Raw genomic sequence first — 273,567 nt, 5'->3', positions numbered from 1 at the left:
GGACTCAGGCCTGGCCGCGGGCCTAGAAGGCGGCTGCAATGGAGTCTCACACCGCCCAGCGCTGAGCCCACCCACTCTCGAGTTGTCTTCCTGGGGGCCTGGCTCCTTCTCCCTTTTGACATACAAGCCAAGTATCCAGAGCTACGTCTGGTGGTACAACTGCTCCCGGACACAGACGAGGCTTATTTGCCTTTGGCTGCCCGGGGCTGCCCCGAAGGGTCATGTATAGGTCTCTCTCCCCAAAACCTGGCGTCCGAGGTGCAGGGTGCGAGCGCAGCCCCACACCCACCTTACCTACTCCTGGCGCCTTGGACCGTGGCAGCCCTTCCAGGCGTGGTCTCACATCAAGGAATTAGACACCCGCCCCCAGTTCTTCAAGGCGTTCACAGAAGTCGGTGGGCGGAGGGCACCGAACCGCTGTGTGAAATTGACCGGCTCGGGCGCTTTCCCAACGCCGGAGTTCTGTCCACACCTCAAAGAGAAGAAATAACATTTGTCTTTCCCCAAACAAACCAATTCATTTAGCACCTACCACTCCGAACAATTAAGAGCCATTCTTTCCTGATTTCTGCTTGTTTCTTTTTGTCTTCCCACCACTCATTTCGTCTGAGCCTGGGAAACGCGCTGTTTAGACTTTGTCCGGGTCTCATTCAGGATGCTTCGCGGTGCTAGTTGGAACAGAGCTGGACCGAAAATATTTTGACTGGCGTCGCTGTGACAAGGTCATCAGTCATCTCTGGATAGATTGATAGTACCCAAGTTTAAGGCAAACACCGCGAGGGAAAACCCACGGTGCTTTGGACCCCGAGGCTAACTACGCAGTCTCCTCGGGCTTTGAACAACTCCATGGGAGGAGAGGGTGAAGTTCTAGGCCCCTTTCAATTAAGCTGCTCGCAGAGCTGCCGAAGAGTAGCTGTCGGGCCACAGGAGAAGAGGCATACTCTCTTTCTCACACTCTTTCTCTGTTCTCCCGGAAAGATAGCACCGAGGCTCAGAGACCGGACACTGCGGCAGCGGCCCCACCGCCTTCTTGTTTTTGCGCAAACCTGCTACTTGCAAGTGCTCGGTCCCCAGAACTGGCCATCCCGAAGAACTCCTCCCTGAACTGCCCCCCAAACACACTTGAAAATCTCGGGATTTTGAGATGCTAGCTGCAGCAGCTGCTCCCGAGGCCTCTTGCCGCCCACACTCTGGGAAGCCCGGGAGTTCCCTTCCCAATAAAACTAGCTGACCGTTTGTGAGAGCTTTCGACAGGCCAGGTGCGGATAAAAGCTTCAAGTCCGCCCAGCAACCATGCGGAGAAAGCATTATCATTAACCCCCATATTACAGATGGGGACACTGAGGCTCAGAAAGGTTAGGTAGGTTGCATGAGGTCACGCCATTAATGAGTGATGGAGGCAGATTCAAACCCGGGTCAGTGAGGCACGAAATGCATTTTCCTGCCCACCCTAGTCCGGAAGGACTGTCGCCAGAGGGGTATAGGGACACCACGGCGGGGATTTGGCTCGCTTTGCCAAGGGGAGAAGCAGAACTGTAGCGGAGCTCACCTCTCCCTCTATGCCCCTGTGCGGTATCGCTGACCCGCCAGGTTCGAGGACCACCGTCCGCCCCCAGCGGCCCCAGGGTACGCGGGTCTGGAGGCGACGGGACCCCAGGGCCCAAAGGCCTTAGGGGACTCGCATTCAGGAGGTGGGTTAACGTTAGAGGGGCGCTCAGAGGGCCCGGGATTCCGGGAGAGCACGAAAAGCTCTCAAGGTCAGTGTCGCGGGGGTCCGAGCATCCCCAGAGCCTACCGTGCAGGCTCACAAGGCGGGGCGGGGCCTTTGCTCCGACCGCGATCTGCAGGAGGCCGGCGGGGCTAGGTTGGGGCAGAGGTCCGCGCAGTCCACCCCGGGGCGCACCACCGCTGCCTAGGCGGGACAGCCGGCGCCCCGGGCCGCTTTCCGCTCACCCAGCTGATCCCGGACGGCTTGGTCACAACCACACTGCCATGACTCGGAAATTTTCAGAAAGTGAGCCCGCCGACCTGCGCCCCCTCAAATCCGTGCCCCTCCTCTTCATTATTTTGAAGACCAATGAAACAAATCACTTCGACCACTTAGGAAGCGATCCAATCTTTCTAAAAATCCATCGCTCCCAAATCGATGGGTGAATATTTGCTGGGAATTTGTTCCAGAGGAATAAATAAAGAACGAGAGTGTATTAAATGCAAACGGGGGGACACGGTGGTGTTTTTCTTCATTGATTAATGACCTCTAAAATAAAACATGTGGGAAGAGGAGCCAGGATCGATAAATTAACTACCCAAATTCATCATTTTCTCGAGCAATTTTTTTTTCCAGAAAATTATCCTCAGGAAGCACTGTACCCTTAGGTCGGAGGGGAAGTGGTGGGTGGGAGTGGGGGCAGGGCAGAGAGGGAGAGGCCAGAAGGGGCAAGCAAGAAAGAAGAGGCTTCTGTCTGGGAGACTCTCTATCTGATTTCGTTTGACATACATTTTTAAAGTTTGCCTTTCATATTAATTATTTTTTCCTGATGGAGGAGGGGAACAAATGGCCGGTTGCCTTTGACAGGACTCCAATAAAGAATTCAGCAGCTCTCCTCTCTGCCCTCGGCGCTCCCTCTTCTAGGTTTAAGGTCATGGGTGGCTGAGTTAATAATTCATTAATATAGACGTTTATTCAGAAGCGTTCTCTGAGATCCACTCTCCTGATCTCCTCCCAGAGATTTATTTTCCTGGGAAATGGATGGGACGGGACAGGGTGGGGGGGACTGCAGGTGAAAGAAGGGGAGGAGAAAAAGGAAAATGAAAAGGGAGGTTGGACACAGGAAGAATCTTTGTTTAGCCAGATTAGTGGACAGATCCCTCTAGCCTGCCATTAAAAACGTGGCTGAAAACGTGGCATCCAAACAGCACAGGGCTCTGCCTCCGGTACTCCTTTCCCTATTTCCGCATCTGTTCATTCACACTTGTACTGACAGCTCCACCCCTCCATTCTTTAGGATCGGGGAGAGCCACCTAACTGAGAACTTTGGAATGCAGGCAAAAGGGGGAAACCCCTGAAAAAAGATTACCCTACTCCCCATCCCTATGACGTTCCCAGCGGAGGAGATTTGCCACTTGCCCAGACCTGGGATCTCAAGGAGGCTGCCCTCCTAAGGGGACAAGCAGCTTCTGGTGGCCACTCTATCTCTTCAGAAAGGGGCTGTAGGGGCTTTCAAGCAGAACAAAACCAAACCAGAAATGTCCAGATCCCCATGAAGCTTACACTGTGGGGCATAGAGACAAAGAGTAAACAATAAACAAGTAATTGTCAGATGGTAGTAAGTGCTATGGAGATCAGAGAGGAAAGATGAGAGCATCAGGTGGAGTGTGTTACTATTTTAAATATAGTGCTCAGAGAAGGCTTCTCTCATAAGGTGAAATTTGGGTAGAGACTTAAAGCAAAAGAATGCCAGTTTTGTGCCTGGAGTGGAGACAGTCCCTGCCCTAACCTGTGGCTCAGGGGCGAACACAGTGAAAGGGGCTTCCCCTGAAGAACCCCCAAGGCACTGGGGAAGGCTCCTGCATCCTCAGCCTCTGGCCACCCTTGGCTCCTGCTCGTACCTGTTCCCACGTGGTTCCCACAAGATGCTGTAAGCTACTCAATATCCTTTCAAATACATCTGTTCGCTGTTTACATCAGCTGAAGTCACCTGTGCTGCTGGCGACTTAAACTTTACACAGTGATCTGTTCCAAACTGTCTGAGCCTCAGTTTCTTCCATGGCCAAACAAAAGGATGGGACTAATGTAGCTTTCTACTCTAAGCTCCTTCTCAAGCAACTACCAAATTCTGCCCTCCCTCTCCACCATCCGTTTTCCACCCCACCTCCCAGATGCCATGAGTCTAAGGCGAGCGGTATGTAAAATGTATTTGAGAAACTGAAAACAAGAAAACCCACACCATTTACTTGAATCACTGCCATCTTCCCATTGATCCCTTTGCGTCTTCACTCGTTTGTCCTTACTCAGTTTTAGAAAACAGTGCCAGCTACCTTTGGAAAGCAAGAGTGTGAGAAATAAGAGACAGGCGGGGAAGCCACTTTAGAGCTTAGCTGGGAGAAGTCAGCCCTTCCTCTGATGATGCTTCGTGAGCCTCACTGTTCTTCTGAGGCCTTGGCTGTTTTGTACGTGTAGTCTCCTCAGCTTTCATCCTGTCACAACAGTACTGGAAAGGCAAGCTCCTCACTTTGCCAAGTCGAAGATGGCCTCTGGGGCCGAGAGACCAAGCTCAGCCTATTTCTGACCACAGTCTCTCAAGCTCCACCAAGATCACCGCAGACAGCACCTGTTCACTGCACTTGAAATGCAGCCCAACCCTCCAGCTCTTCTCACCCTGGTCACCGGACAGCTGTCACTCAAACAATGCTTCTCAGCCACCCCAGGCCTGATTTGGATTTGACCTACTGACCTCGAGGTGAAAGGCTCAACAGTCCATTACAAATCCCCCGGGCCAGTTCATTCTCCCAGAAAAGCCTCTAAATATATCCTTTCTTTTTGCAGGGAAATCAGCTATTATTATATACAAAGGCCTCGTGCATTTAAAACATACTGGGGCAGTTCAATCCCATAAAGATTTAATGAATAGCCATTGAGTGAAAAACAACTGCTCTTTTTTCTTTAAGTCTTAATAAGTAAAGGAAAAGAGTAATAATTAGACAAGGCAGACTGGCCCTTCAGAAACTCATATGTTCCCTTCGTTATCTCCATCACCTCCCCCCTTCCCCCCAAAATTCACTCTTCCATTTTTCCAAGAATCTGTAAGAATAGACAAGCCCAATTGAAGTTACCTACCTACAAATTAACAGCTATACATAATATCTAATGAGCACCTACTGTGTGCAAGTGACTCTTGGTAGGGATCTTTGAGACAATCTACTTTGAAACTCTTCTAGCAAATGCCACCTGGTTCTAACACAGTCTTCCTTTGGTCACCAGTTTGTCGCCTAACTTAGTTGAAGCCTGTAGGCCTTAAGTTATAATCAGGATGAGGCAAGCATATTGCAGTGCATCTGTTTGAAATTAGGAACATATGCTATAGTTGATTCACATTCTGAGGGTTGGTGGGTCCTAGTGCATGTTGAGTTCCCCTGAGTGCTCCATAAGTCTACAGGTAGCCTCATAAGTGAGGGAGCCCTGAGGCCTACCCCACAAGGCAGCCTGAGGAAACAAGACCCATACTCCCACAGAGGCTCTTACTGGGAACCCTGGAAGCCTGTCTGCCCCTCCAGACTACACTCTTCTGCCTGGATTGGTGCCTGCCCTTTCCCTCCTCTGAGTTAGTGTGTCAGAGGATGACACGAAGTCTTGTTTTTATTGTATTATTTCTGGTGAGTCTATGTTCTCTGTGTAAGAGCCTCTCAGTTAAAACAACAAGAACAAGAACAACAACCACCTATTCTCAGTTTCCTTTTTGGAACCGGAAAACTTGTCTTTAAATCAAAATAAATAAAGACACTATGGAGGTTACTGTGGGGAAAACCAAAAGAGTGTAAATTGCAGTGCCCCTGTCCTCAATGATCTTATACTGGGGAAATCTTTCAGAGACTCAGCTTCCCCTCTCTAGTTCCTAGGACCTGGGGCCAGGGAGTGGCATAATATTTCGGAAGAGGAAGCCATCACTTTAGGTGAGGAGATGATCAAGCAGAACTTCACAAACGAGATGGGCCATAAAATTTTTCTGCATTCAGGCATGTAGAGAGGAACTGAGAAAAGGCATTCTAGTACAGGGGAGCTGCCTGAGCAAATAAACTGTCTGTACAGATAAACTGGGAGGCCAGGTGACTTTTTCCTCCATTCATGAGAATAATGATTGGCTGGCTGGCTGCCCCATCTCCAAGGGCCAGAACTCCATTTCCTTGGGGGATCCTGCAGTCATATTCCATAGATTCAGAAAGATGTTTTTATGAGAAGTGTCCTGACCCAATATGCTCAAGTTCAAGTCTGAAATCAACTCACAATTAAGATATCAAAAACAGTTGAGGGGTCCAAGATAAAACCATCAACACAGCAGAAATTTCACTGGACCATGATTTGGTAAGCTTGACAATGCCATTTCCTGACTCTGGATGATAAAATCTATGATTCTCTGAACTGCTCTTTTTAAACTGTAAAGAACTATGCAAAAATACATATATAATATACATTTATCATATATATATATATATATATATATATATATATATATATATATATATATATATGAGAGTGATCTAGATCCTTCTGAAGTAAAAACTGTATAGGAAAGTGTTTTAGAATAAGCAGATATGTTTTCCAAGGATTCTTACTATGGTTAATCCCTCTTTAAAAGAAAAAAAAAAAGGAATTACAGAAAAACAACAAGATTCTTGAGTCTCAAAGAAAAAAACAATCATTTTTTTTTCATTGACAAGACTGATGGATTCTTAAATAGAACTTTTAAAAAAAGGCTATACATTCTGAGTTCATTTTTATAATACAGCAATTGACAAATGACACTGAAACCTTGATCGGAAAATTAACATTCTAAAAATTCAGTAATTAACACTTCGGCTTTTTAAAATACTGTTAAGTTTGACCATGTTTCAGACATTTCCTTCTTGTCTGTCTACATTGGTAAGCATTTTTAATTGAAACTTATGTTTAGGCGGACAAGTATTGTATTTGGCAGCAACCTAATAGTTTAAGTATAGATTAAAACTTAACAGTACTTAATAGTTTAAGTACCATTAATACTTAATACTTTAAGTATAGATTTCAAAATCAAATGTTTGCTCTGTATGCAAATGTTTTCAAACAGCAGCATTTCTCACAATTCTTTCCTCAAAATAAATGTTTGTCTTGGAGCCAGCCAAACATTCCAGAAAACTTCTTCCATACATCCATCACTACTATTCTGCCACCTTCAAGATTTTCTATTGGTCACATTCCCTTACAGATTTCCATGGGTTGCTTTACAAGGCTACACCCCAAAATGCTTTGTAAGAAAAGGTCAAGCATTTTCAAAATGATTTGTTCTTGGTAAAAATGGATCAGAAGCACATGCACATTTAGCAATGTTTCATTTCATTTGCGTAGATGCCATTTTATTTGTGATTTGATTACTGGTACCATCTGTCTTCTCATTTCCAGATACAGAGTTGTGAAAGTGGGCAACACAGGCCCCCCCCACTCCCTTCTCCCTGATAAAAAGGAGAGAGGATCAAGTTGGTGTGAGTCTCTGAGTGACTGTATATGTGAATACGAAGAAAGAGAACCACTGTGATTTGTCCCGAGTCTGAGAGGGGAACTTAAGAAGAATCAGGGCTGACGTATCTGGCTATATTACTGAGGACTCTTTCAACTTCAGGTGACAGAAATTAAATTAACTGATAACAGCTTTATAAAGGAACGATTCGATGACTTATGAAAAACCAGGTTACGGGATTTCAGCTATAAATGGATTCAGAGGTTCAAACAACCGCATGAAGTCTCAGGCTTTCTCTTCATTTCTTGGTCTGCCTTCCTCTGTTCTAACTTGAATCTCAGGCAGCCATGTGGTTACCCCTAGAAGCTCCAAACTTACCTTATTCTTCTAAACAGCAATCCAAGGGAAAAGATCACTTATTTCCCAATTGTTTCAACAAAACTTCTGGAGTTGAGTCTTAACAGGCTAATTTGAGTCACCCAACTACCCCTGAACTAAGCATTGTAATCAAAGAAGTGCAGTATATTGACTGCCCAGGCCTGGACATTGGCCCTGACCAAACCACATAGACTGAAGTTGGGCAGGAATAGCTTTCTGAAGGGAAACCAGGGTGCTACTCCCAGAAAAGGGGGAGTGAATGCTGACAAGTCAATAGCAGATGTCCTCTCCACTAGGAAGGTTCTGCCTGCTAATACTTTCAGGTCCCTTTTGGTAAGGAGTATTACCATTGACAAGCCCTAGGCTGCTCATAGCAAATCTCTATTCATTCATTGGACAATGGGCAGCAGTCCTTAGCCTTCCCTACCAAAGCCACCACGATTGTCTCCTAGGAGCAGAGCCTTAACTAACAATTTTGGCTCCAAGAGCAAGTCATTCTGTGACACACAACAGTTGCCTGACTCAGCTCCCATTCGCAACTCTCTTCTCCCTAATCAATTTCTAGGATTGATTTAGAAGTAGCCAATGAAATACAAGTAGAAGTCCTTGAGTGAAACTTCTAAGGAATCTTTTAAGAAGATATAGCCTCAGCTGCCATGCCCTTTAGGTTTTTGACTACTGTCTTTTGCCTCTTCATGTTTCTTCCATCCTGGGATACAAACACAATGAGTGGAGGTAAAAATTATCTTACAATGCTCAGGAAGAAAGCTACAGGCTAAAGACAGAAGAGCCAGAATATAGAAGGAGCCCTTGTGGAATCACTGAGCTACAATCCTAGCCTGGGACTATCTATTCCTAAATTTCTCTTTGAGCAAGACGAAAAGCACTTTACATGCAGCCAAATGCAAAAATCAATACAAAACCTCCAAATCATCCATGTAATTCATGACGTGATTTACCAAAAGGTTTTATTAATTAGGACACGACCTGGTGGCTCCCTATTTTTATTAATTATTCTTGCTAACTAGGTGCTAAGCTCATAGTTTCTATGCTTTAGAAAGATGTATCCTGTCAACATAGGCAGTAGAGTTAGACAGACAGTATAGTTAGTGGATAAAACACTAAATCAGAGCATTTAAATTCAAACCTAGGGCTTCCCTGGTGGCACAGTGGTTGAGAGTCCGCCTGCTGATGCAGGGGACACGGGTTCGTGCCCCGGTCCGGGAAGATCCCACGTGCCGCGGAGCAGCTGGGCCCGTGAGCCATGGCCGCTGAGCCTGCGCGTCCAGAGCCTGTGCTCCGCAATGGGAGAGGCCACAACAGTGACAGGCCCGCGTACCGCAAAAAAAAAAAATAAATAAATTCAAACCTAGTTCCATACTTAAATTAGCAGCTGTATGACCTTAGATAAGTTACTTAACATTTTTATGTACCCCACAGACCTCATCTATAAATCCCTAGTGTTATTCTGAGCATTCAATGTGCTAGTCCTTGAAAAAATAGTTAGGACATAGCACTCTCTATATGTTATATCTTATAATGTACATTGTCTTTTTAAATTTTTTTTAGGATTTATGTCCACTACATTTTGGTATCACAGAGGTAACTCCAGCTAACATGTACGGCTTGGCAATGGACACACAGCATGTAGACAGAGATGGTTAATTGTTCAGTTCCTTGTCTTCTTGTCTTGCCACTTCCATAGTTTGGAGACAGTTGGCTCCAAGGATAGCTGGCAGTTCCAAAATCATGCCACCAGTTTGCTTATTCAACTCCTGCTAAAAACCAAGGCTAATTATATTTTTACCTCTAAATGTTTTTGAATCGCAGCCCTATCTATAGAGACTGTGTGTTAGGACAGTCAGTGTGCCATCTTTACCATATACCACATCCTTTCTCCTGCAACTTGATTCCACTCACTTTCAAGATATTTATTCTGATGTTTGGGCTGATCTCTTAAATGCACATTTACTTGCTTTGGCTGAATATATTCTCTCTTTGACTGTAAGAAAAAGCTGGATATGAAATCAATAATTATGATTGAGAACATACATATTTCACACAAAAAGAAAAGCCTCAGGAGAAATATATGCCATTTAGAGTCCATAAGAAGTAGGCTAAGTAGCTGGTTACTTTCTTGATCATTAGGACACTCACCTTGGAGTTAACTGGTTAACTTACCACCTCAGACCCACAACCCAAGTACATGCTGTTTGCCAGGAAAAGGACTGGGTTTCAGGATAAAGATAAATACTTTCAGCTAAAATTTATTGAGCATAGACTGTGTGCCCATTCGTGGACTAAGTGTTTTTCATGTATTATTTCATGTAATGTTCACTTTGATATGAGTTACTTTTTTTTTAATAGATCTTTATTGGAGTATAATTGCTTCACAATACTGTGTTAGTTTCTGTTGTACACCAAAGTGAATCAGCCATATGCATACATGTGTCGTGTCGCATATCCTCTCCCTCTTGAGCCTCCCTCCCATCCTCCCTATCCCACCCCTCTAGGTCATTGCAAAGCAACAAGCTGATCTCCCTGTGCTATGCTGCTGCTTCCCACTAGCTATTTTACATTCTGTAGCGTATATATGTTGATGCTACTCTTACTTCTACCCAGCTTCCCCCTCCCACCCCGTGTCCTCAAGTCCATTCTCTATGTCTACATCTTTATTCCTGCCCTGCAACTAGGTTCATCAGTACCATTTTTTTTCTTAGATTCCATATATATGTGTTAGAATACAGTATTTGTTTTTCTCTTTCTGACTTACTTCACTCTGTATGACAGACTCTAGGTCCATCCACCTCACTGCAAATAACTCAATTTCATTTCTTTTTATGGCTGAGTAATATTCCATTGTATATATGTGCCACATCTTCTTTATCCATTCATCTGTTGATGGACATTTAGGTTGGTACCATGTCCTGGCTATTGTAAATAGTGTTGCAGTGAACATTGTGGTACATGTCTCTTTTTGAATTATGGTTTTCTCAGGGTATATGCCCAGTAGTGGGATTGCTGGGTCATATGGTAGTTCTATTTTTAGTTTTTAAGGAACCTCCATACTGTTATCCACAGTGGTTGTATCAATTTACATTCCCACCAACAGTGCAGGAGGATTCCCTTTTCACCACACCCTGTTCAGCATTTATTGTTTCTAGATTTCTTGATAATAGCCATACTGACCGGTGTGAGGCAATACCTCATTGTAGTTTTGATTTGAATTTGTCTAATAATTAGTGATGTTGAGCATATTTTCATGTGCCTCTTGGCCATCTGTATGTCTTCCTTGGTGAAATGTCTATTTAGGTCTTCCGCCCATTTTTAAATTGGATTATTTGTTTTTTTGATATTGAGCTCCATGAGCTGTTTGTATATTTTGGAGATTAATCCTTTGTCTGTTGTTTCATTTGCAAATATTTTCTCCCATTCTGAGGGTTGTCTTTTTGTCTTCTTTATGGTTTCCTTTGCTGTGCAAAAGCTTTTAAGTTCCATTTGTTTATTTTTGTTTTTATTTCTGTTACTCTAGGAGGTGGGTCAAAAAAGATCTTGCTGTGGTTTCTGCCAAGAGTGTTTTTCCTGTTTTCCTCTAAGAGTTTTATAGTGTCTGGCCTTACATTTAGGTCTTTTTTTTTTCCCTTTCTTTTTGCGGTATGCGGGCCTCTCACTGTTGTGGCCTCTCCCGTTGCGGAGCACAGGCTCCGGACGTGCAGGCTCAGCGGCCATGGCTCATGGGCCAAGCCACTCCATGGCATGTGGGATCTTCCCAGACTGGGGCATGAACCCGTGTCCCCTGCATCAGCAGGCGGACTCTCAACCACTGCGCCACCAGGGAAGCCCACATTTAGGTCTTTTTGAGTTTATTTTTGTGTGTGGTGTTAGGGAGTGTTCTAATTTCATTCTTTTACATGTAGCTGTCCAGTTTTCCCAGCACCACTTATGGAAGAGGCTGTCCTTTCTCCATTGTATGTTCTTGCCTCCCTTCTCGTAAATTAGGTGACCATATGTGGGTGGGTTTATCTCTGGGCATTCTATCCTGTACCATTGATCTATATTTCTGTTTTTGTGCCAGTACCATGCTGTCTTGATTACTGTAGCTTTGTGGTATAGTTTGAAGTCAGGAAGCCTGATTCCTCCAACTCCGTTTTCTTTCTCAAGATTACTTTGGCTATTTGGGGTCTTTTATGTTTCTGTACAAATTGTAAAATTTTTTGTTCTAATTCTGTGAAGAATGCCATTGGTAGTTTGATAGGGATTGCATTGAATCTGTAGATTGCTTTGGATAGCATAGTCATTTTCACAATATTGATTCTTCCAATCCAAGAACATGGTATATTTCTCCATCTGTTAATGTCATCTTTGATTTCTTTCATCAGTGTTTTATACTTTTCTGAGTACAAGTCTTTCCCCTCATTAGGTAGGTTTATTCCTAGGTATTTTATTCATTTTGTTGTGATGGTAAATGGGATTGGTTCCTTAATTTCTCTTTCTGATTTTTCATTGTTGATGTATAAGAATGCCAGAGGTTTCTCTGCATTAATTTTGTATCTTGCAACCTTACCAAATTCATTGATTAGATCTAGTAGTTTTCTGGTGGCATCTTTAGGATTTTCTATGTATAGTATCATGTCATCTGCAAACAGTGACAGCTTTACTTCTTTTCCAATTTGTATTCCTTTTATTTCTTTTTCTTCTCTGATTGCCATGGCTAGGACTTCCAAAACTATGTTGAAAAAGAGTGACAAGAGTGGACATCCTTGTCTTGTTCCTGATCTTAGTGGAAATGCTTTCAGTTTTTCACCATTGAGTACGTTGTTTGCTGTGGATTTGTCATATATGGCCTTTATTATGTTGAGGTAGGTTCCCTCTATGCCCATTTTCTGGACAGTTTTTATCATAAATGGGTGTTGAATTTTGTCAAAAGCTTTTCCTGTATCTACTGAGATGATTGTATTGTTTTTATTCCTTAATTTGTTAATGTGGTGTATCAGATTGATTGATTTGCGTATACTGAAGAATCCTTGCATCCCTGGGATAAATCCCACTTGATCATGGTGTATGATCCTTTTAGTGTGTTGTTGGAGTCTGTTGGCTAGTATTTTGTTCAGGATTTTTGCATCTATGTTCATCCGTGATATTTGTCTATAATTTTCTTTTTTTGTGATTCTTTTCTGGTTTTGGTATCAGGGTGATGGTGGCTTCATAGAATGAATTTGGGAGTGTTTCTCCCTCTCCATTTTTTTGGAAGAGTTTGAGAAGGATCAGTGTTAGCTCTTCTTTAAATGTTCGATAGAATTCACCTGTGAAGCCATCTGGTCCTGAACTTCTGTTTGTTGGAAGATTTTTAATTATGGTTTCAACTTCATTACTTGTGATAGGTCTGTTTATATTTTCTAATTCTTCCTGGTTCAGTCTTGGAAAATTGTACCTTTCCAAGAATTTGTCCATTTCTTCGTGGCTGTCTATTTTATTGGCATATAGTTGTTTTTAGTAGTCTCTTATAATACTTAGTATTTCTGTGGTGTCACTTGTGATCTCTCCTTTTTCATTTCTAATTTTATTAATTTGCATCCTCTCCCTGTTTTTCTTAATGAGTCTAGCTAAGGGTTTATCAATTTTGTTTATCTTCTCAAAGAACCAGCTTTTATTTTTATTGATCTTTGCAGTTGTTATCTTTGTTTCTATTTCATTTATTTCTGCTCTGATTTTATGATTTCTTTCCTTCTACTGACTTTGGGTTTTCTTTGTTCTTCTTTCTCTAGTTGTTTTAAGTGTAGGGTTAGATTGTTTATTTGACACTTTTCTTGTTTCTTGACGTGAGATTGAATTGCTATAAACTTCCCTCTTGGAACTGCTTTTGCTGCATCCCATAGGTTTTGGGTTGTCATGTTTTTGTTGTCATTTTTTCTATGTATTTTTTAATTTCTTCTTTGATTTCTTCAGTGATCTCTTGGTTATTTAGTAGCACACTCTTTAGTCTCCATGTATTTGTGTTTTTTACAGTTTTTTTCCTGTAATTGACTTCCAATCTCAGAGCGTTGTTGTCAGAAAAGATGCTTGATACAACTCCAATTTTCTTAAATTTTCCAAGGCTTGCTTTATGACCCAAGATATGATCTATCCTGGAGAATGTTCCATGTGCACTTGAGAAGAAAGTGTATTCTGCCACTTTTGGGTGGAATATTCTACAAATATCAATTAAATCTATGTGGTCTATTGTGTCATTTAAAGCTTATGTTTCCTTATTTATTTTCTGTTTGGATGATCTGTCCATTGATGTAAGTGTGGTGTTAAAGTCCCCTACTATTATTGTGTTACTGTCAATTTCTCCTTTCATGGTTGTTATCATTTGCCTTATGTATTGAGGTGCTCCTATGTTGGGTGCATAAACATTTACAATTGTTATATATTCTTCTTGGATTGATCCTTTGATCATTATGTAGTGTCCTTCTTTGTCTCTTGTAATAGTCTTTATTTTAAAGTCTATTTTATTGGATACGAGTATCGCTACTCCAGCTTTCTTTTGATTTCCATTTGCATGGAATATCTTTTTCCATCCCTTCACCTTCACTCTCTATATGTCCCTAGGTCTGAAATGGGTCTCTTGTAGACAGCATATATATGTGTCTTGTTTTTGTACCCTTTTGTTTTGTACCCATTCAGCCAGTCTATGTCTTTTGGGGCATTTAATCCATTTACATTCAAGGTTATTATCGATATGTATGTTCCTATTACCACTTTCTTAATTGTTTTGGGTTTGTTTTTGTGGGTCTTTTTCTTCTCTTGTGTTTCCCACCTAGAGAACTTTCTTTAGCATTTGTTGTAAAGCTGGTTCAGTGGTGCTGAATTCTCTTAGCTTTTGCTTGTCTGAAAAGCTTTTGATTTCTCTGTCGAACCTGAATGAGATCCTTGCTGGGTAAAGTAATCTTGGCCATAGGTTTTAAGTATATCCTGCCACTCCCTTCTGGCCTGCAGAGTTTCTGCTGAAAAATCAGCTGATGACATTATGGGGATTCCTTTGTATGTTATTTTTTGTTTTTCCCTTGCTGCTTTTAATATTTTTTCTTTGAATTTAATTTTTGTTAGTTTGATTAATATGTGTCTGGTGTGTTTTTCCTAGGGTTTTTCCTGTTTGGACTCTGTGTGCTTCCTGGACTTGGGTGATTATTTCCTTTCCCATGTTAGGGAAGTTTTCAACTATAATCTCTTCAAATATTTTCTCACACCCTTTCTTTTTCTCTTCTTCTTCTGGGACCTCTATAATTCGAACGTTGGCGCATTTAGTGTTATCCCAGAAGTCTCTGAGATTGTCTTCAATTCTTTTCATTCTTTTTTCTTTATTCTGCTCCTCGGCAGTTATTTCCACCATTTTGTCTTCTAGCTCACTTATTCGTTCTTCTGCCTCAGTTATTCTGTTATTGATCCCTTCCAGTGTATTTTTCATTTCAGTTATTGTGTTGTTCATGTCTGTTTGTTTGTTGTTTGTTTGTTCTTTAGTTCTTCTAGATCTTTGTTAAACATTTCTTGTACTTTCTCAATCCATGCCTCCATTCTGTTTCCAAGATTCTGGATCATCTTTACTATCACTACTCTGAATTCTTTTTCAGGTAGATTGCCTATTTCCTTTTCATTTATTTGGTCTGTAGGTTTTTACCTTGCTCCTTCATCTGTGACATATTTTTTTCCCTCTTTTTTTTTTGATGAGCAGGATTGTGTTCCTGTCTTATTGGTTGTCTGACCTGAGGCTTCCAACACTGGAGTTTGTAGGCTGTTGGGTAGAGCTGGGTCTTGGTGCTGAGATGAGGAACTCCATGAGACCTCACTCCGATGAATATTCCCTGGGGTCTGAGGTTCTCTGTTAGTCCAGTGGTTCCACCATGGAGCTCCCACAGCAGGAGCCTTGACCCAACCCCCATCGGTTCACTTGGGGGTTCCTCTCATCTCCTTGGGTGTCAGGGTCCCCCTCCAGCGGCCAGCAGGTGCCCTAGTTGTGGGGAGATGCTAACTCAGGGTCTTCCCTCAGTGACATCTTAACTCTGCCCTGATATGAGTTACTTTTTTAAGGGAAACGTTTAGTGGGTTTTTTTTTTTAATAGTTTTACTACCTAAGAGTGCATCTCTAAATAATATACTTCATTTCACCTGTTTTTGAACTTGATGAATAGAATTATAATCAATGCTTTCTTTAGAATTTTACTCCTTTGGTCAAAATTATATTTGTAAGTTTTATCCATATTGTTGTATGACATAGCTCATCCATTTTTAACATTGCATATTGTAGGAATATACCTTACTTTATCCATTTTACTGCTGATGAACATGTGATTTGTCTTCATTATTTGGTTATTATGTCCCTATGAACATTCTTGAACCTGTATGCTTTTACATGTATGCATGAGGTTCTGTATGGTGTAGATCCATGTGAATTTGCTGGATCATAGGGTTTGTATATTTTAAACTTTACTAGAAAGTACCAAACTGTTTTCTGAAATAGTCACATTAATTTGTACTCCCACAAGCCAAGGTAGAGAGTTCTTGGCATACCACACTTCCTTAACACTTGGAGTTGTTAGTTTTTAAAATGTTTGTCTACCTGGTGGCAATGTTTGACATTTTGATATGAATTTGCATCTCCCTGATTACTAATGATTTGAACACCACTGTATATGGTCATTGGCTATTTAGAGTTTCTCTTTTGTGTGGTGCCTATCAATAGCTTTTGCATTATTTTATCTTGGGTTATATTTTTTAGATCTTAATCTGCAGAGGTTTTTTTTTCATCTCATATAGTCTATTTATGAGTTGTTTCTCAATTATATGCATTGCAGATATCTTCTCCTTTTCTGTGACTTATATATTCACTCTCTTTATGGGGTCTTAATTTTAAAATAAAATCTTAATTTTGTGTGAGCAATGTTCAGTGTTTAAGAAATCTTTCCCTATCCTGAGGTCATGAAGGTATTCTATTTTTTTCTAAAAATTGTATTTCACTTCCATTTCCAGCCAAAATGGGATAACAGGGAATGGATTTACCCTCCTGTCCAAAAGAACACAGAAACTGAACAAAATATATAAAACAATCACTGTCAAAATATTAACATCAGGCCAGGAAGGACAGTGATTCCCAAGAGGTCAAAAGCACATGAGATGAACTCTTTAATTGCTTTAGCCTACTGCCGTGAGGCAGCTTCCAGGACACAGCACGAGGAGGAGGAAACCACATGGAGACCAGCAGACTCCCTGAATTGAGGAGATAGAGCCAAGATTCTGGGGAGTCCAAGGCAGCTAAAGTTTGCAGAACAGGGGACTCAAGAGAGAGCTAAATAGAGAAAGAACCCCAGAGATTTGCAGAGGCCCCTAGAGTTTTCACACAGTGCTGCTCAGTATATGCGTGTGAATCACCCCCATTTCTCCTCCCCCGAAGAAATCAATGATTCTAGTTTCTTACATACCCTTTCAGAGATATTCCACGCATATATATCCCCCCTCTCCTCAAGTGTTATATGATATGCGCTGTTATGCACCTTAGTTTTTTTAACTTAAAATATAGCTTAGAAACGTTCCATATCTGTAAATAAAGAGCTTTCTCAATTTTTTAAACAACTTTATTATCTAATCATTAATTTAAGTAGTTCTCTATTGTTGGCCACTTAAAATGTTTCAACTCTTTTGTCATTATACATAATGGTGCAATTTCATACATATATCCTTTTGCAAATTCTAGTGAATATTCAGTGATATGCTGGGGCAGGCTCATCTGGGCTTGCAAGAGCCAATTATTAAAATTTCAGGAATTTGAAGAGCTGATCGACGTCAGGAGAATAGCTTGAAATTGACCATGGTGGAAGTATTCACACCATTAAAACTGGCAAAGCCTACAAGGACCCCATTCCCTTTTGGCTGGGGCGGGGATGGGGGCAGAGAGTTGGTCAGCTTCCACTGAATTCATTTCCAATAGTGGAATTACTGGATCAAAGGGTATGTGCATTTGCAATCTTGATACATAGAGCCAAATTGCCCTTCACACATTTTTACTAGCAACGTATTCCTAGAATCTCATCAACAGTGTTATCAAAATTATTGATTTTTGCCAATTTGATGGGTGTAATTGGTTTCTCAATGAGGTTGTAATATATCACTTATTATTGAAAATTAACATCTTTTTGTATGTTGAGTTTTAAATTTTTTTAATTAAAAAATCTCTATTCATATCCTTTGCCTATTTTCCACTTCAGATTGTGGGGTTTTTGGGATTTTTTTTTACAAAGCCTCCTATTATTTTAAGGAGATTAGCCCTATTCTGGAATATGAGTTGTTCCTATATTTTCTCCAGAACATTATGTGCTAGTTAAATTTGTTATGGTAGTTTTTGCAATGCAGATCAATCTAAATGATTTACATAACTACATTAATCAACATTTTCTCTTATGGCTTTTTTTAAATAACAGCTTTATTGAAAAATAATTTACAAATCATGAAATTCATCTTTTTACAGTGAACAATTCAACAGTCCGTAGTATATTCACAGAGTTGTGCAACAATCATCACTATCTAATTCCAGAACATTTTCATCACCCCAAAAGAAACCCATTCTTTTTGGTATGGATTTCTTGTTGTGGTTTTGATTTGCATTTCCCAGACAGCTTATGATGTTAAGCAACTTTTTATGAGTTTATGGGCCACTTGTATATCTTCTTTGGAGATATGGCTTTTTAAATCCTCTGCCCATTTTCAATTTAGGTTATCTATGTTTTTACTGTTGCATTCTAAGAATTCTTTGTGTATTCTGGATACAAGTCCCTATCAGATACATAGTGTACAAATATTCTCTCTCATGCTGTGGGTTGGCTTTTCAATCTCTTGATGGTGACCTTTGAAGCACAGAAGTTGTTAACTTTGATGAGGTCCAATTTATCAATTTATTCTTTTGTCACTGGGCTTTTGGTGTCATTTTGTGATCAAGATCACAAAGATTTACTCTCATTTTTTTCACTAAGAGTTTTCTAGTTAGCTCTTACATTTAAGTCTCTGATATATTTTGAATTATTCTGTATTTGATGTGAGGTAGGGGGGGTCCAACTTCATTCTTTTGTATGTAGAAATCCAGTTTCTGAGCACTATATGTTGAGAAGACTATTCTCTTTTTTTTTTTTTTTTTTTTTGCGGTATGCGGGCCTCTCACTGTTGTGGCCTCTCCCGTTGTGGAGCACAGGCTCCGGACGTGCAGGCTCAGCGGTCATGGCTCACGGGCCCAGCCACTCTGCGGCATGTGGGATCTTCCTGGACTGGGGCACGAACCCGTGTCCCCTGAATTGGCAGGCAGACTCTCAACTGTGCCAGCAGGGAAGCCCTCCTCAGGATTTTTTACACTAGATCATGTCATCTGCTAATGGAGACAGTTTTACTTCTTACCTTCCAGTCTGGATGCCTTATATTTCTTTCTCTTGTCTAGCTGACTTGGCTAGAACCTCCAGTACAATATTGAATAGAAGCAGTGAGAGTGAACATTCTTTTTTCTGATTTTAGGGGGAAAGCAATCAATCTTTCACTAGGTTAGCTGTGAACTTTTCATAGATGACCTTTATCAGTTAGATTAAGTTCCTTTCTTTTCCGAGCTTCTCAGGTTTTGTTTGTTTGTTTACCATGAAAAGGTATTGGATTTTGTCAATTCTTTTTCTGGTTCATTGAGATGAACATGAGATTTTGTCCTTTCTTCTATTAATACAGTGTGTTACATTGATTGATTTTAGATGTTAAGCCAATCTTAACAGTGTGATAAATCCAGATTTGTTATGGTGAATAATCCTTTTCACATATGGCTGAATTTTGTTTGCTAGTATTTTGTTGAGGATTTTTACATCTATATTTTAAAGGGATATTCATTTGTAGTTTTCTTTTCTTGTAATGTCTGTCAAATTTTGATATCAGTGAAGAAGTATTCCTCCTATTTTTGGAAGAGTCTGTAATGGATTAATATTATTTCTTCTTTGAATTTTGATAGAATTCATCAGTAAAGCTATCTGGGCCTGGGATTATTTGTGGGAAGTTTTAAAATTACCAATTCAATCTTTTCACTTGTTATAGGTCTATTGAGATTTTCTGTTGCTTCTCGAGTCAGTTTTGGTAGTTTGTGTCTTTCTAGGAATTGTCCAGTTTCATCTAGTTAATGCAATTTTTTGGCATATAGTTGTACACAGTATTCTCTTCTAATCCTTTTTATTCCTATGAGATCTGTAGTGGTGCTCTTATGGTTTTTTGCATTGTAAAAGCCTTCCTTACTCTGAGAGTACTAAAAATTCTCCCATTTTTTCTTTTAGTATTTTTATGTTTTCATTTCCCACATTTAAATATTTAGTACATCGAGAATTTATTTTGATACAAATTATATGGTGGGGATATAATTTTATTTTTCTTAAGATAGTTATGTAGTCATCCTAACACCATTCACCAAATAATCAAATGTGGGCTTTATCATATCCTGAATCCTTGATTTATTTTTGTCCATTGCTAGACTTTACATTCTGTTCCACATCCATGTCTGACTTGTCATATCATGTTGTCTTATCATAGCTTTATAACAAATTTTCACATCTGGCAAGGCTCATTATTCTTCCTTTGAAAAATTATCCTAGCTATATTTGCTTATATATACATAGTTTTCCTACATGAACTATAAAATTAGCTTTTGAAATTTTACTAAGTTCCAGTTAATCCTTAAATTAAGATACTTGAATTGACCCCTTTATGATATTGAAACAACCTATCCAAGAACATGGTATGTCTTCCTATTTCTTCATGTTTTTTTCGGTGTCCTTAAGTGTTTTAGTTTTCTTTAGGTGCATCTTGCATAAATTTTGTTTGGTTTATCTTGAAGAGTTTTAGCTTTCTTCTTACTATTGCAAATGGGGCTTTTGTTAAATTATATCTTCTATCTAGGTGGTTTTTACATATGAATATGACTAAATTTTATATTTCATTTTATAACAAGTTGATAGACTGAATTCTCTTGATTATTTGCAGTAGTTTTTTCTATTGCTTCTCTTATTGTTTTCCAGGTGTAGAATCACAGTATCTACAACTAATTATTTTACCTCCTGATTTTCAATGTTTCACATTTATAATTTCTTTCTCATATGTAGTTACATTGTTTAATATCACCAGAATATTGTTAAATAATGATACTAACATTTTATATTGAGAGGTAGTAGAAGTGTAATGGTTAAGAACATGAACTCTGAAGTCTGGATGACAAGGTTGGAATCCAATCTATATAACTTGTTAAATGTATAAACACAATGGGCATCAATTTTTTTCATTTCAAAAATTGGGTTGACAATAACTTATCTGATAAGGTTGTTTTGAGGATTATATGAACAATATATATAAAGTGCTTACAACAGTGCCTGGTATATAGTAAGTGCTATATAAGTGTTTATTATTGCATTATTATATCTGTATATAGTATGTTCTTGTTTAAAATTGTGGGAATTTAGATATGTAACTGGTGCTAAATGTTTAAGAGAAATATAATTGGTTAAATACGTGAATTATTGGGACATTAATCAAAAAACAAATAAAAATGATTGTCTTCAACTTTATATAAAATTACTGGAGTTATAAATAAAATCCCCCCTCTTTGCCCTGAGCCACATCCTTAGCCCTTCCTACAGTTTAGTCATATGAACCAGTACATACTCCTTGCTAAATGAGCCACTGCACACAAGGCTTTCTCTCACTGGCAAACACTGTTTGATTCAAGTTTACCCATGTAAACGTATATCAGAAAGTTCTTCAGCATATCATACAAGGTTAGGAAAATTAGACATTAACCCTCCTTGTTCTTTTTTCCTGTCCCCTTCCCATTGCCTATTAAGGAGGTCATCTTTATCAGGGTTCACCTCCACCCTGCACTCCCAGGCACATCAACTGACTATTGGGTAACAGTGAAATCCTAAACTGTTTTAAGTTTGTTGCAACAGCATCACATTTATATTCAAGAGTGCCAATGGTTCTCAGACCTGTACTGAATAAAGTCCAAATGTGCTGTTTGTTTCATTCAAATTCTTTCATCAGTCTGGCCCTGATCTAATTTGACATGCACCTCCTATAACTCCAGACACGGCCCCTTTCCTCTGGCCAGAGTGGTCTCTCCACTCTCCACCATAAGCACCACTGTCATTTATGACTTTCTGCCTTAGCTTATTCTGTGTTTTCTGCTTTGAGTTTCCTTCTCCTTATTCCATACCTGCCAAATGCCCTTATTTTAGGGTCCTGCTCAAGTCCTACTTTATCCAGGTAGCCTTCACTTCTCATGCTCACCTTCCCAGGAACTCCCCCAGCTCTTACTGTCTGGGTCACATTTTTAGTACTGATACTCTGAACTGCAGTGTATTTGTACTAAACTCTAAAATATGTGCTAGATTCGTCTCTCAAATAAGACAATAAATTTCTGGAGAATAGGGATATACTGCTCAGTACCTGACATGCTGCAAGGCACACAGAGGCTCTCATCAAATCTGGTTAAATCGGGACTTCCCTCATGGTCCAGTGGTAAAAAATCTGCCTTCCAATGAGGGGACACGGGTTCGACCCCTGGCTGGGGAACTAAGATCCCACATGCTGTGGGGCAACTATGCCTGTGTGCTACAACAAAAGAACCCACAAAAAAGGTCCGGCATGTCGCAACTAAGACCTGACACAGCGAAAAATAAATAAATAAAATTTAAAACTATTAAAAAAATTTTTTTTTAAATACTGTTGAATCATTGTCAAAAGAGTGCCTGAGTGAATGAACGAATGAACAAGGGTACACATAAATACATGTACAAGTGAATGAAGGAATTATCCCCAAGGCCCCACCATGTGGAGGCTTGTCAGAGACAAAACCAGAAAGGTCAAAGCCAGCAAGTGACTCATGATGTTCAAAGCCCATGGCAGGGGTAGAAGATGGGGCTGGAACACCTGGAGAGAGAGTTTGAGTCCAGCTCCTTTCCCTGTGTCAGGAGAGTGCTGTCTGGTGCCCTAGGTATACAGAGCTCACTCTCTATTATAATGCCAGGCAAGAGTAAGTACAAACTGAATTATTTCCCCATTAGTATCTGTTATACTCCTATATCCTTCCTGAAGAAGAGGGTCTTTGTCTGAGATTCCCACATGGCCCTCACACAGCCCTCTGGACTCGATGAACTATACCTTCGTAAACAGTTCTTCCAATGAAGGAAGGAAAATTAAGGGATTCCTTCCTTCAAATAGAATGACCGATAAAATGATCACATCTTCCCTCTGGTCTAATAATTCCCATTAAGACCTCATAAGCACAGCAAGAAGTGTGTGGTCCATTTTCTTTTTAATAGGAAATGCCAGCACATGTCTGTGGACTGGCAGAATGCACTCATATCTCACACCAGAGTGATGCCACGACATTCTAAATGAAGTCCATTGAGTGTAATAATGGTGTGGAGAAATCTAAGTATAAAACATTATGTGATCTAATCAACCCAGAGGAAAGAAGCAGAAACTTGACCAGTCCTAGCAAAGACCCAAATAATCTGAAAGAACAAATGAATTTTGAACTCTGTGGCTTTCATGAATTCCACAGGAAATATAGAGTTTGGAATTAACATAAGCTCCATCAGCTCCTGGAACAATGGGAGAAATTTTCATTTATTAAACACACCAAATTCACAGATTTCTGAGTCAAAACTGAGCAAATACACACACTCAGGAGAGAAACCCTGGACAGTTGAATGTTATGGTACTGGGGTGGAGTGAGGAATATGGTAGGCCAGGGTAGATGGAGGTCTAATGAGGAAAGAAAAAAGTGGGGACAAAGAACAGAGAACTCCTCTCACTTCTCTGAAAGAATAGCATGCCAGGGTGGGGAAATTAAGTTAGGGGCCTTCTGGGAAACTTCATTGTATCTGCCATTTCAATCGCTTCCCCTTAAGAAGTAGATGTAACATAGAGGTGTTATCATCTGAAACCAGTACGCTGGCCACTGCTAATGTGACCAGGAATGGAAGACTGACGCCATCACAGCTATTTATACATGACTAAGGTAGCTTCATCACAGTCTCTGCCCAGAGGCACATTCTGTGTTAGAGGAGGATTGACTGACCAATCAGATCATTTCTCTTGGGTAGTGTGAATTTCAAATAGAATCTTGGGTCTCCAAGAGCAGGTTCTTTGGAAGAAGAGAGAAAGAAGCTAAGTCCTTCCACAGCAGCAAAGTAGAGAAGTGAGGAATAGAAAGATGCCAGCCATTGAAGGAACAATGTGATCCCTTCTCTAAAGTTGGGTTGTTTCTTGAAGGACGGCACAGTTTTAGTGGCGCTGGGCTCTTTACAGCATTCTGAGTGAGTTTCCTTCTTTTACACCTGAAGTACCAACACACATATTCAGAATTATTCCCTGCCTGGGGTCTTTGGGGTGCACAGAGGCTGTTTGAGCATTTCTTGTGCTTATTTTGCCTTCAGATGAAAAGATGCAGCCCCACCACCTAAACAGTGTGTCCTGTACTTGTGTTGGGCATCTAAGTTCCTTGGACAAAAGAGTAAGAGTGTCTGATCCCAGGTAGCAGTGGCTGGCACATAGTAGGACTTCATCAGATGTTTGTTCAATGAACAAATGTTGGATAAATAAACTCCCCTATAATCCCTCTCTCTTTCTCTCTATTAGGGTCAGGAAAATGTAACTCAGTCCTGCTGGCTTGCTAGATGTTGAGCTGTGAAAGGTAACTCTGCAGGCAGGGCAGACAGAAGATGTGTCTCAGAGAAGCTGCTGAGTTCCACCCCGGACAGGACAGTTGTCTGAGGTTTTTAAATGTCTTGCACAGATCCAGACACAGAGATCTGGGGTCAGGTTCGGGGGAAAGGCCAGGTTGGGCTGGACAAGCTTCCTCCTTTTCCTCTCTTCCCTCTCTCCACTTCCCTCTTACCCTTGCCCCCTCTCCTTCTTCTTCTAACATTCTTGCTCTTGAGCTAAGAAAAGGAAACTTGATCAAAGACAAAGTCATATCTACTCTCCTTTCCATCAGATACCTTACAACTCTTCTTTTTAAATTCTGGAAATAAGACTTTCCTTGGGAAATCCTAAATGCCTGCTGAAGTCTTTGAAAGACCTCATCCCCTTCTCCTCTCCTCCTTGTCACCTGTCCTCTGGCCACACCGGCCTCTTCACTGTTCTTCAAACAGGCATGCTCCCAACTCAGGGCCTTTGCACTTGCTCTTTCCCCTGCCTGGAATGCTTTGTTCCCTAGATAGCCTCATGGTACAACACTTCTTCTCTTTCAGGCCTTTATGAAGATGTCACCTTCACAGTGAGGCCTGCCTTGATTTCTTCCCTCCTTGCTCCATTTTTCTCCATGGAGTGTATCTTCATTTTGGATAGAGTGTGTTTAATTTATTTATCTTGTTAGTGCTGTCTCCCATAATTGAATGTAAGCTTCTTGAGGGCCAGAATCTCTACCTGTTTTGTTTCCTATTCTTACCCAGCGCCAAGAACAGTGCCTGCTCTCAAGAAACACTTGTTGACTTTTGAATGGATGTGCAACGTCGTGAGGTGCAGGCGTCCCAGAGCTTCATCTCCCATTATGCCCTGCCATGTCCCCAGTGAGCAACTCTGAACTCAGGCACCACTCAGCCCACCACCAGGTGGCAACAGTAGGGTGCCACTGGGTAATCACAGGATGGCTACACAGTGTCGAGGGCCACATGAAGGTCCTCGAGTGACCCAGTGCAAGTGACTGCATCTGTACCACTGAAATGAGATCAAAACTGAGTGGAGAGTTTGTCCACTTAGGTTAAGTGATCAGCTATGTTCCAAAGGCTTAGCAATATATTTCCATACAGATTTTGTAAAATGTGGCAGAAAGGTAAGTGGTAGCAATGACAGAAGACATCATCATTTGGTGTTTGAATCCTCATGAAGTCTCACAGGATCAAGGAGAGAAGCTAGAAAGATGAAAGACCAAAAGTGAACCCTACCACTTCAATGTCACCATGTTGCTTATCATGAAGAAAATGAAAGGAAGGAAGTTAGATATCTTACTTGATTTTCTATGGACTGAAATACTTCATCTTCACCTCTTTGTCTGGATTGAAATGCAATATACATTATATAATGTTCAGGATATCCCTTTATCACCAAAATTAATGGTGGGCAAAAGGAGAGAGATTTAAGAAAAAAAATAATTGCTAGTATTCTCTAGACAACTAGCTAAGTTAGGAGACAGTTTTCTAGGAACAATTACCCCCCAAAACTAGAATTTGAAATGGTTGAAGTGTGCCTGCCTGAAAAGTCCAAAGTTGTGAGTATTGAAGGCTTAGATTGAGGCAAGCTGGTTTTAATGATCCATATTTTGTCCTAGAATTGGTTCACAAATTACCCATAATTTCTCTTCATGGAGCACATCTGTACTCTTCATGGAGCGTGAACTTCATTAGACTATTTTCTTTCTATAAAAACCAGGGCAATTTTACAAGACAGCAGGGCAGTGTGCCTGTCCTGCATGGAATCTGAGCAGTAATCTCATCTGGTGTGTGTCAAGGCAGCTCCTCTACACATTTATGAGGTGCTGTACATCTGAATATGTACCTGGATTCTAGAAGATTCAGATTATGATTAACTGGCATCTCACACACTCTTTGTTATAAGGTCCACAGAGCAGCAATAGCTATTAGATGGAGAGATGAATCACAGGCTAACATATTAGCAGAGGTACCAGCAGAGGCTACAAGACAGTAACAGGAACGAATGTGTAATTCCATGTGGCAGCCAGAGAGAAGAGGGAAACGCTCTAAAGTAGATTAGTACATCCAATTAGCAGAGGCGGTAAAATTTGTCTCTTTGTCACATATAGACATCCTTCCTTCAACAAACATGTGGTTGAATACCATCTCTGCACCAGGCACGCTGTAAAATCCAGGGGATGCCAAGATGAATAGGGGCAAGATGTACACAGTCCTAGTGACAATGTGTACGCTGCACAAAGGTATTGAGGCAAGTCAGGAAAACTAAGTGATGTATAAGGTATTTGGCCCATGACATAGTGATAGTTAGATGTGACAAGAATATACCACATTTAAGAAAATGTAAAAATTTTTTTAAATGAAGGAATATGTTTAAGACAAGACTCCACAGTTCAGGATCTGACACAAACAAGTTGAGAGCAAAATACAGGAAGAATAATTTTTCAAATTCCTTAACTCTAAAAATCAAATCACTCAAGTAATATGTATTCAACTCAACCAATTTGTTTAAAGATTGATTTTTAGAAAAATAAGGTTGAGAAAAATTCTTCGTTCTAAAGACCTCCTCTGATAGCGGTGATGGCAAGGAGTGTCTCTGGATAGTTCTAAGGCTCCTAAATTTCCATCAGAACTTCCCACCCTTTAACCCCTATTCATTGAAAAGGAAATGGACTTTTCTCCAATCTCATAAAAAGAGCTGTGCAAACATAGCTTCAAGACAAGGCCCCTAGCCCTGCCCCCCACCCCATTTTTTACCACCAGACTGTGGCATTCAAGACTCTTCCCATATGGATGTTCCAGTGATGTTTAACTCTTGATCATGCCTTGGCAAGAGCAAAGAAGTGGTGATTCTGTGAGAAGTCAAAGGGGGAGTTGTGCTGGGTTGAATAGTGTCCCATGAAATTCATGTCCACTTGAAAGCTCACAGTGTGATCTTATTTGTAAAGGAGGTCTTTGCAGATGTAAGTATTTAAGTTAAGATAAGGTCATATTGGATTAGAGTGGGTCCTAAATCCAATGACTGGTGTCCCTATAAGAAGGCCATGTGGAGACAATGACACACAGAAAGACGGCCATAGGAAGATGGAGCCAGAGATTGGAGTTATGCTGCCAGAAGTCAAGGAACACCAGGAGCCACCAGAAGCTGGAAGAAACAGGAAGGATTCTCCCTTAGAGCCTTTGAAGGGAGCATGACCCTGCTGAAACCTTGATTTCAGATTTCTGGGCCCTGACCCATGAAAGAATACATTTCTATTGTTTTAAGCCATCCAGTTTGTGGTACTTTGTCAGAGTAACCCAAGGAAACTAATACAGGGGTCATGAAAAGAATCATGGTTAAAAGCAATAGGTATCAGTTGAAAGAATGAACGAGAGGGTATGGAGAAAAGGGAACCTTCCTACACTGTTGGGGGGAATGTAAATTGGTGCAGCCACTATGGAAAACAGTATGGAGGTACCTTACAAAACTAAAAATAGAGCCACCATATGATCCTGCAATCCCATTTCTGGGCATATATCCAGAGAAAACTCTAATTCAAAAAGATACATGCACCCTACAGAAAGAGAAAAACAAATACCGTATGCTAACACATATATATGGAATCTTAAAAAAAAAAAAAGGCTCGGAAGAACCTAGGGGCAGGACAAGAATAAAGACGCAGATGTAGAGAATGGACTTGGGGACACGGGGAGGGGGAAGGGTAAGCTGGGATGAAGTGAGAGAGTGGCATGGACATATTTACACTACCAAATGTAAAATAGATAGCTAGTGGGAAGCAGCCGCATAGCACAGGGAGATCAGCTCAGTGCTTTGTGACCACCTAGAGGGGTGGGATAGTGAGGGTGGGAGGGAGAAGCAAGAGGGAGGGGATATAGGGATATATGTATACATATAGCTGATTCACTTTGTTATACAGCAGAAACTAACACACCATTGTAAAGCAATTATACTCCAATAAAGATGTTAAAAAAAAAGAAAAGAAAGATACATGCACCCCAATATCCACTGCAGCACTATTTACAATAGCCAAGACATGGAAGCAACTTAAATGTCCATTGACAGATGAATGGATAAAGAAGATGTGGTACATATATAAAATGCAATATTACTCAGCCATGAAAAAGAATGAAACAATGCCATTTGCAGCAACATGGATGGACCTAGAGATTATCACACTAAGTGAATAAGTCAGACAGATGAAAACAAATACCATTTGATATCACTTATATGTGGAATCTAAAAAAAAGATACAAATGAACTTAGTTATAAAACAGAAATAGACTCACAGACATTGAAAACAAACTTATGGTGACCAAAGGGGAAAGTAGGGGGAGGGATAAATTAGGAATTTGGCATTAACAAGATTAACAAGATACACACTACTATATATAAAATAGATAAATATAAAATAGATAAATAACAAGGTCCTACTATATAGCACAGGGAACTCTATTCAATATGTTGTAGTGACCTATAATGGAAAAGAGACTGAAAAAGAATATATATGTATATATATAGTGAATCGCTTTGCTGTACACTTGAAACATTGTAAATCAACTGTACTTCAATAAAAAAAATTTTTTTAAAGAATGAATTGAATGACAGTGGGATGCCTGGGTCCCATCTCCCCTGCTGCAGGGAAGCCCCTGAAGTACACCCAGGCACTTCAGATGAAGGACCATTCCAAGTGGCTCCCGCCCGCACCAGAGGTTGTGAGTTAGGGGATGGGAAGGAGTTCCCTGGGCCCTCCATGCCTGTTTTGGGGGTGGAACAAGTTCTCTGGGGTCTCAGAAAAGAGGTCCAAGTCTAGTGTTTGAACCCACTCACAAAAACCACAGTGTGAAGCATACAGACCTGGGTTTGAATTCCTACACAATGGGTGAAATTACTGTGGCACTTTGGGCAAGTGCTTACAGTCTTTGAGTACTAGTTTCTCTTGTCTGAAAAACAGGCCTAAGAAAACATTGAACTCTTACTATCCAAATATTTCCCATAAAACTTGCAAAATTCACTCTCCAAATTGCAAAACTGCTTTAAGTAGAATGACTATACATCTCACTTCACCCCAGATAGTTCCAGTTTCAGCTATTAACCCAACATAGTTATTAACAGTTCTTCTTTTACTCACAAAAACTTGATCCTGAATTATATGATCACCCAAGTTTTGAGGAATTCTCATGGAGAAAAAGTAAAGTTGCACACCTGAGCCACAGTCATATCTCAGCCATTCGCCTAGAGGGTTGCATTTTGTGATATTTGCATTCATTTTGTACCTTTAACATATAGGGGTATTGCTTATTTTCATTATAGTTCATTTCAGTGTAGAATGAAAATATAGTCGGTATGTAATACTGGATAGTATTGTGTATCAAACACAAAACACCCACTGATGTGTTTAATAATTAGATGATTGGTGTTCTTTAGGCTTTATATGGGGCAGAAATCCTTGATGGATTGTTATCTAGATGTTTAAGATGTTCTGTGATATTTGGAGCAAACTAATTGCATTTTGCGGTAAGCCTGGCTTTTTTTTTTTTTTTTTTTTGCGGTACGCGGGCCTCTCACTGTTGTGGCCTCTCCCGTTGCGGAGCACAGGCTCCGGACGTGGAGGCTCAGTGGCCATGGCTCACGGGCCTAGCTGCTCTGTGGCATGTGGGATTTTCCCGGACTGGGGCACGAACCCGTGTCCCCTGCATCGGCAGGCAGACCCCCAACCACTGCACCACCAGGGAAGCCCAAATTCATTATTTTTTTAGATTTAAGAAAATAAAACATAGTCTCAGTCATTCCAAAATTCCTCTACCTGGCATATTTTCAGGAGCCAATTAAATTGATAATGAGGCATACTTACCTCATTGGGTTGTGAAAACGAACCTTACATAGAGAGTAGGAATTTCAGCTACCAAGCTCAGGGCAAGAATAATCACTTCCTTTATTTATATTTTAAGTGCTTACTTAGGCTGGGTGACAGAAATTTAATGTCACTTGGAGGGAGCTTCCAGCCTTCCCTAGGACTACGACAGGAAGTTCTGGGGTGCTCCTGTCATGCCAGGGCACTGGGTTGGGAGCCCACCGGGTCCTTGGGGCCCAGTCCACACAGTCAGCTGGGGCTTTTCTTGCGCCTGCATGTGGCTCCTTAACCTCTACTTCCGGTGTCCTGCTGTTGCTGGGCCCACTTGGGGTACAGGAGATGCAGGGCATGGCCTTCCGTCATCCCTGCCTCCATCCCCACTGTTAGTTCCCAAGTGCTGCTGCAACAAGTGACCGCAAACTCTGGCTTAAAACAATGAGAAAGTATTACCTTACAGTTCTGGAGGTCAGAAGTCCAAAATAGGTCTGATGAGCCAAATCAAGGTGACAGCAGGGCTGGTTCTTCCTAGAAGCTCTAGGGGAGAATCCGTTTTCCCGCTTTTGCCAACCTCTGAAGGCCATGGGCACTCCTCGACTTGCAGCCTTTACCTCCATCTTCAAAGCCGGCAGTGCAAGATCATCACAACATCTTCACTGATTCTGTTCACCTGCCTCCCTCTCGTAAGGATCGTGTGATTACATTACACCCACCAGGATAATTTTCCCCATCTCAAGATCCTTAACTTAATCTTACCTGCAATGTCCCTTTTGCTACGTAAGATAACATATTCACAGGTACTGGGATTAGAATGTGGACATTTGGGGGGGCCGTTATTCAGCCTAGCACATCCAACACAATTTTTCCTTCCTTGGGGCCTCCCAGGCTCTCCTGGAAAGCAGGGGATGGGCCCCTCTGCTCTGGGACCCATACTCCTCTCTGTGTTCATGCCCATGTACCCACCTTAGCTCTCCTCATCCCCACGCCAGCCCAGGAGGATCTTTCTTCAAGTTTGGGGGTAAAAGGAAAGCCTCTCCCTCACCCAACCATTTTGTTCAAACCCAGAATCTCCTAGGCTCCCCTATTTGGACTTTCAGAGCACATACAAAAAGTAACTTATAGTGTGCTTCTGCTTTCTGGCCAGTCACCTCCTTCTCCTGAGATTAGCGAGCAGAGTCAACCATTTGATTAACTGGGTGGGGGGGGAGGTGGGGGAGGTAAAAGGGGGAAATATGAGAAAAGTCTGTAAATTAATACCTCAAAGTATTATCCAGTCACATTGGCAGAAGAACAGAGGCTCCTGTGAGGGGTAAACACTGAGAAGTGTCAGGGAGGGGCCCCAGAGAAAACCTGCCAGAAGTCTGGCTCCCAAGCCTCTCCCTCCCTCTGGTGTCTTCTCACCCTTATTTCTACTGCAGCCACCACCTCACTTGGCTCTTTGAGCTGCTTCCCCTTCAAAACATTGGTCCAAATCTGCCCAGAGCCTCTGCCCATGTTCTCCTTAGCACACCTGAGACAGGCTGGCACCTCTACAAAGAGCTGCACTCAGTACCAAGACAGACAAAAAGGCACACAAAATACAAACAGCATAAAAAGTATCAGGACTCCCTTGGGCAACTGTCTGACCATGAAAACACCCTCGTAGCAGCCAAGAGGTCCAGCCACATATGAAGAATGTCTGGCTTTCTCCCTTCAACCCCACTGCCACCCCATCCTGACCTTTCACTCCAGAGCAGGCGCCCCATTATCCCCTGACACAGGGCAGCAAACCAGGCAACTTCTCCTTTTCCTGATCCAAGTTAAATAGAAGCCCACGTTCCCAAATCTGCCATCCACCCTGGTTCACCCTCTGAAGGGCACCCCAGTCTGAGGACAGCACCATGGTGACTGACAAATGGATGGTCTCAGTCTTCATGCTAGGTTATCAACTCCATCACCTGTGGAGAACTTTATATCTTATTCATAGGTAGGAATGACCCCGATCACATACACACACACGAAAATATCTCAAGAACACGTTAACTATTTTTTCCCTGTGTAAAGACACACTAATGGTTATAAAGCAGAAACCAACACACCACTGTAAAGCATTTATACTCCAATAAAGATGTAAAAAAAAAAAAAAAAAGACACACTAATGGAGCAGGAAGGTAAATTTTCCAAGGGAGCAAAAGTGGAATTTTGGGGGGAAAAGAATGATATATTATTATTTTTAAATACAGAAGCAACCCAAATTAAAAGTGGGCAAAGAACTCAACAAATTTCTCCAAAGAAGATATGTAAAGGGCCAATAAGCATATGAAAAGATGTTCAACATTATGAGTCATTATGGAAATGCAAGTCAAAACTACAATGAGATACCACTTCACACTCACTAGGATGGCTATTATTAAAAAAAAAAACAGAAAATAAAAAGTGTCAGTGAGGATGTGGATAAATTAGAACCTTCATACATTTCTGGTGGGAATATAAAATGGTACAGCTGTTGTGGAACACAGTTTGGCAGTTCCTCAAAAAGTTGAATATAGAATTATCATATGACCCAGCATTTCCACTCCTAGGTATGTACACAAGAGAATTCAAACATATGCTCACACAAAAACATGAACATGAATGTTCATAGCAGCATTATTCATAATGGCCCCAAAATGGAAACAATCCAAATATTCATTTATAATAATTAGCATTATTTGAACAGATGTCCAAATGTTCTCAGCACCACTGTTAACAAAAACCAAAAAGTGGAAACAGTTCAAACACCCATCCATGAATAAAAAATTGTAGTGCATGCAAAACATGGACTATTATTCATCCATAAAAAGGAATGAAGCACAATGTGGATGAACCTCAAAAACATTACACTAAGTGAAAGAAGCCAGACATAAAAGGTCACATATTATATGATTTCATTTATATGAAATATCCAGTTTAGGTAAATCCATAGAGACAGAAACTATATTAGTTAGTGGTTGTCAGGGGCTGGTAGTTGCCAGCTTAATGGGTACAGAGTTTCCTTTTGGGGTGATGAAAATGTTTTGAAACTAGAAAGAGGTAATAATTGCACAGTATTGTGAATGGACTAAATGTTATTTAATCACATACATTAAAATAGTTAATTTCATGTTATGTGAATTTCACCTCATTTTTTTAAAAAGGGAAAAAGAAATACAGAACTAGGAGGAAGAGGACCAGAGATTGAGTCCTGATTTTAGTACTTATTAGCCATTTCACTTTGGGCAAGTAACTTAACATCCCTCTTGCCTCAGTTTCCTGAGGTTTATTTATCTGTAAAATAAGCCTGATAATATTTGTACCATCTATTTCACAGGGTTATTGTAGAAACAAAATCAGATATTGTTTATTACGTATTTATGTCATGTAACAGTGATAAAATGCTAGCTATAATTGTTAGTGAGGTAACAGTCCTTAAAATGTACACTCAGTAAGGAAACTGAAAGCTTCCTTTCATACTTTTGTAAGATCCAAGTTGCCATAAATGTACTCACAAAGTTCTATTTTTAATTATTTCATATTTTGCAAAGAATTAAAATAGATAATTCTTATCCAAATAAGTAGGCAACATCTTAAAATTTTATTTAGGGTATCAAGTCTCATTAGATAATTGACCCACGGGGAGGAAGATAAAATACATCTCACAAATTCTTTATGGACAGGTGACAGAGATGTGAGTATTTTAAATGCCCAACAGGCACAAATGATACATGGTTACCTGTCGTAGATCTATCTTCTGTGGAGCAGATGTTCATAGTACATTCAACAGAGTAGTGATAAAAATATGGGATGGAGGAGTAAAAACATCTTTAGTTTAAGGAAACGTAAACAGGATTTATGGTTGCAATGACTTAACGTTTAATTTCCCTCTTAGTACAAAATACCCTCCCAAATTTCAATCTGGCTTCAGTCTAGTTCAGATAAGGAAAATGGGAAATTTGACTTAACAATACAAAATAACATAAAATCATCCGCATGCTAAAGGAGTTAGGAAATACTACTCAAGGATCAAAAGATCTCTCTCTTCCTCTCTTTTTCTTTCTTTCTCTCATACCATAAGCAGTCCCATAGGAATTTGGTAAGAATGTGGTAATAAACAAAGGAAGTATGATGAAATCATTAGGATTTTTATAACATATTTATGAGGCTAGTAAATAGTCTCTTTTCTCTGATTTTATATCTCTGCACTATCTCCCCAAAGTATACTGGCTGATAATTTCTTGAAACATTTTAAAGGATAAAATACAAGAGAGTTGAGAGTTTATAGGATTTCACAAATAATCTGGACTATATAAATGTAACTCTATTTTGCTTTAGAATGCCATAGTCATTTCATGCCAATGTGAGATTCTGGCCATCTAGTAATAAAAGCCTGTGGTAAAATTATTCATTATCCACTATTTAGTAATTTGCAATAAAATCCTCTCACATGAACTAGACATATGTAGTTGTTATGAGTTTCAAGAAAAATTACAACAGCTCAGTCTAGTCAGCACGTGTGTTCTTATTGTGGTGAAACTGGTTTAGTTTTATTGCTTAACACACTTGGAGTGCCCAGCAGCAAACACTTCAGCTCCCCAAATTCTGTAAGCTCATCATAAATTCTTGAGTTGAGGGCCAGATCCAAAACACATGCTTCTGAGTAACCAAGTAACCAACACATGCTTCTGAGTAACTTCCATTGTAGTTGCAAGTAACCAAGGATACCTCATAAACTCCATATTTTGAGTTTTATACTCAGTTACATACCTGAATAGTTCATTTTCTCATTTTTAATTAATCTGAGACATGTATGTATCAAGAGAGATCCCTGACTAGCATGAGTCAGCAAGTTGATTCCCAAAAAGCTTAACAGTTTCATTACTATTATAATAAGTAAATATAACAATCCTTGGCCTTTTTGAACTATCATAAATAGTTTACAGCCCTTTATTACTACTTCCAAGGAGTTCTACACTACACATCAGTAGCTTGATCTGTGCACAGAAGAGATTTAACATTCTTGTATACTTAGGCTGTACTAGATTTTACATATATATACATTTTTATATACATATACATATATATATAATTTCATTTAACTCTCACCAAAATCTTGTGAAGAAGGTGTTATTATTGCCTCCTTTACAGAGATTAAGACACAGAAGCTCAGAGAGTTTAACTGTCTGAGGTCCCAGTTAATAGGCCAAACTGGGGCTCAAACCCAGGTTTTTTCACTCCAAGGGCAAAGCTTACAAACCCAAGTTAATGTGTTAACAAAGGAACCCAGCATCCTGACATCAAACAAACCTCCTAGGTGGTAAAAATAGAAAAAGCAGAACCAAGCCTGCTCCTCTACCAAGTATTTCCAAGCGCCTGCCATGGGCCTTGTGAGGGTGAAGGAGACAGATGTGGTGCCTCCCTCCACAGAGCTTTACCCTCCAGACGTGAGCTGAGACACTGAGCCAGTATGACTCAAATACTCAAAAGAACTATGGAAGTGGCAGTGATAACATGCCACTGCAGTAAGCTCTTCCGGCTCCCAAGCAGACTCTCAGGATGATAGGGAGGAGGTGAAAATAAGTCTTACAACTGTGTCAAACATAATAAGTTTAACATGAGACCTTCAATTGATTTAACAAGCATTGATAGAGCACCAACTAAGCGCAAGGCCCTCCCTTTCACAAGGTATTCCAATATTTCATGCTTCTGCTGTTTCAGGCACACCGGCATCTCCTGAGAGAAAGCTGTACTTCCGTTGAAAGATCTCAGATATTTATTAAAGATCTCATTGATTACTCTAAAAGTGGCATGGAGATAAGAGCCTCTTCCATGGGAGGAGCCTGGTTGGACTTGAGGACACAAGGGTGGGGTGTTCCAGACCAGATTACATGCAGGCAATGACCACAGAATTGAAGCATTCAGGCCCTGTCTCCCTCCAATGCATCTAACTGTGGAAACTCAATCAGGTCCAGAAATGAATCAATTTCCTTTGCCTGTGTCCTTAAATTTGATGAATAGAGCCTTTGCTTAGAGCTACTGAAGCTGCTATTCATCTCAGTTAGTTGCTAAATAAGACGTTGTTCTTGGATGTAATTCTGGCAAATATGACTTTGGAGATTTTTCGTTTAACTATGTAAGTCCAAATTATTCCCCAAGTGATTCTACATTTGAGCTATTTTTGCTACACATGTTCCATATTTTTTTCCATGTCAGAGACCAGGAATCTAGGAAGACCAGGTTTCTTGTTGACAGTGAAGAGGATAAACTCAAGTCTAAGTGCACATTTTTGTGACAAACAGCTAAATCCTTTTTGTAACGTTTATTAAGAATTATTTTTCTATTCGATGAAATTTGATAATCTGGAAAAAGTTTTAGACCTTTAGACATAAAAAATTTAAAGTAATGAAGAAAGACAAAGTTTAAATAAACAAATAAGCTTGTGTGTGATAAAAGAATCAGCAGTTTTGACTTGAAGTAGAGGGTGTAGTTGAACTTTTTTCATACAATAGTTCAGAACCCCACGGTCTTCTATGGATAAAGACTTTCCCATGGTCATGAAACTAGTAGGAGTAGAATGTAATTGGACTGTGAGTCCTTTTATCCTTTCCTTTCTAAATAAATTTTTAATTTTTTCTAAATGAGGCAGGCTCATAGCTTAGAGAGTCAAAAAGTAACAACTAAAAGCCTTCTCACCAAAAAAACACCAGCCCCTGACCCACCTCTCACCACAGCCCTAGTCTCCGTATTCAGGGAGCTCCTCTCTGATCTGTTGCTTCCAGTGTTTATACATCATCATTTTCTATATCATAGACTTTTATCCTTAATTTTTCATTATGAAAGAAATGTCAAATAAATATATACATATAAAACTATACATGCACTTTAAATTATTTAAAAAGTTGGAAGCATCATGACACTTCACTCCTAAATACTATGTAGCAATACTAAATATAAAATTATGCTATCTTTGCTTCCCTTGTTTTAGACATTATCACCTGACTTTCTCTTATGGTTGTTTAGTTTTCTTACACCACCATCCAACTGTTTCACAGCTCACATCCACTCTGTGTCATTATAGTACAATTTTTGTTTAAATATATTCAACGTTGTATAATCTTTGTTTTTCCTGAAATTAATAACTGCCTTTATTTTTCACTTGCTTACTTTCTTCGCTTAGTTTCTTATTCATTCCTTTGACGTCTTCCAAAAGCCTTTTAAAACATTTTACTGACATATTTATAGCTATAATCTATCTATCTATCTATAGCTTTGGTTTTGGTTTTTGTCTTTAGACCTCGCTCCTGGAGCTCTCCACTCTCCCTTGGCTGTCATCCTTGACCTGCCTTTGCCAATCTCCAAGTCTAGATTCCGGGTCTCCTGGTATCATGCTTGATGTCCTCCCTTGTCTCGATGCAACAGAGCCTCTAACAGGCTCATGAGGAAAAAAGGGAAGCATAAAGGACCACTTCTATTTCTTGAGTCACGCTGCTCCAGTCAGGACTGTTTTCATTACTCACCTGGTGTGCAGATGTCCTCCTGTTTCCATTCATCCTGAGGACTCCTGTCACCAGCTCCTGTGATCCAGCTCCGAGCACTGTGTACCATGTCTTCCTCTTTCTTGGCTTATTTACTCCCTTGCTTTGGTGGAACACAGTCTCCAGGAGCTTCCTGAGAAACAGTGTATGGGAGGTAAAATTCTTTAGAACTTTCATGTCTGAAAATGTCTTTATTCTACGCTTGGTTGATATTTTGGCTGACAATGCATTCCAGGCTGGAAATAATTTTCCTGCAGAGTTTGGAGTCATTCCTCCATTGTCTTTTAGCTTCCAGTGATGCAGGTGGGAAGTCTGAAATAATTCTGATCCCTGATCCTTTGCATACGACTTGTTTTTCCTCTTTTGAAACTTGTAGAATATTACTCCTATTTTGAAATTTTTGCATGACGTTCTTTGATGTGGATCACTGTGATTGGTGATGCTGGACATCTAGTGGGCCCATTCAGTCAAGAATCATGTTCTTCAATTCTGGGAAATTTTTTTGAATTTCTTTTTGATGCTTTCTTCCCCTTGTCATTTTTTCTTTATTTTCCAGAAAATGTATTCAACTTTCTCTTCAACATTTCTAATTCCAGCCCTAATACCATTTCTGCTATTATGCTTTTAATTGCTAAAAACTGGTTTTTGTTCTTTGAAAGTGCTTCGGTTTTCAAGGGTTTTTGTTTGTTTGTTTGTTTTTGCCTAATAGCATTTGTTTCCTAAATGCAGTATCTTCTCAAGTCTCTGAGGATATTAATGATCTTTTTAGTGTTCTGTTTTGTTTTGTGTTTTCTTTTCTCTGTATTGCTTCCGATTTCTCCAAATTGCCTTTTTCCCTGTTGGTTCATTTTAGCTTCTACCTTCCAGGTTCATGACATCCCGCAGATATCTGGCAATCCTTGACTGTCTACTTATGTTTAATATGGGGAACCAGAAAGCTGATTGGAAGTTTTGAGATGTTTGGTTTGGGCTTATCCATATTGCACTTCACTTTAAAATGATCTGGCTGAGGTTGTTTGTTGGGGAACTTTGGATGTCAGTAGGTTTAGGTCTCTCCCTTAGGGCTGGGCAGTTTCCAGCTGGAATACTTTTCTCTTTCTCCTGTCTAGAAGGTCAACATCTGGCTTCCTGTATTCTGAGAGTTAAATACGAAAAAAAGCTGAAAGGAATCATCATTCAGAGCACAAACGTTTGCTTAATTTCCCTGTTTTGATATGGTAGCCCTGCCCTTAGCACTGCCTGGCACCCGCCAATCCAGATAGCCTCAGTTTCCCCTCTGCAGGGGAGAAACCTCCAGTGCACTGCGGGGTTGGGAGGGGGCTGGCTCTTCCAGAAGTCCCTGCACTGCCTTCTGAGGACCGACTGTGCATAGAAATCAGGTTGTTCTCTGCTTTCTCCAGTCCAGGTTTAGAATTTAGTTTCCTGCATTTTTAAAGATGCCTGCTGTACATCTGCTTTCCAATTTGCAAAATTGTTGTTGTTATCTCCTGTTGCATCCACCTGGCTCTGATGAGTTTGTCTTTTATTTTAAATCACTTTACTGTAGTTTTCATAGGGTTTCAGGAGGGAGCAAAATTAAGCAAATGTGTTCAGTCTGTTATATCATCTAGGAAGCTCTATTGTGATTTTTTTCTACTCCACTAAAAACATTGTACAAATTTTGTAAAGTATATAATCAAGATTATATGATAAAGATAACTATGATACTTTTAATATAAATAACCACTCTAATCATCTAAAGTAGCCATATCAGATAAAACCATGAGGTAATAACCAGAGGCACCAAATTTTAAAGGGAAGGAATCTTTAAAAAAGGAGGAGAGAACAGAAAAACTTTAATTTACTGTACATGATATTATACGTTTCAACTTCCAACAGAGAAAACAGAAATGACTAGGTGGAAAAAGGATAAATGTAGACTAAATCCCCCTTAAAGGGCAACCAAACAAATAACGGGAGAGACGGTTCCAGGAAAAAAACCCTGACATTGATATATGCAGTAATGAAAGTTGAAAATAATCAACCAATGACATTTTATTGGGTGTCTGATATAAACAAACCCTGATCAGTCCCCTTTTATATTTTACATAAACAACCAAAGTCTATACTATATATTTTATTTTATTTTTATTTATTTTCATTTATTATTATTATTATTTTTTGCGGTACGCGGGCCTCTCACTGTTGTGGCCTCTCCCATGTGGAGCACAGGCTCCAGACGCGCAGGCTCAGCGGCCATGGCTCACAGGCCCAGCCGCTCCGTGGCATGTGGGATCTTCCCGGACCAGGGCACAAAACCGTGTCGCATGCATCGGCAGGTGGACTCTCAACCACTGTGCCACCAGGGAAGCCCCTATATTATAATATTTTAGATGCACATTAATCTGTAGATTTCTGTAGGACAGCTGAAATCTACTGCAATCTACAGCCATGCAGTTAACATGTATGGCTCCTCGTGTGAACAACTGAAAGAAGGTGGCCCCTCAAAGCATTGACTTTTTCAGTGCCTGTTCATTAAAGAAGTAGGAATTAAAATGTGGAAAGTGCCACACGACTGTCATCTGTAACACCCTGCACTTCCTCTTAGGTCTCCCTCCTCTAAGTTTCACAAAGAGACCTGTTAAAAGAGTCAGTGTCAGATACCTGGGCCACTGGGCATTGCAAATGGCATCTCAGAATTAGCTAGAAGAATCTGGGCAAGAGGAAAGAGTTTATGAAAAATCTTCAGTCAAATATATTGTTTTTTTTAAGCATATTTGTTGCACTGTTATGGGCAAAGAGGATAAAGGGGAAGCCCTAAGGAATGACATTCTCAAAGTCTGGGCATTCTCCCTTCAGGTAGATGCAGCCAATGCCAGGCATGATGTAAAAAGATCCCTCACTGCTGGTTAAGTGCCTGGGCTTCTCCCAAGGTGGATGCCATGGGGATTGAGTTGTGGTTCAGTGCTACACCTAGACAAACAAGCTGTGTTTTGCAGCAGTACACTCCTTCACCCCATAAGGTTCCCTCCCCTCCCACAACCCCACCCCCACCTGTCAATCAGAGAAAAGCTGGTCCTTGACAATTCCTCCGGACAGGGTTTACCTCATCAGAAGCAATAACTTGACTTTGGTTTGCTTTTGTTTCTTCCCATTGGCTCTACTTTATCTTACTTATAAAGTAACACTTGGAATGGAAACATTTTTTAATGATATACTGGCTGACTGAAACAAATTACCTTTGATTCATTTTATATCTTAAACCAAAAGCCAGTCCAAATTCAAGGGAGTGGAGAAATGGACACTACCTCTGGATGAGATGAGCCCCAAAGTCACACTAAAAAAGGGAGTGCCTCCTGGGATGTGGGCGTGGGGGAGTGGCAGGGGGACAGGATCTGTTGTCACTAAACAACCCATCACACACAGGAGGTATATTCAGAACTGACACAATAATTAAGGATTCAGTGATGATACACAAATCTCAAGTTCAATACCAATCTTCTTAACAAGGCAAACACAACCATCATTGTGATTAATAATTTCCCGCTGTTTTTCTTGGAATTCAGAAAAATTGAAAAACGATTTTTGCACTACTGTAGTTGAAGGCAGGACTTTTCAGTAACCACTTCATGATGAAATGAATAAGCTCCTTAGTTTTTTTAAATTGTAGCTTAAAAGTCATCCACTCATAACAGAAATATTACCTTCAAAAAGCCCCTCCAGGGCTTCCCTGGTGGCGCAGTGGTTGAGAGTCCGCCTGCCAATGCAGGGGACAGGGGTTCGTGCCCCAGTCCGGGAAGATCCCACATGCCATGGAGCGGCTGGGCCCGTGAGCCGTGGCCGCTGAGCCTGCGCGTCCGGAACCTGTGCTCCGCAACGGGAGAGGCCACAACAGTGAGAGGCCCGCGTACCGCCAAAAAAAAAAAAAAAAAAAAGTCCCCCCAAGCCCCAAGAGTCTAGAATTCCAGGACCTACATTAAGCCTCAAAGGACTCTATTGGCTCCTGTTACTGAAAATGTCATAGTTTTCAAGTGTCTCTGGCATGGGCCCTCATTGAATGGAAATCTTAGGGGCTTTTCAGATCATTCAAATCAGTTTATGATGGGCCCTTGGTAGAAAGAGAGGTAAAAATCCTCCCTTCTCCCTTGTTTCAAAACTTTCACCTGGCTTATGCTTGAGAACAGACTGAGTGTGGCCACTCCTGCAGGGAAGTGCCCTCCTGGCAGCCTTGAGGGGCCACTCCCCTTTAGGCCGCTGGTGACAGAGCCAGCCCTGCACGGAGTTGTTTCCCTCCCCCAGCCAGCACCGTTCTTATCTGTCCAAGCTGCGAGGCGCTGGATTAAAGCTGGGCCTGGTCCGTGGCAGCAGCACAGAGGGAGTGCTGAGGTTTGCAAGGAGCTGGTATCATCCCGAGAGCAGGTGAGCGCACAAGACTTGCCTGAGAAATGCGTGACTCTCCACACCTGTGCCTGCCTGGGCTGGGGATTCTTTTTCCTTCTTCCCACTTCCTTTTCAAATTCGATTTTCAGTTGCTACTTTTGAAAATGACTGTGCTGTGGTTACAAGATTCAAAAATCTTTTCTTTTGAACAGTGTTTTTGTTGTGGCAGGAGAGACAATATTTAACAGTTTTTCATTTATGTAAACCATCTTATGTCTTCTAAAAATGTGTTTTAAACCCATAACTTACAGATCATCATAAAAGACATCCCAGAGACCATTCTATTAATTGAACTCAATGAAAAAATAAAATGCAAAGTTGGATGAGCAGAATAACCAAAAGACTGAAAGGAAAAACAACAAAGCATTTAAAGGTATTTATCTGGGGAGATTAGGACTTTGATGATTTTTTCCTTCTCTTTTCTTGAATTTTAACATTTTTATTGTAAAAATAAATTTGTACATACAGGAATTTTACCACATGTTTAAGGAGCAATTAAGAATTTTGTTTTCACTCCTAAAATAATACATTAGCTTGTTTTTATACATTGATGTGAAAACAGTGGCTTGCCGTTTATTTTATATTTGACTCTAATTTTATGGCCAGGGATTAGCCCTACGACAGCAAATACAGGCTAGATTTACAATGTCAGTGTCTTTCTTCTCCAAGGAAAGCATATTAAACTCCCACTCTGGTGCCCGGGCCATCTCAACCTGAAAGCTCAGTAAGTAGCCTTTAGACTTACCTTCAAATAGAAACAAACAAACTGAACGAGAAGGAATGCTGTCTGCAACAATTTCAAATATGTACTACCAGCTTTCTTTCTTGAGCAGTGCTCTTGACCAGAAATCCTAGGAGAGACTGGCTTATCAGTTGATGGAAGAAAGATATTCAAGGAGAAATCCATGCAGACACTGTTAGCCAGTGGCCAGCACTGAATGCACAAAATGATAAGAATGCCAGTGTTTAAAAGAGCTGCAACTTTTTGAAACAGAGTAGTACATGGACTTTGTCAATCTGATGTTTTAACGAGGAAATAGATGCCACCATTTTACTTTGCCAACTTTCTTTTTTGGTGGGGGGGATGATGTTGTTTCTGAAGATACTAATTATATCTCAAGTTGCAGCCAAGGAAAAGTTGCCCTCTAGACTACTGTTGCTACCAGCACTTGGGCTCATAACTGGGTATTTTTGTGAAACAGTAGTGCTGGAAGTCTTTTAATGTCACTTAAAAATACAAATATTTTAAGCTTTCCCAAATTTCCAATTTTTAAAGAAAAATCATTAAGGCAATTTCTATCACCAAGAATGCAAATGACAGAGAAGTATTTAAAGTGAGATTTCTCTCTTCTACAATAGTAAGGTTTCCTTAAATATAGTGAGATGTCGTTAAACCAATAAATGAGAGTCAATTTGTATATTTTACCTTTTAAATTAAGCATAATAGATGGTATGATTCAGTCCCACAAAACATGTTTTGAAGTAGATAAATCTGCTTGTAGTAACTTCACAAATGTTCCTTTGACTTTGGATTTATTATTTCAACTGTCTCTGGTGAGGGCATTTCATATGCTTATAAATCTCTTTCATTTCTTTTTTGTGCTTTAGTGCTTCATGTTAATGGACTCCATAACTGTTACATAAAACACATCTATCTGCAAAGGTTTAGGAACAAACATTTATACCAGGACTGTAAAAGTTGGCAGCCTTGGTGAATAGTAAATAACAGTGAATAGGAGCGAACATAAATATGCAGATCAATTAAATAACAGATTGCCTCCAAAGAATTTTTTAAAAGGTTGCCTGTCGAGGTAGACACATCCAGCACTCAGGTCAATGCAGGATGAAGTAGGAATCATTAGGGTTTCATAGCATTCAACGTTAGTCCTCTCAAGTAAATAGATTTTCCCTAATTTTTGAAATAGAAATAAAATATGAAGACATTAGATTTAAATACAAACATGTTAAGTAAATACATTAAGTGTAAACAGGCTACGTATTCTATGTAAGATAAAGATGACCAACTTCATTAGAAAAACAATTTATGCTATTTACAAGAAATATATTAAACTATAAGGACAGATAGATTGAAAGTAGAATCATAGGAAAAGATAAAACAGGCATTCAGTAGCCAAAAGAAAGATGGTGAGTTACAGCACTATCAGACTTTAAGGCAAAAAACATTACTAGAAGTAAAGAGCAACACTTCATAATATAATCAGTGTTTAATCAATCTCCTATTTCACCTTAAGTTGCAAGAACCATATTCACTGGTTCTCCACTTCTCCCTTCCCAGTAATCATACTCAAACCCAACTATGCTTCTATGTTCCCTAAAGTAACCATTTTTGACCACTGACTTTAAGTTAGATAATTGTGAAATTTCACACTCGAAATTCATAGAAACAGGCATATTAGAGTTTCAGATGAACTTCAATTCCTAAGTTTTATCTGTTCCTAACAAACTTAGCTCACAGGGTTAAAGGGGATATTGTAAGCAAGTGTCTTGCACATAGTAGGAACTCAATGAAGGTGAGATTTTCCTTCTGCAGTCTTTCTCAGTGGGTTGAATCTCCACCTCATACTCTCAGGGGCATTGATTGGCATGAAAGAAAAGTCACTTTACATAGTTTAAAACCATTTCATATACTCATCCTACCTTTGAAGATCCTTGAGAGCAGGAATCATGAATCTTCGAATCTTCATTTGTGTACCCCAGTGCCTAGCGTGCATAAGTGTCAACAAAAGTCAGTGCTACTGCTTCTCTTCTGGTTGGCGAAGGAGGTCTGGGAGGGTGCGAATGGGGGCATCCTGGTTAGCAAATAAAGGCAAGATTACTTTTTAACTCCTTTAAGACTTTTTCACTGAAGTTTGGCATGGGCAGTCCACGAAGGGAGAACCTTTGAGCAAATAAGTAGTTTTAGAAAAAAATGTGCTATGCACTTTAAAGATGGAGAGAGCCCCAGTAATTTCATTCCAATACTGAGTCCTAGCCAGACCCCAGTGCCTCTCTGTGATCTAAGGTGACTGCACCCTCATCTGAACACTTGAAAGAAATTTTCCAGGCAAAAACTCACCATTCACATGCTATAATCAACAAAAGCCTTAGGCATTTATTTGCTAAACATGAATTTAATTTAGCAAAGTTTCATTGTAGTTTGAGGGAAGGTAATATTTGACTCAGCTAAGGCATTATTTATAAATGAGGAAAAAAGTTAACACAGTGAACAAAACATAAAGGGTTGAATGACACTGAAATGTAGCTTTGAGAGCCACATTTATGTTAAAAGCAGCAGAAATGTAAAACTTCCTTATGATATACTAGAAAAAAACCTAAATATGATAAAACTGTAGTCTCTGGTACTCATAAATCATTAGTAAGCACTCTTTAAGTTAGATAATTGTGAAATTTCACACTCGAAAGCACTCTTTCTTTGTGATGAATCAAAACTACAACAAAAGTGGCAAGCTATAAATATATACCTCCACTGTTTATTTTGACACTACAAAAGATAACTGCCAACAGACTGGCTAATCCCTTTTATAATCCATACATGCAATACATAATGTATACATTTTATATTAATCTTACATTTTATCAGTAATTTTAATTATACAATTTACACTATGATTATATCACACAAGTGCTTTTGAAACATGTGAAAGAGACCATAAAGAATGCACACAAATGAAAGTAACTGTATTTTGTAGTAACACTGATTGTAAGTGACTTTTGCATAGTTAATGACTGAGAGTTTTCTAAAGCTGGTAAGAGACATCAAGTCACAGAATTAAGAAGGCTTATGAATCCCAAGCAGGATAAATAAAAAGAAATCTATGCTTAAGCAAATTTTAGTATAACTGCTCTAAAAATCTAATATAGAGAGAAAAATATTAAAATCATCCAGATTTTGAAAAGATAGATTACTTCCAAAGGAGTAATAGCAGATTTCTCAGTAGAGATAATGGAAACTAAAGTCAAAAGAAATGGCATATGCGAACTGCTGAAAGGAAATAATTTTATACCGAACAAAAATATCCTTCGGGAATGACATTTCCAGATAAATATAAAATAACTTCTCATCAGCAGACTAGCACTTCAGGAAATACCAAATGGAGTTCTTCAGGCAGGAGAAAAATGGTCAGTGTATAAAGTCAGATATACAGGAAGTAATGAAGAGCAAAGATAATGTAAATGTGCAGATAAATCTAAATGTGTAAAATTTTATTAGGCAATACTGATTTTTATGTGTTGTGGGGGTAAAAATACAATACATGACAAGACCTGCATACAGTTGCAGAGAAGGCAAATAGAAGTAAAGTGTCCTGAGGGTTTACATTATCCAGAAAGAGAGTAAGACTAACAGGTAACACTAGGCTTTAAAAAATCAAGACTGCATGTTGTAATCTCTAGTAAAACTACTGAAACAATATTAAAAGGATGAGTAAATGTCAGACTAGTAGAGGAGGAATAGAGAATACTAACATCTGTTCCATCAGCTCAGAGTAAGCCAAGAAGAGAGAGAAAGAGAAACATAAAACAGGGTACCAATAGAAATAAAATATGAAGACATTAGATTTAAATACAAACATGTTAAGTAAATACATTAAGTGTAAACAGGCTACGTATTCTATGTAAGATAAAGATGACCAACTTCATTAGAAAAACAATTTATGCTATTTACAAGAAATATATTAAACTATAAGGACAGATAGATTGAAAGTAGAATCATAGGAAAAGATAAAACAGGCATTCAGTAGCCAAAAGAAAGATGGTGAGTTACAGCACTATCAGACTTTAAGGCAAAAAACATTACTAGAAGTAAAGAGCAACACTTCATAATTACAAAAAAATTCAATTTATTGAAAAATAATATTGGATTTTTTTTCACTCAGTAAAGTTGCCTTAAAACACATAAAGAAAAATTTACAGATCTATGAGGAGAAATAGACTATCTGCAGTCATAATGAGATATTTTAATGCACTCCTATAGTAACTTTTATAACCCTTATAACACGTAGATAAAAAGTCAGTAAGGATAGAGATAGAAATGCAGGATTGACAAACTTGATCTAATACATAGAATATTGAGACCAGCAAGGACAGAATGCACTTAATACACGGGAAACAGTTTCCCCCCCAAAATCGACCAGATCCAATGTCATAAACCAACTCTCCATATGGTTTAAAAGAATGAGATAATAAAAAGTATATTTTCTCAGCACAATACAACTAAGCTAGAAATCACCAACAAAAAGATTTTAAAATGTTATGTTGTGGAAATAAAGTACTACACTTCTAAGTAACATGGCTTTTTTCTAAAGTGTAAATTAGAAAATATTTTAACTGAATGACAATGAAAATACTACATATCAAAACTTTAGATGTGGAAAGCATCTAAAGTTGTGCTTCTTATGGGGAATTTTATCATTTTAATTGCACATAGAGCAATAAAAGAAGAAAGGCTAAAAAAATTGATGAATTGAGGAAAGTAAGTCAGACAAAGACAAGTACCATATGATCTCTTATAGGTGGTATCTTTAAAAAAGCAAGCAAACAAACAAAAAAAACCCAACTAAGCTCATACAGAGAACAGGTGGTGACTGCCAGAGGTGGCAGTTAGGGATGGGGGAAATGGGTATCTATTTTTTTGGTTTTGTTTTTAGTTTAAATAAATTGAAAAAAATAACCTAAATTCTTTGTGTCTTAGTTTTCAGGATTCTTTCTTCTCAGGAATGTTGTTATTCATGGATTAATAAAAAGGAGAATTTGGCTTACACAACACTGAGAGCTAAAATACTCGCCCCCGCCACACACACCTATTAGAATGGCTAAAATCCAAAACACTGACAACACCAAATGCTGACAAGGATGTGGAAGAACAGGAACACTCACTTATTGCTGGTGGAAATGCATAATGGTACAGCCACTATGGAAGACAGTTTGGCAGTTTCTTACAAAATGAAACATACTCTTACCATATGATCCAGGTATCACTCTAAGAGGTATTTACCCAAAGGAGTTGAAAACTTATACCTACATAAAAACCTGTACACAGAGTTAATAGCATCTTTATTCATAATTCCATAACTTGGAAGCAATCAACTTCATAATTCCATAACTTAGAAGCAGTAGGTGTTTGGATAAACAGTGGTACACCATACCATGGAGTGTTATTCAGCAATAAAAACGAATGAGTTATTAAGCTATTAAATGACATGGAGGAAATATAAATGCATACTTCTAAGTGCAAAAAAAAAAGAGTCTACTTCAAGGACATAGAAAATAATAGGAAATTAAACTCAAAGAAAGAGAAGGAAGGAAATAAAGTTAAGAACATAAACTAATGAAATAAAATCAAACCAAACATATTATAATCATCAGCTCCATTGATGGAGCTGTTGAAGAAAAAAGAAAAATGTCAGGAATGAAAAAAGAAGACCTGACTATAAGTCCTGCAGACCTACAAAATTATAAAAAGATATATTAAATAACTTTATGTAAGTAAATTTTAAAATATACATGAAGCAAATTCCTCAAAATATACATGTAAAAACTGAAGAATAGAAAAAAAATAGAAGAATAGAAAATTTAAATAATCCTTCAACCATTTAAAAAATTAAACCTGTAATTTAAAACTTTACAATAAAGAAAACTCTGGGCACAGATGGGTTGTAAGAAACATTCAAGGAAGAAATAACAGCGATCTTTCACAAGTCTTTTCAGAGCACAGGAAAAATACCTACCATTTGCCAATTCATGTTAAGGTGCTAGAATAACCCTGATTAAAAAAAAAAAGTACTGACAGGAAATTCCAAAAAAGAAAATTTTAAGCTGGTCTGATTTGTGAATATAGATGCAAATATCCTGAATTTAAGAATAACAAACTTACCCATTAACATAAAAATGGAATGTTGGTGATTTGCTTGGTCTGAACTGGAAAGCCAGGATCAGTTTATTTACTGTTTTTGTTTTCCTGAACTTCATTTCAGAAGTAATGCCTTTTCTCAGTTCTTGTTAAGTTTGTTTTGTATATATATGCAGCAATAGCAAAAAAGGTCAATACGTGTTGGGCGTATTCCAGAAAGCAAGGATAGGTTTTTAAAAATCAATGCAATTTACCACATTAACAGATTAAGGGAATATCATCTGATTATTTTGGTTGATTTCAATACATGATGTTGATTAAATTCATGATAAAACCTCTTAACTAGGACTAAAAAAGGCATTTTCTTAAGTCAAAAAAGAATATTCCTACCCAAAAGAACATTCAGCAAATATCAGACTTAATGATAAAATATTGAAAGCTTTCCTTCTGGCATTAGGATGGACACATTTATTATTAGTTTCCTAGGGTCTTCACATGGTGTCTTTCTCTGTGTGTGTCTTTGTCACTCCTCTTTTTACAAGGACACCAGTCATATTGCAGTAGGGCCAACCTACTCCAGTATGATCTCATCTTAACTTGATTACATCTGCAAAAAAACCCTATTTGGAAATAGGGTCACATTCACAGCTACTGGGGTTTAGGACTTCAAAATACCCTTTTGGGGGCAAAATTTAATCCAAAAAACAAGGACTCACCCTATTGTCACTTCGTTTTGTACTGAAGGTCCTGGCCGTGCAATAAGGCAAGAAAAAGAAATAAAAGGTATAAAGATTAGAAAGGAAGAAGTAAAACTATCATTATCAACTATATGAATCATATAGTTGTCTCTGTAGAAAATCTTAAATAATTCACAGATAAAATATTAGAATTAATAAGTTTAACAAACTGGTCTATTCAAGATTAATAAACAAAATTTATTTTCCTATGATGTAATACCAAAAAACAGGAAAATAAGTGTTTAAAAAGATATAATTTATAATAGCAAAAAACAAAACAAAAACCAAACACCTTGAAATCAATCTAACATGTGTAAGACCTTATGAAATCTTACTGAGAGAAATTAAAGAAGATCTAAATAAATGGAGGAATATGACACATTCATGAACTGGAAGACTCAATATTACAAATATGCCAGGTCTTTCCAAAATGATGTATACATGCAATGCAATTCCAATCAAAATCCCAGTTTATGGGAACTGACAAGCTGAAATGAACTCAAGTTTATATGACCACAGAAAGGGTCAAGAATAGCCAAAAATCTGTTATACAAAGTGCTGAGACTTATACTACTAAAAATGAAGACTTACTATAAGGCTATTTTCATTAAGACAATGTGGTATGGCACAAAGATAGACAAATATGCCAGTGGGACAGAAAAAAGGGCCCACAAACAGACCCATGAATGTAGGGACACTTGTTCCATGACAGAAGTAGCACTACAGAGCAGTAAGTAAAGAAGACACTTTTCAATAAATTATGCTGAGACAAGTGGAATTCATATGGAAAAAAAAATTCGACCCCTAGCTTGTGTTATGAACCAAAATAGCTACACCCAAAAACGTGGATGAATTTCACAAACAAATTTGAGCAAAAGAATACATAAGATTCCATTCACACAAAGTTAAAACAAAACTAAACCATATTGGAAGAAGTCAGAATTGTGGTTAATTTAGGGAGAAGAAGGTGTTAGTAGTTGGGAGTGGGTACAAGAGGAGTTTCTAGAGAGCTGGTGAATATTTCATTTCTTTAGATGGGTGGGGTTCTAGCTGCATTTGCTTTGTGATAATTCGTTGATTTGTACATTTACATTTTGTGCACTTTTCTTTATTTGTATTAATCTTCCCAATAAAAGTTTTAAAAAGTAGACACAGTCACTCACTGAACAAATATTTATTGAGAAATCACGATACACCAGACATTGTACTAGATCTGAATCAAAAGGAATAAATACAGGCATAAGCCCTGTGATACCCTTAGCTTGCTACGAAAGGGGGACTCCCTCTTTATGCGGGGTGAAGGTGATAAGGAAAGCCATTAGATCCTTCACTGGGCTGAAACATCAAAATAGTTCAGAAGTGTTCTGCCCAACCCTGAAAAGTGGTGGTTACTCTTTGTGTACACTGGAAGGTTCCAGGGTAATTTGAGATCTACACTTAGTTATACATAGGAATCCTATCTGCTTACCCGAGTAAAATCTTGTCTCGAAAGTCATGGCACTAGCCCCTAAGAAAATCAAGAGAATACTATTATTAATTTGCAGTTAATTTTGGAGCTATTACACTAAAATAAAAAAGTTCTTTGAAGTTCTAATGCAAAAAAACAACACTGTCCTGATTATAAAATACTTACATGCTCAATGGAGAACATCTGGGAAATCAGAAAATTACAAAGAAAACAAAAACCTATCTATTCTATCACCATAGCTACTGTAAATGTTTTGGTACAGTTCTCTCCATTTTAAAAATGCCTTTATACATTTATTTTCATAGTTGACATCCGAATTTCTATGTGATTTTTCAAACTGAGTTTTCCATTTAAAAATATGAGCATTTCCCCATGTCATTAAATAACTTTCCTAAACATAATTCTTAAATTTGTAAAAATTATATCCCCAACTTGAATCATCTCAATGAGAGGTCATTCATCATGTGTAATCGAGTCGAAACATCCGGGGTCCCAGAGTTCTGAGAGGCGTCCAAAACTTAGCTAAAGCCTCTGATGGAACATTGGAACCTGGCAGGCGCGGCGGAGGCTGCTCCAAGGGCAGCTGCGGTCACAGACCGGGACCCGTCCGCATAGTCCCCTGCCCTGCGGCGCGCAAGTTGCCAGGAGGACCCGGAGCCCGGAGAGTCCTCGACTTTCCATCAGGTTTAATACGCGTCTACCCTGTAAGTTTCTGGCGATACCCCAGCGCGCACCCCTCAGCTCTCGGGTCCGGGCCGAGCCCGCAGCACCCGAGCAGCGCTGGCTTGCTCCGGATCCCGGCGCCCAGAGCAGCCTCTGTGTGGTTGGATTTGGCTGCGCCCTCCGTGGCGCGCCTCTCCGAGTCCCTAGCTCGGGTCGCTGGGCTGAACTTGGGAGGAGGCGCCCTCGGTTCCGGGCCTGCCCAGACTGCCCCATCCCCATCACCCCCGCCCCGAACCGGGAGCGCGCAGGCGCAGCCGGCCGAGAGTCCCACCAGCGGTCCCGGAGCCTGAGGTTGCGCCCGAGGCTCTGCCCCCGCTGCCACCGCTCACGATGGGCCCGGGTCCCCGGCTGCTGCTACCTCTCGTGCTTTGCGTGGGGCTCAGCGTTCTCGTACCTTCTGCGGGAGCGTCAGGCGTCCGCAAGCGAGGCCCTTCGGTGACGGCCAAGGTGACCGGGCGGCGGGCAGCAGTTTCCCCTCGTGCTGGCCGAGGGGATGGGAGAGCTTTGGGGACTGGAACCTCAGGGTCAGGGGCGGCGAGGAGGGGGCTTCCCGGGCGCAGAGGACGGGAGGCGGCCGGGGGGCTAGGTGGCAGGAGGCTGCCCGCGCGCGGGGGGCCGCGCTCTCCCGGAGACCTTGGGGGCGCTGGGCCGAGTCCGCCGCCCCCGCCGCCGGCTGTCTGAACTTTGCCTGGGAGTTGGGAGAAGCTTCCGGAACCGGCGGGCCCTTTCTTCAGGAAGGAGACCGCCGAGTACTTCCTTCGCCTCGGCGGGGACTAGGGAATAGAAGCAGGAAGAATGCGGGAGGGACGGGGACGGGCGGAGGAGACGCGTTGCGAGCGGAGGGGTTGCAGCTGGGCCGCCCGCCGCGGGTGTCACCTGACCTGGCAGATCCCAGGTCCAGCCCCTGTCGCGGTGGGGTCGGGGCAGGCGTTACGTGGCCTTGCTGAAACCAAGGGCTATCCTCCTTTTCCTGTATTTAGGAACGACCGTCCTCCCCGGGGAGGGAGAGGTGCGCTTTTCAGACAATTGCGGCCGGTGGGTGGACCCCAGGGCTTGGGGAAGGTGCTAGCACGGCACAGGCGGCTCCTGTATAACTGAGGCCAGCCTTTTGATCACGATTGGGGGGTGCGGTGGGGGGACATCTGCCATAGACTGGGTCTTTACAGCTTCAGGTCTTTTCCCACCATATTTAGCCAAGGTTAGAGGATAATGGGAGGGTGCAGGGAGAGATAGAGGGAGGGAGGGAGGGGATGATTTGGGGCCCTTGATGACCACTTCTAGAAAACCCAGTGGCAGGGGTGTCTTGGAATCTGGAAGGAGGGGCAGCTGCAGGTGGTCTTAGCAATCGGTCCGGTGTCTGCCAGTAGAAATGATACTGTTGGATGCTTAAATCCTCTACCACACACCCCACCCGAGGAGGGGGGAGGACAAGGGGCGGGGGAGGTTCAGCCCAACATCTGATGTAGCCTAAGAGTGAACAGAAAGGCCGTGCTGCGGGGTATGTGCGGTGATAAACTGAGCTTGCTGGCTTTGAGCACTGATTCTCTTCCCAGCCCCTTGATCTTTGGGGCTTATCTAGCTTTGGGAAACGGCTTATACAAGGCCACATAGCTGAAGGGAGGGAAGTGGGGGGGGTTCTTTCAATCTTCAGATACTATTTGGGTCTCATGGGATAAGCCTTAAACATAAAATTCATAAAGGGATGAAATGATGAAGGAAATAAACCCGGAAATAGATTGGGTGACATTTTAAAATACCTGAAGGGTAAGAAAAAAAGAAAAAAAAAAAAGCCTGGCAAAGACTTAGAAGGCAAAGGGAACTGCATATGCAAGGCCTCCAGACAGAAAAGCCATCGTATGTTCAGAGGATGGAGAAAGGATGGTGTGGCTTCAGCCCAGGGATGAGAGGGGGAGTGGCTTGAGATGAGGTTAGGGGGTGAGCCGCAGCAAGATCAGGTAGTGCCTTCCGGGCCACAGTTTGGAGTATAGGTTTTAAGGCAATTATTCTTATAATTTGAGGTCTTATTCTAAGTGCAGTTATAGCTGCTGAATGGTTTTAAGCATGGGATTGACAAGATCTCATATATACTTTTAAACAATTACTGTGGTTGTTCAGTGGAGAGTGAACTAAGAGGTCTTCAGGGCTCCAGGTCAGAATCTGGATGGTGGTGGCTTGGATTAGGGGGGGTAATGGTGGAAATGGGGAGCCAGGGAGGGACTAGAAATCGACTTTTGAAGTGTAACTAACAGGACTTGCTGACTGTTTAGATAAGGGTGAGAGAAAGGGAGTAGGACTGTCAGATGAAATACAGGATGCCCAGTGAGATGTGAATTTCAGATATGCAACAAATAATTTGTTACTGTGAGAACGTCACCTATAGTATTTGGGAACAGGCTTACCTGGGAAGCTTTTAGACCTACCAGTGCAGAGACCACCCCAGAGCAAGTCATCAGTAATAACAGTCTCTGGGAGTGTGGAGCTGCAGTTGGGAACCTCGAGGAGAGGGGAGGAAGCTGGTGGCTGCAAGAGGGGAAGAGTTGGGGCATCTTAACCCCAAGTCCAGGGCGCTGTCACTGAGGGAGTTTTCAGGACTCTGCTTTTGGAATAGTCACTCAATGTACCTCCTTTTTTCCCACCCCATTTGTCATTACATTCTAAAAACTGTGTAGGCATGTTCTTCCACAGTTTCAACTCTGTTGAATTACTTTTTCAGTGGACATTTTAAAACAACTAATCTATTGGAAAGTGGAAACATTAAAAAATGATTTCTCTGAGTGTGGAAAAGTAGATTAATTGGCCATCACTCTAGTGTATTGTTTTCCCCAGCAGTCTTTACCTTTTCCTCTGATTTTGTTTAAAAACAGGAATCTGTAAATGAGAGGTGTGAAGTGCTATTCCCCCCCCAGGGCCCTTTAATGACACTCACCTTGTCCATGAATCCTGCTGCCAGCCCGACACCTCAGCCTCCTGCCCAGCCATGGAGCCTCAGGTTGGGGCTCCAGCTCACTGGTCTCAAAATCCACCGAATTAGTGTTTGCAGCCCTGCCCTTTCCAGCAGATGCCATGGGCTCTGTGCCGGCTCAGGCACCGAGACTGTAGAAAATACTGCTGCCATCTTTCCAGCTGCACTCGTGTCACAGTTTGCTGGCACTTTCTGCAGCTCTTGGAGTGGCCAAGAGGCTTCAGCTGGGGTGACAGCAAGTTACCTAACGTCTGAGGCTCCTCCTCTATTCCATTTCTATTTCCTCTGTAAGTGGAAAGAGAAATAATACCTACCTGCAGGGTTTTGCATATTAGATGTGATAAAGCATGTAAAATGCTTAGCCCTGATTGAAGTTCCTGATTAAAGAGGTCAATTGCTAGTGTTATTTGTGTTATCTTATTAATCCTCCTGTGGCAGTGCAGCCCTGAGAGGAATCATCATCTGGGTACAGATGAGGAACAGGAGCTCAGAGCTGCCCAAGGTCCCATGGCCAGTTAGTGGTGGAGCTGGTTTGAGAACGGTTTCCTGGACCTCACAGCTCGTGTACTTGGTGTCTTCCCCAGTTACTTTGGAAATGGAAGCAGGATTAACTCTACAAGGGTTTGGGGCAGGCTATGTGGGTGCCTCTTGCCTCTTCCCCTGTCTTTCCCCACCTCCAGTGCCCTGTAATTAAAAAAAATAAATTTATTTACTTACTTATTTTTGGCTGCATTGGGTCTTCGTTGCTGCGCGTGGGCTTTCTCCAGTTGCAGCGAGCAGGGGCTACTCTTCGTTACAGTGTGCGGGCTTCTCATTGCAGTGGCTTCTCTTGTTGTGGAGCACAGACTCTAGGCATGTGGGCTCCCGTAGTTATGGCACATGGGCTCAGTAGTTGTGGCTCACGGGCTCTAGAGCACAGGCTCAGTGGCACACGGACTTAGTTGCTCCACGGCATGCGGGATCTTCCCGGACCAGGGCTCGAACCCGTGTCCCCTGTATTGGCAGGCGGATTCTTAACCACTGCACCACCAGGGAAGTCCCCCCGTAATTTTCAGATGACTTTCAAGGGCAGCCTCAAGGGAAAAAAGGAGTGACTGAGGGGCCAGCTCCTGAAGTGCAACATGGAATTCAAGTGCCACCTTTTCCAGGAAGCCTGCCCTGATCTCCAGATAATCATCACCTCTAACCGTGACATTTTATCTGTACATATCTTCTCATGAAACCTGACTTCCCATTATATTATAGCGAGTATCTATGTGCTTTCTGTTCTGCGGGACGGTAAGCTCCAGGAGGTTAGGGACTTTGCAGCCCCACCCCTTGTCTAGCACGGGGCCTGTTCCCAAGGACACGCAGCAAAGTCACAGACGATCTCAGGGTGAGAGGGTTTGCCTGGCAGCCACCCTGGGCCCACCTTCACCCTCTGTCTAGGTGTGTGTGCGCCCTGGTCCTCATTTAGTATCAACTGGCATTGAACTATTTAGGATTTTGTGAGTACCTGCGTGAGCTGACACTGTGCAGAGCACTGGGAATCTGAAAACACCGTTTCTACCCCTTAAGGGGTCCCTGCCTAGACAGAGCCGTAGTCATCATAAATCGCAGTCCAAGGGAACGCAGCCTCAAATTGAAATTTTGTCTTTCATGCTCCTAGTGTTGCCTAACGAAAGCTGGATCTCTTAGCTGGCATCCTTCCTTTGACTCTGGAACTGGTGAGTCTCCCTTCCCAGCCGGTTGCGGTCAGAAGGGCTGTGTTGCTTCTCTGCACATGGATCACTTTTCCTGCCTCAGTGCTTTGGTCCCAGAAAGAACTGCCCATCCTTGTCCCTGGAGGCTGCTCCCCTCCTTCCAGGCCTGCCTCCCATCACACCTTCGCAGGATGCCTTCCTTCAGCCTTAACATTCCTCCAGAACAGGGGGTGTACGGTGTTCTTGGGGCATGTGTAACCTGGGGCCTTGTGCTATGGTTGTTCGTTTACTTGGCCTGTTTACATAAGCTCCCTTAGGACAGGGACTCCCTCCAGTAGCTTGTACCCTCACGCTGCCTTCTGCATGGATCTTTGACAAGTACTTGTTGACAATAAGATTTGATTTCATCATTTCCATTAGAGTCAGGAAAACTGCTATATTTTCTTGCCATCATGCATGAAGTTGAAGGATGCTGTGGTTTGGAAAAAAATCATATTAATATGTGTGCTAGGCTGCGTGTAAGAAAATAAGATTGTTACTGAAGAGTTACGCTGGGTGACACTTTTTCTTCATCTTCTTATGCTGCCCTCCCACATTTGATTCTCTTTGCTGTTGAAGTGTTCACAGGCTTTATTTCCTCTTCTTTATTTTAAAAGTCTGATAGGCTTTTCTAGTGTCTTATACGGTGCTTCTTTACGATTACATACCCAATTCTTGTGCCGGTGCTGCTTCATTATTGCCTGTTATTGAATTTACTCCTTGGTTCAGAAATCCCTTTGGAGAACCTGCTTCTCTTTGACCCCAGCTCTGCATTCTGGGCTCCTGTGGGTGTTAATGCAGCTTCCTGAATTGTCCTACTCCACTGCACTGCCCAATCTCAAGGGCACCGTCTTCTGTGCATTCTGTGAAGTTTTACCATATAAATAATAATACAGTCTTTGCTGCTTTGGCCATGTAAAATTGCAAAATACCACATCATCCTGTGACAGACGTCCTGATGTATTGACAGAAGCTCTTGTCTTGAACTAAAGCTTGACAGTCTTTACTTTGTGATTTTTCTAAACTATACGACATCTTTTCTCTTTGACAACCCTTCTTATATTTTTTAAAGCCATCTCTTGAATGTCTTTTTTACCCATTCAAACAGTAAATTGGTTCATATAATCTAAACTCGCTAATAGAATGCCCTTTGACTCCATGGCCTTTTCAAGCATTCTATCTCAAAATCATCTCAACACAGTGATTTGTGAAGCAAGACGTATGTAATTTCATTTCAGATGAAACAGTTTTTAAAAAGTCCAAGAGAGCTTTTAAAGTTTATCTGCAAAAAAATAGTGACTCACTTCGGGATGTGTGCTTGCTCTTTTCTGTTCTAAACTGTTGTGACAGAGTAAGGACACATTGTACATGTGCAACTTTGGGGACATGATGACTGAATTTGGTGTCTGAGTTTACAGGGTAAATGGTTCTGTCAGGACCTGAGTGTAATGTTTGTTGTACTTTGGGTGCAGCTGTGGCCCTGGTGCCTTAGTGTGTCTGGACGTGAGTGGCAGGCCTTCTGGAGGAGTGTTGTGTGTTGTGATAATCTTTCACTGTCCCCTTGACAGCAGATGTCTACTGAGAACTCATTTAGCACTGCTCAAAGTTACAAAAAAATAAATCTGGATGGTTAGACTGTTTCTCTCCTCACCATTTTTTTCCCTCCTGCCAAGACTGGAGAGCATTACCCCTCAGAAGACCAACAGTCTCCACTCTAACCCGTGTCCGCAGAGCTAGGAAACAGGAGGCCAGAGCAGTGCTGGTCTGGGTTGTGGAGGGGAGAGGAATTCTTGAAGACATTACTGGCTGACTCTGACAATATTGAGTCCAACTTTAAACCCAGTTCCTAGTACAGTGCCTGGCCTAGAGGTGGTGCTCCGTAACTGTTTGGTGAATGAATATTTGTGAGTGAAATGCACCCACAAGATGGTTTCAGAGCTCCTTTAATTTATATCATGCTCCTTCATAAAATAGCTCCTTCATGCTCCTTTATAAAATACTGGTGGGCAGGGCCCTTGCATGTGGATCAGTTCTCAGATTATCATGTTCCCTTACCTTGTATTGTGGCTTTTTCACATTATAACCTTCTGCTCTGCCTTTCAACCACACGCAGGTCTTCTTTGATGTGAGGATTGGAGATAAAGATGTTGGCAGAATTGTGATTGGCCTCTTTGGAAAAGTTGTGCCCAAGACTGTGGAAAATTTTGTCGCACTGGCAACAGGAGAGGTATATCTCAGTTTTATTCCCTTTAACTGCGCAGAAGTAGATCTTCCTTCTTTTAAGCCAAATGTAAAGATGTATTCTGGGAAAATAAGTATTAAATTAGTAGATGAGATGAACCTGAGACATCTAACAATACTTTACTTTATTTTCCTAGAAAATCGCTATTCTTCAAGCCTTCAGTTTCCTCAGGGTTCTAGAAACTGACAGGAAACAGTCATCAAGTGAAAATGCAGACTTCTCTCTTTTTACTTGTGCAGGTTAATACTTTACCTCTATAGTTTATGTATTTACTTTTCAGTCAGCTAATGATAAATTTCTATCAGTAAATTATTGCAGGCACCTAATCTAGTTCTGTAGATATTTTGTGTAATTTTCTCATTTTGTCATTTCCAGATAAACACTGGGGTTTATCTTACAGTATGGGTTATATCTACTTGTGTATTCAATTGACATACTCTCTTTAGAAAGGATATGGATATAGAGGAAGCAAATTTCATCGCGTCATCAAAGATTTCATGATTCAAGGAGGAGACTTCACCAGTGGAGATGGCACTGGCGGTAACGTTTTCTCTAACATTTTTCCTTTCCTGCTTACCCAGGTGAAACCTAAGATTAAGATGATGTATTTACCCAGCATATTGAATTCCCAGATTTAAGGAACAAAGTCATAAAGACAACCAGACTAATTTTTCAAGAAGGATTGAGTTGGGGTGGGGGGCCTTATCTAACAAAATCTTGGTAGGTGTGAATGAGTGAGGCCTCCTAATTTTTAACAGTATTGCTTTGGTGTTCATTATCTTTCTGTAGTGGAGATATATTCATTTAGTAGGCTGTTTTGCAGTGCTTAAAATCCTAGACTTCTGGTATGTAGCAATACAGAAAGATGTCTGTCATAGCAAGGAAAGGTAGACTGAAAAACTGTGTACCCTGGGGTGGCAGCCAGCTGCAGATGGGCACATTGGTGGAGGGGGTCTGGGGACATCATGCCAGAATTACGAGGCTGGTATTTAGGTGGCAGGATTATAGGTGAATTTACCTCCTTCCTTCAAAATTCTTTCATTTTTATTGTCAGCTTTTTCAATAACAAAAAAGTTAATAGACAACTTGTCAAAATTACAGTATACATTAATTTTTATCAACAAAGTTAGAATTCTATAAAGTACAAATAATTCAATTTATAGAGTTTAAGTATCTCTGAGCTTATTGTTTCTCATTGAGGATTCCAGCTACCCAGCTCCCTGGACTATTTTTCCTCAGAAATGTAGTGAGTTCCTGAACACACACACAGTATATAACCACACAGAATTTAAATTTACTTCAGGTTTAAGATTTTTAATTCAGCAAATACTGGTTTTGGTGGATATTAAATTGCTAACTTTTTAAAGAAACAAGCCATTTTCAAGCACTGTTGTTAATTTTATGTTTATTGCAATTTTTTAAATAACAAAATGGCTGCCATTAAATGTTTGGATTTGCCAGACACTTCAGGAGGATTACTTTTAGTCCCTGCAGAAATGCTGCTGGGTATGGGAATGTAGAATGGAGCACAGGAACATGTTCAGGTTACTTGGTTTCATGGGGTTGGTGAGGATGCTCAGGGTAGCAACCCCAGCTGCTGCAGAGCTGGGTCTCAGTGGAAAAGCCTGCAGCTCCAGTATGGGTCCCCTCAGGACTGGCACCCCACCGCCCTGCCTGGGGCCCAGCAAGAATGGTGATGGAGCTCTACTGTGTCCTCTTTTCTGGGCCCCCCTCTCTTTCTGCTTTCCCTGCTCTGTGTGTGTGTATGGGCTCACATGAGTTTTGTAGATAGGACCTTTTGGATCATTTAAATTTAGCCTAGACCTCTCTGTAGGCAAAACTTTCCTGCCAGGCCACCTCATATGTCACTTACCAACCAGCTATAAATGGCTTGCCTTTGGTATCCACTTCTGGTCCTTCTAACTGAGCCAGGATTTTTTTTTCTTGGTAAGATGAATTATATTTGATCTAGTCTACAAAAACAAAAAAAAACAGTCAGGTTTCCTTAAATTATTAAATATTGTATTAATTACTCAGATAAGTATAAAATAATACAAAGGAGTGAAGTTGTTAAAATATCTAGTTATTCATTCAAAAGCCATATATTGCAAGATGTAAACCTTAAGAAGGAAATAATTAGGATTCACAAAATGTCCTTACTAATTCCTCTACTGCAACACTTTCTAGATATTGTGTTTTAAAAGTTAACTACATTAGCTATGAAGAAGTTTTGGTTGTATATAAATGAAGAAAAACGCCTATGTGAGACCCAAGTCTTAAGGAAGTAGAATTTTTGCCTGGTCCTTCACAAGTACTGCATAGTGAGAAGGAGATAACACAAGAGCTAACTGAGCCAGAACTTTAAGGTTGGCCACCAATGGATAAGGAACCCTGCAGTGGAGGAGGTGGGTGTGACAGTCACTCAGGGTGTCAGAGGATGGAGCAGATGCTTTTCATGGTCTGTACTGTTGTTTTATAGGAAAAATGTGTTCTGCTCTCCCTGCTGCTGTGCTTGATCTCCAGCCCCCATGCCTGCCTTTGGTTCTTCCGTTCAAGGTTGGCTCCCTGGGTGCTGCCAGTTGCTGTGACCCTCTGTATCCTGATGAGCCCTGAAGTCATCAAGCCTAATGACTTCCAGGCTGGCGCTGCTGTTCTCAGTGCTGAGGCTCTTCGTGCTTAGAGAACCAGAGTTAGAGCCAGAAGTTCAAGTTCTACTCTGCCGTTTTCAAGTTTGATAACCTCTGTTTCCCATTCAAAATGGGAATGAGAAAACCTATTCTATAGGATTGTTGTGAGAATTAACTAAGGGTGTATATTAAGTGCGTATTGTACTCTGGTTGGCTGCAGAGGTAGGAGTGATCCAGGGCAAGTGACCTGAACCTCAGGACAGAGGTGGAGCCACTAGGTTGGCTTATCCACCTTTCCATCGGGCTTCACAATGTCATCCTGCCCTTCAGTTCCTTCTCGTTTCAGAGTGAAATCACTGACTTGCTTGTTCAGGGTTTGGGTCTTGGTTTGAGGCCAGAGGGCATCCTCCCATCTTGTGTCATACTTAAGGCTTTTGTTTATTTGTTTTGGTCCCTGATGCCCTGTTCCCTTAAGGAGTTCTTTTTTTTTTTTTTTTTTTTAATTTTTTTGGCCGCACTGCATGGCATGCAGCATCCTAGTTCCCCAGCCAGGGATCTAACCCATGCCCCCTGCAGTGGAAGCATGGGATCTTAACTACTGGACCTCCAGGAAAGTCCCCGTTAAGGAGTTAATTTTATCCTCTGCTTTATTTCTCCTTATATTTGACCATCTTTTCCCCATCCCCACCTCCTACAGGGTTCTATTAACCAATCTACTCAAAGCTTATATTCCCCTTTGAAGAATTTACTTTCATAGAACATCTGTTGTCTCTCCCCTTTTTGTTTTGTCTCACTCAGGTATAAGCATTTATGGTGAGACATTTCCAGATGAGAACTTCAAACTGAAGCATTATGGCATTGGGTGGGTCAGCATGGCCAATGCTGGGCCTGACACCAACGGCTCTCAGTTCTTTATCACCTTGACCAAGCCCACCTGGTTGGATGGCAAACATGTGGTATTTGGAAAAGTCATTGATGGAATGGTAACTTGATGTATTATTTTTTCTCACTCAAAGATTTATAATGAGAGTACTCTTAGTGATTTAATCTCCAAATGTGCTTGTTAGAGAGCCATAATTATATGCTGACTGGCCTCTTCAAAGGTGAATAAATTATATATGGTGTGGTATTTTTAATTGTTAGGAGCATTGGGGTAGAAGCTGGGGACTTGACAGGGAGAAGTTGAGTACTTAATTCATCTCACACTTGAAATAAGTGGAAACTCTTTTTAAAGTAACCAAATAAAATCCCATATGTACATACAATGAAATATTATTCAGCCTTAAAAAGGAAGGAGATCCTGTCACATGCTACAACATGAATAAACCTTTGGAATGTTAAAGAAAATAAGCCAGTCACAAAAAGGCTGTATGATTCCATTCAAATGAGGTATCTAAAGTAGTCAAATACATGGGAACATAAAGCAGAATGGTGGTTGCCAGGGGCTGGGGGGAGGAGGAAATGGGGAGCTAGTTTCAGTGGGTATCTCTATAGATCTTCAGTTTTATAAGATGAAAAAGTTCTGGAGTTTAGTTGCACAATAGTGTGAATATGCTTAAACTAATGAACTGTACACTTAGAAATGGATAAGATGGCAAATTTTATGTTCTGTGTTTCTTACCACAATTCAAAATAAAATATTTTTAAAACCCCTGAGCCCCATGTGGTTTAGTAGAGACACAGTCACCTTCAATGACACACGGTATAACAACCAAAATTCCTAGAGAGTTCAAGTTTATGCTGCTGTGTCTTAAAGAATATCAAAGGGGTCCAATTCATAATCCATAGAAAAACTTTAAAAAATCCTCATTCTTTTCCACTCCCAGCATTTCTCCTCCTTAGCAACTGCCCGAAGATGCTCTTCCAGCTCTTCAACTGGCAACTATAAGGTCTGCCCGACACAACCCTGGACAATCCTTGGTTCCCTTCCCTCTTCCACATTTCATTGTTTGTTTTCATGTGAACTCATCCAAATGTAAACAAACCAATCATGCTCATTGCAGTTCTTCCACAACTTCTGTTATTCTGATTCTACTTGACAAAAGGCCAGGAACTGAACCGGCTGACTCAGAACCTCCGTTACAAGGCAAGGAGGTGTTCAACCAGAGCTGTCAAATAATTCTCATTAGCAAGCAGGATGAAAGGCAAACGGGGTAGATACCTATCACTTAATATATCACTTTAGGTCCCATCACAGTGAAGGACGTGCCTATATTTTCATAAGCCGCAATGTCCTCAAAAGAATCTATTCTTAAATAGTAACGAATCCTAGCACTCCTCAAGTCTCTTATTGAACTTTGCTTTTTAAATGCGCTAAACATAGACGTGCATGTGTTAAACCAGTTTGGAGCTTTGACCACTGGGTCTAACCAGTTTCTAAGTAGTTTAAATGTAAACTGATTCAAACATTCGTTTGATGAGTATTTTTGAATACAACATAATGCTAGGCTGTAAGAAAAATGAAGAGTATGCATTTGGGGCTTTCTTCCTCTGGTCATGGTTTCTCTTCTAGTCTTCTGGATCTTATGTCTTGGTGCCCTGGTGTACCAACCTCCTTCCACCACTGGTATGCATCCTGGGAGATCTGCTGCCTGGTCTTAGACAAACAGTCCTTAACATTTTATGAGTCATAAACTACTTTGAGAAACTAGGGAAAACTATAAACTTTCTCTCCATAAGAAAAAAAAAAGTGTGGGTGTTTCATATAGTTTCAAGGAATTTTCAGAATCTCCTGACTTCCATCCCCTGACCCTCCAGAGATTGTCTGGGTAGCCTTATTAACACTGGACCTCACCCCAGACTTACAGAACCAGAACCTCCAGAGGTGGGCCCGCGAATAAGTGTGTTAAAAAATTGTGGTAAAATATACACAACATAGAAATTTCCATTTTAACCATTAAGCAGTTTTTAAAGTGCCACAGGTAATTCAGATGTGTAGCTGCTGCTTTAGGTACACATGTGCACATATGAACCCACACACACAATCTATTTGAAATATAATTATTGATATTATTAGAAGAATGCTGGTCTTTTATCTTAACCTAAGTCAGCCAGAGACTGGATTAGCTGACACCATGTCCAAAGCGCTCAGAGACTTTGTTGCTATTTTTGTCTCAGCGCTGTTTGGGAAACTCATCAGAAGTCCACTTGCCTAGTCCTTGCCCAGTATGTGACATAAATTAGTCCATGAGCTTGTGAAGCCTTCCGGAGTAGAGAAAGGGGCCTTTTACACGACTGTGGGGTTGGGGTTACATTAGTATCAGACTCAACCTGTAGTTTACTGGCTGGGGTCAGCTTTAAAATGGGCAAACCCAGAACTAGCTCCACTACTAAATCTGCTTTCTGGCTCATTTTCTTATGCCTAGACCTCTTATAGAGTGGAGTTGAAATTGTCTCAAACTCCGTGTTAACTCTTAAGTTGGGTTGTAACAAGTGAATAGAAATACTTTTTATTAGCGCTAGATGTTTGCAAAAATATCTAATTTTTTAGAATATAAAATGCTAATAAAAAGAAGAGAGGAAATACACAAATATGCTCTCTGATTAGCAAGCTAGTGGGTAAATTTTATTCTGTTTTATATAAATTTCCTGACTAAATTTTCCATAGTTATCTTGCATGGTTTTTGTAATTATAGAAAAAGCAAAAACAACTTATTTCCCACTAGGGCTTTCAGACTTCACATTGATTTTACCTCTTGATCACCACAGTTCCTGGTCAGAAGTGATCCATGGGTCTACTTTTCTCTCACCAGACAGTGGTCCACTCCATAGAACTTCAGGCAACTGATGGGCGTGACCGTCCTCTCACTGACTGCTCCATCATCAACAGTGGCAAGATAGATGTGAAAACACCCTTTGTGGTAGAGGTCGCTGACTGGTGATACAATTGGCAGGAAACAAAGAAGAACACACCCTGCCAGGGGTGTGTGTGTGTGTGTGTGTGTGTGTGTGTTGATTCTTAAAAGTTACTGTTTTACTTTGTTTTTTAACTTTATTCTGTTTTCTACCCCGGATCACATGAAGGTTATAGAAAGCAACCACTCAAAGTTTAGTTAGCATGAATTTTGGTAAATCACTTGTTTAGGGACTTTGCACTTAAAAGACATATCCCTTTCCTCCAATGGTGCTGTTTTTAAACTAGAAAACTTTGTATTGGCTATTTTCTTTTGAAGAACACAATCATTTCTTTGCTGGATTAATTGTGACCCCCAAATTGAGTGATGCTGAAGATTTGTCTGAAAAAAGATGGGAACAAGAAGTTTATTACTTTGTATTCAAACAGAAATTCTTTTCAGGTAGAGGGAGATTTGATTAGTATTATCTGATATATGTCACAGGGACTTTTACCTGATAAAAGGTGCTTTGGTATTCTCTATATTAAATACTTTTTATGTAGATCAATTATTTTTGCAAGACTTTCTTTTAACCTGAAGTGCTTTAAAACAGAAAGTAATGTACAAAATATATGCATTTTAATGTTAATAATGAGAGATTAGTGAGGGTTCTGTAAGTCAAAATATTAGCACAACTGGATAATTTGGGATGGGTATGCACAGAAATGATGCCCATCCATATCCCAAATACTTGAGCTGATTATTCACTAATTTTAACTCGGTGTAACATGTTTAGAAAGTTCCCTTGAGTCCAGTTGCAACAAAAAGGAGTCTTTCTTCACTTACATAGTGGGGATGAAGATTCGGGCTGTACTTAAACTAGATGGGAAAGTAAAATCTTATTGGTGGGGCCTTGTTGTAACATACCTGGCTGTACCAGAATGTGCCTGATCTCTGTTCAGATGGGAGTGGTAGTTGTTAAACGGCCCCATTGCGTCTCCCCAAAATTACATCTCTTGAGCTGTATTCTAAGAAAACCACTTCAATGAGAGATAAGATGAAACGAGCATTCTTACTGCTGATAGGGGTGTTAATTGCTACAATCCTCCTGAAGAGCATTTTGTTATTTTTTTCCAAAAAACTTTATTAAAGGGCTTTGACATGCCACGTACCAGTTTTGAGTTTGGGGAATACAGCAGTGGACAGTGAGAAAAAGGCATCATGGAACTTACATTCTAGTGATGAAGACAGAATAAATGAGGTAACAAGTAAAAGGGTGTTGACACTGTAAAGAAAACACACCAGGTTTGCTGGAAAGGCTCAGGTGTGGGTGAGGGAGAGGGGCGCTGTTTGGGTGGTCTCATGGGGGGGACATTTGAGCTGAGCTCTGAGGAGAGAGAAGAGGCGGCTGTCAGGCCAGATCTATGATCCAGGCCTTCCAGGCAGAGAGGGGAGAGATAACACGAGGGTCCTGAGGTGGAATGTGTGGATTCCAGGACAGAAGAGAAAGCCAGTGTGCTGCAGCCTGAGAGGTCAGAGAATAAGGCTGATAATGGAGCATTTGGGGCCTGGGGTGCCAGGGCAGAGCTCTTCTTTTATTCCCAGTACAGTGGGGAGCTATCGGGTTTAAGTTGGGGGGGCATGATATGATCTGCATTTAAGACTATTTTGTCTACTATGAGGAGGATTTTTATAGGGGGTTGAAGTACATACCAGGAAACTCAAAACATTCGTATCCTTTGGAATCCCACTCCTGGGACTTTGCTGTAGACAGTGATCTGAACTTGAAAGCGTGACAATGTTTTGGATAGTCTGGCAACCAGTCCCCCTTGGTCCGGAGATGGCCACCTGTTTTCTTTGAGGAATCACACCATCCTTTCAGACATCTCTTATCCTTAGGGTGGGCTGACCCTACAGATGGGTACATACCTGGCCTGGCAAACTCATTTATTAACTCACTTGATAAATATTAGATGCTGGAGAGAGCTGCAAATGGAACTGCCAGCCCTCGTGGTTCCCATGGAAGGAGACAAATAATTCACACATATAACACATGAATATATAACAGAACATCAGGTAGTCATAAGTCCACAAAGAGAAACAGGGAGAGAGACTAGAGAGTGAAGAGGTGATCAGGGCAGTCCCTGAAGGAAGTGAGGGGGCAGCAAGCCATGGGGACATTGGGGGGAAGAGTGAGCAAGGCAGAGGGGACAAGAGTAGTGGCCCTGGATGAAGGGCAGACTGGTGGGTTCAAGAAACAGCAAAGGGGGCTTCCCTGGTGGCGCAGTGGTTGAGAGTCCGCCTGCCGATGCAGGGGACACGGGTTCATGCCCCAGTCCGGGAGGATCCCACATGACGTGGAGCGGCTGGGCTGGTGAGCCGTGGCCACTGAGTATGCATGTCCGGAGCCTGTGCTCCGCAACGGGAGAGGCCACAACAGCGAGAGGCCCGCGTACTGCAAAAAAAAAAAAAGAAACAGCAAAGGGTCCAGGTGTGCAGAGTGAGGGCAGTGGAGGAGTCAGATGGGAGAGGTGGGAAAGGGAGCAGGGGGTCCTATAGGCCAGTGGGAACATTCCCTTGTCCAGGCCCCAGTGACAGGCTCAGAGTTACATGTTTGACCCCAGTCATATTAGCTTCAACTGTGGGAGTTCTGCTGGAAATGCTAGGACAGAGCTGCTGTTTCTTATGGGAAGAGGTAAAGGAGCAGGCGTGAGAATGAAATCAGCACAAAGGGAAGCTGGTCCAGGAGATGGAAGATGGATTCCTGAAGACACTGCTGAGCCCCTAAGTCTAGCCATGCCTGAAGCTTTTTAATCATGCAAGCTAATACAGTTCCTCTTTTGCTTAAGCCAGGGTGAATTGATTTCTTGTGACTTACAACCTAAAGTCTTTGTCTAATACAGCAATATTGGAAAAGTTTTATGTATAAAGATGTGAACTGCAGAATTGTTTATGATTGCAAAATACTGGAAGCAACTTGAATGTCCCAAAATGGTTATAAAGGAGTAGTATGCATTCATTAAGACTGATGCTACAAAACTTAGAGTAATGTGTTTTAAAGAAAAAAGTAGAAATTCTGTATGCAGCACGATCTCAATTATGTAAATACATTCTCAAAAAGCAAAATCAACAAAATGTAGATTGACGTAAAAACAAATGCAAATGGTGGGATTTTTAAAACTCATGTTTATATTTTCTTTACTTTTTTGTCTTCTAATTTTTCTCTAGAGTGTATTTCTTTATAATACAATACTTAGGAAAAAACGTATTCAAATTTTTTTAAAGGTAACACAGGAGGAAATTGGAAACAAATGTCCTCATACATATAAAGTTCCTTAAGTCTCAAATGTCAGAAAGCACATAAGCCACTGCTACGCCCCCATGCATAAGGACATGTACTTTTTACCATATTTGCCATCTAGCTTTTTCATTAGTATGAACATAATGAGATCTCTCTTGTGATAAAGCAAAAATTGGTTCATTTTGGAAGTGCTGAAATTCTGAGACCACTAGTGCACAGGTAGCAAACTGTCAGGGTGTCTGTTATCCCAGATGATCAATAAGCTAATGTCACCCCCCTGCTAAAAGCAGTTTATCCTGGGGGTCAGGCTGTATACTAAAACATCAGCAAACTGATAACTACATATAAACTATTGCTTTATTAAAAGGTCTATGTTTTCTGCAAAGGCTTTTGAAATAAACAGCTCACTATTTAGCCAATCATGCTGCTAAAAGGACACATAGTAGCCAAGGGTGTGTGTGGAATCACAGGAAAATTACACTGGCTGCTATGACCGCCATGCCCACATTATTATAATTCAGCCTTGAATCACTTTAATAAACAATTTAAACATTTTGGTATCCTTAGCCACAAGTTGTTTAATTCTAAGTGCTATTTAGCAATTTTCTGGAATATCAGATAAGAATTTAGTAAAATTTATTCTTGGGTCAGATTAATTAGAATGACACTTGCAAAATTATTGACTACTCCATTTCTGATGAGATTTTAGAACTCATTAACCTCATTTTTTAGTTCAGCTGTTTTGAATTACATAAAGACAAAAATATGGCAAGGATTTTATAGCAGGAAAAGGATTTGTTTTTGTTTTTCAAAATTCCTATAATTCAGGCAGCTGAAGAAATCTTTGATCTTGAAGGCTTAGAAATTCAAAGCCCCTCAAGGCACTTTTTTTTTTTAAGTAAGAAAAAGTAAAAACAGTATTTGTAATGGAAAATTTTGGTGCTGTTAAGTACATAACGGCTTTTACTTGTCTGCAGTTCATCTCATGGACTTGATTTTGGCCAAGTCTAAGTGTTAGGTGTGATACAACATCACCTGCTTGCAGATTTGCTAGTGTTACTGATATTCTAGAGTGATGGAAAAACAACTGGCACTGAGGCAGAATTAGAGTGACTAGTCACAGAAGTCCCATCTGGGGGGAAAAAAAGTCCATCTGACACATAGTAAGAGTCAAAAGAAAATGCATTACAAAATCCATAAATGGAATTGTAAGCCCATCACTAGTTTCATCAGAATGCTCGGGAGTCACAAATTTGGAGGATTTGGAAGGGACTCAACATGCCAATATCCCTTCTATTGCCTACTTCTAAAGTTTTATTAGGAGTCATGTAAGTTTCTACATCCATTACTTTTTCAGAGGGTGTGAAGGACTTTCTTCCTGAAGCACACTGGGCCTTTAAAGTGCTATTAAAACTATGGTCACCATCTGTCCTAGGTGGTAAATATTATGTCCTGTCATTTGGATAGATATCTCAATTTGAAAACCTAAACCTTTTTCTTCCAACCTGGACACAAAACACAGGTCTCCTTCCTGTGCCTCTTCTGGACACCAAGACCTGCACTGGGACAGAATGTCTTGAGGAGAGGAGTAAGAACTGGTCAGCCTGGAGCAGAGAAAGTCAAGACTTGATTTATCCCTGCTGTCCTGGAAGTACACCTCTCTTATAAAGACCTAAGGACTTTTTTTTTTTTTTTTTTTTGCGGTACGCGGGCCTCTAACTGTTGTGGCCTCTCCCGCTGCAGAGCACAGGCTCCGGACGTGCAGGTTCAGGGGCCATGGCTCACGGGCCCAGCCTCTCCGCGGCACGTGGGATCTTCCCGGACCGAGGCACGAACCCGCGTCCCCTGCATCGGCAGGCGGACCCTCAACCACTGCGCCACCAAGGAAGTCCCCTAAGGACTTTTGAATTGCCTCCAAGCCTGTACAAGCTGCTCTCTCTGCCTACTGAGCCCCCGCCACCCTATCTGCTCCCTGCCATTCTTCAGGACTCAGTACCTGGGATCCCTCCCTCAACGAGCCTTCACTGGAAACGTCCTCACACCGTGTTCTAACTGCTTACTTCCTGGGTGTCTCCCGTCTCCTCCTTGGACTGGAAGTTGCTCTCGGCCAAGGATTAGATCATACTCCTCACCTCCCCCCAGAGAGTGTTTCACGCATAACTGATGCTCAGTAAGTATGTTCAGAATCGGTAACCAAAAATAACCCACCTACAATTATACTATGAGGTATTTAAACTCTCTCAGGACTAGAAATATTGTTAAACATTGGCATTTGTCTTTTGACTGTTTCTACTCTTTTTCAAAGACTGTTACCTTTTTCAAAAAAAATAAACTTTTCCTCTTTATTTTCTGAGTTGAGGTTAGAAGGGCGTGATAGAAGTAGACTGGCAAAAATGATGTGGGTGTCAAACAGTAAAAGAAAAGCCCCAATTGGTGGTGAGCCTTCAGTGGCAGTGTCCGTGGTGAGTGGCAGCTGGCTTGGGGACACACCTTGGTCACGAGCGTGCCAAGCTGCTGGCAGTTGGTGAGGCCCAGCCCTGAGCTGAGCAGTGTGGATTTGACCCGAGAAGTGATGAGAAACCACTCTCTCTCGAGTCGTAAGTACTGCGGAAGGCATGGTATCCACTTAGGAAACCTTTACACTTGAATCCTCATTTGTTGGGCGATTTATGTGGTTCAGTGAGAAAACTGCACAGTCACATGGCTCCACCACGTATAAACCCAGTTAGGTAATAACATGATGCCCTTTGTGGTCAAAGTCATAGGTTTGCTCTCTGTGCTTGGCTTTGTTCCTGGCTACGGAGCAAATTCCGGACCCTTGTGAGCAAGGCACGAAGTTAGAAATAGTTCAGCAGCATAAACCTATCACCACAATGAGAAAAATCTAGCTTAGTTTCCTTCTGCTGGTCAATCAGTGTTGCACCTAGTCTGCTTCCATGCAGTGCAGACACTGGGAGCTGTTTGGAGGATTTTTTTTAATTCGTGTTTTTAAAAATTTCATGCCTGATAAAGAAATATAAATGGGTATAAAAAATCATTATTTGTCAATTATACCTCAATAAAGCTAAATAAAATAAAATATAAAAATAAAATAGATCAAATCTCTCCTGTGTAAAACCAGTCAATTGTTTCCCATTGCACATAGGCTATAAGCCAAACTCTTGAATGTCATGTCCCAAGGAGGGCCCTGTGGGATCCAGCCCCAGCCCTCCACTATCCTCTACACTCACCCCTTTCCTTGGGGACCCTGACTGAAGCTCTCTCCTTGGTTGGGCTTTGGAAGCTTCTGATGTCTCTGTGACACCCTCTCCCTTCCCCCATTCTTGCCAGTTAATTCTTCCAACATCCTTTGTCTCTACTTCAATGTCACTACCTCAGAGAAGGTTCTCGACCTGCCCAAACCTAAGTTAGGTATCTTCCCTGCACATAAGTAAACCTCCTTATTTTTCCTTTATAGCATGTAACACACTTTATAATGACACATTTTGGGGCATATTTACCCATCTAATATCACATTATTCTGTAAGTTCCATGAAGTCAAGGATTCTAGTTTACTCAGATTCACATTTAAAGATATCAATGATTTAGAATGACACTATGATGCCTTCTGTGATGGAAAAAAATTACCACGATACCAGATATAAAAGCTTACGTAAAAGAAGATAATTTCTATGGGTAAGATACCTCTTATCTTTTATTTCATTTAAAATACCTTATTGGTTTTGTTGAGTTTCTGATGGGCTGGTGTCTTAAAGGTATTATCAGCCTTCTGCAGTAACCATCTGGCATTGTTTGATTTTGTGCCCGCTCCTCCTAGAAGTAGTGAGGGGTATTTTTAATTAAAAAAGTTAAAATATTTTTAAAATGTGCAACATGAAGGGTTGCGGTTCTCAGACTTTATTGTGCATCAGAATCACCTGGAAGGCTTGTTAGATTTCTGGGTCCCATTCTCCAAGTGTCTGGGGCAGAGCCTGAGAATGTGTACTTCTAACAAGTTCTTGGGTGATGCTGATGCATCACCTTGGTCCAAGGTTCAAACTTTGAAAACCACTGCCCTGAGATGTCACAAAACCATGGTTTTTTAATCACTGAATTAGCTTAGTAACTCATTTGTAAAGGATAGACGTTTAAGAGATCATTCAAACCATCACCATTCTATGTATCAAACTGGTGAGCAAACTTTAGAAAACCACTGTTTCAGAACAATCAGGAGGTAACAAATCATTACACAAATCTGGGAAGATGTTACAAATCCTGATTGCAAGGTCGTTAACTCCGCAAACGTTTCTGAAGGCCCTGCTGTGAAGTGTGTAGCCAGCTCTGAGCTGGCTGATGGGAACACAGGCTGTAGGCCACCCACTCCTTCAGCAGCGATTCTGGGATCTACTCCCGCACCTCCCCACCCCCACTGAGAAACAGGGTAAACAAGTCGTTAGCTGTCCCTGCCCTCAGGGAGCTCATGCTCTTTGGAGGGGGAGAAAGACCTTACACAAATCAACAGAATACTACAGACGGTGGTAACTGCTATGACAGAACACGAGTGTGCTATGATAGAATAATGGGGCAGGGTGAGAGCTGGGGTGCCACATAAGATTGGGTGACATGGAGGGGCTCTTGGAGGAGGGGACATTTAAGTTGATGTGAGAGTGGGACAGTCTTCTGATGAGAGGTGAGAAGGGTATTTCAGGCAGAGACCAGCAGGTTCAAAGGGCTTAAGTGAGAACCAAGGTTGGCAAGTCCTGGGAAGAGAAAGACCAATGTCGCCAGTGAGATAAATACCAGGAAGAGGAGGGCGAGGAACTTGGGAGTGTGTGGCAGGAGTTTCCATTTTAAGTGGGGATGGAAGTTACTGGATAATTTTGAGCAACAGTGACATGATTTGATGGACATGTTAAAAAGATGGCTCTGGCTCTCGTGTGGAGGATGGACTAGAGTAAAAGTGGAAGCAGAGAGACCTGGGAGGAGGCTGCAGCTGAGAGCACAGAGCTTGGTTTAATCAAGGGAGATGGGAAAGCACTCTGATTTGTAATGTAGTGTAGAAAGATGAGCAACTGTCCCAATACTAGTTCTTTCTGACCTGAGTATTCATGTGTTGTTCAAAAATGCACTTAAATACAAACAGTTCTAATGTGAGGCTGACGGGGGCGTGGATTAGCCTGAACTGTGTGGATCGACAGTGCAAATCCTGATCCCCTTTATTAACTGGTGGCCTTAGTCAAGCTATCTTGCCTTTCTACTTTCTTTTTTTTCACTGTAGAGTGGAAAAATAAGAATACATACCTCAGAAAGATGTTGTGAGGCTTCAATGGGATAATCTGTGGATAGAACTTAGCCCAAATTAGTGCTTTATCATGTTAGCTACTTATTAGTCACTCCAATCTTTGCTTTCTTCTTCTATAAAGGTTTGTAAAAGCTTTGTCCAGTTATAATGGGATGAAGTATGAAAAGCCTTAGTCTCACAACATGTGGCGCCCAGAGGAGCTCACTATGTAACAGCAGCTAAGTGAAGAGAATATCAGGGCTGGAGACACTGTTGATGGCACCATGGCTGACGTTAGAGTAGAAGAAGACAGAAAGTGTTTCACATTTTATGGGTCAGATTTACAATTATACTCTGAGAACATAAAACAAAATTTTCTACAGTCAATTACATGTACTCCAAAGGCTTAACATTTCAATATACCCTCCTCCCCCTCACACAAAAATAAATACCTCTTCACCCTCATCACCAATCCAGACCGTCACTCTGCATCTGTATGGACAGAAAACATAAATGTTGCAGAATTTTCTGTTTTGAGTTAGTGTCTGCTACTTCCCTGGGTTTCTGCTGCTGAATTCAAAATCTACAATTATCATCAAGGATGAAAACCAAAACAAAGCCAAGATGAAAGTGATTGCTTTGAAGCTGAGTAGAGAGACTGGATAGTCCTAATCACTGAACTCTACATCCAATTCAGTTAAATGGAAAGACATTCCCTAGTAAATGGCCAAAAATTCCAGAAAACAAAGATTTTGTCTCTATTATTTATTAAAAAAATTAATTTATTTATTATCTTTGGCTGCATGGGGTCTTCGTTGCTGCACATGGGCTTTCTCTAGTTGCGGCAAGTGGGGGCTACTCTTTGTTGCAGTGTGAGGACTTCTCATTGCTGTGGCTTCTCTTGTTGCAGAGCACAGGCTCTAGATGCACAGGCTTCAGTAGTTGTGGCACGCAGGCTTCAGTAGTTGTGGCTTGCGGGCTCCAGAGCGCAGGCTCAGTAGTTGTGGCGCACGGGCTTAGTTGCTCTGCGGCATGTGGGATCTTCCTGGACCAGGGCTTGAACCCGTGTCCCCTGCATTGGCAGGCAGATTTTAACCACTGCACCGCCAGGGAAGCCCTCTATTTTAAGATAACTAACACCATGCCTTAGTGCAGCGAGAAATCTCAAATGTATTTCACTGAATGAGTGGATGAGTAAATGAATATATATTCACATAGGGTGTCTATTGAAACCACTACCCAAACTTGTCTGTCATCTTTGCTGCTTCTTCAAAGAGTCCTGCTATAGACTGTTTGTGTCTGCTCCCCCCACCCCCTCCTAATTCATATGGTGAAAACTAATCTCCTACGTGATGATTTTGGGGGTGGGGCCTTTGGGAGGTGATTAGGGATTAGTGCCCTTATGACAGAGGCCCCATAGAGATCCCTGGTGCCTTTCCCGCCATGTGAGGACACAGTGAAAAAGAGAGCCCCTTACCAGACACCAAATGTGCCAGTGCCCTGATCTTGCAATTCCCAGACTCCAGAACTGTGAGAAATAAAGGTTTGTTGTTTATAAGCCACGCAGTCTATGGTATTTTTGTTACAGCAGCCAGAATGGACTAAGACAAGTCCCTCCTCCCCATGGCCACATGCAGTACTCTGAGAGTTGAATTGCTGTTCTTTTCATAGTAGATTCTGCAGGAGGTAGGAAAGCCAATAATCACCAAAGAAGGGGAGTTCATAAACCATCTCTCACATCCCTCAAACAGTGGTTCCTAACCTATGTGCGTATCAGAATCAACTGAGAAGTTTCTCTAAGTACCCAAGGACAGACCCCAGCCCAGATTTATTGATTCAGAGTTTTAGGTGATTCTGATGCACATCTCTGGTTTAGAACAATTGGTTTAGAATCTCAGAGGTTGCCAGGGATATGAGAATAGCACCTGGTATGTTTGCCCAAACTCCTCCTGCACCCTGGACAAATATCACTAATTGGTTGCTATACTCTTACTCACTGAGCCTGTATTCACTCAAAATCCTTTTCTTAAAAAAGCTTTTTAAAAAAATTGTAGTAAAATTACACGACATAAAATTTACCATTTTTTACATGTATAGTTCAGAGGCATTAAGTACACTCACACTGTTGTGCAACCATCACCATCCATCTTCTGAACTTTCTCATCTTCCCCAGCTAAAACCCACTGAACGTTAATTCCCCATTTTCCCCTCCCCCAAGCCCCTGGCAACCACCACTCTATTTTCTGTTTCCATGAGTTTGACCATTTTAGGTACCTCAACTAAGTGGAATCATACAGTAGTCATCCTTTTGTGACTGGCTTATTTCACTTGGCATAATGTCTTCAAGATTTATCCATGTTGTAGCAGGTGTCAGAATTTCCTTCCTTTTTAAGGCTGAATAATCCACTGTATGTATAGACCACATTTTATCCATTCATCCATCAGTGGACACTTGGATTGCTTCCACCTTTTGGTTGTGAATAATGCTGTCAAGAACCTGGGTGTAGAAATAACTGTTCGAGTCCCTGCTTTCACTTCTTTTGGGTATATAGCCAGAAGTGGAATTGCTAAATCATGTGGTAATTTTATGTTTAATTTTTTTAAGAACTGCCATACCATTTTCCACAGAGGCTGCACTATTTTACTTCCTACCAGCAATGTATAAAGGTTTCAAAGTCTTCACAGCCTTGTCAACACTTATTTTCTGCTTTCTTTGGATAGAATCCTTACCTGAGTGCTTTATGAGCCATTATCAATTGATCAGAGTTGACAAATGAGATGAAAGCCATTTGTTATTCCTAAACTGTGATCGTGAGATTTCTATACTTTTCAAAGTGAAATGACTGAAGAATTTACCATGTGGGGATAGTCACAGTGTTATTGGTGCCATTTGTATACATGGCCTGCTGTTTGAAATGGGGGAGAGGAGGAGGACACCAGGAGAAAGGACACCAGGGCTGCCATATGCAAATTTGCCAGGTGATGGAGGTTAGGCCTTAGAAAGACTCTGCATACAACAGCAACTGGGGGACATTCTGAGATCAGCTCCAGGCAAACCATCAAATCCAAGAACTGGGGGATAAGGGAGTGTGAGGGCTGTCCCCATATCCTGGCTTAAGTGGTAAGAGGATTTCTTTTCCTCTTCTTTATTCTGTTTTCTTCCCTCTACTCTTTACTTCTTTATTGGCTATGAATCCATGCTTTGAAATATCCATGTTTCATAAAAAAGGGGAAATGGAATATATGTACACTAAATATACATTATTTGCTTGCATGTGGATGAAATATCTCTGGAAGTATACATGTAAACCGAGAACAGTGGTTGTCTCTGGGAGGGGAACTGGGAATCTAGGAGACAGGATGGGAGAAGACTTTTCTTTTTATATATCCTTACATATGTTTTTATTAAAATTTTGACTGTGGAAATATATTCCATCCTCTTACCAATGTGCATTTCTGAGGTGCTGAGACCAGAAAGTTCCAACTCCTTCCCAGACTCCCTTGAAGCTGGGGATCAAGAATAAGGTTCTGCCAATTGCATGTGCTTTCATGAGCTGTAAGAGTAAAAGATGGAAGTGGGTGAATGCCATCTTCCTGCTGCTTTAGGCTGCGGTTGCTGACAAGCAAAGTCATGGGCGTTGAGAGGCAACTGTGGTGTAGGTGGTAACAGCTGAACACTTTGTTCTAGTGCCCAGTCACCAGCTTCCTGGGTGCTGCCATGAGGTAGTTATGGTGGTAAGTTACCTCCTGATCCTACGAGCTGATCCCTGGATCGAAGCTACATGTGCTGTTTTTGACTTCAATACCTTCAGTAGCAGCCTCCCAGCTCCCTGAATTCCTGCTAAAGGCAGAGGCTGTAGCTCCCCTGGCAGGCGGGTATTGGAAATTGCTGGAGCATTCTGAAAGTCGTGCCTAGAGACCCACCAGGAGTTCATTCCCCTCATCCTTCCAAAAGATTCTGTAAGCACTGCTTCTTATTATTCCATTCTGCTTAAAATACCTATTGTGGTTTCTATTTCCTGCAATGGAATTGAAATGGAATATTAAACATTTAAATAAAAATTAGAAATGAAAGTCATCACTAAAAAAAAAAAAAATCAATTCTCAAAAAAGAGTAGTAGTGTCACCAAAGTTCTTGAGTAGTGTGCTACCAAAGATTCTTGGGCTTTATTTTTTAAAAAAAACCCTTACTATCTTGGTAAATCAACTACTTAATGAACACCTATTGGCTTAATAGATGAGGTAATTTAACAGTTACCTTGTCAGATTAGAAATAAATGTCTATATGAATATGTGAGAAGGTGTGTGTGTGTATAAAGAGACAAGACACAATTTGTGTTTCCAATAAAATCCTGGCAGTAGAAGACATATCCAAACACTTCTTGTTCTTCATTTTTATTTAACTCAAAATAGCTAATAACAAAAACATTTAAAAAATATCTCCAACACTTGACTATTCAGTCATTTTTGGTTGATGACACTTGATTATTTAGTTCTTGCTTATTTCCAGCATGTAGTAACACAACTATCATAAATAAATCTCTAAGGGTCTGCAGCAAGCTTTAAACCTGTATATTTAGATCCTAATCAAAAACCATGATTTAATTATTAGTTTTATATCTAAATATTTTTCTCCCACACAGAAGCTTATTAACTAATAACCATAAATAGGCTAGCTATTAACCGGTTTTCAAGGAAATGTCCAAATATGGCACATATATACAGGCTGCATATATGCTTTTATCCTTTACTACTCAAAATCTGAATGTTTGTAAGATGTACAGTGGAGTTATATCATAAACACATTTAATTTAATTCAGTACATGAGATCAGTGAAAAGGAAATGATAAGGAATAAGGAAAATAACAATCAATCTGGCAATTATACCACCTATTCAATGAATGGATGCCCTCGAGTAAACCAAGATGAGTGTTGTCAGTCTGGTGTTCCCTCAGTCACTGTAAGTTCATATCTGTCTCTTAGAGGGCAAGCATCTTGCAAGGCTAAGTATCATTCTAGTGTTTAAAGTTATGTGTTTTTTCTACAAAATAGCCCCTAAACACCAACAACTTCAATTGGTCTTCAATGGAAGAAACAGTTACCTCTTCCAACACTGGAGGAAAAACTGGCTGTCGTGGATGGAGATTTCCAATATGGCACCATTCTAAAGGGCTTTCAAGGATAATCTTGAGACCCCATTTTATCTTATGTGCCGACATTAGAAGCTAACCCCCGGATATGACGCAGCTCCACTGTAATGGAAATTAAAATGCCATGATTTAAAAAATGCCCTAATATTGTCAGTATAATTTCATTTCCAGTTTAGTTCCTTCCTCACATTTAGCACAGCGTGTGTCTGTGATGCTCTCCTGGTGCCAGCACTTCAGAATGTTATCCATCACTGGCTGAGAAAAATCTCATGATGAAACGACTAGTGTGTCATAAAATCTGAACAAAAAAGCTACCAAAGTTGATCAGTCTCACTGTGATTCGGGATAGGATTTTCAATTAGCAAATGGTGTGACTGAAGCAGAGAGTAACTGTTTTGCTACACTCGGAGCTCCGAAAGATCTTCTTCAGCTTTCTTCTCCTGGGTTTCTAAATTGGCAGCTACATTCTACTTCTTAAACGCTTGGCCTTAACCTCAGCACCGCCCTGGTTCAGTTTCTATTTTTAAAAGCACCATTCTAATGGAAATGTCCCTGCTCTGAATTAAGCTGCGGCTGTGAATTTTACCACTAGCGAGAGCCATTATGTCATAGAGTTTAGGTTAATTTGGTAGGTATTGATTTCCTTGACTACGACTTCCGAGAAACTTGCTTCAGCTTCTTCTAGCCATGGAGGATTTCTACCTAGGCTGTAGATGAGGGTAAAATATCCCATGGAGAACTCCTTCAATAACCACATTTGGAAAATCTGAAAAACAAAAGTAAAACTGCTTTTCTTATGTACATCAATAAAACATATGTGCATCTCGTAGAACGAAACAAGGTAAGGCCTAGGCCTAACCCAGGGATCTGCATCACCATACAGTTTGCCCTTGTTTCGGATGTGCCATCAGTCATGCTGCTTCGGCCTCGAGCCACTTGAGTGTACCACCAGGCGCTGCAGGAATGCACGGCCAGATTTGTAGCTTATTGATTTAAGGGATGTTCTAATGGTTAATGCTGCTAGGCCCCAGCTCTTTATCTGAATGTTTTCTCCCAAGGAAGATGGATTACACTGGCAATTCAATTTCTAACAAAATCTCAATATACTTGAAGGAATTCCAAGATTTCTACTGGGAATACTTTGCTGCAGTTTTTCCGTTGTGGTTTACAGTGGCGTGTAGTCCAAGTTGTCTTGAGTATGCTTGTTCTATTATACTAGCTTCTAGAGAGCAGGAGGACAGGGGCCTGCCTTCCTAACGTAAAAGGGCAGATTCCTGACCAAAGCCACACTTGTCAAACTTGAAAAATCAGCTACATTTTTATAGGAAATGCAAAGGAAATTCAGAGGTGTATGTTATGTTGTATCTCAGTTTAGTTATCATGGCAGGTAAAATATGAACAGATAACTTGAACAGGAGAACCAATCTATCACATGATTCAGAATTTTCATTTATAAACTTCAGTCTGTATATAATTATATCTAGGATTTAAATAAATATAGTTATTATATAAGGAAATTAAGTGGCCCAATACTTCGAGCTTCCAAATAATATGTTCACGGATTAATTCAACTTCTACAGAGTACCTACTACATAAAACCACTTACAAGGGGATTGGACCTCATCAGGCTCTTGGAGGAGAGGGCTCAGGAGAGGGTGCTGACCAGGTGGAAAGTCTGTGGCAGGTGGGAGCCTGAGGCTAGTGTAGCAAGAGGAGTGGCTGTAAGGGCAGGGGGGCAATTCAAGCCTGGTAAGAATGGACAGGAATTCTGGCTTTATCTGAAAAGCAATGAGAAGCTACTGAGGGATTTCAAGCAGAGACAGCAATGAATTGTTTTGAAAAGATGACTGTGGCTGCCATTCAAAGAGCGACTGGAGCAAGTTCAGAGTGGTGATGGATTCGATGGTACTAGTGAGGGATTTCATAACAGTACCTACTTAACAGGCTGTTGTAAAAATTGATGAATGAAACAAAGTGCTTGGACCTGAACTTGGCACATGGTAAGTACCAGCTATTATCACATACCAAGCACTGCCTAATTACCGGGAATATAAGTAAGTAACAGTGCCTGCCACGGAACTTACATGCTAGTCAGGGAGACAAGTGAATAAACAAACAAAATGTGTTTTTAAAATATCTCCAATACGCAAGTACTCAATTACTTTTGGTTGATGACACTCACTTGATTTCTTAATGTTTGGTTTTATCCAACATGAAGTCACATAATTTTTAATAAAACATATCTTGAAAAGTTTGCAGTGGACTTATACCTACATACTTAGATCCCGATCAAAAGCAATGACTCAGCTAAGTTAATTTTAATTCTAAACGCATTTCTCACACGCAGACTTGTATTGATACCAATAGCCATAAATGAAGCTGTTGATTAATTTTCAATAAAATGCCCAAATTAGACATATTACATGCATCAGCATATATGCATTTATCCTTTACCACTCAAAATATAAGAGTCTGCTTAAGGTTAGTGATATCATAAGCTTACTTAGTGTAAACATTTTGATTCAAATCAGTAAGCTCAGCAAAAAGGACAAAAAGGAAAATAACATTAAATACTTTGGGTAATTCTACAGCACTCTAATAGGTCAAGCAGTGGTTTAAAGGCAAGGAGAAAAAGTAAAGCAGGGCACGGGGCCAGAGAGTGATAGGGGACGGGAAGGTGAAGAAGGACCTTTGTGCAAAGATGCCATTTGAGTGAAGTGGTGTAGCAGCCAGCTGTGAGGGTGTCTGGATGAAGAGCAATCCCACAGAGGGAATAGAGCATGCCCAGGCCCTGTGCTCACCGTCCAGCAAGCGCTAAGCATGTGCTAGATGCTGGAGATTTAGAGGGTGAAGGTGACAGAAAGAGAGAGAGAGAGAAGGCAACACAATTTGTGATCATTGTTCTAAAGGAAGCAAATAGGGCGCTCTGATAAAAGTGAATGGAATAGAGATATTTTATAATGAGGTCCACCAACTAGTAACTGATGAGATAATCAGAGGTCTTTTTTTTTTTTTTTTCTCATCTGTTACAGTTTACTCCACTCTAAACTGGATTTTGGCTTCATTACATGTATCATTAGATACAATGTCCATCACTGCTTAAATTACTCAGAAAACTGCCCTTGCCTTTGCTTCCCTTTGAGAGGTGATGAGAAGGAATGTGATTTGGGAAAGGTTTTGGTGGTTTTCATTTGTTTTTATAAACATTTATTGTGAAGCTTAAAAAAAAAAAGTAAGGGGGTGGAGGGGCTCTTGGAGGCTACTTGAAAGCAGAGCCAGCAAAGGCTCCCTGAAGCTGCACCTGAAAGAGGAGAGGGCCAACAATGTGTGAGGACAAGAGGGTTCGAGGGGGAGGAAACAGCAAGTGCCCGGCGGGGAAAGAGTTCAGCACGTCTGAGGTCCAGAAAGAACTGCAGTGTGGCTGGACCAGAGTGTGTGAGGGGGTCCCGGCAGACACGTGGGCCAGGGCCAGCCCACGGGGGGCCTTGTCAACCACGGTGAGAGTCTGGGGCTCACAGAGAGGGTTGGGATGGAAAAATAGTAGTGTGACTCAGCTGTATACTCAAGGCCATCAAGGCCACAGCAAGGAGATTGTTCCAAAGAAAGTAAAGTGAGAAGAGCAGAGGGTCTAGGACAGCCTTCAGGAGAGCTGCCAGAGCCTGGAAGAAAAGCAGGAAGGTGGGAAAGCCAAGGGGAGATGGTGTTTGAAGGAGGGGAAAGTGGTCACCAGTGGCTAAAGTTAATGAGAGGTCAAGGAGGAGGACTGAGAAAAGCCCACGGAGCTTAGCCACACTGCAGTCACTGGGGACCTGAGCCAAAGTTATTTTGAATTCCCCAGAAAACTCAAAACGAAGGCCAAAAAGCATATGCTAAGAGAATAATGTTTTATTTTTAGCATTTTATATGAGGATAGTGTTTAACTGCCAGAATTTTAAAGACAGACACTCCTCTGATTTTTATGGGTGTCAGTGTATCTGTGAAGGTACTTCCAGATTCTGTACCTGGAACAGAAACCTCAACATTTTGTTAAGAGGCCTTAGAACACGAACATGGGATGCAAGTAAAATTTATCTTTAAACTAAATGCTAAAGAGTTGCAATAATGTATCACTAGTATAATACTTCTAAGACAATAGGAATCTGATTTATGACATGGGCTCGGCCAAAGTTCCACAAAAGGAGATGTAGTGGCTGGCTCTCTCATACCTCCTTTACATCAAATTCATGATTCACATTTACTCTCAAGGAGGAATCCCCTTTCTGTGCAAGTTGTTCAACTACATCAATATTCTACCGATGATCCATACTTCTTATTCTTTCTAACTCCAGACATTTGCCGCTGAGGCTCTTTCCCAGAAAGTTCCTCCCGTTCTTCATGGTCAAGCCAAGTGCACAGCACATGCTGCTTAAGAAGCTGGATGAATTGGATTTAAGGATCATAAAATATCTGCCCTCTTCCAGAAAGCATCCTGGCTACTCCAGTCCACAGTGATCGTTCTACTCTCTACACTTTTATAGGAATTTCAGTCAAATGCTTAAAATATCTGAGCAGAAACAATACCTGGAGAAAGTACTTGTGGAACCATTTTTAAAAGCTAGTAAGAATACTTCATAAAACACTGCCCCATACAAAGTGAAGTAAGTCAGAAAGAGAAAAACAAGTATCATATATTAACGCATATATGTGGAACCTAGAAAAATGGTACAGATGAACCGGTTTGCAGAGCAGAAATTGAGACACAGATGTAGAGAACAAACGTATGGACACCAAGGGGGGAAAGCGGTGGTGGGTGGAGGTGGTGGTGTGATGAATTGGGAGATTGGGATTGACATGTATACACTGATGTGTATAAAATGGATGACTAATAAGAACCTGCTGTATTAAAAAAAAAAAAGTTCATTTGGTTGAGAAAAAAAACCCCACTGCCCACTTAATCTACACTAGGTTACATCATGAATATTTGTTAAATGTAACGTCTTGTTAACATGGTATCAACTAACGCACCAGGCATATTTGTTACACGTGGGAAGCAAATGTTAAAGAAAGGAGATTATTCCTCACTGAAGGGATTTTATAGAGAAGATACTACGAGACCACATTCGTGTGTGGTTGTATAGCAAAGGCAGCTTTCTTCTAGAACGGTCCCTCAACAGAGCGGGGCTGCGTCCTAGTTGGCCTTCTTTAAACTGATAGCTAAGTGGGTGATCTGAGCACACAAGCATCCCTGCCACAGAGAACAGTCCCCTCTCTCTTGCTGGTGATAAGGTTTTATTGTCAGAATGTAGGAATGGCGTCCACAGATAATTTATCTATTGCTATTTAGCTGCTATGCTATTTAGTTACTCTCAGAAACAAAGGCTGAAAATTCACTATATGCAAAGAGCACAGAAGGAGAGATTAGGCAAAAAGGGATCCACCCACCAGACCTGTGAGACTGGGCAAATCAGGGACCTCCCTGAGCCCCAGTTTGCTCAGGAGCGAATGATGATACCTGCCCTGCATATTTCATAAGGTTGTTAAGGAAATTAAATGAGCTAATGTCTGAGAATGTACTCATGAAGAGCTGCATATCAGAACACTTTGAGAGGGACTCTGAATAACTTAAATTTCTTGGCACAAAGAAAGGACTCGGGCTAAAATACCAAATTATATTTACGCTTAAATTAAGTCATTATACTTAAAGATACAACTTTAAAAAATGTGTATCTGACTGTCAAAGATGCTGTAATCTAAATGGAAATGGAGATACGCATGCAATGTATATACACAGCTTTTGGAAAGAAGCATTTTAAAAAAGGACTGGAACCTTGGATTCAAACCCTAGATAAAAACCAGCAGAAGCCAAAATAACACCACCCCCAAAATTAAGGACAATAAATACCTTTCCCTCTTATTACTCTAATTCAAAACAGCCTGGCAAGAGAGAAGGAAAAATTACATTTCCTCCTGAAAGGCCTGCCCCAATTAAAATTCTGAATGTCTCTTACACCAAGAGCACTGGTTTATTGGCAGATTATTAAGCCCTGGCCAATGTCACTCTGTTAGACCTGTATTAAAAATGTGGTTTATGTGGTGCAGGGTCAGATCAGTAAAGAGCTGTTAGCAGATGACAGGTTTGATTACCGCTGGCTGCAGGCAAGACGTATGGATCCCTGAGGAACAGCAGCACCGGCTGGTGGGACAGTTTGCTGGAAAGGTCAAGAACAGGCATGTCAGCATCAGGGGACGATGGTAAACAGAAAACACTACAAACTAGCTTTGAGGGGATCAAACTGCTGTGCGGGGACATCTCAAGGTTTTTGTATCTAACGGTGCGGGTGAATAATAGCAAGCAGAGCTGGAGGAACAAACCAGCAGTGCACTCATCTTCCAAACATGTCTTTGTGGAATTCGAAGCAGATATACAATCTATACCATAAATCACTGCTGCAAAGTGATTTTTTAAAAAAATCTTGTAGTATGATTATTGATGAAATGTATTCTTATTACTTGTATGAAATAATGTAGGACTTTATTCCTCTAGCCTTAAATAGAATGGTTACTTCTGTAACTTCCCATCAAATATTTATCATCTTAAAATCAATTTTCTAGCAAAGGTTTTCAAGAAAACCTTGACTTGAAACAATTAGATGATGGTAATTAAATGTTTAACAAAACCTTAGTCCCATTCTTGGTTTGTATAACTCCTGACTGACTGGTGTTTGTTCTTACCTTGACTCTTCAGATTCTGTCTCATCAAAAGATCTAAATTTTTTTTTGAAAAAGAAAAGAAGACCATAAAAGTTGTGTCAGTATTTATGTCAACAAAAGAAGAAATAGCCAGTATTCTTAGAGTTCTGAATTGGGAGACATTTTGAAAAGAGACTTAGGTATTTTCACAGTCACAGCGTGGCTGATGCCTCATTCTAAGGAACCCTAAGGCTGCAATAGTCTTGAATTTCAATTTTCCTGGAGGTCACTCAGAAATCCTATGGTTTTGCTTTTGGACTTATATAATGGAGAAAAGATTTCACTCATTTCATTCCCACTATCTCTTCTTAAAAAATACACAACTACATATGAAGCCCAACCTCCCAGCAAATGCACCAAACTGGAACAGGAAGCACTGACCATGCACACGACTTGGTGAGTGAGGTGTACGATTCTTGTTCTGAGCTGACTGAAAAGTGGCCCTGAGTAAACACTGCTGGTGAGGGAGCCGTGACAGGTGTTAGCCTCTCATCCAGCAGATGGCTGGGTTTTAACACAACTTTGGGTGTGGTTAGCTTGAACATCTTGTAGTTAGTGTGAGTCATTCAGGCAGGTCTGGAGGCAGCAAGAAAAGGCATAGAACCCTCTCTCCAACTTGGACCTGCAGAGAGTTTGTGATGACGTGGTTCTTTGTAAATAGATTTAACAGGTAAGAGATGTTGTCGACTGCCTTCTGACGCCAGATCAACACAGGTGCCCAGAGCTGGGCGAGTGGCTTGTTTCAGAGTTAATTCTTCAGAAGAACTTTTCCCAGTTGCTGCTGATGTCAGATGTGTGGTTTCTTGGCAGAGAGGGATTAGGATGTGCAGCCCCCCATTTAGAAGTTTCTGAGGGAGAGGCAGCAGGACAGTGGGGAAAGAGCTTATGCCAGAGGCCTGGGCTCTGCCAGCTACCAGGCAAGAGATCTTAGCAAAGGCACTTTATTCCTGTGTGTCAGTTTGCTCAACTCTAAAATGAAGCGAATTGGATAAAATCACTTCTAAGATCATTTACAGCTTTAAAGAGTATATGAATAAATGTGCCAAGGGGATATAGACTTTGCACATGTATTCACAAATAAACATTAGTCTCTAAATAAGCTATCTAGATTTATAATTCCCATCATGTAACACCATTCCATATAAAAGTATAATTTAAAAAGTCAATTCTTCAAGTTTAAACCTGAATTACTGAGTGTTGGTCACCTGGCCACAAGACTCAGGAGCAATTCCTTTGACTACAAGCAGGGGGCGAGCGAGTGCTGTCCCAAGCCAAAAGAATGGGTGTGGCCAGGTTGGCCCTCCGCACCACCTGTGTTATTTGTTAGGCCAATAAGTGATTGAAAAGTAACTTAAGATACATGTCCAATAGGTAAACAACTCTTACCCACAGCTCTCTGCCTTTGGTAGAGAGGGCAAATGTCGCACATTTAGGAAATCAAGAAACAGTTTGGGAAGTTCTTCATTTTCTAGAATGACAGCCTGTGAAAGCAGAAAACAATTAGAAAGTGAAGTTTGCTAGGCAATCAACCAAATAAACTATTTTGAAAAGTCATAACCATCCATCAAAGTTCTTACCAGCATTATTACCCAAAAGCAAAATTACCCATTTCACCCACCAAGAATTTAGGCCAACACACATGTTATTCAGTGTCAGCAAATGCTCCATTTTATCTATTCTTTCACCCAAGCAGCATTTGCGGAGCATCTACTATATATACTTCAGATGCTGACTGGGGGCAAGACAGCCAGGCACCAGGTAGACACAGTTCCTGCCTTCACGGAGGTACTAATCCAGAATGAGTATTTTAAAAACCTGGGAACATCAATAATACTGAAGAGATAGTTACATCAAGTTTTCCTTATTTAGTGATAAAGTGATCTGAAATTGTGTGTGTGTGTGGGGGGGTGTGTGTGTCTATCTACAAGAAACCACTACTGTTCAGGAAATACTATACATGGCTTTTTTAACTGGAAGATTTAGTCAAGATCCTTCAGCTAACACCTGTTTCAGCAATAGGATCAACGGACATTTATTGCTATTTGGACAGCTCCACTTAAAGGGTCAGTAACAGTTTTACCACTAAGTGTAAATCAGTGTATATGCTGAAAAAAAAATCTATAGAGTTCTTCCATTTAGGGAGCTCTGCTAAATAGCTGCCATAATGGCATAACCATGTCAGTTCTCAGATATCCAAATTATGCAATTTCAAGGAGAAATCTAATAGAGAACTGTAAGAGTGAATTTTCATATATATTTATTTTTGAAAGAGTCTGCCAGAGAAATGATTGCACATTTGCTCCCCCCGCCCTTTTTTTACAAAGACCATGGGAAAAGCATCAGACGTTGTGCAATAATCTCTAAAATTAATGTAACTATTCTTAAGGGTCATTTTTATAATTTACCATGGCTTTTTCCCCCCAGTAAGTACATATTGTTTAAAAAACAATGAGAATTGATGGACATATATACATTACCAAATGTAAAATAGATAGCTAGTGGGAGGCAGTCACATAGCACAGGGAGATCAGCTTTGTGCTTTGTGACCAGCTAGAAGGGTGGGATAGGAAGGGTGGGATAGGGAGGGTGGGAGGGAGGGAGATGCAAGAGGGAAGAGATACGGGGATATATGTGTATGTATAACTGACTCACTTTGTTATAAAGCAGAAACTAACACACCATTGTAAAGCAATTATACTCCAATAAAAATGTTAAAAAAAAAACAAAAAAAAACCACAATGAGAATTGATGCTGAAATGTCATTCATACAGCTGATCAGGAACAGCTATGCAAAGTGATGCAAAAGATACATAACACGTGAAAAAGGTCAAATTGTGTGTTTTCTGTATACACATAATTCTATATAATGTATTGTTTTTAGCCATAAATTACATCTGGAGCTGCCCCAATTCTCACCATGTTTTGGAATTCTCTTACCCAGTTCAGGACATATAAAATGGAATACGCTGCTACAGAGATCACCAGTGCTAGCACACTGACCTCTGTACTATACTAGTGCTCAACTGTCCTGCTGTTCAGTCCCTGGAGAGGGGTAATCTGGAGATCCAGCCTTGTCTGGGGCTCTTACTATTCCTTACATGGTCATTGTACCCACTGAAGTTTAAGAAATAAAAAAGACGAAAATAAAGATATTTGGGGTAATACTTTATTCATTAAACAAATATTTACGGAGCACCTATTATGTTAGGCACTAGGATATGGCAGTGAATACTACAGGTCAATAGAATGTGGGCTGGTGGAGAAAATTAGTGATAAACAAGTAAACACACACGTAAGTTAAACTTCCTTAGAATACAGTGACACAGAATCTGCACTCTCTAAATGCCTTCGCATCCATCCCTCCATCTTTCTAAAATGTTTACTTTTTTCTTGATTATAAAGTAGAAAAATGAAAAATTCATAAAATGGAGAGAACCCCCCCCCATCCAGGGTTATTCTTCCATTACTATTTCTGTTTCTTTCCGTCAACTCATTTGGTTTTCATCTAAATTTTTATCTATCTGAGAATATTTTTGGGGTGCCCAGAAGGTCATTATTTCAGTGCCCCAAATCAAAGGTTCTAGGAATCATGATACATATGAAGTTCCAAGGAATTTTTTTGCCATAATACAAGTTGCAATGATTATCAGCTTGTACTTGTAGATATCTATTTAAGAGGATAATACCTATTTGAATAATAAAGCTTAATGTTGTAACAAATATTGAGCTGTTCACCCTGGCAATAGTTTTAATTATGTGAACAAGTGGTAGCTTTCAGATTAAAAAAAACAGGGGAGGGGGTAACCATTATTATCTCCACCCCCATCTTTTAAAATAAATTAAATCAATAACAAGTGTGGGACACTTTTAATGACCTGAACTACTTAATTTCCAGGATCTTTAGACATGTCATCCATCACTGCAGTATGGAGGAGGACATCTCTTGAGTGTTCAGGGGGGTTACTTTCGTTTTATTAATGCAAGATTTAGGGAATTTTAACAAGGTGAATTGTTTATTTGCCTTGACAGATTGGCTTACAATGCACTGACTACATCTACAGCGTGATCATTAATGACAAAAGACAGGCAAAAAGCTGTTTACACTGCAACACCAGGATGGGAATTAATCCTGCTCAGCCTCCCCAGAGTGCTCCAAATAGATGATCATGTTGTTTTAGGTCAGATATACTAGAAAAAAAGAATATCGAAAACTTCCGAAATTTGTGAGCATTTTTGTTAAATGTTCACTGAATATTCTCAAATAATATTTTCTATAAAACAATGACCAGTGTGGATTTCAGGATTTACAGTTGTAAGAAAGCAGCACTGGCGGGGGGAGGGTGTTAGTCAAGCTTTCGGTTATGCGGAGGGAATATCTCCTCAACTGTGCTAAGAAGGCTTGTAAGAAAATAATTAATACTTAAGCCCAGAGACAGAGTATAATAGAGTAGAATTTACCTAATTTAATACATATGTATAAGTGAAATGACTGTCATTAGTTAGTACAGAGATGCAACAGAGAAAATGTATTAGGTCAACCAAATCTTTTGGTTCAGAAACACATGACCACATTCCATGAGTGACCCATCAGTGAAGTGGGGCCTCACAACTGTTTCATTTAAATCCTCTTCAGTTTCTTTTCTTTTTTTTTTTTTTGCGGTACACGGGCCTCTCACTGCTGTGGCCTCTCCCGTTGCGGAGCACAGGCTCCGGACGCACAGGCTCAGCGGCCATGGCTCACGGGCCCAGCCGCTCCGCGGCACGTGGGATCCTCCCGGACCGGGGCACGAACCTGTGTCCCCTGCATCAGCAGGCGGACTCTCAACCACTGCGCCACCAGGGAAGCCCCCTCTTCTGTTTCTTGAAAAGCTTCCGCTCAAGAAGAACCACTCCTTCTTGACGCTGCACCCTGGGCCATCCCACATGCTTGGGACCCCAGTCTGGTCTAAATCACCAGACCTATTCACTAGATAAGCTTTTGATTAAAAAAAAAAATATATATATATATATATATAAACAACATTTTAAATATCAAATAATATTTCCCTGTTGTTTTAGCTTGCTTATCTTTATTTTTGATTTATCTTCAATGGTAAATTGAATGGTCATTTTCATTCTTTGCAGAGGCAAGTGGTGTAGCAGGAATATGTAGCTTTAGAGCAAGACCTGGGTTTGAGTATCTCCTCTGTCTACCTTAAAGGTCATTGTGAGGATTAGGCGATGTCTCCAAGAGTCTCTGGCATGCAATTAGCATTCGATAAATGTTAATTCTGTTTCCTTTGAATTTTTTTCTTGTATCAATTCTCAACCATCTATTTTATTGGTTTTGGAGGTTTGGATTATTGTCTATCTAACAAACAGAGCTTCTTAGTCCTCTACGATTCATGGATCCCTTTGAAAATGATGAAAGCTGAGAATCTTGCTTGCTGAAAAATACACACACATATATAATTGTGCTGCGAGTGGTAGGGGGTCCAATAGACCCCTGACAGCCCAGCCAAAGATGCCTGCTTGTAGCTCTGATGTGGCAGCAATGCTGCTGGGCACACTTTTCATTTGGCCTGGAGCCTGAAGCACTGCTGGGCCCGTGCTGGATGCCAGCTCCCCAAAGGACACGCTAGCCTTCTTGTTTCAGTTTTCTACCTCTTTGTCAATTAGAACCCCGCTGGAGTGTGTGCTGCCTTGTATTAGACTTCATGAGTGCTTTCAGCTTTAGGCTGTGGTTGAAAATATTTGTCTGGCCGTGTCCGGTGAAGGATTTTTTTCTGAAAGTCCAAAATCTACTGCTGTACCGGATTTAGAAAGCAGTTCATATTTATGGCTTCTATGTCTTCTAAATATAACTCTAGAATTCAATAAGCTGTGGTGTTGAAGGTTCCCAAAGTTAGCAAAATGGAGGGAAAGTAAGATTTAAACTCTATTTCCACAGAGTACAGCTGATGAAGCACTAGTACACCACACCTGTTATGAGATGGGCATTTTGAACCACTGGGCAGTGATAGTCCCAGGCCTGGTGCTTTCTAACTGATTAACTAATTACTCTGATGGTAGAGTCCTGACACTGCATGCAAGTTGGAATGCATGGCTGGGTAGCTAATTTACACAGTAAAATGTCAGAATTCAAAATGAGCATAACAAGTTGAAGAAAAAGTTGGAAATAATCCCATTAAATCGTACAGGTTAAAGTACTGAGTCAAATACTGTAAGAGGCAGAATTAATTAATCTCCAGATGCAAGTTGGAGAGTAGGTCACAAGTGCTGTTGGTCACAACTGGTAAGTCAGCAAGGCAGTCCTGCTTCCACAAAGGTGTAAAATGAGCTGAGGAATCCTCTCACTCCACTGAAAGCAATATTATTTAATCCCCAAGGAAAGGGAAATAAGAATAAACTCAGGAAGAGCTAGAGGCAAGCGATGAAAATGACTAAAAGATTAAAATAGTGTCCATATGAAGAGGTCACTCAACAGTGGGTACCAAGCATGGAATGAGGTGGTGGAGGACCAAGGAGATAATGTGGTCTTTAAGTTAACTAACCATTCTGTTAAGGAGGGTGGCAGTTTCCAAAGCTGCTGGAACAAGAAGAAACTACTGTCCAAACTAGCAGAGAAGGAATCTATCTCTAGCTGAAGCTTGTGCCATAAAAATAGGAAAAGTGGCACATGCATGGGAAGAGTAGGAATCATAAGAGCTTCTAAATATCTGGGTTCTGAACATCTTTTAGTTGCTCTTTCATACACATGCAGACTGGAGATGCTACAGAATTAACAGAAAACCACAGTAATTTCCAGCCAATTTACCACTCAGGAAGTACATAGGCTAAAAATCAGGTTGCTATTAAGATGCACAAAGGAAATGGGGCTAAATCAAAGAACTGTAACAAGTGTGTGATATATTATGTAACAGACTTTGCTAAGACTATATCCAACTCTGATAAATATTAAAATGGGCAATTGAGTGTACCTTGTAAGAAGAAAAAAATAATTATTATTCTTTACAACCATGTTACTCAGTTACAGAAGAATAAATAACTTTCCTTATTATAGACCAGAAATATCACTCTAAAAAAAGAATGGAAAAAAAATCTCTATGAAAATATTTACCAAAAAATTGCCTAAAGGGAGCAGAAAAACAATAGCATTGGTAGCAGCATCCTCTTCCAGCTCAATGTTTACTCCAGGAGAAATGTCTCTTTTATTGAAAAGGTGCAATTATCATCATGTAACAGAAATCACAAAATCCCGATTTTTCTACATTATCAGCTTTATAAAATCATGTTCCCAAAGGATACCATTGATTAGTTGCACATGTGCTTTCTGTGACATCCCAAATACTTAATTGTCAGTTATCTTTTCTTCTTCAGTAAGTAAAATGTAGTCACAAAATTACAGAGGGACCTGTTCTGCCTTAACCTTCACTAGATGCCATCATGCAGTGGAAAACACTGGTAAAATATCACAGGATAACGCCGTCCGAAAAGGGAGACATATAAACACTGTAATGATTTCCCATGAGTTTCCATTTTAGAAAATTGTCACTAAGGCGAGCATAAACGGTGACATATCTCCACCGAGGACACGGTGAAATCGAACGCTGGCATTCTAGTTAGGTCCAAACCTACCCAGCAGCCAATTATAACAGGAACAGAACATCTTGCTGAAAACTTGGACAAGACCACTTTGCTAACCTTCCAAGATCACTGCACAAAGCTGCGCTGTTTTCACTGATTTGATCCTTTTATTCTCTTTTCAAAACATTAAAGAAAAAAAAACCCACCATATTTCTTCCCATTGTCTATCAAGGTTTTTTAACAACTGCAAGGAACCTCTCAGTCACAAAAGCCAGGGTATTGAACTAAGTTGGGAGGTTTCCAAGAGTCCTGAAAGCTCTTTTCCTATTCCACCTTGTTTGGTTTGAAATACCCGACGGTTGAGGTGACAAAGTTCATGACAGTTTTTCCTCTCTTCACCAGGAAAGATGCTGCACACCACACCTACTTCAGAGGTACAGCTAAGAACAGGGAGGGAGAAAAATCAATACCTCCTCACGGCAGTAAGTGGGCTGCCGTGTCCCTGTCCTCTGGGAACAAAACCTACCAGCTCACAGAGGCTGTGCCGTCCTCAGTCCTCCACTTACCCTTCCCCAGCACTTGCTCACAATTTCACAAAATGAACCACAGTAAGGTTACCAAAGGAACACTTTTAAAAAAAGTCAGCTGGTAAATGGATCTAACGAAGGCTCATGACCACCTAAAAAATAAAAATCAGATGTGCTCTGGAAGAACCCAGTGTACCACGCATCCTTCTTTGTGTGTGCCACCCTTCCCAAGACACGTCTCCTCGGTGTCTGGTGAAAACTGAACTATTCCTAGATTCAAATAGACATCTGCTATCGTTTCACAGGGCTTTACAGACTATCTTGCAAGAAATCTGAGGACTTGCACTAAAAGCTGAAGGCTGCTGACAAGGGCCCATTTAAAACGGTAAAGAATCTGTGCAAAGAAACAAAGTCACTTGGCTTCAGAAAGATTTGACAGAAGAAATCTAATTTCTGATAATAGGGCTAAAAAGATAAAACTAACCATGGAACAATAGCAACTGGAAAACCAACCATCTTTTGAACTTTTTTTTTTTTTTCTCCTGTATGCGGGCCTCTCACTGCTGTGGCCTCTCCCGTTGCAGAGCACAGGCTCCGGACATGCATGCTCAGCGGCCATGGCTCACGGGCCCAGCCGCTCCGCGGCATGTGGGATCCTCCCGGACTGGGGCACGAACCCGTGTCCCCTGCATCGGCAGGCGGACTCTCAACAACTGCGCCACCAGGGAAGCCCCTGAACTATTTTAATACCAAAATTTATGTCCTCTGTGTTTCTGGAATATCTATTGATAAAAAAGATATTTGTTGACCAGGTACTAAGTACAACCACTGGCACAATGGGTAACCAAACAAACATGGTCTTGTCCTCCCAGGACTTACAATCTAGTGGGGGAGATGGATGGTTTTCAAATAATCACAGTGATGAATGTGAGATTACAAACTGAAATAGGTACCTTGAAGGAAGTAAATCCCTTCTTTAAACAACAGTAAAAAAAAAAAAAAAAAAGCACCCTATTAACCTGTGAAGTACTAACAAAGCTTCCCTGGGAAAGTGACCCTTCGGCTGGGAGTTGAATGAGCTAATGGGATAAAGGGAGTGGGGTATTTCAGATGCACAGCACAGTACACTGTTCAAAACACAATGTGTTCAAAGACTTGTGGAAGGTGGAAGCCTGGCATTAGGAAAACTGAAAGGCCAGTGAGGCTGTGCCTGAGGAAACAATGAAGCTGAGCAATAAAGTAGGAGAACCTGAGCTGGAGAGGTGGGGCAGGACTTCTGTGTCATGTGAAGGATGATTTGTATTTTGACTACAACTGGAACAGCAGTGGTGTTCCTCGGATCCAGTGACTGTGCATTATAGTCTCTCTTTGGCTGTCTCTAAACAGCTTCTTAATCTACTGAGTTAATTTTAACCATTAGATTTTCATTTCATATTTGGTTCCTTTTCAAATCTGCCTGTTCTGCTTTTCTTAGGCTCATGATCTTTTCTTACGCTTTCAATTATTTTAGACATTTTAATTTTGGGTTTCCATTCAATTGTCCTTTTACTTGAACTTCTTGGGATTTAATCCTGTTTTTGTGTCTCTCACTCATAGCTGTTCATTTTCTTCTGTTTTGTAGTTTAGGTTCATGAGCTCATCTTCTGCAGGGCTTTATCTGTGGGAAAGGCTAGGCCAGGTTCAGGGAATGCCCCTCCCCCCCCAAGTGGTTTTGCTTCTACTCTGAGGAAGTACAGCCCTGACTGAGATGTAGTCAGCTTTGTGAAATGATATATTAATTTTCTAGATTGGAGTCATGAGATCTTGCAGATACAGAAACTATAAACCCTAAACTCTCATGAAACATGGTTGAGAAACTTTGTTAGGAAAACTTTTGTCCATATTCAACGGATTTTCATAGGCCAATGGTCTCCAAAGTGGGTTACAGAGATGTGGAGAGTTAAACAAGATAATTAATTGTGATTCAGAAAAACAAATGTTAAAAAAGATTGAAAATATATAAGAAAAAGATTTAAAATAAAAAATAATGAAAAAGTAAAAAACCTATCTTTTCTAATTTTTAATGGATTTATAGCAGTACGTGTATAAAACATTATTAAATATGCATATATTGAAGTATTATGCTCAACTGTTTTTTGATAAGGATATATAGTCCTAGGTCAATAGACTATTACTCTGACTACAGTGCATAAAGAGCTTATAAGAGCCAGTAAGGCCCAATCTAAACAACACTACTGAAATAGTCTACCTTAGCCTTAGTAATACTTTTACTAGGGTATAGCTCTATTATTAGAAATGCCCTTCCCACCTCTTCTCAACAGGCCAACTCCTACTTCTCCTTCAAGTCTCAGCTCAAGTGTTACCTCCCTTAGAAAACATTCCTGAGACCCTCAGGTAGGGCTAAGTTATCATTTTTTATGTGTGAAATAAAAGAATCATTTTATGTGATGTGATGATTAATACTGGACTGAGTCATATTAACTTTCAACAATTTTAACCTACCACATAAGGCAGTTTTCATATAGTTTATAACAACAATATTTATTTAACACCTGGTCTGTGCTGGGCTCTTTATCTTATTTAATTTTCACAAAACAATGACATGCTTTCATTATCCACATTCTACCTATGAAGAATTTGGGGCTCAGAAAGTCTAAATCACCTGTACAAGGTTTCTTAAAGGGTAAGGGGACAGGCAGGACTGGAACCTAGGTCTCCCTAGCTCTAAAACTACTGATCTACAGATGTACCTATTCACTGAGTCATTCATTCATTCCATAAATATTTACTGATGTTTATGCATGCACAACAGCACTGGGCTACATAGTTTAATTCTTTTCTTAGTAAATTTTATTGGAATCCTTTATCTTTTCCAATATATATTTTTCTACTGTATTTATAAATTTAATGGAACCCATAGATAAATTTAATGGAACTACTGAAATTTAGCTCCCTTAAAATACATTTCTAATTTTCTTTGGATTTAAATTTTTGCTTAGCATCGCAACTAATTCTTACAAGTATATAAAGACTCCAGGAAGAAGAACAATAAATTTCATTAATTTCTGTCCTACATTAAAAAAAAAAAACTGAGGATAAAGCAAAAGCAAAGACCAAAATTATCTGGCCTCACAACATTTCAAAACCTATTTGGCAACTTCTGACCTGCTCAATTCTTCTTTGACTGGGTAAAATGCTTTAAAGCCATATTTTACATACTTTTGATCCATTTGAATTACCTAACTATATGTTGAAGAACAATGTGGCTCAATTACACATTATAGATAACACCAGATTTATGAGGCATTTTCTTGATCTTCAAATAGAGAAAAAAAATTCTGAAAGCAATAATAAACTAGCTACTTACCTATAAGTCAAAACTAAAATCAGGGGACTAATACATTTGAATAAAATCATGTATTACAAAGCAAACCAAAACTGATTTAGTTATTCAAACAATATGGTAAGACACCAATTGAAATACAAATTATAGAATATGCTTATGGAAGCGCTATCTTTTTACTTTAAAGAAGAAATAGAAATCAGAACTAGGCTCGTAAGATGTTGCCTGGAGAGAGCCTCTGGAGATTGGTTTTTAATGAAAGATTTACAATTAGCATAGCCTATGTGTGTTGAGGAATTGATGTTTTTAAAGTGTTTAAAGTGCTTGAAAACAATTTGCTCTCTCAAGTCCCTTAAACATGCTCCCAAATCTCTACTTTATTCCTCTGATTTATTTAGCATTCTCTTTCTTCACATACTGTGCACTTTGACACAGCCCCAGCACAGCTGAGTTTCAAGAGGTGTAGTTTAGATCAATTAGGCCTTCCGAGGTATACACATTCTCACTGCACTATAGCTAAGACATAGTGTACTGGGCAAATATCTTTTTAAAATTTTTAATGAAGACCACCAACAGTATTTTATATTTGTCCAGGTATAAGCACTGCATTGAGTTTCCTGTTTATATGCTAAAGTTATGCAACTAATGTTTTACATGAATTTAAGAACCTTGAATGAGGCTGAACTTGGAAGTTCATAGTGCATGGTACTCAGTGGGAACACGTAGTGGGAAGCAGCTAGAGAGTGAGACAGAGACTTATTCTGAGGTGCAGTAGCAAGTCCTCAGAGAAATGTACCAAAAATGAAAAGTGGCCCTTGTGGAGATGGTTCATAGGTCTAAAGTTAAAAACAAGTCTATATAGGAACAAGTCTATAAAGGAAGTGGGGAAGAGGTCCTTGACCTCTTGGCTGCAACAAAAAATGCAGTTAATGAAATTGTTCACATAAAATACACAGATGGGTTAACAGTAGCCCAAAAGGACTACACCAAGGGAGATGGAATACAACAGCATGAAAGAAGAGAGAGTGGGTCTATATGTACCTGGCTGCTAGTCACCACATCACGTCCAAGCAGGAGCCTGTGCTCTCAGTCCATGGAAAGAAGAACACACCTACTCTGGTCCTTCCCCCAAATCTGATGCTGAAATAAGTCCTCCCATAACTTGGAGTTAAATTATCGATGTCTATTTAGGGATTTACACTCAACAGTGAACATGGACCCTTTTCTGGGGGGTTCCAGATTATACCAGCCTTCTTCTGATAGGCTCCCAGGTTTCCCAGGAAGTAGGCAGAGAATGACTGCAGGGAAAGCTACTCTACACTTAAGCTTGAATTCTCTGCCTGCCTTCTGCCACTGGAGGCTGTGGCACAGACTGTTGGTTGCCCACCCAAAATCCATGCTCCTCTTCTTCCTTATTAATGGAGCACCAATTTTTGGTGGTGGTGGTGGGGTTTTGGCAAATTGCCAAGCTAAAAAAAGCAACCGGGAGTAACAAAAAACAATGACAATAACACCCCTCCCACATTTCCCGGATTCCCCTGCCACGTGTTGCAGACCTGGCCACTAAGGTGTCAGTGGAAGTCACCGGATGGGAAAGACCCAAAAAGTTCCCTAAAAGTGAACAGTCAGGCTCCGCTGGTCCTCATCTTTTTCCTCATCTTTTCACCCCTTTCCCCTCCCCTCTTTCCTGGAACATGAGCGTAGTTTCTGAGTTCATATGTTACCTTGTGATCATAAGGGAAAGGCCAAAAGAATCAAAGAGATCCAATCCCTGTCGATCTTGAGCTACGGAAACAAAACCCACAATTACCCACCACTGGTAACGCTTGAGGAAATAATATGCCTGAGAAAGAGAAACCCCACTTTTAGTTAAGTCCTTTTATTTCGACTGTTACCTGTGGTAGAACACAAACCCCTGCTGATACAGACTTCTTGCCTCCGCAGATCATAAAGTCCAATTTTTGGCCCAAAGAGCAGAGTACTGGGTAGAATATTTTAACAAATAGAGAGAAGAAAAGGAAAAACCCAACTCTGCTATTTTACTTTTAATTCACTATTTTAGTACTGGTGGCACAGCGGTTGAGAGTCCGCCTGCCTATGCAGGTGACACGGGTTCGTGCCCCTGTCCGGGAAGATCCCACATGCCGTGGAGCGGCTGGGCCCATGAGCCTGCGCATCCGGAACCTGTGCTCCGCAGTGGGAGAGGCCACAACAGTGAGAGGCCCGAATACCACACACACACAAAAAAGAATACTTTAAGAAGGAATGAAGGAATGAAGGGAGGGAGGGAGGGAGGGAGGGAGGGAGGGGGGGAGGGATGAGGGAAGGGGAGAGGGAAGGGGAGAAGGAAGGGAGGAAAGAACCAACCCTGATATGTTTATTTTTAACTTACTACTTTAAAAAAGTCCACAACATAAAGAATAGTCTATGAAAAATCAAAAAGCCATTAGATTCACACATACATTGCATTGTCTATAAAAAGCAAGAAAAGGACAAATACATGAAAAACTTGTCTGCCTAACACAGCAGGTGCTAAGAACACACATTACCAAATAGTAAAGAAATCAAGCATATAGGTAATGAGATGAGACTAAACAATAAAAATGTAAGCTGATTATCCAGAAAATTATCCTACCAAATCACAGACAGTATCCCTATGGAAATGGAAGGTGTTTCATTAAATTTATTTTACAAAGGATTGTCCAAATCACTGTAAAGTGACCCAGAAGGAATAATTTAGCATTGGCTAGTGGAAGAAAATACAATTCTACTTTAACTTTTTAATCACAAATTTTATGATCTTTTAACAGCTTTCTATTAAGAGCAATTAAAGGGAGACAGCAAAGATTTACGCTGATACTCTAGCAAGTTAAAATGACTATATACATTTTCAAGCAGAAGTTTTATATTTTGAAGATCTTAGCAGTTTGAGGGTAAAACACTGATTTATTAAAAAAGAAGAAGAAGAAAAAGCTGGAAGATGTGCCTCTGGTGTCTGAAGATAACATTTTTGGATTGACTTTTGCTCCCTGCCCATGGCTGTCCCTGGTACACAGCCTGCTGAGAAGCCAGACATCACTGGGGCTAGGCAGAGATACAGGAGAAACACAAGGGTACAAATACAACAGAGGGACCAATGCACAACCTGGACACCTTGTCAGGCCTACACACTAACCATACTGGTCTACCAGACCAACCATCCCAGGTAGTGGTCTACTCAACCACGCTTCCCCCCAGCCTGGCCCAGCTATGGCCCAGGGAGGGATCCAGGGAGGCACCAGGGAGCACCTGACAGGCAAGCTCCTATTTTCTGCCAACAAATCATTTTCGTGTATGTTTCCCCAAGGCTCAGCTGGGTGTCATCACCTAGGGGTGGCCACTGAGCAAGTGCACTACACCTTATTATCTTATAGTTACGGAGAAATGGTAAATAGGTTGTTTCTGTTTACAAGAATTTTATGCACTTTTGAACATTTATTCACTTAAATTGTTCAAAATTAATCATAGGTAAGTTTCTTAAGTCCTCCGTGCTTCAACAAGGTCAATAATATTATCTACCCCAGAGGTTGTAGTCGTGATCAAATAAGACTCATGCCTATAAAGAAACTGCTACAGTGCCTACTGTACTGTAAGTACCTAATAAATATTATTTATTATTATGATTCTTAGTAGTAGCAGCAGTTTAAGATGAACAAAAATAATCTATCACAGAAGCTGAATAATTTAACAAGCTGATTTAAAGAAAGTAAACATTTTCTTATATGGTTTTACTTGTGTCATTGTTAATTTTTTTAAAAAAGCTTGTGCTTTGCATAAGATCCAACTATCTTGTAACTTCCTGGCCTCTTAATGCATACACTGATGCATGCACACAGGCCAAAGTATCTGTTTTATGGAATTTTTACACAGAACTCCTTTAGTCAGATCTTTAAAGCACTATCTCTGTGGACCAATGAGGTTAGACATGACCTAGCTGTGCTACACAGAGCCCTTCTTTGCAATGGTGCTGCCCCCCTATCAGTGAAACGTCCAAACCACTGATCTAGAGATTTCTCACTTCCATCAGCCCCCTTGGACTTTTCAGTGCTCCTTGTCCAGCTTCAGATTCCATGATTGACCGTGATAATCAGTTCCCTGAAATGCCTCCAACCCCATGAAGCCCCCCCCTCCACTCTGTGTGCTCAGAATCCCTCAGTTCTGGCTGAATCCTGGCATCTCTTATCCATGCCTCAACCCCAGCTGTTAAACACCACGAGAAAACCACACAGTACAAAGAAACTGGTTTCACATTAAATTCAAGTTCTTATCTACAAAACATTGTCTTGTTTCTCTTCTCTAGAACAATGGTTCTCCAACTTTAGCCAGCAGCAGAATCACCTAGAGAGCTTGTTAAAATATAGATTGCTGGGTTCCACCTCCCAAGTTTCTGACCCAGTAGGTCTGGTATGGGACCTTAGAAATTGCATTTCTGAAAAACTCCCAGGTTCCCAGGTGATGCTGATGCTACTGGTCCAGGAACCACTCTTTGAGAACCACTGCTCTAGAGGAACCACCATCATCCATCTCATACCTTCTCCTCTTCTCTTTGAATCTCCCTTACCCCTTCCTCCACCCTCCCCCTAAGCTGAGAAACAGTCTTCACACTTCAGTGAGAATACAGAAGCCACCAGACTTGATGTCCCTCATCTTCACCCCTCTCTATCTACATTACCCTTCCATCATCCTCTCTTCCTTCTTCTGCTATAGAGGAGGAAGTGCCACTCCTTCTCTCAGAGGCCAATTCCTCTAGTTATACTCTGGCTCTCAGCCTACCTCTTGACTTTCTCAAATATTTCTTTAGTTATAACCCTTATCTCCTCTGCCTATTCACTTATCTAATTCCTTCCATCCATCCTTCCTTCCATCCATCCATCCATCTTTCTATCATCTCTGCTGAATCATTCCTATCAGCTTACAAATATGCTCTAGTATCTCACAGAACAAAATAAACAAATTGAAAAAATCTCTCAGAGAACACAGCTTACTTCTCTGCTTCTTTTCATGGCATACGTTCTCATGACTGTTCTACAGATGCTGTTTCCTTTTCTTATCTCCAGTTCATCCATTACTCAACCCTCTACAAAAATGGCTTTGGTTTCCACCATTTGCAGCCTGTCAAGGTCACAGATCTCTTCTGTGTTGCTAAATTCCATGGCCACTTTTGTCCTTAACATACTCAACTTCTGAGTAGCCAGCACTCAGCCAAACAACCCCTCTCCCACTTCCTGAAATACTCTTTTCTTTGCTTTTGCAACCCTCCGGTTTCCTCCTATCTTGTTTTCACTCTCCTTTGTTACCTCTTCCTTTTCCACCTGACCTCAAAATGTTGGGATTTTTCAAGGCTTAGCCAGTGCCCTCTTGTCTCCCCAGTCTTATCTGAACGTACCAACCGCCATGGATTTTAAAACCTTTATGCTGATGAGATGCATATTCATTTCTCCAGGCTGGAACTTTCTTCTGGGTTCCAGACTCATAGAACTAAATACCTATTTAACATCTCCACTTGAGCTTCTTAAAGATATCTTCAATTCAAAATGTGCAAAGCAGAAATTGCTGTTTCCTTAAAAAAAAACCAAAAAAACCTGCCATCCCCTTCTCCACCACCTTCTTCACCTCAGCAAATGAGGGCACCACCCACCCAGCTGCCAAAGCGGAAAGCTTCCTTCCCTTCACCTTCCATGTTCAGCCTATCATCAGCGTCACCTGGAGCTCCTCTCCCACTCGCTCATAAAGCTACAGCCGGAGCAGTCTTCAGAGCCACCGGTGGGCCTATGCTCCTTCCCACAGCCTCTACATCTGCTGTTCCCTTAGCCTTCTTCTCAGACTCGACATGGTTAACTTTCCTCAGTCTTAGGTCTTGGTCTAAATGTCGCCTCAGAGGTGCCTTCCCTGACCACTCAAACTCAAGCACTTGCTCTCACTCCCAGATCATCTTTTTCTTGCTCCCTTATTTTTTGTTTCCCTTATAGCGCTTGCAATTATTTTATTTATAAGTTTACTTGTTTTTTGCCCCTTCCACTCCAGCTCCAAGATGGCAGGACTGAGCCTGCTTTACTCACCCTTTACCTCTGCATCCAAAACAGTGTTTTGCATGCATGAGGGTTACTCCAGAGGCAGAACCCAACACAGGCAAATACTGAGGAGGCAAATTTTGGCTTAATATAAAGAGAAACTTTGTAACTGAAGTTTCTGATGTAAGGTTACACTTTGGGAGATAACAAGTACCACCCCAGCAAATACTTTACCAAAAGTAGTTGAGGTCCAGCTGCTACAGAATGTTGTAGCAAGAATTTATAGACAGTCAGGAAATTAAGCAAGGTGTTTGCTAAGAAAAACAGTAATATTGGGGCTTCCCTGGTGGTGCAGTGGTTAAGAATCCGCCTGCCAATGCAGGGGACATGGGTTCGAGCCCTGGTCCGGGAAGATCCCACATGCCACGGAGCAACTAAGCCCGTGAGCCACAATTACTGAAGCCCGTGCACCTAGAGCCTGTGCCCTGCAACAAGAGAAGCCACCGCAATGAGAAGCCCATGCGCCGCAACGAAGAGTAGCCCCCGCTCGCCGCAACTAGAGAAAGCCCGTGCTCAGCAAAGAAGACCCAACGCAGCCAAAAATAAAAATTAATTAATTAATTTAAAAAAACCACAGTAATATCTGGTATCAGCATAATATTTTATGGATTGCCAAATGGCCCCACATATACTGGGTCACTTAATTCTCATCACCACCTTTGAGGTAGATAGGATCAAGGGCATTTTATGGGAAAACTAATTCTGTGATGTTAAATGACTAGCTGTTAATAACACCAAGCCCAGATCCTCTAAGGTGGAGAGTCTGCCCCTTGAGGTAGGTGAGTTGAGCATCCAGGCCTTGTACTGGTTCCCAGTTGCACTGTCTCCCTAAAGGGTACTTGCAGTTCCTTCTTTAATAACCTTCTGGTCCTTCAAGGGTCAGCTGCTCCTCTCTCACCCTCTGGCAAGAAGGGGGCCCACAGCCCCTCCCTTAAGTTCTGGAGCTCAGCCAGGGTGTGGCTGAATGTATCAGCAAGACTCAACCAAAGTGGATGACAGAGGGAAATAAACAAAGAGGGTTGTGAGACTAGTGGCTTACAAATCACCAACAAATTAAGCAATTGCTCACCTAAGTCTCAGGGAAAATAAACCAAACGGAATTGTGATGCTGCCGTTTGTTGTCAGACTTATCCTGCTACTCAAATGAGACCCTTTTCAACCTCTTTATTACAGCTCATAAAGCTGAACATCAATAAGGATAAAAAGAGAAACTGGAAATAGCCTTGTTCAGTACACTTTTTAATGGGAAAATGTAAGTTGAAAATTAACAAGCTTAATTTGTCTTTAATTTTTAAATCTTAGTATAAGAAATACTAAAAACTATTGTTAAAATTTCAAATGTTTTCTTATTTTTTTTGTACTCAGCCCACCACATCTTCATTTTGAGAAGAGGAAAACAGCTACCTGCTAAGCAATTCTGCCTTGAGCACAATTTTGCAACCAGAAAATAACTGAGCGAGACAGCAAATAGGACTCTTAAAACAGGCCCCTGAATAACGAATAATGCAGTGAGAAGGAGCATCCCAACTGTGATAACTTTTCTTGTTTTGTCTCACTGATATTTTCTTACGAAGGTTTTTGGGTCAGAGTAAACTCCTGAGGACTGATCTGACATTCCCTTTGAAACTAATTACATTAAACAGCAGGTGCCCACTTCAAGACTGAGCAGGAGAATGCAAGACATTCAGGGAATTCAGTGCACTTGAGGTTAATGTTCTCATCTTTTAGGAGCTTCTTTAAGCTTAGATAGCCCCAGCTCCACTAACAGTGTCATTTGTGCAGAGATAAAAGAAGGATCAATCTGATAAATTGGGGGGAAAAATGAAAAAAAATGTAATTTTTTTGCTGTACTGTAGCTAATCTTAGAATACACTCTGAAATGTTTAAGTGCTTAAAAACTAATTGACTAATTATATTTTCAGGGAAAAACTCCCTTTCTAGTTGAGACTTTCAACAGATTGCTGCAATGATCATACACGTGTAAGGCGGGAACAGGCTGCAGAGAGAAGGGTGATGGATCTGTATCTGTGTTTGAACTTTCTACCAGTACACCCAGTTTTGATAGAATAGGCATTTCTTCACTAATTAATGCAAAGAGGGATACTCTGGAAAAAACACTGATGCTGATGCTATACCAAACCAAAGGATCTCAATGATTTTTCAGTGGCCTTCTGTTATTAATTTGATGAATGACTACCACAATTAATAAGAAATTTTAGCAAACCCCTAAGTATACCTTTTCAAGTATACCTACTTCACTATAAATAAAAATAGAAGCAATACAATCATAGTTTTAAAATAATTGCGCATTACTTTGCTGCTTGTATTTGAAGGATCTTGATGAAGTCTGAGTGACCAGTCATGCTAATGCTGTAAGCTAACTCCTGATCTTGGCCTGAAAGTCTGTTCTGATCAATGACTCAAATGAATTTGACTTTGAGATGAACAGAATCTAAGGAAAATTGTTTATATTTTATGTATATGGTATAGGGTAGAGTCAAACATTCAACAGTGCTTAAAAATCACAGGTTCTAATTGCCTTAAGGCAGGCAAAGAACAAAAGAGAAGAAAAACTATAAGATGCCCTTTAGTTACATAGAAGCCAATAAGACATGCAAAATTTATGTAATATTTAAGAGAAAAGAAATAAAGGAATGGGATTTAAAGAACAATCAAAATACAACCTAAATTATTGCACTTGCAAACAACAACGTCAGGAAAGTTCACTTGAATTCTTTATTAAGAGTAGACATGTGGGCTTCCCTGGTGGCACGGTGATTAAGAATCCACCTGCCAATGCAGGGAACACGGGTCCTGGTCCTGGGAAGATCCGACATGCCGCGGAGCAACTAAGCCCGTGTGCCACAACTTCTGAAGCCCGCGCCTAGAGCCCGTGCTCCACAACAAGGGAAGCCACCACGATGAGAAGCCCGTGCACTGCAACGAAGAGTAGCCCCCCGCTCACTGCAACTAAGGAAAGCCCGCGGGCAGCAACAAAGACCCAACGCAGCCAAAATTAAATAAATTAAAATAAAAAGAGTAGACATGAATTTCATTTACTTCCATCTCTGGGACTAATTGAATAATTATTCTTTTAAGTATTGAGAAGAAAATATTACTCATTGAAAATAGAACCTTCTTTTATTCTGATTTCCTCAATTTCTTAGCAAAGCTGACAGGCAAGATTTGGAAGTAAATATTTAAAATTTTATTTTATTTTATCAATAACTAGTGATATCTCGTATCATTATTAGCACTACTACTACTATTACTAAATGTGCTTTAGAAAAAGTTAATAGTTTTCAAAATGGATATACCTAATGAATAGGTATATACTTAACGTATTGTCCATTGTAGATAATACAGGAAACTCCCATGAAAAAATTTAAATTTTAATTCTAGTAAAATGCTTGTTGAAAGTTAAGTAACTTCTCTGAACTATCCACATAACAAACCAACTTGATCCCTTTAGTACTTGTGTATTTTGTATACATTTCTTCTAAACACAAATACTACTTTGTAGTTATTTGTTTAGATACTGAATGGCCAAACCAAATTCCTCAAAGGCAAGGGTTAGGTGTAAATAATTTGCTCTGTGCTAGGCAGCTCGCACAGTAGATGCTCAATAAATATCTATTGAACATTGACATCTTTTTCTCAGCTGTTGACAGTAGGCTATGTATTCTGATAACTACAAAATCCATTCCATGAGAAATGCTTTTGTTATCAGTTATCATTTTAGATGACCCATAGGTCTTTTTTTCCAGTAGCAAAATAATTAAGTTGCCTATAAATGTAAAGTTTTGTAATACATAAAGCAGTTTAATTTGCTGCAAAATACTACTTTTTACATGCTAAATGGAATACAATCAAACGTGCTAAAAGAACTATTCAAAAGAAAGGAGACTGCAGTCTTCAGCAGGTGAATAAGTAGCAGTGGGATCTACACAACACCTCCTTCAGTTCAATTCTATCACACGTAGGAGCACTAGAGGGGCCTGAAATGCAGCAGGTGCTTGACAGTGTAAGTTCCCCCTCTCTTTCCAGTAGCATTCGCTCCTATTGGGGAGTCAGGGATGAAGTTAGTACAGAAGAGGTTTCTATTATCTACCATCCATTCTTCCCTGGAAAACAAATATGTGCACCAAAGAGAATGAGTTAAATTACTGCCTTCCTGCCTTTCCTTTTTCCCACTTCCTACTTTCTATTTTTGTTCTTTTGACTGTCTGGGGGTCCAAAAGCCACATTTTAAGATACAGTTATCTGGAAGCAACCTAAGTGTCCATCAACAGATGAATGGATAAAGAAGATGTGGCACATATATACAATGGAATATTACTCAGCCATAAAAAGAAATGAAATTGAGTTATTTGCAGTGAGGTGGATGGACCTAGAGTCTGTCATACAGAGTGAAGTAAGTCGCAAAGAGAAAAACAAATACCACACGTGAACACATATATATGGAATGTAAAAAAAAAATGTTTCTGAAGAACCTAGGGGCAGGACATGAATAAAGATGCAGATGTAAAGAATGGACTTGAGGACATGGGGAGGGGAAGGGTAAGCTTGGACAAAGTGAGAGAGTGGCATGGACATATATACACTACCAAATGTAAAATAGCTAGCTAGTGGGAAGCAGCTGCATAGCACAGGGAGATCAGCTCGGTGCTTTGTGACCACCTAGAGGGGTGGGATAGGGAGGGTGGGAGGGAGGGAGATGCAAAAAGGAGGGGATATGGGGATATATGTATACATATAGCTGATTCACTTTGTTATAAAGCAGAAACTTACACACCACTGTAAAGCAAATATACTCCAATAAAGATGTTAAAAAAAAAAAAGATAAGAGTCCTTTCAAGATGATCTACATCGCAAGGATGAGTCACCTTCCAAACCTGAAGCACACTAATGAGATTCAAAGGCTAATGAATAAGAAAAGGGAGGTACCACCAATTGTTAACACGTATTTGTTTTCTCAAGTTTATAATAAGAGTTGCTCAAAATGTGTAGGCAAAAAAGTAGATTCTGTGGGCATGAGGGAAATTTTGGGGGTGATAGAAATGTTCTAAAACTGGATTGTGCTAAATGTTCTAAAACTGGATTGTGCTATTATAACTCTATAAATTTAATAAAAATGATTGTATACTTATGGCATTTCATGGTATGTAGTTTATACCTCAGTAAAGCTATTAAAAAGAGTATCTCTTCTGTCTTTTCACTCTCCTGTAGTTGACCTTCAAGAGTCTGTCAGTTGATTTGGCTAAATAAATACTGTAAGATGCTGACGAAGTTTTTCCTGGGTCAGCAAAAAGATTGTTAAATACGGCTGATACTTGGTGTTAGATGTTGCCAAGAGAATGGAATAGGGAGGGTTTTTTTTTCTAATGAAAAACTAATTAAACATACCACTTTTTGTATACACAATTTTATATCAGGTAGAAATAGTAATTACCTGCTAAAAACATATTAAATTGGCCCAGATTACATGCCTTGCCTGAATCAGGACCAGTTCAAAATGAGGAATTTTAAGTTGATTTCAACAACTACACCTAACTAACTGAGCCCATCAATCCTAACCTTGGATTAGGATTTAAGCAAGATGATCCTAATTGCCACGCAACGTTGTGCGGGTCACTTGGTTTTGAAGCGTTCTAGTATCTCTCCTACAGTATCATCTACACCTTCAGCTTGCTGATTACCTTTTGGCTTCAGGAACACAGCTCTCGTTTGTTCGAGACAAGGCATGAGCACTGCCAAAATCAGAGGCCCTGGCTTGGCTCTCCTTTCCCAGACATGTCCTGCTCCCCGCCACACAGTGGGCAGGGAAGAGAAGGGCTTCTCTCTTTTCAACTTTCTTTTGAGTTTGACAACCCTGATGCCAACTAGTCTTCTCTCCCTACCTTGGAAATGAGATCTCGTATTTCACAGAAGAAGCACAGAGTAGATATTCTCTGCATCACACTAGACATCGGAAGCGACACAGAGAACGTAAAACGTGGTGGTGACCAATAAGGGCACAAAAGCCACTCAACACGCCAGCATTTCCAGCACGCCTTCTTTCACCTTAAAGCCCTCTGCCCTCCAAGCTTGTCTCTTGTGTGAAAGGTTTGAGAAATTAGTTGGGTTTTCTGGTATTAGAAGAAGAGAAGAAAAAGAAATGTGAAGGCAACTGCTTTTTTGTTAAATTTACCTCCCAAACCTTTATCACCAGGGTAGGAGTAGAAGGAGGGAAGAGACAGAGCTAACATTTACTCAGGACCAACAGAAGTGAACTTGCCCCCTCTCCCCCACAAAGAAGGAACATAGCTTATAATAAAACGTTTCCATTACAAAGAATAACAGTTATTGAAAAGCATATGAAAATGCTTTCAGAACAATCATTTGTAATAACAGTTTATTTACGAGAAAGAACCCAGTAAAGTAGGTCTGCAAAGTTCTGCTATTACGGGCAAGCAGATTCATTATAAATTTTTGTTAAGCATATTTTACTCATATTTAAAATTATAAATTGCAAGAAAATATTAAGTTATTTAGCTAAGCTTGACTAATATGTATATTACTGAATAATAAATACATGTTTTGTTATGTAAATATATCTACTTTTTGTTCATATTGTTTTTGACAAGTGGTTTTCAGTATTTCATGAGTCTGGAAGGGAAAAAAAAAAAGCAACAATTGGTAGGTCAGCCTATCCTTCGTTTTTGAGATGCAAAATCATCGTTGGACACAGCTTCAAGGAAAGTATTTATAAATTCAACATCTGTAACCACCTATTATGGAAAGACATTTTAAAACCAAATGTGATTGCTGACAAAGGATATGGGTGGAGTGTTGTATAAATGGAGATCACACAACTTGTAAATAAGGAGGCTGTCAGCACAACTTTTGTGTACATTTATGTTAAAGCCAGAAGGCTCAGCAGTGGACATTACATGTACATCTGAAGATTATATAATTCTACCGAAAAGGTAGGAGGAAAATTTTTATCTAGCTTTCTTTAAATATAATATGTTTAAAATTAGTATTCTGTGATTATTACTCTATTTGTTATTCATTGGAGACATCTGCATAAGTGATGACCACAAATGTTCTTTCTTTCAAAGCATCAGCACACATCTGATTACATTAATTCAAGTTTCCGTTTTAGTAGATATTCATGATTTCCAAATAAGATTTTTTTTCCTTAGGATTTTAGGGAAGGTTAGTCAGTCCTTCTTGGCTGCCATTCTGGTCCCCAAATCTACACCCCTTCTCACAATGCAGTGGGCATGCAGGGCTGCAGGCTGCTCCTTAACTATGGAAGCAAATCAATAGCAGCTGAATGCCATCTGCTTCGGGCCGCAGAACAGAACCAAAGTGTAAGCCATGCATCTTCCCTTATTGAAAGGTTATTTTATGCAAGTAAACAATTCATCGTCTTCTTGCACGCTTGATGCTCATTTACCACTTTGATCAATAAAATATGCAAAACAACAAAAAAATGGAATCCTAAGAGTAGTTCTGATGCCAGCGTGATAGTTAATCAATACCCGGCCTCTGTTCCCCAGGGCAAGTGTGAGCGCACTCCTATTGTAACCTGTGAAATCCAGAGTGGCCGACATGGCAGAAAAGACTGTTTTTAGAAGGGAGGTACCTTACGTTTACCCTGCAGGTTAAAAAGAACACATTCTCACTGAATTAAATCCAAACACTAACATCAACAGGCTTGAATGTTACTGATTCAGGCCAGTACATCTCAAAGCTCAAGAAAAAGTAATTTTGGTTTATATGCCGTTTAGAATCTCACAGACAGATATTGGATGAGATTCCTGACATGGACCTTTGGACAGCAACCCTTTCTAAGCTCTGTCTTATTAAGTCCTGGTTTTCAATGTATTCATGTTTCAGGTGAACTCAGTTTTTCTTCTAAAAACAAACTGCTGTGGGAATTTCTTGTGCACAGTGTTTCTTTTAGTCATACCACAAGCTGCCTTATTAGAGTAAACCTCTTGACAATTGATTCAGGCAGAATACTTTTCTCCCAACAAAGAAAACTATATCATCTCACAGATGCTACTGTATAAAAAAACCCTCAATTCAAGACTGTTTCCTAGCAAAATACAAAGCACTAAAAAAATGGATTTTTTTCCATTCTGACCAGCTCTCTTCAGCTGAATTGTGAATTTAAGCACAGTACAAGAATTTTTTTTAAAGATAAATTACATACCTTTCTAGAAAGTCTAAAATACAGTTTAATAGAAAGAAAAACCTTGCCCTGTGAAATAAGAAGTGCCCGACAAGGTGGGTTTTTTTTAGCATATTTTCAGATTACTATAAAAGTGACAACAGTTACCTATTAATCAAATAGTTTTAGTTTTCTAGATAAACTATTACAAGTTTAAAAACCTAACCTTTTTGCTCCTTACCCTATCTACTAAATTCATCACACTTATACATACCTCTCCGGTCATTAGATATAATTAGTGTTATCTAATAAACATATTTTGTCCTATTTTCTCACATTTACCTAAGTGCACTGTTAAAGATCTTAATGATATATGGGGGAAATGAGTAATGCTATTTAATACACAGAAGGAAAGAAAATAAATTTTAAAGTCTTAATGGGATATCTTTAGTATGAAGAAAAAAAAGAAAAATCCTACCAAATTTCTATCAGTACATGTTTGTAGTAATTTCACATCAAACACTATCATAAGTACTTTTCTTTACAAAGTATTTGGATGAGACTAAAATTTTCTCAAAGTTCTCCTTTATGAAACAAGCTAAATTACATAGCATTGACTGTGGGAAGTAATTTCCTTGTGATATTCCTAGCTTCATACAATAGAACTCTCTATTTCTAGCTATTTAAGATCATCATTCTAGAACTGTATTTAATTCATCTACTCAGCTTTTTAAAAACACTACATATACATAAAAATTTAAATATGTATTTAAATCAAATAACTGTGATAAAATTAATAACAACAGCATGACTACAGAAGTGCAGTAGCTTTGAGTCAATGACCCAACCAGCGGCAAGGGTATAATTTAAAGGCAGAAATTTCCAGTGCATGCACCGTTAGCCACAGTGAACCTGTTACTGCTCTAAAGGGAATTGTTTGCCTCTTATTAGATTTTCTACAGCACAGCCATAAGTGATAAATGTACTGCTGTACTCACTGTCAAGTTAATCAATGCTGCCAAAGTTTTGTTGACTTAACAGTAATCCATAAAGTGAGCAGCATTTTCTCCATCCCTATGACATCTCAGTCCGCAGAAGGTTTACAAATCCAAAAGTAGCTTCACATGAGAAAGAACTGCGGTGGGGATATTGGAGCAAAAGAGGGTTGATAGGGTAGACGGATTGGGTGATTTTCAAAATAAGCAGGTATTATGAATCCCCTCTTCTGATTTAAAAAAAAAGCATTTAAGATCACCTCCACACACACACAAAATTCACTTTTGTTGTTTACAATCCTAATAAATGAATAACTCTCCTGATGAAAGATGATTCCTTCCACAACCCCCCTTCTCACCTCAAAGCAAAATGGATGAACAAATAAGAAAACACCCAAACCTTCAAGAATCACAAAGCAAACTAGCCATTTCTAGGGCATGGTCTTAGCCTGTCTACAGTTCAATGCACGGATCAAATCTAGTACAGGGCACCAGTAATAAGAATGGTGATGTGGAAAAAAAAAAAAGCCCCAAATTTTGCTTCACTGTAAATCTGAGCACATGAAAGACGTGACCATTAGAACTGAGAAAAGAAAGGAAACAACAGGAGAGGAAAAGCTGCCCTGCAAACAAACCACTGCCATGCTTTCACAAGCAATTACAGACATATGAAATATGAATTGCAATTGATTTTTCTTCCTGGGGTCACTATGCTCCGTTTTTTACGCACTCGAGGCATTTATTTGGGCAGCAAACTGACAAGTTTTGTAGAATGACCTGAGTAGTGTAATCTTTGCTCAGTCCCGGGTACTTCATTGTGGCTTCTCATCCTTGACACTTGTCCCTCCCAAAAATTTACTGGCAAGGGATTCCTCGATAAAGACACGGAACAATGCAATTACCGGCGCAAAGGGCTGGCAGAAACTGACCAGGAGATGCTTAGCAACCTTTCCTGTGCCAATGAAAAATAAATAGCATCAATCTAGAAAAGCGACTGTCATCCTTACACTTCTACAGCAAATTTTCTTATTTGGCTGGTGATAATACTGCAGGATTACTAAACTCATGTGATTTGTCTTGCCAAAAAGAAGAATAATAACAAAAAATTGTGGTTATGAGAATAAATAACACAGATTTCTTATACTTTAAAAAGGCTTTTAAAAACTTCAACCATAAAAAGATAAGGTCTTTTATCTGCTTGTTTTCTATAACTCTGATTACAAGATTTTCCGGTATTCTGGTCTTCACAGAGCTCTAAACTGTGAATGTTACTGATCATAAGACAAAGCATTACTTGAAAATTTTTTTGTCTCTGGAGAACTTCCCCTCTTCCTTCCTTTCTCCCTTCTTCCCTTCCTCCCTCCCTCCCTCCCTCTTTCTCTCTTTCTTTCTTTATCAGTCCATAGGTCCTGGACATCTTTTTCTATCTGTATATATAGAATTATAGTATTATTTTGAACTGCTATTGAGTATTTTGTATAGCCTTCCACTGTATGGATATTCTAATACTTTTAACCAATTCTACTCTTATTGGGAAACTTTTGTAATTATATTGAAATGAAATAAATGCCTTACATACAGCATAGCCCAATTATGCAAGAATAATTGTTGGATAAATTCAGAAACGAAATTGCCAAATTGTTTTTCCAAAATGTTGCCACAATTGGCAGATGCCTTAAAGGTATGTGAGAATGTTTATTCCTTACCAACAATGAGTATAAATGTTTGTTTTAACAGTATAAATGTTTGTTTTAAATGTTTGTTTAACTTATAGATCTTTGCAGATCTATAAGTAAATATGTTTTCTCATTTTAATATACTATTCTCTGATTAATAATAAAGTATTTTTCTCTTTTTTACTGACCATTTGTAATTATTTTTTAATGAATGAATTCTGCCCATTTTCCTATTTGATTGTTTTCCCCCTAGTGACTTATAAAAGCACTTCACATATGGTGGGAATTAGACCTTTGTCATATATATTGTACAGTTTTTTAGTCTGTTTGTCTTATGATTTGAATTTGTGGTGACTTTTTGCTGAACAGAATTTTTAAATTTCATGTAGCCAAATTTTAAATGTTGCATATAACAAATAATACAAAACTACCACTATCAACTCAGAGAATATCATGCAATGAAATACTGCATAATCAAAGTCAGTATTCCTTATATTTGAATCTAATAGTCTATCCCAAACTATCAGAGAGGGACAAAAATAACAAAAGGAAGACTTAGAATAACATCAAATACCATTAAAACCAAACTATCTATCTGGCAGTCCTGAAGTAGCATTCAGGGTGGGCTGAGCTACAGTTAGGAGATGCTGGGGGAGGCCAGATGGGTGGCATGCAGGACTGGTAACCAGATGTGGAGAAATAAAGTTAGTACCCTAAGAGCTGTAACAGAAAGTAAAATGGGATGGGATAATGGTCAACTAAAGTGCATTAGGGTTTGAGAATATTACATCTGGGTGTGGAGAACTGAGAAAGGACCCATAAAGAGGAGGTACTGGAAATGAGCTTTGTGGGATGTGTTGGTAAACAGAGATGAGAAAAGGGGGTGTACCAGGTGCAGGGTACGGTAAACACAAGAGCCAAGACAAGGGGCAGTTAGTAGGCTAGTGTGGCTGTCACGTAAGCTCCATGCAGAGTAAGGCTGCAATTCTGAACACCTGGTGTAAGAACGTCATAATTTAGTAGCTGACAAGGAGCCATGAAATAATTTCTTGGTAGGTGGGTATCATGATCAGAGATGAAGCTGAGAAGAAATATTTACCCAGAAACTACGCAGAGTAGCCAGAGCTCCTGAGGAAACTACCGTGACGATCTTGGAGAAAAGGAGCAAAGCACAAACAGTGAAAACGGCAGTGGGGATGACAAGCAAAGTACTCCTCTGACTGATCACGAATAGCTTCCAGGACACAGTCCTGGGACTGTTTTTAGTGAAAGGGTGATTTCATAAAGGAACCTAAGAATGGACCAGATTTTTCCAAAACAGTATGAGAGGCTCTGTGGAGAAAGTCTCCAACAGTGGGATGACAAGGCAAAGAACAGTAACACCTGAAATAAGCTCAAGAGCATCCTGGGCATGATGCTGCTGAATTCGGTTGTGCGTGTGGAATGTAAGGAAGGAGGTGAGTCTCCTATCACGAATGGTTTGAAATCGTAACAGAGACAGACGATCAGAGCTCCAACATCCTATCCTCTGTTCAGATGTTGTGACCCTATCCTCCTACCCAGGTGGATGAGGGAGACAATGGGGAGAATTCAATTTATTGGTGTGCCTGCTGCCTAAAAGGCACTCTGGGACAAGAGGCAATGACTAGCCTTCTCGAATCACTACGAGGGGTGGGGAGCACAGGAAATGGGATAAAAGCCACAATTACCCACCGAGGAAGAGAGCATCCCCTGTGGAAAAACTCATTCTGTAAATCAGAACAAGATAAAGTAGAGAAGGCAAAGCCACAGAATGTTTTAAAAAGTTTCAGACTTTCTTTAGACCTTACTTCCAACCATCAGAACCACAGTTCCCTCGGCTTCCAGTGTGTGGAGGTGAGCCTCTTCATCCAGCCTGAAATCCACCCACCATTTACACCCCACAAGCAAAATGGGAGTTTGCCAAATTCTGCATTGAGAATGGCCTTTTAAAATAAACAATTTTAGAAATAGAGCACTTTATCTAATACACTACAAGGAAGTACCGCAGGAAGAATATTAAAAAAAAAAGTTCTAAACACATTTTACTTACTTAAAACACATTGGCATGAATGGAACAGGGGCTTCCAGTGACATGGAGCAGTGCCTTAGGGCAATGCCTCCCGAACGATTTTCATCGTACACGTCTCAAATGATAAAGGGCTGAGGCCTCACCCTAAAAAATACTTATTTAATTGTACATGATGTAAAGGTACTACTGTATTAATTATGTACTATTTAAAACATACACAAAGGAAATTTTAAAGTAATATAAAGATGAACTAATATTTAAAACAAATTTTCCTTTGTTGTATTTATTAATGATACAAAGAACATTTCTGTTCTTATTAAAAATTCCAGATAATGGTATTTCAACATGAGAGTAACGTGATTGACTATGCTCTCTTAGGTTGGAACACAGTGGTTTTTCTCTGTTGTGTTCAAGAGTGACTGACAATTCTATTTCATAATATTTGGTTTTAATGACTGCTATTGTAGAAAACAGTATCTCAGAAAGACAAATAGATCCAACAGCTGTACTTACTGAATCCTGATACTAATTTTTCCAATTCCATTCTCCAATAACACTCAGACGTTTCAATGAAATGTGGCCAGGAAATCTTTCCTGATGTCACACAGTTGTTCTTACAGAACAACTGGAAAATGTTGCGTTTAGAAAAAATCTGGGTCCAAGACCCACTGAAACTCTTCTTGTGAAAGATTTTGAACAGGTTAGAAAATGCCGTTTCCAAGTTTTAAGGGAGCTAGAGAGAATTTCAGGTTATACACACTTAATTCTGGCAACAAAATCCCACAATGATAGAAATGTTTTCAAACATCCAATTTTATTATGTTCCCTCCCAGGCTTGTGTTCTTTCAAAAGCCACCTTCCTTCCCACCTGGTGTTCCAAGAGCCCTCTGTCTGAAGGGCCAGGTTAAGGGAGGGCTGCAGAGCTTGAAGGAACAGAAGCAGCGCTGGCACCAGTGCTGCCATCTTCCTGCTGTTCGCCATGCACCTGGGCTAGCATTTTCTAGCTTTGTCTTCAATCTGTGATTTCTTTCCAGGGCTCTTATTAAGCTACTTGAGTCTTCTGTGAGATTTAGCTGAAAGTAGGTAATATACCCCATAAATTCACCTAATCGGGCACTGCAAACTGCAACAGACTAGAATGTTCAAACAAGCAAGGGCACCAGAGTCAGGCGTCTGATTGTGGACCCCAGGCTGACTGGTGTTTGGACTCACAAGAGGGCCAGTATCGGTCTGTACAGCACTTTTTTTTTTTTTTCTTGGCTGCACTGCATGGCTTGTAGGATCTTAGTTCCCTAACTAGGGATTGAACCTGGGCTCAGGCAGTGAAAGCACTGAGTCCTAACCACTGGACCACCAGGTAATTCCCTGTACAGCAATATTAATAAAGCTTAACTTACTTCTTTATCAGATTTTAAAAAATCAATATTATTGCAAGTTGCATGACTGCTTCCCGCACCCCAGTGGGTCATCAAGTACACTCCACCTTGGAGACCTGCTACCGAGAGTGCTACATGCACTGCTCCCCTATGGACAAGAGTCCCACCCCAGCACTCCTCAGATCTCTCCCTTGACCAGCAGATTCTTTAAAAAGTTCAAACCAAATTGCCTGCTGGTTGCTACTATTTTGTCTACTGAGGAAAACGGGGGTACTTTACAAATAGGCTTACACATGTCATCCTATACAAAATGCTCTGTATTTAAGCAGACTGACTTCACATACCAGACGATGCTACTGAGCAAGGACGGTGGTGAGGACTGTGAAATAATAAATGTAAAGTATGACGCAGAGTATCTGATCCTGAATATGTCTTGAAAAAGTGTTTATTTTATGAATTACTGTAATGAATAAGGGAGTGAATGGATAAAAGATTTCACCAACACTTCCTAGTGACCACATTCTGTATCATTTTCAAAATTTCTGCCTTGTATGGCCTCCAAAAGCATTTTTAATTAGTCACGGTTTTAGCTGAATTGGTTAGCTGGGTTCCTGAAAGAATATTTTCTAATTTAATTTTCATGGCTAAATAATTAAGATTAGGCATTAATCCCTGTGGCTCCTTGGAGTCCCAGGAATATTCTGGGATTTCAGAAAAATGAGGACAAACAAATGTGTCACATATAACCTGGATCGGAGGGAAAAAATGATAGGTATTTTTTTATTGTATGCTATTCTATTTCAGGAACTGGATAATGCTTCATGTATATTAGCTCATGTAATCCTCATTAACAACTCTATGAGGTATATCATTTTATCCCTCTTTACAGAAAAGGTGACTAGTGCTCAGAGAAGTTAATTAACTACCCTAGCTTACACAGCAGCAAGTAGAGATTCAGGACTCTGAACCCACATCCACCTGATGCCAGGCCATGCTCTTCATTCCAGCCCTCTGTTGTTACCCATCCACCCCAATCTGCTACCAGCCTCTAAGTCCAGGAGTCAACTATAGTCCGAGGGCCAAATCTGGCCTGCTGTCTGCTTTTACAAATAAAGTTTTATTGGAACACAGCCCCTCTCCTTGTTTTATATATCATCTACGGCAGCTTTCACACTACAGTGGCAGAGGTGAAGGGTGTGACAGCCCGTACAGTGTGCACTGTCTAAAATATTTACTAGCTGTTCTTTTATAGAAAAAATTGTGCTGACTCTTGCCTAGTGTAGACACTCTTGTGTTTATAGCTCTATCCCTTCCTGTCAGAGGGACAATACACATTTCTCTTCTAATTCACTCCCTTTCACCTTCCAGAGTCAAAGGTAAAAACTTTGGTTTAGAACATATCAAAAGTCCTTTTCATAATAACTTGAGATTTTGGAAAACAAGTGGTTTGGGGTACAAAAAAATCATAAGCAATATGATAATATTTAATCAATTTTCTTTTTCGATTGACCAGAAGATACAAGTGACACAGTTACCATGCCCAAAATTGCCCCAAATCATTAATAAATGTTGGCTCACACTACCTGTTATAAGGAATCTGGAACTAATGGCTCTCAATTAATCTACTCCGCTCTTTGACTGCTTATTTATCAGATCGGGAAAGATAGATTTAATACTGCTTGCTTAAAGTAGGTCCCTTAATTGGAAACATCACAGCATTTAGCTCACTTTATACTCTAGCAATTAAGAACAATTTGGAAAAGTGTTGTTGATTTTTTTTTTACACTATTGTCTCCTTGATTAGATTTCCGAAGACCCAGACAAAACAAATGACAATACTAGCTAGCACTACTGGTACAAATAAAAGCCCAACAGCCAGATTACTTACTATGAGAAATGTGAGCCATCCTCATCCATTTCATCAGTGTCTCACATTTATTTCCCTGTATCCTTGTCTCTTGTGTAGTGGCAATACCTCTTATAAAAGGCATCATTTTGCACCTAGCTTTACACGATTATCTTTTCTCCAAATAAGCTAAATCAACAGAAGAAATTATTTTTCTTGATTAAGCACCCACATTTCTCTTGGGAGGGAACAAAACAAACAATTAATCTTTCCTGATTTGTTCTCAGAAGTCCCTGCCTCCTTAAACACAGGCTATCCAGGTACCTGTGGCAGCCAGTCGGCAGCAATTAGGCCTGAGCAGAAAATGAATGGACTCCAGGCTGAGGGCCTAATCTGCTGAGAGTCTGTGTGAGAGGGCAAGGTTTTACCAGGAAAATTCCCTTGTCGTTGGAACACTGCTCAAAATTACTACCTGACTTCAGCATAATTAACCAGGCTTGGGAATTTATATGAACTAAGTAATTGGAAAGAATTAGCAAGAGATATGTACATTAATCTTTACCAGTTACACAGTACTTAATGAAATTAAGGGTCTTGCGCTCATTCTTGCCTTGCTTAGTTTGCACACTTTCTATTTCACCTGTAGAACAAGGAAAATATGCCATATGAAGATTAAAAAAAATTTTTTTTAGGGGGAAACTAGAAACAATCCCAAAACTCAACAGTAGACTCTTGGTTAAATAAATTATAATGTATCCACAGGATAGGGTAAAATATTATGAAGCCTGTATTAAAATTGTTTTTAAAAAGAATCTTTATCTATTAGAGATACATACTGAAATATTTATAGATGAAAATATGAAATCTTGGAGCTTTTTCAAAATAACATATGAGAGTAGGATAAAATATAGATGAGATAAGACTGCTCCTGAGCTGATAATGGTTGATTATCAACCATGATGCTGGGTGATGAGTATCTGAGATTTTATTACATTATTCTGTCTGGTCTTTACATGCTGAAAATTTCCATAATAAAAGTTAAAACATTTAAAAAAAAAACCTTCTCTTAGAGGAATATTTAACACATGATAAATGTTTGTGATATATTTTTAAAAGAGTTTATAAAGCATTATAGATGATGTAACAAGTATTTTAAAATATAAGATTAAAAATATGCATAGGAAAAAGACAAAGGAAGCACACTATAATTTTGAGATGTCTAAATCAGGGCTTCTCATCCTTGTCAATGTTAACATTGTGGGCCAAATGCCTGTTTGTTTGGGGCTGTCCTGTGCACTGTAGGATGGTTAGCTTCCCTGAACTACCCACTAGATGCTAGCAACACCCGCATCCTCAGCTGTGGTAACCAAAAATGTCTCTGTGCATCACCAGATATCCACTGTGAGGTAAAACTGCCCCTGGTTCAGAACCAGTGGTCTACGTGGAAGAATTACAGATAATTATTTTTATTCTTTTGTGTTTTTCAAAGTTGTTGAATATGAACATATGTGTAAATCAGAACAATAACAAAAAATACTGTAATACTAAAAATATATTAACCTGCAAGGAGAGAACTCTTGATGTCTGTGAAGAAATAGACTAAGATCAGAAAATAAATGGCCATAGAATAGATACATTATGATCTTCCTTTGGTTAAACTACAGTCATCAAACTAAAAGTGAACCTCACTACAAAAGCCAGTTCTTTTAAAAATTCATGAATCCATCATATACAAATCTGATAAAATACAAAAATATCTCAAGAATGTTGGGCTTCCTAAAATCTTCTCTGAATAGAAAACTGCAGTAGTAAAGAGAGACTCAAGACCACTGTAGCTACCTTAAAGAAACTGATAGTCACAGAAATATAATGCTAGCTCAAGGTGTTAAGTTTTTGTCAGATAAAACCATCTACTTTTTAAGAGAAGTTTGAATGTGAAGGAAAAGTAATAGGTTGTCCCTCCACATGCATGAAATGGCATCACCAACTATTGAATACCTGTTTCTAGAAGGGGCTTTGAGCTGGACTCCCAGAAATGAGGAAAGGTCTGTGTGTTCTCACCCATTCTTTTTCTAGAAACAGCATCAGCCGGGAGCCCTGCCAAAGAACAGCAGGCTCGAGAGGAAGACTCAACCCAAAACACTCACCTTATTAACCCGGCGCTCTAGTTTAGGGGATTGAACCTTAGTTAATGACTACTGAGAGTATTTTTTAAATCAGTACAGACTGCCAAACCAGGTGGTCAACATCTGATAATTCGTAGATTTATAACTCCCAAAGTTTTAAGTTTTAAGCCTGATCAAAGCTTTGGGGCCACGGAGCACTGGAATGCATATTTTCTTTCCATCTCCTTCTTTCACACAGGTTCCTCTCCATGAAATCAAAAACGTTTCTGAGGCTCCTAAAACTTCTCAATTTGCCATTACTGATCTCACCTCCACTGACCCATCTGACCTGTGAAGGCTCATTATCCATAGTTAGGTAGGACAGGCTTCCACCCGGCTTATCCACGGAAGGTGAGCAAGAATGCATCATCAGAAATTTTTAAATATTGGCTGATTTTTTTGAAAGGAAAGTGTACTGTGATCTTTAAAGAGATAACATGTATGACTGGCTTCAGAAACTTATATTTTTCTGCACTAAAAATTATTTTAAACAAAGTATTATTTTGAGATCAATGGGGAGCAGGCAAATCACTGGGGAAAAAGGCATTTGAAATTAAGCAGCACAATTCTCTATAATTAAAATGCAAAACCTTTAAAATATAGTATAGTGAGAAGAAATATCATACATTGTCCTAAGTAATTGGAGTGTAACTAGGCTTCATAGAGTGTTTTCAACTTAGCACAAAAAACTTACATAACTATCATAAAACCTAAAAATCTATAGCTTACTGCCTACAAAAATGAAATTTAATAACAGAGACTTCTAAAGTTTTTTTTTTTCCCTTCACATTTTGTCAATTACTTCACCAATTATGATGACAAACTTGTCTGCCAAATTCTGGATAAGTGGTTAGGGTTTTCCTGCATGAAAAACCAACCACTGAAACAAAGTTATAGGATTTCTAACCGAGGACAAGAGAAACATGTATGCACAACAGAATCTGAAAACACTTGCTAGCAATGATGGATTTAAGTTATTAACAGATCAAAAAGAGATGGATGGTGGTTTGCTTTTCTTAATCTACATCATCATCTAGATCTATTTAAAGATAAGTGGTGCACTAACAAACTTGGTTAAGGTTTCGATAAAATCAGTAAAAATAATCTGCTCCCGTTACATTGAGTCTGTATCAATCAATAAAATCACTTGTACAAGGAAAGTACTGTTAAGTACTGACAGTCCCAGCCATTAATATTATTTAACACACTGTTCACAATCTTTAAGGAGAACAAAGAACAGTTTGTCTCATGTTACAAGCAGGACTTTCACAGATAATCTTACTTCTATAGGCTTCTACAGGGGTTTTATGAAATTCAAACTGTACATCCTTCAAAAAAATACATAAGATTTTCCACCATCCATAGTGGGGCTACTTAAGGCCATAGATTTCAGGCTTGATTTTCTTCAGTTGTCAAGGATAATAAAAGCTCATTATTTATTTTTAAAAAATACATAAGGTCCTCTTCTTCAGTTGCAGTTTAAGAGAGTCATTTATAAGAAGCGAAGCTGCCATTACATCATTTCTTAATCTGTGAATTAAACTCAAAATTCTAAGGACCTGGGCTATAAGGGATAGGGTGGCCATCAGTTGGCACAGGGCTTCTCTGCTGTACTCCGAGTTTACTCAGCTTCATTAAGGCCTTTACTGTGCCAACGTTGGATTAAAAGAAAAATGTTCAATTAGTCCTCAGCCAGAGTTGAATGGCTAGGAACAGATATGCAGATGTATGACTTAAAAACCATAAAAATAAAAGGTGGAGAAAAAGAAAGAATAAGATTATTTTACATAAGAGATTTTTTTTACCTTTGTAGATATCTATGATTACATGAATAATAATAATGAGAAAACTCCTTTAAGAAGTAAAACTAACTTAGAGATTATTATAAATCTGACATCTTGATTAGAAACCTGTTCTAAACTTAATCTTTGCAGTCCTGACTGCTCACAATCCCAGCAGTTTGATAAGTTGTGGTTTGCAATTTTGCTGACATGAACAAGCGGAAGCTCCTTCTCTGGTAAGTGGACAATAAAAACATTAAAAACGGAATCTCAGTTCAGTATAATTTAGTCTGTTGTTCTCTGCTCAATTATGCCTACCCTACAATTCTCATGGAGTGATTCCAAAACAAAACCCAAAAAACTTTGGGGGGTCTATATAGGACTCCCCAAAAGAATAAAAGGCCCCCCAAAAGAATACTAACTGCCGGTACTTTTTAAAGAAGTGAAGAAAAGGTGAAACTATATAACAATAAAATGGCTCTTGGCCATAAAACAGATACTTTTAGTAATTAAAGAGTAAAATGTCAAATTCATAAGTGGTTTTACAGTTGTGAAAATTAAGTTCACAAATATACTCTAGTGTGGAAGTAAGAAAATGTGGTTCACAAAATGTTTAAAGGCAACTAGTACAGAAGCTGCTTATCAAGTGAAAGAGAGTGCTTCTGAGAAGACACCACGGTGGTATTGGACACGCTGGCCTGAGGCTTCATGACCACCTGATTCTGGAGGTAACTGAGACCTTGTCAAGCACTGGCATATAGCAACAGGTGATGAGACAGCAAAGCAGCTGTTAACCCAACTTTTTTCAAAAGAAAACACTATTCCAGCATTTTAGAAGCAGTTTCTGCTACATAATAGGGAAGAGGACCAAGTTACCACAGAATCTTGTCTTCAGTAAAGAAGCTCGTGGAAATGAAAGATAACGGGCTGGAAAACATGTCCAGTGGAAGTCGGAAGGCAGGCTACTGTGCAAGAAAATGTCTTCTGAGGCACTGGGGAGTGGTTAAAAAGGGTCAAAGGCAAACTGAAGAGACTATTATTCTGTGAACTCCATAACACTAAGCCTACGTACAGGCTATAGAATTAAAAAAAAAAAAGTTTAGGTCATGATGCAACCTCTTTGGGGATTGTCTTGTGGGAACATTGAAGGTCTATTCTACACCGCGTGTGTACAAGTATAACAGCTGCGTTTTATAAAGGTGCATGTTCCAGCTTGGCTTGAGTTGAAATGCACGATCTGTACCACTAGTCACTCTCCACCACAGGTGGACCCTACCAGAGGTTCCTGCATAACCACAATCTCATCCCTAAATGAACAGAATATAAAATCCATTTTGATTTGGGAAGCAAACACTGTCAAATAAAATCTTATAGTCAGTAAAATAATTAAACTTGTTTTCCAAACCTCTCCATGTATGTTTGAAGAATGTGTTATAGGAAAGTATGTAGTCTCCAATGTAGATCTTGGTTAACTGTGAAGAGTAATTTAGCATTTAATACTTACTAAGGCTCAGATTACCCTGGAAAGGAATCATTAAGATCCTAAAATCACATATCTCTGTCCTGTAGACATGCTGTGAACTCTGTAACTTTGAGCATCTGGTTTGGGAGTGTATGGACAAAGGAAATGAAGATAAAGCCTAAGGTTTGCTCAAGGTAGGTTGGTGTGGAGGATCTAAAAGATGAGCTCCAAGTAAAGCTGCTTTCTCCCCAGGGAAGGGGAGAATGAGAAACAAATCCACTGTGAAGAATGGTCCTGTGGAGTAAAGGGGAGAAGAAATGTCCTTTGAGAACTTATAACCACAGTTTGGCCCCTTCACAAGTTTGCATCTAAATTAATGCCTTCTGGCGGTCAAAAAAAACCCCCTCAGCTATGAAGTCTCAGTAGACAATGCCCCTAGGTAACCAGCAAAGCAAAAATCAAACACACAAACAAATAAAAAACACAAAAAAATCTCCACAAAACTCTATGTGTAAATTCAGTTAAGTCCTGGTCATTAAAAAAGAAAAGAAAATCCCAAAGATAAAGATACTCAGCCAAAAATACAAAAACCAAAAAAACAAACAAAAAAACCCCACAAAAAATTAAAAAACTACACACATATACTATGAGGAAACAAAGCACCATGAGCAAGAACCAGCAGAAACAACAGTGAACTTAGACCTATGAAGATATCAGTTATTAAATTATCAGACTCAAAAAAAATCCTCAAAAATATCTACAAAAAATACACCTAGATACAGAATAACTATAGTAATAAAGTTCTACAGTGAAATGAAATAACACCAAAGATAAAAAGAAGATTCTAAATGAATCAGAGAAAAGTGACAGATTACTTTCAAAAGGCAAAGAGGTGGTTCTAACTATGTATAAGAATTGTTTTACCACACAATACTTTGCATAAAGAACCTGGACCACCTCATTTCACTAAAACAATGTGGAATAGTATTCTTTCACTTATCCTGATGTTTCTGTACCAAGATTTATTTGACAAATGCTTTACTTTACTTGACAAAAGGGTATACAAAAATGACTAGAAGGAAACAGATAATAGAGAAATTTTAAAAAATTTTATTGATTTAGTCATTCTAGTTGGTATTTGTAAATCTAAAAATGAAAATATTTTGCAATTATGTAGCAAAGATATTAGCCACTGTCTCCTCAACAAAACTATTAACCATTCAGGTTTTGGACTTTAACAATGCATGTCCAAAGAAAAGAACCAGAAACAATGATACACTAGAACCTATTAGAGATGAATTTAAAATCTGGAATCAGTATCTACAAGATGGTTTATGTTTCATGTTCATGCATAGCTGATGAGCAGTTAGGTGTACTGTCAAAGGATGCTGCCCTTTAAAAATCAGGAAAACATGGGCTAAGAATTTGGATTTGCTAAGTTGAAATTCTTATAAAAATTCGAATGAAGTTGTCTTTCTTTTAATATGAATTGCTGTAAACTATTCATAAAATATCTTATAATTAGATAAAACTAAACATGGTCCATTGAATTCAGATGATAGGTGGTGATGACCATTTTTCCTGAGAAAATGAGAGTTAATGTGTCTAAAGGGATAAAATAGAGGTTTGAAAATATGAGCAAAAATAGAAGGACTATTTTTTAAAAAACCCTAAAACCCAGTCAGATTAGGAAAAAAATAAAGCAAACAGAACTCACAGAAACAAAAAACCATAATATTAAAAAAAACCCAAAAAACAAAACCATAATATTAAATTCAAAAATCAATGGATGGACTTCTACTTCCAATAAGGTGGAGTGGATATACTTTTCCCCATTCTTCCTGCTAACTATTGGGTTGGCCAAAAAGTTCGCTCGGGTTTTTCTGTGACATCTTTTTGGCCAACCCAATACAATTAAACCACTGGATACTGTATATAAAACAAACATAAAAAGATTATGGGGTTTCCCTGGTGGCACAGTGGTTGAGAGTCTGCCTGCCAATGCAGGGGACACGGGTTCGTGCCCCGGTCCGGGAAGATCCCACATGCCACGGAGCAGCTGGGCCTGTGAGCCATGGCCACTCAGCCTGCACGTCTGGAGCCTGTGCTCCTCAACGGGAGAGGCCACAACAGTGAAAGGCCCGTGTACCGCAAAATAAATAAATAAATAAATAAAAGATTATGAAAGGTTGAAGGAAGAAAGGAGACTTTCCAGGACCTGAGGAATGACAGAGTGGTGAGCTTTATCTTTCCTGGGTTTTCATTTTGCCTCATATATCTTGACTTGGAGAAGCAAAAGCTAGCAACCAGGGAATACCAACAGATGCAGACAAATAAGGCCCCAATAAAATCCTGTTTCCTTTAGCAAAAGGACCATAAAAGAGATAGCCTAGCAGGACAGAAAACTCTCCGACCCTAAACCACTCTATTCCAGCCAAACACCATAGGAGAAACTGTGGCCCACCTCTACTCATGCCAGCAAAGTCCTGTGGGAAGCCTAGACTTCAACCCTTCTGAGGCTGGTAATGAAGGACCCAGCACTGGTGTGGTGTCAGAGAAAGCCAAGAAAGCAGCCAGGACTTTCATCCTCACCTGCCAGTAATGTGCCCCCACCTACAGGGTCAGTGGAGACCATGTGGGGAGCTGGAACTCCCATCCTTACAGCAGTAATGAGCAGCACCCCTTCCAACCCAGCTGTCAGTGATGTTAGGTAGGGAACCTGGTCTTCCATCTTCACAAGGTTGAAACAAGGTGGAATCCCCTGCCTTGACTGAGCAGTGTCAGAGAAAGCCAGCTAAAACAGAAGGTTTAAATAAGATCCAGAGTCTCATAACATAATATAAAAATGTCTAGAATTCAATCAGAATCATTCATCATATCAAAAATCTGGAAGATCTCAAACTGAATGAAAAAGTTAATCATGCCAATACTGAGATGACAGAGATACGTTAAAATTATCTGATAATGGTTTTAAGGCAGCCATGATAAAAATGTTTCAAGAGTAATCATAAACATATTTGAAACAAAAGGAAAAAATTCAACAAAGAAATAAAAAGTCTCAGTTCCCTGGTGGTCTAGTGGTTAGGATTTGGCACTTTCACTGCCATGGCCTGGGTTCAATCCCTGGTCAGGGGACTGAGATCCCACAAGCTGCATGTGGTGTGGCCAAAAAAAAAAGAAATATAAAGTCTCAGCAAAAAGTAAAAGCTATAAAGAAGACTCAAATGAGGATTTTAGAACTGAAAAATACAGTAACATAAAGAAAAGGCTCAGTAAAAGGGTTCAGTGCCAGAATGGAAGGAACAGAGGAAGAATCAGTGAACTGGAAGATAGAACAACAGAAATTATCTAATCTGACCAATGGAGAGAAACAGTAAAGATAAAAAAAAAGCCTTAGGCCCTTGTGCAACTATAATAAAAAATCTAACATTTCCGTTATTGGAGTCCTGGAAGGAAAGGAGAAAGAGGAAGGGGCTGAAAAAATACCCAAAGAAATAACAGCTAAAAACTTCCAAATGTAGCAAAAGAGATAAACCTACTGATTCAAGAAGTTGGGAGAACTCCAAACAGGAAAAACTTAAAAGAAACGCAAACCAAGACACATCATAATTAAACTTCTGAAAACCAATGACAAAGATAAAATCTTGAAAACTGGAATTTTATTTTTATTTTTCAAGCACAAAATCTTTCTATATTTCTTCCTTCCTTTAACTATCATTTATGGAGTACCTATTCTGTGCCCAGAGCTGTTTAAATGTATGGACAGTATTTGAAAAATAATACTGTTTCAGTAAACAAAATAAACAAAATACCCTGCCTTCACCATGCCAGAGGTTGAGGTAGGCACAAAGACTATGAAAACAGCCAGTTTAAAACAACATCTTACATATGGAGGAAAAACAATTAATATGACAGTGGATTTTTTATCAGAAACCACAGGAGCCAAAATGAAGTGTCATAATATTTTCAAAGTGCTGAAAAAAAACTGAACTGTCAACCCAGAATCCTACATCCAGGGTGATCAGACTTAAAACATTCTAAGGTCCTTGTAATATTCAGGAGGAAACTACAGATAATAGGTAACCATGAGAAAAACAGATACATACTAACAAGGGGGAAAATGGAAAGAGAAAAAGGGGAAAAAAATCTGCCACCAATCCAAAAGCAGGCAAGGAAAGAAACAATTCAGAAAACAGGGACTAATAAAAAAGCATGGAGAGGAAGGAGTCAAGATGGCAGTGTGCAAAGACTCAGAGTTCGCATCTCCCCACAACTAGGGTGCCTGCAGGATGCTGGTGGGGGACCTCAATGCCCAAGTAGACAGGAGGAATCCCCAAGTGAAACAGTAGGATGTGGGGGGACTGAGGGGGGAGGAGAAGTGGAGGCCAGAGAAGACCAGCGCCCCTGAGGGGTGGCTGAGAGGCAGAAGGGGTTCCCACACCTGAAGGGATCCTTGGGGGCTTGGATCAGGGGGAAGCGCACCCAGCGTATCCCCTGCCCAATCGGCCAGGGAAGTCTGCCCAGCTCTTGGGCTGGGTCCTATGCTCTCAGAGGCCCCCTCTGGGCCATGTTGGTCCTGGGAGCATAGGAAGGAGGCTGGGGTAAAAGCAGATAGGCAGGTGGGAGGGGCCCTCCAGGACTGAGGAGTAGGAGAGGAATGGAGGGTGTTTGACCTTCCCACTTGAGCCCAGTAAGCCTGCTGGGCTCTCAGGTGGGGTCTCCCACCCTCTGAGACCAGAGGCGGGAGGCATGCCTGGGCCCCTTCTGTTTCTTTGAGCCTAAGCCCCACCCCCACACGCCCCAGGGCCTTTTCCAGCCCTGTGGGTCCTAAACATAGGCTCTGCATGCCCACCCAAACCCTGCCCCTGCTTAGGGCCCGTGTGGCTTGCGGGAACTTGGTCACGAGCTGGGAGTTGGGTCAAAGCTCCTCAGGTGGGAGCTCTGAGTCCAAACCACTGGACTAACAGAGAACCTCAGACCCTAGGGAATATCTATCAGAGTGAGGGACCCTGGAGGTCCTCATCTCGGCACCAAGACCCAGCTCTACCCAACAGCCTACATACTCCAGTGTTGGAAGCCTCAGGCAATACAACCAGTAAGACAGGAACACAATCCCACTCATCAAAAAAAAAAAAAAAAAGATATAGCAAAAAAATATGTCACAGATGAAGGAGCAAGGTAAAAACCTACAAGACCAAATAAATGAAGAGGAAATAAGCGATCTACTTGAAAAAGAATTCAGAGTAATGATAGTAAAGATGATCCAGAATCTCGGAAATAGAATGGAGGCAGGGAATGAGAAAATACAAGAAATGTTTAACAAAGATCTAGAAGAACTGAAAAACAAACAAACAATCAGAGATGAACAACACAATAACTGAAATGAAAAATACACCAGAAGGAATCAGTAACAGGATAACAGAGGCAGAAGAACGAATAAGTGAGCTGGAAGACAAAATGGTGGAAATACCTGCTGAGGAGCAGAATAAAGAAAAAAAGAGGACTTCCAGGGAAGATGGCGGAAGAGTAAGACACGGAGATCACCTTCCTCCCCACAGATACACCAGAAATACAGCTACACGTGGAACAACTCCTACAGAACACCTACTGAACGCTGCCAGAAGACCTCAGACCTCCCAAAAGGCAAGAAACTCCCCCACGTACCTGGGTAGGGCAAAGCAGAGAGATCCCCGCACAGAGGATCGGTGCCGACCAGCACTCACCAGCCCGAGAGGCTTGTCTGCTTGCCTGCCGGGGCGGGCAGCGCTGGAAGCTGAGGCTCGGGCTTCGGTCAGAGCAGAGGGAGAGGACTGGGGCTTGCGGCGAGAACTCAGCCTGAAGGGGGCTAATGCGCCACAGCTAGCCGGAAGGGAGTCCGGGAAAACTCTGGAGCTGCCGAAGAGGCAAGAGACTTTCTCTTCCCTCTTGGTTTCCTGGTGCACGAGGAGAGGGGATTAAGAGCGCTGCTTAAAGGAGCTCCACAGACGGGCGCGAGCCGCGGCTGAAAGCGCGGAGCCCAGAGACGGGCGTGGGACGCTGGGGCTGCTGCTGCCGCCGCCAAGAGGCCTGTGTGCGAGCGCAGGTCACTGTCCACGCGCCCTTTCCGGGGAGCCTGTGCAGCCTGTCACTGCCGGGGTCCCGGGATCCAGGGAAGGCTTCCCTGGGAGAACGCACGGTGCACCTCGGGCTGGTGCAACGTCACGCCAGCCTCTGCCGCTGCAGGCTCGCCCCGCACTCCGTGCCCCTCCCTCCCCCCCGGCCTGAGTGAGCCAGAGTCCCCGAAGCGGCTGCTCCTTTAACCCTGTCCTGTCTGAGCAAAGAACAGATGCCCTCCGGCGACCTACACGCAGAGGCGGGGCCAAATCCAAAGCTGAGACCCAGGAGCTGTGAGAACAAAGAAGAGAAAGGGAAATCTCTCCCAGCAGCCTCAGAAGCAGTGGATTAAAGCTCCACAATCAACTTGATGTACCCTGCATCTGTGGAATACATGAATAGACAACAAATCATCCCAAATTGAGGAGCCAGGAGTCAGTGCTGTGCCTCTGAGGTGGGAGAGCCAACTTCAGGACACTGGTCCACAAGAGACCTCCCAGCTCCACATAATATCAAATGGCAAAAATCTTCCAGAGATCTCCATCTCAACACCAGCACCCAGCTTCACTCAACGACCAGCAAGCTACAGTGCTGGACACCCTATGCCAAACAACTAGCAAGACAGGAACACAACGCCACCCATTAGCAGAGAGGCTGCCTAAAATCATAAAAAGTCCGCAGACACCCCAAAACACACCACCAGACGTGGACCTGCCCACCAGAAAGACAAGATCCAGCCTCATCCACCAGAACACAGGCACTAGTCCCCTCCACCAGGAAGCCTACACAACCCACTAAACCAACCTTAGCCACTGGGGACAGACACCAAAAACAACGGGAACTATGAACCTGCAGCCTGAAAAAAGGAAACCCCAAACACAGTACATAAGCAAAATGAGAAGACAGAAAAACACACAGCAGGAGAAGGAGCAAGATAAAAACCCACCAGACCTAACAAATGAAGAGGAAATAGGCAGTCTACCTGAAAAAGAATTCAGAATAATGATAGTAAAGATGATCCAAGATTCTATTTCCATGATCCAAAATCTTGGAAATAGAATAGACAAAATGCAAGAAACAGTTAACAAGGACCTAGAAAACTAAAGATGAATCAAGCATCGATTAAAAACACAATAAATGAAATGAAAAATACTCTAGATGGGATCAATAGCAGAATAACTGAGGCAGAAGAATGGATAAGTGAGGTGGAAGATAAAATAGTGGAAATAACTGCTGCAGAGCAAAATAAAGAAAAAAGAATGAAAAGAACAGAGGACGGTCTCAGAGACCTCTGGGACAACATTAAACACACCAACATTCGAATTATAGGGGTTCCAGAAGAAGAAGAGAAAAAGAAAGGGACTGAGAAAATATTTGAAGAATTATAGTTGAAAACTTGCCTAATATGGGAAAGGAAATAGTTAATCAAGTCCAGGAGGCACAGAGAGTCCCATACAGAATAAATCCAAGGAGAAATACGCCAAGACACATATTAATCAAACTGTCAAAAATTAAACACAGAGAAATCATATTAAAAGCAGCAAGGCAAAAACAACAAATAACACACAAGGGAATCCCCATCAGGATAACAGCTGATCTCTCAGCAGAAACTCTACAAGCCAGAAGGGAGTGGCAGGACATAATTAAAGTGATGAAGGAGAAAAACCTGCAACCAAGATTACTCTACCCAGCAAGGATCTCATTCAGATTTGATGGAGAAATTAAAACGTTTACAGACAAGCAAAAGCTGAGAGAGTTCAGCACCACCAAACCAGCTTTACAACAAATGCTAAAGGAACTTCTCTAGGCAAGAAACACAAGAGAAGGAAAAGACCTCCAATAACGAACCCAAAACAATTAAGAAAATTGGAATAGGAACATACATATCGGTAATTACCTTAAATGTAAATGGATTAAATGCTCCCACCAAAAGACACAGATTGGCTGAATGGATACAAAAACAAGACCCATATATATGCTGTCTACAAGAGACCCACTTCAGACCTAGAGACACATACAGACTGAAAGTAAGGGGATGGAAAAAGATATTCCATGCAAATGGAAACCAAAAGGAAGCTGGAGTAGCAATTCTCATATCAGACAAAATAGACTTTAAAATAAAGACTACTAGAAGAGACAAAGAAGGAACTACATAATGTTCAAGGGATCGATCCAAGAAGAAGATATAACAATTGTAAATATTTATGCACCCAACAAAGGAGCACCTCGATACATAAGGCAAATACTAACAGCCATAAAAGGAGAAATCGACAGTAACACAATCATAGTAGGGGACTTTAACACCCCACTTTCACCAATGGACAGATCATCCAAAATGAAAATAAATAAGGAAACACAAGCATTAAATGATACATTAAACAAGATGGACTTAATTGATATTTATAGGACATTCCATCCAAAAACAACAGAATACACATTTTTCTCAAGTGCTCATGGAACATTCTCCAGGATAGATCATATCTTGGGTCACAAATCAAGCCTTGGTAAATTTAAGAAAATTGAAATTGTATCAAGTATCATTTCGGACCACAATGCTATGAGACTAGATATCAATTACAGGAAAAGAGCTGTAAAAAATACAAACACATGGAGGCTAAACAATACACTACTTAATAACGAAGTGATCACTGAAGAAATCAAAGAGGAAATTAAAAAATACCTAAAACAAATGACAATGGAGACACGATGACCCAAAACCTATGGGATGCAGCAAAAGCAGTTTTAAGAGGGAAGTTTATAGCAATACAATCCTACCTGAAGAAACAGGAAACATCTCGAATAAACAACCTAACCTTGCACCTAAAGCAATTAGAGAAAGAAGAACAAAAACATCCCAAAGTTAGCAGAAGGAAAGAAATCATAAAAATCAGATCAGAAATAAATGAAAAAGAAATGAAGGAAACGATAGCAAAGATCAATAAAACTAAAAGCTGGTTCTTTGACAAGATAAACAAAATTCATAAACCATTAGCAGGACTCATCAAGAAAAAAAGGGAGAAGACTCAAATCAATAGAATTAGAAATGAAAAAGGAGAAGTAATAACTGACACTGCAGAAATACAAAAGATCATGAGAGATGACTACAAGCAACTCTATGCCAATAAAATGGACAACCTGGAAGAAATGGACAAATTCTTAGAAATGCACAACCTGCCAAGACTGAATCAGGAAGAAATAGAAAATATGAACAGACCAATCACAAGCACTGAAATTGAAACTGTGATAAAAAATCTTCCAACAAAAGCCCAGGACCAGATGGCTTCACAGGCGAATTCTATCAAGCATTTAGAGAAGAGCTAACACCTATCCTTCTCAAACTCTTCCAAAATATAGCAGAGGGAGGAACACTCCCAAACTCATTCTACGAGGCCACCATCACCTTGAAACCAAAACCAGACAAGGATGTCACAAAGAAAGAAAACTACAGGCCAATATCACTGATGAACATAGATGCAAAAGTCCTGCATAAAATACTAGCAAACAGAATCCAACAGCACATTAAAAGGATCATACACCATGATCAAGTGGGGTTTATTCCAGGAATGCAAGGATTCTTCAATATACGCAAATCAATCAACGTGATACACCATATTAACAAATTGAAGAAGAAAAACCATAGGATCATCTCAATAGATGCAGGGAAAGCTTTTGACAAAATTCAACACCCACTTATGATAAAAACCCTGGAAAGTAGGCATAGAGGGAACTTTCCTCAACATAATAAAGGCCATATATGACAAACCCACAGCCAGCATCGTCCTCAATGGTGAAAAACTGAAACCATTTCCACTAAGATCAGGAACAAGACAAGGTTGCCCACTCTCACCACTCTTATTCAACATAGTTTTGGAAGTTTTAGCCACAGCAATCAAAGAAAAGGAAATAAAAGGAATCCAAATCAGAAAAGAAGAAGTAAAGCTGTCACTGTTTGCAGATGACATGATACTATACATAGAGAATCCTAAAGATGCTACCAGAAAACTACTAGAGCTAATCAATGAATTTGGTAAAGTAGCAGGATACAAAATTAATGCACAGAAATCTCTGGCATTCCTATACACTAATGATGAAAAATCTGAAAGTGAAATCAAGGAAACACTCCCATTTACCATTGCAACAAAAAGAATAAAATATCTAGGAATAAACCTACCTATGGAGACAAAAGACCTGTATGGAGAAAATTATAAGACACTGATGAAAGACATTAAAGATGATACAAATAGATGGAGAGATGTACCATGTTCTTGGATTGGAAGAATCAACATTGTGAAAATGACTCTACTACCCAAAGCAATCTACAGATTCAATGCAATCCCTATCAAACTACCACTGGCATTTTTCACAGAACTAGAACAAAAAATTTCACAATTTGTGTGGAAACACAAAAGCTCCTGAATAGCCAAAGCAATCTTGAGAACGAGAAATGGAGCTGGAGGAATCAGGCTCCCTGACTTCAGACTATACTACAAAGCTACAGTAATCAAGACAGTATGGTACTGGCACAAAAACAGAAAGATAGATCAATGGAACAGGATAGAAAACCCAGAGATAAACCCAGGCACATATGGTCATCTTATCTTTGATAAAGGAGGCAGGAATGTACAGTGGAGAAAGGACAGTCTCTTCAATAAGTGGTGCTGGGAAAACTGGACAGGGACATGTAAAAGTATGGGATTAGATCACTCCCTAACACCATATACAAAAATAAGCTCAAAATGGATTAAAGACCTAAATGTAAGGCCAGACACTATCAAACTCTTAGAGGAAAACATAGGCAGAACACTCTATGACATAAATCACAGCAAGATCCTTTTTGACCCACCTCCTAGAGAAATGGAAATAAAGACAAAAATAAACACATGGGACCTAATGAAACTTCAAAGCTTTTGCACAGCAAAGGAAACCATAAACAAGACCAAAAGACAACCCTCAGAATGGGAGAAAATATTTGCAAATGAAGCAACTGACAAAGGATTAATCTCCAAAATTTATAAGCAGCTCATGCAGCTCAATAACAAAAAAACAAACAACCCAATCCAAAAATGGGCAGAAGACCTAAATAGACATTTCTCCACAGAAGAGATACAGACTGCCAACAAACACATGAAAGGATGCTCAACATCTTTACTCATTAGAGAAATGCAAATCAAAACTACAATGAGGTATCATCTCACACCAGTCAGAATGGCCATCATCAAAAAATCTACAAACAATAAATGGTGGAGAGGGTGTGGAAAAAAGGGAACACTCTTGCACTGCTGGTGGGAATGTGACTTGGTACAGCCACTATGGAGAACAGTATGGAGGTTCCTTAAAAAACTAAAAATAGAACTACCATATGACCCAGCAATCCCACTACTGGGCATATACCCTGAGAAAACCATAATTCAAAAAGAGTCATGTACCAAAATGTTCATAGCAGCCCTATTTACAATAGCCCGGAGATGGAAACAACCTAAGTGTCCATCATTGGATGAATGGATAAAGAAGATGTGGCACATATATGCAATGGAATATTACTCAGCCATAAAAAGAAACGAAATTGAGCTATTCATAATGAGGTGGATGGACCTAGAGTCTGTCATACAGAGTGAAGTAAGTCAGAAAGAGAAAGACAAATACTGTATGCTGACACATATATATGGAATTTAAGAAAAAAATATGTCATGAAGAACATAGGGGTAAGACAGGAATAAAGACACAGACCTACTAGAGAATGGACTTGAGGATATGGGGAGGGGGAAGGGTAAGCTGTGACGAAGCGAAAAAGCGGCATGGACATATATACACTACCAAACGTAAGGTAGATTAGCTAGTGGGAAGCAGCCACATAGCACAGGGAGATCAGCTCGGTTCTTTGTGACTGCCTGGAGGGGTGGGATAGGGAGGGTGGGAGGGAGACGCAAAAGGGAGGGGATATGGGAACATATGTATATGTATAACTGATTAAATTTGTTATTAAAAAAGAAAAGAAAAAAAGAATGAAAAGAATTGAAGACAATCTCAGAGATATCTGGGATAACACTAAATGCACCAACATTCGAATTACAGAGGTCCTAGAAGAAGAAGAGAAAAAGAAAGGGTGTGAGAAAATATTTGAAGAGATTATAGTCGAAAAATTCCCTAATATGGGAAAGGAAATAGTCACCCAAGTCCAGGAAGCACAGAGTCCATACAGGATAAACCCTAGGAAAAACACACCAGACACATAATAATCAAACTAATAAAAATTAAATTCAGTGAAAAATATATTAAAAGCAGCAAGGGAAAAACAAAAAATAACATACAAAGGAATCCCCATAAGGTTATCAGATGATTTTTCAGCAGAAATTCTGCAGGCCAGAAGGGAGTGGCAGGATATACTTAAAGTGATGAAAGGGAAAAACCTATAACCAGGATTACTCTACCCAGCAAGGATCTCATTCAGATTCGACAGAGAAATCAAAGGCTTTTCAGACAAGCAAAAGCTAAGAGAATTTAGCACCCCCGAACCAGTTTTACAACAAATGCTAAAGAAACTTCTCTAGGCGGGAAACACAAGAGAAGAAAAAGACACAAAAAAACAAACCCAAAACAATTAAGAAAATGGTAATAGGAACATATATATCAATAAGAACCTTGAATGTAAACGGATTAAATGCCCCAACCAAAAGACACAGACTGGCTGAATGGACACAAACACAAGACCATATATATGCTGTCTACAAGAGACATACTTCAGACCTACGGACACATACAGACTGAAAGTGAAGGGATGGAAAAAGATATTCCATGCAAATAGAAATCAAAAGAAAGCTGGAGTAGCAATACTTCTATCAGATAAAATAAACTTTAAAATAAAGACTGTTATAAATGTTTATGCACCCAACAGAGGAGCACCTCAATACATGAGGCAAATGCTAACAACAATGAAAGGGGAAATTGACAGTAACACAATAATAGCAAGGGACTTTAACACCCCACTTACACCAATGGACAGATCATCCAAACAGAAAATAAATAAGGAAACACAAACTTTAAATGATACAATAGACCAGAGGGATTTAATTGATATTTATAGAACATTCCACCCAAAAGTGGCAGAATACACTTTCTTCTCAAGTGCACATGGAACACTCTCCAGGACAGATCACATCTTGGGTCACAAATCAAGCCTCGGAAAATTTAAGAAAATTGAAATTGTATCAATCACCTTTTATGACCACAACACTGTGAGACTGGAAATCAATTATAGGAAAAAAACTGTAAAAAACACAAATACATGGAGGCAAACAGTGCACTACAAAATAACCAAAAGATCACTGAAGAAAACAAAGAAGAAATTAAAAAATACATAGAAACAAATGACAATGAAAACACGATGACCCAAAACCTATGGGACACAGCAAAAGCAGTTCTAAGAGGGAAGTTTACAGCAATTCAATCTCACCTCAAGAAACAAGAGAAACCTCAAGTAAACAATCTAACCCTACACCTAAAGCAACTAGAGAAAGAAGAACAAAGAAAACCCAAAGTCAGTAGAAGGAAAGAAATCATAAAGATCCAAGCAGAAATAAATGAAATAAAAATGAAAAAAAACAATAGCAAAGATCAATAAAACTAAAAGCTGGTTCTTTGAGAACATAAACAAAATTGATAAACCCTCAGAAAAAAGGGAGAGGACACAAATAAATAAAATTAGAAATGAAAAAGGAGAAATCACAACTGACACCACAGAAATACAAAGAATTATAAGAAACTATTAAAAACAACTATATGCCAATAAAATGGACAACCATGAAGAAAGGGACAAATTCTTGGAAAGGTACAATTTTCTAAGACTGAACCAAGAAGAATTAGAAAATATAAACAGACCTATCCCAAGTAATGAAATTGAAACCATAATTAAATATCTTCCAACAAACAAAAGTCCAGGACCAGATGGCTTCACAGGTGAATTCTATCAAATATTTAGAGAAAAGCTAACACCTATTCTTCTCAAGCTCTTCCAAAAAATTGCAGAGGGAGGAAGACTCCCAAATTCATTCCACGAAGGCACCATCACCCTGATACCAAAACCAGAAAAAGGTATCACAGAAAAAGAAAATTATAGACCAATATCTCGGATGAACATAGATGCAAAAACCCTCAACGAAATACTAGCAAACAGATTCCAGCAACACATTAAAAGGATCATACGCCATGATCAAGTGGGATTTATCCCAGGGATGCAAGGATTCTCCAATATATGCAAATCAATCAATGTGATACACAATATTAACAAATTAAGGAATAAAAACCATATAATCATCTCAATAGATACAGAAAAAGCTTTAGACAAAATTCAACACCCATTTATGATAAACTCTCTCCAGAAAATGGGCATAGAGGGAACCTACCTCAACATAATAAAGGCCATATATGACAAACCCACAGCAAACATCATACTCAATGGTGAAAAACTGAAAGCATTTCCACTAAGATCAGGAACAAGACAAGGATGTCCACTCTCGTCACTCTTTTTCAACATAGTTTTGGAAGTCCTAGCCATGGCAATCAGAGACAAAAAAGAAATAAAAGGAATACAAATTGTAAAAGAAGAAGTAAAACTGTCACTGTTTGCAGATGACATGATACTACACATAGAAAATCCTAAAGATGCTACCATAAAACTACTAGAACTAATCAATGAATTTGGTAAGGTTGCAGGATACAAAATTAATGCATAGAAATCTGTGGCATTCCTATACACTAACAACGAAAAATCAGAAAGAGAAATTAAGGAACCAATCCCATTTACCATCGCAACAAAAAGAATAAAATACTAGGAATAAACCTACCTAAGGAGGTGAAAGACTTGGACTCAGAAAACTATAAAACACTGATGAAAGAAATCAAAGATGACATAAACAGATGGAGAAATATACCATGTTCTTGGATTGGAAGAATCAATATTGTGAAACTGATTATACTACCCAAAGCAATCTACAGATTCAATGCAATCCTTATCAAACTACCAACGGCATTCTTCACAGAATTAGAACAAAAAATTTTACAATTCGTATGGAAACACAAAAGACCCCGAATAGCCAAAGCAATCTTGAGAAAGAAAAATGGAGCTGGAAGAATCAGGCTCCCTGACTTCAAACTATACTACAAAGCTACAGTAATCAAGACAGTATGGTACTGGCAGGAAAACAAAAATATAGATCAATGGTACAGGATAGAAAGCCCAGAGATAAACCCATGCACATATGGTCACCTAATTTATGACAAAGGAGGCAAGAATATATGATGGAGAAAACACAGCCTCTTCAATAAGTGGTGCTGGGAAAACTGGACAGCTACATGTAAAAGAATGAAATTAGTACACTACCTAACAGCATACATAAAAATAAACTCCAAGTGGATTAAAGACCTAAATGTAAGACCAGACACTATAAAACGCTTAGAGGAAAAGAAAGGAAAATACTCTTTGACATAACCAAAGCAAGATCTTTTTTGACCCACCTCTTAAGAGTAATGAAAATATAAACAAAAATAAACAAATGGGACCTAATGAAACTTTAAAGCTTTTGCACAGCAAAGGAAACCATAAGCAAGATGAAAAGACAACCCTCAGCATGGGCAAAAATATTTGCAAATGAAACAACGGACAAAGGATTAATCTCCAAAATATATAAACAGCTCATGGAGCTCAATATCAAAAAAACAAACAACCCAATTAAAAAATGGGTGGAAGACCTAAATGGACATTTCACCAAAGAAGACATACAGATGGCCAAGAAGCACATGAAAAGATGCTCAAAATCACTGATTATTAGAGAAATGCAAGTCAAAACTACAATGAGGTATTATTACCTCACACTGGTCAGAATGGCCATCATCAAAAAATCTAGAAACAATAAATGCTGGAAAGGGTGTGGTGAAAAGGGAACCCTCCCGCACTGTTGGTGGGAATGTAAATTGATACAACCACTGTGGATAACAGTATGGAGGTTCCTTAAAAACTAAAAATAGAACTACCATATGACCCAGCAATCCCACTACTGGGCATATACCTTGAGAAAACCACAATTCAAAAACACACATGCACCACAATGTTCACTGCAGCACTATTTACAATAGCCAGGACATGGAAGCAACCTAAATGTCCATCGACAGATAAATGGAAAAAGAAGATGTGGCACATATATACAATGGAATATTACTCAGCCATAAAAAGAAATGAAATTGAGTTATTTGTAATGAGGTGGATGGACCTAGAGACTGACATACAGAATGAAGTAAGTCAGAAAGAGAAAAACAAATACCGTATGCTAACGCATATATATGGAATCTTTAAAAAAAATGGTACTGATGAACCTAGTGGCAGGGCAGGAATAAATACATAGATATAGAGAATGGACTTGAGGACACAGGGAGGGGGAAGGGTAAGCTGGGACAAAGTGAGAGAGTGTCATGGACATATATACACTACCAAATGTAAAATAGATAGCTAGTGGGAAGCAGCAGCATAGCACAGGGAGATCAGCTGGGTGCTTTATGAGCAGCTAGAAGGGTGGGATAGGGAGGGTGGGAGGGAGGCTCAAGAGGGAGGGAATGTGGGGATGTATGTATGCATATGGCTGATCCACTTTGTTGTACAACAGAAACTAACAGTATTGCGAAGCAATTATACTCCAATAAAGATCTATTAAAAAAAAACATGGATGTTTGAACTAAGCCCAACTATATCATTTATCGTAAAAACATGTGGCAATTTTTAATATACCTTTCTTCTTATAGATTAATCAGCCAAGTTAAGATGTAAGAGATTTGCTTTAAAAACTTCATCTGATTTTATACAGTTCACTGTACTCAAGAATTCAAGAATACACATATTGCAAGCACACATGGTCAATTTTAACAGATGCTTCATGCACTACTGGAGAAGTTAAAAATACAGTACTGTTTAATCCAGTGCAGATTTCTGACCAAATGGAACATTATACTGCATAGTATAATTTAAATAATGAATGAGGGGTAGGCTAGTCAGGTCAATAGGGTCTTCTGAAGACAGCACTCTGCATCTACTGTCTAACAAAACAGCTTAACCCCAGCTGTGGCAATGTTTTCTTTGAATGGACTTTTTTTTAGGGATTAATATTAGCTTCGATTATCTTTAGTCATGAGTTGCTATGAGCTATTCCTGTTCAGCTCCCAAAACTCACTGTACATTTAATTATTTTTCACTCCTTATGAAAAGGATGAAAACATAACTGTTTTTCCTAAGTAAGTGACATAAGATGTGGGTCCCTTTCTCAGAAGGATAAAATTCACATTATTTCAACAAACAGCACAAGTGATGTACACAAAGTTTCCGTGAAAAATCTTTGTCTAAAAATTATAAGAGCTTGCAATTTAAAGCTACTACTGAAGAATGGCAAGGGACCTGACCATTAAACCAGCCTCAAATAAATAAATGAAGCCACAGCTGAACCTCAACCTTGCTGACCATTTGTTTTTTCTTTCTGTAAGATTGTGGGCTTCATCTCTGATGTACTGAAACGTTGCCAGGTTATGTCTGGCATCAGAGGGTTTCTTCATTCGTTGTGCTCTGTCCTTGTGGAACCTTGTCTGTGTAAAGTGCCATATCCTCCAGTTTGGGGAAATTTTCAAGTGTTTTTTCTTTTGATGATTCTCTTCCCTACTTTTGTATTTTCCCCTTTTCTTTCTCTCTGGGCCTCCAGAATGAAAGAGGACAATAGACTTGAACTGGTCCTCTGTGTCTCGTCTTCTGTTGCAACTTTTGTCTGTACTCTATGGAACAGTTTCCCAACTAGAGACAGCAACTCCCGAATGTTTTCAATTGGAGAAAACAACTAATTCTAATAATTCCCATGTGCTCTCTGATTGTTCCTTTTACATAGTATCCTAGTGTCATCTTTTGGATGTAATACCTTTGAGAAGCTCTCTAGTTATATCAAATCAATTTGTAAGATATATGTTGTGTTCTGAATTATCTCCTTCCTGAAGGGTCAGTGCTTTCATTCATCTTGGTCTTTTTCTTCAATGCCTGGTGATCCCTGGTTATCAGATCTCACTGCAGAAAGCAGCTTCAGTGGGTTTCCTCTGCTAGTAGGTCAGTAGGAGTGCTCGTCACAGGCTTTCTTCTGAGTGTGAGAAAGACATGGTGGGCTTTTCCTTGAGGTAAGGGGATGGGGAGGGGGTTGTCAACTTGGGGGCCCTAATGTCCACATCAGAAGCTTTAGCTTTCCTCAGCCATTTTGTTTAGTGTTTTGTTGTATTGTTTTATTTTCAAGAAAATAGTCTTACGCTTTTTTTGGCATGGTCATAAACATCAGGATGTATTCTGTACAGAATAAGTGGCCTGAGCACCCGTCCCACGTGTACATCTTGAATGACCCACGTGTGTTCAGTTTCACTGCTCACCTCGGCCTCGGCCTCACCTGCCAGCTCTAGGTCCAGAAGCTCCGTCTCCAGCACTGCTGTGGGCAGGCCATCTCCCGCACCCACCGCAGCTCTCATGGCTGAGCCTGGGCCCTGTTTTTTGCCTTGTTGCATCTATTCACATGCTCCCAGAACATTCCATCTTCCAGGAAACTGTTAAAATGTTTTCTTCCTTTGATGAGGCCCTCTTTTCCTTGCCCATCCACCACCTAACTGTTGGGGTTTATTCCTTTTTAAGTGTTTTTTTTTTAATGACTTATTTTTTTAATAAATTTATTTATTTAATTTATTTATTTTTGGCTACGTCGGGTCTTTGTTGCTATGCACGGGCTTTCTCTAGTTGTGGTGAGTGGGGGCCACTATTCATTGCGGTGCGCGGGCTCCTCATTGCAGTGGCTTCTCTTGTTGTGGAGCATGGGCTCTAGGCATGCAGGCTTCAGTAGTTGTGACACACGGGCTTAGTTGCTCTGCAGTATGTGGGATCCTCCCGGACCAGGGCTCGAACCTGTGTCCCCTGCATTGGCAGGTGGATTCTTAACCACTGCACCACCAGGGAAGTCCCTCCTTTTTAAGTTTTTATACGTTTGTTTCAGTGGGGTCTCAGGAAACGTGGAAAGTCACTTCAAACCAGGAGATAAAACTATTATATAAACCATGTCTGATGGTCTAATCAGTTTGGGAAAACCAAATTAATTTATTCTTAAGACTTTTGTTTCTATGCAGATGACTTAACACAGAAAACAGATGTATACTCATAATTTTCAAAGGATTCTAAATATTCAAATCAAAGATTAAAAAAAATCTATTGATCAAGGAAGTTGGGGATAGCCGATTAAATTGTGATGGTTTATGATTATATTTTCCTTTACTTTTATTATTATATCCTTAAGAAAAACTCTACCTCAAGGCTGAAAGTTTTTTCCTGATTTAAAAAATCTACAATGCATAACAAAAAGAGCCTATACTGGGAGTTAAGAAACTAAAATTCCAGTCCCATCTCTTTAACTAATATACTTAGGAAGTGAGGCAAATTTCTTAATTCCACCAGACTTCAGTTTCTCCATCTCTAAAATAAAAGAGCAGTGTGGGCGAACTTAGGAAATGTGTTTTGAATCCATCCATGGTCTAGAGTGTACTAGTTGCTTCTTGAACAAAAGGAAGAGTTTTCTCTGGCCCTTCCAAGAGCTAATCTGCCTGTTTTATGGGTGGTAAACTGAGACCAGAGGGATGATCATGAACTTAATTGAAGGGCAGGAGACAAGCTGGACTAGATAAGGTCTAAGTTCCCTGTGAGCTTAAGATGCTATGGCTTGAGGGTATTAATAATTTCTTAGGTTTACGGGCCTGAACAGGGCCATCGTATGTACCTCAAGCTGAGATGGATTCGCTGCACGATAGTGCCTGCTGAGAAGTGCTAGTGGCACTTAAACTCAGGGGTTCAGACTGGTGCTGAGGGTGAGTGGGATCCTAACTGGAGTTACAAAGGTGAGTAGAAGGAACAGTGATAACTGTCTTACTTCCAAAGAGACTTAAACACCAAACGCTATCAAGAAATGACACCTAAGCCAGGGTTTTCATTTCACTGGCGGTCGATCAAGCATCCACACTCATCTTTGTAACTTCCATTTGGCTCCCAGGGCATGCAAATAGAATCAGGGGGAAGAAGAGGAAGAGGGAGAAGAGAAAAAGTGCCCTTGAACTCCTTCAGGACTTAACTGACAACAAACTGAATATTAAATGCACAAGAGCAAACAAGCCCTCTCAGTCCTTCAACCACATCTTTCAAGCTCTGTTTCTGAGAATAGAACATTCTAAGCTCAATTTGAGTGTCACTGTAAACTCCTCTCTATGCCAGATGATTTTACCCACATATTTATATCCAAAGTACAAACAACTTAAAATGTTTACACTGAGTAGTAATGGGAGTCATGTGTCAAATACAATGGGAGGAAAAAGAGCAAAGCTTTCCTCAGAACTAAAGCTTGAAGATATACAATATCTGTGGAAAATCTGGCTTACAAATTAGAATGCATTGTTTACCTATTCCATTTAATTATAGAGAACATGCATTTTTACCCTTTGCATACAACATCTAATGTCTCGTTTTTGGTTTGGTTTTGCTCTGCAGTGTAGCCCGAGGCTCTGGAAGTCTCATAGCTCCATATACAGAGTCTCAAGGCACATGGCCACACAGTTTCCTGTCATTTGTGGCCTCTACTTCCTTTAATCTCTCACTGCCAGGGAGAGGCAGTGAAGGATCCATCCACCACGTCCCAAAGCAGAAGAACAAAGGCAGTGAAGAGAGCCTTCCTCTGTGGTTCAGAGGGCCTCCACATGTCAGCTTTCCTATTTGAATACTGTAAAGACCAAGAAAACTACAGGAGACCAGATGGACTCTGGGCATCTTTCTACTGGGAGAGAGTCCTGTGAACTGATCGCTAAGTACAAGCCTGTGGTGACAGCTTCTCCTCAGCTTCTAGTTACTAGTCATTCAGGCACAACCAACCAGAAAAGCTCTGTAGAGGACATAGCATAAGGCTTCACACAGTCCACAGCTGCCCACCCAAAGAAAGTCTACCAAGGGTTAATGCTGAAGGGGGCAACGAAGATAGCAATGGATGAGCACAGTCATGGCTGCCGACTTCTTTGATGCAACATGTCTTAGATAGATCATCGCGGTAAACTCAGAACTCCGAGGTGATGTCCAGCTCTTCATTTTTTGAGAGTCAAGATTCCCCACCCCTTCCTTCCTGGCCATGCTCACCTCAGTCAGTCTCATGCGTCAGCCCCTCAAGTGGACGCACGTGTCCTGGTGAACACAAGGCTCCCACAGCCCCCCAACCCTTCTCTTAGCACTTGCCTCATGCAGTGCTCTTTGGATTAATGATGACTACACTGAATATTCACCTGAGGCCACTAGCCCTTTTTGTTTTAAAACTCAGAGAAGCTGACACCACCTCACGCTTTCCTTTTGCTTTTTCTGTCACCTGGCAGACAGACTGCTTTGTCTTATCTTACTTAGGTAGTTCTCTTTGCTCCTCTTAGCTACAGAAAAGAGCATCCTCTGCTTTCTTTTAAAAACATACATTTTAATTTTCAAAGAAGTTGGCACTTCAACAGAAGTAATTTTTATATACTCGTTCTCAATTTGATTCCATAGGTGTACCAGCCAGGCCCAGTGAAAATGCAGTTTCTCTCATTATCTCCCCAACACTCAACACCTAAAGGCTGGGAATGCTATGAAGAAGCAGCAAATCTTGGAGGGGAAAACAGAAAACAGAAAGTAATTTGTAGGGCTGAACAAAAAAACAAACAGACCCCTCTGCATCCGTTTTTACTTTTATACTAATTTTTCACTTCCCGAATCCATATAACCAATTTTAAATAGAACTTAACTAAAGCTAAAAGAACCAACCAACAACATATTTATAATTTCAAACTTTCTTGTCACTCAGAATGTTTGGTTGCTTGATATATTCTGTATCTTAACCATAAGTTGTGAGAAAAAAATATTGAGATATATGACTCTTTAAGCTACATTAATTGAGGATCTAAACACATCTTACCTGTAAATATGTTTCCAAACCTTGTCGTCGTTGTTCCAAGACTTTTGGGACCCAGTTACGAACATGTTTGGAAGGGATTTCTGGAGTTTTAATACATTTCTTAAGCTATAAAGACAGAAAAAAAACATAGAAAATGTGTTTTAATTTTAATGACATTATTTGAGGGAAAAGCCAATAAAAGGAAGTGAACCACTGCTATCTCCAATAAAAAGATAGAGGAAAATATATATACACTGAAATTTCATCAAAAATTCTTTCTTGGGCTTCCCTGGTGGTGCAGTGGTTGACAGTCTGCCTGCCGAGGCAGGGGACACGGGTTCGTGCCCCGGTCCGGGAAGATCCCACATGCCATGGAGCGGCTGGGCCCGTGAGCCATGGCCGCTGGGCCTGCGCGTCCGGAGCCTATGCTCCACAACGGGAGAGGCCACAACAGTGAGAGGCCCGCGTACCGCAAAAAAAAAAAAAAATCTTTCTTTAGCTGTCCTAAATGTTCAGGTTTCAGGACAAGAGTTCTGTGTTTTGGTAGTTGTTGTTATTGTTATACGTCATCTGGCATTTCAGATGGGAACTATTTTTCCTGAAGAATTAAGAGTTCAGTAAATGAATTATAAAGGAAGTATAGAAGTTTATAATTTCCAAAATCAATTAATACAACAAAATTTTAGTTGGAAGAAGTACTTTTCTGATGAAAAGTCTTTCTACATATTTTTCACATAAAAAAGGAAAACAGAATGCAATTGTTTATAACCATCATCCCTGGAAATGCCATATGAACTAGACCACATCATATGGAGAGTTTCTTAAAAGTTCTATTAAAAAAAGTTCTATTAAAAAAAAAGTTCTAAAAAGAAAAGACTGATCCTTCCAAAATTCCTAAGCATTAGGTCTAAATTTTGTTCATGAAAACTGAGTGACGGTTCTCAGCTAAGCCTTTCTGGGCAGCAGTCTTAAGGGACTATATAGATAAAGGAAAATTCTATCGGACGTTGAGTTAGAGCTGCCTGTCACAGGTGCATCCTACCTACCACATCCGCATCCTAAATCTGTGAATATTACCTTACAGGGCCAAGTACTTTATATATCTGATTAAATTAAGTGTCTAACAACGGAGAGATTACCCTAGATTATCCAGGTGGGCTCAATGTAATCGTAAGGATCCTGATTTATCAGGGGGAGGCACGAGGACCAGGGTCAGGAAGAGACTGGAAGATGCTACATGACTGGCTTAGGTGATGGAGGAAGGGTCATGAGCCCCGCTGACCTATGGAAGCTGGAAAAGGGAAAGGAATGAATTGTCTCCTATAGCCCATTGATACCTTAACTTTAGCCCAGTGAAACTGAATTTGGATTTCTGACCTTGAGAGGTATAAGATAATAAATTTTTGTTGTTTTAAGCCACTAAGTTTATGCTAAATTGTTACAGTGGCAACACAGACGAAGCTAACATACTGCCTCTAAAATGGAAAGACTTTTAATGCTCTGAGTAAAAAGTTGGAAAACTTAACTGAGACTGCTCCTTTACTACACATGCAAAGAAATGGCATAATGACCTATAAGAAAATGTACACAGCTAAACCCCAGCATCTAAAACTGTAATAAAATAAGTTCTCATACATAAGTATATCTTCATTAATCATTGTAAGCTGAAATTTGTTGCACACTATGAAAAAGGGGTCTTTGTGCATTTCAAAGATGAGCACTTGTCTCAAGACATTAGGCTGAGCCCATGCTTGCCTTCTTCCTCCATACCCAAAGCGCCACTAACAGAACACTATGAAAGTATTAGCTGCAAGCCCAAATCTATCCTCCTTGTCTTCCTCATCAAACTCCTAAATTATTGGAAACAATACTGCATTCAGCTAAATTCAGCTTAAAAAGCTAAATTTCCCACACCCCCTTGCAGAGAGTGGAGGCCAAAGGTAATCAGAAATCACTGAGAAAAGTGTTCCATAAAATCTCTTTTAAAGTGGAACAGACTCAGCTAGCTGGTACCTTCTATACTACTCCCCTTTCACCCCTTCCTGCCTAGAATGCAACTATGATGGCTGGAGCTGCTGTGACCGTTTGCCACCATGAGGCAACTCTTAGGATGGAAGACAGGTGTCCAGATGACCAAGCAGAAAAAAGGAGTCGGTGCCTGCACACTGCCTGGAGCTGCCACAACACCCCAGACTGCCCGCCTCCAGACTTGCTTTTTAAGAGGAAAAAAATAGCCCCCCTTACTCTTTTTGGAAGGTTACTGGTATTTGGACTTCCTGTTTCATATACCTGAATTCAGTCCTGGTAGATATTAAAAAAAGAAAAAGGCCAAAGGGAATAGGCCTCAGAACAACACAGAGAACAGGACAGGGAGGAAGGCGCTATCCAAGCAAGAGATTAATAGCTTTCTAAAAGACAGAAAGCAGGAGCACGATCTAAAGAAAACACTGGAGCAGAGGAAGTCCCATCCCAGACCTCCTCAGGAAGGGACTACAAAGGATCTGGACATCAATCTTCTCAGCAGCCTGAGAGGCTCTGTGCTCAGGACTGGCGTAAGAGGAGGGAATGAGAAGAGGGATCAGTCTATGCCCTAGCCTGTGCCAAAGACCACAGAGATGACTAGCAGCCCAGTGTCATCCCTAAGCATGCACACCCTCACCCAGTAAAAAAGGGTCAGTGTTCCTAAAGAAACTGAATGAAGTGTTTGGGTTGAAGAAGGATATTTGCCATTCTAGTCATTCTGGTTTTCATGGGGTGCCCAGCCTAATATCTGTCTCTCTACCCTCATTCCCTATAATGAAGCCCTTAAGTTGACACACCCTACAGAGGGACCAGACTTATGTACCCAAAGCAGAGGAACCAGTGACAAATACCCAGGATAACTGGATGGGCAATCAAAGATCACTTTCATAGGAAAGGCAGCACTATGAAAGAGAAAGGACAAGAAAAACAAATGGAACAATTAATCCTAAAGGAAACAGAGAAATCAAATAACAGAAGAGATCTTTAATATCTGCAGGGAGATTTGAGAAGATATTGCTTCTATAAAACAAGAACAGATTTAAAAAAAAACCAAGAACAGGTTGTTATGAAAAAGAAACCATCAGAGAAGAAGAAAGAGATTACAGAAATTAAAAAAACATGACAGAGAAATAAGGTAAAAGAGGTAGGGCTTCCCTGGTGGCGCAGTGGTTGAGAGTCCGCCTGCTGATGCAGGGGACACGGGTTCGTGCCCCGGTCCAGGAAGATCCCACATGCCGCGAAGCGGCTGGGCCTGTGAGCCATGGCCGCTGAGCCTGCGCGTCCGGAGCCTGTGCTCTGCAACGGCAGAGGCCACAACAGTGAGAGGCCCGCGTACCGGGGAAAAAAAAAAAAAAAAAAAGAGGTAGAATATAAAATGCTGGAAGTCTCTCAAAGTGTAGAATAAACAAAATGAGAGAAAGGGTAGGTGAAAAGATAAAACACATATAGGATTAATTTAGGAGATTTAATATGAAAGTAATAAGCCTTTCATAAAGAATAGAAGACATCTTCAAAGAAAAGCAATTTTTATAGGACCTAATATATGTCTTCAGATTAAGGACCTACTGAGTACCAGCATAATGTACAAAAAAGGATCCACATTTACTGACATTTATCTGTTGAGATTTCAGAATATTAAGGACAGAGAGAAGACAGAGGGAAAAACATTAGCTGGCAAACAAAGGAAGCAGAACTGCATTGGCAACTGACTTGTCACCAGCAACAATGGATGCTAGAAGATCAGTGCTCCAAAGATCCAATTTGACGTGGATTTTTATAACCAGAATATCATCAATTAAGTGTGAGAGAAAGTTTACCTCCCATGCCTTCTTTTACCCAAATTTGAGCATGTAATTCCGGAAAACTGAGAAATTAAACCAAGGAAGAGGGAAAATAGGATCAGGACTCATAGCTCTACCCCATCGGCATGGGGAAGGGAAACCCAAGGGCAGCTGAGCACAGCAGGCCTAGAGAACTATCAGTCTAGGTTAAAACAAAAACCTCCAGGAAGAAGGTGGATTCCATGTAGCAGATAGTATGGAGAAGATGGATAAATTTAGGATTTGTTAAAGTACATTATTCTTTTGTTTATCAGAAAAAATAAGTTCTAGGGTAAAGAAAGAGCCCCTGAGGAAGGTCACGGAACAGAAGACACCAAGCTCCTCCTATGTGTTAGGGACACTCCTGCCTTCATGGGGCTTGCATACCGGGAAATGGATGAAAAAATAATAAACATGTTAATAAAACAGGGTGAGGGCAGAGAGTAACAGATTGGGGTGTGCGCTGGGGGGCAGCTGGGGAAATGACTGTGTGAGGTGAGAATGTCTCAGGAAGCACCTGAATCATGCTGGGAGGGAGCCAGGGTTAGGAGCTGGAGAAGGGACACTGCAGCAGAGGCAGCAATGGAAAGGGAGGGCCGAGCCTGGTGTTCCAAACTCAGCAAGGAGGAGACGGTTCAGAGAGGTGCAGCATCAGACACTGTAGGGCCTTGCAGGCCGCAGAGGGAATATGCTTATCATTTTACATGGGAAGCAAATTGAATGTCTTAAGCAAGGGAATGATCTGATAAAATTTTTACTTTAAAGAGCTCGTGCTAGATTCTATGAACAAGATGGACTGTAAGGGGGTGGAATCAAAGCAAGGAGACCAGTCAGCAGCTCCTGTAGGAGTCCAGGCAAAAGATGACGGTGACGTGGACTACGGTCGTGGCAGTGGAGGTGGGGAGAAGCAGAAGGCTGCAGAGTAAGTGAAAAGTGGAGGTGATCAGAATGACTCCAAGACTTTGACTGTTGTAGGTCTCTGACCTCAGCTGGCAGCGCCCTGTTTATGAAAGGTGGTAGAATGCCAGGTTTAGACTAGGTGGCAGAGAACACTATTTATCTCCCCAAATCCACCGTCCCTCTCTTCTGTAGAAGAGAACTCCTAATTTTGAGCTGACCGCCCAGAATAAAGAACACATCTCCCAATCTCCCTGGAAGCTATGTGTGGCCATATGACTGAATTCTGGACAAAGGCAAGTAAACAGACATGTCTATGCAACTTTCAGGAAGTGTTCTTAAAGGGAAGGACTGTTCCTTCTTTCCTTTCCTCCTTCCTGCTGGCTGACTTGCCCATGTAACGGCTAGACCTGGAGCAGTCACCTTCCACCATGAGATGGAAGCCTTGTGTTGAGAAGAGGGAAACCACAAGAGGAAAGCCTGGGTCCCTGAGGCCCATGAAACTGCCACAGCGGCCTTAGATATTTATGTGAGAGAGAAATAAAGGTGTATCTCACTGTTAAGGTCACGATTATTTTAGTTCTAGCGTCACCTGCAGCAAAATTGAATACCACAGTGGGGATATGGCTGGTACTGCAAGCTGCCTATCCAATATTCACTCCCTCCTTCTTCTTGTAAAATAAAACAAAACAAAACAAGCAAAAAAAAAAAAAAACCACCAGTGTCATTCAGAGGGCCAATATGCTAAGCAAAAAAATCTTGATTTCTGGGCTTCCCTGGTGGCACAGTGGTTGAGAATCTGCCTGCTAATGCAGGGAACACGGGTTCGAGCCCTGGTCTGGGAGGATCCCACATGCCACGGAGCAACTAGGCCTGTGAGCCCCAACTACTGAGCCTGCACGCGTCTGGAACCTGTGCTCCACAAAAAGAGAGGCCGCGATAGTGAGAGGTCCACGCACCGCGATGAAGAGTGGCCCCCGCTTGCCACAACGAGAGAAAGCCCTCGCACAGAAACAAAGACCCAACACAGCAAAAATAAATAAATAAATTAATAAACTCCTACCCCCAACATCTTCTTAAAAAAAAAAAAATCTTGATTTCCCAGGTTCCTTTATAATGTGACAGAGTTGTTAATGAAATGTAGTTTAAGTCCACTGGGTGGGTTCCTGTTTTCCTGAAAAAGAGAAACTGGCTCTTCTTTCTGCCAGAAATGTGGAAACAATGCCTGGAGGGACAGCAGCTATGTTGTAACCAGAGGGTGAAAGTCACATGCTAAAGTAAAGATGGTGAAGCAGAAAGATAAAAGGAGCTTGGAACATAGATACTACAGAATCGATACATCAACTTGGACTGCCTGCTTTTAGTTTTCTTTGAATGTGAAAATTATTAATCTCTCACTTGTTTAAGGGACCTAGTCAAGTTTCTATTATATCCAACCAAAGATAATCCTGACACAAAGGAATCAATTGTTCCGTTTTGGTGATTTCAAGTCAGAGATGCCCAACAGGCATCCAAGTGGAGATAATTTGCAGGCAGTTGTATATGAGTCTGTAAACTGGGAGTGAGAATATCCAAGTGGTATTGAGAGCCACGGAAGTAGATGCCACGACATTGGGAGTTCGGTACAGATGGAGGAAAAGGTCTGTGAGGGGCAGAATCCTGAGAAGCTCTCAAGATGCTGCCTCGTGGTGCGCATGCCTACAAAATTCCTTCCCTTGGGTCTGGATAGGACCTGTGAATGTGGTGAGATGGTCACTCCTTTGATTGGGTTACATTACACAACGAGACAGGCAATCCCTTGATCAGGTCCCACTTTATGAAACCCAGTCCCGGCAGACTGCTGGCTTTGAAGAAGTGAGCTGTGTGTTATGACAAAGCCACATGGCTAGGACCTGACGGTGGCCTAGAGGAGGGGAGAACCACCTCTGGCTAACCGTCACCAAGAAAACAATGGACCTCAGTCCTATGACTGCAAGGAACTGAATTCTACCCAGATGAGGACATGACAACGTGAAGAGGACCCCGAGCCTCAGATGAGATCACAGTCTTGGCAACACCTCACTTCAGCCTGATGAGACTCTGAGCACAGAAGCCAGCTAACCTGTACCCTGACTCCTGACCCACGGGGACACTGAGGTAACACATTTGTGTGGTAAAAGCTGCTAAATTTGTGGCAATCTGTTACCCTGCAGGAGAAAACTAATACAAAGTCCACGGTCTGGAACATCCAACTCTGAGGGGCAGGGAAGAGAGCCAGGGCAAACAGTGAGGAGGCGGTGAAATGGTAAGTTGAGTCAGGGAAGTGTTTCTAGAAGGGGCATGATCAGACTGTGCAGAGCGATACTGCAAAGTCAAAGACACTGGGTAAAGAAGAGCGGGAAGCGGGAAGGCAGAGGCTCCTCTTCCCAGGAATTATACTGAGAGAGGAGAGCCAGGGGGTGAACATGGGAGGGAAGCATGGGGTCAAAGGTGAGTTCTATTTCGTTCAATGGGAAATACTATAATATATTAATTTATTGATGAGACTGATTCAGTATTGGGGGAGGGGAGAGAGAGAGAGAGGAGTAATTTATGATTATCTGTAAGGGAATAAATACATATCTCATCTCCACACTATTTGAGGTATTTCTCAAACAAGAACAAAGCCAGAAAATGCTAATTACTTGGAGGTAAAAAGCTTATTAAGTTTCACTTTAAACAAAAAGAAACTTCTTTAACACTACTGAACCACAACATTTCTTACATTTCAGAATAGAAAATCAACTCCATTATCTGTCCTTCTCTCCTTCTTATAAAAAATCTTGAAGATATAGTACTGAAAAGATTTTTCCTTTTTATTTATGTCAGGAGTACTGAGGAAGCCGATCATCATAGCTGCTGGGCTCGGTGACAGCGTTTGTAGGTGAGTAATGAAGGGCTCTAGATGAGGAGAGACAAACCCAAGACAATATGTGTCCAGGAGGGCTCAGCTGCTTACAAGATAAATACCCCTCTGCCACTCCATCCGATGATTAACTGCGCCCAGGCTGCGTCCAGCCAAACGGCCTTTCTGATCCCCACAGATAGTGACCAGATTCCACGATACCACAAACACAATCCCCTCTGCCTGGCATGACCACTCCCTTCCCTTCTGATACTGTTAGAGGAGCTGACACAGAACTCACTCCGTAAAGGCCTGCTGCATATACGTTGGTGATAGCAACCATTTTCCACCGAAAGGAACAGAAATACTTTTCCCAAGCACGTGAATAAAAAGATGGAAAAGGGAAAAAAGGTTAAGGAAAGATGTGGGGGACATGGGGGAAGCATTCAATATTTTACCCCATGTTGTCACCCTACCTCCTCAGGGCTCCCTTTAGAGTCACTTCACGAGGTGCCATACCCCTGGTTTAGCCCCATACGGCAGTTTTTTGGTTTTTCTGAAATGTGGACTTCGTTAAATTAAACATGAGAATGCAATATTCTACTCAAGCCAAAGTCAAAGAACTCATTCATTTAGGAATGAACCAGCACCATATTTCCCTGAAACTTTTGTGAATAAAAGGCTGGGCTGGAACTGACAGCTGGGAAGGCAATGCAAACTGGGCTCAGTGGTCTGCCATGCAGGGAAGGCTTTCCTCTCCACACAGGGGACTGGGGCCTCGGAAGGGGAGATGCTTTCCAGGACCCCTATTGACAGTGCAAGTTACCTGGCTGTAGCGGGGCACAGCCTGTGGTGCAGCACAGGGGGTCACAGAGAAAGATCTTACCCTGTCACAGCCTGGGCCTGAGCTGTGAGGAGAGCACCCTATAACTTTATTATTTTTTTTTGAAGATACTCTGCTGAGAGTGACCAGAGAAGAACAGGGTGGGGATCTGTTCTGGTTTCACTGTGGTGGTGGTGTTTTCCCACCCTGTACTGGCAGAGCTACGAAACAGGGGCAAGTGTAACCTGGGGTTAGACTCACAGTGAACTAAACTCCCACAATAGTAACTGTTCTTGCTGACCAAAGCATTTCTCCAGCAATTCATAAAAATGCATAATGTTCTCCAAATATCCCATTTGCCAAATACTTATTTAACGCCTAATAAGTACCCAACACTAACAGACAGTGAGGAAGGTACAAAAAATAAGACATGGTCCCTACTTTTATTTATTTATCTCCTTCTAGTTTTATTGAGATATAAGTGACATACAGCACTGCATAAGTTTAAGGTGTACAGCATAGCGATTTTACTTACATACAACACGAAATGACTGCCACAGCAAGTTTAGTGAATATCCATTGTCTCATCTACAGATATAAAATTGAAGAAAAAGAAAAAAATCTTTTTCCTTGTGATGAGAACTCTTAGGATTTACTCTCTTAACTTTCATATATAATGTATGGCAGTGTTGATTATATTTATCATGTTGTACATTACATCCCTAGTACTTATTTATCTTATAACTGTAAGTTTGTGCCTTTAACTGCCTTTATTCAATTCCACCTCCCTCTACCCCCCGACTCTGGTAACCACAAATTTGATCTCTTTTTCTACGAGTTTGTTTGTTTTTGAAGTGTAATTGACCCACAACACTATGTTAGTTCCTGGCAGTGACTTGGTATTTCTATACAATACAAAATGATCACCAGGATAAGTCTAGTTAAGGACATGGTCCCTAGTTTTTTAAAATATATCTTCTAGTTAGACAAAGCTTAGGGATAACTAAGTTTTAATTATCTCAGACATTTTAAATTTAAGTAGAAACCTCCTAAATGGAAAAGGAGTTCCAAGAACAAAGAGATGAAGGAATAAAAGAAACTCACCTGAAAGAAGAACCTGAAACGTTTTAGTTTTGTTTGAATAGATGAGAACACAGAGGGAAGGACATTCAGCATGGCAAAGACAGAGAGGCAGTGATTTTCATATACTGGGGTGACAGGGAAGACTGGCTTGGCTGCCAGTAACTTTTTCTTAGGAGAAGCAGTGAGAAATAAGGCTGGCCAGTAAAGGGGTTTGTGGTAGACAAAATCATGGTCCTCCCAAAGATGTCAACATCGTAATCCTTGGAACCTGTGAACACATTGCCTTACAGGTGTGATTAAATCAAGTATCTCGAGATGGGAAGATTATCCTGGATTATCCAGGTAGGCCCGATGTAATCTCAAGGGGGAGGCAGAGGTGACCAAGTCAGAGAGAGGAGATGTGATGACAGGAGATGTGACGATAGAAAGAGAAGTTGGAGTGACGTGGTTGCTGACTCTGAAGACAAAAGAAGGCAATGAGCCAAGAAAGGTGGCAGCCTCCAGAAGCTGGAAAAGGAAAGCGATTCTCTCCTAAAGCCCCCCAGAAGGAACATAGTCCTGCTGACACATTTAGAGTGAGATTACAAATGTGTGTTGTCTTAAGCCACTAAGTCTGTGATGATTTGTTACAACAGTAATAGAAAACTAATGCACAGTTTAAGAATATTGGTCTCAAAAGTCAATGTCCATGATTTGGTAGATAATACAGACACATTTCAAGGTTTTTGAGCAATAAAATGAAGATGAAAATAGTGCTCTAGGAAAATTGCCTGCAGCAGAGGATGAATAAGAAGACAACGATGAGAAACAGTTAAAGAAATACTTACATAAAGTAGCAAGACTCTGGATTGAGATGGTAGGAGTACAAAATGAAAAATTAAACGGTGCTTATTACAGAAGTTTGGAAGAATGAATCAACAGGACTTGCTGACACCCTGGAAGTGAAAGATAAGAGAAAGGTAGGAAAGACTTCCAAGGTTTCACACCTTGTGGCTTCAGTGTGTGATGCAGGGGGAGGTAGGGAGGGTTGTGTCTAAGAGATGCCTTTAAAAATAGAACGACACAATAGGAATTCTCAAACTTCAACAGGCATTAAGATCACCTGGAATGCTGGTTTAACATGCAGATTACTGGGCTCTCTCACAAAGATTCTGATTCAGCATGGCTGGTGGTGCCCAGGAATCTGCAATTTAATAAATACTGTTCGGATCCAGGTCACCCAAAGTTCACACTTCAAAAAGTACCAATCTAGAAAAACTAAAAGAAAGTGAAGTCAAATACTTCCAGAGCTCTGGAAGAAAAACTAATCTTACATATAGTCTGAAAGGGTGAAACTGACATATTAGAGACCATAAAAATGTAAAACTTTTGCAAATTAAAATAAATATCATAGCCAAAATTAAAAAGTCCATGGTGAAAAATAGTTTCATCAAGTGGCTAATATTTTATTAATAGGCCATGCAAACTAATGATCAAAAACAACAGAGACCCTAGCAGAAAAATGGGAAAGCACATAAAGAGAATTCCAAAAAGAGGGACTACAATCATAAACTTAAGAAATACCAATTAAAACAGCAAAAAGGCAACATATATTGCTTGCTAAATACATATCATTTGGGGGGGAGTAATATGCAAAGCTGGTGAGATACTTTCACGCTTGCTGGTTGCATTACAAATCTGCTATAACCATTTTGGAAAAAAGTAATTTGGTAATATATAACTGGAGCTGTAAAAATATCTATACTCTTTAACAGAGAATGCCTCTTTTGTAATCTAGCTTAAAGGAAACAGTCTTGAAAATGGAAAATAAATGTTATATGTAATGAAGGCTATCAATCATTAGAAGTTGACCATGCAATGCTCACAATTTCATTTAGTCTGGAAAATGGTCTTGTGAAGTTAGCACATTCACTGTTCCCATATTAAAACGGGGGAACCGGAGGCACAGAAAGATCACTCAACTTGCTCCACGGACTTAAGAGGTAAAGGCAGGCTCAGGAACATTCTGCTGCCAGAGCTTCCACACTTAACTTCTACACCATAATTATCACCACGAAGGAACCCCACTAGCACAGTAGCATTTGTTCCATTAAAAAGTGCAAGAAAAGAAGGAAAACAGCAATTGTATTAGCATAGCAGAAATATATGTTGGTAACAAGGAGTTATTTCTCCTGTCCCCAAACTATCTGCAAGATTTAGCTTTATAATCTAAAAAACTAAACTTACTTGAGGGGATGAAAATAAAGCATATAGGAAAAAAAAAAAAAACTCTTGAATTTTTCCAAAAATTAGAAAGGAATCCTAAGAAAAGTGTAGAGGATGAGAATATTGTTTTCATACTTTAATATCAAAAATTTATAAAAGTTTGGGAGAAGCAGTAATCATTAAGAACTTCAAACAACCAGATGAACTGTCAAATGGGTAATGGTTTTCGTTTCTGCCTCAAAATGAGCCTGACAATAAGCCAGGAGGCATTTTTGTGTGTTTGTGGTATATGGAGATGAGCCATGCAACTACTATTCTAAAGGTACAAAGTACTTATTAATAGTTCCTATATGATTTTAGAATTAACTTGGGGACATTGGCTAAAAACTTTAACAAGTGTAATGTAAAGTGTAAGAGAAATCAGGACACTGACGACAGAGCAAACGGCATTCACTGCAGAAATAACTGAATATTCAAAAAAATTAAACAGGAATAGATTTAACTTGAATTTAAAGGGGAGCTATTTCATGTAAAAACAGAACATTCAAAGCACATCACAAAATTCAAATACGGAAACTAGGGCACCAAAGTTCTAATAAAAGGATAAAGCTGTACAAGGTGGCAGCAGCCGGCGCTAAAGCTTGTGTATTCGGATTAATTTTGTTGCCCATTTCAATCCTCCTTAACACACTTTACAGTCAAGATTACAGATTTATGTTTATTTTTACACCCTGCCATTATTTGTACTTAATTGTCTTTTATAATGTTACCTTTTCACCAAATCTAATACAATTATAAAATGGGACAAATAAAGGAGACTTCTAGCAGCCCCTTTCTGCTCTAAAACACACAAGATTTAGTGTCTGCCAACTAAAACTCTGCCCCACAATGTTATTTTTTTTCTCTAAGTCCCTGTAAGGATGTTTTAATGAGGCTGCCAAAAACATGCAAAATTGAGAGGTCTGAGAATTTCTACTCTCTTAATTCTAATAGACTTGATGATATAATTTTAAGAATAGCTAAAATTATTAACAGAATTGCAGAAGTTGAGAGAAGAGTCCTAGACAATCTAGAAATCTTTTTTGACTGTGAGAATCTAAGAACTGCCTATAATCACTGGGGAAACGGTCCTCTTCTGCAGAAGAAAATAAATCGTATTAGAGAAGAGAGCAGAGTGAGTCACCCTCCACTCGTAAGAAGCATGGGCAGCCTCTTGCTCAGGGCGGGCCTAATTGGCAGTCACCCAGCTGTGCCTCGTGTGGAGTTGGTCCCCAAGTATCTGGTGGGGACAGCTGGGCTGTGTCGGGGTAATGGAGACCTGGCAGGATAGGAAGGAGGCTTGCATGTGACAGGCTGCCTGGTCCAGACTCTGGCGTCAGAGGCTGGGGAGGGGAGGAGTTGTGGTTTTAATCCCATTGTACAGACTTATTTCGTGAGGTACCCAGCAGAAATCTCCGTAGAATCTGTTTCCTCGATAAATAAGTGAACAAAGCCAGAAATTCTTGAGAAGGACGTGAGACGCAGACTCCACGTTTGTTTCTCTTTGAGGCCCCGGGTTGAGGGGTAGGGCTTTTGTAAAGTCAGCTGGCACCACCCAGCCTAAATCTGTATTTCACCTGTGTTGCTTCTTTTGGAAGTAAACCTGGATGTAACACAATTTTAACTGGAGAATTCAAGGTAAATCACCCCTTGCCATCCTAATGGAAAAGCGTACAGATAACTGACAGCTCCTCTTTAAAAGAAAACAGAGGGAAAGAGGCTCACTCACTTCTCAATATAACCTGTGAAAGTTTTTCCTCAATGCTCTATTCCCTGACTACCAAAAAGTAAGAAATTTTAGTTTCAGCTACAGAGCTTTTAATACAGCGTAAGCATACCATCACATCATTTACGCACTGACGTTTTCCAGAAAATTAAGCGGTCCTCAAGGAAGTTAAAAGAACAGATTCTTTCTGAACATACTTACTCAGTATCTGTCCACTAACTTCTTACCTAACAAAGTAACAAAAGGGAAGAAACTGAACTGTGCCATACATTTTATATATGTGTGTGTATAAATATATATATTCATATATAGGGAGTATATATATATATATATATACATATACATTACATATACACAGATATGACTATATATGTATACAAAAGAAAACATGGTAAAACTGCATGAATTCATATGTGGTGATTTTCTGGGCAATTTCATGAGGTATTTCTAGTTATTAAGGTAATTTCGTCACCTCAATACTAATTTATAACCTCCAAAACGTTAAATTTTGGTAGAAAATAAAAATTATTCCCTCTGCTACTCTTTACTGACCATGTCTCCTAAAACTCAGCTATTCCTTTTGCCTTCTTGTTTCTTTTATCAAAGGCTTTTAATGAAAGGGATCTGAGAACTGAAAAACCAGTCTTGTAGAGCAGCGCTTATAATTCAAAAGAAGCGATGATCCCCCTTTACATGATCCCCAAACAGTCCTTGAATACATGTGACATGTATATTTTTTTCCATGTATATGTAAGTATAAGTTGATTTTAATAAATTTCTTCCTGTAAAATGATCATTTCATTTTTTTTTCCTTTGTGTAAAACACATTAAGTGTAGTTTATGGATAAAATAGTGTCTGGGTCTTATTCTTTCTGAACCTACAATACCCAGCATAGTATAATACAAACAGCTTGCTGTCACACATCTATTTATGCAAAATATCTTAACAGAAAACCCACCTACTCAGAAAGCACACCTTGAAAGGGCGGAACAATTTATTTTAAAAGGAAATTTACTTCGTGATAAAAGAAGTCAACCTGTTCCAAGAACTAGTAAAGCTCTTAAGAACCACAGAAAGCAAGCTTAGTGTTACACCATCTGCCTTATAGAGAAAAGAGTGGGGGGGGGGGCGAAGTTACCTTTTTGTGCAGGGCATGAAATTCGCTGTACCTTTTTTCAACAAAATGTTTTCTTCCATTCATTAGCACTTCTATCTTAAACACCTAAGAAAAAAATAAAAAAGATTAATTCCACCAGTTCCAAACCCTCAATTGTCTGATGTGGTAAGTTTGTGACCATGATATATTTCATCCCTTTAATTACAGTAGCTGATCTCCCAAAACCCAGAAGGCTCAGGAGACCCTGGCCCAACAGCACTGATTAATGAGCCCTAGAGCCAAATGCTCACTAACAAATGGCAGTATCCCCACAAACGTGTCTAAAAACAGTGGCAACTTAAATGCCTTAAAAATGCTCCTTAACTTTTTAATCAGAGAACACTTCTCTCCTAAAATTGCTTCACCAAATGCATATGATGGCATTGAAATACAAGTGTGACGCCACAGCGACAGTCTGGCAAAAATCGCAGGCCCACGGCATTGCGTTATGGGTATTTCAATGTGGGCAGTGCTGTGTCATCTCTAAGACAATAATGCAAACAGCAGTGCCTTTTAGGTTAATTTCTTCCTAACCTGCATATTCATCTCCAGTCTCAGCTGGCTAATTCTGCTGTTTGCAAAACAGGGAAAATGTAGTAAAGGTTCATTTTCCTTGCGTGATACGAGTGACAGCTTGTGCTCCCACCTCCAGGAGGTTGAAAGGCCAGATGAAAAGGCTCTCTGGGTGCACTAATTAGTAGGCACTAACATGACACTTTCTTGATTCTTAGGTCAGTGGGTCAAGATGGGTAACAAGGGATGAGGAATATTATGAAATGCTCATGAGAACACGATGTTAAAGTGGGTGGGGGAAGGCTGCTTGACAGGAGCTGAAGAGAAGGTGCTCTGTTATTTCCTAGAGTTTGTCTTTGACTCCTGCTTTGCTGAGCGAGAGTTTGTCATCACCAAGATGAAGCGGAATCGTTCCATGACTTAGTAAGCCTGGGTTCCCATTTCAATTGCCCTTCTGAGGAAAACGAAACTAAAGTTGAGGTCATGTGACACTGAAGAGTGTTAAAAGCAGGCTTACTTTAGCCCTAAAAAGAACTACTTAAAGTTAGAATATGAGATATGAGGTTACACACCTTCATTATGAAAATAGATCTCTATGGCTCTATATTTCTGCCTTATATGCAAATGTGGCTTTTTTGGAAAGCCAGAAACTATATCATCAAACATAAAATGTGTTCATATTTTTGCACTCCTTCCAATTAGAAACAAAATCTTCTGTTCCATGACTCAGTTTAAGAAACCTGCTTTTATTAAAGTGGTAAATTTCTATCAATTTAATCAACTGTTTTTTTCCCCAAGAAATCCCCCTAAAAAATACTTTTCTTTGGTGAATTAGTGAAAATATTTTCTTCTAAAAACATATGCATATGCTTCAAACTCTCGGATATATGTACATTATTTTCTAGAAAAAAATTTCGTTTACTGGTTCACTAAAGAAAATTATTCTTCTGCAAAGACCGTTCAAAGCCAGGAATACAATGAGGAAAGCACCCTGAGGAACACCAACAAAAGAAGCACAGCTTCAACTTGGGGGCTTAGTTAATAGCATACAGAGCCCCTTTTTTAGTGTCAGGTCCCAGATTTAAATCAGGACAATGTGGGAGCAATGAAAGTAGTTTCCATCTGCTGAGCTACATGAAATAAAATGAAGTTACATTTTGAGTCCAGTTACTTGAGGCTTCATCACAAAAACCATCACTTTAATTGGCACATTTGTTGAAGAATCCACAGAAGGAGGAGAAAGTTGAAGACTCGGTAAGGTTCAACCTACTAGGTTGCCCCTCAGGTGCCCCCTCCTGAAAGCCACGGATAAGACACATTACACAGCAGCTGTCTCATGGAATGTCATCCCTTCTATCGACCAGATGGCTCCATTACCAAGGTCCACAGTTACTTTTCACAATCGCTAAATTCACTTTGGGTGCAGGGGGGGAAGTATTATACATACACACACGTGCACACACAGGGAAAAGTATGTGATAAATTTTAATTCTAATATTTTTATTATGTTGCCATTTTTAAAATGCACAATATACCTAATACTGTTAAGACTTTTTTCTTTTAAATTCTGGGAAAACACCTTGCAAAGGAAGCTGCTTAATCAGAATTTCCATGACAATATGAATGAAGCAAGAAATGAAGTCAGTTTAATAAATCTTATGTTCCTAAATTCCATACCAGACTTCTTTTTTTTTAATAGTTTCTGATACATGTTTTCTCTGCTGCCAGGAAAACCCTCTTCTTTCTTGGCTTTGCTGGCAAGCTCCTAGTACTTGTTCTCTGCCTCTAAGGTGGGGGCAGCAAAGGATGATGTTTGGAAAACACGCAGCACAGTATCTGGCATTCATTCATTTAATTATTTAACAGATATTTACTAAGGGACTACAATGTGCCCAGGAGTTGTTCTAGGCTCTGAGGATTCAGCAGAGAAGAAAACAGAGAAGAGCCCAGTCTTCGTGTCTTCATGGAGCATACATCCTTTCTAGTGAGGAAGGCCCATCATAAACATATAAACAAATATGGTGAAGTCAAAACACAAAAAGTGCAGTGAAGAATACAGCAGAGTGACGAGACAGAGCTAGACAAGGGTGCTGTTTTAGACAGTGTGGTAAGAGCAGGCCTCTCGGAACAGAGGGGCAGTGAGAGGTACAAAATCTAGAGGGACACCGGGAAAACGTGTAACAAGAGTTGAATGTGGTTGCCTCTGGAATTTCAGACCGGGGGTGGGTGGACAAGGGCTATTTGTTTTTATTCTTTTTTAAATTTAAGGTAGAGCCTAGAGCAGGGTGATATCCACTTCTGGCCAAGATAGAGTAACAGGGAGCAGTAACCCTCCCACTTGAAACAACTAAAAAACTGGACAAGTATGTGGGGAAAGTGACTCTCAAGACATTGGACATGAGGAAATGAATGACAGTGAGAGATGGGAGACAAGCAGAGTGAGCCCTAAGGTTACCCCAGGTAGAGCCATGAGGTCCCCTGAGTCAAGGACAGGGAGGGGAGAGTGAGGGAAAGCCATAGCGATTCAAGTTCCCAGGGGAGAGTTTTGGAGAGGAGTGAGGTGCACACAGAGGGAACTCCTGAGACCTGTCAGAGGTCTCCCTCCAGCATTCAGCTGAATCCTCAGCAGCACATGAGACTGGGGAAACTACCCAAGGACAAGAAGAGATTAGAGAGAATAGCACTCAGAGCTTAGACACCTGGGCACAGTGCCTGTTCCCAAAAGCCAGGATAGAAAACCTCTTAATTCATGAAGTATTCGTTAGAGAATTCAGAAGGGTCTTGTCTCAGGAGTGGAGCTAAAGTAACGTAGACTAAAAGCTCTTTTAGTCCAGAGCAACAAAGCTTAAAAGCAAGACCTGAAGAGAGCAAATTATTTCTGAGTAACGTAACCACATGCCAAAGCGAAGCTCAAGAATATTTTTAGGAATATAAAAATATTCAGCACCCAACAAGATAAAATGTACAAAGTCTAGCATCTAAGCAAAAAGAAGCAAGAAAATTCAACTCATGATGAAAAGAAAAATCAATCAATAGAAACTAATCCAGAAATGACACAGATGATGAAATTAGTAGACAAACGCATTAAACTTGTTATAAGAAAATTTCTTATGTTCAAGAACCTAGAAGAGGGCTTCACTGGTGGCACGGTGGTTGAGAGTCCGCCTGCCAGTGCAGGGGACATGGGTTCAAACCCTGGTCCGGGAGGATCCCACATGCTGCAGAGCAACTAAGCCCCGTTTGCTACAACTACTGAGCCTGTGCTCAAGTCACAACTACTGAGCCCACATGCTGCAACTACTGAAGCCCATGTGCCTAGAGCCTGTGCTCTGCAACAAGAGAAGCCACCGCAATGAGAAGCCCGCACACCACAACAAAGAGTAGCCCCCACTCGCGGCAACTAGAGAAAGCCTCCGTGCAGCAACTAAGACCCGATACAGCCAAAAATAAATAAATTAAAAAAAAAAGAATCTAGAAGAAAGGTTGACTATGTTAAGTGGAGGTATGGAAGCTATAAAAAAGACTTAGACAACAGGTCTGGGTCCTATTGAGGAGATAAAAAATGTCCGTGATTAAAAAAAAAAAAAAAAAACACTGGATGGGATTAATAGTGGGTGAGACACCACAGAAGAAAAGGTAAGTAAACTTAAAGACCTGGCAAGAGAAACTGTACAAAACAAAATAGAGGAGGAAAAAACTAAAATGTAAATCAACAGAGCATCTGTGAATTATGGACTATGGGATGACTTTAAACATCAAAATGCATGTATAATTAGAGTCCTCACAGTAGAGGTGAGACGGGGGAGAGGGGCTGGGGAGAAAGACAAATATATTTGAAGAAATCTTGACCAAAATTTTCTCAATTTGGTAGAAACTATAAACCCACAGATCCAAGAAGACCAACGGACCCAAGCTCAAGAAACATAAAATAAAAAGCAAAAATCCAAGGCAAATCAGAATCAGATTGTTTAAAACCATTCAGAAAGAGAAAAATCTGAAAAAGCAGCCAGAAAACAGAGACAATACATAGAAAAGGAAGAAAAATAAGTTTGAGAGCAAATTTTTCAAATATTTCTATAAATAACCAACCCTATGAGAGTGAGTCAATGCATATATACTTCAGTTATGTAAATATGTTCTATGTAAAGTAGCATGTAAAAAATCAATGTACAGTTTAATGTCAATTAAATTTTTTTTTTTTTTTTTTTTTTTTTTTTGCAGTATGCGGACCTCTCACTGTTGTGGCCTCTCCCGTTGCGAAGCACAGGCTCCGGGCGCGCAGGCTCAGCAGCCATGGCTCACGGGCCCAGCTGATCCACGGCATGTGGGATCTTCCCGGACCGGGGCACGAACCCGTGTCCCCTGCATCGGCAGGTGGACTCTCAACCACTGCGCCACCAGGGAAGCCCCAGTTAAATTTTTAATTATTATTTTTAAAGTATTTAGGTAATTTTTCCCAAATGGTAACACCAATAATAACAACAACAAAGACTTTTATAACACTTATATAAAGGCACTGCTCCAAGCTCCTTTACCATGAAAATCACTCATTTAATTGTCACAACAACCCCACGTGGGATAGATACTATTATCTCCATTTTACAGGTAAGGAAACTGAGGCATGGATTAAGTATCTTGCCCATGGTAGCTACTGATACATTTTGAACTCAGCAATTTGGTTCCTGAATCTGCTTCTTAATCACTGCACAATACTGATTCCCAATGAACAGAATCCCTTATATAGTCCTGTTCACTGGGGGAAACGAAACACGTGCAAGTGGGAGAAACATTCTGGAGTGAGGACAATGCCTTCCATCCAGTCTCCTCCCAAGGTTCTGTCCTCTGGAGGGGCTTTGCAGGAACAGAGGACCCTGGGCAGAGGGGTGGTGGTGGTCTTGGCATGAGTTCCTTATCCCTAACTATCTGTAGCCTGTGCTCCTCTCAAGCAAACACTGATCTATATAAAAAGCATACAATTCTATAGAGTAGAAAAATACTTTTTATATTACCTTTTCTTGTCAGGATCTGTACCCATACCACCCCCTCAGTCTCCTTACACTGTGGTTCCAAATCTCAGCTTGTATGGCTTTCGCTAATTAAACTTAAAAGCTTTTGCACCGCAAAGGAAACCATAAACAAGACAAAAAGACAACCCTCAGAATGGGAGAAAATATTTGCAAATGAAACAACAGACAAAGGATTAATCTCCAAAATATACAAACAGCTCATGGAGCTCAATATCAAAAAAACAATCCAATTAAAAAATGGGCGGAAGACCTAAATAGACATTTCACTAAGGAAGACATACATATGGCCAAGAGGCACATGAAAAGATGCTCAACATCACTAATTATTAGCGAAATGCAAATCAAAACCACAATGAGGTACCACCTCATGCCGGTCAGAATGGCCATCATCAAAAAAGCTAGAAACAATAAATGCTGGAAAGGGTGTGGTGAAAAGGGAACCCTCCTGCACTGTTGGTGGGAATGTAAATTGATACAGCCACTATGGAGAACAGTATGGAGGTTCCTTAAAAAACTAAAAATAGAACTACCATACGACCCAGCAATCCCACTACTGGGCATATACCCGGAGAAAACCATAATTCAAAAAGAGACATGCACCACAATGTTCACTGCAGCACTATTTACAATAGCCAGGACATGTAAGCAACCTAAATGTCCATAGACAGATGAATGAATAAAGGAGATGTGGCACATATATAAAATGGAATATTACTCAGCCATAAAAAAACAAAATTGAGTTATTTATAGTGAGGTGGATGGACCTAGAGTCTGTCATACAGGATGAAGTAAGTCAGAAAGAGAAAAACAAATTCCGTATGCTAACGCATATATATGGAATCTAAAAAAAACACAAAAAACGGTACTGATGAACCTAGTTGCAGGGCAGGAATAAAGAGGTAGACATAGAGAATGGACTTGAGGACAGGGACTGGGAGGGTGAAGCTGGGGTGAAGTGGGAGTAGCACTGACATATATACACTACCGAATGTAAAACAGTTGGCTGGTGGGAAGTAGCAGCATAGCACAGAGAGATCGGCTCGGTGCTTTGTGATGACCTAGAGGGGTGGGATAGGGAGGATGGGAGGGAGGCTCCAGAGGGAGGGGATATGGGGATGTGTATGCATATGGCTGATTTGCTTTGCTGTGCAACAGAAACTAACACAGTATTGTGAAGCAATTATACTCCAATAAAGATCTATTAAAAATAATAATATTATGTGTTTATGCAAAATAATTTTCAAAAAGTCCAAAGGATATAAAGTGAAAAGTATGTTTCTTACATAAGAGACTTGTATAGGTCCTTGCCAACTTAAGAGGTATCTTAAATATCCTTTCAGAAATTGCCTATACTCATATAAGCTCTGTATGTGTACATGTAATAGAAGTTATTTTATTTTTTTATACAACTAGAGCTATAGCATATAGTTCTACTACTTTATTTTTTCTACTACGTTTATTTTTTACTTTATTTAATACATATCAGACATCTTCATTAATCAGCACATTTTGACATACCTCATTCTTTACTGGCTACATAGTACTACCATGTACGATTGTTACCATACTTTGTTTAATTCGGACCCTAAGATGGATATTAAGTTACTGTAGTATTTTGCACTGTATATTTTTTAATATGTTTATATATGTTTATTTATATATAAATATATATAAAACATGTTTATATGTCTCTATATATACTTATATTTTATTTACATATATTAATGATTAATGTATCTATATATAGAGAGATATATCTCATCCTTGTTCCTGTACATGTACTTACACACATACATATATAAGATAAATTACCAAAAATTTTGCCAAATTTATCCCCTCAAATGTACTAAGTCACCCTGCCACCAATAGGATATGGAACGCCTGGCCCATCCTGATCAACACTGGCTATTCGTCACTTTGACAATATGATTAGGAAGTGAGAACTAATTGGGTATATTTTGACCAGTGTTTATAGTGGCATAGGTGTCCATTCCAACTATCTCACATAAAATCACAGAGACCTGATGTACCTGTCTAGGCCTCTACTCTTGTAGACATCCTTGCCCTCAGAGATTTCCAGAAGTTCCTCAGTATAAAGCTAAGGAAGCTTCGTGTAACTAAATAAACATATTAAGGTTTTCATTTAGATTTGTTTAAAAAAACAGAAATTATATTGTTCCTGTGACTAAGTTCTAGCCACAGTCCTAAGAACATTAAATCCTTAGGCTTCAAACTGAAAAGTAAAATAAATAGTACTTTAAAGAGAAGATTTCAATTTGTAAGTGTGGTTTTGATTACATGTTAGAGCCATTTTTTTTTCCTTTGCAGTAACATTTCTGAAAATAAACTATAAATCAATGATAAAATATTTCATAATTTGGTTTACACCTACTTTTTTCAGGAATGTATCTAAAAAACAAAATAAACTTAAGCTAAAGATGGACTTAACCCATATTCCAGGTTGAATGATCTCTGTCTTCAGAAGCTCATACCTTACAAAGTTATTTACTTTCAACGAAAGCAAAAAAAAAAAAAAAAGTTTTTCCTAAATAAAAATGTCTAATAAATAACTTTTAAGTGCCTTCCAAATACAGATGGGGATTCTATATAAAAATAAAGTTTTAGTGACCTTTCATATATATATATATTTTTGTTTGCTTATTTGTTTGTTTAGTATTTGTTCAGTTAGTGCAAGATGTACCAAATATTAACTCTAGGCTTGAAATCAACATATTCTCCTTCTTGAGGAGGAATAAGCAAGAAAGATAAAATTTAAAAGGCTGTTATTTAGATACTATAAAAAGTTGTATCTCTAAAAGAGTGATCTACTGTGTGCCTACTGAGGGCCAAGCTCTCAAAGGTATTAATTCACATCACACAAAGTTTTTTGTTTTTTTTTAAATAAGGGAAAGATGATAAGAGACCCTCTAATCATAAATTTTTATGATATTTGATGACTACATAAATTTAAAATTCAATAAAACTAGTGTAAAATTTTAATTTGTTCCTACTCAACCTTAAATCAACTTTCCTCTGTTCTAAGATGCCAAACTGTGAGATATTATTAATTTAATTATACTATTTTCGGTTGTGGAGAAGCTGCCAACAACTTTTTTTCCCGTATCTTTGAAAACATCTAAATTTCAGAAATTTTTAAATGTTTTAAGAGAAAAACATATTGCTTCAAATAAACCACTGCTTAAAGAAGAAGAACAATTCTCTAAATAATTGCCACTAGAGAATAGCTGTGTAAGAGTTGGGCCTGATTAAATTTGTGTGTACATATACATTTTGTAATATGATTCTTCTTTGCAAAGAAAACTCATGATATCAAAAATGACCCAAAATGATTAAAATCACTGATAAAAGAACAAAAATAATAAAAACAAAAACAAAATTAGAGCAAGAACAAACATCAAAGACAAAAGAAACCTGTTTCCTAAGCTGGAAAGATCAAAAGGGTTTACCATCTCCCAGGGAAAATAATATACCTAATACTCTGGATCTTTTAAAATTACAATAATGAAAAAAAAAGTACTGCCAATATACTGATGGAATAAAGTAGGAACAGAGATCAGAATGACCAAACTTTTTCTATGCTACACTAAATGCCTCCCCACTCCTCGAAAAGTAGAGCAATGTCTGCAGAATTTTATGAGAATATTATTTTATAATCATGCAAATTATTATTCACATGTGAAGGCAACAAAAAGTCAATCTCAGTTGTGGGCAAACTCAGAAAACAAATAAACCACACAGCCTTTCGAAAAAAAATTACTGAAGACATAGCACTGTCAATGGAAAGATTAATCAAAATTAAGCACTCAAAATACAGTAATATAAAAGGCCAGCCATTGTTTTTGTTATCATCAAAGACTCTGATCCAGGGAAGGAGTAAATGAGTACAAAGAAAGACAACGTTATAAAGTGGCTGCTACTCTAGGAAGCTGAGGACAACTCCAGCAGAAAGTACACAGTGGTTTCATGGCCATTTGGAGCGGGCCTCCTCACAGGCTGCCCTGAGGCTCTCCTCTACAACTGAAAGGCTTGTAGTTGAAGTAGCCTGGTTCATAGAGTAACAAAAGAATCCACAGAAATCCATCGGAAACCTGGTTCCAAATTTTGGCTTCATATGCCTTCAAAGGTTGATGGTGAATGATGTTTAACCTAGAATTCCATATCCAGGCAAATTTTCTACCAGGAAGCCAGGAAAGTGCTCTTTTCAGACATGCAAGAGGGAGAGTATTTTATGTACTATGTACACATTCAGGAAATTCTCTTTGAAGATTTTTTTAAAATGGAATTCAAAAAAGAAGCCAAGAAACTGTGGACCTAATCTACAGACAATATCGGGGTGTGGGGGGAATACTAAAATGCCAGCTATGCAGCCTAAAAAGTATTCAAATTAGAGTAAGAAGCCAAAGAGTTGCAAGGAGAATGCTTTCAAGAAGAAAATGGGTATGATTAACACCGATTATCATTACAAAGGTTTCAGTGACAGCATCAAAGCATTCACCTTTCTCTGCCAAGAAAAAAAAAAGTGCTTAAGAATTCCAAGAAAACCAACTAAACCAAACTGTATACGAGGTACAGTTCCAAATATAAAGCAAAATAAATGTAACATGACCTGGTACAGGTTAGAGAACAAGAGTGTCCATCTGAAGTAACGCTTGAAACATTCTCCACTGAGCAGTACGGGTTTAGTAATTTGTACGGCTACATTTCCTTCCTTACAGTTCCCAAAACTTGATTACACAGTGAAAATATAAATATCTGTACACACACATATATAATTATAATATTAGGAACATTTGGGAACATTAATTACTGAACTCAGCTTTTAAAATCAATCTATACAACACGGAAGACAATTATTTTTACAGAACAGACTGTAAATATTTTTTGTCAGTATAAAAAATAATGGCATAGCGAGCAGAAAATAGGAGATGAATGGGGGAGGAATTGGGTGTAAAGGAAGTAAATGGGGTCCAAATCTTTTCGTCTTACATAATTGGCAGTCAAAGGACACTGCTTAAAAATTGGTAGATGAAGAAAGTGGTTCAAATTACAGAGTAACAAATATAAAGTTATAATTTTAATGATGAAATTAAAATCATGTACATAGTGAAAAGGGAGTGGAGGGGAGTGAAATACAGGAGTGGAGTGAATTCAATTCATATTTCTAACTGGAGGGACAGAGAGATTTTCTAAGACACCAAGAAATAGAGATTCAGACATATTACTTAAGAGTAACAGTGCTTAAAACAAATAAGCAACTTTTCAACTAACTTCTGGTTCTGGAAGGTACTAGACATTTAATTTTTCCTTTGACATGTTTATGCTGAAATTTTTTCCATGTATATGAAGTACTTTTAGATAGCCTAAAAATGACATAACCTCTGCTAAATATTTTTGTTTCAAAATCTCTCTGGTTATAAAGGAAATATTTTGTTGAGTTTATTGATATTTATAGAATTACAGGTTTTCAGTCTAAACCCTACTACTGACTAATTTTAGCTCCCCAACTGATTACTTGATTATGAAAAAGTCTTCATTTTTCTTTTCCTCTTCAGCCATATCTATGACACAAAACCAATCAATCAATTCAGGGTGAGGGAAACAATGCACTCAAATACATCAGGTCATACATGTTGATTTGTTAACATAGTTTTTCATTAGCTTCAATACCATTATTAGTCAAAATCTTTGACTTAGATTTTCTATAAAATGTGAATGCTGCTAGTTCTTTGCTTACCTGACTTGTTATGGCAATAAATCACATACTATGTTAAACAAGCATTCTGGAAGATAGATGCTTTATGAGATTTATTATTCTATTTTATGACCTGCTTTGAAAGAAGGAAAATAGATAAGTTTTATCTGTACTACTTACTAACTTGGGCAAATCTCTAAGTATCTTTGAGCCACAGTATCTTCATTAATAAAATAAGAATGATAAAATGATGTCTACTCTATTAGTTTGTCAGATAATAAATGTCTTGGTGCTTTGTAAGATGCTCTGAAATGGAATGAAGAATTGATAACTATGAAGTGGTTGACAAAGATGCCGGCAGGAAGAACAGAAGGGCTTCCATGGGCATTTGAGGACAGCCTTCCTGACAGGCTGCTTAAGGAATGGATTTGTGGTTGAAATAGCTTTCATACAGAGGAGCAAAAAAATCCTTCATTCTTCTCTCAAACTACTTAGTTATAGACTGCATCTCCTTATCACAAGCTCTTGGCTTCTGCAAAGAGGAGCAACACCTCACCTCCCTCCCAAATCCTCCAGAACCAGCCCCAACACATCAATTCAATCTTACTTCCCACAGCTCTCCTGCAGAAGCCAATCAGCCAAGTCCTTCCTATATTTTCCCCACTCTAGGCACTGAGGGCTTCTGTTCACGCAGGAGCCTCCCTCTGCCAAGGAGTCCTCCTATCCTCCCTTCAGCAGTCAAGTGAAATTCTACCTCCATCCCAGAGCCTTCTGGAACGTCAGACATCACTGTTTTCCATACCTTCCCCTTAAACAGATCATCTAAGTGGCACAATCATATTATTTAAAATACAGTCACACTCTCTAATTTTCAACAAATGTATTCCTCTTGTCTATTTCATATAAATATGTATTATGTGCGCCAATGGAATTTTTTTAGGGGACAATAATCATCAAGAAGAACCTACAAGGATGTTTTCAGAAAGCATTTGTAATATAATACTAATTGAAAGAGCAGTATAAAATACTTTATGCATACTATGCTGTTGCCTATATAAAATACACATAAAAGATAACAAAGGAAATAGGTCAAAATGATGTCTGAGTGGTAGAATTACAAATTATTGTAATTTTCTCTATAATCTACAGTTTTCACCAGAGCATATATCACTCTTGTAATTAGGAGAAAGTTTAATCAAATTTCTGCCTTCTAAAGTTACACTAAACCTTATAAATGATAATTATTTGTTTTTAATACAACTATCAAGTTCTTATGAAATTCATTTTTGTATTTCCATATACATTCATTGAGCATCTGCTATGTGCCAAGCACTCTGCTATGCACTATACAACAGCAGCAGCAGCTACCATTTTTGAGTGCTTACTATGGACTATGCAGTGCCCAAAGCACTTCATTTATTAACTGATTTAGTCCACACAAGATCCTAGAATGTAGGTACTGTTATTATTCCCACTCCATATGTAAGGAAGCCAAGTCACTCTGAGTTACATAACTTCAAGGCACAGAGCTAGGAGCTGATTCATAAACCCAGATAGTCTGGTTCCAAACTCCACAATCTTAAGCCCTAGAATTCTATCACTAGAAACAATGGTGAGCAAACTCATAGTCCTAGCCTTTATATTATTATAAAGGAAAAGTATAAAAAGGTATCTGAGCTATACTCAATATGAAATGCTTACTTTAAAAACAGGTGAGTGCATAAGAGAGGACAGGATTTGCTCTCAGGGATCAGGGGAGCTTTCTCTCAGGAGCTGTTTCTGAATAGATCTACAGTAAAAGTAGGCAAAAAGGAGGGGCAAGCATTATAGGCAGAACATGTGCAAAGGCCCTGAAGCAGAAGGTAAGAGGATGGAAGAAGCTGAGTGCAGTACAGCCAGCCTGTAAGAAGAGCATCTCTGCAAGAGGCCGGAGAGGAAACAAAAGGCTAGCTTCATCAACTGCTCAACAAGGACGTGCCAGGCTCAGTTCTAGTCACTGCAGAGAAAACAGTGAACAATACAAACAGAGATCCCTAACAAAGCTTACTTATATTTTAATAGAAGGAGGACAAAGACAATCACACAAATAAATGCACACTAGCTGATGATAAGTGCTACGGAGAAAAATAAATCAGAGTTAATAAGGACAGAGAGGGGCTGGATGAGCGTGTGTATGACTAGTATATGGGATGGTCAGGGAAGGTCTTACTGATAAAGGTGTATTTGAGCAGAAACCTTGTATTAGTTTTCTATTACTGCTGTAACAAACACAACACCCATTCATTATCTCACAGTCCCACAGGTCAGAAGTCCAGTGCACGTGACTGGTTTCTCCACTTCAAGTCTCACTGGGCTAATATCAAGGTATTGGCATGGCTGGGTTCCTTTTGGTGGTTCACTGGGAGAAAACCAGTTTCTGTCTCCTTGTGGTTGTAGGACTGTGGTCACCATTTTCTTGCTGGCTATCAGCTAAAAGCAAAATTTCCAGCTTCTAGAAAGCAGCTGTATTCTTCAGCTCATGGTCTCCTTTTGCAATCTTCAAAGCCAGCAACAGAAGATCAAGACTTTCTCATGCCACATTTCTGTGATTACTTTTCTGCTTCCTCTTCCACTTTTAAGTGGAAGACTCATGGGATTATATTGGCCCCACCCAGATAATCTAAATTGTCTCTGTGATCTCAGGGTCCTTAACCTTCATCACATCCATTAAGTCCCTTTTGCATGTCAGGAAACATATTCACAGGTTCTGGGCATTAGGGTGTAAACATTTTGGGAGGCTCATCCTTCCCTTTACCATAGACCTGAAGGAAGTGAGAATATCTGGTTGTGGGAGCAGGGCGGTCCGGGCAGGTTGAAGATTAAATGCTTGACATGTTTATATGCCTAGAGTGATGAGGAGGGAGAAGAGTTAGAGGGAAGGTCTGAGCGGTGGTGGGGAGAGGTGAGTGGAAGTAGAAACGACAGGACAGGCTGATAACTGGATGTAGAGTTTCTTTAAAAAAAAAAGAAAGAAAGAAAAAAAAGGAGGAATCAAATATAATGGTGAGGTTTGGGGCCTGAGCAACCAGAAGGATGGTGGTGCCAGTAACTGAGCTGGGAAGACAGTCTCTGGGGGCAAACAGGAGCCCTGCACTGGCCGTGTTAAGTCTGAGATGCGTGTGAGATAGACATTAAGTGGAGATGTTCAGCAGGAGTGAATTAACACGTCTGGGGCTCAGGGAGAGGTCTTGGCCAGAGATATAAATTTGGGAATCATCAAAGTGTGAATGTGATCTAAAATCAGAAGACTGGATCTGATCAGCTAGGAAGAGAAGTTTATTTTGAGGTCTTGAGATCCTATTAGGGCTTATGGTTTTCCATTCTAGCATGAGAAACCTTTGCTACTTTTTAAAAGTCTCCCCCTTCTAAATTAAACTTCTCTAGCTCCTCTAGCTGTCCTTCAGAAGACCTGGTCTTCAGGTCTTGCACTACTGACCACCTTCCAGTTAAAATATAGTTTGTCACTGATCCCCCTAAACTGTAGAATCCAGGACTTGAGGGAATATATAGCCATTTCCCAATTAGTGAATGGATTGTATCTCCCAAATCCATAGTTGAAGTAGTTTAAAACCCAGCACAGATTTTCTCATAGAATCAGTATAAAAGATAGATTTCAACTCATAAAAAACCCTGTTTAGCCCATAATATGCATAAATTACAATAATAATATTTTTATTTCATCCAGCAGCTTTTCAGTATAACACAGTGGCTAAGAGTTCTGGCTCTTGAATCAAACTGCCTGGGTTTGAATCCTGTGTCTTCTATTGCTCTCCTCTGGGCTCGGCTAACACTCCATGATTTGGGGCAAGTTATTTAAGCTTTACAAACCTCAGTTTCCCCACCTATAACATGAAGTTTATAATGGTATCTTTCAAATAGGTTTGTTGTCAGGATTAAATGTGATTATCAGTGTCAATAATTTACCATATTATCTGGCGTTTAGCAAGAATTCAAACAAGAATGTTATCTATTAATATCGTTATTAACATCGAGTCATTGTTACAACTGTTTCTTTATCAGCACGGGGGAGGGAGACTTGGTGGATAGAGAGGGAAAGAGATGATTCCTCAGGAGTGTGGCCTACTCATCACACCCATCCATCTCTACAAGGGAGAAGGTACTTTTCTCCCCATCCCAGAGCTAGTTGAGCCTGCAATGCACACACGTGGTAGCCTCTGCACTCACCTTTGTCAGCGCCTACTCAGAACCCTGCATTCCTGATGAGGCCTGACCACTAAGACTTAGAGGAACCCTGTCTTCCCTCCATCTTAGTTTAAGATTCCATATCTTCGACCCGTATTCTTCTGACGGTTTTTGGAAGCCATATCTCACTGTTGGATCACAGGGCCCTGGAGGTCAAATAAAACCCCAGGTCTTTCCCAAGAGTTCTGGAACAAGTGATTGTGAGAACTGAGGTCAGACTTACAAATGACGTGTTAAATAGGATCACGTCCATTTCAACCTATCGTACAAGGATGTTGTAACTTTTCTGAAAATTGATGCTGTCATCCAAATGAGGAGCCAGTGTTTTTGCCAAGACTTGTGTCATCTGCGAATCTGAAGTCCTTCTTTCATCCAGGCCCGAGAGCTCTCTCTACAACCTCCCAGCTGGTCTCCCTGCTCCACTCCTGTCCTGTAACAATCTGCGTTTCACAGCAGCCACAGCGGCCCTTTTCAGGCGTCAGATCATGTGACTCCCCTGCTGAACCCCTTCCGATGGATTTCCATCACTCCTGGGACAAAATTCCAGTCCCTGCTCCAGCCCACAAAGCCCTATACCAGCCAACTTCAGAGCCCCCTTCTTTTCTTCAGCTCCTAACACACCCCTCTTACTCACACTGGTCTATCCGCAGCAGCCTCCTTACTGACCATCAAATATATCAAGCACTTCCCCAACTCTACGTTTTCTTGGTTTTTGTTTTTTTGTAGTTAAAAATAGTTTAATGTGATTTTATTATATTTTAAAACATTGTTCTGGGAAGGCCAACTCTAAGTTTTGCAGTGCTTTTTTTCTACCTAGAAAGCTTTCCCCTCATTTTGTTCAACTGCTGTTCCAGGTCACCTTCTTAGAGAGGTATTATCTAGGCACTCCATCTAAAACAGTGACTCTAGCCCCCCCACCCTTCTCTACCCCCAGACCTGGCTTTATTTTTCTTCTTTGCATTTACCATGGTCTGGCATTAACACACACACACACACACACACACACACACACACACACACACACACACACAATTGGTTGGCTGGTCAGCTTGTTGGTTTATTGTCTGTTCCCCAACTAAGTTAAAAGCTCCATAAGGACAGGAACCTCATCTATTTTGTTCACTGTCGTAGCCCCACTGCCTTAAAGAGCACCTGGCATCAAAGCAGGCTGAATACAGGAAATAAATGAGGAAGGAAAGTGAGCAAGTAATAAAGAGCAGGACAACACACTGGGAAGAACATGTCTACACCTTAGTCCAGCTCAGCAGTCTGATAGTGAAAAGGGTAAGATGAGTTATTTTTCTTAGAGAGAACAATCAGTAAGTTAGACATGACAGAGGCAGACAGTGATGAATAAGATGGTTTCTTGTAGAAAGTTTGTTGCAGCTGATCAAAAGAATACTGTTCATGAGGGCCTGAGAGCCATGAAAATAGCTTTGAAATACAGCCCTTTTATTAAAAAGAAACTATCAGTCTTAATAATTAGTACCATTTGGGAGAAGCTACACGATATGGTGGAAAGAATGCCAATCTAGAGTCAGACACCCCCGACACCCAGATCTGGCACTTGCTAGCTGTGATTCCTTACAGATATCGCTTATCCACTTGGAGCCTTAATTTCCTCATGTGGAAAGTGGGGATGATAATACCGATTTCTTAGGACTGGTGATAGAGTAAATAAATAAGACAAGGTATATAAAGCACTTAGCACCCAGCCAGGGACATGACTGGCGCTCAACACATTCTAGTCTCTTCCCGAATATCACTGGGTTTCACCCAAATCTAAATGGAATTTGAGGCTATTAATAGCCTTCATTTCTCTAACACACCATGAAGTCCTATGATGTGCTACGTTTATTTCTTAAAAAACATATTCTCACCAAAAAAATCATGTAATTCAAAAGTTAAAGTATTCCCCCTATATATACATACATACACATAAATATATATATGCAGATAGATAAACAGAAATAGGTAGATAATTATTTTTAACCCAAAAAGGTGCAAAGGTAAGCTTGGGTGGTGGAGAATTACTGGTCATCCATGACGAGTCGGGCTCCTTTCTATAGGCATCAAGGAGATGAGATTCAAGATCCTCCTGTGTTCTCTCAATACTGAACTTTTATGGTACTCACTGGACTCCACAGAGGAAGGTTACTTGGGCACAGGCAGTTTGCTATATGCCTGCCAGTTTCAAAGCTCTGCTGCTCAGCCCTGAAACATGGGCAGAGAGCAGGTGGAGAGGATCAAACTCTGGGCCCTAAAAAAAATGCAGACCATTTTATAGGCTCTACAATCAAGGATCCTGAAGAGGCACCCTGTTGTTCCTGCTGAGAAAGAAGCGGTTCTATTCTACAAACAGCTGTTAGAGGGCACACATCCACAGTTTTAAAATGCCCATCTAAGCAAAGAAAGGAAGCTCTTAAAGATTGTAGAGTTCTCAACCTTCTTTCAAAACTCCATATTTTAATTCTTCCTAAAAAAAAAAGCATTTATCAAGTATTTTACTCTCCCAATATATGTTTGGTTTAAAACTGTTACACTGTAAAAAAAGATGATGATGATGACATTTCTTTATCCAAATATTTATTGAGCACTCACTATGTGCTAATTCCCATTCAAGGTGTCTGATACCTATCAGTGAAGTAAAGTGGCAAAGAGCACTGCCCTCATGAAATTTACACTCTAGCGGGGGAGACAGATAACAATAGATATATTTTAAAAATACGTAAATTATACGGTATGTTTTAGAAAGTGATTACCTGGTATGAGGGGAAAAACAGAGCCAAGTAAAAGGAACTGGGAGTGCTGGGGGGAAAGTTGTAATTTTAAATAGAATGGTCAGAGTGGGCAGCAGTGAAAAGATGGCATATGCAGGTGATAAAGTTTCATCACAGAACTTAACTTAGTAAGAGCTTTTATTTATCATCCTAAATTTAAGTTAACTTATTACTCAACCATTAAAAATGAATGAAATAATGCCATTTGCAGCAACATGGATGGACTTAGAGATTATCATATGAAGTGAAGTTAAGTCAGCCAAAGAGAGACACATATGTTATCACTTATATGTGGAATCAAAAAAAAAAAAGAAAGATACAAACGAACTTATCTACAAACCAGAAATAGGCTCACAGACATAGAAAACAAACTTATGGTTACCAAAGGGGAAAGGGGGTAGAGGAATAAATTAGGGGGTTGGGATTAATATATATACACTACTAAATATAAAATAATCAACAAGGACCTACTGTACAGCACAAGGAACTATATTCAATGTCTTGTACTAACCTATAATGGAAAAGAATCTAAAAAGAATATATATATATACATAACTGAATCACTGTTCTGTATACCTGCAACTAACAAAACATTGTAAATCAACTATACTTAAATTAAAAAAACATTTAAGTTAACCTACTTTTAAAAATGTACTGATAAGCTGGGTAAGCTCTGACAAAGGGAAAGAGCGGCATGGACATATATACACTACCAAACGTAAGGTAGATAGCTAGTGGGAAGCAGCCGCAGAGCACAGGGAGATCAGCTCGGTGCTTTGTGACCGCCTGGAGGGGTGGGATAGGGAGGGTGGGAGGGAGACGCAAAAGGGAGGGGATATGGGAACATATGTATATGTATAACTGATTAAATTTGTTATAAAGCAAAAAAAAAAAAAGCACTGATACATGATTGTTTAAAACCTAAGTTTACCTAATGAAATATTTACAACTAAATTTCTGTGTTTAACCGAGTACCAACTTTTCTAAGTCTATATAACACACACCAATGCCAAACACTCTCAGAGAGAAGTCTGGAATCTAAAGAGGCCAGGCCTCAGCATGTATCACTGTCATTCTTCAAGTAGAATCAGCATTTCTAGCCCATATATTAGGAACTGCTGAAGAGGAAAAAAAAAAAAAGGACATTCCAAGAGTTTCTTGTATTGATTTCTTTTATCCCAAACAAAGAGATTCTCCTAGTAACAAGATGTGTCATAATCACCTAATTTGCCTGACTCCTTTAAAGAAAGAACAATGGATTCAAGAAAAGGTGTTGACTTGTAAAAATATAATCATTTTGCAAGATTCTGTTGTTTGTATGGGTCACTTTCCCTTAGTGATATAGGTGGCCTCTACAGAGAATCGGAAAATGCATTAAGTCTAATTCCTGTCATTCCCAAGAGCCTGAGCTAAATCTAAAGCAGCCAAAATGTGAAAACTCTAAAGCTGCTCCTGAGGGCAGGAAGGATAAAGCTTCTTCTCCAAGCCTTATCTCTAGATTTAATGTGCTAGACACTCACAATTAAATTACCTCCATCAACTGGACACGATCATTTTCTTCTTTCTCTCCACAGTGTTTCTGCACAAGCAGAGCCAGTGCAACTGTGAACCTCGTGCCAGGCATTCCCCTTCAGAGCACAACACACCGATTTGAAGGAAACTCTCTGATGAAGTCCTTTCCCAGACAAAAAAAAATGGTTCACAAGATAGGGAACTAACACCTCCAGCCACCACTGGTTCATTCCTTTTCCAAACATTTGCTCTGTGAAATTTTTTTTCTTTTTTTTTTTTTTGCGGTACACGGGCCTCTCACTGTTGTGGCCTCTCCCGTTGCGGAGCACAGGCTCCGGACACGCAGGCTCAGCGGCCATGGCTCACGGGCCCAGCCGCTCCGCGGCATGTGGGATCTTCCCGGACCGGGGCACGAACCCGTGTCCCCTGCATCGGCAGGCGGATTCTCAACCACTGCGCCACCAGGGAAGCCCTGCTCTGTGAGTGTTTGAGCACTCTACTCCTCACCATGGCTTTGCCAAGGCCATCCTAAATTTTACAAACTAAAGTGTACAAGAGCAGTGTAATACGGACACGTGAAAGCATTTCCAGACAGAAGAGCTGCTTGGCCCTCAAAGATAAATAGTATATCCAATTTAAACATCGTTGAGAGTAGAAGAGTTATATTCATTTCATTATGTAACTTTTCATGGGATATATTGCAAAAGTAAATTAATCTGCAAAGTTACATATGAAGAACAGACATAGAACAAAAAATGTAGAATTATTTCTCAACTAATATGTGCACATAAGTGGATATGAATTATTTGTTCAACACAGTGGCACCAAACTGAAATTGAAATATGACTTTTAAAAGTGAAAAAGTATTTTCATAATAATAAAAATGTAAATGACCTAATATTTAGTAGAAAAATGATTAATAAATCATAGCACATCATGTCTCAGAAGATGTATTAACATGAAATGAGATGGTTAATCTTGTTAAAATTTTAAAAAATAAGAGCAGGCTATAGAGAGAGTACATTTTCATGTTTAAGGAAATATATTATCCTAAGAGTGTACATATATGTGTATGTACCAAAAAAGCTGGAAGAAAAAAAAAACACACCAAAATGTTTTGAAGGGACGGAGAATGTTTTTTCTTCTTTTCACTTGTCAAGATTTTTTTCTCCAATTTTTTTCTGCACTGAAGATTTATATCTCAAACCGTTTTCTGAAGTTTTGAGTGAAAATATTCTCTAATGAGAAAAATAAGCTGTGAATCAGATATCCTGGGTTCCAGGTCCCTCTTTGACACTTAGCCATACAGACAGAAAAATCACTTCTCAGCATTATGCCTGTTCATCATCTATGACATGCGGGGGTTGACCAGATGCTTTCTAACATCTTACTATTTTACTTATGTATATTGTAACAACTGTGTATTGCTTTGTCACATATATTTCTCCCCACATCCACTCTAAGGCAGAGACTGTGCCATATGCACATATTCTTGCGCTTTGCTTTACACACTGATCAGGGCAAACAAATGTTAACCCATTCACAACTAACCGTGCATGCTAACCCCTACTGTTCAAAAATCACTACCTTCAGGGTCAGATTCTATTTAGTTAGTTGTCTTACACTCTCTCTCTTACCAAATAGCAAATTCACTTCTCAAGGCAGACAACCCTGCTCTTTACTCTACTCACTCTCCCCTACTCTTCCACCCTGTGTGTAATTTCTTTTTTTAATTAATTAATTAATTAATTAATTAATTAATTAATTGGTTGCTTTGGGTCTTCGTTGTGGTGCACGGGCTTCTCATTGTGGTGGCTTCTCTTGTTTCAGAGCATGGGCTCTAGGCGCGCGGGCTTCAGTAGTTGTGGCATGAGAGCTCTGTAGTTGTGGCTCACGGGCTCTAGAGTGCAGGCTCAGTAGTTGTGGCGCATGGGATTAGTTGCTCTGTGGCATGTGGGATCTTCCCGGACCAGGGTTCAAACCCGTGGGAGTCCCCTACATTGGCAGGTGGATTCTTAATCCACTGCACCACCAGAGAAGTCCCTGTGTGTAATTTCTGGCTGTGAAATCAGAGGGCTTTATCAAATGTAAGCCCCAGGTTCATCTGGGGCAGACGGTGTCTTTCAGAAAGACTGGACCACATGCCCTCTGCTCACTTCTCATGTCTTCTCATCCCACCGCTTCTTTTTCTTTTACAAAATGCTCACCCCTCTTTCTTCCTCAGCCTGCAAGTGAGTGCAGTAGAACCTGTGTAGAACTATTTACCTGAGCTCTCTAGTTTCTAGACGTTTCCCCTTGCTTTGGAGGGGAACATACAACATCCCACTGTCAGAGGTTGTGAGCAAACACTTGCACTCACTCTCAGGAAGGGATGGACAAGGCCAATATTTCGCTGCTAAAAAGATGCAGCTAGGATATCCATGATAAAGTGACACATAAAATCAGGTCCTTCTGAAGTCATTCTTCTAAAGTTGTTATAACCTTGGGCCTCCACAGTATGAGAAGGTTCATTGGGTCCCAATGTGTGTGAAGTTTGTAGCCAGTCTGGTGCCAGTGGGGAGCTAGTCCATCAGCTGGCTACTTGGCTGGCCCCTCTCCTGCTACTGTGCAAAGAGCACACTGTCCATCTGACAGGTGAAGAAGAGGTACCAGTTTTGTTTTGCTTTTTTAGTTAACATCATTATATCTCATTTTAATTATTTTTCTAATATCTGAACCACCTGAGTTAATCTACTGTTGGGATCTCTTTAATATGCTTTCTGAACTAAATATAACTAAAATGATTAATTTTTCTGGCCACAAAGTCAAAACACTGCACCAAACCCCACAGAAGCAAGTCAAAACAAGCCCTCCACTACTTTCCTGTTCAGGTTTTCTCCTGTGTGCAAGATATGACCTCCAACTGAGTTTTGTGCTTTTTTTAATTCAAAGATATTCCTACTTCATTAACACAATTCTTCATTTTTTACTTCTTCATTAGTACCAAGGAGAAATTCCTGGCTTTAAAAGATTCAAATGACTTCCATCAAAATCAGACCTGGACTCTCTCCTCTCAACATCCAATTTACATGAAATCTCTTAGAGTTTCTCTGCTTCCATAAAATGCGGGTGCCACTGTGCATCAGGCCCAGGTTTGCCTCTTTGCACAAACAGTCCAAAATAGTTTTCCTGATCTGTTTCAACTTGAAGTGTTGTCAATATATGGATTGTCTTGCTTTCTAATTCAGTGAAAAATCTAGTTTTCCATTAGTCTCTGCCTTTCTAATTTTCGATACAGCTTTACTAAATGTAATTATTAAAGGCAGATTCAAGAAAGCAATTACTGAGCTACCGGTTTGTACTTCTGAAGTCTTAATAAGTGGCAAAAAGCTGTAATTGCACTAAGAGTATAAAATAAATTTTTCTATGGATTAGATATATACACCCTTGAATCTGTATATGGAGAGACATATTTAAAACAGTATATAAAGCATGCTCTCTTAAAACACAAGTTTTAACCTGCATTGAAATTTTATTCAAAGGCAGTGATCTATGCTGGAAAGAGTAGAAAAGGACATTTCAGAAAGACTACATTCTGATCTTTCTCCAGGACTCTGTGACTTTGGTAAACCACTTAACTCCCCTGGATCTCCTTTTTCCCGCCATCTGTAAATATGTGAGAATGTTAAACTAGATGGCTACTAAGTGCTCTCTCAGCTCTAAAGTTCTAAGAACTATTTATTAAATTCTTAATCTCTGCTAGGCTCAGTATTACACACACACAGAGCTTCCAAAGCTTAAAATTCAGTAAAGAAGGACAATATAATTAATATTAATAATATAAAGCAATATGTAAAAGTGCTATTCCAGTGACATAAACCAAATTAATTTTCCAAAATGTCCTAAGGAATAAGCTTCACATGTGAATGGAGGATACAGCTTCTTTGACAGTCATCCAAACTATATAATTTGGCTTTCTATCTATAGGCAAACAGTGGAACATTCATTATTCGGTCACTTAACACTGGCCTTGGGCAAACAACAAACTCTGAATGGAGCCACTGTTCCCAAACCAAAACGCCTCTGAAACATTTAGTAGTCATGTAGCGATCACTGAGCATACTTATATCAGGACTGTGATATTATTTATTAACTCACGAGACGCAGAAGGAGCCGGTTACTATCACTGTTTTACACACGAGAAGACTGCAAACGAGAAAAGTAAATGACTTTTCAAAAGTCTCATAGCTAATCAGCGCTCTGTCTTCCAGAATATGATCACGGGCAGCCTTTCCACAAAGTTAATTAGTGAATGGGCCACAGGACCCCTGTCCCTGTGACTTTTTCACTCTCCAGAAAAATCTTCATTTCTCTTAATGATGTCCCTTGGTTTGTCAGCACCATTCAAAATGGTGCCTGCAATTTACCAGAAAGCTACAGCAACAACTCTAATTCTACCTTATATGAATTTAGTTGATATGTGAAGAATTCACCTTCATGACTTCTAGAAATCTGTGCTAATGGATTTTGGACAGGGTCCTTACACCAAGGCCTTAAAATTTATATTCAGTATCATCACTACCACCATTATCTGAAGGAACATCTGCAAACTCAAAACCACACTGCACTGGTTTCTTAAAATCCTCCTTCATTAACGTCTAAGAACCAAATTTGAAGTCAAGGGAAAAAATGAAGAACAGAAACCATCAGGCAAACAAACGACACACTTAATCTTTTAATTCTAAGTTGAAAACCTGTATACTACGTCCATACTGAATCACCCTTCACTCTGAATGCTACATTTTAAGAACATCACTGTCACATGAGATAGTCTTTTCCATGGAGAAGCCACGGCAGGACCACAGGTCTTTCCCTATGGCATTTGAGGAGCAAGGAAAGATGTTTACCCAGGGGGAGCAAATGCAGTCTTTAAGTATTTGCAGAGCAAATGAGTAAAGGGATCACAATGAAGTTTTGTCAATCTCAATAACAAAATTAAGGCCAGCTAGTAAATTTTCTGTAGAGTCTAAAGCTGAGGAAAAAGATCATGACATAGAGTTTGCCATGCAAGCATGACGAGCCCACATCCCAAATCACCCACCAGATAAGGCTGAACTGACAGTTTCCAGGCAGCTTATGTGAAAAGGATTACTATTCAACCCACTTTCTGGTCAGTGATTGTATTTTGGGAAAACAGACTACATGCCACTGTTAAGCAAACAGCTCCTGTCTTTAAAGTGAGTCAATAAGGGCAGGGGTGTCATTAAGCCAGAAAAGTAGCTAACATAAAATCTGAGATGCAGAATGTTAAAGACCCCAGATTTACTACTCAAAGAAAAGCATTTTACAGGAAGCACCAAGATCGAGACTCAGAGTAAAAGCTTCTAAAACACAAAAGCACAAATAATTATAAACACTAAATCTGAAATAGTCACTTGAAAGAATTAAGAAAAGTGGGTAAACATCCAACTTCTAGCTTTAAAACACCAAGAGGGGCTTCCCTGGTGGCGCAGTGGTTGAGAGTCTGCCTGCCGATGCAGGGGACACGGGTTCGTGCCCCGGTCTGGGAAGATCCCACATGCCGCGGAGCGGCTGGGCCCGTGAGCCATGGCCGCTGAGCCTGCGCGTCCGGAGTCTGTGCTCCGCAACGGGAGAGGCACAGCAGTGAGAAGCCCGCGTACCGCAAAAAAAAAAAAAAAAAAACAAAAACACCAAGAGAACAAACATGGCTCCAGTGATGAACCTTAAGAGGGGCCACAGAAAATGTACCAGAAGGATCCAATTACACAGAGGAGCCGAAAACAAAAAGCAGAGATCCCTGGAAACAGAGTCAGGAGCACATTTTCCTCACGCAATCAGAATGAACAAGTCACATGTGTGGACACAGACTCCTAATAAAGAAACAAAAACCAGACACAGTGAAAAGTGCTGTGGGTTTTGTCTTAATTCTGATACTAGGTAGCCATGCTCTCCTGGATAGGTCATTTACTCTCACTTTGGCTTTAGTTACTTTATCTATTTATTTAGTGAAAATGTACTGATCACTTCTATGTGTAAACATGTGCTAGACACTGGGCATACAGTGAACTAACAGCACAATGCATAGTCTTATAAATGCTCTGTGGGAAAGGACAGACTACTGAGAGCCTGAAATAGGACATCCCAGTCAGGGCTAAGTCCCTGAGAAAGTGGTGCAGAAACTGAGACCTGACACCTCAGAAAGAGGTGAGAGAGGAGGTGGACAGGGCCAAGGGGGAAGGTTACTTAACTAAAGCAGATTCACTTGAGCAGCCAGACTGTGAGACTGCAGCTCGACGGGTGGGGGCAGGGGGGAAGGAGTATCAAGAATAGTCCTTAGGTAGGGAGGGGCCAGACCACACCGGCCCCCTTAAGCAACACTAGAGATTGACTGGCCTTTACCAAATGAGCAATGAGGAGTTGCTCAGTGACTGAAGCAGGAGCTGACTTGATCAGATGTGCAGAAGAATCTTGCTGACTGCAAAACTATGGATTCCAAAGAGTTTGGAGTGGATGGGGAAGACTGAGAAGGAAGTTAAGTCTTCTCCAAAGTTCTGTTTCACACTGAAAACTTTATGTTCCTTACGTTTTCATGTAAGCATTTTATAATTACAATATATCAATTTAAAAATGAACTTAGTCATAAAAATTACAAAATTCAGCCTTTAAAAGTGGGATAGTTGGCCTTTTAAAAATGAAGTCACTAGGATCTTTTAAGAACCCTCTCATCAAAGGCTATTCTCCCTTCCACATCCATGCAAGACCAAGAAAAGGCTGCTCTGCTGGTTAAGACAACAGAGAAAACCACTGTAGGTGGGTGGGCACTCGTCTAAGGAGGGAAAGAGAGGGCTGGTCGTCCTCCACCTCACCTGGAATGTGTGGAGCCCCCTCCTGGACAATGAAGGCAGTTTTCAGGTGTTCCCAGAAGAAACAAAACCAATCAAGAAAAAGTAGGGGTGGGAGTGTGGGGGCAAGTCAGGGGAGAGGTGGCGGGGGGATGGGGACACTACAAAGGGTGGCTGAAGGAGAATGCAAAAGCAGAAGGCATCCTCAGGGCTCTATCAATGCTGGATCAAGAGTGAAGTCGGGGCTTCACTGATGGTGCAGCAGTTAGGAATCCGCCTGCCAATGCAGGTGGCATGGGTTCAAGCCCTGGCCCAGGAAGATCTCACATGCCGCGGAGCAACTAAGCCTGTGTGCCGCAACTACTGAGCCCACATGCCGCAACTACTGAAGCCCGCCTGCCTAGAGCCCGTGCTCTGCAACAAGAGAAGCCACTGCAATGAGAAGCCTGCGCATGGCAATGAAGAGTAGGCCCCACTCACCACAACTAGATAAAACCTGCATGCAGCAACGAAGACTGAATGCAGCCAAAAAAATAAAATTAATAAAATTAATAAATTAAAAAAAAAAGTGAAGTCAGAGACCTGCAAGATGGCAGAGGAGTAAGAAGTAGAGATCACCTTCCTCCCCATAAATATATCAGAAATATATCTACATGTGGAACAACGCCTAGAGAACACCTACTGAATGCTGGCAGAAGACCTCAGACATCCCAAAAGGCAAGAAACTCCCCATGTACCTGGCCGAATGGCTGACAGGGGCTTGGTGCTCTGGCCAGGTATCAGGCCTGTGCCTCTGAGATGGGAGAGCCGAGTTCAGGACACTGGTCCACCAGAGACCTACCGGACCACATAATATCAACTGGCAAAAGCTCTCCCAGAGACCTCCATCTCAATGCTAAGACCCGGCTCCACTCAACGACCAGCAAGCTACAGTGCTGGACACACTATGCCAAACAACTAGCAAGAAAGGAACACAAGCCCATCCATTAGCAGAGAGGCTGCCTAAAATCATAATAAGGTCACAGACACCCCAAAACACACCACCGGATGCGGTCCCGCCCACCTGAAAGACCAGATCCAGCCTCATCCACCAGAACACAGGCACCAGTCTCCTCCACCAGCAAGCCTACACAACCCACTGAACCAACCATAGCCACTAGGGACAGACACCAAAAACAATGGTAACTGCGAAAAGGAAACCCCAAAAACAGTAAGCTAAGCAAAATGAGAAGACAGAGAAACACACAGCAGATGAAGGAGCAAGGTAAAAACCCACCAGACTGAACAAATGAAGAGGAAACAGGCAGTCTACCTGAAAAAGAATTCAGAGTAATGATAGTGAACACGATCCAAAATCTTGGAAATAGAATGGAGAAAATACAAGAAACGTTTAACAAGGACCTATAAGAACTAAGGAGCAAACAAGCAATGATGAACAACACAATAAATGAAATTAAAAATTCTCTAGAAGGGATCAATAGCAGAATAACTGAGTCAGAAGAACAGATAAGTGAGCTGGAAGGTAAAATAGTGGAAATAACTACTGCAGAGCAGAATAAAGAAAAAAGAATAAGAAGAATTGAGGACGGTCTCAGAGACCTCTGGGACAACATTAAATGCACGAACATTCGAATTATAGGGGTCCCAGAAGAAGAAGAGAAAAAGAAAGGGGCTGAGAAAATATTTGAAGAAACTATAGTTGAAAACTTCTTTAATATGGGAAAGGAAACGTCAGTCAAGTCCAGGAAGCGCAGAGAGTCCCATGCAGGATAAATCCAAGGAGAAACATGCCAAGACACATATTAATCAAACTATCAAAAATTAAATACAAAGAAAAAATTATTAAAAGCAGCAAGGGAAAAACAACAAATAACATACAAGGGAATCTCCATAAGGTTAACAGCTGATTTTTCAGCAGAAACTCTGCAGACCAGAAGGGAGTGGCATGACATATTTAAAGTGATGAAAGGGAAAAACCTACAACCAAGATGACTCTACCCAGCAAGGATCTCATTCAGATTTGACGGAGAAATTAAAACCTTTACAGACAAGCAAAAGCTAATTCAGCACCGCCACCAGCTTTACAACAAATGCTAAAGGAATTTCTCTAGGCAGGAAACACAAGAGACGGAAAAGCCCTATAATAACAAACATAAATCAATTAAGAAAATGGTAATAGGAACATACATATCGATAATTACCTTAAATGTAAATGGATTAAATGCTCCAACCAAAAGACATAGACTGGCTGAATGGATACAAAAACAAGACCCATATATATGCTGTCTACAAGAGACCCACTTAAGACCTAGGGGCACATACTGATTGAAAGGGCCGGGATGGAAAAAGATATTCCATGCAAATAGAAATCAAAAGAAAACTGGAGTAGCAATTCTCATATCAGACAAAATAGACTTTAAAATCAAGACTATTACAAGAGACAAAGAAGGACACTATGTAATGATCAAGGGATCAATCCAAGAAGAAGATATAACAATTGTAAATATTTATGCACCCAACACAGCAGCACCTCAATACATAAGGCAAATGCTAACAGCCAAAAAAGGGGAAATCAACAGTAACACAATCACAGTAGGGGACTTTAACACCCCACTGTCACCAATGGACAGATCATCCAAAATGAAAATAAATAAGGAAACACAAGCTTTAAATGATACATTAAACAAGGTGGTCTTAATTGATATTTATAGGACATTCCATCCAAAAACAACAGAATACACTTTCTTCTCAAGTGCTCATGGAACATTTTCCAGGATAGATCATATCTTGGGTCACAAATCAAACCTTGGTAAATAGAAAATGGAAATCGTATCAAGTATCTTTTCTGAACACAACACTATGAGACTAGATATCAATTACAGGAAAAATTTGTAAAAAATACAAACACTTGGAGGCTAAACAATACACTACTTAATAACCAAGAGATCACTGAGGAAATCAAAGAGGAAATCAAAAAATACCTAAAAACAAATGACAATGAAAACAGAATGACCCAAACCCTATGGGATACAGCAAAAGCAGTTCTAAGAGGAAAGTTTATAACAATACAATCCTATCTCAAAAAACAAGAAACATCTCAAATAAAGAACCTAATCTTACACCTAAAGCAATTAGAGAAAGAAGGAAAAAAAAAACCCAAAGTTAGCAGAAGGAAAGAAATCATAAAGATCAGATCAGAAATAAATGAAAAAGAAATGAAGGAAACAATAGCAAAGATCAACAAAACTAAAAGCTGACTTTTTGAAAAGATAAACAAAGAGATAAACCATTAGCCAGACTCATCAAGAAAAAAAGGGAGAAGACTCAAATCAATAGAACTGGAAATGAAAAAGGAGAAGTAACAACTGACACTGCAGAAATACAAAGGATCATGAGAGATTACTACTACAAGCAACGCTATGCCAACAAAATGGACAACCTGGAAGAAATGGACAAATTCTTAGAAAAGCACAACCTTCCAAGACTGAACAAGGAAGAAATAGAAAATATAAACAGACTGATCACAAGAACTGAAATTGAGACTGTGATTAAAAATCTTCCAGCAAACAAAAGCCCAGGACCAGATGGCTTCACAGGCGAATTCTATCAAACATTTAGAGAAGAGCTATCCTTCTCAAACTCTTCCAAAATATAGAAGAGGGAGGAACACTCCCAAACTCATTCTATGAGGCCACCATCACCCTGATACCAAAACCACACAAAGATGTCAGAAAGAAGGAAAACTACAGGCCAATATCACTGATGAACATAGATGCAAAAATCCTCCACAAAATACTAGCAAACAGAATCCAACAGCACATTTAAAGGATCATACACCATGATCAAGAGGGGTTTATCCCAGGAATGCAAGTATTCTTCAATGTATGCAAACCAATCAATGTGATAAACCATATTAACAAACTGAAGGAGGAAAACCATAAGATCACCTCAATAGATGCAGAAAAAGCTTTCAACAGAATTCAACACCCATTTATGATGAAAACCCTCCAGAAAGTAGGCATAGAGGGAACTTACCTCAACATAATAAAGGCCATATATGACAAACCCACAGCCAACATCGTTCTCAATGGTGAAAAATTGAAAGCATTTCCTCTAAGATCAGGAACAAGACAAAGTTGTCCACTCTCCCCAGTATTATTCAACATAGTTTTGGATGTTACACAGGAATCAGAGAAGAAAAAGAAATAAAAGGAATCCAAATCAGAAAAGAAGAAATAAAGCTGTCACTCTTGCAGATGACATGATATTATACATAGAGAATCCTAAAGGTGCTACCAGAAAACTACTAGAGATAATCAATGAATTTGGTAAAGTAGCAGGATACAAAACTAATGCACAGAAATCTCTTGCATACCTATACACTAATGATGAAAAATCTGAAAGAGAAATTAAGGAACTACTCCCATTTACCACTGCAACAAAATGAATAAAATATCTAGGAATAAACCTACCTAAGCAGGCAAAAGACCTATATGCAGAAAACTATAAAACACTGATGAAAGAAATTAAAGATGATACAAACAGATGGAGAGATATACCATGTTCTTGGATTGGAAGAATCAACACTGTGAAAATGACTATACTACCCAAAGCAATCTACAGATTCAATACAATCCCTATCAAACTACCACTGGCATTTTTCACAGAACTAGAACAAAAAATTTCACAATTTGTATGGAAAGACAAAAGACCCCAAATAATCAAAGCAATCTTGAGAATGTAAAACAGAGCTGGAGGAATCAGGCTCCCTGACTTCAGACTATACTACAAAGCTACAGTAATCAAGACAGTATGGTAGTGGCACAAAAACAGAAATATAGGTGAATGGAACAGGATAGAAGGCCCAGAGATAAACCCACGCACATATGGTCACCTTATTTTTGATAAAGGAGGCAAGAATATACAATGGAGAAAAGAGCCTCTTCAATAAGTGGTGCTGGGAAAACTGGACAGCTACATGTAAAAGAATGAAATTAGAACACTCCCTAACACCATATACAAAAATAAACTCAAAATGGATTAAAGACCTAAATGTAAGGCCAGACACTATCAAACTCTTAGAGGAAAGCATAGGCAGAACACTCTGACATAAATAACAGCAAGATCCTTTTTGACCCATCTTCTAGAGGAATGGAAATAAAAACAAAAATAAACAAATGGGACCTAATGAAACTTAAAAGCTTTTGCACAGCAAAGGAAACCATAAACAAGATGAAAAGACAACCCTCAGAATGGGAGAAAATATTTGCAAATGAAGCAACTGACAAAGGATTAATCTCCAAAATTTACAAGCAGCTCATACAGCTCAGTATCAAAAAAACAAACAACCCAATCCACAAATGGGCAGAAGACCTAAATAGACATTTCTCCAAAGAAGATATACAGATTGCCAACAAACGCATGAAACAATGCTCAACATCACTAATCATTAGAGAAATGCAAATCAAAAGTACAATGAGGTATCACCTTACACCATCATCAAAAAATCTACAAACAGTAAATGCTGGAGAGGGTGTGGAGAAAAGGGAACCCTCTTGCACTGTTGGTGGGAATGTAAATTGATACAGCCACTATGGAGAACAGTATGGAGGTTCCTTAAAAAATTAAAAATAGAACTACCCTACGACCCAGGAATCCCACTACTGGGCACATACCCTGAGAAAACCATAATTCAAAAAGAGTCATGTACCACAGTGTTCATTGCAGCTCTATTTACAATAGCCAGTACATGGAAGCAACCTAAGTGTTCATCGACAGATGAACGGATAAAGATGTGTTACATATATACAATGGAATATTACTCAGCCGTAAAAATAAACTAAACTGAGTTATTTGTAGTGAGGTGGATGGCCCTAGAGTCTGTCATACAGAGTGAAGTAAGTCAGAAAGAGAAAAACAAATACTGTATGCTAACACATATATTTATGGAATCTAAAAAAAAAACCCAATGGTTCTGAAGAACCTAGGGGCAGGACAGGAATAAAGACGCAAACATAGAGAATGGACTTGAGGACACAGGAGGGGGAAGGGTAAGCTGGGACAAAGTGAGAGAGTGGCCATGGACTTATAAAATCTACCAAATGTAAAATAGCTAGCTAGTGGGAAGCGGTTGCATAGCACAGGGAGATCAGCTCTTCAATAAGTGGTGCTTTGTGACCACCTAGAGTGGTGGAATAGGGAGGGTGGGAGGGAGATGCAAGAGGGAGGAGATATGGGGATATGTGTATATGTATAGCTGATTCACTCTGTTATAAAGCAGAAACTAACACACCGTTGTAAAGCAATGGAAGTCCAATAAGGATTTTTTTTTTTTTAAAAAAAGAGTGAAGTCAGTTGCCTGCTTAGGTGAAATGGAAAAGAGAAGAAAGTCAAATGATACAGAAATATCAGAATCACCATTGGGGTATGACCACTAAGTGAATAGAATTTTGAAAGATAATTAGGACTATTTCAGTTGTCCTATAAAGGATACTGCAGGGGGAAAACTTTGAGGTCCCCAGATTAACTCTACCTGCTCAGTATCTGATGATAGGGATCCAGGTAAAGATGGGTTATGATTTACAAGCTCTAGGTTCTTGTTCATCAGCATGAAACAGTGCTTCCATTTATGACTGGGATTCCATGTTACAATGATCAACTCTGGGTTCCATCAAAACTACGTAACGATTCGCCTGGTGACACAATTCTGAAGTATAAGAAAGAAGTACCAACCAAGGGTCTGGTTCCTACCCAGCACATGACTGAGAGAAGAGGACAAGGGCACATGTATGTGTAGCCTATTCATGCACTGTGGGAAGTACTTGAGGACAGGGAAGGTACCCAAAGCCAGTCTTAAAAAGGGGATGGGTGGGCAAGGGACTGATAATATCCAAAGCAGAGTTTTCCATGTATTCATTAGCAGCATCCCCCCACCCTGCTCTCCACCTGATCTGATCAAAGGGAGAGATGGCCAGGAACCACCCACTCTGTCTCCATGCTCAGCAGGGCCACTTCCCACCTAGTATCCTTCCCCTATCCTATCCTCACTCACCCATCAAAACCTGTCTTCCCTCAGGCTGGGCCTTGGAGGAGCAGTGGGGATGGCCCTATTTTGAACCCCTTGCCATATTCTTATAATCTTGGTCCTGAAATGAAGAGCAAAAGAACCTCAAAAGTAAAAGAGAGTGGTGATGTGGTGGCCACGAACAGAGCAGCCTGGGCTGTTTCCCAGGGGATGTGTTTAGAAGAGGGCAGGTCTCAAGACACCCAGACACGAGGCAAAGAGATCCTCAAACGCTGAATATTACAGTGGTAAGGTGGAAGTTCTGATGCAGCTTTGTTCTACTGGATTCTTTTAATTCCATTTCCCATTGTCAAAGTAAACTTTATCTCTGGTGATTTTAACTTCCTAATCTTCTCCCTTTACAGTTGTTACTCCTAATAGTAAAGTGATGGTTCACTATTTATAGAATAAACTGATATCTTTCTGCCTTGAACCTACAAGCCCTCAATCCACTCTGGCCTCGAAGCTGCATTCCTCATTAGTGAAAGCATGTACTAGAAAGGATTATTCCATTAGGTAGTTTGCACAAGATAACCACACCAATGTAATATAATCTAGTCATTACTACAGGGTCTGCCTCTTAAACTAAGTCATTCCCTCAGCAAGCATTTATTAAGTACATTCATGGATCAGGCTCTGAGCTGGCCTACTGCAGGGCAGTGTAAAAGACAGTCTCTCCCCCTTGAAACTCAGAGAAGAGCTACAGATTAACTAATTGTAAGCACATGATTATGACTGAAATAGGACCTGGAAGGACATGGAAATGGTGCAGAAGGCATCTTAACAGGGAAACCTGGGCAACGGAGGACATCCCCAATACTTAACACTGCACTCTAGTCCTGACGACACGGACAGGCTAAGGCAATTGTCCTCACGTTTACACATGCCCATGTTGCTTTCAGCTTTCTCCACTCTGCTACGCAGACCCTGGACTTATCTTTGGAGACCAAAAACCCAGGTTCAAACTCCAGCTTTACTGGCTGTGTATCTACAGTTATTTAAACTCACTGGGCATCAACTTTTTCATCTGTTAAACAGAAATAATAGCTTCTCTGTGAGGATTTAAATAAGTTAACATTTATAAAGTGCATTGCATGGCATCTGGCATATAGTAAGCACTCAACAAATAACAGGGTTTTTTTATTTTCATGACCTAAGTGTCCCTGAATTTTAGTCAATGCTACTAAAATTATTTGAACTAGTATTTAATGACCCTCATTTAATACATCTGAATGCCTTTTACTTGCTTTGGTAATGAAGAGTCTAACCAGACTGCTCTTGGAATATGTGTCCTTTGTTAAATATGGTAACTACTATATTTCCTTTTGCACATTTAAGACAATTTCATATGTGAAATAAAGAAACATCTCTTTCTAATTCAACAATTTGAATAGGTAACACATTCATATGGTTTTAAGTTTTTTTTTTTTTAAGATATGAAAACATATACAGTAAAGCCTCCCTTGAAGCTCTGACACTCTTTGACCAGGTCACACCCCGCATCCCGCACCCGATGCTGTGAACAGGTCCTTTCAGCCTTGCTATGTTCACGTCTGAACTGAGTCAGCCTTATGTCCTTCCCTTCTACACAAAAGGCAGCACATCACACACTGTTCTACCCATTGCTTTTTCACTTAGCAATGGACCCTGGCACCTTCCCATATGAGGATATAAAGACTGTCCTTTCCCTCCTTTTATCACTACCTAATATTCTCTTACATGGATACTGTTATAATAAATGTCTTTTTGGCTACATCTCTTTCTGCACTGACACAAACTTTCCTAACTGTAGTTTTGGCAGTGGGCAATGGAGAAAATGGTTAGAAATATTATATTTTCATTTGGCTAAATTGTTCTTAGTCAAAAACAAACAGCAACTAATTTTTTTGATGTATTTTACCTAAACAATTTACACAATCATTATGCTACAGATCACAATAATACTTTTTCCCTTAAATTATTTTAAGACATCTGTTCTGTATTTTGCACATTCTGGGATCATTTTCCTTCGTGTTTATATGGGGAAAGTGCTGGCTGCTACAGTATCCAATCAGTTACCCCGAGGAGATGTCAGCTGTCAACCATGTCTTTTGCAGCGATTTCCCTCTTCTCTCTCCCTTCCCACTCTGGGTGAGCTGTCAAGTTTCTAGTTTCTGACGTGCATTTACATCACTCAATGACATCTGACAGCAGTGAAAGGCCACAGAAAACTGCTTATTGATCAGAGCAAAACTAGTTGACGGAACAGATGAGGTTGTATCACAGAAATGCAGCCACATTCAGGTGATGACATTTTGCTCCCCGTACATAAGAGCTTAATGGAATACAACTTCATTATATCATGCCACTTGTGCTTACTGCACCAAACTCATCTCCTGACTGCTTTGTCTCCGTGGCGATGAGGATAATCTATCTGCACTGGTTTAAATGTATTGCTAACCTGATTTGTTCATGGACGCTTGCAAACTGCTTGTGAGTCTGTCCTGACAAATATACCAAGAGACACTGAAATCTCAATCTTACTAAAATCTAATTGTGCAGTCCTTGAAAAAAAGAAAAATAGAATTACCACTTAGTGAGCCATAACTATGTAGTTTAAAACTTTTATACCACTGGGTAAAGAAATTTAAATGGGCATTTCTTTGATTCTTATGACACCGTCAGGAGAGCAAAATAAAACAAAATGATAACTTGAGATGCACTGAAAATTTACTTATCAACGGAAAAATCTAGGTATTTCTAAGAACTAAAACACCAGATTAAGGCCCTCTGCATAAATGTATATGCAAATTCCTTTTGGTTTTAAAGATAGTTTCAACAACTTCCCATTTCCATTGCCAATGCAGGCAGAGAGATGACTATAAAGTTATAAATAGTGCATGCCTGAAAGAAGGATCATTAAGCCAAGTAGACTCCAAACATTTTGCCACCAACATACAAGAAAAAGAAAAGGCAGCAAATGGAACAGAATCACCAGCCCTCCCTGACTCCTAGATGAAAAAATGCTAAAACTTTACCCTGAGGGTTGTCTCTGGCTTTCATCTTCTGTCTCTAATTCCTCCCTTGAGGCAGGCATGTTCTCCCAAATTACGCATTCCCACAGCACCTTCACAACCTGTCCACATCTGCATCGTATCTGGTCTCAGTATTTTTCTTTAAATAGCCTTTTTACTTCAATAAAAGTTAAAAAGAACTTTAAGGTGAGTATGAAAAGAAACACTTGTTTTAAAATCATGTTTCCTACTGAAGCTTCTGAGCCTGAAGCCTGCTCTCCAGTCCTTAGAAAAAGAGATTAGCAAAGTAAAGCCAAGTTAAAGGTTTTGGAAAAATTTTAGGGGGGGTGGGGCCAGTGGTGTAGGATGAAAAGGTAAGGGAATGGGAATGACTCTCTTCCCTATCTATCAGCATTACTGAAGGTGTAGGCACCACTGAAATCATGCCTTGTAGCACTGGTGGCCTGTATCCAAACCCAGGGAACACAGGCACAGTACACTGAATGAGCAGGGGCTGGGCTCGAATCCCATCCCTCCCACCTCCTGTATGGCCCCCATCAAATTATTTAACCTCTGCAAACCTCAATTTCCTCTCACCTATGAAAGGAGATACTGACCACATATAAACCTTAGAGAACTGCTCTGAGGAGTAAAGAGATCATGCGTGTAAACTACATAGCATAGTACGCAATACTAAGAATATTAGTTAATATTGGTTAATAAATGTTATTACTCCTTTCTTCCCATCTCCTTGTGAACACCTTCAGTTTAAAAATAAAAGGATGGAGGACAGAAGACACTCAAGGCAGAGGGTTCATGAAGAAAAGAAAGAAATGGAGAGACTTCCCTGGTGGTGCAGTGGTTAAGAGTCCGCCTGCGAATGCAGGGGACACGGGTTCGAGCCCTGGTCCGGGAAGATACCACATGCCGTGGAGCAACTAAGCCCGTGCGCCGCAACTACTGAGCCTGCGCTCTAGAGCCCACGAGCCACAACTACTGAGCCCTCGTGCCACAACTACCGAAGCCTGAGTGGCTAGAGCCAGTGCTCCGCAACAAGAAAAGCCACCACAATGAGAAGCCCACACACCGCAACGAAGAGTAGCCCCCGCTCACCACAACTAGAGAAAGCCTGCGCAGAGCAATGAAGACCCAACGCAGCCAAAACATAAAAATAAAATAAATAAATTTTAAGAAAAGAAAGAAATGGAATAAAGGGGAACGAGAAGTACATAGATTAACAAAGAAAAAATGAAATCTGAAAAAGAAGGGGGTTTTCGAACTCAGTTTTGCAGCTTCCTTGCTGGCAAAGCTCTCCTTCCCCACCTCACCCAGGTTCTGATTCTTTCTTTCTGGCAAAGATCACTGCTCTCCTGCTCTCCAGTAACACTTTGCTCAGACTCAGCTGCCTGCTTTATGGTGGGCCTCACCCTCAGATCTGAGGCTCCTTGAAGACAGAGGCCTCGTCTCCCCCCAAAACGTCCCCCCCCACACGCTCCGGCATCCTCAGGGCCCAGCAGAGCACCAGGCCAGCTACAAGCATGGGGTGGAGTGGCTGAAATGAACGCACACAGATCACTCTCCCTTCGGAAGGCAACGGCCAGCACTACCCAGGCCTTGTGGGGGAGATTTATGTAGGTCTGAACAAGGGCTTTTCTGGTGTACCTTCTGACTTTTTACTTATAACACCGGCTTGCATAATGAAAACATGTAACAGAAAAGCAGAAAGGTATTAAGTGCCTTTATTTCAAACATGTCAGGTATTTCAAGAAATACTGTAAGTTTTGACTTCAAAAATCGCAACATATAAAATGTTTCTGCTTCATTTTTTTTGTATTTTGAGATCACTAGAATAAAATCTTTTTTAATCACCTGAACCAAATGTATGCCTTAGGGCATTTGTAACTCAGTGCTGCTTGTGAGCCACAGACCACGTGTTATTTTCCAAATACTTTTGCTTCATGCACTAAATGCTTCCTAAATGGAAGCAAAAAATTGACTCATATCAGACCCACTCTGCTGTACTTAGAATTAATAAGGCACACGACAGCCGTTATATATAATCTTGTAAGGTGCATGATGACAGGAAATAGACATGGCAGCATGGTGGAACCCAGAGCGAGCCAGTGCAGGTGGTAAGTGGAGAGAGCGAGCATGCACCCTGCCAGCCCCAGACAGCCCAGGTTTAATGCCCGTATCGCAGCACAATGATCGACACTGCCCTTTTACTTTCAAAAGTATGTTAGTTTGGATGATAAATTCTGTGGTCACCCTAAGAATGCAGAGGAACATCTCACCACATGCAGATTTTGTGGTCTTAAAGCTCTTTATATACATCTGATGTCTTTGAGGTTCATTGTTCGATATGTATTTGTTTTTATATACATAGCTTCCCCCCTGACTCTTAGCTGTTATTCTAACTCTGTCTCTGGTGCCTGAGACCTTGACATATAGTAGGTACTTAATTGTGGTTGAATGATTAAACCCGAGACATCCACAACTCAATGGACTAGAACATAACTGATGGGATGGAATTTAACCAAGGAAGCCAGTGAATGGTCAGGTGAAATTCACTTAAACTTAAATTCTTAAGCAATGTCTGTGAATATGAAAACCAAAATTACAAACTTTATCTTACAGACAGGAGAAATATCTGAGCTGGAAAGTGAGAAGGACCTTAAACTAGTGCTTGGAAAATGTTGGCAGATCTTCAAATAAGTGTTCCCAGGGGCAAGCTGCAATGCTTTGCGATAAAGATTTCTGGATGCAGTTAACCAGTATTACCTGTATTTGCTGAACCTCTAGAATGACTGGCTGAGACAGGCCACCCCTAATCAATACAGTGAAGACTTGGAATCACAGGCTTCTTCTCATGGGTGGTGGCATCTCTCAGGTGCACTGGCAGAATGAACCCAACTGTCAGGAACTAACCCTCCCACACACCCTTCCCACCTCCCAGTCTCCTGCCTCCCATCTCCCTTCACCCCTTGCTGATAACCTCCGAGTGAATTCAGGATACTTACCCACAAAAAAACCCTTGAAATCAAACATGCCTACTGGAGTCCTGTTTCACATCTATACGGTTGGAATGTGGGTTATAAATACACACTATATTCTAACATATACTTCCACTGAGGAAATTAAGGACTTCGAAGAACTTTTCTGAAGTGAAATATCTATGTTTCACTTAAAATGACTCCTGGAGCTAAGACCCTCGCCAGGGCCCCAGAAGCTGATGGTGAGACAGCTCAGGGGTGGGCAGATGCCCGAAGACCAAGGTTGTCTTCTTCCACATGGCCCATGACCTAACACAGTGGCATTTTTTTCCCAGTTAAACTCCATGGAGTTTAACTCAAAATCAAAAGAAAACCTAATCTCAGACTTATTATCAAGAAACATTAGGGGGATTCCCTAGTGGCGCAGTGGTTGAGAGTCCACCTGCCAATGCAGGGGACACGGGTTCGTGCCCCGGTCCGGGAAGATCCCACATGCCGCAGAGCAACTAAGCCCGTGCACCACAACTACTGAGACTGCACTCTAGAGCCCGCGAGCCACAATTGCTGAGCCCACATGCCACAGCTACTGAAGCCTGCATGCCTAAAGCCTGTGCTCCACAAGAGAAGCCACGGCAATGAGAAGCCCATGCATCGCAACGAAGAATAGCCCCTGCTCGCCGCAACTAGAGAAACCCCGCGCAGCAACAAAGACCCAACGCAGCCAAAAATAAATAAAAATATAGATAAATTTATTTTAAAAAAGTACTTGTGCTTTAAATTACAGGAGCATGGGGCAGATATACTAGAGTAAACCAAAATTTAAGGATAATTAGGAAACAAGACTCAACATTAAATATATAGCCACAAACTTCTCAGGTTTTAAAAATCCATTCAATGTGGCCCTTCTTTCATCCAACAGAGATGAACTGAATACCGTGTAGGTGCCCGTACGTGGGACATAAGTGGATGCATAAAACATAATCTGTAGGTCAGAGATCATAGACCAGTGGGGGGACACACCTGCTCACTGATCATTATAACACAGTCAAAACCTGGTATAAAAGAGACATAGGGGCTTCCCTGGTGGCGCAGTGGTTGAGAGTCTGCCTGCCGATGCAGGGGACATGTGTTTGTGCCCCGGTCCGGGAAGATCCCACATGCCACGGAGCGGCTGGGCCCGTGAGCCATGGCCGCTGAGCCTGAGCGTCCGGAGCCTGTGCTCCGCAACAGGAGAGGCCACAACAGTGAGAGGCCCGCATTCCGCAAAAAAAAAAAAAAAAAGACATAAACAGGATACAGTAGAGGCAAAGAGGAGAGTACAAACAACTCTACCTGGGGCAGTTAGGCAATGATCTGTAGAGAAGCAAATGTCTGAGCTCGGTGTTGACTGGGCTCTCTGTCTACAGGGCAGACATGGCCCTAGGACTAGGGAACAACAAGGACAAAGACAGAGATTGAGAATCGACATGCTACATCTGCACGACATTAATAAACTGGTGTGAGGTGAAGCTTGGCTGAGCCTTGTGGGAGGGGAGGTAAGGGGAGAGGGCACTGCTGAGAGGAGGTTAAGAGGCAGATTGGGACAAGATCAGGAAGGGGCTTTCCTTACCCCTTTTCATACCCATAAGTCTGAGCTTTGGACTGTAGAGAGCCAAGAGGCAGCAGAAAGGCAAACTCAAAAGAGGCGTGGAGGGCCACAGTGAGGGAGAGCCTCGTCTAGAAGAGTGAGGTGGCACTGTCACCACTGAGAACACAGGGGAGGTGTAGGAGACCAGGAGCAGGGACCCGGGGCCATAGATACTTCTGGTAAATCGTTGAATGCCCAGTCGAGGGAGAGACAATGATTATCCTTATGTTTTACGTTGGAAACCTGGGTGGATGGTGGTACCCAGACTCAGAGGTACAGAGGGCAAAAAAATATTGTTTGTCTTTGGAAGAGAGAAAGAATGGAGATAATAAAATCAGTTTGGGGCATCTTGAACCTAGGTACCTACAGGAAATCGAGATGTAGACACCCAGTAAGAAGTAAGACAGGGCAGAGTGATTCCAAATAGGCCACAGCGGAGGAGGGCACTGTGTTTACCTCCAGAGGCCAGGGTCAGATAGAAAAGGAACAAGTATGCAAGACACTCTAAGGGAAAGGATGGAGGGTCAAGATCCTGAGAGATAAATTTGTGGAGTCCACGGGGCAATGACAGGAGACAAAGTCAGAAAAGTTGGAAGCCAGGTAAACCTTCCATTGGAGTGCAGTAGGGAACAAAGACATCAGAGGAGCAACAAGGCCCAGGATATGGGCAGTAAATGAGGCTGGAATGCCCAAATATCTACTGCATACCAGCCCCTCTGGACCAGGCTGATCTTCCCCGAATTTTAAGACCATTTATTATCTCTTTGTACTTTGTCCTTAACCATATATTGGTTTTCATTGTTGTAACTGTAATCTCTTCAAATAGGCTATATTCCAAAAGGAAAGAAACTTTTATATTTTATATATCTTCTACATTCTCCTTTCTGTCACCCACAGTACAAGGCATAAAGTAGGAACATAATAAATACTAGCTAAATGAAAAGAAAACAAGCTATATTTCAAGACTTCTAACACTTAGGTCATATGGAATAGTTCCTCATAATAAATACTAGCAATGTTTTGTCTTTTTAAAATATCTAGATTCTTTTTCCCACTCAAAAACAAATGCTTATATTAGTAAAGGAAAAAAATTATGGCCCTCAGGTCTTCGATAGGTAAGATTTTATCTTCTTCCAGTTACACTGATACTAAACGATACCCATTTCCACATGGCCTTATAGAACCGAAATTTAAACATATTACTTTCTAATGCATAGAATTGCGTTTTCCCTGCTCCTAATTTTTAAAAGGTTTTACATTTCACATTTTAAAAACTGCTTCTACTAAGGCCCTTGTTTTTCTTTCTACCTGTGAGTTAATCATTCTTTAAAAAGTTTTCCCTTCCTCTGCTATGAGAATTATCCTCACAAGTGCATATGCTGTCCTGAAGATTAAGATCTCACTGAATTCCTTCATCATTGTAGGAAGCACCCAGCAAACAGTGAAGCTCAAGTAACTGTTGAAGGAATTTTATATTATTCAACAGAAGCATCACTAATAGACTATATGCTAAGACTTTTTTCCTGGTGCAGTAGTAAATTTCCATTGACTTCACAATAGTTGAAGAAATAAGTCCACTGAAGCTACTGACACTACAGCCAGCACCAACCCTCCCCTTAGAGCATCTGATGCCAGAACCCTACCAACAGCAAGGGATGTACCACACTAGCTCCAAAGTCATCATGACCCCTTCCAGGTGGACGCTGACGACTACAGCAGGGAAAGAGCAGAGAAGACCAGGCTCTTTCAGATGAAGCAGAGATCTCATGGTGGAGGTTGGCAGGAGGTGGTGAAAGTTATGCTACCAGGAATGGCAAAGAGCAAAGTTTTCACATCAAGAAAGAGTTCTCAAAAATGGCCAGGACAGCCGCCACCATATTGCATACACACAGTAAGCCTCTAGCCACCAAATAACACATCCACATCCACCAAAGGCTGGGAACCACTTACAAGGTTCTTTGCCTCCAACTCCTGGACTCTGATTTGGAAACTGCCCTGATCATCACCACATTTGGCCCACCTGCTTGTTAACAAAAGCCCCTGTAGACCAATGGTTCTCAAACCTGGCTGTAAATTAGTGATCTGCAGGATGGTTTGAAATTATTAATGTCCAGGCCTCCAACCTGACCAATTAGCCCCAAGTTTCTGGGCAGAAAAAAGTATCAACAGACACATCCACGATCACCAAGATTTGACAGATGTTTACATTTTTCCACATTGACTTTGATTTCACTTTACTTTTAAGAAATAAAATGTTATTGATTCAGCTAAACCCATAGTTAACCTTCACACCACCACCGCCCCCTTCTTTCCCTGGTCTGAACTCTGCCCATAAATACACAACCGGGAGTGCTGATGGACTGGCCAGAGCCTGACCCTCTGACCCCAGGCACATGGCTAGCTGCACTACACCACCTTGCCTGTAGGAACTTGGGCTTTGATTATTATTTAGAAAGTTATAAATGGAAAGGGATTCTGAGTAAGCCCCACAGCATTTTAATTGCATGTGTATTATGTCTTGCAGCCAATTCTCCCCTTGCCATCAGATAGAATACACCTCCATTTTTACGATGTGTATCAGGGAAAATAAGGTTGAAGGCAATTTAACACTGACTCTGTAGGAGCACATCTATGCCCTAAAGTTTCACACAGGCACACTACTGTGAATCTTCTCTAAGTCACTGTATATGAAGGTAACATCAACTCCCTTCTGAACAGAAAAAAATCACATAAGTATTTCACCCAACAGATCACAATACACACACACACAGAGCTTTCCAGAACATTTGTATAGTCTCGATTTGTAATTACTAAACTGAAGAGAAGATTCTATGATACTGCTGATCTTGACATCAAAGCCCTGTAAATGAATAAGTGAGCATTTTATTTTCCCCCCAAAGCAACAGAAGACAAAAAGTCAAATAGTTTCACTTTTTTTGAAGGGCTCAGCAGAAGAGTGAACCCACAGAAAGTTTCAGATATTTAAAAAATTAAGTCCTACTAATATTATAAGAAACATGATCAGTGAACAGATTTTCCTGTTACAGAAAAATTTAGAAATCTGAAAAGCAGCCTAATAAACATGGAGAGTATCTAAAAATACTTGTTTAAAAAAATCTTCAGGTGCAAATGTGTATGTACTTGTACCCACACAGATTTATTCACTGCCTCTTGTTAGGAGATTTTTAAAAAATACTCTTATGCTGTTACAACTAAATATTTGGAGTGACAAAATCCTACCCCTTCCGACAAACAGCAGTGAAGTTCTATATAGGAGAGTGACATACATCAGGAGAGTCCAAAATGACCCACCTTCTCCATTTAACATGCTAGGTTATATACTGTCTTCTGCCTCTTGTGAATGCACCCCAAACAAATATTTGTACATGTATCTAAGAGCTCATAGAAAGTAGTAAGATAAGATGGGAAAAGAAACAATGGGATCATGTTTCCTAAAATAGCCTAAGAAGGTAATTTATTTTTAATAAAAATAGGAAAGGGTAACAATATTCTTGCTTACCCTTAGGAGCTCTCTTTTTGAAAAAAACTGTAATGACACTTAATTTTGGAAATTCACTTAATGACAGCTTTGATTTCCATTTAATGCACACAGTGACACCTACTGGCATTACTGATGAGGCAAAGAAGACCAGATCTGAAATTGACGCATAAGCAGAGACCTCTGAAATACATATGTTCATGCCCCTCATGTTAAATGACACTTCAGTTAAGTACGATATTCTAAAACTCTGTATTGATCTAACGTTAGAAATAAGCTAGAAGCAAGCCCACATTTCTGGCTTTCAATTTTAAATTACTGAGTGCTGTGAGAATGACACACACGGGGTTCTGGAGACTTAAGCGTTCCGTTCACATTTTCCAAAAGCCATAAGCATTTATTTTTGGTGGCTGGAGTTAAACCTCAGACCTCATAAAGTCAATATGTTTGGTTGAGGGCAGTCACATAACGTGATAATTTTTAAAAACTATATAAACCAAGAAAATAGTAGTTGGGAGAGTTAGCTGCTTTATAAACAAGCTGTGGGCTATTATAAATAAACTGTGTCCTATTATAAATAAGCTGTGGTCTATCACAGAAACAAGGCAAGACTTATAAGACTTTTTTTTTTCTGATTGTGTATGGGCTAATGTTGAATCTGGCCATAGGGAGAGAAATAAACTCTCGACGAAGCAGGTGGGAAAAATATGGGCAAGTGAATAGAGCATCCATGAGAAATCTGGTAAACTACAGGTGGTCTAACTTTAAAATAGAAACGGAAGGGTTGGTACAGGACAGGAGGTTTCCAAGATGATAGGCATGGTGGCTGGCTGCCATGGAGGCCACCAAAGTATGAGAGTGGAGGAGCCCTTGCCAGCCGCAACTGAAATAGCATCAGTCAGGCAGAACCAGACAGAATGCCACGAATATGTGCCTGGTAAATTCTGACTATGAAGTCAACTTGTTGACAGATGTATCTTAAGAAAAGGATATGCATTCTCACATACCAAATCAGATCACTGAGGATGGCTACACTGTAGTGCTAAGGTTTCCAAGGCTGAGTCAACAAAAAAGAGCACTAGGATCGATTAGCAATGTCTGCCATGGAAAAGGAGGAGGAAAATGACAACGCATGTGCCAAAGATCTGCTACCTCGTTATCCTAAGATTTCAAAACACTGCTTCATAACTTCATCCATTTCTATCCTGCTGCACTTTTTTGCTTGTATATTTGGTCTTTGCCTTTGTTTCCAAGTGAAATTTATTTTGAAAACAGCCCTGTCTTGGCTCCAATGAGGAGAAGAGGAGGTTTTCTTTGGCTATAGCTGGAAAAGACATGGGGAAGGCGGCAGGGATGACTGGTGAAGCGGAGCACTGACCTGGAAAGGGCGTAACTGCAGGCACTCACGGAACACACTACGCAGATGTCTCCCCTGACAGGGGTGACAGCTGATCCCCCAGCTAAGGGTCTTTAACACAAGGAACACAGCTCAGGCTCTGTGCCAAGTCACCAGGACACCAGGGTGCCTACACCCTTGGCCCAAGATGTGGGATGCAAGAGGGTGTGAATTATCTCAGGGGGGCTGACGCCTAAATCCAAACAACAATGAACTCTCTTCTCCACCAGTAAATTATGTGACCTTTAAACCAGCCTATCATGTATTACATTAGTTAGAGATGATATCATGTTAAAGCTAGATGTGTTTTACCTAAAATTAATACAAATGGAATAACTTTATCATGAACAAGTTAATGGCTAGACCCATTCCCTAGGTTTATTTCCTCCTCTCTACTTTCCTGCCTTATAACTTTTCTATTACAGATACATATTACTTTCTTTTAAAGTATTTTAAAAACAAAAGATCTCCATTTCTTCCACAACTGTTAAAAACTGTATATCTCTAAGCTTTTCGTAGGTTTGGGAAGCGGGGGTGTTGGCCTAATTAAAATAAAATGGAAACTATCTCTGAAACAAGTTAACAAAACTTACAAAACTGTCCTTTAAATATAGGGAATATTTATTTGAAACTCTCTCTAAAAATTAATTCCTATAGGTTTTAGGGTTTGACCATGGCAGAATGAATGCCAAGGTCGGAAGAGGCAATGGGCAGTTACAAGGGTAGGACAAATCTACACAATAAGGAAGGAGAACTCAGAAAGGGAGAGGCCAAATACTGCTCATAGTCGACTAGAAAACTGTAAACATGTCCATGTGCTCAATTCCTAGGTTCCCTGAGCCAAGATGTAGAGTCCAGGTACAACCACAAACCAACAACCAAAATGGTAATCATCACATATGGGTAACTCACTGCATGTAATTTACAACGAATGTAGCAATGCCAACATAATCAGAGTACACGTCTACATGTACATTAAGTATTCTGTAATAACATGCAATTACCGCATGAGACTAAAAAGGAATTTGGATCGATGAATTTGGATTAAATATGTGATTCTAAAAACAGTATTTTAAAGTCAAACAAATTCTCTGAAAACCAAGGCAACAAGTCCCCCCAAACCATGAATGGTTTGTGCAACCATATGTGTTTTTACTATGCAGGAATGAAAGTTAGATATAAGGTTTTTAAAAAAGATAAAATAATAAGAGAGTTCCCATTTTGGCTGAATAATACCAATAAGAGAAAAATTTCCCTAACTATATTTTACTTTTAGAAAGTGCGGCTAAACTAAAACGATTTCATGAAACCTAGCACTTGTAGCTCAATAAAATTACTTAATGTTGATTTACTGAAGAGTATTTACCTTACCTTAAAAGGTTTCCTTTTATTTTTACTTGGAAGCTAGACAACAGCATAATATGTGCTCCCATATATTTGTCTCATGTTGTTTCTGTGAGAATGTTCAGTCAGGTAACTAAAAATTACTGAGAATATCTAGATTATATTAAACTACTAGATACCGGGCCATTTCTCTTCCTAGTCCACTTCTAAAAACATCCCTCCACTGGACTATAACACTTAAAGGGCAGAAAACAAACCTTATTTTTCACTATATCACAAAGCAGAACTAAAAGAATGCTGTGTCCATAGCAGTTGCTCATTAAAAAATTGCTGCAAGAGTATTATTTGTAAGAGCAAAATAATGAAAACCCAAATGCCCATCCGTAGGAGACTAGCCACACAATGAAGTACCATGTAGCCATCACAAATGAGGAGGATTCTTATGAACTCATACAGAGCGTTTTCTAGGATATACTGACTGAAAAAAAAATCAAGGAAGAAAGATTACACATAGTATGTTAATTGTTATGAAAGGGAAAATAAGGAATGAAGATATAATAAGAGATGGAGATATATTAGGTTAAGAGAGAGAGAGAGAGAGAGAGAGTGTGTGTGTGTGTGTGTACAAAAAAGAAACACAAGAAGTATAAACCAGAACCTAATAACACTGGTTACCTATAGACATGTGCATAGAAGACAAGGAGAGCGAGACTTTTCCAAAAATACCTTTGTATATAGTTTCGAACCAAATAAATTGTTCTATATATTAATAAATTTAAACAAAAAAGATAGAAAACCCCCAAAATTGAATATAAACAGAGAAAATAACCTAACTGTACATTAAATTTTTTTACATAACAATATAGAGTAAATAATGCAGGTAAATTTTGAACATAGTATTCTAACTACACAAACATAATGGGACATATTTTAATACAAAAAGGATTGCATAAAGGTCTTTTTTTTTTTTTTTTTTTAAGAAGATGTTGGGGGTAGGAGTCCATCAATCAACTTATTTTTGCTGTGTTGGGTCTTTGTTTCTGTGCGAGGGCTTTCTCTAGTTGTGGCACGTGGAAGCCACTCTTCATCGCGGTGCGCGGGGCTCTCACTATCGCAGCCTCTCTTGTTGCGGAGCACAGGCTCCAGACGTGCAGGCTCAGTAGATGTGGCTCACGGGCCCAGTCGCTCCGTGGCATGTGGGATCCTCCCAGACCAGGGCTCGAACCCGTGTCCCCTCTGCATTAGCAGGCAGATTCTCAACCACTGTGCCACCAGGGAAGCCCTGCATAAAGGTCTTAAATTTTATTTGGTAGTCTTCGTGTTAGAATAATTTGGGGCTTGAAATGCTGGAATTTTTATGTATGAAGAAAAAAGAGATACATGAAATGTAGTCATAATTTAAAATGTGTATATACTCATATAAGTATGATATATAGTATATATTCAGATATATACACAATATATGCCTATTATAATAAATATATATGTAATATATTTCATAGTTCTAGCAACTGAGAGGGTCTGGTAGCAATGATAAACCACAGGACACTTAGCATCCATATCTTAGTTTCTAGATGATATTCCCCACTAAAAAAGTAGGCGTCCATGGGAAAAGTCTCAAATTGGGCAAGTCCACAGTGAACCTTCATATCTTGTTGGACAGAAGGCAAGAAACAGTAATCAAAGACAAATGCGGTCATGTCAAAAGGACACAAGAGTCAAACTGAATGAGATCCCATGGGACAAATTTGGGACAACTTGGGCGTTAAAAAGAATAATGACAACACTAGAAAAAACTTAAAAAAAAATATCCATGAGTCTATAGAGATATGAGGGGAGAACTAGGAAGGGGAGAAGCTCCTCTTCACAGAAGAATGCCAGTTAATAAACGTGGAAGAAATGATGGAATTAGGAAAATCATCATTTTGCAACTATCAATTTAATAGCTTAACCAGGCGAAAGATCATTATTCCAGTGAACCACTGGGTCAAAGGAGTGAAATGTTGTAATTTAGGGGTGAAAGTAAGTGTGCAACTTATTTTCAAAGGACTCACCCAAAATAAAAAATATAAATATAAGTGTGTGTGTGTGTTTCTGTGTGTGAGTGAGACAGAGAGAGAGAACAAAGCAAAGGTGGCAAAACGTTACAACTGGTGAATCTGAGTGAATATAAGTACTCTTTGTACTGTGCTATCAATATTTTTTCAAAATTAAACATTGGGGGAAAAAATAAAAAGAAATAGGTTTGCTACAAGGACTACCCCATTGTTTGTAGGTGTTAACTATGTTATAAAGACGTATGCCTTTGACCTCACAACACTCATATTCTTAAACTTACAATTCCTATTTCACTGACAGAAGCATCGTTTTGGTCACTAGATGGTCTCCAACTTACACACATACTTTGTTCTTATGTGTTTGCTTATAAGTCAATATCTACTACTGACAATACATTTCTTCACAGAAGCATTAACTTTCCTAGCCAGCCCCAAAAATATATTCAAAGAATAATATAGCTGAATATAATAACAAGAGTTTGAAAAAAGATCAGTCTATACGTAAATAAATCAGACCAAAGCCAATTTAATTTTTAATAAGACTTGAAGATCTAGTAATATTTCTCCAGAATAATGAGAGCCCTTTTTTGGGAGGATGCATTATTGCTGAAATACCAATAAGTGTGGGAGGAGGCAAATGAAAATTTGAGGTAATGCAAAACTTATACTTTTAAAAAACAGATTGTATTATTTTTTAATATGGATATACTGTCACTGTAAAAATGCAAACAAAACAAAGTTAAAATTCCCACATTTTCCCTCCTCTAAAACAGTATCTTCCCTAGAGGTAACTGTGATTATCAAGTTGGTGTATATGTACCTGCAGAAATAAGGTTGATTTGGTATTTTTCCCCACAGTCGCACACTGTACATAGCTTTTTGGTAACTTGCTTTTTTAATTTAACTTGCTTTTTTTTATTTCACGCTTTGGTAACTTGCTTTTTTTATTTAACATTTTGCTTTAGAGAGTTCTTAAAGTTACCTACCAATCAGTATTTTTAAAAATAGAATATGTTAATATTCAAATAAAGAACATAAGTAGTTTAAAGTCAACACTCCTAAACAATTCCAACCAGAAAAAAAAATATCCTCAGGTAAAAAATATTGGGTAAAGTTTTATAAGGTCAAAAAGATTTGATACATAAATCCTCAATTTGGAAAAGCAATTTGCAAAATAGTAAGTATGTTTTCATTCCACTTCTGTCTGAAGGGAGATATCCCAAACTATTACCGATGAGAGATCAGAGAAAGGGAGGAAAAGAGGCTTTTAGTTTTTATTTCACACCCATCTGTATTATTTAAATTTTATTTTAAATTCTTGCAGGAAGTTATTGAAGGGATGAAAGTTTTAACTATAATTGTTTTTGAATAGGTATAAGAAAAGATTATGATGAAACTTACTGCGTATCTAGGGCTCATTTCCTTAAAAATAATCAATTATAGTCAAAGAAAGGATAACATTGGGGACTTAATGGTCCGGACGGGGCTGTAAGTCCACGCTTTTAAAAGCCGCTCTAAAGGGAAACCTCTTCCTTATAAGAGAAGGAATGATGGCGTTAGAAAATTTCCATTTTGCCAACAACACAGTAAAAACTTATTCAGGCAGGAATCATCAATGGATGCTGAATCAGGAAGGAACCATCTGATAAGGAAGAGAACATTTATATAATTGTAAAATGTCTCTCCAAATGTTACTTATTAATTACAAAAGGAAAAATAGTAAATATACAACAGTGAAAACCAACAAAACCTAACCAAATGCTCAAAACTAGCATCACCAATTAGAGGCAAACAAATACCATGTGCCTCTGGATAGGATACCCTAACAAGGACATAGTAACATTAATGGAGATTTCCAGCTCCAAATCCATGACCTGAGTCTACCCATCAGGAGCCATCAGACAAAGCTAAATTGAAGGACAGTCTATTTTGACCTGTCTTTTATAAAAATGACAACGTCATGGAAGACAAAGAAAGACTGAGAGAGAGTTCCAGATTAAAGGGGACTACAAAGACATGAAAACTAAACGTAATGCTTATCTGGATACTGTACCAGGAGAAAAAAAAAATGCTCTAAAGGATATTATTGAGACAACTGACAAATTTGTGATACAGACCACAAAATAATCCTGGGTCAATGTTAAATTTCCTGGTTTGACAATTTTACTGTGGTTACGTTAAAAGAATATTCCTATTTTAGGACACACAGATTGAAATAACGAGGAGTAAAGAGGTATAATATACACAACCTACTCTCAAAACGGTTCAGAAAAAGATTACATATATAAAAAGAGGGATGTAGGGAAGAGAATGAAAAAGCAAAAGTGGTAAAGCTTTAAAAATTGATGAATCTGGTTAGAAAGAAATGAGAATTCTTTGTACTATTCTTGCAACTTTTTTGTACATTTGAAATTATTTCAAAATAAAGTTTAAAATATATTCCCTCTGGCCCCATTACCTCTATGACCTGCCCTCTCTCTGTTTAATAAGCTGGTCTGATATTGAATAACAGGTATCAAGGAGTGGGGAGGTGGGTAGGGCTGTGAGGGTACCAAGAGTGGAGAGCACCTCTGCTGAGGGGTCTGTGTTCAATCTCACCTGCTGACTCTTCTGTCAGAACCTTTCTCTTAATCCTCACCTGACATACTTTACAGTCTCTCTTGCTTATTCTGCATTATTAAAGTTTAAGATGAGTCAAGTGCAGTTGGGGCTATAATTATTGAGTGCAGACTTTACTGAGAGAAATGGATTGTCTGACATATGTTTTGTCAGATAGAGAAACAACTGAGGGTCATTCAATATAACAGTAATAAGGAGAGAGATGATCCATAATTCATATCAGACCAACTTATTCCTATAGGAACCCAAGGAAAAGTTAGAAAATGTGTTTCACATCTGAGACTTCCAAATTCTACTTTTATAAGTTAAAATGGACACATATATTCAACTGAATAAATCAAATAGTGTCATTAACCCTCTGACACTAAGTCTGCTTCCTCTATACAACCAATGAGATTACCACAAACATATTTATCAGTCTATCCAAGCAAAGTTCTAACATAAGAATCAGTGATGTGACAATCTTGGGTAATACCTTTCTGACAGTTCTGAAAGCCTACTGGATGCATTAACTCTTTAACGTAATGCGCAAACATTAACAGAAGTTCAGAGAGTTATGACAAAAGTGAGCCATCTCTAAAGCAACCAATTAATCACATCAGTTTAAAATTTGAAAAGAAAAATATACAATATTCAGGAAGATAGGCCATTTGTTCATTTCAAGACATCAAGGGATTTAGCTAGATACGAACTATATATGAACAAATACAGAAAGATGCTATTACATTAATAAGACTGCTTAACAAAAAAAGGAAATCAAATAGACAGAAATAACAACTTTAAAGAGCTGTTTCATCTTTGACAAGAAGGTAGTCTGGAATTATGATTTGGAATAAGTTATTTCTCAGCCTTTCTTGGGGTCACAGATGTGAAAATCTGCAGACCTCCCTGGAAACATACATACACATAACATGCAAGATTTTTCAGGCAGTTTCAAGATGAGGAACTTGTGTTGAGGGGCAGTTACCTCCTACCTTCTGAAACACAGAAGAGCCAGGTAACTGACACTGACCAGACACTGGGAGCCAGCTGACCCCCCCCTCTTGCCTCTACACTCCTTGCTCTGTACCCCGTCTCTCCTTCTCTGCTCCCCTGTCCTTTGCTCTGCCCCATGCATTCCTACACTCCACCCCTCCGTCTCTGTGCCCAGCCGGCCCCAATTCCTCATCCATTCCCATTTCTCCCTTATCCTTCCCATCCCCATTGCCTTAGCTGGTCCAGATATGGAAATAAATTATACTTTTGAGTGATTTAACTAAAGTTTTATGTTATTATTCATAATTTTAAAAGCCAGTGAGCTGAAAATTTTACATTTACAGACAGAAGATTGAGAGATTGGGAGGGGGAACAAAGGGAAAGAGATGAAGGGAGGGAAAGATAGTGTTTTCCAAGAAAAAAAAAAGTTGTTTTATATCGGGCTGTTACTTTTTGTCTTTGTATTTTTTCCCCACAGGTCCATACTAGGAAAAAGTGCCACCCTCCGCCCCCGCCGGTGACAATCAGGAGGGTTTGGGAACACAGAGAGCCCTGAGCACCCACAGTGGGGCCAGAACAAAGGGCCTACAGATGAGGGCAGGAGATTCTTCCACACTGGGCCAGGGTCAGGGCCAGGAGGCCAGACGCCGAGGGGCGGGCTCTAGAATCAGGACCTGGCAGATGCTGAGATGGTACTGAGCCCAGCCTCCAGGAATTGGCAGGTGCATCTTATACACCTTTCCAGGTAGCTAGCACTGTCCATGGCTCTGCCATATGCTCTAAATCATGACAGGATGACACTCTGGGACAAAGGCAAACCAACAGGGGATTATGTGAGGTGAGGAGGGAGGCTAAGTTCAGCCACACTCAGCCACAGTTCATCGACAAAATTCATAATCCCTCTCTTGTGGAAATTATTTGCAGGTGAGTTGTTTCACAATTAGACAAATTTTTCATGCTCTAAGGCAAAGTCCACAGAGGCACCACTATCCATCTTTCATTTATTGTATGTTGCCTCCAAGTCAGGCACCATATAGAGGTTATAGGTAGAGATATTTGTATTTCTATGCATTCATAGTTTAATGTCATCCTCAAAATAACCATATGATGTAGTGATATAAGCCCCACTCTGGAGATGAGAAATTTGAAGCCTAGCACAAATCACCCAAAGTCAAACACATTAAGTCAGAAGATGGAATCTGAATACAGCTCACTCTCTCTGACTCGGAAGCCTGGGCTCTAAGCCTGAGCTTCTCAGCTTCTCAAACTTTCCTGTGCAGGGGCATCTCCTGGGGATCTTGTGAGAATGCAGAGTGATTCCCATAGGTCTGGGGTGGGTCCTGAGAGTCTGCATTTCTAACAAACACCCACCAGTGCTGCTGCTCCATGGACCACATATTGAGTAGCAAGGGGCTAAATAAACTATTACATTTACTAGACTCATTCCATACTTACAGCTGTGACTTCTAAAATGTGACACTGCTGCCAGAAATACATTTCTAAAGAGTTAACTACTTTAAAGATAAAAACAAGCAATATGTTTTACAGCTATTAAACTGTGCAGGGAATGTTTTTTTTTTATAATTCAGAAAACACAAGCTTGTAACGTAAAACCAATTTTTAATGAAATAAAATGCATCTCCAATTTTTTCTGCATGCAATCCTGTTGTTTACAGCCAGAAGAATCTCTTCAGTGTCCTATGCCCAAACCAGATGCATCCCATGTTTCTACCAGGAAGCCATCAGAATCTATTAAAATTACTGTACACTGATAGCAGCGGGGACATGACAAATCGCAGGCCAAGAGTCAGATACCACAGAATGTATTTCAGGGCTTTGGGGGCAGGCCCATTTGCAACCAAATGATATTGTGTGAGGCTGGCATGCTCAGTGCATGACAAACTGATGCAATTTCAGTGCTGTCTACGGGCCAGGGGAGATTTCTCTGATGCTGGTTGTGGTTAGTTTACAGAATTGTGCAGAGTTCCCAGATTTGAATCACTTGGGGCCTGAAAGGGCTTCACTTGACAAGCTACAAATAATTACACTCTACTCTTACCATTGTACTCTATTATTTTGCCCCCCTTATCTCCAGGATTTGAGCTTTTGTGAACAAGCAAGGTCGGCTTCTATTTTGACCACAACACAACAAAACATTGTTCTATTCTGATATGATAAATAAAACAAGGCCCTGAAGACTAAACATTTTTATCAGGCCCGTTTTCCACTTTTATAGGCAAAAGTCAACTTTGAGTTCAGTTAGAAAGGGTGAGCTGGACAAAGCAGGCGGGCAGGTTCCTGCAATCCTCCCTTAAAGATGTGCTCTCGCTATCTGGTTATTGCAAAACCTCATTTGAAAAATGGGATATTGACTGACAGATAAAGGGCACATGGGCAGTGGCTCTTACAAGGTTTCTACTTCCCTTGTTCCCCTCCCTCTCATCTCCAGCTCCATCCTAACAGCTCTCATTCAGATACTCATAAAGAAAAAGTTTTCCCAACTTGGGATGCAATTAGAACCAAGCTGCCTTATGTCAGTGCACTGCTCAGAAACACCAGAGACTCCAAATTCAAGTTTGCTATTGAAGAAAGCAACTTGTGGAAGATTTTAAAGAGCATATCACCCAACTTCACGTGGCTCCTAAGGATAATATATTGATTATTGCTCCATGTATTTTAATTAAGTAAATGTGAAGCTTTATGCTTTCATACTTTTCCAAAGAAAAACACAAGATTTTTTGTTTAAACTCCAATGTCAAGTAACATTTCATAAAGTTCTAGTCTCCAGAAAAGTTTTTTTAAAAATCTATAATGATGATTAACACTGACTCAAATAAAGTAATCTAAACATCCCCTTTTAAAATCTGTTAAGCCTTGAGTATAGGTCAACCCTCCAGACTTAATTTTTGCAACAATGCTATGACATGTATATAGAATTTCATATAATAAAAACTGTCATTACTATCCCCATTTTAGAGATCAGGAAACTGAGGCATGGAAAAGTAAAGTAACTTGCTCAGTGAGTCACAGCTACTAAGTGGTAGCAACTGGGAACTGAGCCCAACGAGTGACTTGAGCTGCCTTGAATACGGCTTCCTAGTTCCACAATTCCATCTACCTAAGGCCAGGTGGAACACAAGCCCAACATATCTCATCTAAGCAGAAACCAAGAGCTGCAGAGTATTCAGGTTGACAGTAGAGACAAAGAATAGCGAAATTAAATTCTCATCAGTAGCTAAAGGATCTAAAACATAAAATTTCAGCTCCCCAAAGTGGATACCTTGATCCTGCCTCAGTACATGTCTTGCTGTAAACTGGACCCCTCCTACTCTCCAAATCTGGCTTGTCTAATATGGCAGCACTCACCACAAACCGCTATTGGGCATTTGAAATGCGGCTAGCCCGAAGGGAGGTGTCCTCTACATGTAAAACACACAAAAAGCTACTACAGGGCTTCCCTGGTGGCGCAGTGGTTGAGAGTCCGCCTGCCGATGCAGGGGACACGGGTTCGTGCCCGGGTCCGGGAAGATCGCACATGCTGCGGAGCGGCTGGGCCCGTGAGCCATGGCCGCTGAGCCTGCGCGTCCGGAGCCTGTGCTCCGCGACGGGAAAGGCCACAACAGTGAGAGGCCCGCGTACCGCAAAAAAAAAAAAAAAAAAAAGCTACTACAAAAAATATGAAATATTCATCATTTTATATGGATGACAAGTTAAGTAATATGTTGGATTTATTGGGCTAAATAAAATATATTATTACAATTCATTTCACCTGTTTCTTTTTACTTTTTAAAATATGGCTACTAGAAATATGTGGCTCGCTTTATATCTCCATTAGATGATGTGCTCTAAACTCACCCCTTAATCCCAAACTTTGTATGGCTGAGCCATTGGCACAAGCTGGTTACCTGACAAGAAAAGCAACTCCAAGAACAGCAGTCTGCCTCGCAGGAAGCCTCTTTTCCACTTACACTCCTTCTCCCTTCAGATTCCTCAGGCTCTCACACCACTGTCCCCTCCCCTTGACCTTGAAATACTCACTGTCAGTGTTCTGATTTAGAAAGAGCCTTTACCTGACCCCCCTTTCCTTCTTGCTGCTGTGCTTTCTTTCCCTCCTTTCACTGTCAAAGCACCTGAAAGGGTCCACACTCCATTTTCCTCACTCTCTCCAACTTCCCTAACTCACTGCAATCTGACTTCCATCCCCGCCACTGAAACTGCTCCTCAAAGGTTCCACATCCTCACCTCTTCCTCCTGACCTCTGTGTTCTCTCTAGAACAGCTGCTGGGCCCCTAACCACACAGTGGGCCTCGCCTACCCACGTGCTTCACCTGGACTGATGACCAACCAGGCACTTGGAAGACAGGGACAAAACCTATGTATCAAGTTCTGTCGACCTGTCTGTTGGACTCTGTCGACCTTTGCCCCAATTCTATGCTGAATTCTCTGCTGCAGCCCCTTCATGAATGTGCATGAGCCCTTAGCTTAAAACTTCCCCAGTTTTGCTGTTAGGGGAGATACTGCTTTGGGAAAGATCCCCAGTGTTCTCTTTACTTGCTGCAAATATTCATCCTTCCTTCTCCCGATCCTTGGTTTGGATGTACCTTTTGGCTCAATACCCACCAAGAGGCAAACCCAGTTTTCAGGTAACAGACCCCTACACCCTTGCCTCTCCGGTCCAGAATAACACTGAGTCTCAAGCATCATCTGAACAGTGAACATGAAGACACAGTCAAAGGAATAAGAAGCAAACTCTTGGGCAAAGGTGAAAATCTTGTCATTGGCTACTAGGAGGAAGTGAAACTGGAATTGGTTCAGAAACGGAAAACACAAGCTAACCAACTGCGGGTGGGAGAGCAGGATAGGTTTCCTGCAGGCAGAAGAACATGAGATTCGGAGGCATGAGAAGCCCAGGGCCTCCAGCAACTGAGCTATGGGGGAGCAGTCCAGGCATGTAGGGCAGAAAGTGCCAAGTGAAGAGATCAGAGGTGGAGGACTAATTTTTTATTTACCTTTTTCAGCTACCAATTCTAGACAGTTTCTAAAGCCCACTGTTCTGGAATCCCTCATATCCACCCTATGGCACTGTCCCTTCATCCTGTCACTTCTCCATCCTCCTACCCTAGCCTGGTCCATGGTAATAGTCTCATAGCTGACTCCAATCAACCCCCTTTGGAAACATTCTGTACATCAAGGTAAGTTTAATCAACATGATGTCCTCATTTTCATGTCACTTGGCTGTTCAGAAATATGCTCTGCAGCCCTGTTTACTTCTGCACAAAGTTATCAGATTTCAAAGTTTCCAATCCCATCCTTACCTGATGCTGGTGACAGGCATTCTTTCCTCTCCACCACCACACCCCCAAAGCAACTCAGACATCCCACCTTCTAGAATGTGCCCTCCTCTCCCCAATCCCTGTCAAAAGTGGAATGAACTCTGACACTTCAACAACGGTGGCTGCCACCCTCCAGGAGAAACAGAGAAAAGGCAGTCCTCCACGGGGACCTCTGCCACCTGGCTCTGCCCCATGTACCCAGAATACTTCACCCTCCACCTACCACTACCTCCTGCACACTGGACACTGCTCTCTTCCCATCCCCCATCACATAATGTTCATTTACATGTTTTTACCTTTTGGGGGGTAGGGGTTCCTTCACAAAAGCCTTATCCTTTCCATCTGCTTATCTAGATCCTACCTATGCTTCAAAACACAGCTTAAGCCATTTCTTGTAGGAAGTCTTCCTGGTACTTTACTCCTCACTGATGTCATTCTCAAAACCTCCATTCAGGGGCTTCCCTGGTGGCGCAGTGGTTGAAAGTCCGCCTGCTGATGCAGGGGACACGGGTTCGTGCCCCGGTCCGGGAAGATCCCACATGCCATGGAGCCACTGGGCCCGTGAGCCATGGCCGCTGAGCCTGTGTGTTCGCAACGGGAGAGGCCACAACAGTGAGAGGCCCGCGTACCGCAAAAAAAAAAAAAAAAAAAAAAAAAACAACCCTCCATTCAATACAACTTGCTATTTTTCTACCTATTACCATAAAGCATTCATTATTGCTTCATGGGTGCTGTGTCATTTGTGTAGAACTAAACTGAAAACTCCTTGAGGGCTGGAATCATGCATTATCGTTGTCAACTGCCCGTAGCTGGCAACAATCAGGGATTCGAAGACTAGATTTACTAAGTTATACAGATTAATTATGCTACTTTATAACAGATAAATGCTTTCCTTCCTTTGTATGCTAAGACTAAGAGCACAAGAGGTTAAATGGCAGTGATCTTTAATAATCTCCATCTATCCTTCATGGAACTATCCCTGAAAATTAACTATCTTACAATGTTACAAATATATTAACTAAGCAGTTGGTCAATTCAAAATATGTTAAGGGCCTTTCAAAGACTAATATTTCTTTATTTTTATAAACTGACTCTATGATAAATGGCCAATGAAAATGAATACATTACTAACATAAAGCAAATGTTGTTTTTTAAAAACTCTCCAAATCTAAAAAACTGGAAGATAAACATATACTTTGAAAATGACAGTGCTATAGTCAACTTAAGAATCCAGGGCCTACCCACATTCATTTAAGAACAATCTGTATAGCACCTGAAGAACATCAATGGAACTGTTTATAAAGGTTTAAATATAAAATCGTGCACAAGAAATTCAGGAGGAAAGATCACAACTCGACAGTTCTCCATCATGCCAGGAGGCGCTCCTGCATAGACCCAGGGCAGCCAAAGGAAGCAAAAACTGGATAAATCAAACAAAAGAAGTACTTAGTCTAGCTTTTGCATATCTAACGTTAAAACACACACACAAGATTTTAAATCATTTTTCACCATTATTATTTAATAAGCCAGTTCCTGGAACTTTGGGTTCTGTACCCATTTTCAATATGAAAATGTTTCCTGTATTTTAACTCTGCACATTACTGGACATTCAAGCTTACAAAACACTTCCTTCAATTACCAAAACTCACTCTCCCATGGGCTATCCTTTGTACTGAGTTTCTGTTTCAAGTTTCTCTCCAGGGTTTAATAATGATACTGGAAAACTCTTTTTGGTTTCCTAAATCAACCCCCAATGAACTGGGTGCATGGCTTCCAACTCTGACCTCCAAATCCCAGGAACATTCCAAAAGGTACTAGCATGATGCCCCTCCACCAGGACCACTTGGGCAGCAACAAGACCAGAGCCCTTCGTATCCAGCTGGTTCAGGGGGAATCCTGGTCACTGGAGCTGCTGGCACTTTGGTCCCATCCAGAATAACTCTGCACACCGCACCTCTCACCGCACCAGAATCACAGCAGGCTTCATTACAATCTCCGGACAGAAGGCTTACGACATGCAATCTACCTGGCAGGCTAAACAGCTTCCTCCTGTGCAGTGTCGACTCCAAGAGACTTCGGACCCCTGGGCAGGTGGCACTGAGCAGGAGAGCAGGGATGCCCAGGCCAGAGGTAGAGAAGACACGAGAAAAGGTAAAACTCACGTGCTGCCGCAATAAAGAAATCTATCATTCTCCTCCTGTTTTTTAGATCCAGGATAGTAACAGCAACTATTTTTTAGTGTATGTCCAACACCATAGTATGTGCTTTTCACTTGTTATCCCAGTTACATTTTTTTTTTTTTTTTTTTTTCGGTACGCAGGCCTCTCACTGCTGTGGCCTCTTCCATTGCGGAGCACAGGCTCCGGACGCACAGGCTCAGCGGCCATGGCTCACGGGCCCAGCCGCTCCGCGGCACGTGGGATCTTCCCGGACCGGTGCACGAATCTGTGTCCCCTGCATCGGCAGGTGGACTCTCAACCACTGCGCCACCAGGGAAGCCCCCCTCTCAGTTACATTTTTATCTTCACAACTCTCAGTGCCAGCATTCCCCCAGCCTTACAAATGAAGAGACTGAGTCATCAGGACACCTGTCCAGGTGAGAACCCAGGTCTGGCTTACCTTCAAGCCCAGACACTTTCCGCCCTGCTGCACTCCCCTTAGACTGCATATGCCTCAAGGAAATGATGGCAAAATATTAAAAGAAGACTTCTTTAGAAGTGCATATTTGCATGGGCAATCCATAAGACTCATCTACGTTTTCCCCATAAGAATGAAGTCATGAGATGGCGCTCACTAGCTTTTTACCTGCACCTACTCAGCTATCTCAGGACCAGCTTGACGCTGAAGAAAAGGCGAGATCGCAGAGACCACGACAGACCTCACTGGTCTCCTCCCGAAGAGAACCTCCCCCATACGGGTACCAGAAAGGCTGGATACCTCGGTTATTAGAGGGTTTTGGAGATGGAGGTGCTTTTCTAGAGATCCACGTGGCCCAGTATTCCCTGGGTATGGGACGTAAGAAAAAAATGTCAAATGCACTGGCCATTCAGGTGGATGCTGAAGGAAAAATTAAATATGATGCAATTGCTCGACAGGGACAGTCAAAAGACAAGGTCATTTATAGCAAGTACAATGACCTGGTTCCCAAAGAAGTCATGAATGCAGATGACCCAGACCTGCAAAGACATGATGAAGAAGCCATTAAAGAGATAACAGAAAAGACAAGGGTAGCCTTAGAAAAATCCGTATCGCAGAAGGTTGCTGCAGCCATGCCAGTCCGAGCAGCAGCTGTTAAACTGGCTCCTCCTCAGTATATCCAATACACACCATCTCAACAAGGAGTGGCGTTCAACTCTGGAGCTAAACAGAGAGTTATTCGAATGGTGGAAATGCAGAAAGATCCGATGGAGCCTCTAAGGTTCAAGATTAATAAGAAGATTCCCCGGGGACCACCTTCTCCTCCTGCACCTGTCATGCATTCTCCTAGCCAAAAGATGACCGTGAAGGAACAACAAGAGTGGAAGATTCCTCCCTGTATTTCAAACTGGAAAAATGCAAAGGGTTATACAGTTCCATTAGATAAACGTCTGGCGGCTGATGGAAGAGGACTGCAGACAGTTCACATCAATGAAAATTTTGCAAAACTGGCCAAAGCCCTCTACATTGCTGATTGGAAGGCTCATGAAGCTGTGGAAATGTGTGCTCAAGTAGAGAGAAAGATGGCTCAAAAAGAAAAGGAGAAACATGAAGAGAAACTTAGAGAAATGGCCCAGAAAGCCAGGGAGAGAAGAGCTGGGATCAAAACCCATGTGGAAAAAGAGGATGGGGAGGCACGTGAGAGGGATGAAATCCGGCATGACAGGCGAAAAGAGAGACAGCATGACCGGAATCTTGCCAGGGCAGCTCCAGATAAGAGGTCGAAACTGCAGAGAAATGAAAATCGAGATATCAGTGAAGTCGTTGCTCTGAGTGTGCCCAATCCTCGGACTTCCAATGAAGTTCAGTATGACCAAAGGCTCTTCAACCAATCCAAGGGTATGGACAGCGGTTTTGCAGGTGGAGAAGTTGAAGTTTACAATGTTTATGGTCAAGCCTGGAGAGGTGGTAAAGATATGGCCCAGAATATTTACAGGCCCAGTAAAAATCTGGACAAGGACATGTATGGTGATGACCTAGAAGCCAGAATAAAGACTAACAGATTTGTTCCCGATAAGGAGTTTTCTGGTTCAGACTGTAGACAAAGAGGCCGAGAAGGACCAGTTCAGTTTGAGGAGGATCCTTTTGGTTTGGACAAATTTTTGGAAGAAGCCAAACAGCACGGTGGCTCTAAAAGACCCTCAGATAGCAGCCGCCCCAAGGAACATGAGCATGAAGGCAAGAAGAGGAGAAAGGAGTAGATACTTTCTTCAGAGTGAATGAACTATTATTCATAACCCTAATGATGCAAGTCATATGGGGGAACACTTTGTAAATGGCCAGGATAAAAACTAAATCTGGGTGTCAGAGCCCAGCACTACTTTTTATTATAGGAGAAAGGGGGGGATGGAAAAATTCTACTTTGAATTATTTAGTTTTTTTAAAGAGTGGGTTGTGTTTGTGCTTCTCCCACCTTTTGGCATTTATAGAACATACTGCCCCACACATGAAATTAAGGCCACTTCCTTTTGAGTGACATCAGTACTTTGGGGTTAATATTTTGTCTAAGAATGGCTGCTTACAAATAAAGTTACCCCAACCACAGTGCGTAGAAAGAAGGATGTTCACATACTGTCCTGCCAAATGATGTTTGCCCCTGTTGTGCTCTGTTTTAATTTGGAGTGGGGAAAGTAAGCTCTTGCTTGGTGCAACTATCTGTTTCCAATAAAAACATTTAGACAAAAAAAAAAAAAATGAAGTCATACACAGATGTAGAGAACAAACATATGGACACCAAGGGGGGAAAGCGGCGGGCGGATGGGGGTGGTGGTGGGATGAATTGGGCGATTGGGACTGACATGTATACACTGATGTGTATAAAAAAATTAATAAATGAAGTCATAATATTCAAGCTCTCTGGAGTTCTAAGTAAACTTTTTTCATGGTACTGTATTTTCCATTTGGTAAAACTTTATCATTAATTGGTTTTGACAGAGTGTGTCTACCGGACATGAGAAAATCCTAAACAGTTCATGAATAAAATAAACACAGGTCAAACTCTAATTCAACTTCATGAACCCCAAATCCCTTTGCCATACTGGAATTTCTATGAAATGTTTACTTGAAAGGCATTATTTTTGTTGTTTTTGTTTTGCTTTGGTGGTAAAGTGAAGGAACAGGAGAGGGGTTCACAGTACCCAATGTACTCAAATCAGGAATCCCCCACAAGCCTAACTTAGGGAACTCTCTACAGAAATCCAACATAAAGAGTTACATTCTTAGAAACAAATGCGAACACTAACTACTACAGAACCAACCACGTGTTAAGGGCTGTACACCTATGATTTCACTTGATTAAAACAATCCCAAATGGATATAAAGCATTCCTAGTATGCCTATTTATGGGAACCAAGGCTCAAAGCATTTAAACAACTGGGGACTGTTAAACACATGGTTAGGAAGTGGCTGGGTGTCATCCAAGGTCCACTCTTCAACAGTGTTGCTACTTCCCTTCTCATAGAAAGTTCTCTCAAGGAGGTCAAGGTTACAAAATAAACATAAGCATCTGCCTGATTCACAAAGGCTGGCTCTAATGCTGCATGGGCCAGTATCAGAACAAGTACAACACGCTGACACGTGTCAGCACCCAAGGACGCTCGCACATCAATTTTCCCCTCTACTTGGACCATTGCACCCATTTAATGCTCCCTGGTTCCCCCATGTGTTAGACAACAAGGAAACTTGTTGGGAGACCCCGCTCCCAGCTGTCTTTCACACAGGCTTCTAGACTATGTTTTGGTACCTGGCCTTCAGAGAAGGACTGAGCCAAGGTTGGGAAGGCAGAGAGAGGCCTAATTACAGCAGTAATTCTTTTTGCACTAAATGTAATCTGAGGCAGACCCTTGCCAGGTAGTTCACATGCCTCATGCCATTTAATATTGGCAATGACTTTATGGTTAGGTATTATCGTTCACCTGTTTTAAAGATAAGAAAACTGAAGTTAACAGTTTGCTCATATTGAAGCTTGTTAACGTAACTGTGTTTATACATTCAGCTCTCCATGGAGCAATACAGGATTAGTTGATTTAACTATAGCTCAAGTGCACATGGTGTTCACAAACAGTAAGAATCTTTCTGAAAGAGAGTTCTGGGATTTCTTGTGGGTCTTGGAAAGAAACTGCTGAAAGTGATGGCAACCTTAGGGCCCAGTACAGCACCTGGTGTACTGTAGGCCTTCAAGAACCATTGGTTGAGGACTTCCCTGGTGGCACAGTGGTCAAGAATCTGCCTGGCAGTGCAGGGGACACGGGTTCGAGCCCTGGTCCGGGAAGGCCCCACATGCCGCAGAGCAACTAAGCCCGTGCGTCACAACTACTGAGCCTGTGCTCTAGGGCCCGCGAGCCACAACTACTGAGCCCGCGCACCACAACTACTGAAGCCCATGCACCTAGAGCCCATGCTCCACAACAAGAGAAGCCACTGCAATGAGAAGCCCGTGCACCACAACGAGGAGTAGCCCCCGCTCTCTGCAACTAGAGAAAGCCCGCGTGCAGCAATGAAGACCCAATGCAGCCAAAAATAAATAAATAGACAAATGTATTAAAAAAAAAAAAAGAACCACTGGTTGGGTAATTCCCTGACTGTTTGTGCCTTCACTGCTGAGGGCCTGGGTTCAATCCCTAGTCTGGGAACTAAGATCCCCCAAGCCACGTGGCCAAACACAAGGGAAAAAAAAGAACCATTGGCTGAATAAATGAATGCAAGTAAATATCGGGGCTGATGAAATTGTGCCTCACATTCCCCATCTCCATGCCTTCACCCAGCCCTCACCCACTGTCACCTCTCATGGCTCCGGCCTGTGCCTGGTACTTGTGCTGGGCTCTCCCTGCCAGCCCCGCCTGGGGCCCTACACAGCACCCAGTACACGAACTTACTCACCCTAATCACGTGAACTCTGAGCTAAACTTCCAATAAAGCAGACTGTCAGCCTCCACAGCCAGGCATTTAGAATCCTCTAGGTCACAGGAAGATGAACTCCACAGAACTTTTCTAAAACCAGGACTCACTGAAGGAACAAACCCTGACTGCAGAAAGAGCTTCTAACACAAAACCCCAGGTTACAGTGACATTCGTTCAAACTGCCGTCATCTGAACCTGGCTAAACCTGAACACTGATGAGTCAGAAGTCAAAAGTTCTACTTCTGCTCAGATAAAAGCACACAAGAATGGGTCTGGGTGGGGACTGGCCCAGCCCCACTGCCAGGCCAGAGCCATATGCTAAAACACTTAACAGATTTAGGTTTGGTTGTCTGGCTTCTTCTAAAAAGACCTTCTTATATCAGGAGAAAGGAGGAAAACAATTCAAAGTTTTACCTGCGAACACTATTAGGAGTCTACAGTGAAGAAGAGTGGCTGGAATTTCATCTAAGCACTCAGTGATCAATAAATAAATAGCAGTTGTCAACAATCGGTTGTTTAACCATATAATCAACATTCTTCATTTGTTTTTACATATGAGGTGATAAGCACACTTTAGATGTCATCCTCTAATCTGAAAGCATTGCAAGGGTCTTTTGATATGCTTATTTTTTTACAGTTTTTTTTGCAGTATAATTTTTTACATCTTTATTGGAGTATAACTGCTTTACAACGGTGTGTTACTTTCTGCTTTATAACAAATTGAATCAGCTATAATGCTTTTAAAAAATAATTCATTTAAAAAGATACAAATGAACTTACTTACAAAACAGAAATAGATCCACAGACATAGAAAACAAACATGGTTACCAAGGGGGAAAGGGGAGGGGGATAAATTAGGAGTTTGGGATTAAAATATACACACGACTATATATAAAATAGATGTACTCAATTTTTTTTTTTTTTTTTTGCGGTACGCGGGCCTCTCACTGTTGTGGCCTCTCCCGTTGTGGAGCACAGGCTCCGGACGCGCAGGCCCAGCGGCCATGGCTCACCACGGGCCCAGCTGCTCCGCGGCATGTGGCATCTTCCCGGACCGGGGCACAAACCCGTGTCCCCTGCATCGGCAGGCGGACTCAACCACTGTGCCACCAGGGAAGCCCGATATACTCAATATTTTGTAATAATCTATAAGGGAGAAGAATCTGAAAAAGAATATATATATATATATATATATATATATACACACACACACACCAGAATCACTGTGCTGTAACACCTGAAACAACATTGTAAATCAACTATACTTCAATAAAATAAATAAAAATCTAAGAACATAAAAAACAATAATTCATTTAAAGCAGTGAATTAAATATGAAACTACTCAAAGGTGAAAAAAAATTTAACACTAGATGAAAGAAAGGTAAAATAGATGATGAAATATTAACCTCTATTGGCAAAAATTTAATTAGAAGTATTAGAAATAACAACAGCTGCCCCAGTCAGAGAGTTCTTACTATGAGGCTGATACTTAATTTGAGATCCTTGAGAGAAAACTGAGGTCAGCACTTTAGGGAACAGACAGAGGGTGATGACTTGCACAAGTTGCCTTGCTGGGAAGTTACAAGCCAGAATGTGGTACCAAGTCTGTCTGGCTCCAAAGCTTACCAGTGACACTCCTTAGAAGTTCCTCAAACTAGCTGACATCAGGAAAGCTTTTCTAAGTTCATTTGTTTATGGATCCAAAGACTTAAGAGTGTTTTAAGTGCTCAGTCTTAGGTGCACTTTGGCTGAATCAGAATGTAAATCAGTCCTTTAAAGCTTTAAAACAAAGCTGACATATCTCCTTCATGCTAAATATACACTCTACAGGGCATCTTTTTCAAAACAGGGTAAGCCTCCTCCTTAGTTTGCAGGCTTAGCTACAAATTAAAATCACCTGAAGAGCTCAACCTACCAAAGCCTGGGCTCCAATCACCTGAGAATCTCTGGGGATGGAGCCTGAAAGTGCTCTTAAGAACCACTGACTTAGCCCATTAAGATGTGCTGGGGCAAGTAACCTCCCTTAATGATCTCCACAAGCATCGTGGGGATATTTTTAGTGCAGTTCTTAACTTTTACTGCTCATCAGAATCACCCAGAGACTTTTAAATAGTTCCAGTGCTCAACCCATACTCCAGAACCATTAGACTGTCTGAGGGTAGGACCCAGGCATCTCTAGTTTATAAAGATCTCCAGGTGATTCCAAGGTGCAGCAAGAGCTGAGCACCACAGCCTTAGCAGCTAATTATTTGCACTAGAAGTTCAATCCCTCATTTGGATGGCATCCCAATGGGTCACCCACCAGCAGCACCATCACGTCGATGATTAGCCTTTTTCTCAGACTCCCCTGCCTTCTCCCGAGGTTGGTGATGACGCCTAAAAGTCTTTCCGTTTGTCAGTCACAATTGCGTTTCCACTTACGGGAAATGCTGCCTGACTCTCCCCTCAGTCCTTCAGAATGGTTCCTACTATTGAATGATTCATCTCATACACACATACAACATGGGTCATTCTCTCACCACTTTCAGTTTTATTACCTCCACTTCCTTTTCTCACTCACTGGCATTTTCAACACTGTCACTTTTTTTGACCTCGTGGACCATATGGGGTTGATGCTGTTCTGGGCATTGGAACCTGGGCAGAAAGCTACAGTGTGGCTGAAACTAACCTGACATCCCAGGACTCTGCCATTCACTGGAGGTGGGCAGAGCTGCTATCCTGTTTGCTCTAGAGGGTAGCTGTAAAAGTTGACATGAGAAGTTTTAAAAGAGAAGAGCTTTGTGCTGCCTTTCCTTGAGAAGCAAAACTCAGAAGGTTATCCTGAAATTCCCAAATGCACACTTTTTGATTAATAACAAATCTGCATGGTTGAGAAGAATAAAAACCTTTGCACATTTCAGGTCTAAACTTTTGAATTACGTAAACCTTCTTACATGGGACATAAGTGAAAAAAATTCTACAGTGAAGCAAAATGCTTTTTATCCAACAATATTTATATGCAAAAGAAGCAGCATTCACTGTGAGGATATTCTCTCAAAGGGCAAGTAAGGTGTTGATTAAAGCTTCCCTAAAACATATACTATTTTGGACTACTAATGAATGGCTGACAAGATTAATCTACATTTTCACCATGAAAACAATCCTCCCTCCAGGCACACACAACAACATCAGTGAAAAAGTCCCTAGCACTAAAAAAAAAATGCGTTTGCTCGATAAAGTACTTCCTGTACTAGGTAAGACTTTGTTCATTACTTCGAAAAATGCTTTCAATGCTATCTCAGATTTTTTCTGCAAAACTGGCAATGGAAAACCCACGGACAATGAATTCAGAGTCTATGATGGAAAAAACATCTGATTTCCCTACAAATTATAAGATAAAATGTAGCAATAATTTACTCCAATAATTTTTATGGGAAAGATTAAGATTATTGACTTTCAAAATAAGGTCTCCACTAATGTCCTAAATTAATTTCAATCCTCTACCTAACAATTGGTACTTGAGAAGGAATTTTAGGTTAATATTTAAAAGTTAATTAAAAACAGTGTAAGCATTCATGTCAGTCAAGCATGACCTCTGCTCTACAATGCATTTAAATGCATGTCACCTTGACCTGTAACACAGCAATGTAAAAAATTTTGGTCAATATAAATCAAATGTACACTAATTTATTCAGCAGGTTTCCTGGTATCTGAATCAACATTAGAAATCTAACCAGTATTTGTTATTCTGCTATTGACAAAAGGAAGCATATTTAAATGATAACAAGTACTCATGGGTGTCATTTGGAAGTTAAATTGTTCCCCAAGGACAGCCTCCGTAAACATCTACATTTAAAGGTCATTTACCACCAAATTATGAACAACTGTTGCATTTATTAGCACAAGTTCAATAGTTTGGAAGCTGCAGCCATCAATTTTTACTGACAGTGAGATCTAACTGTTCACTAATAATAAACAAGGAAAAGAGACCATTTCTATAAACTTTTATTCCCTGCACTATGATCACTTTTTAAAAATGGAGGTACAAAAACCTTCCATAGGTATGTATTTGAAGAGAAAACTTTCCAACTTCAGGGAGAACTAAAGCATAGTTTAAAATAAATATCAGATAACAAAATATAAAAGCTCGTTTTCTCATGTTATATTCATCTGAACAAAAACAAAAAGGAGAAAAACACTACAATGTTTATATATGAATGAAGTGTCTAATTTTACTTTTAGAAGGAAGTGTGATGGTTAACTTTACCATGAGGTGCCTGGATATTCAGTTAAACATTATTCTGGGTGTTGCTGTGAGAGTTTTGAGATGAGATTAATATTTAAACCAGTAGACTAAGTAAAGCAGGTTGCCCTCCATAACGTGGTGGGCCTCTTTGGATTTTGGATGCAACATATTCTGGTCCCTTTACCAAGTGACCTAAAAAGCTGCTAGTTTTGAGTGCACCCCAGAACAAGAGGAGGCTCTGGAATAGGTCCTGCTGCTGTTCAAGCGGCTCTGCCACTTGGGCCATGATGATCCGGCAGATCCAATGGTGCTAGAAGGGCAGTAGCACATGGGGATGGTGTTTGGAGCCTTCGGCAGGACCTTGCAGATGCCTCACAGCGCAGGTCTTTAGGATTCTGGAGCAAAGCTCTGCCATCCTCCGTGGATACCCACTCTCCTTTTGAGGAACAGCTCTTGGCCTACTAACGGGCTTGAGTAGAGACTGAACACTTAGCCAGGACCAAGTTACCATGCAACCTGAACTGTCCATCAGGAACTGGGTGCTATTTGGCTCACCAGGCTAAAAGTTGGGCATGCACAGCAATACTTCATCATTAAACAGGAGTGGTACGTATGTGATTGGGCCCAAGAAGGCTGTGAAGGCACAAGTAAGTTACTTGAAGAAGTGGCCCAAATGCCCATGGTTCCCACTCCTGCTACATTACCGTCTCTCTCCTAGCCTAACCTATGGTCACTTGGGGAATTCCCTATGATCAGGTGATAGAGGAAGAAAAGACCTCTGCCTGGTCTACAGATGGTTCTGTACCATAGGCAGGCACCACCTGAAAGTGGACACCCCATCAATACGGGCCCCTTTCAGGGACACCCTTGGAAAACAATGGTGAAAGGAAATCCTCCCTGTGGGCAAATTGTGAGCAATGCACCTGGTTGTTCACTTTGCTTGGAAGGAGAAATGGGCGGATGTGCTACCACATACCAATTCATAGGTTGTGAGCAATGATTTGGCCGGATGATCAGGGAACTGGAAAGAATATGATTGGACAACGGTGACAAGGAAATCTGAGGAAGAGGTATGTGGACAGACCTCTCCGAATGGGCAAAAAACATGAAGATATTTGTGTCCCATGTGAATGCTCTCCAAAGGGCAACCTCAGCAGAGGAGGATTTTAATAATCAACTGAATAAGATGACCTGTTCTGTGGATACCAGTCAGCCTCCTTCCCCAGCCACCCCTGTCATCGCCCAATGAGCTCATGAACAAAGTGGTCAAGGTGGCAGGGATGGAGGTTATGCATGGGCTCAGCAACATGGCCTTCCACTCACCAAGGCTGACCTGGCTACAGCCACTGCTGAGTGCCAGCAGTAGAGACCAACACTGAGCTCTTAATATGGCATCATTCCCCAGGGTGATCAGCCAGCTTCCTGGTAGTAAGTTGATTACGTTGGACCACTTCCATCATGGAAGGGACAATGTTTTGTCCTTACTGAAACAGACCCTTACTCTGGATACAGATCTGCCTTCCATACATGCAATGCTTTTGCCACGACTACCATCCATGGACTTATGGAATGAATACCTTATCCACCATCACGGCATTCCACAGCACAGCATTGATTCTGATCAAATAACTCATTTCACAGCAAATAAAGTGATGCAATGGGCCCATGATCGTGGAATTACTGGTGTTACCATGTTCCCCACCATCCTGAAGCAACTGGTTTGACAGAAGGTGGAATGGCCTTTTGCAGACTCAGTTACAGTCTCAGCCACGGGGCAATACCTTGCAGGGTGGGACAAGGTTCTCTAGGAAGGTGGATAATGCTCTGAATCAGCATCCAATATAAGGTGCTGTTTCTCCCAAAGCCAGGATTCACAGACCCAGGAATAGAGAAGTGGAAATGGGAGTGACACAATTCACTATTACCCCTAGGGACCCACTGGCAAAAATCTTGCTTCCTGTCCCCATGAATTTATGCTCGGCTGGCCTAGAAGTCTTAGCTCCAAAGGGGAAAAAATGCTTCTATGCTTCTACCAAGAGACACAACAATGATTCCACTGAACTAAAATTTAAGACTATCACCTGGCCACTTTGATCTCCGCGTGTCTCTAAGTAAGTAAGTGCAGAGGGAGTTACTGTGCCGGATGGGGCGACTGATCCTGATTGCCAAGGGGAAACTGGACCAGTACTCCACAATGGAGGTAAGGGAGAGTGTATCTGCAGCACAGGAGATCCATTAGGATGCCTCGTAATATTACGATGCCCTGTGATAAAAGTCAACACAAAACTATAACAATCCAATTCAAGCAGAACTACTAACATCTCAGACCCTTTGGGAATGAAGGTTTGGGTCACTTCACTAGGTAAAGAACCAAGAGCAGCTAATGTACTTGCTGAAGGCAAGGAGAATTATGCACCGGGCAGTGAAAGAAGGTAGTTATAAACATCAGCTGCAAACTTGTGACCAGTTATAGAAATGAGGACTGTAATTGTCATGAGTATTTCCTTCTGATTATGTTATGAATATGTTTGTGTGCACATATAAATGTGTACATACATATATTAATATACAGAAAGCAAATATCTTTGTTTTCTTCCCTCTTTTATCTCCTCATTGTGTAACATAAGATGTACTGACTTTATACAGGAGTATTTAAGTATTGTTAACTTTACATCATAGTATTTAAGTTTCAGGATGTCCTGACTCAAGGACCTTAACTCCTCTTCTGGGTAAGGGGTTAGAGTGTTTTCAGTTGTATACAGGATAGTTGTATCATGTGAGGCAGAATTATGACCTTACTGTCATCTTTATTTGGAGATTAAGTATGGTTTAAGGAGATGCACATGGGTGCCAAGTTGGTAAGGGGTGGACTTGGAATGGTTAATTTTATATGTCAGTTTGACTGACCCACAAGATGCCCAGATATTTGGTCAAACATTTCAAATTAAGCAGGTCCAAAAATAGGACTTCTGATCTTTCCCCCAAAATGTGCTCTACCCAAATTCATCCACATTTCAGTAAACAGTGCCCCCATTCTTCCATTTGCTCAAGCTAAATATCTTGGAGTCATCCCGTTCCTCATTTTTTCTCACACTCCATATCTAATCCATCAGTGAATCCTGTTGGCTCCATCATCAAAATCTGTCCAGAATCCATCTATCTTCCACCACTTTCACCTACAGAACTGTTCTAAGCCATCATCATCTTTTATGTAGGATACTATAATAGCTTCCCAACTGAGCTTCCAGCCTGTACCTGACCCTCCTATAGTTTATCTTCCACACTGAAATGAGACTGATTCTTTTCAAACTTAACTCATGTAACTAACACATAAGGACGGGGATTTCCATCTGTTTTCTCTGCTACTGTGTCCTCAGCATCTAGAAGAGTGCCACTACACTGATCATGTGGTTAGTAATCAATACATACTTGGTGAATCAAATCATTCCTCTGCTTCCCTTCTGTCAGAGTAAAAGCCTTATCCCTCCCTCCTTCCCAGACCTACTGGCTATGCACTGCCCAAACCACCACCTCACCTCACCTCACATTATCCGCCCCCATCACACTACCTATGACCTTATCCCCTATTACCCCCTATTCTCTGACTCCAGTCCAACCTCACTGGACTCCTTTCTACATCTAAAACACACTGGGCACATTCCTATCTCATGCCCTTTGCACACACTGTTCCTGCTGCCTAGACAATGTTCCCTAGATAACCTCATGACTCACCCCTCACCTCCTTCAGGGCTCTGTTCCAATGTCACTTTCCCAGGGAGGGCTTCTCTGATGCTCCCCCCGGCACTCTCTATCCCCCTTCCCTTGTTTATTTTACTCAGCACTTATCACTATCTGAGATATTATACAATTCAATTATCATGTTTATTTCTGCCCTTCTCCACCCATCCAACTAGAATGTAAGCTTCTTGAGGGTAGAAACTGTTGACCGACTCTCCTTGAAGAGAGACCTTTGTCTGTTTTGTTCATTGCTATATCCCAAACAGGTGGATTACTGCCTGCCACTCAGTAGGTAGTCAGTAAATATTTGTTAAATATTTATTTAACAAATGAGTGATCTGTTTCCATTTTCTCTTGGTATTATCAACAACGCTACAATGAATAACTTTACATGTATATCCTGTGCATTCATGGATACAGACCAAAAAGTGGGAAGCCTGGGTCAAAGGCTTATATAAATATTTTATTTAATAAATATTGTCAAACTGACCTCCAAAACAGATTCTCCAAGCTATAGTCTCACCAACAGTAGGAAAGTCTCAGCAACAGACAGTAAAGAACCGTCTCCCCTCACCCTCATTTTCATCAGTACTGGTTTTTATCAATCTTTTTCAGTTTGCCTATCGAATTTTTTAAAAACTTGGTTTCAACTTTGCCCTTCCTTAATTACTAGTGAGACTATCTTGGCATATGTTTTTGGTCATTTGTACCTCTGATATTTCTCTCCTCTTAAAAACAAACAAACAAACAAACACTCTCATTACTTGTAGAGCTTCCAGGACAAAATTTTACCTGGGGATCTACAGTCCCACTACACCACTCAACCCAACCTTCAAACTCCAGTCCCACCCCACCACTTACCCACTACCCAGACTTCTCACCCTTCCCAAGGCCCTTCCTTGAACCTGAAATGATCTTCGTCCCTTTCTCAAACTGGCAAACTGCCCCTCATACTTCCAGAACAGGCTCTCATGTCAGCTACCCTGCACCCAAAATACCAGTGCAATGCCTGCGAGAAAGGAGGCACATAATAATCACAAGAATGAATTGTTGCTCTACTGGGCTTGTGTAATTTTGAAAATAAGACTGAGTTCCACTGGCAAGGTGAAGAGAACGGGGAGGGTGTATAAGAGAGAGAAGCTCACGGTTTCTAAAACAATTTCTAAATTCCTAAATTTATCTAAACTCAAAGAACTAAGAAAAGGCAGATGGTGAGACTCAACCCACATACTGGTTCTTCCTTAGAATAAAAACTTTTAAGTGAAAACCTGAGTAATCTGCGCTTTTAATAAAAATCAACAAGAGGACAGTAGCATATTTAAAATACCTACAACACTCCCTTCAAAAAAGGGGGGAGAAACTAGAAGGGGGACACAGAATATTTCAAATATGCCCAATCCAGTCATCAGAATTTAGCCAGCAAACTACATGGAATCTACATTCAGATACCACTATTCACCGATCAGATTGGCAAAAATCCAAAAGCCTGACAACATGCTCAATTGGCAAGCTTGTGAGGAAACCAGAACTCTCATAAACTGCTATGGGAGTGCAAAATTGCACAATTCAAGGAAGGGAATTTGACAATGCCTGGCAAAATTAAATACGCATTTACCTTTTGATCTCGTAACCCACTGCTAGGAATCTATTTTAAAGATACACTGACAAAAATACAAAAACACATATGGACAAGGCTATTGACTGCAGCCAACGATGGAGAGCAAAGAGCTATAGAAAAGAATGCAGCATCTCGGCGTATGCCCATGTAGTCATCTCCAGGATATACTGTTATGTAAAAAAAAAAAAAAAAAAGCAGGTGGAAGAAAATGTTTTAATGCATTACTGTTTAATCTAAGAACAGGAGCAGAGGAACGAGCATATTTGTATTTGTGTATATATATATATTTGTAGTATAAGGATAAACCATAACCTTTTTTTCTTAATGGTCATTAATGGCAGAGGAAGGAAACGGTGAATAGGACATAAACAGAAGTTAGATTTCCGCAGATAAACCTGATGCAGTAGATACTTTACACAAGTACAAAACAAAATTAATTTTTAAAAAATCCCTATGAATACAAAATAAAATGAGACTGGGTAGCTAGTTGGTGTTATCAGAGATGCAGATCCCACGGATGTGGAGGGCTGATCACGGGACTTGAGCATCCTGGGATTTTGGTATGCAGAGCGGATCCTGGAACCAATCAATGGGCCACAGATAACGAGGGACAACTGTACTGAGATTTTCAGTGTGGGAGAAAGGAGACACAGTTGAAGACACAAGTGAATAAGAAAATAAATTCCTTCCTTGACCACAGAAAAGATCTAGAGACCTCCACAAATGTGGTCGTCCCTTGGAATCTGTGGGGGATGAGTTCCAGGAGCCCCAAACTCTGTGGATGCTCAAGTCCTTTACAAAAAAGGACACTGTACAGTAAATACAGTCCGCTCTCCATATCCGTGTGCTTGGCATCTGCTGATTCCATGAACTGCGAAAAGGTTTAGGTTGGTTGAATGGGTGTGAAACCCACAGATCCGGAAAGCCGACCCTATATACCCCATGCCCAGATCATGGTCTCTAAATCATTTCCCACTAAAGGTAACCAGACACAGCACCCAACTTGAAAAAGCCTAACTTGAAAATGACCAAAGACGGGACAAAAAGTACATAAGAATGACAAAGGCAGTGGACTGAACTACATAAAACATGCTAATATACATAAATTCATAACAGTGCTAATTTTTAAAAGAAAGCCTCTATGATCACCTTTAGTTTGTGATCTTTGGAGGCAACCAATCCATAATGTTGACAAATAAATAATAAGAGAAAGAATCAAGAATTTATCCTGCCTTTCCTATAAAAACTAAGCTTCAGAGTAACTAATTTATGAGGCAAAGTTCCTTCTTTATACATGTATTCAAGCCAATAAATGAAGATAGAATGATAAAATTAGTATATCAATGCTAAGCAACCACTAATGAATTAATAGATTCCTTATTAATTAACATTAATTAATACTAATTAATTAACATTGATTAATATTAATAGGCAATGTGCTTCGAGGGCTGCTAGCATCACAAATCAAATCTTAAAATGACCAAGCCTCTACCTTTTTACCATGTAAGGAACAGAAGAATGTGTTAATATTTTTATATTACACGTGACAAGGATGTAATGACAAGGATGTAATCAGCAAAATCCAGTGTGGGAAACTCTATGAGACAAATGTCACAGTTTATACAACCAAATAATTGTTAAAAAACAAAAAAGCAAGGGAGAGAGGTAGAAAAAGAACCTATAGATTAAAAAAGATATATTAAGCAATCACATTGAATAGACCTAGTTTCAATCCCAATTCAAACAAGCTGCATTAAAAAAAAAAAAGAACATGAATGGGAAAATTAAGGAAATGTAAAAATGGATTGATATTTACAATATTGATGAATTATGGCTTATTTTTAAATAATCTGATAATGATATTGTGATTGTTTTCTAAAAGGGGAATCTTTATTTTTTAGACATACAAACTGAAAATATTCACTGATAGGTCTGAGGTTTCCTTCAAAATGAAATCTTGGGGAGGCTGTGCAAGGAGCAGTGGGAAAGAATAGGAGACAAAACTGGCCATGAGTTTATCATTTTTAAAGCTGGGTAAAGGGCTTCCCTGGTGGCGCAGTGGTTAAGAATCCGCCTGCCAATGCAGCGGACACGGGTTCGATCCCTGGTCCGCGAAGATCCCGCGTGCCTCGGAGCAACTAAGCCCGTGTGCCACAACTAGTGAGCCTGCGCTCTAGAGCCCGCAAGCCACAACAACTGAGCCCACTCGCCCCAGCTACTAAGCCCGCGCACCTAGAGCCCGTGCTCTGAAGCAAAAGAAGCCACCGCAATGAGAAGCCCGCGCACAACAACGAAGAGTAGCCCCTGCTCGCCGCAACTAGAGAAAGCCAGCGCATCAACGAAGACCCAATGCAGCCAAAAATAAATAAAATAAATTTTTAAAAATTAAAAAAAAAAAAAGTTGAGTAAAAAGGTCACTATTCTCTGCAGTGCTGGAGATGTTGAAATTTTCCATAATAAGTGATTACTTTTAAAAGGGAGGGTGAGCAAGACAACAATTGAAAATTAAAACTGAACAGACAAATACAAAGCAAAATAACAGGAAATTGCATTAAAAACCTGAATGAGTACCTGGAAAACTAGCATAAGAATACAAGGTATGAGCCCAATGATTTGCTTGTTTTGGAGAGATGCAGTGGGGGATGGAAGAGAATGGAGAAGGTGGGAAATATGTATCTCCATGCCCGCTGTAATACATCCCAATCATTTATATAAACATACTAGTCTCTGTGATTTTGAAGGAGAAAAATATGTAGTAAATAGGGCTAGAAAACTAAACCTGAATTGAACTGACGAAAGTTGTAATAAGAATACAAGTTGGTTAAATGTAATCGTTGCTTCTGTAGTACTTCAAAGTCTCTGCAAAGAGTTTATCTTACATAGCACAAATATTTATCCTGGACTTTGGTTTACATTATTAATTCACATTACAGAACTTTAAAAAAAAAAGTAAACTTCAAGGCAGTCCCTACTTGAAATAATATGAATAAATCACGAACATAACTGGAGACACCATTCCTTGCACTTTGTAAGGATTCTCTCACTTCATCCTTAAACCATCCTATAAGGTAGTTACAGGCAGACCTCATTTTATTGCACTTCCCTTTATTACACTTTGCAGATATTGCATTTCTTACAAATTGAAGGTTTGTGGCAACCCTACGTGGAACAAGTCTATTAGCACCGTTTTTCCAACAGCATTTGTTCACTTCATGTCTCTGTGTAACATTTTGGTAATTCTTGCAATATTTCCAACTTTTCCATTATTATTATGTTTGTTATGGTGATCTTGTGATTACTGATCTTTGATGTTACTATCGTAATTGTTTGGGGGCGCCAGAAACTGTGTCCATATAAGACAGCAAATTTAATCGATAAATGTTGTGTGTGTTCTGACTGCTCCACAAACTGACCACTCACCATCTCTCTCCTTCTCCTTGGGCCTTCCTATTCCCTGAGACACAACAATATTGAAATTAGGCCAATTAATAACACTACACTGGCCTCTGAGTGTTCAAATGAAAGGAAGAGTTGCACATCTCTCACTTTAAATCAAAAACTAGAAATGATTAAGCTTAGTGAGGAAGGCATGCTGAAAGCCAAGATAAGCTAAAAGCTAGACCTCTTGCACCAAACAGTTAACCAAGTTGTGAATGGACAAGTTCTGGAAGGAAATTAAAAGTGCTACTGCAGTGAACACATGAATGGTAAAAAGTGAAACAGCCTTATTGCTGATATGGAGAAAGATTTAGTGGTCTGGATAGAAGATCAAGCCAGCCACAACATTCTCTTAAGCCAAAGCCTAATTCAAACAAGTCCCTAACTCTCTTCAATTCTGTGAAGGCTGAGAGAGGTGAGGCAGCTGCAGAATAAAAGTTTGAAGCTAGCAGAGTTTGGTTCATGAGGTTTAAGGAAAGAAGCCGTCTCCATAACATCAAAGCGCAAGGTGAAGCAGCAAGTGGTGATGTAGATAGAATCTGCAACAAGTTATCCAGAAGATCTAGCTAAGATAATGAATGAAGGTGGCTACGCTACACAACAGATTTTCAATGTAGATGCAGCAGCCTTTTCTTGGAAGATGTCATCTGGGACTTTTCATAGCTAGAGAAGAGAAGTCAATGCCTGGCTTCAAAGCTTCAAAGGACAGGCTGACCCTCTTGTTAGGGGCTAATGCAGCTGGTGACTGAAGCTAAAGCCAGTGCTCATTCACCATTCCAAAAACCCTAGGGCCCTTAAGAATTATGGTAAATCTACTCTGCCTGTGCTCTCTAAATGGAATATCAAAGCCTAGATGACAGCACATCTGTTGACAACATGGCTTACTGAATATTTTAAGCCCACTGTTGAGACCTACTGCTCAGAAAAAAAAATTCCCTTCAAAATATGACTAGTCATCGACAATGCACCTGGTCACCCAAAAGCTCTGATGAAGATGTACAACGAGATTCATATTGTTTTCATGCCTGCTAAGACAACATCTGTCCATAGCCTGTGCCACGGATTAAGGAGTAGTTTCAAATTTCAAGTCTTATTTCTTAAGAAATACATTTTAGAAGGCTATAGCTGCCACAGATGGTGATTCCTCTGATGTATCAGGGCAAAGTAAATTGAAAACCTTATGGAACAGATTCACCATTCTACATGCCATTAAGGACATTCATGATTCATGGGAAGAGGTCAAAATAGCAACATTACCAGATGTTTGGAAGAAGTTGATTCCAACCCTTCATGGATGACTTTGAGAGGTCCAAGACTTCAGTGGAGGAGTTCACTGCAGATGTGTTAGAAACAGCAAGAGAACTAGAACTAGAAGTGGAGCCTGAAGATGCAACTGAATTGCTGCAATCTCATGATGAAACGTCAGTGGATGAGGAGTTGCTTCTTATGAGCAAAGAAAGTGGTTTCTTGAGATGGAATCTACTGGTGAAGACTGTTGAAATGACAACACGGATTTAGAATATAACATAAAGTGAGATGATAAAGCAGCAACAGGGTGTGAGAGGACTGACTCCAATTTTGAAAGAAGTTCTGTGGGTAAAATGCTATCAAACAGCATTGCATGCTGCAGAGAAACCATTCATGAAAGGAAGAATCCATCAGTGCAGCAAATTTCACCGTTGTCTTATTTTAAGAAATAGCCACAGCACCACAACCTTCGGCAACTATCACCCTGATCAGTCAGCAGACATCAACGTCAAGGCAAGACTCTCAGCCAGCATAAAGATTACGACTCACTGAAGGCTCTGATGATGGTTAGCATCTTTTAGCAGTAAGGTTTTTTTCTTTTTCTTTTTCTTTTCTTTTTTTTTTTTGCAGTACGCGGGCCTCTCACTGTTGTGGCCTCTCCCGTTGTGGAGCACAGGCTCCGGACACGCAGGCTCAGCAGCCATGGCTCACGGGCCCAGCCGCTCCGCGGCATGTGGGATCCTCCCGGACCGGGGCACGAACCCATGTCCCCTGCATCGGCAGGCGGACTCTCAACCACTGCACCACCAGGGAAGCCCCAATAAGGTATTTTTTAATTAAGCTATGTAAAATTTTTTTTTTTTAGACATAATGAGACTGCTCACTTAATAGACTACAGTATAGTGTAAACATAACTTTTATAGCTCTGGGAAACCAAAAAATTTGTGTGACTCTCTTTATTGCAATAAGCAGTGGTCTGGAACTGAACTCGAAATATCTCTGAGGTATGTCTGTACTAGTATCCTCTTTTACAGATGAGGAAAATAAGACACAGGAAGATTAAGTAGCTTGCCCAAAGTCTGGCTTCAGGCTAAATGCTGCAGGCAAGATTTGAGGCAGACAGCACGAGTCCATCCACAGCCTGTGCTTTTCATTGTGAGGCTGTGTCAGCTTCTGTCATAAACTGGTATAATATTATAAATAGGGTTTTGCCAAGTGGCAAAACTTTCCAAGGAAGCATCTGAAATAATCAAAATTTGATTTAATCTGTTCAGGTTCATATCTAATAACATGCCTGTCTCATTTTTGAGAGACAGTGTACTACAACTTGGACTACTTAGTATCACATCAAAGCAGATGAAACTAAATACAATGTGGTACCCTGGATGAGATCCTGGAGCAGAAAAAGCACGTTAGTGGAAAAATTGGTGAAATCCAAAAAGTCTGGAGCTTAGTTAATAACAAGTTACCAATGCTAGTTTCCTTATTTTGACATTACCATGGTAACGGATGATGGTAACAGCGGAACTGGGTGAGGGGTACACGGAACTGTTGGTACTAATTTTGCAACTTTTCTGCAAATCTAAAATTATTTTAAAATCAAAAGTTTATTTTAAAAGAATAGATCAATTTCTAAGCACCGTATCTTCAAAATTCAATCCTCTTGTAAAATGTTTGATTTTCAAGTGAATGTAGCATTCTGTTTATGTTCAAGAATATTTTCAAACTGTATTTCTTGTCTTTAAGGGTAAGGAACGTATCTTACACATGCTTGACTTAATCACTCAACACACGTTTAATGTTCGCCTATGATGTGAGTTTACCACGTGTGAGGCACTGTGCCAGCTATGTCCTTGTTACACAAAGGCCTCCTGTATCATGTTTATAAAGGGAAGATAATCGTTGTGGGCACTGTGGTCTTGCTATCCTTCTGAACTTCTCCCACTGCGGTGTCTACAGGGTTAGGTGGCAGGAACGGACTGACCGCATTCCTAGCTCCAGGGATGCCCCCTAACTATTCTCACTCCATCTGGTTAACTTATCCTTGCCACAGTGATTACACGAATCATGGTGAAGGCAGCCAATCAGCACACAGAATTCCTCTGGCAACTGCATTGGTTGAGGAACTAACTAGGGATAATGAGATATGAAGGAAGAAAAGTGTCCTTGCTCTGAAGAAACACCCTCTCTTCCTCTGGATTTTGTAGAATATGATTTTTTTTTAAATCTGCAATATGTTACCATTTCGTCACCAGGTGGAAGCTACTCTGAGGATGAAAGTAAACAGAAAGTGGAAGTGGCCAGGCCCCCTTGATCTTACCAGTGTCATTCTCACAAATATAAAATGGCAATAATAATATTTCCCACAGACCACTGTTAATTCCAAGGCAATATGTGCACTACGGTTATGTTAAAAACAACAAAAACAACTAAGAATTGGGATGATATTAAGGTTTTGCTAACCTTGTGGTAGTATTTACATTTTGGTTATGTTTCTTTAAAAAGTCTTTGCCTGTCAGATATTCACAGTAAAATGTTTACAGGTGAAATTTTATTTTGGATTTGCTTTAAAATACTCCAGAATTTTTTTTTTAATGGAAGAATGAAGGGTGGTGAACGAAATAAGTATTGTAAAATATTGAAGGTGAGTAATGGGTAAATGGTGGTTTATTATATTGTTCTATTTGTGTATTTTAATCCAGAAAATATTAAACTGATAATTATCCCTGCATATCTCAATATTATGATCGTGTATATATGGAGCTGCCTTATCTATTGAAAAGCATGATATAAAGTAAATCAGTGAAAGAGTCCAGATCTCAAGAAAAAGACATATTTGTATAAACACAACACAGTCACACACATACAGTTAAAATGGACTTGAAGGGCTTCCCCGGTGGCGCAGTAATTGAAAGTCCGCCTGCCGATGCAGGGGACATGGATTCATGTCCCGGTCCGGGAAGATCCCACATGCCGCAGAGCAGCTGGGCCCGTGAGCCATGGCCGCTGAGCCTGCGCGTCTGGAGCCTGTGCTCCGCAACGGGAGAGGCCACAGCAGTGAGAGGCCCGCGTACCGCAAAAAAAAAAAAAAAAAAAAAAAAGGACTTGAAAATCTATCTAATTGAATGCCTCGATTTTTACAGCTATGGAAAATGAAATCTAATACCTTCCAACTTTTATGGTGTTACATGAATGGTAATTCTAGTTTTGTTTTGTTTTTACCAACCACGTTATCTGAAAATGGAAAATATAAATACTAACCTATACTGGCACCCAGGACCTGCTTCCTTTCAGGTCCAGTGGACTGTTCTCCATCCCCACCTGACAAGGCCAGTGAGCCATATCTAGCACTTTCCTTCTTATAAAGCACCTACTGCTCTTTCTCTTCCTGCCTCACACCCCTCACCCAGACCTCTCTATGTATCCTGAACTCCAAAATGAAATGGCCTCATCTGCCACAAAAAACTCAGCAGGCCCCCAAATGAAACTGCCCACATGTCAGTTTTTTTTTTTGTCACTGGCACCCAATACTCACGGGAGTCACCCTGTTGCCTCACATCTGGTCACCAGACCCTGGAGATTCCTGTAAGTCCTCCCCTTTCCTTTCCCAGTTGCCTTAGTTCAGCCCTCATTCTCTCATTTCTGGTCATTTTGCATCTCCTATATGATTAATGCTCCAGGGTCATCTTTCTAAATGCAAAGCTAATCATGTTACTTCCTTCCTTAAAACTCCAGCGACTTCCCACTGTCTGAAGCTGAAGTCCATACCCCTTTAGAGCTCTCAAGGCTAGCCATCTGGTCTCTCCACACCTCCCTCTGTCAGGAATCACTGCACAACCCCAGTCCAACTCACTGAGCTGCTTCACGCCTCAGGATCACTGTGCTTCTGACTTTCTTCTATTAGAAGACTCATTCATTATTTATTCAGCACACATGTAGTGAATTTTCACTATGTGATAAGCCCTGTACAAGGAAACAGCAGTGGCGAGTGACACTGTCCTAGCCTCAAGGAGCTTACAGCCTAGCAGGGGAACAGATATTAAACAAATACACTATGGGGGGTAGGGGTAGGGTGGGAAGGGTTCACCTGCATTTTGTTACAATATCCTTTCCTGCTTCTTTGTAAACTAAAATGATTTAGAAGTGGCCCTTTTTTTGTTTGGTGTGGTTTGTTTTTTGGTGAATCTGGGCGTTTAACATGCCTTTTTCCTGAGATGAAATTTTGCCCCGCACTTCCTCTTTTTGGAATTCACAATCCCAGCAAAATTCTCTTCAGATTTCAAGTGTCAGCATTCCTGAGCACCCCTTCCCCCCCACCCAGAGCACATCACCCTAAGGCAGAGCTGAATGTCCCTGTTCCTCCTCAGGACTCCAGCTGACATCAGAGCGCTCTAACCCTTCCCCCCCGACCCCTGCTGCACGGGCTGAGGGTCCCTAAGGACAGCAACAACATACTTCCACCTTTCAATTCCCCACCTAACACAGTGCAGGCCCACGGTAATGTTTAAACGTTCAAAGGGCAAATATTCACTCTTCAAAGGTAAATTACTTCATACATAAAGCATAACTTCGTATAAGCTTTTTGAATAACAATTGAGCAATACTGATAAAAACTTAGAAGGCCCAGAAGTACCACTTCTAGTTAATGTTCTACAGCAATCCTAGTAGTAGGCATAAAAAGCATGTACAGGGATATCTTATTTCAACATTTGGCATAGCTGCCAAAAACTAGAAGCAAATGTCAATGGCCACCAACAGAGATCTGTGTTAACAAATTATGGTGCATTCCTTCTGCGGAAGATCCCTTTGCTACCAGTAAGAAGGAGACAGACCTATCCATATTGGCACAGAAAGATATCCATAAGCTGTACAATGACAGTTATAGTGAAATCCTGCTATTTATTCTAAAAAAGAAAAAAACATGTTTTCATAGCATAGGGGGGAAAGTCTCTAAGAAAGCACCCCTATGCGTTATCCCTAAGGGCATGGGACAAGAAGGAGGAAAAATCATCCTGTACTTTACATTTCCTATCACTGAATTTGTTAGAATGCAGTTTAATATTTCTTAAATTTGAAACACAATCACTAAAGTAGAAAGGTACTTTTTACACTAAAGTATACATTATTTTACCAGTTTCTTGTTTAGGGAACTGAGATGATATTTTTAAATTTTGGGTTTTTCTAAAAAGATGAAATATTATTCGATGCTACCTTCCCAGCACCCAGAATACACACACATAGCAGGCACTCGGTTAATGTTTGCTGAATGAATAAACTGCTGTACAATTCCAAAACTTCTGGCCAAGGGTAGAAAGTATCTGCTTCACAAACTCACAAAGGAAAAAAATCACTTGCAGAAGTATCTTAACAAATGGTTACCAACGTACATAAATTCGGATTTTTTTAAAGTAAATTTTCAAAAAGCACACAAACTCTCCTCACATAAGCAATCTTCTACCTACCAAGTTTACCAAGAAAAAGGCTCCTTCCAAATCAGTTTAATTCAAAACCTGGAGTGTGGCATATGGCTGGCCATAACACAAGTAATAAAAAGAAATAGGAAAACTTGGGTTAAAACACAGGTACTCTAATAGAAAAAACCAATCATTTTGATCCACCTAAGTGCTTATTTGGGGAGGTAATTAACTTTTAGCTTGGACTACTGAGACCAAGGCCCCTGACAAGCAGCCTGTTTATTTCCAGGTGCTAAAAGAATGCCCTAGAGATGGAAAGCCCTCCATGACTGTTGATGCTGATGGGAGAGGTGAGACACCTGAAAGAAGGAAAGACAACCAAGGTTTTAGGCTTAAGGAAAAAGACTTGAATAGGTTCAAATTTAAGGTCATTCCTCCACCCCTTTTTTTGAAGTAAGATACAGTATATTTAATCAATTTCATAACTCATTTATTTATATAAATAACGGCCAGGGAGCTCAGCTCTTCCTTGGTTGAAGTCCCCCCTCCCCCCAAGGGAAGGCACTTTGAGAACTTGTTTTGGGATACATGGACCCAGTAGTCTACGTAATTCTAGAAACCCACATACTCCTTGGACTTTTTTTTTTTAATCACTACTCTTAATTCTAAAAATTCCTTTGAGAGGGTGATTTAATCCTCGCTATAAAAACACAAGGTTCCAAATAAGTTGTCACCAAAACCCAATAATCTTTAGAGAAGAGAGAGATTAAAATACTTCTCTGCCAAACTAATGTAACTGGAGTTTAGCAAGTGGGTGAATTAAATAACAAGTGAATAAGTGAATAAAATAACAATCCTTTAGAGTGCCCTGTGCAATTTTCCCCAAAGCCTACCTGTTCTTTAAATGGAAATAAAATTTTCCAAGGTCTATCCCAGGCTGAGGCATTTCTCCCTCTAGCAATGACTGTCTAGATGAAGATGTCTAAGTTCGCTGGGAAATCAACTACCTACAGTTCATTTACTAAACTTATTACCCGAAGGTTCCAGGCCCTGGTCTCTGCCCTCCCTGCCACTCCTCCACTCTTGAAAGCAGGGATCCTGTTTCTCATTCTTCAGAGACCACAGTCCTAAGTATGGAACAGGTGCTCAGTGAGTACCTGATTTTTGCCATTTCATGGCACTGCATAACTAGAAAAAGACTGGGAATCATCTAAAAGCAACACATGTGTTTGCTTTGGCTAATAAATTCTACAAATGATGATTTTTTTTAATTAGCGTATTTTCCATCTGAATGAATCCCTACGTAACTTGGAAACCAACATCAACCCGCCCGCAAAGACGCTTCTGTCTGGACAGAGGAGCAGCTGTGCCAGAAACGAACGCAGCCCATCCCGGGCTCCAGAGGGCTGGCGGCGGGGAGAATGGCGAGCGCCGCGTCCGAGGACACGACTCCCGGCGCTCCTAGCCGGAGGCCGGGAGCCGGGCGGGGAGGGGGAAGGGACCAAACCGGGGCCCCCCGAGCGCCCGCCGCCGCGCCAGGGAGGGGGCTCCTGTTTCCTTGACAACCGCGCCGGGGCGCAGCCTTCTCAGTGGGCCCGAGGAGGGGAGGGAAAGGGAGGGGAGCGAAGGGACCCCACCCCTCAACCCCGCGCAGGGGCGGCGGCTGCCGGAGGAACCTTCCGGACTCAGCAGCCGCAGGCCTGGCTCGCGGGGCCCTGTCCCGCCGCGGCCGGCGCCTACCGTGTATCCCCGCTCCAGGTCACTCTCCTCATAGCGAAAGGACGGGATGTAGACCTCCATGGTCGCGCCAGCCGGCCAGCGGAGGGCGAGCGGGGGGCGGGCTCACGGCCGCGGCCGCCGCCCCGCCCCCGGCCCCGCCGCCCCACCCCCCTTCCCGGAGCCCACGGGACCCAGAGAGTGCGCGGAGCGGGGCAGGGGCGGGAGCCGAGGGCCGGCAGCCGAGGGCGTGGGGACTCTGTAGCCCGCCGCTCTCTGGGCGGGCCCGGGGCCGGAGCCGGGGGCCGGGAGCCGAGGGCGCGGGGCTCTGGGCTCCTGGGTTTCAGGCCCAAAGGGCGGCAGAGATCAGCTGGGCCCGGAGGAGGCGGGGCCTGGAAACCTGTGAGTCTGCAGAAAAGGGGTGTGCGTGCCACCGCGCCGGGGACAGGGCCGCACCCCGACGCTCCCTGCCCTGAGGCTCGAGCGTGCGCTAGGCTTGCAATTTGCAAGACACCACCCTTAACAGATCGCCAGACAGCAAGGAGTAGAAAAGCATGGAGCCTCTTCATTTTGCTTTTGATTGGTTGAATTTTCGCCTTAACACTCGGCTGGCACGAACAGCAGCGAACCCTGCACTACTTCTACCAAGACTTAACTGTTTCCCTTCGATTCCAGGGTCAGCGTCTCCTTCTGAGTTAGCCGTCGAACCTGGGAATGATGCTATAATACAGAGCCTGAAAGTCGGCTGCTCACTGAGACAAACATTCCGGTGCTCCAGTTCTAAAATCCTGCCTGTATAGGGCTTTTAAACTACAAGATAAAAATAGAAGACGGGGGGTAAAGGGAAGAAAGAAAGAAGAAAGAAAGGTGAGGGTTGGAATCTGCCCCTCAGGCCAGAACATAATAACCCGTTCCAATGAGGAAATTTGGTTATCAGGTTACATTTGCAAACTCCGAGTTTCTTCCTTAGGTTAGAGCACAGGGCAGAACAGAAACTTGAAGGTGACTTGTATAGCAAGTTTCTTGGGCTGCAAGTAAACAGCTGTGACTACGTCAGTTTGCCCTTGAGGCCAGGGGGCATTTCAACTTGAAACTCTGAAGTTTATGATGAGACCTTAGTCATGCAAAAGAGGAATAATCAGGACCTTTGCTTTAAGAGCTTGCCTGATGTGGACCCTGCAAAGCCCTCTACAGTAGCCTCAGGTGAAGACCCCACCTCCTCACCACACATTTGCAGCTCCAGGATGTGTCCGCCTGTCAGAGCGCCATGCCTCAGAATAGGCTGTGCCCTATAACCAGACTAGCCTTTCTCTTTTCTTCCACTGGCCAGCACCTCCAGATGTAACCAAACAGCTCTGTGGGCTCCATGCTGTCTCAGTTCCGAGCCTGGTTTGTAAGTTCCTTTAAGCCTCTGGTGACTATCACACGGTATTGTGCCATGTATTTATCTGCCTCACCCCTAGATTCTAGAGAAAGTACTTTAAAAAAATTATTTTTTATCCTCTTTTTGGCATATTGCCAGGCACATTTTTTGTTAAAGCTTTATATAAGCATTTAAATACTCATCTTTACAAAACCAGCAGGTACCATGCCAGATGTTATTACATCCCATGTCTCATTTAAGCTTCATAACAACCCCATGAGGAAGTGTTATGTACAGTAGGGCTTTCAAGGACTAAGAAGTAGTGTTCCTATGGCAGAAGACCCCCCAAACAATTTCAGGATTGGTTGAAACAGGTTATTAAGGTCTCAGAGTGTAATGTAAACCAGGATTATGTAATCATAAAATCCTTGAGCTACAGATTGCTGATCAAGCTTTTAATATGCTTTTTATATGCTTTTTATACGATCCTTCCACAACAGCCTGCTAGTAGCCTGCTATATATATTTTTGTCTGGCTTGGCTCACCTATTTACCCATTGGATTTAAGAGTCAGAAATGTATGGGTCCAAGACGATGTGACAGGTGGTCCAAATGAATCCAATTTTTTCTTCCTTTTTTGCTGTCTTCTACTAATAGCTGAGTATAATTTAATTTTGCCTTGCTGAAAATATATACAAGCTCTCAATATGTGGGTGTGTTCTTGAGGGTCTATCAGCGCAGCTATAATTGTTACAATTTGTTATTTCATATGGCATAATTAAAGCTCAGAGAGGATAAATAACTATGAAATTACTAGCTAATAATTAGAAGAGCTAAATTTCTAATCAAGTTCTGTGGGTAACCACTGTAAAGGAAAGAAGAGAATAACACTAAAGTAAGAGAACATGGCAAATGTATTATTGTGATGTTCTTACATATCTTTTAGTATGACTCTATAATCTGTGACAGGTGAACTAAATATCTTCTCAGAACATTAATAAAAATACATGGCAAATACACATGTAAGCAGTTGAACAGTTAGTATCTGTTAATAAAGGCCAGAAAATTACATAAGAAAAATAACAAAATTCTGCTGGAATCTGGGTATGAAATCCCTACACTAAAAATACCACATTTACCTAGTGTCGGGCAGAAGTATATTTCAGCAAACTTAATGATAAACTGCTTTAAATACCAACTTATATTAGAAGTCTTGACCAAAATCTATCTAGAATATATTACATATTCAACATTCAGTTATAAGACTAACATATCATGACCAAACAAGATTTATCCCAGTAATATAAAGATAGTTAAACATTAGGGAATCTGTTGCCATATTTCTCAACATTGTCAGATTAGAAAGGAACCAAAATAAATGAGTATGAAAATAAATTTTGACTAATACTAAACTTTCTTTGGGTTATTTGTATGGAAATATGTTAATATAAATGTTTCAGACATTACATGAAATTTATAAAAATCTTATATGTTCTGGTATAATGTTATAAGTCATAATTCTAGTTATTACTTTAAAATGTATATCTCAGAAATAACTACATTTCATTGTCAATTGCGTTATTATGAACTTTCATCAAATCTTTAGCCGTGGTCAATTTTAAGTCTTTTGTCATTTACAGACAGTTCTGGGTGTACTCTGATGCTTTTGCAAAAATGTTGCTATAAAAGGGTTTCATCTTCAAGGAATTCATAGAAAAGACTCCAACAAGTACAGGTTTCTGGTAACTGACTATACTGCTGAACTGAATGAATAAGCATTTTCAGAACTCTAATGGAAAACTGATGAATTCATAAAAGTGCTAACAAAAGATCAAGATTAAAAAAAAATTAATTACATGGGACTGAGTGAACTGATGAGGATGACTAATTTTTGTGACTTTCTGTTTGAATAAAAAAAATTTTTTTTAAATGAAAATAAAATTTGAAACAACATTAATAAATCAGTACACCTCTTCCTAATAATTCTTAACAGGCTGGAAATACCAAGAACCATCTTTAACTTGATAAAGGTTACCACAACCCTATAGCAAATATCCTATTCAACATCATATAAGGAAGCATAAGAATGGTGTCAATAACTTTATCACAAGTATTGTTTGACATTCTGCTGGAGGCCCTAGCCAATGCAACAAGACAAGTAAAATAAATAAGAGGTATAGATATTGGATAGGAAGATATAAAACTAAGGTTACTTGTAGATGAAATGATCTACATAGAACAGAATCAACTAAAAACTTATTAGAACTAATAAAAGAGTTTCATAAGGTGCCAGATATTAAATCATCATATACAAATCAATAGATTTCATATTCAATAGCTTGCTTACACAACAACATTAACCAATTAGAAAATAACAGGGAAAACCAAAAGATTTCATTAATGACGTATTAAAAACTTATAAAATTTCTAAAGATAAACTTAACAAATGTGCAAGACCCATATGAAGAAAACTAAAAAAACATTAAAGGACACAAAAGAAAATCTGAAAATAGTTTTATCATGTTTCTGAATGGGAAGGATCAATATTTTTTTATTTTCTTGGGTAAGTTTTCACCAAAACAAGTTATAAAGTTAATACAATCAAATGCCCAACCAGCTAAGAAACGTGACAAGATTGTTTGAAAAATGAATAGCCAGGGCAGGTTTGAACAACAACAACAACAAAAAAGGGATAAGTTAATCTACAGGATGTTAAAACATACTATAAAGCCATAGTATTTAAACCAGTATAATCCTGGAGCAAAATTAGACAAATGAAGAAGGGAACCAAATAGCTCAGAAATAAATCCCTTAATAGATGGGAACATAATATGAAACAACAATGGAATTTCAAAGCTGTGAGGGTAAAAAAATAAGCTATTCAATAAATAGCTGAATGTTTAAATAGTTTTAATCAGTATTTAAAGAGTAAAGTTTTAATAAATGTTAAAAATAGTATAAATAAATGGTATAATGAATAGTTTATGGATAACTGGCTCTCCATCTGAAAGAAAAGTAAAATTCATTTTTAAAGTGAATTCCATGTATAGTAAAAAGCTCTAGGAAGAAACAGAGCTACAAAACCTTAAAGCAGACAAAGTCTTATTACAAAAAACAAATGTCAAAGACATTAGGGGAAAGATTACACTACATTGGAGTAGATAAAGATTTAAAATTAATGTAAATCAAAGACCGTAAAGTTTAAAAAACGTTCAATAAGCTGAAAAAATAAATGCAACACATATGACAAAGGATTAATGTATATTTTATATGTAAAGAATACATAATTTTTCTTAATGGCACAATCAAAAATGGACACAGTGTGAACACGCAATTGCCAAGAGCATGCAAGTGGACAAAAAAAAAGAAAAAGAAAAAGAAAAAAAATCTGTATGAGTTATCTATTATCAAGGAACAAATTACCCCCAAATTTTAACGCAATACGTACTTATTATACAGTTTCTGTTGGTCAGGAATCTGGGAGAAGTTTAAGTTGCAGATGAGATGTACACCAAGGCTACATCTCAAGACTCTACTGGACTGTAGGATCCACTCACAAAGTGGTTCACTCACATGCCTGGCAAGTTAATGCTGATTGTTGGCAGGAAGCTTCAGTTCCTGGCCACTTGGACCTCTCCATAGAGACATCGAGGCTTCCTCCAAAGCAAAAAAAATCGGAAAGACCTCAGGGCAGAAAGTACACCTACCCTAAGAATTCACACTCCATCATTTCTGCAATATCCTGCTGGTTACAAACTTTAGCCTATTTAGTGTGGGAGCCACTATACAATGGTTTGTGTCTCAGGAGGCAAGAATTAATCGGGACTATTGTGGAGGCTAGCTAACACATAACCATGAGCAGAGAAACAAATTCTACCATATTATGGGTAAAAATATTTTGGTGTACTTACACTATGAATATTATGTTGCACTTAAAAAAAAAACTAATGTTAGGATTTATGGGTTAAGATAACAAATTGAACATACACAATTTCACTCCATCTAGCCCCAGTAAAACTGCAACAAGGAATTTCTCTCTCTCTCTTTTTTTTTTGACGCATAAAGATAGGAAAAGCAGGAAAAGAGAGAATAGCAAAAAGATTTTTATAAGCTAGAAAGCAGATAGATGAGAGGTAACTTTCAGCAAACAAGTAAAAGCCAAATTAAAGTCAGCAGTGGGAAAGCTGAAAATCAACCTGATTTACACAGGACAATACCCAAAAAGATCAGTGAGAGGAAAGAGAAGATACATCTAGAATAGGAGGTAGTTGGCTAAAAGAAGGAAGATTGAATGAAAGCTGAGAATTGGGAAAAATCCCTTAATCCCCTCTTCCATCTTTGCACAATTCCAGAGGATATTTCCTCAAGAGAGAGTAAAAAAGAGAGTCTTTGCATCGGAAGTTGACTTGCCCAGCTGAGGGCATGGAAACTCTTATCAAAAAATAGTTGGGGTCTGGGAGTAAATGATCATATACATATTGAATGATGAATGCTGAAACCTTATAGAGGCTGGCAGCTACACCTTTACCTTCCAGGCAAGAAACATGAAGATATTCTCTGGGAAATCTGACAAGCCCAAGAGAAAAAAAGCTAGAAATACCAACATCGGAAATTCCCTACAAACAGCCCAATGAGATCACTCTTCAGTGATGTTCAAATTTGATAGGCCTTGGGTGTGGCCAAGATGATGGAGCAGGAAGACCCTGAGCTCAGCTCCTCCCACAGGCACACCAAAACTACAACTATTTACACAGAAACTATTGATGAGAATGATCTGAAGACTAGCAGAAAAGATTTTCCACAGCTAAAGATATAAAGAAAGAACCACAACAAGACCTGGTAGGAGGGGCAGAGATCAGTATAGTCAAGACCCACATTCCTGGGGTAGGCAACAACACAAACAAAAGGATAATCACAACTGGAGAGGTTCTCCCCAAGGAGTGAGGGGTTCAAACTCCACATTGGGCTCCCCAGCCTGGAGTTCCTGCACTGAGAAGACAGGCCCCCAGAACATGTGGCTGTGAAAGCCAATGGGGCTTGTGTACAGGAGGGTAAGAGGGCTGTGGGAAACAGAGACCCTGCTTAAAGGGCACATGCAAAATCTCATATACTCCAAGTCCCAGTAAAGGGGCAGTAATCTGAAAGGAGCCTTAGTTAGACACACCTGCTGATCTTGGAAGGCCTGCTTGAGAGGCAGGAGACAACTGATACTCTCCCTGAGAACGCAGACACTGGCAGTATCCATTTTGGGGAGCTTATTCTTCCACAAGGAGACTGATGCTGGCAAGCACCATTTTGGAGTCCTCCCTCTAGCCTATCAGCACCAGGGGCTTATGCACCCAGGAGAAGGTCAATGCCAGTCCTAAGCAGTCAGCCCCACTGGGACCCACCCCTACCCATCAGCAGGCTGACAGCCTCCATATGAGGCAGGACCTGATAGCCAACTAAGTTGGGGGCCAACTCCACCTAGTAGTGAGCCCATCACAAGAGAAATGCCCACACAGCCCATGTAGGGGGCACCTCTAGAGTATATAGCTCAAGTGACCAAAAAGGAGTATGCTCCTGAGCCCCATAGGATGTCTCCCACATAAGGCCACTTCTTCAAGATTGGAAAATGTAATCAATTTACCTAATTCATAGAAATAAAAGCAATGAATGAGACAAAATGAGGCAACAGAGGAATGTGTTCCAAACGAAGCAACAAGATGAAACCCCAGAAGAACTAAGCCAAATGGAGATAAGCAATCTATCCAATAAAGATGCGGATGGGGGGTGGGAGGGAGGGGATATATGTATACACATAGCTGATTCACTTCGTTGTACAGCAGAAACTAAAGCAACATTGTAAAGCAACTATACCCCAATTGAAAAAAAAAGAGTTCAATGTGATGATCATAAAGATGCTCAATGAACTTGGGAGAAAAATAGATGAACACACTGAGAATGTTAACAAAGAATTAGAACATATAAAGAAGAAGCAAACAGAGCAGAAGAATATAATAACTGAAATTAAAAAATACAACAGAAGGAAACTGACAGTAGATTAGATGATATAGAGGAATGGATTGGCAACCTGGAAGACAGAGTAGTGGAAATCACCCAAGATATATTTTTTTTAAGCCAAGAAAAAAGGATTTTAAAAAATAAAGATAGTTTAAGAGACATCTTAGAAAACATTGAGAATACTAACATTCACATTATAGGGGCCCCAGAAAGAGAAGAGAGAGAGAAAAGGACAGAAATTTATTTAAAGAAATAATAGCTGAAAAATTCCCTAACCTGGGAAAGGAAACAGACATCCAAGTCCAAGAAACACAGAGTCTAAAACAAGATGAACCCAAACAAAACAACACCAACACACATTGTAATTAAAATGGCAAGATTAAAGATAAAGACAGAATCTTAGAAGCAGCAAGGGAAAAGCAACTAGTTATATACAAGGGAACTCCCATAAGACTGTCACCTGACTTTTCAGCAGAAACTCTCCAGGCCAGAAGGGAATGGCATGATGTATTTGAAGTGGTGAAAGGAAAAAACCTACAACAAAGAATACACAGCAAGGCTAACATTCAGATTTGAAAAAGAGATAAAGAGTTTTACAGGCAGGCAAAAGCTAAAAGAGTTCAGCACCACCAAACCAGCTTTGCAGGAAACGATAAAGGGACTTCTCTAAGCAGAAAAGAAACATAACACGAAATATGAAAATTACAAAAGGAAAATCTCGTTGGCAAAGGCAAACATATAGTACAGTAAAGGTAGATCAACCACTTATAAACCTAGTAGGAAGGTTAAGACAAAAGTAGTAAAATCATCTATATCCATAATAAGTAATTAAGGAATACACAACACAAAAGGATGTCAAAAACATTATTTATGGTGGGGAGGGTAAAGTTATAGGGTTGGTAGAATGTGTTGGAACTTAAGAGATCATCAACTTAAAATAATTATATATATGTTTATATATAAACCTCCTGGTAACCACAAACCAAAAATGTATAATAGATAACACACACAAAAAGAGAAAGAAATCCAAACAAAACACGAAACACATTCATCAAATCACAAGGGAAGAGAGCCAAAGAAGAAGAAAGGAACAAAAAACTACAAAAACAACCAGAAAACAATTAACAAAATTGCAATAAGTACATACCTATCGATAATTATTTTAAATGTAAATGGACTAAATGCTCCAACCAAAAGACGTAGAGTGACTGAATGGATACAAAAACAAGATCCATATATATGCTGCCTACAAGAGACTCATTTCAGATCTAAAGACACATACAGACTGAAAGTGAGGGGATGGAAAAAGGCATTGCATGCAAATGAAAACAAAAACAAAACTGGGGTAGCAATACTTATACCAGACAAAATAGACTTTAAAACAAAGACTGTAACAAGAAACAAAAAGGGGAGAGACCTTGAAGATGGCAGAGGAGTAAGACATGGAGATCACCTTCCTCCCCACAAATACATCAGAAATACATCTACATGTGGAACAACTCCTACAGAACACCTACTGAACGCTGGCAGAAGACCTCAGACTTCCCAAAAGGCAAAAAACTCCCCACGTACCTGGTTAGGGCAAAAGAAAAAAGAAAACAGAGACAAAAAAATAGGGACGGGACCTGCACCTGTGGGAGGGAGCTGTGAAGGGGGAAAGGCTTCCACACACTAGGAAGCCCCTTCACGGGTGGAGACTGCAGATGGCGGAGGGGGGAAGCTTTGGAGCCCCAGAGGAGAGCGCAGCAACAGGGGTACAGAGGGCAAAGGGAAGGGATTCCCGCACAGAGGATCAGTGCTGACCAGCACTCACCAGCCCGAGAGGCTTCTCTGCTCACCCGCCGGAGCGGGTGGGGGCTGGGAGCTGAGGCTCTGGCTTGGAGGTCAGATCCCAGGGAGAGGACTGGGGGTGGCTGCGTGAACACAGCCTGAAGGGCGCTAGAGCACCACAGCTAGCTGGGAGGGAGTCCGGGAAAAAGTCTGGACCTGCCTAAGAGGCAAGAGACCATTGTTTCTGGGTGCATGAGAAGAGGGGATTCAGAGCACTGCCTAAACAAGTTCCAGAGATGGGCATGAGCCACGGCTACCAGCATGGACACCAGAGGTGGGCATGAGGCACTAAGGTTGCTGCTGGAGCCATCAAGAACCCTCTGTGCAAGCACAAGTCACTATCCACACCTCCCCGCCTGAGAGCCTGTGCATCCTGCCACTGCCAGGGTCCTGTGATCCAGGGACAACTTCCCCGGGAGAACACATGGCATGCCTCAGGCTGTTGCAATGTCATGCTGGCCTCTGCCGCCGCAGGCTCGCCCCGCACACTGTACCCCTCCCTTCCCACGGCCTGAGTGAACCAGAGACACTTAATCACCTGCTACTTTAACCCTATCCCATCTGAGTGAAGAACAGACACCCTCAGGTGACCTACATGCAGAGGCGGGGAAAAATCCAAAGCTGAACCCCAGAAGCTGTGTGAACAAAAAAGAGAAAGCCATGTGGCTGACAGGGTGTTGGTGCTCCAGCTGGGTGTCAGGCCTGTGCCTCTGAGGTGGGAGAGCCAAGTTCAAGATATTGGTCCACCAGAGACCTCCCAGCTCCAGGTAATATCAAATGGCGAAAGCTCTCCTAGAGATCTCCATCTCAATGCTAAGACCCAGCTCCACGCAACGACCAGGCTGGACACCCTATGCCAAACAATGAGAAAGACAGGAACACAACACCACCCATTAGCAGAGAGGTTGCCTAAAATCAAAATAAGGTCACAGACATGGCAAAACACACCACTGGATGCAGTTCTGCCCACCAGAAAGACAAGATCCAGCCTCATCCACCAGAACACAGGCACCAGTCCCCTCCACCAGGAAGCCTACACAACCCACTGAACCAACCTTAGCCACTGGGGGCAGACGCCAAAAACAACGGGAACTACAAACCAGCAGCCTGCAAAAAAGAGACCCCAAACACAGTAAGTTAAGCAAAATGAGAAGACAGAGAAGCACACAGCAGATGAAGGAATAAGGTAAAAACACACCAGACCAAAAAAATGAAGAGGAAGTAGGCAGTCTACCTGAAAAAGAATTCACAGTAATGATAGTAAAGATGATCCAAAATCCTGGAAATAGAATGGAGAAAATACAAGAAACGTTTAACAAGCACCTAGAAGAACTAAAGAGCAAACAAACAATGATGAACAACACAATAAATGAAATTAAAAATTCTCTAGAAGGAATCAATAGCAGAATAACTGAGGAAGAAGAAAGGATAATTGACCTGAAAGATAAAATAGTGGAAATAACTACCACAGAGCAGAATAAAGAAAAAAGAATGAAAAAAATTGAGGACAGACTCAGAGACCTCTGGGACAACATTAAACACACAACATTCAAATTATAGGGGTCCCAGAAGAAGAAGAGAAAAAGAAAGGGGCTGAGAAAATATTTGAAGAGATTATAGCTGAAAAATTCCCTAATATGGGAAAGGAAATAGTCAATCAAGTCCGGGAAGAACAGAGTCCCATACAGGATAAATCCAAGGAGAAATACACCACTACACATGTTAATTAAACTATCAAAAATTAAATACAAAGAAAAAATATTAAAAGCAGCAAGGGAAAAACAAAAAATAACATACAAGAGAATCCCTAAAAGGTTAATAGTTGATCTTACAGCAGAAACTCTGCAGGCCAGAAGGGAATGGCAGGACATATTTAAAGTGATGAAAGGGAAAAACCTACAACCAAGATGACTCTACCCAGCAAGGATCTCATACAGATTAGATGGAAAAATTAAAACCTTTACAGACAAACAAAAGCTAAGAGAATTCAGCACCACCAAACCACCTTTACAACACATGCTAAAGGAACTTCTCAAGGCAGGAAACACAGGGAAGGAAATGACCTACAATAACAAACCCAAAACAATTAAGAAAATAGTAATAGGAACATACATATTGATAACTACCTTAAATGTAAATGGATTAAATGCTCCAACCAAAAGACATATAGATTGGCTGAATGGATACAAAAACAAGACCCGTATATATGTTGTCTACAAGAGACACACTTCAGACATAGGGACACATACAGACTGAAAGTGAAGGAATGGAAAAAGATATTCCATGCAAATGGAAATCAAAAGAAAGCTGGAGTAGCAATTCTCATATCAGACAAAATAGACTATGAAATAAAGCCTATTACAAGAGACAAAGAAGGACACTACATAATGATCAAGGGATCAATCCAAGAAGCTATAACAATTGTAAATATTTATGCACCCAATATAGGAGCACCTCAATACATAAGGCAAATGCTAACAGTCATAAAAGGGGAATCTGACAGTAACACAATCATAGTAGGGGACTTTAACACCCCACTTTCACCAATGGACATATCATCCAATATGAAAATAAAAAAGGAAACACAAGAATTAAATGATACATTAAACAAGATGAACTTAATTGATATTTATAGGATATTCCATCCATAAACAACAGAATACACTTTCTTCTCAAGCACTCATGGAACGTTCTCCAGGATAGATCATATCTTGGTTCACAAATCAAGCCTTGGTAAATTTAAGAAAATTGAAATTATATCAAGTAGCTTTTCCAACCAGAACACTATGAGACTAGATATCAATTACTGTAAAAAATACAAACACATGAAGGCTAAACAATACACTACTAAATAACCAAGAGATTACTGGGGAAATCAAAGAGGAAATCAAAAAATACCTAGAAACAATTACAATGAAAACATGACGACCCAAAACCTATGGAATGCAGCAAAAACAGTTCTAAAAGGGAAGTTTATAGCAATACAATACTACCAGAAGAAACAAGAAATATCTCAAATAAACAACCTAACCTTACACCTAAAGCCATTAGAGAAATAAGAACAGAAAATGCCCAAAGTTAGCAGAAGGAAAGAAATCATAAAGGTCAGATCAGAAATAAATGAAAAAGAAATGAAGGAAATAATAGCAAAGATCAATAAAACTAAAATCTGGTTATTTGAGAAGATAAACAAAATTGATAAACCATTAGTCAGACTCATCAAGAAAAAAAGGGACAAAACTCAAATCAATAGAATTAGAAATGAAAAAGGAGAAGTAAAAACTGACACTGCAGAAATACAAAGGATCATGAGAGATTACTACAAGCAACTCTATGCCAATAAAATGGACAACCTAGAAGAAATGGACAAATTCTTAGAAAAGCACAACCTTCTGAGACTGAACCAGGAATAGAAAATATAAACAGACCAATCACAAGCACTGAAAATGAGACTGTGATTAAAAATCTTCCAACAAACAAAAGCCCAGGACCAGATGGCTTCACAGGCGAATTCTATCAAATATTTAGAGAAGAGCTAACCCCTATCCTTCTCAAACTCTTACAAAATATAGAAGAGGGAGGAACACTCCCAAACTCATTCTATGAGGCCACCATCACCCTGATACCACAACCAAAGATGTCACAAAGAAAGGAAACTACAGGTCAATATCACTGATGAACATAGATGCAAAAATCCTCAACAAAATACTAGCAAACAGAATCCAACAGCACATTAAAAGGATCATACACCATGATCAAGTGGGGTGTCTCCCAGGAATGCAAGGATTCTTCAATATATGCAAATCAATCAATGTGAAAAACCATATTAACAAATTGAAGGAGAAAACCATATGATCATCTCAATAGATGCAGAAAAAGCTTTTGACAAAATTCAACACCCATTTATGAGAAAAACCCTCCAGAAAGTAGGCATAGAGGGAACTTACCTCAACATAATAAAGACCATAGATGACAAACCCACAGCCAACATCATTCTCAATGGTGAAAAACTGAAACCATTTCTTTAAAATCAGGAACAAGGCAAGGTTGTCCACTCTCACCACTATTATTCAACATAGTTTTGGAAGTTTTAGCCACAGCAATCAGAGAAGAAAAAAAAATAAAAGGAATCCAAATCAGAAAAGAAGAATTAAAGCTGTCAGTGTTTGCAGATGACATGATACTATACATAGAGAATCTTAAAGACGCTACCAGAAAACTACTAGAGCTAATCAATGAATCTGGTAAAGTAGCAGGATATAAAATTAATGCACAGAAATGCCTTGCATTCCTATACCCTAATGACGAAAAATCTGAAAAAGAAATTAAGGAAACACTCCTATTTACCATTGCAACAAAAAGAATAAAATACTTAGGAATAAACCCACTTAAGGAGACTAAAGACCTGTATGCAGAAAACTATAAGACACTGACGAAAGTAATTAAAGATGATTCAAACAGATGGAGAGATATACCATGTTCTTGGATTGGAAGAATCAACATTGTGAAAATGACTCTACTACCCAAAGCTATCTACAGATTCAATGCAATCCCTATCAAACTATCAATGGCATTTTTCACAGAACTAAAACAAAAAATTTTACAATTTGTATGGAAACACAAATGACCCTGAATAGCCAAAGCAATCTTGAGAAAGAAAAACGGAGCTGGAGGAATCAGGCTCCCGGACTTCAGACTCTACTACAAAGCTACAGTAATCAAGACAGTATGGTACTGGCACTAAAACAGAAATATAGATCAATGGAACAGGATAGAAAGCCCATATATAAGCCCATGTACCTATGGTCACCTTATCTTTGATAAAGGAGGCAGGAATATACAATGGAGAAAAGACAGCGTCTTCAATAAGTGGTGTTGGGAAAACTGGACAGCTACATGTAAAAGAATGAAATTAGAACACTCTCTTCACAAAATTAGAACACACCATACACAAAAATAAACTCCAAATAGATTAAAGACCTAAATGTAAGATGAGACACTATAAAACTCTTAGAGGAAAACATAGGCAGAACGCTCTATGACATACATCACAGCAAGATCCTTTTTGACCCACCTCCTAGAGAAATGGAAATAAAAACAAAAATAAACAAATGGGACCTAATGAAACTTAAAAGCTTTTGCACAGCAAAGGAAACCATAAACTAGATGAAAAGATAACCCTCATAATGGGAGAAAACATTTGCAAATGAAGCAACTGACAAAAGATTAATCTCCAAAATATACAAGCAGCTCAATATCAAAAAAACAAACAACCCAATCCAAAAATGGGCAGACCGAAATAGAGATTTCTCCAAAGAAGATATACAGATTGCCAACAAACACATGAAAGGATGCTCAGCATCACTAATCATTAGAGAAATGCAAATCAAAACTACAATGAGGTATCACCTCACACCAGTCAGAATAGCCATCATCAAAAAATCTACAAACAATAAATGCTGGAGAGGGTGTGGAGAAAAGGGAACCCTCTTGCACTGTTGGCAGGAATGTAAATTGATACAGCCACTATGGAGAACAGTATGGAGGTTCCTTAAAAAATGAAAAATAGAACTGCCATATGACCCAGCAATCCCACATCTGGGTACATACCTGAATAAAAATTTAAAAACCCCCTCTAATTTGAAAAGATACATGCATCCCTATGTTCATTGTAGCATTATTACAATAGTCAAGATATGGAAGCAACCTAAGTGTCTATCAATATATTAATGAATAAAGATGTCATATATGTATATGTATGTGTGTGTGTGTATATGTATACATATACATATACATACATATGATGCAATAATACTCAGCCATAAAAAAGAATGAAATATTGACATTTGTGACAACATGTATGACCCTGGTGGGCATTATGCTAAGTGAAAATAAGTAAGACAGAGAAAGACAAACACTGTATGGTATCACTTATATGTGGAATCTAAAAAAGAAAACAAATGAGCAAACATAACAATACAATAAAAGACTCACAGGTACAGAGAAAAAACTCATGGTTACCAGAGGGGATGGGGATGTGGAGATGAAAAAAAAAAGGTAACTATGTGAGGTAATAAATGGTAATTAGTTTGATTGTGGTGATCATTTCACAATGTATATTTATATGAAACCATCACATTCACCTTTAATGTATATAATTGTTGTCAATTAGACCTCAATAAAGCTGGAAAAGCATTTTTTTTTTAGTTTGAAAGAGCTTCCAATCAGCTTTCAGTTCCCACTGCTAATCTTGAGAAGATATCCAAGGATTAACAAATAGCTGAGGAAAGCATCTAACATGGGAGAGAGATAAAAATAGAAAAATAATTTTGAGAAAACAGAAACAAGGAGTAAAAAACTTTAAAAAAGTAAACTATCACTAACATCCTCAGAGAGATACAGGAAGACATTGCATCTATGAAACAAGAACAGAAAGCTACTTAAAAATAGGATCAGAAAATAAGAGTACACTCAGAGAGTAGAACAAAACAACAGATGCAAAATAAGAAAGAACAATAACGTCATCAGTCGAGGACATCCAATTTTCAAATAATGAGTCTTCCAGAATGAGAAGAGAGAATATAGAAGGGAGGAAATCATGAGTGAAATAACTCAAGAAAACATCCAGAACTGAATATCATGTTTGCAGATTGAAAGCTCCCACACAGGATGAAAACAGATATATACTATAGCAAATCCGTATGCGATTTAGAACACTGGAGATAAAAGAGATCCTATATACTGGAAAGGGGTGGCGGTGAGGGGACAATTCATATACAAAAGATCAGAAAACAGAATGGCTTTGGAATTCTCAACAGCAGCACTGCAAGGTACAAGACAATGGAGCAATGTCTTCAAAATTCTAGAGAAAATGATTTCTAACATATAATGAGTTAATTTTCCTTAATCCTTGATAGATAATTTAAGTCTTGAGTATAGTTTCTATGTATCATTTTCAGGAACCTACTCTGTATATCTACCAAAATGCAAGAATAAATCAAGAAGGAGGAAAATGTGGGGTATACAGAACAGGAAACAACCCTGGGGAGAAGCAAAGGGAATCTTCAGGATTGTCTGTGCAACAGGCATAAAAAGGTAATCAGTCCAGACCAGAGCAAACTGACTCAAGAGGCAGCCATTCTGAGGGCTACTTTCACAATGCTTTCTGCCATATCTTCTTTTTAACCTAAGAAACTACTGGAGAATATACTATGTTCCCACACAAGAGAATAAACCAAGAAGGAGGAAGGCATGAAACCCAGTATATAGGGAATGGATTCCAGGAGAAATGTAAAGTCAATTCCACAGCTGAGAGCAAGGCAAATCCAGAGACACAACAGGCCCAGAGCACCAGTTCAGAGAAAACAGAAGCCCTCAGTAGAGAGAGCCCTAAGGAAAGAAATTGGAATGGTTAAATTACCTGATCTGAGTGATCTTGTGGGAAATGTACTAAGAGACTGTAGGAGGACATGGAAAAAATTAGCAAGAGTAAAAAAAAAAAAAAAGCACCAACCAAATGAAAAAAATCAAGGCATGTTCTACCTCAGGGAAAAAAAATAGGAAAGTCATTGAAAAAAAGGAAACTCTGAGAAACTGTTACAACCAAGAGGGGCAGAAGGAGACATGACAACTAAATGTAATGTGGTCTTTTGGATGGAATCTTGGAAGAGAAAAAGGACATTAGGCAAAAACAAAGGAAATCTGAATTAACTATGGACTCTAGCTAATAATAATGTAACCGTATTGGTTCATTAATTATATAACAAATGTACTACACTAATATGTTAACAAGGGAAACCAGGTATAGAGTATATGGTAACTCTGTATGTACTACCTTCACAATTTTTCTGTAAATTTAATATTGTTCTAAAAATAAAGTTTATTTTCTAAAAAAGGAAGAAAATCACGATTAAATATACTATCACTCTCAGCAGTGAACAATATTTGCAAATACTGATTTAACCAAAAATTTTAACTGCATTGGAAGTGGGAGTGTATGAAGCAGACAGATGGCAGACTAAGAGAAATAAACTCTCATTTCCCATAAAAAAGATAAGTGGATGATGTCTAAAATTGGTGATTCAAATGATAGCAGGATATGTATTTTACTTAGAAATGTGAAGTATTTAAATGGCAGAAGAAACAGCTAAGAGTAGGAAGAGTTTATCTTTGAGGAAAAGGACTGGAGAAATTGCAGTTTGTGGGGCACAGAAACACTGTATTTTGTTAATTAGCCTTTCCGATGCTAGTTTAGTTTTCAGACTATGTCCGTGTAGTGATTTGATGAGATAAACATTAATCTAAAAATCAGAAGATTAAAGTCGATTTTTATCTGCTGATATGCAAAAAGCTTCCAATACTTTATCAAATCAAAAAGTAAATTAAAGGAATCCACAGAAATTAGCTTCATCACACTACTAAAGAGCTCTACGCAGTTGTCATATTGAAGTTATTCTTTTAAAAAAGTGGCAAATACACTAAATATTAATGTCATTTCTGAAACTTAGGTTTCCTCCTTTGACCACTTTCTTCATTCTTATTTCCTCATTACCAGAAAAACGATTTTCACCTCACCACATCTACATTCCCCAATTTGTGCCTGTCACCTCATTTGCCTTCATCTCTTTTTAGTCATTTAAATTATTTCAAAATCCCTTCCCCCTTGACTTTTCTCACACACACCAAATAATCCCTAATCTTGAATGAATCCAACAATCTGTTTTAAGTCCTGCTTTTTCATGGCTGAAAAAAATGGATACTTTCTTAGGTTGGCTTCATTTTATTTATTTTAAAATATTTATTTGGCTGTGCTGGGTCTTAGTTGTGGCACAAGGGAGCTTCATTGTCACATGTGGGATCTAGTTCCCTGATCAGGGATCGAACCCGGGCCCCTGCATTGGGAGCGTGGAGTCTTTAACCACTGGACCACCACAGAAGTCCCTTGGTTGGCTTCATTTTATTATTTAAAATATTTATTTATTTTTGGCTGCACCAAGTCTTAGTTACAGCACATGGGATCTTTAGTTGCGGCATGAAGAGTTCTTAGTTGTGGCATGTGGACTCTTAGTTGCATCATTCGGGATCTAGTTCCCCAACCAGGGATCGAACCTGGACCCCCTGCATTGGGAGTGCAGAGTCTTACCCCCTGGACCACCAGGGAAGTCCCTTGGCTTCATTTTAAATTCATGATTTCCAAACTTATTTGAAAGTCAGTACTCATCCGTAGCCCTCTTAACCCTTCTAGATTTGTTTTCTAACATCTACCATTTTTCTCTGTGTTTTCTAAACACCTACCATTTTTCTTTGGCCCCCAATCTCTTCTTTGGCTTTTTTGCTGATATCATTCCCTGATGATGGCTTAATTTCCTATTTCACTAAGAAAATAAAAGCATTCAGGCATTATTCCCAAATACATCCTTCTTTCCCTTCCTTTTTGTTCGGAGGAAGAAACATCCATACTTTTTTCCTGAGGCTCCATCTACTTGACTTCTTCACTTCCATTCTTCCCTTAGATGTTAGTTGTACGTGGAATTTTGTCCTCAGTAGGCTGATCACATTCTATTTGTTCTCTGAGAAGGCATTCATTAACAATCATGGTTTTAAAGGATCGAGCATGTTCACATTTCTAAGTTGATGGTGCAATATCTAGTCCTGCCTATGGTTTCATACATTTTCATCTTGAATGTCCAAAGGTACACCAAAAACAACATGGGGGGAGGCTGGGATTAGCAGTTGCAAACTATTACATACGGAATTGATAAACAACAAGGTCCTACTGTATAGCACAAGGAACTATATTCAATATCCTGTGATAAACCATAATGGAAAAGAATACAAAAAACTATATATAACTGAATCACTTTGCTGTACAGCAGAAACTAACATTGTAAATCAACTATACTTCCATTAAAACTACAACATGCCTGTATAACTTTCTGCAAATCTATACCTCCTATATTATCTCAGTTAATCAAAGCAGCAGTATCCTAAGTCATCAAAGCCAGAAATCAGGGCATTATCCTAGACAACTTTCTTGTTCTTTCCTGATACCCAATTCATTGCTTCAGTGCCTGACACAGTTGAGACTGAACAAATATCTACTGAATGAGTGAATGAAGGAATGAGTGACGCTTGTCCATTCTTATTTCCATCTCCCTAAAGTTTCTTTTCCTACTTCCACTGCAGTGTCAGGTCCTCACCATCAGTTGGCTGTACGCTTGCTGTTCCATCAGTTGCTGTCATGATCTTTTTATTCTCCATGTTTTTTCTTCATTGAATACTACTTCCCTTAGTCTGCAGCATATTCAAGGTTCTTACATGTGTTTGTGTGTGGAAACAAACTTCCTTCCCTAAGCAATTGCTACATTTCTATCTCACCCTTCTTTCCTTTGTCCCCAAGCTTCTTTAAAGGTCTCTAGGTTTCTGACAAGGCTCATTTAACTAGAGTATCTTTGTAGTGGGGGGTGGTTCTAAACTTTTGCTGGCTGAATAAAAACGGATTTTGACTGCAAGCATTCTTCCCCTCCACCTCCGATCCTCAGCCTCAGGGCTCTAAGAGCAGGTCTCAGGGGCAAACTGTTCTTAGAAGGAACCCTTCTGGTAAGCCCATCTAGACCCTAGTCAAATAATACACCCATTGTTTTGAAGAAGCCATAGACTGGTAAAATAATCAAAATGCAGGTACTTTGTTCAGACTGAGATTAAGTATTCAGTAAACATTTACTGGATGCATAATAGCTAATATTTATTAAGCACATGCTATTGCTGAGAAATTCACATCAATTAGCTTAATCCCCTGAAGGAGCACCTGAACGGTACTATTATTACTTTCCATTTTACAAGGAAACTAGGTTTTAGAGAAAAATAACTTGCTCAATGATGTAGATTCTTGAGCCAGGGTTCAAACTGTCAGGCAGATGCGTAACTGTATTTTTAATCACCCCATTACACTCTCTTGGCTGTACCATACTAGGTTTTACAAGAAGTAACAAGGGCACAGTCATCCCTCAAGAAGTATACAAACTCCTCAAAGCAGAAAGATAGCTATAATGCAAGGTAGACATTGGTAAGCCCAATCTGAAAGGTGCAAAGTACTAGAGTCCAGCTGAGAAACCCAGTGGTTCCTTGCTTCCTTCTAGTTAGGAGACTAAAAAGGATATATGGAAGATGTGGATTTTAAAGACTGGATAGGATTTAACCAATTGCTGGTAAGGGGGAAAAAGATAACTCAGACAAGGTAACATCAGCAGCACTGAGCCAGAAAAGGACAAAGCATGCTCACAAGACAGGGGCATCATCTAATTAGAGCCAAGGGTGGGTGAAGGCAAGGGGGTAGGATCAAGACAGGAAAAGTGGTTTGAAACCAGATTCTGGATAATTTGGACTTTATTACAATCACAAGATCTTGTGGAGAGAAAAAGTAGAAATGAAAAGGGAATAGATTTCAGAAACATAATCAACTCAAGTTGGTCTTGGCAAAAAAATGACACCTAAGCAATGCAACTGAAAACATAAGCATTTTGCTTTGTCTCAGTTACAAGAGGCTGAGAAACATTTTTAACTGAAATTTAGAAACTAAGGCTGGTTAAAAAGCCTCCTGTCATGCATGCACATGCACGTTTATGTACACACATAAATCCACACACACTTATACACACATATAGTGAGAACAGTTGAAATAAAGATCTAGGAAATAAATACAGGTTAAAATCAAGATAACTCGAGACTTGACTATGGAAGCAATAAGGTAGCAATTTATTGTTCAGTTTTGTTAAACTTTGTCTGGTTTTAGTTTATTAAACAGTTACATATATATAAATTTAAAATAGAACTTTTTTTCCCTCAGAGTAGTCCCTTAAGGCAGTTTATCCCATTAACTGGTCTTAAAAAAATAGTTTTCTGTTTATTAACATGGGGGCAGCTTCACCTTAATTGTCCTTAATTACAAAGTTTCCATTTGACCCAGTTAATTACTTAAAATAAAATTTTAAGAAAACTATTTTTGTTTTTTGTTTGTTTGTTTGTTTGTTTTGCGGTACACGGGCCTCTCACTGTTGTGGCCTCTCCCGTTGCGCAGCACAGGCTCCGGACGCGCAGGCTCAGCGGCCATGGCTCACGGGCCCAGTCGCTCCGCGGCATGTGGGATCCTCCCGGACCGGGGCACAAACCCGTGTCCCCTGCATTGGCAGGCGGACTCTCAACCACTGCGCCACCAGGGAAGCCCCAAGAAAACTATTTTAAAATATTCAATTTTTTAGAGAATTAAAAAAAGACTATGTGACAAGAGAAAGGAAGATGAGGATTTTTAATTTCTTCATGTGCATTAAAAGATTAGAGCAAGCCACAACTTTCCTGTTTTGTATAATCTTCTATTCTTAGCCACTTCTGAAGTAAGAGTTTGAAGAAATAAATTCTCTGTATACCAAAGGACTTCCTAGAATTCTATGTTAATGATTAGAAGAGGAATCTCAAAAAGTTTATCATACATTTTCAAGGAAGAATGTTCACAGACGATTAACAGATTTAAGAGGAAAAATCAGTTCAATGACTTCAGCTCTGAATTTGCTTATCTGTAAAATAAGGAAGTTGTACTACAGTCTCTATGTTTCCATCAGGAAATAAAGTGCTACCACTTGTTCACAGTAGATACTGAGTGACCACTGCTTGCAGAGCACTGTGCTATAAAGTCTTGCACCTGAATTGTACTTTTTTTTTTTTTTTGTACTTGCTTTTGAGAGCAACACCTACTAGTCCCTTTTAATTAGTTTTGAATTCCTCACAGGATTTGGGATGGTAAATATCAAACAGCTGTTGGATTCACTCCCCATTTCCAGTTCCACGGCAGTGTCTACATCTGCACTGTCCAGAATCATAGCCAGTAGCCACATGTGACAACTGATTACTTAAAATGTGGCTAGTCCGGGGCATCCCTGGTGGCGCAGTGGTTGAGAGTCCGCCTGCCGATGCAGGGGACACGGGTTTGTGCCCCAGTCCGGGAGGATCCCACATGCCGCGGAGCGGCTGGGCCCATGAGCCATGGCCGCTGAGCCTACGCGTCCGGAGCCTGTGCTGCGCAACGGGAGAGGCCACAACAGTGAGAGGCCCGCGTACTGCAAAAAAAAAAAAAAAGTGGCTAGTCCGAACACATATATGATGAAAGTGTAAAATACACACTGGATATTGAAGACTTAGTACGAAAAAGACTGTAAAATATCACAGTAATTTTTAACATATTGGATTACATGTTAAAATATTTTGGAGTTACTGGGTTAAAAATTAAAATTAATTTTACCTGTTTCTTTTATTCTTAAAATCTGGCTATAGAAAAATTTTAAATTATGTATGTGGCTCACGTTATATTTCTATTGGTCTAATCTCTAAGGACCACATCCACAGATCACCATGACATCTCTTCATGGCCTTGATTACAAAGGCAGAGTAAACAAAAATTTTAATACTACTCTTTTAATTCCCCTCTTCTTGCTGTTTCTGTGTCTGGCCAACTATTTACCTTCATTATTACTTGAAACCATATCCTTCACTATGAGGATTAGAAATGAAACTTAATTTGATTCCAGATTTTGGGTAAGGCAAGTGATGGTGATTCTATTCTTTTTTCCAATACTTTGAAAGAGACTCCATCACAAAGAGAGATAGTGTAACATATACATTTCCTGCTAGTGGATATGGAAATGCAACCAAAGATCTCAAGCTAGTGACTGCATTTCCTTTTTCGCAGCTGTTATCTTCTCTCCTACCAGCGACCTTCCTTCCTTTAAAACAGGATGACTTTTGCTCGTCCTATATAGTTCTGACTCTTGTTAATCACATGACTACCCATGCAGGGAGCATAACAAGAAAGTGAAGTAGACATTTAGCTTTATAACTAGTCACATGCTTTAGGAAAAAAAAAGAGTCTTTATAATTCCCTTAGACATCAAGAAGTATTTTTTAAAGGGATATAATCATCTTCCTTCTTTACTCATCTGATTTCCTTCCTTTAAAGAAACCTGATTTATTAAGGTTTATTTATTTTATATTTAAAAACCACTTATGAAACAATTTGTACAAGGAATTTGTAAAACTTTGCTATATCTGAATAATAAAAAGGCTTAAAGAATAGCAACAATGGTATTTTGACACTAGTATAAATACATGTATAAAACAAGATGGATAGTTGAAAATACCTCACCAAAAAATACAATAAAAGCTTATTTTACGTTTTAGAAATCATATTTTTACACACATTTATTTTGCTTTAGCCTTGCTTTACTTTATTAATAGAAGGTGGTTTTGATTAGGATTTGATTCTCTAATAGAATAATATTTATACGGAAGTTTGATATTTTAAACAACATATTTTAAAGTAGAAAGGCACTTCAGGACTCAGTTTTATATTCTTGTTTTACAGATGTGTCACACAGCTACTGAGTGATAAAAGACTGAACACAAGTATGTTGACTCTAAGTTCAGCTTGTTCCACTGTACTACGCTGCCTTAGTCCTCCTTTAACTTTTATCCGGTTAAAGGAAAAAAAATTAAAATTCAGACCTTTATAACTAAAAGATTACGTTATCAGCACTATTAATGCTCTTGTTCTATTTATTTAGAATGGAAGTATTTTAGTAAGATGAATAAGAGATGTGAAGGTTGATGGGCGGAGATAGGTGTAGTGTTGAAGAAAGTAAATCTTGTTAAAATGTTCATAGGTATCAGAAGTTCATATAATTTACTTGAAATTTCCAACAGCCTCTTTACCTTTTAGTAAAGGTTGTTAAGGGGAATGAAATCTGGAATGGATTCAGGTCTGTTACTCTCTTCAGCTTGATCAAGTCTGATAATATTTATTATTTTATTTGGAGGTACTGAATGTTATTACACATGTACCACAGCATAATGATTTGAGCTTGAATAACTAAATTATCCCATGTGTAAACGTAACCTATGTACTTAATACTAGGCCGTCATTGTAGTGAAACTGTTCCCAGTAAGCCTATATTTTGCTCAGTATTAACAGGACAACAAGATAGGATCTGATACATATTAATAGGAATTACTCATTTCTTAAACGTATCTAGGTTACCTCCAAGAGAAGCAACAACAAAAGACTATACTATTTCTGCTTCAATTTCTCCTTCTTCTTAAAAGACAGTAAACATTATTTTGCATCACCCAGAATTTTTTTTTTCCTGTTCAATTCATCAAGTCTTTATTCCCTATTATGTATAAGGCATTCTTCTGGGTTCCAGGATCATAAACATGAACAACACCTACAGTAGGCCTAAAATTTCAACTAAAAGAAGTGGAAGCAAACATATCCTGAGGATACTGATATATTAATTGTATCCAGTGTGCTGCTAGAAAGGACTCAGTTACACATACAACATCCTACTCTTCTGGAAGGGAGATACAGTTGTTAAGCCTGAGAAGAGGGGCATCTTTAAGAATACTTTTAAAAAATTAAAATAACTCTGATCCCAGTTACAACTAAACTTTCATCAACATTAAGGGTTATATAATTGCCATCTAAACAGGATACAGAAATAGGTGAGATGGCTGCCAAAGACAAATTTCATTTTACTTCAAATTTCCTATGCACTATCCTTGGTTATTCATCAAATCACAGGGCATTTTAGCATGGCACTATTTGTCAATGATGACCACAGATGATCTACTTTTAGTTTAAAACGAAAAACAAAGAAAAAGCAAGGAATAAATTAAATATATGCGAAGTCTTGGACTTTGAAGATAATAGAAGATGAGCAAAATCCACAGGACCTGTAACAGAAACATCTATTTTTTTCTAATTCT

At 40.1% G+C, this 273,567-nt stretch overlaps 3 protein-coding genes across 5 annotated transcripts; 2 read left to right on the top strand and 1 right to left on the bottom strand.

Annotated features, from left to right (window-relative positions):
• Window positions 1–52,172: 52,172 nt before the first annotated feature.
• PPIC (peptidylprolyl isomerase C) lies at window positions 52,173–65,883 on the top strand. The gene is made up of 5 exons (XM_081231111.1): window positions 52,173–52,377; window positions 58,727–58,840; window positions 59,302–59,395; window positions 62,281–62,465; window positions 65,235–65,883. Exons 1-5 carry the CDS (start codon window positions 52,261–52,263, stop codon window positions 65,361–65,363), a joined length of 639 nt encoding a protein of 212 aa, XP_081087237.1. The 5' UTR covers window positions 52,173–52,260; the 3' UTR covers window positions 65,364–65,883.
• A 12,372-nt stretch (window positions 65,884–78,255) lies between these two features.
• Window positions 78,256–248,920, bottom strand: SNX24 (sorting nexin 24). 3 transcript variants are annotated; one of them, XM_081231564.1, is made up of 8 exons: window positions 248,587–248,673; window positions 181,349–181,492; window positions 161,525–161,608; window positions 146,929–147,033; window positions 87,142–87,236; window positions 85,738–85,770; window positions 85,150–85,214; window positions 78,256–79,792 (listed from the first exon to the last, which is right to left on the bottom strand). In XM_081231564.1, exons 2-8 carry the CDS (start codon window positions 181,439–181,441, stop codon window positions 79,725–79,727), a joined length of 543 nt encoding a protein of 180 aa, XP_081087690.1. In that variant the 5' UTR covers window positions 181,442–181,492; window positions 248,587–248,673; the 3' UTR covers window positions 78,256–79,724. The 3 variants fall into 3 exon arrangements, with proteins under 3 accessions (XP_081087690.1, XP_081087691.1, XP_081087692.1); XM_081231565.1 differs by lacking the exon at window positions 181,349–181,492 and having other exon boundaries at window positions 248,587–248,920; XM_081231566.1 differs by lacking the exons at window positions 78,256–79,792; window positions 85,150–85,214; window positions 85,738–85,770; window positions 87,142–87,236 and adding an exon at window positions 116,902–117,259.
• On the top strand, window positions 222,854–224,962 carry LOC308615423 (SNW domain-containing protein 1-like; the record flags this gene model as incomplete). Its single annotated transcript, XM_081230832.1, has 1 exon — window positions 222,854–224,962. One exon carries the CDS (start codon window positions 222,854–222,856, stop codon window positions 224,465–224,467), a length of 1,614 nt encoding a protein of 537 aa, XP_081086958.1. The 3' UTR covers window positions 224,468–224,962.
• Window positions 248,921–273,567: the final 24,647 nt, after the last annotated feature.

The sequence above is a fragment of the Mesoplodon bidens genome, assembly GCF_964165515.1.
Source record: "Mesoplodon bidens genome assembly, chromosome: 4".
NCBI lineage: Eukaryota > Metazoa > Chordata > Mammalia > Artiodactyla > Ziphiidae > Mesoplodon > Mesoplodon bidens.
The sequence above is the reverse complement of the archived record's forward strand: the minus strand, read 5'-3'. Positions and strand labels throughout refer to the sequence as shown.

Bases quoted from the DNA above. Each gene is read 5' to 3' on its own strand.
- PPIC (XM_081231111.1), top strand. From the start codon at position 52,261: ATGGGCCCGGGTCCCCGGCTGCTGCTACCTCTCGTGCTTTGCGTGGGG. The intron at 52,378-58,726 runs GTGACCGGGCGG...AACCACACGCAG, and splicing joins GCCCTTCGGTGACGGCCAAG to GTCTTCTTTGATGTGAGGAT. The intron at 59,396-62,280 runs GTAACGTTTTCT...TGTCTCACTCAG, and splicing joins CAGTGGAGATGGCACTGGCG to GTATAAGCATTTATGGTGAG.
- SNX24 (XM_081231564.1), bottom strand. From the start codon at position 181,441: ATGCCTGGCACGAGGTTCACAGTTGCACTGGCTCTGCTTGTGCAGAAA. The intron at 87,237-146,928 runs GTAAGATGTGTT...CTGCTTTCACAG, and splicing joins GTTTGGAAACATATTTACAG to GCTGTCATTCTAGAAAATGA. The intron at 85,771-87,141 runs GTAAGAGTTGTT...AAAAAAATTTAG, and splicing joins CCAAAGGCAGAGAGCTGTGG to ATCTTTTGATGAGACAGAAT.